We start from the raw sequence: 282,352 nt of genomic DNA on the forward strand, positions 1-282,352 counted from the left end.
ACAGGGCAGGGAATCCACTCCGGGTTCCAAGGTGTGGAAGCAGCATTACAACTGCTTTATTTTACTGATAAGTTAGTATTTGAAAAGTGCTCTCATGTCTCCCCTCAATCTTCTCTTCTCCAGGTTAAACATGCCCAGTTCTTTCAGTCTCTCTTCATAGGGCTTTGTTTCCAGACCCCTGATCATCCTAGTTGCCCTCCTCTGAACACGCTCCAGCTTGTCTGCATCCTTCTTGAATTGTGGTGCCCAGAACTGGATGCAATACTCTAGATGAGGCCTAACCAGGGCCAAATAGAGAGGAACCAGCACCTCACACGACTTGGAAGCTATATTTCTATTAATGCAGGCCAAAATAGCATTTGGAAGAGACCAAAGAAAGCGAGCAGGGCGTAGTTCAAATGAATGCCATCTCATCCCTTCTGCCCCAGCGCCATATGGCTTGCCGCAGAGGAAGCCAGGAATGCCATCCCTTCCCAATGGCACCTTGGGAGGAGGGCTGTGTTGCAGAAACCCTTCCTCGGGGAACAGGGATCCCAATTCCACCTTTCCTTTTTGAATCTGAACTACGGAGACAGAAACGCCGGCAAAGTAATTGTTTTTCTCCCCCGCCCCCCCCCCCCCATCAAACGTTGCGCTCGGTTTGCTGCCTGCCGACAGCTGGAGAATGATGGATCCTTTTGTGTCCGTGGCAGCTTTGGACCTGCTCCAGGAAGGAAAAGGTGTGAACTGGCAGCAGCCAGGTTTGCTATTCACATTCTCCACCAGAGGCCGTTTCCCTGGGGTTGCTCCATCTGTGTTTGCAGGGCTCCGCTGAAGATGGCGTCGGATGGAGGGAGTCTCAAGCCGGGGTACGGTGTGTGTGTATGTGTGTGGGGGTAATAGGCATATAGACACAGGGTTTTGGAGCGTTGCCCTTGCATCCCACACAAGTGGGTAGCCATGTTGTCCGGAGCAGGGCCTATCTCAGCAAGGGACCACTAGAAATACCTCCTCTGTAATGTGCTTATTCACCAGCTGTTGCTCTGGCCCAGAAAATGGTGATAATAAGCAGGTAGAGCAGCGGTCACCATGGCCCACTTGCTCCCTGGCTCTCAAGCAAGGAAATGGTATTGGGGGAGAGGAGGATTGAGGGGAGACATGAGAGCACTCTTCAAATACTTAAAAGGTTGTCACACAGAGGAGGGCCAGGATCTCTTCTCGATCCTCCCAGAGTGCAGGACACGGAATAACGGGCTCAAGTTACAGGAAGCCAGATTCCGGCTGGACATCAGGAAAAACTTCCTGACTGTTAGAGCAGTGCGACAATGGAACCAGTGACCTAGGGAGGCTGTGGGCTCTCCCACACTAGAGGCCTTCAAGAGGCAGCTGGACAACCCTCTGTCAGGGATGCTTTAGGGTGGATTCCTGCATTGAGTAGGGGGTTGGACTCAATGGCCTTGTAGGCCCCTTCCAACTCTGCTATTCTATGATTCTATGATTCTATGAGGAGGAGGAATAGCAGCTGGTGGTAATGGTGGTGAGAAGGTAATAAGAACATAAGAAGTCCCATGCTGGGTCAGACCGAGGGTCCATCTAGTCCAGCACTCTGTTCAAACAGTGACCAACCAGCTGTTGACCAGGGACCAACAAAGCAAGACACGGTGCAACACCCATGTTCCCCAGCAACTGGACCACACAGGCTTATTGCCTCAGATACTGGAGATAGCACACAACCATCAGGGCTAGTAGCCACGGATAGCCTTCTCCTCCAGGACTTTATCCAACCCTTCCATAATCATTCCATAATTCCATAATTGAGGGGCCACCACTGAGAAGGCCCTCTCCCTTGTTGCTATCCTCCGAGCTTCCCTTGGATTAGGCACTCGGAGGAGGACCTTAGATGTTGAGTGCAGTGTACGGGTAGGTTCATGTCGGGAGAGGCGTTCCATCGGGTATTGTGGTTCCCAAGTCATGTGATTCCCAAGCCATGGAATCCATCCATGATAGTATGGATGGATTCCATACCATCTCGCATGGATCCAAAAGTTCCACCATAGCGATCATGCTCTTGATGTGTCCTCCACGTTAAATATCAGAAACCAGTACTGGTGAACGAGCTTTCCATTGCAACCCATGTCTTCTGGCAAAGTCCCCCACCCCCCACCTCCCAAGACTTCTAATCTCCACTGGTGCCTCTTCCTTCTGAGCTCTACAAATTAACACCGAAGGACTGAAACGGGAGGTCCTTGACACTCAGAAGATTATTTTGCCCAGCCAGTTGGTGACACAAGGACCGAGCATCACACCGCCGCCCGCCGGAGAAGAAAGTCAGCCAATTGATTGGAGTGCAGCTCCAATGAACGAAGCAATCCGTTAGGAGGACACCATTCTAAATTGAGCTGTCTCAGTTAGCAGTGTGGAAATGGGAGCCATGATAAGGCATGAAGTCAGCCTCCATGAACTCCAAGGATGGATGTCCTTTGACCACAGTCTACACTTGGGAAGTTTTGCTTGGGGAATTTTTCTCCCTTTCTCGTAATACTAGAACCCGGCGTCACTTCATGAAGCTGATTGGTTGGGAATTCAGGACAGATAAAGGGACATAAGAAGAGCCTTGCTGGAGCAGACCTGGGGTCCATCTATCCAGCATTGTGTTCACACAGTGGCCAACCCGCTGTTGACTTGGGTACACACAAGCAGGATGTGGGTGCAACAGCACTCTCCCAGAAGTACTTCTTTAAACAGCACATGGAATTTGATACAACAGGATGTAGGCCTGGTCATCGATTTTAATGGCTTTTGCCGCAGCTTAGACAAATTCATGGAGAGGAAGGCTGTCAATGGCTACTAGTCCTGATGGCTCTATGCTGCCTCCAGGATCAGAGGCAGTCTGGCTATGGCCTCAATGATGAAATTAACTAAGATGATTCACACAGCACATAGATGGACTACGGAATTCACTACCACAAGATGTGGTGATGGCCACCCATTCGGATGGCTTTCAAAGGAGGTTGGATACCTTCTTGGAGGAGAAGGCAAATGATGACTACTAGTCCTGATGGCCATGTGGTGTCTCCACATCAGAGGCAGTAAATGTATGTACACCAGTTGCTGGGGAACATAAGTGAGGGGGTGCTGTTGCACCCGTGTCCTGCTTGTGGGTCCTTGGCTGATGGCTGGTTGGCCACTGTGTGAACAGAATGCTGAACGAGACGGACCCTTGGTCTGATCCAACAGGGCTTTTATGTTCTTCCACTTGCAAGAAGCAATGGGCCACTGTTGGGCACATCCTGCCCATTACAAGGCCTGTTCCATTGCGCCCATCAGTTGCGAAGCACTTGGATTGCATGCAGAAGGTCTCTGATTCAAGGCCAAGATCCCTGACATCTCCAGCTAGGGCTCAGAAAGTCCCCTCTCTGAAACCCTGGACAGCTGTTGTCAGTGGGTGTAGCACTAGTGACCCAGATGGACCAAAGACCAGATGCTGTCTCAAAGGTACTTTTTTGTAGGGATGTGTAGTTGCAGCCTAGTCTTCCTGTTTGAGTCCTCGGGCTCAGTTGAAGCAGCCACGGGACCGCAGACAGATGCAAGTAAGACCCCCCTCCCCCTTAACTGGCTCTGCCGCCGTCGCCACATGGGCGGCAGCGACAGCGGCAGGGCCAAGTAAACCCCCCTTACCTTTTTTGCGGAGCTCCGGATCGAGGCGAAGGATCTGCCTTCACCTCGATCCGCTCCGCAACGATCCGCTGCTCCCCCGATCCTCTTCGCCTCTACCTTAAGTGGAGGCGGAGAAGCAGGAGCGGAGCCCCCCAATCCGCTCCTGCTTCTCCGGTCCGAGGAGAAGCGGAGCACATCCCTACTTTTTTGCCACACTCACATATGAAGCATCCTTAGGAAGGACCCATCAAGAAAAAATGGAAACTCCCAATGCAAAAATATGTATGTTGAGGGGGGTGCATACAAATAATGCATATCTTTGGGGGGAGGGTTGACTGGAAAAAATGTGCATTTCCATGTGGACTAAAAAATAAATCATTCAATATTTAAAAGTGGAAATAGGAGACCAAATCAAGCGTGGTGCATGCAACCTTAGTCAAAACAAATGTCCTTTGGAACCAGCACCCCCCCCAGTCCACAATTCTGCCCCACCCCGCCCCCCATACCACATGCAACAATGCTTTCCCTCCTAGAAGGATCGCTGATCCCCTGAACGTTCAGATCCCATCTCCATCTCTTCCCAATTTCGTTTCTACATCCCCAAATCTCCTCTTCGCCATTCCCTCTCTAACGTCTCTCTTATGTATAGAGTTGTTTTGTTCTTGGTCGCTCTAGAGGCAACGTGTCTTCCTTTACAGAAATAAACAGGACATTTTAGGGAGGGAAGGGGGGGGGAAAAGCACAAGAATGAATCACGCTTTTCATAATTTTGAAAAGCGAGGGGACGGTTTGGAAGCGAAGGCAATTATCTCTCCACATTAGGAGCAGCACCGGCCCGCGCCAATTTGCCACAAGGATGAACATTCGTAGGGAGCTTCTGAAAAACCCAGGCCACTGGGATAATAGGAGGTGTCTTCCAAAACCATCTAGAAGAGGCCAGGTTGGGTAAGGCCTCCTAATGCCCAAGAATTTTTTTAAAAAAAATATTTTGTTGTAGTTTCATTTTAGGTTTTTTAAAAGTATTTCCTGCCATTAGAAAAACACTTTCTTCTGCTGTTGTGGTTGTCATTCAGGTGGGCGGGTTTTTAGCCTAGCTAAGTATTATGAAAAGCTCTTCCCTCAAATACACCTCGGCCATTTGAGGCCGCGATGAGATTTCCCCTTCCAGTACTACGAGCCTGACTAATCTCTGCCGTTATTCTTTGGAAACAAGGCACATGAAATTACAAAACACGCCTGATGTCGGCGAAGCCTATACGTGTGGAAAGAGCTGGATCATTGTTAAAATTACAGTGTTTTGGAAAACGATCGAGTTTTGAGATCTTTCTCCCCCCACCCTCCATCAGACAGTGGGTGTAATTATTTTTATTGAACCTATATTGGCCATAAAAACCTTGCCGTGCAGCCTCCCATGGATAAAATACCCAACAAGGATCCTATAATGGGGAGAACAATAGACAATTATGGCCCGAAAGCAGTGGCAGCTTTAGGAGGAAATCTTTACAAATGTTTCTTTTTAATAAAATAACCCCAAAATGGTCCAAGCTGTTTTAACATTGACCCCCCAAAAAACGCCCATCCACCAGAGAACCGTAAAGACAATTAACAGAAGGCAAAGTGACATTGGATGGTGGTTCTACTTGTATGGTTACACTGATACCAGAACAGAATTAGGAGAAGCTGTTTTTATTAGACTTTGGCCTCATAAGCTGTTATGGCCACTATTAATATCGCACTCACTCTATTTCCCATCTTCAAGGGAGAGCGCTTGTGTTTATGTAGCCAAAACAGCACTGCCCTTGTACAAGTGGGAGGTATCAACAGACCCCCCCCCCAAGGGTTGCAGGGGGGTACATGGGGACAACCCTGCATGCTCAGTTGCTCTAGAATGATGACTGAGCATTGAGAAGGGAGAGAAAACCAGGGCAGAAGTAGGGATGGAACTGAGTGTCCTGGAAAAGTCACATAAGTTAAAAAAAAAAAAGACATAGATATAAAAAAGGGTAGAGAGAACCCTCTTATTGTCTGGATTCGTCATTTACTGATTCACATTGAGAAGCTATTTTTAAATGTCCCCAGGGACAGAAGTGAGACTCACCCAAAGAAATCAAGGGAGATTTTAATATGGCCAGGATTGGACCATTGGTGTATCCATTCCCACCCCACCCCCACCCCCCAAAAGTCCAAAAGATAGCAGCAAAGGGAAGGATTCCTGTCCTTTCTCATTCAGATCTTCTTTAGCATGATACATTTTTAAAATAATAATAATAATCCTGTTAATGCAAATTCCAAAGCCACTGCTATTAGACAATGAAGAGAGCAGGGATGGGTGAACAGGTGGTCAATTTTGGCAGGATTCTCCAAATATCATCTTGCTGCTCATCTCATGCCTGATTCCCATTTGCATTTGTGAAACTTGCGCAAAATCAGCAGCGATCAAATGGGAGATTTGTGCAAGTCTCCCCAAATTTGCGCAAATTCCCTCCATGGGCTAAAGTGGAGCTAAGTAGGGAATTCGCACAAATTAGGAAGTTTGCACCACTCAAATTGGGAGTCAGGAGGGAGAGGGACGCAAACCCGTGTTTGACAATTTGCAAATATTTTCAGCGGACACGTACTCCTGCTCACATTGGAGCGCATGCATTTTGCAGGCAGAAATGGCATTCTTGGACGTCTCTAGGAGAGAAGTCCCCAACCCAAGAACTTTTCTGAAGTCAGCAGCAGCCAGACTGGCAAGGAACGATGACCTGAAGCCCTACCGGTGCAGAAATCCAACGTAGCTCTCACAACAAATGCCATTGCCATTAAGAGGTGAGGACTGAGCTTAATGCTTTCTGACCCATTCATTCTGATGTAATGAAATTTCACCCGGGGGCTTGGCAGAAGGGGGAATGCCTTTGTCTGAAGCCAGGGAGACAGGAGAACACTCAGATCCCGTTGCAATTCATCCTCCTTCCTCTCAAGCATTCGAACAAGAGTCCATCTGCTCCCTGTCTCTTTGGATCACCCCATCCGCCTTTACGCCTTGCTTCAGATCCATCCTTGCCAACATCGCACACACACACACACACACACACACACATCTCTCCATCCTACTCCACCCCATTGCAGCTGTCCAGTGCCTTTTCTTGGCGTCTTCTCGAGTCTGGTCTTAAATGCATCTCCCAGCGGGTGGGGAGTGACAGGAGAGAAAAGGATATCAAACAGCAAGAAGCCAAAGGAAGACATCGCATTTCTCCACCCTGTCTCGGGCAAATGGCCCCTTCTCATTATTAATGCATCATGTTAATGAGCTCGGGGAGGGGAGGATCAAGAGGCAGGGAAGGTCTAAATCGGTTCACCATTTCAATCGCAGAGAACAGGATTCAACGGGTGGGGCGTTCGATTGATATAATCCCACCTTCCCTCGACCTACAGAAACAGCAACGGCCTCCAAAAAGCAGGCCCAAAGCAACGCCATGGTCCCCTTCCTTATCCCGAGCTTGGTGACGTCACTCTGGCTCCCAGAATCCCTTGCTGCAACCTTCTGGGGACTGTACTACCCTGCCCACCTCGAGACGCTTATTTTATTTATTTGGTTTCCAGATATTTTTAGCCGCTGGTTAGAGCGACGCCCTCACAAAGCGGCACACATAAAGGAGAGGGTGAGCCTCCGCGCCGTGAAGGTAGTAGACAACTTCTGAAGGAAAACCGTACGTTGGCAAAGCTGGCGTGCGGGCTGTTGGTGCCCTCAGGTCAAGATAGGAGTGAAGAGCGAGGGCCGAGGGCCTCTCCTAAATGCCTGAACTAAAAGGGGCAAGAGCGAACTATATTGGAAGGGAGTTCCACAGTTAGGGCTGGGGCCAGGCTTTGGAGGACCCTCAGGCACAGGGCTGAAAAATGCGTCCTACTCCTACTCCCTGCCTTCACTGCCACCGCTCACTCCCCTCCACTGGCTGTCATGCACTGCTCAGCCTCTTCACCCTCCACCAACCACCCTCTCCAATTGCTGCCACCAAATATCTGCCTTTGATAGCCCCCTTCCTCAGAGCCAGGCATTGTGGAGACCGGAGCAGTGTTTCAGATCTGCTGTCCTGTGGGCAATCTCCCAGGACACCTCTGCTCTGGATAAATGAAGGACAGGCAGCTGCTCCTAAGGAGAAGGTTTCCTGGGAAATTGCCTGTGCTGCAAGCAATCTCCTGAGATACTTATCTAGTCTCCACAATGCCTGTCTCTCTCCCCTGGTGGTCCACTGGTCCACTGGGAGGGGGGAGCTAGATAATAGGGTTAGGGGGAGAATGGGGTGGCAGAAAGGCAGAAAGAAAGAGTAAGAGAGAAGGTGGCAGAAAGACAAAGAGGGAGAAAAGGGTGGCAGAAAGAGAAAGAGAGGGAGAGAGAGAGAGAGAGAGAGAAAGGGTGGCAGAAAGAGGGAGAGAGAGAAAGGGATAGGAAGAGAAAGAGGGAGGGGTGGCAGAAAGGCAAAGAGGGGGAAAAGGGGAAAGGGGGTAGCAGAAAGAGAGAGACAGGGGTGGCAGAAAGATAGAAAGAGAGAGAAGGGTGGCAAAAGAGAGAGAGAAGGGGGTGGTCCTGTCCACTTTTGGATCAGGCCACATGGCTGGCTTCAGCCCCTGTCACCACTGGCATGAGACCTTAACAAATTAGCCCCAAGGGAATGGGGGTCCTTGGCAAAAGCAACATGGTCCCCTTCCCCAGTTTTATATTGCCAGCCTGAATGCAGGGCCTGTGCCATTTTTTAAAATACTTTTGTATATCACTAAGAATATATTAGGCCCTTTTTAAATAAACACAGAGATGCATTATATACGGGTGCATGTGTGCGCGTATTGCTTTTCTATAGTATAATACATCAAGCACAGTACCCACAATATTAAAAAAACAACCAACCAGTAGATCATAAAACATTCATCTCACAAGATCATCAAAACACCAAATATTAAAAATGCATAGAGGAAGCAATTCTAAAATTTATATTAAAAAAATTCCTGCGCAGCGCAAGACAGATGTAAAACAGCCAGCCTGACCAGCCGGGTCCTCACTTGCCTGCAAACAGAACGGGTTCCAAAGGAGTATCATTGCCCAAGCAAAGAGCCCGCCTCGGAAGGAGGCCTTGACGGCCCTTCAGGCCGAAGTGAGACTATGCGCAGCCTGAATGGAAGGGCTCACTCTGGGATCCCAGCCCTTTCGATTGTCTGCAACAGCCTTCCTCAACCTGCTGCCCTCCGGCCATGTTGGAACACATCTCCCATCAGCTCCAGCCCCTTCGATTGTCTACTTCAGCCTTCCTCAACCTGCTGCCCTCCGGCCATGTTGGAACACATCTCCCATCAGCCCCAGCCCCTTCTATTGTCTGCAGCAGCCTTCCTCAACCTGCAGCCCTCCGGCCATGTTGGAACACATCTCCCATCAGCCCCAGCCCCTTCGATTGTCTACTTCAGCCTTCCTCAACCTGCTGCCCTCCGGCCATGTTGGAACACATCTCCCATCAGCCCCGGCCCCTTCGATTGTCTACTTCAGCCTTCCTCAACCTGCTGCCCTCCGGCCATGTTGGAACACATCTCCCATCAGCCCCAGCCCCTTCGATTGTCTACTTCAGCCTTCCTCAACCTGCTGCCCTCCGGCCATGTTGGAACACATCTCCCATCAGCCCCGGCCAGCATGGCCAAAGGTAAAAGACAATGGATACTGTAGTCCAAAACTTTCGGAGGGTTGGAGAAGGCTGGCTTAGAGCAGGCGTGGGGAAGCTCAGGACTAGGGGGCCAAAACCAGCCTTCCTGGGGTTCTCTAGACAGCCACACACTTTCCCCTGGTCCTGCCCCCTTTGCCCCAGTCATTCGTTGCTTGGTGGGTTTCCAGCTTTCCTGCAGTGTTTCTCCCCATTCTAAAAGCTCAAAATGCCCCTCCTGAGGCTTGGTCTCCAGCAGTAAAAGCCTGAAGCTACATTGCTGCGGTCTTGTATTTATTTATTTAGTATTTTCAGCTCCACCCCATTTCGAATGCAGCCCCGAGAGTTTCTCTGAAGCAGAATTCAGCCCATGGGCTGAAAGATATTCCTTGCCCCTAACCCTAGAGAGAGGCTCTCTAGGTGAGACACCTATGTCTAGGGCACCGGGTTCCCAGTCCCAGCCCTGGCTGCTTCCCTCACCGTGGAACCTCCATATCCAAAGGCAGTATATCAGTGCCCTTCTTTCACCCTGCCCCACAACAGCCAGCCAACGTTCCGTAGCCACTGCCCGTGCTCATGAGTTCTCTCCCCACCAATACCTTTGCAAATTTGGGTTTCCCCCAAGCCCGACGAAACGTCCTTCTTGCCCGTGGATGGTGCCGTTTCGGTGACGTAAAGCATCGGCGCTCAACACCTGAGCCTCAGTAATAGAAGGGGTGCTGCCGGCGGGGGACGGAGCGTCGCCATGCCTTTCACGTCCTGCTTGAGACATCCCAGAAAGTGTCTGGCTGGCTGCTCTTGGTAATAGACTAGACGGACTTTGGGTCTCATCCAGCAATGCAATTATTGTGTTTGTGTTTACGTTTGTGTGTTGTTGTTGTTGTTGTTTTTAAAAAAACAGGCTTCACTGATAACAAAATGGAAATCCAGGTGAACCATGTCGAATCGGTTTCCCCTTCCTTTTCACGGTAATCCCATGCCGAGGCCTTCTGGATTCTACTTTGCCCCAGGCACCTACATCTAGTTTAGCATCTCCTGCGCTCAGGCGTTGCCAAGATGTGTGCGTTCTATTCCCTTCCCACCCAGAGAAACGCAGCAGCAAAAAAGGAGGAGAAGAAAAATCAGCAGACCTCCGTAGGAAGCTGTGAAACAGACGGAGCAAGCGAAGGGAGACAGGCAAAGGAGTGGAGGGAGAGCCGGTTGAGGGGGGGGGGAGAGATCTTGGACTGGTCCAAAGGACATGAAGTCATCTCGCCGGCCAGTTCCAAGATGCCAGGCAGATCAGGAGGCATCAAGCGGAAGGTGGAAGAGGGAGGCCGCAGAGCGGCTGAGCTCCCGCAGAGATAAATTACATCATCCCCAAGAGCACTTTGGAACCGGACAGAAAGATCCAGCGTTTGCTACTCGTGCCAAATTCATTTTGCAAATGGAATTCAGGGCTTCTTCGCACGAGAGAGGCAAGGGGCTTCGCTGAGGCTACATTTCGGCCAGAGAGAGAGAGAGAGAGAGAGAGAGAGAGAGAGAGAGAGAGAGAGCACTAATTGACATAACATTTGCATATGCAAATTTATAGATAGAAGTGCAAGTTTAGAAATGGCAACTCTACTTTAAGCAGAAATATAACACATCCCAGCAGAGGATGCAGGTTCTGCTAGCTGTAGATGCTCTCATTTTATTTTATTTTATTTATTTATTTATTTATTTATTTATTTATTTATTTATTTATTATATTTATATACCGCCCCACAGCCGAAGCTCTCTGGGTGGTTCACAAAAGTTCCCCCAATGTATGGATCCCCCAATGTATGGATCGTTGGCATTAAACTGGACCCAAGCCAGATCTACACCAAGTGGGATATAACACTTTGAAAGCGGTATGAAAGCGGTATATGGTATGTGTCCATGGGTCAGTGCACTTCAATACCATTATAAAGCAGTAGTGTAGATCCTGCCGTAGACCGGAGACCTTTTCATATGGAGAGATACCTTCAAATAGAGGACTGTTCTCTGCCAGGTCTCCAAAAGAGAGGACTATCTTCCGTGAAGCCGGACATCTGGCCAACCTATGATAATCCACAAAGAGAAGGGTTCGTCTTCAATGCAGGGGCCACGTGCCTCAGGTGGGCGGGGCTGTGTATGCAAATGAGGAGGGTACATTGGGCAGAGAGGCCTACAAAAGCTCAGCCAACCTGTAACCGTTGCTCCGTGAACATTGCTTATTTTCTCCCTTCTGTATGGGGTCTAGTTTTATTGCTAGAATGACCACATTGATATCCCACTTATTTTCCTCTTGCAAAACCCCGAGGCAGTTTCCTGCTTCTCTGTATTTTACCCTCACAACAACACTGCAAAGTAGGCTAGGCTGAGAGTCAGCTTCAAGTGGAGACTGGAACCCAGATCTCCAGTGTCCCAGTCCAACATTCGCACCAATGTATCACAGTGGCTCTCATTAGACGCTGTGCCACAATTTTACATTGCAAACTGCCACGTCTACTCACAGAAAAATCAGACAGACAGACAGACAGATGTGACATGACATAAAGATGAGGAATCGGAAGTGGACCCAGAAAGGGATGGGAAGCCACTTCTGGGATTTGTGAAGAAGGATCGTGTGGTTGACTGATGGGAGAGATGAATGTTTTTGACAGCAGAGAGATTTGGAGAGAGGTGAGAGGATGGAGATATAACATGGAAGGTCCTGGGAAAAGAAGAAGGTTACCTCAATCAAGAAAGAAGATCGATGGGCAGAGATTTTAGCCCGTGGCAGAGAAGAGAGGGACAGGGGGAGCCTGCCGAGATTGGACAGGGAGAAGCAACATGACAAAAGGGATCATATTGATATATTTCTTCATTTGCCATATTTTTATCCCGCTTTCCAGAAGACTCTGGTCTCCCAAAGTGGCTAAGTACCCAAGAATAAAAGTACCTAAGAAGAAAGAGAGACAGGCCCAGCCATGGGGCTGAAAAGCCAAAAACGAGAGGGCACGCAAAAGAGGGGCGGGGAGTTGAGTTCTTCGTGGCCACCACTACACCCCAGGGTAGCCAACTCCACTGTTTGATTCTGCCACCTATCTTATCATAACGCGGAAGACTGCAACCAGGCGACCCAGAAGCCTGCCTTTTCCGCATACTGGCCAGCTGCTAACCATTGATGAGCAACAGCCCTTGGGGTTCTTTATCTTTCAAACAGACTTGGATCGGTCAGCCCTTCCAATTGAGGATGGTCCTCTGTAAAAGAGGGAAGAAAGATGGCCACCTTAGGTGGGTATCAGAGGCTGTAAGCCTAACTGCACCAGTTGCTGGGGAACATGGGTGGGAGGGTGCTATTGCACTCATGCCCTGCGTGTGGGTTCCTTGTCAACAGCTGGTTGGCCACTGTGTGAACAGAGTGCTGGATTGGATGGACCATGGTTCTCATCCCACAGGGCTCTTCTTGGGTCCTTATGTGGCTCTTCTTCCTTTTGCCAAGGAATGAGCCCAAAGGATGGGCCCAACATGCTCTTTCCCCCTTTCTCCTGCAATCCCAGGTCAACTGGACATCAGGAAAAACTTCCTAATCGTTAGAGCAGTACGGCAATGGAACCAAGACCTAGAGAGGTGGTGGGCTCTCCCACACTAGAGGCCTTCAAGAGGCAGCTGGACAACCATCTGTCGGGGATGCTTTAGGGGGGATTCCTGCATTAAGAAGGGGTTGGACTCGATGGCCTTAGAGGCCCCTTCCAACTCTACTATTCTGTGATTCTATGAACTATCAATGGAATATCCTTTCTGGCCAGGAGGGGGGAACGGAAGCTACCTGCAGCTGCTTCTTTGAGGGCTGTTGGGCAGGCCAAGGTTGGTCTCCACCCCCGTCTGCAAACTAGGCTAGGCTGAGAGTCAGCTTCAAGTGGAGACTGGAACCCAGATCTCCAGTGTCCACCCCCCTCTGCAAACTAGGCTAGGCTCCACCACCCCTCTCCTTTCCATGATGTTCTTCCTGGGTTGTAACCTCTCCATGGACCGTAATGTAATCTTTTGCCCAACAGAAACTGGATTTGGGATCCTTTGCACTCAGGACACCATCTACCCGCTCCTGATTCAACCCCCCTCCCCCGGTGTTTCATCGGGCAAACGGCACTCCTCCCAGTAATGCGCCCATCTCTTCTTGCACTAAGAGAGGTGTTAAAATCAAGCTGCACAGCAAGTTATTAAAGACAGGAAAGAGAGAGAGAAAAACGGCATGAAGGAACGATACAGAACATAGCAACACCTATAGGCTATTTATAAGGAGATAAAAATAGGGAGGGGGGGGAGAGAGGCAGATTGAAACAGCTTCCACGCTGACAACAGTAATAATCTTATCAAAAGGATCAGTCTTAACTAAAAAAGAAAAACGCCAGTGAAATTAATTGAATTGAGGCCGAGCTGTAACAATGTTATGACACGCGTCACACCGGGAGGGTGGGGTGGAGTCTATCAGGCGTGTGCCGTGTTGCTAAACAAGAGAAACTGGGAGGCTTGCCTGGAAATTAGGAGCCCCTACCCCTGAGGGAGCACCGAAGGCAAGGATGTTGACCCTCTCTCATCCTGGGGCCCCAGTTTTGGCTCAGAGAAACTCCCAGGAGGCCACATCACAAGGGTGGGACCAAAATGCCCCCCAAAAGCACACGTATTTAAGCTTCAAGCTCTTATTGCTAGCCACTGAGAGGCATTTAAAACCTTCTAGAATGGGGGGGGGAAAACTGCACAAAAGGGGAAAAAACCCCAAATGATTGGGTTAGGGGAGGGGTCACGGCAGGGCTGTCCCAAGACGTTTTGCTGCCTGAGACAGAGGGCAAGATGGCGCCCTCTCCCGTTCCATGCACAAAATGCAACCGGACCAGCAGAGAAACCTGTCTTCAGCAGTGATGATGAGACGTCGTCCACTGCAGCTGGAGGCAACCGTCGAAGTTAGGGGGTCCTGAACAGCTGCATGGCACACAGGTCTCTACTGCAGCGCCTTGCTGCACTCTAACTGCATCTGCCGCTTGAGGTGACTGCTTCACTCTGTCTCATGGTAGGGCTGGCCATGTAATAATGACTGTAATAATAATCATAGAATCGTAGAGTTGGAAGGGGCCTCTAAGGCCATTGCGTCCAACCCCCTGCTCAATGCAGGAATCCACCCTAAAGCATCCCCGACAGAGGGTTGTCCAGCTGCCTCTTGAAGACCTCTAGTGTGGGAGAGACCACAACTCCCTAGGAAACTGGTTCCATTGTCGTACTGCTCTAACAGTCAGGAAGTTTTTCCTGATGTCCAGCCGGAATCTGGTTTCCTGTCACTTGAGCCCATGATTCCGTGTCCTGCACTCTGGGATGAATGAATAAATACACAGATTCCCAGGGCTGGGGGATAGGCCATGGCCTTCTGCAGAACTCCAGGAGACTGAATTCTGGCCCTAGGAGGGATGGATTTGGCCCCCGGGGCCTAGGTTTCCACACCCCTTCTGCAACCACTGCACCACACTGGATGAAGAGGGAAGAGGCTACGGGATCGGAAGGTGCAACCAAATCAGGGACAGCTCCAGAACCTGACGTTTTAGAGACCAGCCAGAAATCTTTCAACCAGGCCAGCGAATCAAAGAAACAGCAGAGGCAGCCTGACGTCTCAGCAATGCCCGAAAATGGCTCAAGATATTATTCAGCGGGGAAAGAAAAATCATACCTCTGCCGGATTCCGTGGATGCATATATAGCTCAGAGCACAAAAGCGTCCGTAATTGACAGGGCTGTCTAAATGCAAGTCTTTCTGTTTGCCACAGCTCATGCAAAAAAAACACCCAGAAAACAATCCAGCGGCAGAGTCTGGAGAGAGAGAGAGAGAGAGAAAGGTTGGGCCTTCAATCACACGGAATGCCTTTCAACTGCACATTTGCTTGTTATAACGGCGGCACCGACACCTGCCTGGAACACGGTGCGGTGTGCTGCACACGGGGCCGGCCTGTGACATTTTCAGGGACTTGGAAAATAGGTGTTCCCTCTCTCTCTCTCTCTCTCTCTCTCTCTCTCTCTCTCTCTCTCTCTACATCACTGTTCCAAACATTCTCTCTCCTGGACCAAAGTTGGACATGACCCAAGCCTAGGAACATGCAGGTGCAAAGGCAGAACCCAAATGAATTAGGCAAATGAAAAGGCAGGTTCATGCAGATCGGAGCAGGCATCAAGGGTCCATGAGCCATGGCTCAATGTAATGGAGTACCTGCTTAGGATCATAGAATCATAGAATAGTAGAGTTGGAAGGGGCCTCTAAGGCCATGGAGTCCAACCCCCTGCTCAATGCAGGAATCCACCCTAAAGCATCCCTGACAGAGGGTTGTCCAGCTGCCTCTTGAAGGCCTCTAGTGTGGGAGAGCCCACAACCTCCCTAGGTCACTGATTCCATTGTCGTGCTGCTCTAACTGTCAGGAAGTTTTTCCTGATGTCCAACTGGAATCTGACTTCCTGTAACTTGAACCCGTTATTCCGTGTCCTGCACTCTGGGATGATGGAGAAGAGATCCTGGCCCTCCTCTGTGTGACAACCTTTTAAGTATCTGAAGAGTGCTCTCATGTCTCCCCTCCATCTTCTCTTCTCCAGGCTCAACATGCCCAGTTCTTTCAGTCTCTCTTCATAGGGCTTTGTTTGGTATGCAGAAGGTCCCCAGCTTCTCCAGGTAGGGCAAGGGGGGGGGAACCTGCCTGAAACCCTGGAGAGCTGCTGCTGCCAGTCAGTATTGGCAGTACTAAGCTAGATGGACCCAGAGTCTGACTCAGTATAAGGCAGCTTCCTAAGAGTAAGCCTATGCGGCAGGGTCTTGCTATTTACTGTGTAATCTGTACAGCACCATGTACATTGATGGTGCTATATAAATAATAATAATAATAATAATAATAATAATAATAATAATAATAATAGTAGGCTTAGTTGTGCAGCTGTCAAGGGCCCACCCTCCAGCAGGGCCCCACTGACAAGAATCCTCTGAAGTGTCTCCTCCATGTCATCATTGCAGCCTGCTTGCCTGCCTGCCTCTCGCTCTGGCCCAGACAACAGCAGTGGTGGGACGGAGGAGCAGGAGACGCCGCGTCCTCCTTGCTCCTTGTCTCTCTGCCTTTCAAGCAAGCAAGTGGCAACCCTGAGGAGGAAGAGGAGGAAGAGGAAGAGCAGCTGGGGACCATGGCAGCGAGAAGGGAGATACACTCAAGAAGGGAGGGCATTGGAGGTCTCTTGCCCGTGAGCCCTCCAAAACCTGGGGACAGCACTGCTGCATGGGTAATGGCTCTGTAGGACAAAGCGAATCCACTGTATATCCAAGGGAGGGGCATTGAGCAGGGGGTTGGACTCGATGGCCTTGTAGGCCCCTTCCAACTCTGCTATTCTATGATTCTATGATTCTAAGACCCATTCTTCCCCACACACTGAGAAACGGAGGTCCCCAAGCCCACCCCTCCAAGGCCTTGGAGAGCTCCTTTAGCATTCCAGCTGGCTCAGAGCGAAATCTGGAGCGGATTCGCTGCCCTACTGACCTCAGAGCCGTCAGCCTCCACTGGTACAGGGCATAGGTCCAGAAACTCAGCTAATGAAATCGACAGGCTGCCTAAAGCCCTCCAAACCAGGGCCTTGTTCTGGAGCGAACTCAGCAGAACCAGATGCATTTGGCATCAAACGGTCGAAAATGTGCCCGTGCCTACAGCTATATATAGCCCGCACCATCTCTGGTTTTCCTCCAACACCTCGTCGAGTTCTCCTGACTGTGTACGCAGCTGGCTCTTTCTTTTTTTCACCCGTCCCTACAGGGTGGTGGCTTTATTTTATATTTTCCTTTAAATGCGATGTATTTCTTCTTTTCCTATAAGCCCAGCTCCAAGCTCCAAGCCTGCCTTCTCTAAAGTCTTTCATTTTAGGCTGCTGGTTTGTAAACCCTATATATCTCCCCTTCCTGCCAGAGCAGTAGAAATTGATTCTGGATTAGATTTATAATAGCAAACAGCACACATCTGCAAATGGAAAGCTTTCTCTCTCTCCTTCCCTCTCTCTCTTTCTCTCTCTCACACACACACATCACCTCCTCCCCCCACCAGCTCAACTAAAACCATCTGCTGCCCTCTTGTGTCAAAAGAGACGTATGTGAGTCTAAACCAGTGGTTCCCAAAGTGGGCGGTACTGCCCCCTTGGGGGCTGTGGGATTGCATAGGGGGGCGTTAAGAGGCAAGGGGACGGCAGGGGGGCACTAAGAGGCAAAGGGGAGGCGGGGGGGGGCGCTCGAGGTGGTCTTTTCCGAGAAGTGCCTCTCCAGAAGGTCTTAACACCCAGGAACATTTTTATGGGGGAAGGTAGTTTGGTCCCAAACCATATAGGGGAAGAATCCACACATGTATTAATACCGTTTAAGAAGAGTCCTTTTAACAGTGAATTGAAAAGTTTCAAAAGCACCAAAACGCTAATGAAGAGACATACCGTGCTTGGTGTGCCCCGCCATGCTGGCTGCAAAAGAAAAGCGTTCACTCTCTTTTCCCTCCCTTGGCAAGCCTGTGGCGTGTGCTTCGGATTTTAGTCCCAAACCATATAGGGGAAGAATCCACACATGTATTAATACCGTTTAAGAAGAGTCCTTTTAACAGTGAATTGAAAAGTTTCAAAAGCACCAAAACGCTAATGAAGAGACATACCGTGGTTGGTGTGCCCCGCCATGCTGGCTGCAAAACAGAAGCGTTCGCTCTCTTTTCCCTCCCTTGGCAAGCCTGTGGCGTGTGCTTCGGATTTTAGTCCCAAACCATATAGGGGAAGAATCCACACATGTATTAATACCGTTTAAGAAGAGTCCTTTTAACGGTGAATTGAAATGTTTCAAAAGCACCAAAATGCTAATGAAGAGACATACCTTGGTTGGTGTGCCCCACCATGCTGGCTGCAAAACAGAAGCATTCGCTCTCTTTTCCCTCCCTCCCTCCCTCCCTCGGCAAGCCTGTGGCGGGTGCTTCGGATTTTGAATAAATATTCAATTAATTGTTACTGTTTCAAATTTTATTGTTATTATCTTCCTTAGTGGGTCGTTGAAAACCGCTATTCTGAATAATGATTTTTATAGTGTAGGGTAGGGGGGCACTGGGCATGAGTTTGTGGAACAAAGGGGGCGGTTACCTGAAAAAAGTTTGGGAACCACTGGTCTAAACCAGGATGTGTGTTCACACACCTGGGCCACCAATATATGCCCACAGAGTCCCAATTTTCTGGTATCATGATCAGAGGGGGGTGTCTTCCCCATTGCAACCTGCTTGTTTGCCCGCCTCTCACTCTGGCCCAGACAACAGTGGTGGTGAGAAGGAGGCACAGTAGAAGCCATAGTCTACTGGGTCCCTGGCTCTGTTCCCATCAAGCAAGCGAGTGGTAGCCATGATGAGAAAGAGGAGAAGGAGCAAGGGGGTCAATGGCGGCCAGGAGGCAGTCTCGCTGAGGGAGGGGGCCCATGGAGGGTGCCATGTCCAAAGGACCTGCAAACTCTAAAGCCAGCACTGACCGTGATCATCACTTTCTGTCCAATCCTGGCAAAGCTGTGCAGCTCAGAAGCTCGGAAACCCAGAAAGTGATGGACAAGAAATGGACAGGTAACATTTAATCAGGATTCCAGGAAGCCAGAGCAATCAGAAGCAAGCCTTTCAGGACCCTGGACAGATCCCTTTGGAACAGAGGAGTTGTTCCAAAGAGACCTCGCACTCATCGGAGACATTTTAGATGATGTAAATTAATGTCCTCCTTTTTCTTCTTTGTTGGGGATGCATTCCCTTTAGGAGGCAAGAGGGTGATTCACAAATGACCACTTGAGTTGTACCTTGTCTACCCCAACATGCCTTGTCATTTGCCATTTTGCCCCACTTCCTGGCACCATGACTAAGGACAAGAAGTTAGCTACACCCAGATTTGTCTTCCCCCAGTCTACGTCCTCCTGCTCTTCAGACACTGGGTGAGCCAGCTCACCGGCGCCTACCTCCAATCCTTTAATTATCTAATTATCTTCAAACTGCTTTGTGTAATTGAGTTTTTAGAGCATTTCCATGCACTAATCTAATCAGCACTCTAATCAGACATTGTCCAAGTAGCACTTCCTGTTCCGGGTTGTTTAGAGCTGCCCTTGCCATGTTTGGCCGGCATGACCATCGCTCCAAATCCATTTCGGCCCTGGGTTCTTCTGGATGAGCGGGGCCGTGTGAATTTCTCCACCCATCTATGGGTTTTTAGTGGCCGACGCGCTGATTCAAAGCACACACAAAAATCCACCTCTTCCTAAATCAGTTTTTCTGGAGGGAGCCCTGATGTCTTTTTAAAGAGAAGAACTAACCTTCCTACACCAGGAAGGAAGGAAGGAAGGAAGGAAGGAAGGAAGGAAGGAAGGAAGGAAGGAAGGAAGAAAAGAGGCTATTTTTTTCCTTCCCTGAAAGAAATTAATCAGGATTCTTTTGCCTACTACGGCTGAATTTTTAACACATCTCTCCTAGTCTGAAATATGTTATCATTTTTTTATTAAGCACATTAATATCCAAAGTACCCTCACCACTGTCCAGAATAATATAATATTTTAATTAAACTTTTATGGTGTTCATTTCAAGACAGATGCTAGATACAGCTGTTCAGCATTGATGCAACTTCTCTTTTCTTTGACCTGGGCAGGATTTGAAAGGAATGTCACTGTCGTCACAACCCTTTGGGCTGAACCGAATGTCACATCTGGCCAAGATCTGGCGTTTCGTTTCTGAAAATGACAGGGGATGGAATTCAAGATGGTTTAGAAATCTATTCCCCTGACATCAGCACCAGCAGCTGCACAGTGGGCTAGAGGCAATGAATCAGTGATGAGAGAAAAGCACTCTGTACATTCTCAGAGGAACTGGACTGAAACCCAGCATTCCAGGGCTGAAAAACGGCATTCTAAGCAGGCTGGTCCTAGCCAAAACAGACCCTCCGGACCATACAGGAAACCTTACTGAGCAGATCAGAACACAGAAAAGAATTCCTTCTCATAACCAGTAGTAAATTCTGAATTGTAGGTGCTCATCACGCCCCAAGGAAGGTCCAAAAATTCAGGCAGGAAAGTGCTCAAGCATATCAACAAACCAATTCCAGCAGTTCTCATCTCTATCAGGAGCGAGCCTTTTGTAAAGTGAATGGGTCTTAATTGCCCATTCAAAACCAATATATCGTGCTAGGAAAGTTCATTTCTTCCCAGCTGCTGTGAGAATTGCAGCTAACCTTTAGAAGGGCAGAGGCCAGCCTGTTTGTGCATACAGAGCTAGGCATTGCTGGCCACAAGGAAGATAAAAAATACTAGTCCCTAAGATTGCTAGTCCTTAATGAGGATGGATAGATGGATAGATAGATAGATAGATGATAGATAGATATGATAGATAGATAGATAGAGATAGAGATAGATAGATAGATAGATAGATAGATAGATAGATAGATAGAGATAGAGAGATAGAGAGATAGAGAGATGATAGATAGAGATAGATAGAGATAGATAGATAGATAGATAGAGATAGATAGATGATAGATGATAGATAGATAGATAAACAGATAGATAAATAGATAGATAGATAGATAGATGATAGATAGATAGATAGATAGATAGATAGATAGATAGATAGATATCCAAGAAACCATAAGAAGATAGATGCCTTGCTATCCCAATGGTCCTCTGGCCCACCTGCTGTAGCAATTGTATGAAAAGGCCCACCATCTTTTGTCCCATAGAATCATAGAATAGCAGAATTGGAAGGGGCCTACAAGGCCATCAAGTCCAACCCCCTGCTCAATGCAGGAATCCACCCTAAAGCATCCCTGAAAGATGGTTGTCCAGCTGCTCCATGTGGGGACCATGTCCAATGCTAGATGTTAGTTCAGGTTGGGCCATTGCTGGATCTAGTACCAGGTCCAAGTTTTGGTGGAAACCCTGAATTGATTCACAGCTCTACTGAAATCAGAGCCACAAGGCTCCACAGATGGGACCCTATCCTGCCTGCAACGCCCTGGAGCAGGGGTGGGCAGAAAGTAGATCTCCAGACGTTTTGGACTTCAACTCCTAGCATTGGGCCATGCTGTCAAAGGGGGTGGACATCCAATACATCTGGAGGTCTAACTTCTCCCCACCAGCCTTTCCCAACCTGGTGCTCTCCAGATGTTTTGTCTTTGAATGTCAGCCAGCATACCCAGTGGTCAGGAATCATAGAATCGTAGAGTTGAAAGGGGCCTATAAGGCCATCAAGTCCAACCCCCTGCTCAATGCAGGAATCCACCTTAAAGCATCCCTGACAGATGGTTGTCCAGCTGCCTCTTGAAGGCCTCTAGTGTGGGAGAGCCCAAAACCTCCCGAGGTAACTAGTTCCCTTGTCGTACTGCTCTAACAGTCAGGAAGTTTTTCCTGATGTCCAGCCGAAATCTGGCTTCCTTTAACTTGAGCCCGTTATTCCGTGTCCTGCACTCTGGGAGGATCGAGAAGAGATCCTGGCCCTCCTCTGTGTGACAACCTTTCAAGTATTTGAAGAGTGCTCTCATGTCTCCCCTCCATCTTCTCTTCTCCAGGCTAAACATGCCCAGTTCTTTCAGTCTCTCTTCATAGGGCTTTGTTTCCAGACCCCTGATTATCCTCGTTGCCCTCCTCTGAACACGCTCCTGGGAGTTGTAGTTCAAAACATCCGTAGGGCAGCAGGTTAGGGGAAGGCTGCCCTAGAGAGGATTGTGTGGAGTGGAAGTGAGATCATTTTGATCATGCAAAGGACAGAGCGAGGAGAACAATCTGCTCTGTCCATCAATCCCTCCCCAGCTGCCAATGTCCCATACCTGGGCCCATTCCAGAAGCAAAGTTATTTAGCATCCTCGTATAAATCAGTTCCCTGGGCCCCGAATGAATCAGTTCCTGGGGGCCGACAGAAGGGGGAAAGAGAGGTGACTTTGCCACGGCTCCGAAATAAACCTGTCATTCCTTGGAACCGCGGGCTCTCGATTCATGGCTGGCATCTTCAGGGTTTCTTTACACACAGTCTCCCTCCTCCACCACCAATTTCCCCTCCCCTCTTTCACTCTTTTCAATTACATAAGAAAGGGAGACAGAACGGAGGCAGGGAAGGGAGGAGGCTTTGTTCAACTCCACCGCCCTCTGCAGGAGGAAGAGGGATTAGCTGAAGGCAGAGGATGGAACGGACAGAGGGGGAAATAATCTAAGTGTAAATGTGATCAAAGGCTCTCCGAAGCAGCGAGGATTGTGATTTTTTTTAATTATTTACTATTTCTGCAGCAGCAGCTCCCAAAAACAAATTTTCTCCGGCGGACAGCTTGAAAATGGCTGGGCGTCTCGGTGGACCACTTAAGAAACTTTTATTTTGTTCAGCAAATCAAAGCTCAAACAAGACTCATTTGCATCACTTCTCCTCCCTCACTTCTTTTTCCTCTTCTTCGGCCACGCCACCGTCATCAAAACCGGCTCCAAAAATCACCACTCCCAGGCTAGGTTTCTGGGAAGGGCTGCTTTTTAATAGGGAAAATGTTGAGCGGCAGGAGTAGACGGCACTGGTGCGGTGGTATGAAAATCGTGGCCTCTCGAGCAAAGCTGGGTTCGCCTTTGCGATCATCTGGCCCTGATAGAGAAGGCCTCACTTGCCATTGCAAGCAAAAAGAAATCAAGGACAGAACCAAGGACAGAGGTTGTGGGCTCTCCCACACTAGAGGCCTTCAAGAGGCAGCTGGACAAGCATCTGTCAGGGATGCTTTAAGGTGGATTCCTGCATTGAGCAGGGGGTTGGACTTGATGGACTTGTAGGCCCCTTCCAACGCTGCTATTCTGTGATTCTATGATACTCCTACCTCTATGGCAACCTTTCCACAGTCTTCCGAACCAGAGCTCCCAATTTGAAAACTTCCATTCAGGATACATTAGGGGTGCAAGACGTATGACACCCACCCAGCGCTCCGCAGGGTTTATGATGTCAGGTGGGTGTGGCACTGCCCTGATAGAACGGGGCACAGCCACACCCACCTGATGTCAGTGGAGGCTGGTGGCTCTGAATGAAGTGGGGCTGTGAATCCATTCCATCAGAACCAGCCAGAACTCTAAAGGAGCTATACGAAACGCTGAATCCAAAATAGGTTCGGCACTTAGGGCAGCTGCTTGAGAGTTCTGGCCGTCTGTGATGGAAACCCAGAATGGATTCACAGCAATGCCAAAATCGGAGCCACCAGCTGCCGCTGCTGGGCGTCATTTGTTCCTGGCTGGAATGCCAGGAGAGACGTCTGATGAAGGACTCGGCCTGGGCTACTCCTGCCCTGCATTGTGGAGGAGTTGCTGTGAGCAGAGCAAAGCCAGCCAAGAAGGAGCAAAGGGGACTCAGACAGATGGGTTTCCCAGACCTAGGGTGACCCTATGAAAAGGAGGACCGGGCTCCTGTATCTTTAACAGTTGCATAGAAAAGGGAATTTCAGCAGGTGTCATTTGTATATATGGAGCACCTGGTAAAATCCCCTCTTCGTCACAACAGTTAAAGCTGCAGGAGCTATACTAGAGTGACCAGATTTAAAAGAGGGCAGCTTTAACTGTTGTGAGGAAGAGGGAATTTCACCAGGTTCTCCATATATACAAAGGACACCTGCTGAAATTCCCTTTTCAATACAACTGTTAAAGATACAGGAGCCACGTCCTCCTTTTCATATGGTCACCCTACCTAGACCGGGAAACCTCATGTGCAGCGAAGCACTGGAGATTCCTCGCCCCATCCTGCCGCAGGAATCCCCTGTGTGCTGGCCCCGCCCCAAATTGCAAACCGAACTAAATTCACACCTGTCCCTAGTTTGGAGGAGAGATTTGGGTAGGAAAATAACAAGATGGCACCAAATTCACATTACACCAGTCCTTTTACAACTTCATTGGCTGCCAGTCCAGGTCCGATTCAAAGTGCTGGTATTGACATTTGAAGCCCTAAACGGTTTGGGGCCAGGTTATTTGAAGGAACGCCTCCTCCCATATGTACCTGCCCGGACCTTAAGATCATCTACAGGGGCCCTTCTCCGTGAGCCCCTGCCAAAGGAAGTGAGGCAGGTGGCTACTAGGAGGAGGGCTTTCTCCGCTGTGGCACCCCGGTTGTGAAATGAGCTCCCCAGAGAGGTCCGCCTGGCGCCGACACTGTACTCCTTTCGTCGCCAGCTGAAGACCTTTTTATTCTCTCAGTATTTTAACACTTAATTTTAACTTGAATTTGAATTTTGCTGTTTTAACTTTGTATTTTAATATTATATCAATTTTTCTGCGTGGTTTTATCCTGGTTGTGCTTTTTATACTATATTTTGTATTTGTACTTTTAACCTGTTGGTTGTTTTACTATGGTTTTAATTTTTGTGAACCGCCCAGAGAGCTTCGGCTATTGGGCGGTATAAAAATGTAATAAATAAATAAATAAGTAAATATACCGTGAGAGACGTTAAGTGTGGCGTTACCCCCACAATTGAGTATATCGTATACGTCTAGGTTAGTATGTCTGGTAAGTAGGGAACGTTAGAACTGGGTGGGTGTGGTTTGTGATGTCATAGGTGGGAGGGGGGGAAAGGAATCATAGAATCATAGAATAGCAGAGTTGGAAGGGGCCTACAAGGCCATCGAGTCCAACCCCCTGCTCAATGCAGGAATCCACCCTAAAGCATCCCCGACAGATGCTTGTCCAGCTGCCTCTTGAAGGCCTCTAGTGTGGGAGAGCCCACAACCTCCCTAGGTAACTGGTTCCATTGTCGTACTGCTCTAACAGTCATGAAGTTTTTCCTGATGTCCAACTGGAATCTGGCTTCCTTTAACTTGAGCCCGTTATTCTGTGTCCTGCACTCTGGGAGGATCTAGAAGAGATCCTGGCCCTCCTCTGTGTGACAACCTTTCAAGTATTTGAAGAGTGCTCTCATGTCTCCCCTCAATCTTCTCTTCTCCAGGCTCAACATGCCCAGTTCTTTAAGTCTCTCTTCATAGGGCTTTGTTTCCAGACCCCTGATCATCCTGGTTGCCCTCCTCTGAACACGCTCCAGCTTGTCTGCGTCCTTCTTGAATTGTGGAGCCCAGAACTGGAGTATATAAGGAGAGTGTTGGGCGTTTGTGAGGTGTGTGAGTTTGAGTGCGTGTGAGGAGAGTTGTTTAGTTGTAGAGTAAGAAGAGTTTGGCTTCTAGGGCCTTAGGATTAGTTTGAAGAGAGAGAGGTGGTTGGTGTGTGGAGAGTTTAGATCAGGCAGGATTGAAAGTATTACATTTTGATTTAAAGCTTTTAAACAACAATAAACTTTTTTGTGAGCTACCAAATACCACATGTCAGCTTGGCATTATTTACCTGCCTTACCGCTATTAAACACCCACACCAGAGTATTCCCACAGTATATTCAGACAGATCCTATATTAAACCTGTTTCCCTCATAGCTAGGGGAAAGGTTTTATTTAGCTCTCCTTCAGGTTTTCAAGCGGTGGCACTTGGCCTGAGAAGGGTTGATGTGACGAGTCCAGTGAAAGGGCTGGTGATGTTAGGGTGACCATATGGAAAGGAGGACAGGGTTCCTATAACTTAAAAGGGGATTTCAGCAGGTGTCGTTTGGATGCATGCAGCACCTGGTGAAATTCCCTCTGCATCACAACAGTTAAAGCTGCAGGAGCTATACTAGAGTGACCAGATACAAAGGAAGGCAGGGCTCCTGCAGCTTTAACCATTGTAATGAAGAGGGAGTTTCACCAGGTGCTGCCACTGCCAGCATAAGCCTATGCGGCAGGTCTTGCTATTTTATTGTTTTACTCTGTACAGCACCATGTACATTGATGACGCTATATAAATAAATAAATAAATAAATAAATAAATAAATAAATAATAACACCTGCTGAAATTCCCTCTGCATCACGACAGTTAAAGATACAGGATCCCTGTCCTCCTTTTCATGTGGTCACCCTAGGCGATGTTGCAGTAAGTTCTAGGCAGAAGAGACATGAAGGGAGAACAGGCAGAAGAAGAACTTTGGACTCCCAGAGTTGGAAGAGCAAAGCAGAGCCGGTCTCAAGGGTCAGCATAATTGGGCCCCTGCCAATGGTCCGTATCCCAGCAGGGGCCCATTGAAAAAGCCCGGTGGAGTTGCTCGATGCAACCTGCTCATTCGCCTGCCTCTTGCTCTGGCCCAGGCAATGGTGGTCGTGAGAAAGAGGATCATAGAATCATAGAATAGCAGAGTTGGAAGGGGCCTACAAGGCCATCGAGTCCAACCCCCTGCTCAATGTAGGAATCCACCCTAAAGCATCTCTGACAGAGGGTTGTCCAGCTGCCTCTTGAAGGCCTCTAGTGTGGGAGAGCCCACAACCTCCCTAGGTAACTGATTCCATTGTCGTACTACTCTAACAGTCAGGAAGTTTTTCCTGATGTCCAGCCGGAATCTGGCTTCCTTTAACTTGAGCCTGTTATTCCGTGTCCTGCACTCTGGGAGGATCGAGAAGAGATCCTGGCCCTCCTCTGCATGACAACCTTTTAAGTATTTGAAGAGGGCTATCATGCCGCCTTGCTCCCGGGCTCTCTGCCTGTCAAGCAAGCATTACCAATGGCAAGAGAGAGGACGAGGCGTCAAAGACCATGGTGATGAGAAGGTAGACCTGCTGAGGAAGGAGGCCCGTTGAGCGTACTTGGCCCCAAAGCCCTCCAAACCCTGGAGCCAGCACCGGGCCTGGCTTACCATCACTTGACAACTACCACATCAACTGACCAATGGCATGTGTGGTTGGGTGATGACACAGATAACCCCCCAGCTACGGGCCATGTTCCTTGAACGTCCCTGGACCCCGAAGACCATGCTTTCCCACGGGATCTTCGTTTTCCAAAACAGACGAAATTACGCAGAGCAGGCCCGTGCAAATCCACTTCATTGGCACCATTTCCTCTGGGGGTGGAATGTGACTTTCTTCTGCCTCGTTGCGGGGAGGGATGGTGGCTGGGCACAGCAATCCCGCTTTTCCGCTTCCTTCCAAATTCAAACGTCGCCGTTTTGTTTATCAGTCTCAGATGAAAAAGCCAACAAGCTTGTGGGGAGGAAAAAAAAAGGTAGGGGGGGGGAGAGAAAAGAAAAAAGCTATTAAGTGCCATTAACCGTATCTAATTAAACCTTTTCCGTGCATTCATCTGGTGATTACGAGCCCCTCAGAAGGAAACCGGCGGGAAGGAAAGGGCAGGGAACGTTGCCAACACCAGCGAGCGGTTCACGAGATCCAAAGAAAAAGGATTTCATTTCCCTTTCTCCAAACAAGGATTCCTTCCCCTCCCCCATGCTCCGGACTGATAATCTCGCTAAATATTTGCTGCCGGGGGAAGCGAGCTGAGCCAATTCTGTCGTCCCCCCCCCATGTGCCCCCACCCCGGGCACCTCACAAAGCGTACAACGCTTGTTCAATTATTTACCGACTTCGCTCGCCGAGCGGAGGGTACGTTGGGAATGTAAAGAAAGTGAGGCTTCCTGAGTCTCTGCCTCTCGCTCCTGTGCGCTCTTTAACGTCTCATTGTGAGGCAAAATGAGAGCAATGACAGGAGAGAAAAAAGGGAATGCATTTCTGAAGATGGAAGGTGTTGGAGGGGGGGTGGGAGAGAAGGAGGGAGAGGCAGCCTCTTTGCCGTGTGATAAATAGAGCTGTCACGGAGTTTGGTGATTATCACGTCGAAGACGGGCCTTCTCCTGACCTTTCTCCAAAACGGAGGAGGAGATGTCCCAGTTGCTTAAGACCAGGAACCAGGATCTTGTCCAACCATCGGCACGCTTGCGTCAGGAAGTCGCTGTGGCGGAAATCCATCCCTGAATAATCGACCCCTGGTAGATCTTCACATCTCCGTGGAGGCTGCATTCAGTTCTTGGGGTGGGCTTGCATGGAGCTGCGGTTGGGGGGGTGTAGCGCAAAAGTGTGGGGGGGTTCCACTGTGGGCGGAGTCAAAGGCAAAATTTATTGTGTTTTATTGTGGTTTTAATTTTTGTGAACCGCCCAGAGAGCTTCGGCTATTGGGCGGTATAAAAATCAAATAAATAAATAAATAAATAAATAAATAAATAAATAAGGGTGCGGCCTGAAATACCAAAATAAATGGCAGCCGGGTTTAGCCAAAATCTGTCACTGCCTGTAAGGAAGCCTTAGCAGGCACGTTTCAACCTTTAAGAATGGGGAAATACTAAGATCCAACCTGGGACCTTCTTCAGGTCTCCAACCACTGAGCTCCGCCCTTTCCCGCGTTGGGAGGCTAGAGAGTAATGACAGAGAACATTGCTCCATCGTCCAGGCAAGGCCCAAAGACTGGAGTCCAGACAGTTTAACAGTCCTTGGCCCATACTTTCCCCACCGGATGCCCTCCAGATGTTTTGGACTTCAATTCCCATCATCCTTATCCCATATGGCCAATGGTCAAGAATCTGGAAGTTGCCATCTGAAACATGATGGTTGCCAGCTTGGAGAAGCCTGGCTTGGCCAGTACAGTAGCCTTTGCCTCCCCAGCTAATGTTAGAAATGGCTCCTACCACCTAGAAGAGAAGAATGCGAAAACTACGTGTCACTTTCCCTGCTGCCGGAAAATGCATTGCCTGCTTAATTTCTGCCTAATCGGGCGACCCAGAGATACCCAAAGCTGCCAGTCTTACCTACTCATAATGTCTTCCCTGCAAGCAGAAATGTAGCGGTTGGTGCTTTCCCTAGCATTGATCTCGTGGGGAATCCAGTTCTCTACAGATGTGGTACATGCTCCTTTTGAAGAGCTGGTCTCCCGGGGCACATGGAACTCCCTGGATTCCTGCCCCATTTCCCCAGGGGGTTGAGCCCGCCACCAACCTGACACACATTAGTAACAGGAAAGCCATCTATTAAAAACACCATTAATGGGAATAAATGAGGTGGAAACAGCGGGTTTTAGCCTTGCCAGGTGGATCAGAGCATCTCCATCACCTCGTGCATGCAGTACAAGGAACTTAATTAAGATATCTTCATGTAGCGAGACAGTAAAGGGATCTTTTTTTCTTAATTCTCCCGGAGCGAAAACTGTTTCTTTCTCCCCAGCGTTTGGTTCCTGAAAGAAGAGCATTGTTCAGAAAACCTGACTTAAAACGACACTCGATGTGCATCTGTGCCCTCTTTCTTCGGGAGAAATATCTTGGGTACATCTTATCTGAGTACCAAATTTCAGCTTTCTAGCTGTTGTGCAAGTGCCCTCAGCGAGAATAAAGCATCCTCAGGCAGACAAGGTTAAAAAGGGACGGGCGTCGAGTTTTGGACTGTTTCTTTATCTAATGTGTCAGTTTAAGTCTATTATTTTAATCACACACACACACACAATAAATTTGTTAACTAGAAAGATCCTAGTGAATGGGGGGTGGGTGGGGGTGATTATTCCATGGACAGAAACAGAAAAACTAGCTGTGTCCTGCTAGTGCCATCTAATGTCCATTCTACACACTGCGGACGCATCCTCAAATTCCAAAAGGCTTCCCAAACTACAGGGTGCAGCCGATTCGTGTCAAAATCAATATGTCGAAATTTAAGAACCTAAAAACTAAAGAAGAGCCCTGCTGGATCAGACCAAGAGTCCATCTCCTCTAGCATTCTGTTCACACCATGACAAACACAAGACCTCTTCAGAGGGGTCTGGAAACAAAGCCCTATGAAGAGAGGCTGAAAGAACTGGGCATGTTTAGCCTGGAGAAGAGAAGACTGAGGGGAGACATGAGAGCACTCTTCGAATACTTAAAAGGTTGTCACACAGAGGAGGGCCGGGATCTCTTCTCGATCCTCCCAGAGTGCAGGACACGGACTAATGGGCTCAAGTTAAAGGAAGCCAGATTCCGGTTGGACATCAGGAAAAACGTCCTGACTGTTAGAGCAGTACGACAATGGAATCAGTTGCCTGGTGAGATGGTGGGCTCTCCCACACTAGAGGCCTTCAAGAGGCAGCTGGACAAGCATCTGTCAGGGATGCTTTAGGGTGGATTCCTGCATTGAGCAGGGGGTTGGACTCGATGGCCTTGTAGGCCCCTTCCAACTCTGCTATTCTATGATTCTATGAAACCAGCTGCCTGTGCAAAACCTGAGTACAAAAGCAGCCTCCCACCCATATTCCCCAGCAACTGGTGCACACAGGCATACTGCCTCTGATAAAGGAGGTTGCATATAGCCATCAGAACTAGAAGCCATTGATAGCCTTCTCCTCCAGGAATTTTAAAGCCATCCAAATAGGTGGCCATCACTACATCTTGTGGAAGTGAATTCCATAGTTTAACTAGGCACAGTTTGAGGCAGTCCTTCCTCGGATCTGTTCTGAAACTCCCATTGAAAAGCTTCATGGGATGACCCAGCTGGGTCCTAGCATTATGAGTGAGGGAGAAAAATGCCTCCCTATCCACTTTCATAGAATCATAGAATAGTAGAGTTGGAAGGGGCCTATAAGGCTGTTGAGTCCAACCACCAGCAGTGGTTCCATTGTCGTACTGCTCTAACAGTCAGGAAGTTTTTCCTGATGTCCACACCTTGCATAAAAATCCTGTGTTGCCCTAGTAGATTGCTTGCTTTGGGGTATGGATGGGTGAGATACAACCTTGTTAAGGACATAAGAGGAGCCCTGCTGGATCAGAACAATAGCCCATCTCATCCAGCCTTCTGTCCACACAGTGGCCAACCAGCTGCCCACGAGAAACCCACATGAGTGCAACAGCACCCTCCAGCCCATATTCCTCAGCAACTGGTGTACACAGGCCTACCGCCTCTGCTACTGGAGGAAGCACAGAGCCATCAGGATTAGGAGCCATTGCTAGCCTTCTCCTCCAGGAATGTATCCCATCCCTTTTTCAAGCCATCCAAACCGGTGGCCATTGCTACATCCTCCTCAATTTCCTGCTTCGTTCCCGGGTGCTGTCTCGTTCCCGGCTCCAGGCAGGGCATCGTCTGAGATTGGTCGCTGCCAAAGCCTTTAATGTCTGGCCCGGCTGCACGGAGCTATGCTCAGCACGTCGCTCCGTCTCTGGATTAACCAAGCCTAACCTTTACAAATCAGGGCACGTCTCCCCTCCCCTGCCCTCGCCACCCACCCACCGCCGGCTCACCCTTGCATTCTCGCCAGCGCGTCGCTCCTTAATCGCCCACTTCATTTCGAGTGGCCGGAGAACTCCTCCACCTTGGCCCCGCTCATTCCCTTGAAGAGGACGAACAATCTCATCTTTTTCTTCTCCTCTTCCCCCCCCCTTTATCATCCCCCACCCCCAAATGCCAAATCGATCCTGGCTTTCTTGTATTCTGCTCTGCGACCCACTTTAGCATTTTACAAAGCCTGCTGTGCAAAAGGCAAGGAGCATGAGGCCGGGGGTGTGTGTGTGTGGCAGTGGCCAGAGGCTTTATGCTTAAGTACTGGGAGGACAGCGACTGAAGGAGACCCTGACCATGACAGGCATTAAGGTCACCACTTCCCCACTCCACCCCGACAAATGTTCTGTTCCTCTAAAGACTGCATAGCAGGCAGGAATTCAAACATGGGGAGGGGCTTTCCCAGCAGAGAGATGCAGTGTCTGGGCAGCTGCACCTGTGTGATTTCTGCCTCACGTGCAACTGTTGAAAGAGATGGAGCTTCTCCTGCCAAGGAAAGTAGGAGGTTTTGCCTGGCTGGGGAGAGATATAAAATTATTATTATTATTATTATTATTATTATTATTATTATTATTATTATTTTCTAGTGCATCACCAAAAATTTAACCCTGGAGAGGGTTAACTTTTTAGAATGGGGTTTCAACTTTTTAGAATGGGGTTAGAGCTGCACAAAAGCTTGGAATGTGGCCATCTGGGGAATTATGGAAGGCCAGCTTGGGACCTCAAGCAAGCCAAATTTGGCCTCTGGAATAGCCCATATTATGCTAGATGGACCAATGGTGTCTCTGTTGGGGAGGTATTGCAAGCAAACGCATGCAAACGTCATTTTTACGAAAGACGGACTGTTGGGGAGGGAAAAACAAGCCGTTATATTTATCATGCCTGGACAGAAAGCTTACACTTCACCCAGAAGATGCCCTCTCATAAAAGCTTTAATTGGAGTGCAGCCGTGTCCTTGTGGAGATAAGAGGCCCGGAGACACCACGCCAGTTCCCATGGTAACAGCTCCATAGCGATGCTTTGCGGATGGCCTGGCTTGCAAAGACCTCCTTCCGACACCCACTGGGTGGAAAAGAAGTAGAGAAAGAGAGGGGGAGAGAGAGAGAGACAAAGAGGGGAGAGAGAGAGAGAGAGAGAGAGGTGGAGAAGCCCCAAAATGGGACCAGTCCAAAAAAACATGGTGAGTGGGAGGGAAGAAAAGAATGAGGGTCAAGACGATGGTGATGGGTCTGTAGACCATCCCCTGTGAGTGAAAGGAATGACATGATGCTCAGCCTGGAAAGCAGGAATTTACCAGATGATGCAACAGCCATCTTCCCGTGAAGCTGATGGGTGGGAGATTCCAGACAGATCAAAGGAAGAGTTCATCACATAGTTAAACTTTGGAACTCCCTGCCACAAGATGTAGTCACCAACTTGGATGGTTTTAAAAGGGGATGGAGGATAAGGCTATCAATGGCTATGTGCTACCGCCAGTGTCAGAGGCAGCCTGGAAGGCTCCATAGAAGTATTGCCGGTGGGGGAGAGATCTCCTAGACTCCCAGAATTGCTAGATTTTCTTCTCTCCCCCCCCCATCTCCCCCAAAAGTCATTGAAATATCCTCCAAATGAGCTGCTCCAAATGGGGCAGCAATTCTGGGCGTGGGATTTCAGCTCAGCTCAGTTTCGCACACACAAAACTGAGCTGCAGCCAATGCCTGCTTCATACGTTGTTTCTTATTCATTTACTATATTTTTTTATCCCACTGTTTAGACCATTATTGACTCCCAAAGGGTCTCACATCTATAAAGAGATGGCAGGTAGGCCAACCTGGAGGTGGAGGGGCGGGGAGAGAAATCAGAACATAATCAGGAAAAAAACACAATTTTTTTCTATGCCTATTTTTTTTAATCCTAGGGATTTTTGGAAAATTGGAAGGGGTGTCCAATTTGTGGGGGGGTTCCAGGTTTTTTCCACAAAGTCTTCCTCCCTCTCTCTCTACACACACACACACACACAGAGAGAGAGAGAGAGAGAGAGAGCAGACACACACTATGCTTGCAGAAGATACGATACATTTTTCATACCAAATACATCATATGCTCACCAACATAACAGCCTAAGAGTCCTGTTGGATTAGACCAAGGCCATAGCTAGACCTAAGGTTTATCCCTGGATCATCCAGGGGTCAAACCTGTTCATCTAGGTGACACACAGGGTTTCCAGTGCTCAGGCAGGGGTGAACCCTGGATGATCCCAGGATAAACCTTAGGTCTAGCAGTGGCCAAGAGACCATCAAGTCCAGCTTTCTAGTCACACAGTGCTCAATCAGATCCCCATGGGAAACCCACAATCAGGACATGTGTGCAACAGCACCCTCTCATCCATATTCCCCAGCAACTATAGGCTTACTGCCTTTGATACTACAGATAGCAAATAACCATCAGGGCTGGTAGCCCTTGCTAGCGTTCTCCTCCAGGAATTTATCCAACTCCCTTTTAAAGCCGTCCAAATTGGTGGCCATCACTACATCTTGTGGTAGCAAATTCTCCTCCAGGAGAAAGAATTTATTTTATTTATTACATTTTTATACCACCCAATAGCCGAAGCTCTCTGGGTGGTTCACAAAAATTAAAATTATAAAGAGCATAAAGTTTCGTACCTGTAACACAAACCCAGAGGAAACCCCATATCCCTTTATCAATACTTTCCAAACTCCCAGACTGGGATGGGGGGGGGGTTTGAACATTCAGTTCATATTTTAATGCCAATTTACCTGATTTTGCACCATCGAACTGAAACTCCGTCATCCTTTGAAATTCGTATTTCTCCGAATTCGGCCAGGGTAAATCTCTAATCCAAACCTGTGTGTCAAAATGTGTATATTGGGATAAACAGCATCCCAACATGTGTTAAGTGAGGGAAATGGCTCACACAAAAGGGGTGTATTGTTAGACAACATTGTGTACAAAGTGCACGTATTAGAAAGACATGCACACAAAAATGCATACAAATTCTTGCGCAAACCTTAAAAAGAAAAGTTCTCAAAGGTTCAGTTGAACCGAACTGAAGACTGGAAAATTTCTCAGATTTTAGAAGAAATGGGACTTCAGAAGAGAAGTTCATTTCCCATCTCATTTAATGAAGCATCAGTATTGTGCATAATTTTTATCCATGTGTGAAAAGGCAGGGTCAGTGTCCTGGAAAATTTTAAAAGTGGACAGGAACATGTTTTGATACAGCCGTCCATTGCGGGTTCAATCCCCTACACATAAGAACATCAGAAGTGCCATGCTGCATCAGACCAAGAGTCCATCTAGTCCAGCACTCTGTTCACACAGGGGCCCACCAGCCATTGGCCAGGAATGAACAAGCAGAACACGTGCAACAGCATCCTCCCACCCATGTTCCCCAGCAACTGGTCCACACAGGCTTACTACCTCAAATTTATTTATTTATTTATTTATTTATTTATTATACTTATATACCGCTCCCATAGCCAGGGCTCTCTGGGCGGTTTACAGAAATTCTAAAATTGAGATAAAAACAAGAATACAAAATTTAAAACTCTAAAACACAGAACATACACACATAGAGCATTATAAACCAATTAAAAACTAAACATGTGGGTAATTAGGATGTGCCACCATATTCCTGGGCAAAGAGGAAAGTCTTAACCTGGCGCCGGAAAGATAGCAGCGTTGGCGCCAGGCGAGCCTCATCAGGGAGATTGTTCCACAGTCTGGGGGCCACCACCGAAAAGGCCCTGTCCCTTGTTGCCACACTCCGAGCCTCTCTCGGAGTAGGCACCCGGAGGAGGACCTTAGATGTTGAACGTAGTGACCGGGTATATTCACGTCGGGAGAGGCGTTCCGTCAGGTATTGTGGTCCCAAGCCGTGTAAGGCTTTATAGGTCAAAACCAGCACCTTGAATTGGGCTCGGAAACATACTGGAGATAGCACACAACCATCAGGGCTAGTAGCCATTGAGAGCCTTGGCCTCCAGGAATTTATCCAACTCCCTTTTAAAGCCATCCAAATTGGTGGCCACCGCTACATCTTGTGGTAGCGAGTGCCGTAATTTAACTCTGCGCTGTGTGAAGAAGTCCTTCCTTTTATTTGTCCTGGATCTCCTACCCATCAGCTTCATGGGATGAACCGCTTTGGGAGAGGTAGAAAAATGTTTCCCTATCCACATTCTCCACACCATGCGTAATTTTGTACACTGAAACTCTTCTTTTGTTTAAGTGGGGGGGAATTGGAAATTGCTTCTCAGCATTACCTTATTTCTGGGCTGGGGAGTTGGCGGGGGGACGCTGGCAGAAGCCCCTGAGGGAAACAGCTGTTACATTCGAGCTCACGGGTTTTTCGCTGTCCATGGTACTAACTATGCAGAGATGAACGCTATCAGCCGAACAGAGATTTCAATCCCGGCTCCACGTTTTTGCTGTTTCTTTCTCTCTTTGTGGTAGGGATGGAGATATCCAATGAATTATATATAGAAATTTCACCCCACCCCCCTTCCCCTTTCGCCGTGCCAAAGCATAGGGTGGGGAAATGCTGAAAGGCATCTCTTTGAGGCGTCGAGTGAATGGGATCCCAGCTCCAGGTTTTCCCTCTGCCCCCCGACAAAGCTGTACAGAAATAGCAGGATGCCGGAATTGCTCGGCAGTGATGCAGAAGGTATGTGCTTTTTCAGTTCTGGTCCTGATGCTGAGCTCGTGGTGAGGTCTCTGTGGCGCAATGGACGAGCGCGCTGGACTTCTAATCCAGAGGTTCCGGGTTCGAGTCCCGGCAGAGATGGTCTCCATGACAGGTGTCTTCATTTTTCACTTATCTTTGGGTAAGGAATGCTAATTAATTATATTTCACTCTGGGGGATTTCTGAAAGGGAAATGAACGGCAGCTCTCGAAATTGCCTCGGTTGTGCATTATGCTTCAGTCACCTCCTCTTTCAGATTTCCATCCCCAGATTTAAATGCATACTATGTCTCCTTCCTTTGTATTTATTTTAGTTTTCTTTGCCTTTGAACAGATGCCTCCTTTTTTCCCCTTTTATGATTAGCAGAATTATTATTATTCCTTCCTAGGATAACAGCCCCCTGGCTCGGAATTTTAAATCCTGCAATGAATTGGGGAAGACTCCATTGTGACTTTTTGGAGAGGAGGTCAGAATATACTCATTTACAGTTATCTCATATTGCTGGCTTTTCTCCTGGATTATTAACATTGACCCAACACAAAGTCTGTGGTAATAACTTTCTCTCTCTCTCTCTCTCTCACTCACTCACACATCAAACAATTAGAAATATGCGACAGAGACCACTAGAAATAATCTGTGACTTCCCCTTTCTCCCACATTCAGATTTTTTAAAATCTTAAATTCTTGTCTCCCATGTTTGAAGAACTTTGTGGATTTTGGTAAAGTCCTATCAAAAACAAAGTGAAATTATGTTCCCTTGCATGTACACCGACCAAACTCAATAGATTCAGCTATTTCCAGAATGGGGAGAACTTCATCATACCTGTGTGTTAAAGATGAAGAACTGGTCAAGGAGGAGGAGGAGGAGGAGGAGGAGGAGGAGGAGGAGGAGGAGAAGAAGAAGAAGAAGAAGAAGAAGAAGAAGAAGAAGAAGAAGAAGAAGAAGAAGAAGAAGAAGAAGAAGAAGAAGAAGAAGAAGAAGAAATAATTTTGGGACCACAATACCTGACGAAAACGGCTCTCCCGACATTAACCTACCCGTACACTGCGCTCAACATCTAAGGTACTCTTTCGAGTGCTGACTCCGAGGGAAGCTCAGAGGATGGCAACAAGGGAGAGGGCCTTTTCAGTGGTGGCCTCCCAATTATGGAATGATCTCCCCGATGAGGCTTGCCTGGCGCCAACATTGTTAACTTTTCGGCACCAGGTCAAGACTTTTCTCTTCTTCCAGACATTTAACAGCATTTAATAACGCTAAGTTTGTTTGTTTTTTAACGGACCCCAGAACTGGTGTTTTTAAATGGATACGTTGTTTTTATACTGTTTATGTTTTTGATGGTTTTAAATTTTGTATACTTTTTAATGTTCACTGTTTTTAACTTTTGCAAACCGCCCAGAGAGCTTTGGCTATGGGGCGGTATATAAATGTAATAAATAAATAAATGAATAAATAAATAAATCATGTAGCAACTCTAATTGGGCATGAACATGGTTGAACACACAGGGATAAAAACACGAACTTTTAAGAGCTAAGCACTCAAAGCACTCTTATATTCATGAGGAAAATATGTCCATTTCCTCATGCAGAAAAGAATTGTGGCCTTGGGTGTGTGTTTCACACACACACACACACACACACACACACACACACACACACACACTTAAATGCTCCTTCTCAAATGTCCATCTCTTCTTCTTTCAGGAATGGATAGCTACCTGCACGTGGCCAAGGCTTTATCCTCCACATGACGGATTACTCCCTGGGCAATCAAGATTTAAGTTTCTGTTTTGTTTTTATTGATCTATCATCAGCCTCTTAGCCCATGATTGGATGGACCGTGGTTTAAATTTTAAATGAAAGGTGCATATATTGCATGCATCTTGACATTAGTGCCTTTTCCAGACATTTTAGGAAGTGGAAGGGAGCTTATTGTCAAATAAACAAAAGCAAGTATTTGTCATCATACATAAAAATAATCACTCATATTGGATTTCATTCCCTGTCTGTCAGGACTGGGCGATTGGCAACACGGTGAGCTAGGAGGACCAGTGGGATAAGCCAGTAGTCAGGACTGAAGGATAAGTCAAGATTGAAGGATAAGTCAAGACTGAAGGATAAGTCAAGACTGAGGATAAGACCAAACCAAAAGACAAGCCAGGCATCAGAGTCAAGACCAAAGGACACAGAAACACACTAGAGTTCAGGAAGGTCTTGTTCTTGAACAAAATTCAGCAGAAATAGAACATTCTCTTACACTGTCAGACCTTGTCCCAATCTGGGGGGAGAGATAGCCTGTGATTCTGAGTCAGAGGGGGTTGCTGAGGAGCCAGGCCCAGCTGTGGGAAGCCAGACGCCTGAGAATTCAGTGCTACCAGGCTTCCCACCTGATTATATGCAGGGAGGAGGAGAGAGACACTGATAGCTTCAGCTATTGGGCGGTATAAAAATGAAATAAATAAATAAATAAATAAATAAATATGGCCTTTCTTCCACAGCTTGGAGACCTGACCTTGAGGAACACCTCTGCTTCTCAACCAGGGACACCTTCCATGGGAAAAAGGTGTCAGGGGGAGGACTCTGCAGTAGAGGGGGCTTCTGGGATGTATCCTAAGATGTGGTATCAACTCCAGAATGCAGAACAGAGGCACACACTTGCAAGTTAGGTTTCTTGGCTGAGATCAAATGTCCGACAGGGATTTTTAATGGGCCCTCCCTGGTCCTTAAACGAGATCCAACAGGCAGCAGAGTTTGCTAGAAGCAATACCTTTCTCACCTGTAAAGCTTCCTTGTCTCGCTACGAACTCATTTGGAGTTAGTCTTTATGCTGAACCCAAATCTGCTTGGGTCTTTTGTTGGGAAACTCTTAAATATTTATTTATTTATTGCATTTAACTACCGCCCCATAGCCGAAGCTCTCTGGGCGGTTTACAAAAGTTAAAAACAGTAAACATTAAAAACAAATATACAAAATTTTAAAGCATAAAAGGAATAAAAACAACAGTATTCATATAAAAACAGCTATTCTGGGGTCCGTTAAAAACAAACAAACTCAGCATATGTTGTTAAATGCTGTTAAATGCCTGGGAGAAGAGAACGATAACGTTGTTGGCACCAGGCGAACCTCGTCAGGGAGATCATTCTAAAATTGGGGAGCCACCACTGAAAAGGCCCTGTCCCTCGTTGCCGTCCTCTGAGCTTCCCTCGGACTAGGCACTCGGAGGAGGACTTTAGATGTAGATTTTAGCGGGTAGATTTATGTCAGGAGAGGCGTTCCATCAGGTATTGTGGTCCCAAGCAGTGTAAGGTTTTATAGATCAAAACCAGCACCTTGAATTGGGCTCAGAAACGTGTAAGTAGCCAATGCAGGCGGGCCAGAATCGGTCTTATATGTTCGAACCTTCTGGTCTTAGTCAAGGAATTACATTGTAATATGTTCTTTGTTTATCATTATTGGGACTTTAAAGGCTGGAAGCCAATTACTGGAAATACAGCAATAAAAGCTTTACTAAAATTTGAGTCTTTACTAAAAATGGGTCTACCTTAAGTAGGACATTAATTGGATTCAACTACTCATTCCACCCTCAACGGTTCCTGACTACCTCCACTGGTGAATCAATTAAAACTACTGTTGATTAATCTACTGATTAAATTAATCCAAGCTTGCAGACATAGGAAACATGGGTCAATCTAATTGACCAATTCATCAGTTCAAAGAACTCAACAGGGCGGAAAGAACTTTAATCCGTCAACAGCTTTCGAAGAAGCTGCAGCTGAGCTTCTATCAGGCACGGCTCAAAGTAATTGTCAGAACTACCTATGGAAGTCCTGACAGAAGCCCTGGTCTCCTCCCGTAGCAAACTTTCTTCTAAACCCTCCGCAATAGTACTTTTCTCTCCTTTCCGACTCTCAGTTAATTGGCTCGGGTTAATTACCCCAGGGAGAGGAAAGGGAGCCATCCTGGGCGGTCCCATCCCTCAAACCAGCCAGGCAAGCGCCAGCTCCATGTCCCCTGATCCCCACAAACAAGCCACTTATGCACAACTCCTGGGTGCGGCTGATGAGGCTGTTGCTTCCTCTGGAGAAGGAGAGAGCACAGCAAAAACAAACTCATTAAGAAAGCCAGTCCCAGAGCTATTTGTTAATGTGACGTTTCAGGGACATAACAGAACATCCACTTGGGAGGGGAAGGCCGAGAACTGTTTTTGGTTTCAACCAAAGAGTTCCCGTTACTTTTCATGATGTCACCTTCTGTCCATCTGGACCTCAGAGGTTGCCAGTGCCTCTCTGAGGGAGGGAGTGTGGTTGCTACCACCCTGAACGAGAGGAAATAAATAAAAACGCCAGTTACTGGGGAACACAAGTAAGAGGGTGCTGTGTGGCACTCTTGACCTCCTTGTGGGCTTCGCAGAGGCATCAGCATGGCCACTGTGGGAGCACCTGCCTTTGTTCCAGGGATCGTCCCGGGATCATCCTGGGCAAATGACACACAGGGGATCCCAGGAGCAGGCAGAGACCATCCCTCCATTTTCCTGGGATAATTCTTAGGTGTAGAAAGGGCCTGGATGGACCTTGGCTTGATCCAGCAGGGCTCTTTCTATGTTCTTGAAGGTAGTTTGGACCCTACTGTTATGAACAACTTTTGCCCACTGCCCAATTTTACCATTCTTGAGCAAGATAATGGATTGAGCGGTGACATCTCCACTCTAGGCAGTCTTGGGTGACACTGGTTATTTGGATCCATTCCAAAATGGCTTTTAGCCTGGTTTTGGGAGAGAAAAGGCCTGGGTTGCCCTAGTGGGTGACTTGCATTGGAGTATGGCTAGGGAGGCCAGTACAAGCTTGTTAAGTTCATGAGAACATCAGAAGAACCCTGCTAGATCAGACCAAGGGTCCATCTAATCCTGTGCTCTGCCCACACAGTGGCCAAGCTGCTGCTGACCAGGAACCCGCAAGCAGGACATGAGGGAAACAGCACCCTCCCACTCATGTTCCCCAGCAACTGCTGCAGATAGGCTTACTGCCTCCGATACTACAGGTTGCACTGAGACATCAGGATTAGGAGCCATTGATAACCTTCTCCATTAATTTGTCCAGTCCCCTTTGAAAGCCATCCAAAGTGGTGGCCATCACTACATCTTGTGGACGAGAATTCCATTGTTTAACTATGTGCTGAATTAAGAATTCCTTCCTTTGATCTTTCCTGAATCTCCCAACAATCATGGGATGACCCCATTGGGTTCAAGAGTTATGAGAGAGGGAGGAAAATGTCTCCCTCTCCACTTTCTCCACACCAGGCATAGCTTTGTCCACCTCTGTCATGTCTCCCTTCACTCATCTGTTTTCTAAGCTAAACAATCCCAATTGTTGTTACCTTTTCATATAGGGGAGTTGCTTGTTGGTTCTCCTGGACCTCTCAGTGGCTTTTAGTACTGTTGACCGTGCATTCATCTGAGCTGTCTTTCCAAGATAGGACTTGGAGGCATTATGCTATGGTGGCCCTGGTCCTTTCTGGAGATATGGATCCAGAACTTCTGTTCCACCTCAATGGCCATTGGATTTTGGCATGCCTCAAGGTTTCATCTTGTCCCCCATGCTTTTTAACACCTACATGACATCACTGGGAGAAGCCATCCCAATGACTGGGCTGAGGTGTCAATCGTATGTGGATGACATGCAGTTCTACCTCTCTTTTCCATCTCCTAGTCCCCGAGGGATGGTGGAAATCCTGAACAGGTGTCTGGTGGTAAATTTGGGATGGATGAGGACAAACGAGCTGGAGCATGATCCAGATAAGAAGAAAGTATTATGGGATGGGATGCCTGCTGATCTAGATGGATGTTTGCAACCAGTTTGGGTCAGGTTTACATGGCTCAGATAAACAATGTGCGCAGTCCAGGGTTTCTCCTGGATTCAGCAATATTTAGAGAAGCACAGGTGAGGTGTTAGAATTGGGTTTAGATGAGCAGAAAGAGCAAAGTGCTGAGGGCGTCAGGACTATAGTGAAGAGCCGTCGTTCACTGGTAGAGTCCATCCTTCGCGGGCAGAAGGCCCCTGGTTCCAGCATCTCCAGTTAAAATGTCCTCTGATAGAATAGCTTTAGGAAGATCTTTTACTGGGGCCTTGGAGAACCACTACCAGTTGCTGTAGACCAGCCAGCCCCAACCTGATGCCTTCCAGATGTTTTGGACTTCCATCAGCCCCAGTCAGCATGTCCAATGGTCAGGAATGTTGTCATCAAAAGCTTCTGGAGGGCACCAGGTTGGGGAAGTCTTCTGTGGACTCTACTGGGCTAGGTGGGACTCAATGTAAGGCAACTGTCACACTGTTAACTGTGGAGAGTCCATGGCTCAATGGCTTTGTAAGAAGGAAGTCCCAGTGTTGACCCCTGGCATCTCCTATTAAAATGACCTCAAGTAGCAATGTCGGAAAAGATCGGAAGACTTGAAGAGCCACAGCCAGATGAGACAGTCTTGGGCTCTTTGGAACTAGCACATGCAATGAATGTGTGAACCTGCAAAATGCAAGCTCATGGAGCCTCTCCGATTTCTGCCTTGAAGCTCATTCTGACTCACGTCCATAGCAATTTGCATGCATTCTTTTTGTACAAAAATAATAATCATGTTTTCATGCACGTTTTCCCCAGAAGTACACATCGCTTGTGTGCATTTTAATGTACACTTTTTCACCCATTGATTAAAGTGTCTTTGTGTGCTTCCCCCCCACAAATACACATTCTTTCATGTACATTCCTCAAAATGTATGGATTTTTGAACACAGTTCTTTTGTTCCACAAATCGCAAGCTCAGAAATGTGAAGACTTCGACCACTGATTGCATTCGGGTTCAGACCAGGCATTGCAAACTGGGTAAATTCTTGTCAATCACCTCCCTGGTGAACCACCCAGAGAGCTTCAGCTATTGGGCAGTATAGAAATGTAATAAACAAACAAACTGGAACAGATTTTTCATACCTCTTTAGGAGAAGTTAGCTTCATGTGTACATGTATATGTTTCAATGGTACATGCGTATGAATTAAGCCCATGCTGGGTCCTGGATCTATGCTTTCTTCTGGGTCTCACTGATTTATCCAATTGGGATGGATGAACCACTAGAGGCACTGACTCCATATCAAGTCAAGGGAGCCATTGTTTTTGCCTACAGACCCAAAGGGCCAAGCGAGCAGAAAATAAATTAAGCCCCTCTCTCTCCCCTGAGACATAAGTACAGAAAAGGAACCAACATCTTCACAGGAGACAAACAGAGAAGCAACCTGGGCAATATCTCTCGGTGAGTATGCTTTGTTTACATTATAGATGAAAACAGCAATATTGCTTGTGGCTCCATCTTCAGAAAAATCACTGCAGAGATCTCCAGATGCCAGCCAAAACAAATCTAATCAGAGAGAAAGCAGACACAAAGGGTTCTCATAAAAACAGTATAAAAACAACAGTATCCATTTAAAAACAACAATTCTGGGGTCCATGAAAAACAAACTTAACGTTGTTAAATGCTGTTAAAATGCCTGGGAGAAGAGAAAAGTCTTGACCTGGCGCTGAAAAGATAACAACGTTGGCACCAGGCGAGCCTCGTCGGGAAGATCATTCCACAGTCGGGGGGCCACCACCGAAAAGGCCCTGTCCCTTGTTGCCATCCTCCGAGCTTCCCTCGGAGTAGGCTCTCGGAGGAGGACCTTAGATGTTGAGCGCAGTGTTCCTGCTCCTTTGAGAGGTTTGTCCCTTTGAGAGGTTTGGATTATCTGACTCAGCCATAGAATTGCTGGTTGCCCAAAATTATACTCACCTTGGTTTTTATCCTGTGTCAAGATTAATGAGACCAATAAAGAAAGGCGGAAATAGACTTTTATATGAAGAAATATAACACACCTCCCTTTTTTTTTTTTTTTTGCCCCATCATGACATGATTTGTAATTGTGGATTCACCCATTAATATAACATTTGAAATTATCTTATATACGAGAGAAAGAGAGAAGGGACAGATTGGAATCATTAAGGACAAGGAAGATAAGCTTAGGAATAAAATTCATTTTTACAGCAGCTCTCTTATATAAATACGGGATGCTGCCCGAAACTGACTCAAGCATTGATCCGTCTCATTCAGTACTGACAGCAGCTCTCGAAGGTGGAGAAAGAAGAATCTATAAAAAAAGTCCACAAACTCTCCACCTGTAAACATTTAAAATAAGAAAGCCATCCAGCTGGCTATCTATAGAACATTATGTCAGCCTCCAAACAGGTATAGGATTCTGCGACTGTCCCACCAGTTTTAAAATCTCTTCACTGGCTTCCAATTAGTTTCCGGGCGAAGTATAAAGTGTTAGTTGTCACCTTTAAAGCCCTACATGGGTTGAGTCCGGGCTACCTGCGGGATCGCCTTCTCCCGTACAATCCGCCCCGCACACTCAGGTCCTCTGGGAAGAATTTACTCCAGCCGACAAAAACAAGGCTGACAACTATTACCCAGAAGACCTTTTCTTCTGCTGTTCCCAGTTTGTGGAATGACTCGCTGGGAGAGATTCATCAACTTAACAGTCTTCCAGAATTTAAGAACACGATAAAGACTGATCTCTTCCGGCAGGCCTACCCAGCTGAATTTTAAAATGCCTTCTTAATAATGTGCTGATTTTAATTATGTATTCCTAACCATGGTGGCTACATAACCGTGGTTTAAACATGTTCACTAACCATTTCCTGAAAAAGGGTTAGTGGCTTAACTATGGTTTAGCGGCCTAACTATGGCTTAGCGTGTTGTCTGAACAGGTCCATTTTCTCAGCTACAGCCCTGCCTCCTGCATTATGGGTATAATCAGGGAAGGCTGGTGACTCCCATTTTGATAGGGCAGGGATTCCATTCTGGGTCTGAGTTGCAACCAGCCAGAAGTCTAAAGAAATTATCCAAGGTTCTATCCCCAAAATGGGTTCATGGAGCCAAAAGAAGAAGAAGAACCAGAATTTCCAGCGACATACATTCCCAAAATTGCCAAAGACCAAACCAGGACATGATCTACACTAGTTCTTTATAACTGTTTATAACAGTATTGACAACTGTTGGGGCCCAGGACACATCCCATATCCCATTTTCAAACCGCTTTCAAAGTGTTATATCTTGCTCGGTGTAGATCTGTCCCTTTAGGTCTGCTGTGTGCCTGCTTCTCAGTTAACTTTTCTGGGAACAATTTCATGCCAGCTTTGGTCTAAAAATTGGTTACATTTAAATTCTAAAGGCTGCTTTAAATCCATGCACACATCTTCTGCCCTAGCTCACGTGATCCATCAGGGCTTCAGAGGTGATGTTTCTTTCACCCCAATTACCCCAGGGTTACCCCGCTCAGTAAAAACTTTATAATCATCCTTTCCCTTATCCGCATGCTTGTTTTTCACTATGTGCCCCCTTCTGACCAGGTTAGTGTTAAAAAAAAAAAAAAAACACGCACACATATTCATTCTAATTTGGTGCCAAGAGGGTTACATTTGTCAAAGGGACTGCTTCCCAGAAATCCAACCCATTCTGTTGATAATGAGGCCCTGAAGATTCGAAACAAAATTACATAAGCTATTGACAGATATTCCCTGGAATTAGACATCCAACCAGGTCCACATTTCAGCCGCAGGTTGGAGAATCCAGTTGGTGGATGCCATGACCTGCCATCCCTTTGAACCTGAGAGAGTTGAAGGAATGCTCCTAAAAAATGAGGAGACAGGTGAGTGTCTACTTCAGCGCCGTCTATTCCTCAGCGATACGGATTCTGTAGGAGAGCAAACCTGGTTTGCACTTATTCTGGGTTTCTAATTGGTACCAGGATTTAAGTTCTGCAATCGGGTAAGCTATACAAAATATTCACAGAGGAGGGCCAGGATCTCTTCTCGATCCTCCCAGAGTGCAGGACATGGAACAACGGGCTCAAGTGACAGGAAGCCAAATTCCGGCTGGACGTCAGGAAAAACTTCCTGACTGTTAGAGCAGTACAACAACAGAACCAGTTATCTAGGGAAGTGGTGGGCTCTCCAGAGGCAGCTGGACAACCATCTGTCTAGGGTGGATTCCTGCATTGAGCAGGGAGTTGGACTCGATGGCCTTATAGGCCCCTTCCAACTCTACTATTCTATGATTCTATGATTCTAAGGTAGTTCAACCAAACCAAAAATCCATCTCAGCCAAGCTTTATCTTCCCTACAATGGCCAACTCAAACCCTCTCTAGAACCCAGAAGCAGTTCAAGAGCGTGATAGTCCTTGTCTGCTGTTACTCCTCCAGTAACTGGGATTCAGAGATAGCGTGACCCTAAACATGGAGGTTTCATTCCTAACTATCATGGCTAACAAGAACAAAAAATGAGTCCTCCTGGATCAAACCAGGGGTTTACCTAGACCAGCTTCTGTGTTTCCAGTTGTGGCCTCAGTCAGATGCCTCTGGGTAGTGCATAAACTGTGTAAGAAGACAAACTTAGCTCAAATCATCCCTCCCCTTCATTACATGTTTATCCCATCCACCAAAGAGCTCAAAGTAGCAAACATGATTCTCTCTCTCTCTCTCTCTCTCTCTCTCTCTCTCTCTCTCTCACACACACACACACACACACACACACTTTTTATCCTCACAACAACCCTGTGAGGGAGGTTAGAACGAACACAACTGACCAATAGTGCACCCAGAGAGCTTCATGGTGGAACATGGATCTGAACCAGGGTCTCCCTGCTCTAAATCTAACCTATACACACCACATTGCCCCTCACATGTGTTGCATACCTAGAAACATCGTAGAAACATTCTACTGACGGCCGTCTTGTCTAGCAAAGCAGTGCAATGGCTTTTCTAGAAGGAACATTGCAGCGGTAGACAAATCTACTCAGAAGTAAGTCCCATCGACGTTCAGTGGGACTTAGACTGCAATCCTATACCCGCTTACCTGGGAACGAGCCCCACTGAACAAATAGGATTGATATCAGAGTCGGCACACGTAGGTTTGTATTGTAAACCTAATGGGTGAATCCAATCTGCTGAAAGATTTTTATTTTATTTATTTTTAAATGCATTTTTCATGCAGTTATTTTGCTTGGTATTCATTTTATGGTGATTTTATATTGCTGTTTTTATGATTATCCTCAACGCTGCCCTGTTTATTTGAAAGGGCTGCCTTTCACACACACACATATCCTGTTTCCCCAAAAGTAAGACATCCCCCGAAAATAAGACCTACTTCCAGTTTTGCCCCTCGCTGTAATATAAGGTATTCTTCTTCATGGAAAAATAAGACATCCCCTGAAAATAAGACCTAGCGCATCTTTGGGAGCAAAATTTAATATAAGACACTGTCTTATTTTCGGGGAAACAGGGTATACACACACACCCCTCCGGGTTATTAATATATCAATGGTCCTATACATTCTTATATTCCTTAGCTTTACTTCTCCGAAGAGTTTTAAATGTTTGGAATTTTTATTTCAGGTCATCTGTGGGTATGTGAAAGTGGAAACACATTTCATTATTGTGGCTTCATATTGTATGGATTTCCACAGACGTCTTACAGCAATTCTGTAAAAACGTGCATGCATCATTTTTATGAAGCAGGGTGCTTTCCAAAAAAAAGTACATCTTCTTTTATAACATCGTTGTTTTCAGCGATATCCCCTGATGGCAATTATACATGCGAGAACTAAGCTAGAGTTGGTTGTTTTATTATTCCTATTAAATGGCTCTCTCTAAGCTGGTCGTTGTACGGATGGCCACACGTTACTTGGTTCATGTCATTTATAATTCAGACCTAGATGAGAAATGGAAAGCTCTCGAAGAAAGGCAGAGAAAGCTGAAGTCACGGGCGGCCACGTTTCTCCCTCCCACATTTATCTCTATTGATGGCTTTTCTTGTAGCAAAATAAGGACATCAGAGGAGCCCTGCTGGATCAGACCAAGAGACCATCTAGTCCATCTTTCTGTTCTCAAGCAGGCCAACCAGTTGCCCACAGGAAACCCACAGGTAGAACACAATGGGAACAGCACCTTAGAATCATAGAATCATAGAATAGGAGAGTTGGAAGGGTCCTACAAGGCCATCTAGTCCAACCCCCTGCTCAATGCAGGAATCCACCCTAAAGCATCCCTGACAGATGGTTCTCCAGCTGCCTCTTGAAGGCCTCTAGTGTGGGAGAGCCCACAACCTCCCTAGGTCACTGGTTCCCTTGTCGTACTAACAGGTTTTTCCTGATGTCCACCTGGCGCCTACACTGTACTCCTTCTGTCGCCAGCTGAAGACCTTTTTATTCTCTCAGTATTTTAACACTTAATTTTAACTTAAATTTAAATTTTACTCTTCTAATCCTGTATTTTAATCTTATATCAATTTCTGCTGCGTGGTTTTATCCTGGTTGTGCTTTTTATATTGTATTTTGTATTTGTGTTTTTAGACTGTTGGTTGCTTTGTTATGGTTTTAATTTTTGTGAACCGCACACAGAGCTTTGGCTATTGAGAGGTATAAAAATGTAATAAATAAACAAATCTGGCTTCCTTTAACTTGAGCCCGTTATTCCGTGTCCTGCACTCTGGGAGGATCGAGAAGAGATCCTGGCCCTCCTCTGCGTGACAACCTTTCAAGTCTTTGAAGAGTGCTTTCATGTCTCCCCTCCATCTTCTCTTCTCCAGGCTAAACAGGCCCAGTTCTTTCAGTCTCTTTCCTAGACATGTTTCCAGCAACGTGTGTGTGTGTGTGTGTGTGTGTGTGTGTGTGTGTGTGTGTGTGTGTGTGTGTATGCATATCACCTCTGAAACAGGAGGTAGCACATAGCCATTAGGACTAGTAGCCAGCCTTCTCCTCCATGAGGTTGCATAACCCCCTTTCAAAGCCATCCAAATTGGTGATCTTTTTATCTGATCTCCCACAAATCTGCTTCACTGGGTTCTAGTATTATGAGGGGGGGCGGAATGTCTTATCTTTGCGGAAGCTGTGTTAATTCTTTTTCATGGGCTTTGCCCTTCTATATGATGACTACTAATTTTACCTTTAATCATTCTTTCCACCTTGTGTGGTGCAGAGTGGTAAGCGGCAGTTACTGCAGCCAAAACTCAAGTGACAGGAAGCCAGATTCCGGTTGGACATCTGGAAAAACTTCCTGACTGTTAGAGCAGTACGACAGCAGAACCAGTTCCCTAGGGAGGTTGTGGGCTCTCCCACATTAGAGGCCTTCAAGAGGCAGCTGGACAACCCTCTGTCAGGGATGCTGTAGGGTGGATTCCTGCATTGAGCAGGGGGTTGGACTTGATGGCCTTATGGGCCCCTTCCAACTCTACTATTCTATGATTCTATGAGGGAGAAATGTGGGTCAGAGGCTTTTGCTTCCTATGTGTTTGTTTATGATCCCATTCAGCCTGTCCCCAGGGGGAGCCATCAGAATTGTCAACCATTAGATGCAGCCAACAACATTTTGGAAGAAATCCCTTCTGCAGGAGCTACCTGCACTAGTCAAACCAACTCCTTCCCACTGCTGGGTGTAACACGTCGCCACATTGTTCTCCCTTGCTACTATGTGCTTACATCTTATATTTCACTAGATAAACATCTAGATGGCATGGAATCTTTCAACCAGACGAAGGTCACCGAGTTCATCATCATGGGCTTTCCCAACCTCCAGCGGTTCCACACACTCCTCTTCCTTTTGCTCCTCCTCATCTACCTCTTCACCATCTTTGGCAACTTGTTGATTTTCACTGTCATCCGCACAGATTCTCAGCTCCGTACCCCCATGTATTTCTTCATCAGCATCCTCTCCTTCTTGGAGATTTGGTACACGGCTGCCACCATCCCAAAGATGCTCTCCAACTTGCTCAGCGAAAGGAGCTGCATCTCCTTCACTGGATGCCTCTTGCAAATCTATTTCTTCCATTCCTTGGGAGCGACCGAATGTTACCTGCTCACAGCGATGGCGTATGACCGCTACTTGGCAATATGCCACCCGCTGCGCTACCCGGCCATCATGACCACCAAGATGTGCACCAGATTAGCAGCTATCTGTTGGGTCTGTGGCTTGCTGGGGCCCATGGCTGAAATCATCTTAGTTTCCAAACTTCCTTTCTGTGGCCCCAATAAAATCGAACACATCTTCTGCGACTTCCCGCCGGTGCTCAGCTTGGCCTGCACGGACACCTCCGTCAATGTTCTGGTGGACTTCACCGTCAACGCTTGCAAAATCCTGGTCACGTTCCTCTTGATCTTATTGTCTTACCTACGGATCATCAGGGCCATTCTAAAGATCCGCACCGCCACCGGCCGGAGAAAAGCCTTCTCCACTTGCGCCGCGCATCTCGCCGTAGTGCTGATCTTCTTCGGGAGCATTTTGTTTATGTACGTCCGGCTGACAAAAAGTTACTCCCTGGATTATGACCGGGCTCTGGCCGTTGTCTATGCTGTCCTGACCCCTTTCCTTAATCCGATTATCTACAGCCTGCGAAACAAAGAAATCAAAGCAGCCTTACAGAGAATGTTCCGGGGTGGACAAGGATTGCTAGGGAAATAGAACACGCTGGTGGGGGAGAGGGGATGGAAGCTAGCAGAGAAAGGGGGCAGAGATAGCACCAAGGGGTCACATCTAGGGATGTGTGCCTCCTGTAATTCTGTGATTGTACCACTGAAGTACAGTATAGCTTCCAAATCGTGTGAGGTACTGGTTCCTTTCTATTCAGCTCTGGCTGGCCTCATCTAGAGTATTGCATCCAGTTCTGGGCTCCACACTTCAAGAAGGACGCAGACAAGCTGGAGCGTGTTCAGAGGAGGGCAACCGGGATGATGAGGGGCCTGGAAACAAAGCCCTATGAGTAGAGATTGAAAGAACTGGGCCTGTTTAGCCTGGAGAAGAGATTATTGAGGGAAGACATGATAGCGCTCTTCAAATACTTAAAAGGTTGTCACACAGAGGAGGGCCAGGATCTCTTCTCAATCCTTCCAGAGTGCAGGACACGGAATAACGGGCTCAAGTTACAGGAATTCAGATTCCGGCTGGACATCAGGAAAAACCTCCTGACTGTTAGAGCAGTACGACAATGGAACCAGTCACCTAGGGAGGTCGTGGGCTCTCCCACACTAGAGGCCTTCAAGAGGCAGCTGGACAAGCATCTGTCGCGGATGCTTTAGGGTGGATTCCTGCCTTGAGCAGGAGGTTGGACTCGATGGCCTTGTAGGCCCCTTCCGACTCTGCTATTCTATGATTCTATGATTATTGCTGGGAATTACAATTTGGAAGCATCTCAAGTCTGGGATTGTAATTTTTAAAAAACAGCCCATAAGGCTTGGAAAGTGTGGTTGAATTTCATCAAATGGTATTGAGGAAGTACATCATAAAAAATATGATTTGCCAGCTTTGGGTTCAAGGCGGCAGTTGAAATTTTCACTAGGCTGTATTTTTCATGCAGGGGGAGGAGTTCCCACTCGAAAACCACACATCCCATGTAGAGGTAGAAGAAATCCTAAAGGTTTTATTACTATTGGATGTACAGTTTTTGTGTCCATCAAGGACATACAACAAACACTTCCTTTAATTTATATAGAAGAAGATAGAAGATTATTACTTATAATACACACACACACTAGATGGAGCATTGCTCATCTTGTGTTCTTAAACCCCCAAGCAAGGAATAAAAGCAACCCTCCAAAATAGTGCAGCCAGCTCCTCTAAGGGATGTGGAGCTAAGCATGCTACAGAACTGTTTGCTCATTCCTGCTTCCTGAGTACCTGAGTACCTTAATCTACCTGGAGTCATGGACCAGGATCCTGAACCCTTGTCCTCAGAGGATCCTGAGCCCTTGTCTCTGAGGATGCTCCAAAGTTTCGAGTTCAGGAAGAGGATTTGGTCAAGAAAAGGCATCTTGAAGATTCCACCTCCCCGAGTCTAGTATCTCAAAAAGATTCCCTGGGTCTAGTATCCCCTGAACCTTTACTATCTTCAGATTCAAATGCCACAGCAATTCCTATGTCATCACAGACTTAGGCTGCTAAAACATTCCAGGCTTCTTTAAGAGAAAACACCTCAGTCAATGCAGAGTTAGAGCCAACCAGTCTAAATTCAGCCAAACTGCTACTTAAGGTTCAGTCTTGATCTGCTCCTTGTTGGAGCAACATACAAACAACTCTCTCTAGTTTCCAGTGCCACTTGGAACTTTCCATCGTGCTAATCTCTTCCTGTCTTGCTTTCTGGAGAAACCTGACCTAACTTGACCCCTGCTAAAGATCTGACTCATAACAGACCCCAGCAACCTAGGCTTCAGCACAGAACATCAACAGAACCCACAGCATGAAATGGTATACCTATTTCCAGGACCAAAGTTCTATCCCATCTCTGTACAAAGACTCTTCCGAAGACCTCAATTTTGAAGAGGCCTGCCAGCTTGGGAGTTCTTCTTCCCTGAAAGGCAGCCTAGAAATGCTTAAAATAAACTAAAAATAAAATATTCACAAACTGAATACCAGTTTCATGTTGAATGAATATATTTTTAAATAAAATATTGATTTGGAACGATACTGAACATTTAATCAAAAACGCTTTTACACGTATTTAAAGATTCCGGGCCATTCTTACTTGGAGCTCCTGAATATTGGGGTAACACATTATATCAACAGAAATGAGTCAAAGATGGTTGAATAAGCCAATGGAAGATGAGTCCTTACAGACAATGATACAAAACTGTGTAGAGAGGATCTAATGCCATGGTTACCCATAAAACAGATGAGTGAGTATAAGGTGGCCAGCTGTTCTACTTTTCAGCAGACAGTCCTCTATTTTTAAAGGCTAGTGAAGGACCAAGTGTTTGAAGGTGTCCTCTATTTGAAGGTCTGTCCAGTCCAAGCCTAGTTTAAAGATAAAGAAGGGAAAACAGCAAGGGCCCTAAAGTTATTTTATTATTATTATTATTATTATTATTATTATTATTATTATTATTATTTGCATTTATATCCCACCCAAGGCGGCATACATAATCCTCCTCTCCTCCATTCTATCCTCACAACAACCCTGTGAGGTAGGTTGAACTATGAGTCTGTGACTGGCCCAAAGTCACCCAGTGAGCTTCCATGGCTGAGTGGGGACTAGAACCCAGATCTCCCGACTCCCAGTCCGACACTCTAACCACCACATCACACTAGCCCCTGCACAGCAGACTGAACAGTCATATAGGTCCCCTAGACCAGCCTTCCTCAACCTGGGGCGCTCCAGATGTGTTGGACTGCATCTCCCAGAATGCCCCAGCCAGCTGGCTGGGGCATTCTGGGAGTTGTAGTCCAACACATCTGGAGCGCCCCAGGTTGAGGAAGGCTGCCCTAGACAGTCTCCTCCACTATGACGAGATGTTTGATGTATCTATTTAACTTGCAGTGGTTATGTCTTAATTTGCACCTGTACATTTGTAGACGTAGATGTTAAGCAAATTGTCCTCTGTTGTACATTTCATCTTTCTTTCTTTCTTTCTTTCTTTCTTTCTTTCTTGATGATGTGAATGTAGCCACCCTAAGTGACTATGACCACAGCCCAAGGTCTCTATGTCCATACAAAAACCTCTAAAACTTTGCAAGAAGCCACGTCTTGCTAAGGAAACAGCATCATCAGCACATGACTGTAGGCCAGGCATCTGTCTCCACACTACAGGTACACTGGAACACTACAAGCAAGGTTGCTGAGGCAACTGATATGACTGGAGGGGAGTTGATCAGAGGGTACAACCTTCACGGCTACTTTGAAACCAATTATGAATCCCTGCATGGATCCTACAAGCCACGGGTTAATAACTGCAAAGCTGACCGAGTGAAGCCCTCTGCGACCACAAAAGCAGGCATTAATAAACTATTTGGGGACAGAAGACCAATAAAACCCAAACTTTGGTGACTGCTAAATGGGCGGCAGTGAAATTGGTGAAGGTTTTATAGGCCGCCAGATGCAAAAGAGTTGAGATGAACTGGGTGTTTATCAAGAGAAACGTCATGGCCCCAGATGTGACTTGAACAGATGCCACAAAATGGCTTCCTGTGGGTCAAAAAGCAGAATAGGAAAGGTTATTGGATACTTTTTTTAAAAAAAAACTTTTATTATGCCCAGCGCATTTCGGAAAGGACTTTCTTTCCTCAGGGGCCACCAAGAACCTTTCCAGTGCTTCTCCTGTCTCAAAATGTCACCACGCAAGGCCTCTACAGCTACATGATGGAGGGATGATAGTTCTTCCACAGTGGTGTATGGGCCTTTGCTTGAAGGAGAGCCCCCCAGAAGAGCTGGGTATAAACAGTAGCTTCCACATCCTTTCAATGAGTGATCAATCAGGCCAGAAATGCAGCAGGAATGATGAATCCCCACCGGTGGGACAAAAGGGCCCCTTGGTCCAGGGTCATCTGTAAGGGAGTCCTCCACAGCATCTCAGAGTTGCTTGCTGAGTTTCCGCACTTGTCTCTCGCGTGCCTCGAAAGCTACCTTGGCGTCCATCAGTTCACCCAGGGCCTTCCGGATGATCTCCATCTCCTGCTCAGCCTGCTCATAGTTCTGGGCCAGCTCCCGGTTCTCCTGCTGCAGCTCCTCCAGGATCAACTTGACATCTTCGTTCTGCCGTCGGCAGCGGTTCTTCAGCTGCTCAGCTTCGCCGAGGAGAGTCTCCACTGTCTTAACCATCGATTCGATCTGGTCCCGGGACATGGCTGCAAACGGGGAAGCAAATGGGGAAACATGAAGAAGAACCCTGCGGAACAAGAGCTGGGATCTCTCTCAGCCATCAAGCCACTCCCAATGGAGGCCACAAACAGGGCATGAAAGCAATAGCTCTTCCTCCTCATTGCCCTCCGTTGAGTGGTTTTTAAGTGGCTTACTGAATATGAAGGATCTATTTTGCGTTCATAAGTCAATGTATTTCATAGGGCCTCCCGTTTTCCATGAATTGATCTAATCCCTCTAGAAAGCCACTGAAACCAGTGGCCAGAGCCAGTGTCAAGGGTAGACATTGAGGCCATGGACAAGAGTTCCTCTCTATTCGGCCCTGGTTAGGCCTCATCTAGAGTATTGCGTCCAGTTCTGGGCTCCACAATTCAAGAAGGATGCAGACAAGCTGGAGCGTGTTCAGAGGAGGGCGACCAGGATGATCAGGGGTCTGGAAACAAAGCCCTATGAAGAGAGATTGAAAGAACTGGGCCTGTTTAGCCTGGAGAAGAGAAGATTGAAGGGAGACATGATAGCACTCTTCAAAGACTTAAAAGGTTGTCACACAGAGGACGGCCAGGATCTCTTCTCAATCCTCCCAGAGTGCAGGACATGGAATAACGGGCTCAAGTTAAAGGAAGCCAGATTCCAGCTGGACATCAGGAAAAACTTCCTGACTGTTAGAGCAGTACGACAATGGAATCAGTTGCCTGGTGAAGTTGTGGGCTCTCCCACACTAGAGGCCTTCAAGAGGCAGCTGGACAACCATCTGTCAGGGATGCTTTAGGGTGGATTCCTGCATTGAGCAGGGGGTTGGACTTATAGGCCCCTTCCAACTCTGCTATTCTATGATTCTATGAAGAGTCCCCTGGAGTTCCTCCTCCTCCTCCTCTTCACCGTGGCAACCTGCTCGTTCACCTGCCTCTCACTCTGGCCCTGACAATAGTGGAGGTGAGATGGAAGAGCAGGAGACGCCACAACCTCCTTGCTCCCTGCCTGTCAAGCAATGAGGAGAAAGAACCAGGAGAAGCAAGATCCACTGGTGACCATGGTGGTAAGAAGGTGGACTCACTGAAGGAGGGGGGCATTGATGGTGTCTTGCCCAAGGGCCCTCCAAACCCTGGAGCCCGCATTGGTGGTCAGTTGTCCTACTTTATGATGGAGAGTCCTCTATTTTAGAGAACAGCCCTCTATTGGAAGGCATGTCCAAGAGGTGGCCCAGTCCAAGTCTGGTTCAAAGCCAAAGTACCATAAGAAGGAAGGAAACAGAGCAAGAGGGCTTAAATTTGGCCGTCTGCACCTATCAGCACCTGGACAGCAGCCTGAGCAGCAGACACACTCTCTGCTACGGTGAGACCTCTTGTATTTCTTTCTCAATTACAGTTATTCTTTCTAAACTTCCGCCTATACGTATACATTTGCACGTGCAGATGTCATGCAAATTGGGGCCCCCCTCTTTTTTGGATATGTACGAGGGCAGCTGAATATGGGGGCCAAAGGATCGGCCCATCTAGCTCAGGATTAGCTATTCTGATGGACAGCTGCCGTCCAGGGCCTCGGGAGGGGAGAAGGGTCTTTTCCTTTGCCTGCTACCTGATTCTTCTACCTGGACATATCTAGGATTGAACCTGGGACCTTCTGAATGCAACGGAGGTGCTCTACCGCTGCCCTAGGCTCTTTATAAGTCAACACCAACACTTGGAATTAAAAGCAAATGGGAAGGAGGCGAAGACTTTTTAAGAACTGGGGTGTTACATCCAACGCGGAGAGCCCTAGTTAGCAAGCCGGTCGCCGGCTGACATTTCCCAAACGGCTTTTCAAAAGCTGCCCCAGGGAGAGCACCTCGAATCCAATCAGCTGCGAGACGGTGCCCTTTTTCCTTTTCACAGCGAGAAGCTTTATGGCTGCCAAGCTGTACGTCTCACATCATGGGGCTGCCCCAACCCTGGGCTGTCCTCCCTTCTCAGGGAAGGCCGTTCCACTCACCAGCTGGGCTGCAGGCAGGCCTGAAGTAACTGTTGAACGGGAAAAAGCCTTCCAGGTTTTCTGCTTGGGTCGGTCGGCGTAAGAGACTGGGTCTGAGCAAAGGAGGGTCCTTCGGCGTGGTCAGGGTCACAGGAGAGATGCCTGGCCGGGCAGCTTATCGGCGTGGGGCCCGCCCTGCCTTCCTGACGCTTGCGGACAGCGACCCAGAAGACACACCAAGGGCTGAGCAGAAGGATTAATACAAGCTAAATCCAGCGAACCATTCGGGGGAGGATTTACTGCCTTCCTGTTTTCCTGACAAGCTGCGGTCTTAGCTGCAAGGCCAGCAGGGAGGAGTGAAAGTAAAGAACCAATTGGCCCGGCCCGGCCCCCCACCAGAGAAAATGCTCAGTTTTTTTCATTTCCCAGAATGCCCCAGGTCAGGGCAATCCCTTCACCTGTGTGGGGGAGAGCAAACCACAAATTCCCTCATGCTGTTCCGGACATAGCTGGATTTTCTCTCTGTGCAAAATGAGGTGAACCACAGAGAAGGTTGTGACAGGTGACCTGTGTACCTGTCCAGTCCGCTGCCCATTTCAGCATTCCCTTCTTAAGTAGTTATCATCTTGAAACTGGATTTGGACTGCAGAGACCTTCAAACAGAGGATTCTGTCAAATAGATCAAAGCTGGACAGAATGGAGAACTCCAGATGACAGCCAATACATCCGGACGTCCACCTTCAACCCACCAGCCTTATCCAAACTGGTTCTCTTCAGGAGTTTATCCTTTAACTCCAATGCTGCTAAAGGCTTCTGGGAGTTAAAGTCGAAAATGTCTAGAGAACTACCTTCTGCCCAAGCCTGAAATAGAGGACTGTCTTCTGACAGCCCTTAAAACAGAGGATAGTGAAGTAGGGCAAATGGCCACCCTAGCTCAACCCACCACCCACTGGCACCTGTCCACCACCATGTTTATGCCCACTTGCCAAAGAGACCTTTCATTTTCACAGACGAGGATCCATTCACATCACACCATTTTCACCAACAGCAGGGCTGCAGACTAGATTACTTCCAACTGTCCTATTCCGTTATTTATCTTTCTATTGCATTTATATCGAATCTCCCTCCCTCGCCATTGGAATCCAGGTGCCCAAATGGTCTCCCATCCAACTGTTTACCAGATTCTGCCTTGCTTTGCTTCAGAGACGTTGTCTTCATCTACAGCCAGACCATGCCCTGTTTTCCATCTATTTCCCTGGACATGCCAACAACAGAATGAAATTTAATAGGGATAAATGCCAAGTTCTACACCTAGGAAATAGAAACCAAAGGCACAGTTACAAGATGGGGGATACTTGGCTCAGCAATACTACAAACGAGAAGGATCTTGGAATTGCTGTAGATCGCAAGCTGAATATGAGCCAACAGTGCGATATGGCTGCAAGAAAGGCCAATGCTATTTTGGGCTGCATTAATAGAAGTATAGCTTCCAAATCACGTGAGGTACTGGTTCCTCTCTATTCGGCCCTGGTTAGGCCTCATCTAGAGTATTGCGTCCAGTTCTGGGCTCCACACTTCAAGAAGGATGCAGACAAGCTGGAGTGTGTTCAGAGGAGGGCAGCCAGAATGATCAGGGGTCTGGAAACAAAGCCCTATGAAGAGAGACTGAAAGAACTGGGCCTGTTTAGCCTGGAGAAGAGAAGATTGAGGGGAGACATGATAGCGCTCTTCAAAGACTTAAAAGGTTGTCACACAGAGGGCCAGGATCTCTTCTCGATCCTTCCAGAGTGCAGGACACGGAATAACGGGCTCAAGTTAAAGGAAGCCAGATTCCAGCTGGACATCAGGAAAAACTTCCTGACTGTTAGAGCAGTATGACAATGGAATCAGTGACCTAGGGAGGTTGTGGGCTCTCCCACACTAGAGGCCTTCAAGAGGCAGCTGGACAACCCTCTGTAAGGGATGCTGTAGGGTGGATTCCTGCATTGAGCAGGGGGTTGGACTCGATGGCCTTGTAGGCCCCTTCCACCTCTGCTATTCTATGATTGTATGATTCTCACTCAGGTTGGGGAATTGCTGCCTTAGAGACCAGAGGATGCCTCCCCTTGAAGAGCTCACACACTCCCCGTCCCAAAAGGATTCCTATGCAGTCCTGCTACCCTCTTTCTCTCTCTCTCCCTCCCCTTTGAGAGAAAGAGCTGGACTTACGCTCCTGAGCTTTAAAACCACCCTTTGGTAATCTTCCTAGCCTAACGTCTTCTCTGGCATCCTTACAATCTCATTATCTCTGGCCATAAAAAGAGAATGTATGGAGAGGACTGCTCCCGGCCTCCCCTCCCCGCCCCCACCCTGCTTTCCACTCAGCAAAGTAATAGCCCTATCCATTTAAATTTACGTCCGTGGAAATGCAAGCCATCAGGGCCTGCCCCTGGGATTCTCCGGTGACCAACGGGGCGTTTCAATTCCTGCAAGCCGAAAGGGGAGCAGGTGGGGGGGAAGACAGAACATCATTTGAGGGATGGAGGGATATCACAGCACTTTAGAAGCAGTGCAGCTACTGTAGTGTTGCACCAACCTCCAAGACCCCACAGACCACAGGGGCTTCAAATGACCACCCAGAGAGCGACATGCGACGAGCGCATCAGACTCAAACTTCATTATATTCACGCAATCACGCTGATGCTACGATTTCAGCGAGTTCAAAATGCAAGACTGCGCACACGCTCAGAGTATTTCGGGGTTTTTTTTTTTTTTTATCAGACTTGGTAAACGGTTTTGTTGCTGTCGTCGTCACAAAATAAAGAAACGAATTTCAGGAATGTAGAAGCTGTTGCAAAGCTTGGGTTGGGCCTGGTAGGGAAATGTTAGTTGTGAGCGTTACAACCGAAACAGCACATATTAGCCAGATCTACGATGCCCTCATAGTGACGGCGTATCCCTCTTGCGTTTTTCGACCTCACAGTGCACACAACGACGTCTGTTGCACTATTTTGGTAATACGGAATAAAAACTGGGAAATAACGCTAGGAACGCAGCGTACGGAATGTAAACCAACAGATATCAGTGCACTTCAGTACTGTTAGGAGAGCTACTGCAGATCTAACTCAGACCATATTAAACAAAAAATGGCCCCCACCCCAACACAGAGTCTGAGCGTATCTGGGAGTAAGCCATTTCCTTGCACGAAAGTGTGCCTTATCATAGAGTGTCACCAGATGAGCGTTTTATCACATTCCTGCTATGCCCACTTACAGATGTGTGCACATCCTTTAGACGATGATGTCTGCCTACCACACGCATACCATTTCTTCAGCTTCTTTTTCCGTCACAAAATAAACCCCTTTTAATCTGACTTTTTTTTAAAAAAAAAAAAGGAATGTGACACCATTTTGATCTCCCACAAGGCCCCCTAATGTAGCGTCACTTGGACCACTGTGGGAAATCAAAATGGCAGCTTCCAGCTGCCAGGGCCCGCCATGGTAGAAGGAGACCCAGCAGAGGGCAGTTTTTGGAAGGTCCCGTCAAAGTTGGAGGCAACTCACGCTTGGCTTTCCACTGCCGTGACAGTCATGTGACTGAAAAGTAGAAATTGGCCATTTTGAGAGAGTCAGGAAGTACAACTTGCAAAAGAACTACTTCCTTCTGAGGGAATAAGCAAAGAGGTTGTGAAAGGCTGACTGGACCCACCTACTGCCTCTTGGCTGCCTAGTTACAATCACAAAAGGATGCTATGGTCACTCACGTTTGAGGAGGGCGACAGTGCCACCATCTTTGTGTTGCCTAGCAACCGCCACAAAGATCCAAGAGTACTGCCAACTTCTCGTTTCCAAGCAACTGTGACAAGAGTCTTAGTGATGGTAGCCAAGCTGCCACCTTGGTTGCTTAGTTACCATCACCAGAGAGAGGTGGTACCCCTAACTCTTGGTTGCCTAGCAACATCCACCAACCAAACGGAGGCCTAGTACTTGCCATCAGCAAAAGCAAAAATAGCCACCGCCACAAGCCCAAGTCTTGAAGAGAGTTTTATTGGCTCCAAGCACGGCGTGGGTGGGTGGTTTCTGTCACAAACTCTGATTTAATTTTGGGTCTGGTGGTCTGAAAACAATATGACAAATAAAGGACACTAGGCAGTCAAACACCCCCAGAGGTGGTAATGATCTCGCCATGGAGGACACTGGCCCCTCCCCACGAGCTATTCATAGCGGTGCTTGCGCCTCTTGGCCGCAGATCGGATCATGGCTGCAGCCACGCCCATCATGCCAATTGTCCCCACAGCAATGGCTTCCGTGACCTGGAAGAAGGGTAGAAAAAGAGGACATTTAGGGGGCTGTGTTGGAGTAGTCGATTCAGGAGCTGATGGGGCACCCTCAGTATCTCACGTGTTCGATGTGTAATTTTCTAACAAAACCTTACAACAGACCTGTAGGCAAGGCCAGGATTATTAGGCCCATATTGCAGATGAAAAGGGGGGAAGACTGAGGCTGAAGTAATTGTGCCTTGTCTAAGGCCTTTGAGTAGGACAGTGTCCGTGCACATCCTGCTCTCTTCTCTGGTCAAAACCAGTTTGAAGGGGGGGGGGGTTGTGTTGATTCAGAAATCTGCAAAGCCTTTTTTTAACCAGGGATGACAGCAGGACAAAATAAATTAGTATGTACAGCACCACTTTCATCTCTCTGTTTTTAGGCTGAGGGTCAGTGACTGGCCCAAAGTCACTTAGAGAGTTTCACAGAATCCTAGAATAGCAGAGTTGGAAGGGGCCTACAAGGCCATCGAGTCCAATCCTCTGCTCAATGCAGGAATCCACCCTAAAGCTTGTCCAGCTGCCTCTTGAAGGCCTCTAGTATGGGAGAGCCCACAACCTCCCTAGGTCACTTGTCCCATTGTCATGGTCAAGTGGGGACTAGAATTTGGGTCTCCCAAGTCCCAGTCTAACACTCTAACCACTAGGCCACACTGGCTATCTATAGCAGCAGAACTCCTGCAGTAGCCCAGCGGTAGGACTACATGACCTTGGAGATCCCTTTCATTCTAGGTCGTGAGAGGATGTCAATAGCTCCCGAAACCCACCACCCTGTCTTAGACATCAGGGCCACCTCACGCCCACACCTGGTCACTCATCGCAACTCCATATCGCAACTCCATCACAAAGTGTTCACAGTTGTGGCTCGTCAGGTTGTACGGCATCTCCTGGCCCACCAGCTCCTCCGCACGCTGGAGGATCTTGGGCAGCGGCAACGCGAGGTGCGTGTGGTCGTGCCTGTTGTTCACTCGGAACTGGTCTTTCCGCACCACGACTTCCAGCCAGTCTTTCTTCACGTAAGCTCTGTCAGACAAGACCGCCAATACGCTGGCAGCGCCGTTAGCAAGACGGTCGCCTTCGTGGGAGGAAGGAAGAGAGCGAAAATAGAAAGCACACACAGAGGTTCAACATCCACCAATAGGCCAGGAAAAATTGTAGGGACTAATTATCACTAAGAGACTTAAGAAAGTGACTCTTTGGGGTTACGGTGTCCACTTTCCCGTATTTCTGAAACTGAGATGATGATGATGATGACGATTCTTCGATCCCTTGTGGAACTCTAAAACCCAAAGCTTGGCCAATATGTTCCCCTGGAAACTTACATTCAGGGGCTAAGTGGACAACCTTGCCTTCTCCAACGTAGATGGCCCAGTGCTGATAACAAGAGCGAAAGATCTCAATAAGATCTCCGGGTTTTATATCTTCCTATGAAAAAAAAAAAAGATGGAAGGTTTGTGAGACAGAACTAAGATCGTGCTGCCATTAAACACCGGTACCTTGGCCAGTTCATAGTACTCGAAAAACTGCAAACTGTTTTCCCCACTACTAGCTGCAGGAAAGGTGTCAACTTCCCAAATTCGGGTGGGTGTTACATTCCAGCTATTAGGAGAATGTCATCTAGCATGAGCTGCCATTGATGACCGTGTCTGACGACTAAGAAATTACCATCTTAACAAAGGGGGGTCAGCCATCACCTGTAATGCCAGCTACCTCTTCTAAAGCTTAAATCTGTTTGATCTCACAATAGACGGGTTGTGCTAACTATAGAACAGCTGCCAGCGAGTCAAATGCGTGCAGCAGGGTTGAATAACTGGGCAGGCAAGGGCGGTAGGGTAGAAGATCAGGAAAGCACTGGTATTTGTGGCCCAGGGCTGTTGTCAATAGTAGGGATGGTTGGGCACCTGTCAAGGGTGGATTCCTGCATTGAGCAGGGGGTTGGACTAGATGGCCTTGTAGGCCCCTTCCAACTCTGCTATTCTATGATTCTAAGAGCCCACAAACTAGCACAGCCTTCCTCAACCTGGCGTGCTCCAGATGTGCTGGACTACAACTCCCAGAATGCCCCAGCTGGCTGGGGCATTCTGGGAGATGCAGTCCAACACATCTGGAGCGCCCCAGGTTGAGGAAGGCTGCCCTAGCAGATCACCCATAGCAAGAGCCTCTTGAGAGTTGCTTCTTCTCTTCACAATGGCACCCTGCTTGTTCGCCTGCCTCTCTCTTTGGCCCAGACAATGGTGATGCTGAGTTGGTAGAAGCACCAGACGCCACGGCCTGCTTGCTCCCGGGCTCTCTGCCTGTCAAGCAAGCAAGTGGCAGCCCTGAGGAGGAGGAGGAGGAGGAGGAACAGCAGCTGGTGACAACAGGGGTGAGAAGATGCCTTGTTCATGCTGCTCCCACCCATGTTCCCCAGCAACTGGGGCACACAGGCTTATTGCCTCGGATACTGGAGATAGCACACAACCATTAGGGCTAGTAGCCACGGATAGCCTTCGCCTCCAGGAATTGATCCAACCCCCTTTAAAAGCCATCCAGATTGGTGGCCATCGCTACATCTTGTGGTGTAGTGAGTTCCATCATTTAACTCTGCGCTGTGTGAAGAAGTCCTTCCTTTTATTTGTCCTGGATCTCCCACCCATCAGCTTCATGGGATGACCCCGGGCTCTATTATTTATAAAAATGTCTCCCTCTCCACATTCTCCACACCAGGCCTAATTCTGTACACCTCTATCATGTCTCCCCTTAGCCTCCTTTTTCCTACCTTCCCTTTGATGCTAAGCACGCAGCAACCCCACACACCTGCTCGTTCATTTCGGCTCCATAACGTAGCTCCATCACAAAATGTTCGCAGTTTTGGCTGTTCCAGGTGTAAGGCATCTCAACCCCCACCAACTCCTCTGCCTGCCAGAGGATCTTGGCCAGGGGGAGTGGCGGGTGGGTCTCGTCATGTTTATTGTTCACTCGGAATTGGTCCTTCCATACGACGTCTTCCAGCCAATCCTTCTTGACGTACGCTTTGTCGGACAAGACGGCCAAAGTGTTGGGGGTTCCATCGCTAAGGTGGTCGCCTTGGACGGGGCAGAGAGAGAAGGGGAAATATACACCAGTTAAAGATGAAAGTAATTAAAATGAAATATGGCTGTGCTTTGATTTGCAGAACACAACCCAGGTTTATTAAGCGGACCACCAAGACCCTCCGGCGATGTTCAAGCCATCTGCGGGAAAACAAATCTGAGAACGAGTTGAAAGACTAAAATGTTTCTATGGCGTTCTAGTCTGTTAACTCGTTGTAATCTGTCCAGAAAGCATTGGTTACTGGGTGGATTAAAAATGTAATCTTCTATAAGAATATGCTAGTGTAAGGCTTATTACTAGAGATCCACCAGACCGATTTTGCTCATTTTGCTTTTAAGCTGAAGCTTGAGCTGTGTAGACGTGCAGAGATTTTTGAAAGTTTGAAGAAGTCTGAAGCTCGAACTTTGATGGTAATGATTCCTTCCATGCCAAACAGGCAGAGCACCCCTCCACTGACAGCTGTCATGGCTAACCCTACTGCCCTTGTTTTGGGAGAAGACGCTTCAGGTAATCAATCAGAATCAGATTCAGAACTAGAAGACGCAGCGCCAGACACCAGCCAGCCTGGACCAGTGGGGGAAGAAGCTCTCACGGGCGATTCCCCAGCTGGGAGTCAGCCCTCTCCAGAGCTTATCTCCTCAAGGCCAAATTCTACACACTCAGTGGGAAGTGAAGTTTCTTCTGGAGGGGAGCGCCCCCACAAGCTAGCTGACACACACAGAGTGGAAGGAAGGCGTGAGAAAGTCAGTTCGATTACGCCAGAGCCTGCCTCCGCACCAGGCGCTCTAAAGTCATGGGTGTTTGAGAAGTGGCTTCCTATTCTTCTTGAATTGTCTCACTTAGTTTGCATAGTTTTGCCTAGGGGGACGTTTCCAAGAGGTGAGACTCTCTTCCGGTAGAAGAGACATTTATTGCTAAATAAAAGCTTGGTAGATTACTTTGCAAGCCTCGTCATTTGCCTCCCATCGAAAGCAGGAATGTTCTGAGAAACACGACACACAGCCCTGCTTGGATAATCAGTGTGGTGTGAAAGTGGGCCATGGGCGCAGCCGGGGAGATAGCCAACTGGGTTGCATGAGGGAGGATCACATGTGAATTTTGGAGGGGGGGGATTCACTATGCATGAGGCACATAGTGGCAAAAAAAGCGTCAAAAAAAAGTGGTGAAAGAGCAGGATTACTTGTGACCATAGTGACATGGGCTTTACACTTGTAATTAAATAAACAAACAAACTACTAACTTATGAACTGGTCACCCTAACCAACATAAGCTGTCCTGAGTATCATGGCACTTACATTCAGTTGCCAAGTGGACAACCTTTCGGTCCCCAACATAGATGGCCCAGTGCTGACAAGAAGAACGGAAGATCTCAATGAGGTCTCCAGGTTTTAATTCGTCCTAGGAGAAACAAGGGTGACAGTTCGATTATTCGACTTCCAGAAATACAGGCTGCTTCTCCAACCAGGTAGCAAACCAGCCATTTTGATTTTATTGGGCTGACGAATACAACCACGTTCTCATCTGCTAACCAGTATCTTGTGTCTGAAAACCAGTGGGGAGAAAAATGCTGTTCTCACTCAGAAGGTGTAAATAACAGCTTTGAAAGGAAGAAATTGCTATTTCTGAAGGGATCTTTCTGCAGACAGTGCTTGTAACCTCCCTAAGAAATACCTTCGCACCCCCTCCTAACATGATTTTTATTTCCTGGACCTCCAGTCAAGAGAGAGAGAGTTCTGTGTAACTCGCAAGCTGGCCTGTAAACACCTGGAGGTTCTACTGAGGGTATTTGATTGTCTGGGAGAAAGGCTCAATGAGTAAAGAGGGTGGCCCTGAGTAGCCAGACGTTCAGCAGGTCACTTCTTTTGAAATCCAAACACCTGTTTCTGTTTCTGAGTTGCTAGAACCAGACTTCCTTTACATTTAAGAGTCACACCACAGGGAGAATGTTGCCCCGTGCATCTTATCCCGGTCATGGCTGTACTGCAACAGAAAGCCACATCTGGCCAAATTCTCCCTGCTATGATGTTCTTAAAGGTACAAGCTTCTTCTCAAAATCTAGGTCAAGTCCACACACAGCACTATGATCTGGTTTTTTCCGTTGTGGCAGAGTTCCATCTGCTGGCGTTTGGGGGCACTGCAGGAGAACGGCGAGTAGGGTGGAAACGCATATATAATATATATTATATGATAGAACATGGTGGTGGTTCGTCTTCATTTGCATTTATCATTCAGCCTTTCCTCCCAACAACTCAGTGTGGCACACCCGGGGGTCTTACACACACACACACTTCATGCTCACAACAACCCTGTGAGGTAGGGTAGGCAGAAAAAGAGTGACTGGGTCAACGTCACCCCATGAGTTCCATGGCTACGTGGGGAATCTGAACTCAAGTCTCCCTTAAGTCCGACACTCTGTCAACTACACCAGGGTACAGGCATGGGGAGTCAGCTTTGCTTTTTCCTGGAATCGTAACGTTCCCTAAACAGAATGGGGTGCAAAGGGACAGTGGGGTCAATTTCCTATTGCTCCCCATGAGTCATCCCCTGTATCTGCACATACAGGTCAACATCCAAGTTACTCTAAATCAGGGATTCTAACACAAAAAAAAATTCACAAACTGATGCAGAAATGAGATGAAACAAACTCCATGGTGGGGAAAATTAGAAACTGAACAGAATCAAACTTGTCATATTCATCCTAGGAGGAGTGGTGGAAAGATATTAAAAGACAGATCTGTGTCCACCATGCAGCCTCGCCCTCGTCTTCTAAGCATGCCAGATGCCCACAGGTTCAGTGAAAGATGCTGTCCTGTCACCAGTGTCAAAGTAAAATTCAACTCCCTGTCTGATCCGCTTTCTGTCCGTGGAGGCATCTGTCCTAGTTAGCTCAGGTCAAGTTTCCTAGGGGAGCCAACCTGAAATAGTTGAACTTACTAGAAGGGCGAGGCAGCAGTCAAGTCCAATGAAGCAGGTCAGCAAGGCCAGGTAAAACCAGGCAGGGTCTGCCAGCACCTTGGACAGCTCTAGGTTGGGTAGAGCTCACTCGTGGAGAGTTGTTGTCTCAGCAACGTATAGAGGTCTTCTGAGGCTTTATGAAGGCTGGCTGATTTGCACCTGTTGATAACACTACCACCTCTGTCTGGCTCATAAAGGGCTGTTGTACAATTCTTCAGCCACTGGCTCTCCATGATGGGGGGAGTAAGGACATTAGGGCAGGGTGCCCCCTGAGTCTGAAGAGTCTGGTAAACCCACACCCTCTGCCCTGAAAAGTCCCAAAGTGACAGATGCTGGCTCATTGGAAGATACCTTCTCCACCTCAGAGTCTTCCTCTGAGCCAGAGGGAGGACCTGGCCAGAGTTCATGACTGCACCATCTTGTCCTTTGCCTCAGGGCAACATGTCTTAGGGTGGCCTTGCTCTCATCCCTCTTCTCTCTCTGTATAACAAAGCCCACCCACCCCCAAAATGTCTTGCTTGCTCCAAGCCACCAGCAGGGGCTTCTACCTACCCGCTCAGCAGGGTTCTTCACCCTGAAGAAGGCCGAGTGGTTTTGCTCCTCGTCGTTCATCTTCACTAGGCTCCGAGTGATATTCTCAGTGTCGTCTTCCTATGGGCATAGCTAGAAGGACATAATATGGGTAAATCACAAGAGAGCATTCTGGTGTGTCCCTTCCCTTCCCTCCCTCTCTCGGGCCTCCCCTTGATGCCTGCTCTGCTTCCAAACCTTCTCTTAGGGAGAGGCCATAGCTCAGTGTGATGGAGCACCTACGTTGCATGCAGAGGGTCCTAGGTTCGATTCCCGACAGCACCTCCAGGCAGGGCTGGAAAAACTCCTGCCTGCAACCCCGGAAAGCTGCTGCCAGTCAGTGTCAACAAAACTGGGCTAAATGGACGAATGGGTCTGACTCAATATAAGACAGCTTCCTGTGTTCCAATTGTTCCTCTCTTCACACCTTGCTCCCTCCATCCACCCGTATGCACTTGCAATAGTTCCCCTCAGTACTAATTGAGCCAAAACCTTTCAGAAGAGAACTCACTGAGAAATATTCGAGGAATTCACTGTCTTTTTTCCTCACTCCCCCCACCCTCCCCCTTCAAACACTTGGAAAATTACACAAACACAGAGGAGAATATTCAGCTAACCCTTTACCACCCCCACCCAATTCCATGGCTCCCAAATAGAATCATAGAATCATAGAAAAGCAGAGTTGGAAGGGGCCCACAAGGCCATCGAGTCCAACCCCCTGCTCAATGCAGGAATCCACCCTAAAGCATCCCTGACAGATGGTTGTCCAGCTGCCTCTTGAAGGCCTCTAGTGTGGGAGAGCCCACCACCTCCCTAGGTAACTGGTTCCATTGTCGTACTGCTCTAACAGTCAGGAAGTTTTTCCTGATGTCCAGCCGGAATCTGGCTTCCTGTAACTTGAGCCCGTTATTCCGTGTCCTGCACTCTGGGAGGATCGAGAAGAGATCCTGGCCCTCCTCTGTGTGACAATCTTTGAAGTATTTGAAGAGTGCTCTCATGTCTCCCCTCAATCTCCTCTTCTCCAGGTTAAACAGGCCCAGTTCTTTCAGTCTCTCTTCATAGGGCTTTGTTTCCAGACCCCTGATCATCCTGGCTGCCCTCCTCTGAACACGCTCCAGCTTGTCTGCATCCTTCTTGAATTGTGGAGCCCAGAACTGGACGCAATACTCTAGATGAGGCCTAACCAGGGCCGAATAGAGAGGAACCAGTACCTCATGTGATTTGGAAGCTATACTTCTATTAATGCAGCCCAAAATAGCATTTGCCTTTCTTGCAGCCATATCGCACTGTTGGCTCATATTCAGCTTGCGATCTACAACAATTCTTCGTAGTATAGTGAGTATAGTGTAGGTGCCAGGCAAACCTCTCTGGGGAGCTCGTTCCACAGCCGGGGGGCCGCAGCAGAGAAGGCCCTCCTCCTAGTAGCCACCTGCCTAACTTCCTTTGGCAGGGGCTCACAAAGAAGGGCCCCTGTGGATGATCTTAATGTCCAGGCAGGTAAATATGGGAGGTGACGTTCCTTCAGATAACCTGGCCCCAAACCGTTTAGGGCTTTGAATGTCAATACCAGCACTTTGAATCGGGCCCAGACCTGGACTGGCAGCCAAGGACAGGAATAATGTGGAATCCTCCTAGCCATGAAGTGAGTAGCCTGAAAATTAATGATGGCTACTATATAACTGAACAAGGTTGACAACTGATAATTGAACAGTTATTTGAAATTGAAAAACGGGTGATTGACACCTCCAAGGAGCTAGGTTTAATCAAATCTTTCCTGGCAGAATCTAATGGACTATTAACAACAGTGGTGGAGATACATTACATATTGCTAAACGCCTGGGAGAAGAGAAAAGTCTTGACCTGGCGCCGAAAAGATAGCAATGTCGGCGCTAGGTGGGTCTCATCAGGGAGATTGTTCCACAGTTGGGGGGCCACCACAGAGAAGGCCCTCTCTCTTGTCGCCACCCTCCGAGCTTCCCTCGGGGTAGGCACCCAGAGGAGGACCTTAGATGTTGAACGTAGTGTTCGGGTAGGTTCATGTCGGGAGAGGCGTTCCGTCAGGTATTGTGGTCCCAAGCCGCTTTCATCATGCAATATCCTGCGTGGTGTACATCAGGCTCAGGGCTCCAACCACAGCAGCAGGGCTGTCTTCCCACATTTTGGAGGAAGGGAAGGAATACACACCACCTTCGAAAAGGGTGAGGTGTAAAACTTTTAGGTCCAGAATCTAAAACGAGCTTAGTGCACCGCTGACAACGGTGTGATGAAAAAGGAGTTGTTTCTTTCTTCCAAAACCTTCTCCTCTACCCACAGGACTCAATCGTGGGCACCCCAAATAGGAAACAACAGAAGACCGAAAATGTCAATGTATTTTGGCACTATATGCCAGTGCTGGTGGCTGTATGACTCTCCGCCTTACCTCAGCCGTGAAATCACTAAGAGGCCTTAGCTATGCTATTGTTCTCAGCCTCAGCTGCACTATGATAATAACACCGGCCTACTTCGCAGGGTTGTTGTCATGATAACTGGGCTCCTGTCCATGAAGCACTTCAAAGAACGCTCCAGAAGCACTGCAGAAATGCCTATTAGTGTGATTATTATAAATTTTAATCAGCATAGATGAAAGTCAAGGCAGATATATATCTGTTTCTGAGAGGCTATTTTGGAACTAGCATGTTACTATAGTAGCAAATTGTTAAAAAGAAAATATTAGCTGTGGCCTTTTCTTCTAACAGGGAATGGTGACACTTGTTTATTAAACAAGATTTCATCGGTACCGCCGAACGGCACCTCCATCAATTTTCTCATTTGCAAATTCATTTACATTTAATCAGTTAGCAGGCATATGATTACCCAACCCAAATTAATATGCATTAATCGTCTCCTGTTATTGTTCTCCATCAACCTTCCCTTCCTTCTCGTTATTTCTCCTCAGCTGAAATTTAGCTTGCAACCCCCTCGGGGCAGGGACCGGTCTACTAGGTTATGTAAATCAATGCAATGTTCTGTATCTTGTTGACGCAATGTGCAAAATCGAAAAGAATAAAAGAGCACGTGTGTCTGTCCTTCCAGCGATCACCACGATGGCTCAGGAACCATGAAAGCTGGAGACATGAATCTTTCCAAGCACACTAAAGCACTCTGATTAAGCATGCAACTCTGGGTTATTTTGTCTTAAAATGCTATTATTAATTAAAATTAATTTAAATGTCTCCATGTTGTTAGGAGGCAGGCTTTCCTAACCAGCAGATAGCTTTGCATTCCACACAGGTAGAAGTCATAGAATCATAGAATAGTAGAGTTGGAAGGGATCTCTAAGTCCATCGAGTCCAACCCCCAGCTCAATGCAGGAATCCACCCTAGACAGATGGTTGGATGGAGGGGCCAGGAACTCTTCGTCATGTTGACTGGGGTTGATGAGCCTTGTAGTCCAACAACATCTGGACAGCCCCAATTTCCCCCAGCCCTGCTTTAAGGGGCTGAGAACCCAATTCAGGACACATGCTACGGAAGTGGATGAAACCCAAACCAGAGGGGACACAGATACTCTCTTGACAGCCAAACGGGTCGTCTCTTAAGAGAGCTCCACTCATCGGTACCAGCCCAAAAAACACCACAATTTGGCACCGATAAAAGGCGAGAGAGAGAAAGACAGAACTACCCTTCCAATACTGTTCAATACCCCCCTTGCATACCTGCAGTGGGGCTCTGCTATTTTCCTGAGGCAAATGATTTAACCTCCCATTTCCTATCCGGTGCTTGGAGTGACGTCATAGGGGAAGTGCGACCTCACATGTTACCAAGTAACCATTAAATACTCTGGTGTGTGTTTGTGAGAGAGAGAGAGAGACAGACAGATAGACGAGTGGAATGGGACAGGATGCCAGTTACCCCATCAATCCAGGATAGCATACATTGGGACATCAATGCATCATGTTCGCAAAGCCTTCAGCCAAAGGGACCGATGCAGGAAGATACAACACCAGCACATGTGCGCACACGACTTCTTCTTTTTCCAGAGAAATTACAGAAGAAAGCGAGAATTCTAATCCCTGCTAGCAATCAAGGAGAGAGAGAGAGAGAGAGCAGGGATTTTTATTTATTGATCAGTTTATTAAGACATTTTAAAGCCTGCCTTTCCCGTTCGCAAACAGAAAGCTCATCACACAAACTTCCATTAAAACAACAACAACACAAAACAACCAACAATAAGGAAAAACAGCAAGCGGCAGTAATAAACAGGCAGGCGGGCAGGGGTTGCCTTCAGAACTACCTTTCAGTAACTGCAAGCTCAGTTCTGATCCCGTAAGGAAATTCTTCGTCTGAGCCATGTGCTTCTTCCTTAATTCTACTTGGTGTAAGTCTTCCTCCACCAAGGCACTGTTTTGTAACTGTTTGTTTCTTTCTTTCTTTATTTATTGCATTGATATCCTGCCTTTTTTCCTCCAAGGAACCCAGGCGGCCTACATAATCCTCCTCCTCCTCCTCTCCATTTTATCCTCACAACAACCCTGTGAGGTAGGTTGGGCTGAGAATCTATGACTAGCCCAAAGTCACCCAGTGAGCTTCCATGGCCGAGTGGGGACTAGAGCCCGGATCTCCTGACTCCCAGTCCAACACTCTAGCCGCTACACCACAATGGTTGATGTCAGTTGGTGGTCAATGAAGTTCTGGATCAGGGATGGCAACTTCAGGAAGTCCAGGGCCATTTTCGCCCTCAGGTCAAACACACCCATAGGCTGCAACTTGTTTGCAAGCTAGATTTGACTTTTTAAGGGCTCTTTAGCAGCTACGGAAACCTAAAAGGGTCAAATCTAGCTTGCAAACAAGATAGATGTATCCTTTTTGGGGGGGGGGCTTTGAATGCCATTTTTTTCAGTGAAAAAAATGAAAAGTTGGGGGCAGTGAAGTAGAAGTAGAAAAACGTCCTGGAAGGAAGTAGAAAAACGGCCTGGAATCCATCCCTGTTCTAAGAAGTCACTCAAAATATTCCCAATACAAAAGCAGAACCACAATCCCAAACATACACACACAAAAAACCTTCACCGTCGTGACCTGACATCTTGTTCTTGGAATTGAGAAAACGAATCGTTGGTATTTCGGAGTCTGAAATCTAGGACAAAGTAGGAGCGTGGCGACGTTCAACTAGGAGAAGTTTCTCTAAGCGTGGGGAGACCCTCAGCCTGGGACAGAAGTGTGAGGTGTTCAGTCCTCGTCACGCTTGCTGGGCAGCAATATAAGGCCGAGCACCGTCGCCACAACTGCCGCGACACCTACTCCAAGTAGCCCCACCGTGCCGGCAATCAAGGTGTCTCTCACCTGGAAAAGATGAGGAAGGGAGAACGTTAGACTCCATCCAGTGGGAGGACAGCTCCGATATCGATGGGGCTGAAATCCCACCTTGGGTTTCAAGCAGAACCAGCCAGAGTTCTCCAAGGTGCTGAACCTATTTGGAGGCAAGGGTCTCTTGCCCCTCAACTGCCCAGACGCTTGTCCATCAACTGCCCAGGTGTTTGTCAATCAAGTGCACTGGCACCTGTTGTAAAATGTGGAGGCATGTGTCCTTAGAGCCCTACCTCCTGTGCTATGTGCACTCTGGTTCCTCAGAAAGCTAGAGAAGACTTCAACACTAAGGACGCCCTTTGGTGGCAGCTCCAGCCTGAGGAGGCTCAGCTGACCTCCTAGCTTGAAAACCATCAGCTGACTGCAAGCCAATCAGGACACACTAGGCCCGATAAAGCCTTGCAGGCATGCCACCTCATTGGTCTAGGCAAGTCATCCCTAGGAGTAGTGACAGTCAATTCTTGGTGCTTCTCGCCTCAGTAGCAAACTCCAGTCTATCATACCACAACTCTGTCTCCAACATCTCACTGTCACTCCCACCAATTGCCACCTGAGGCAGATGCTTCACTCTGCCTCACTGTAGGGCCGGCCCTACACTCTCTGCAACACACACACACATGATACAAGGAGAATACTTCCCCCCCTTTTTAGGGCTGTATGATCGTCAATACGCACCTGGTCGCTCCGAGCTCTGCCATAACGCAGCCTGGTGACGAAATGTTCACAGTTCTCGCTGGCCAAGCTGTAGCGCATTTCCTTTCCCAAGAGTGCTTCCGCCTCCCGGACGATTTTGTCAGCGGGAAGAGGCCTGTCTTTCTGATCGTATTTGTTGTTGACCTGACAGGCGTCGTTGCCGACGATTTCCCACAGGAGTTCCTTTTTCACCACTGCTTTTTCCGACACGACGGAGGCGATGCTGGAGGTGCTGGCCTTCATGAAGTCATCTTGGAAGACACATCGACATAAGGAATGTGAGAATGAAATGCTGGCTCTGTCACAGGGATGCCCACACTGAAGATCTGAACCAGTTTCATGGTCACCTTCCCAACCAAAGAATTCTGGAGGCTGTAATCCTTTTTAGAACTAGAGCTATGCTTTGTCTTGGTCCCGAAGCCTGAATCCAAGTCGAAGGAAGCCGATTCGGCCTGGTTCGGGACCAGATTGGGCCACCTCAGCCTGAGGAAGGCAAACTATTTCAGGCTGTTTCCAAACTACCATATTTCTTCGATTCTAAGACGCACTTTTTTCCCCAAATAAACAGCTCTAAAAATGGAGTGCGCCTGGTTTTTTGTTAGTCCTGAAGGTGCTTCGGAAATCCTAAATTTATTCAGAAGTCCCATCGATTTCCACGGGACTCACTTGCGTGTCGTTGTCCCCTGGTGCACCGACAAGTAAAGAGCCGGATCCTATGGGGAATTTGGAGCACCTTAAATGGAACCTTAAACGGAACCGATCAAACAGACGTGGGACTGGAGAGAGAAGCGTTTTAGCATCTTAATCACGTCTTCTCCTCTTTCTCCTGACCCAAAAATATTGTTTACTCTTTGTTTCTACGCCCCCCCTTCTTCCTGCACAAATGGCGGTTTCTTCTCGCACAGAGGGAAAAAAGAAAAGGACACACCATTAGAAGAAAGCACGGAGAGAGGGGGAGGAGGTTGGCTGGGCGGTGAGGGAAGTATTTCTTAAATTCTAAGATGCCCTTTTCCCCAAATAAACATCTCTAAAAATGGGGTGCGTCTTAGAATCGAAGAAATACGGTATTTCAGGCCAGCTGCTGCCCCCACCCCACCCGTGAGCAGGGTCTCTGCGCACACTGGCAAGCCACCACCCCCTCTCTGGACTGCTGTAGATTTAGTGTTGTAAACTACAGCAGCTGGACTGAAAGACGTTCAACATGCCTGTATTAACAGATCTCTAGCAAACAAAAAAAGCCTCTTAATGACCATTCCCAGGGAGTTAGGAGGAGCCGTAACAATGGACCCAGTTTTTCCAAGCAGAGGACTATTCGGCGTGTAGATTTTAAAAACCAGGCAGAGCCACACATTTCTTATGTTTTAGGGGTGAGAGGAAAACTGGCTGACAGACCCTCACCCCCAAAAGAAAGTGCACGAAGGTATTCTTTGTTTCAAGCCTTATGAGTTATGAATCAGTCTCATGATGGTTCCGGCCCTGTAAAAGCTTTTCAGGATGTGGGCAGCCGGGAAAGACACGTGGTGGAAGCGAGTCGGAAAAACAAAGCAAGGAACTACAGCTCCATTTTCCGTTTTTCTCAAATGCCCTTTTCTGCTAGCAAACAAATGAACGCTTTGGGGGATCTCTCGGTTCAAATGGGGAGACGCGGGAAAGGGCTTTGCATTTCACAGTGAAGGTGCCGTCAAGAGGTGGGAAAGGATCTGAGCTTATCTAGGAGTTGAGCTGTCAGGCAAGATTTAGAAAGGATTTCAAGGCTTGGACGTCAACTCTAGAAGAGACACGCTAAGAGGCACGGTCAAGGGAGAGGAAATGCATTACCCAAATAGAGGACAAAAGAAGACCCTATTTTATGTGTGCTAGCTAATTTAGATTTATGTATGCAGATTTAGCAATAACAACTATGATTTAATCAGAAAGACAAGGCATTTCAACTCTAGTGGGGAAGACTATAACCACAGGTAACCTGGGTACCTGTTCAGTCTGCTGCACAACTTCAAAGCCCCTGCTTCTCTTTCTCTTTAAACTGTATTTGGGCCAGACAGTCCTTCTGTTGGAAAGCCTGGCGTGACTTACAGCAGAGTTGCTTTATACAGAGAAAGCGTGGCAGCACAGCGTTTCGTATCGGAAACAATAAACGCAGGCTAGAGCCAGTTTAAAAGACATACAAATCAATTTGCTTTATTAGTGCTTTTATACACATGGTCAGAGAAGGCTATCTAACATGATTTGAGCCCAAGTTCTTACTTGAAGGAGCCAGGTGGATCACGTAACCAGAACCGACATAGATGGCCCAGTGCTGGTAACCCAAACGGGAAATTTCTATGAGGTCTCCGGGCTTCGGCTCAACCTGTTGTGGAAAACAAGGGTCGCTGTAATGACCATGCAAAGGAGAGTGAATCAGCAGGACGGCTGTGTAAGCAGGATTCCGGGTGAGGAGACCCTCCAACGACTATGCTAGCAAGAGGTGAGTGAGTCACTGGTGTGTAATGGTTAGCGTGTCAGATGAAGTTTTTCCAGGAATCAATCCACGCCATCATAAATACGTGGATTACTACAGCTTCTATACTCCGTTGTGTAGCTAGACTATATTCCAGGGAAGTTCAACCTGTGCAATTAGCAGGATTCCAAAAGGCTTCTGCAAGTCCAGACTTCCCAAAACAAAATGTATCTCTACCTCCCGTTGGGTGGAGAGAGTAGAGGGGAGAAAGAAAGAAAGAGGAAAAGAGGTATTAGAAAAAGAGACAAAAGGAGAAAAGGGGAGGAAGAGTAGGTTATTAAAAAAGAGAGAGATGTAATTCTTGAACAGCACTTGCAGAAAACAGGTGTGTCATTTTTTTATCGCTATTTTAATTCCCATTTCTCTGAAATTGCTGGGTGTAGCTACAAAACAGGAATAAAACTTTTTCCCCCCCAGCAACTAGAGACTAGCTCTCTCGTTCTGGAACTAGATGCTTTCCAGTTTTCTCATACTTTGTGTGTTTAGCCAGAGCCGTTACTAAAAGCTCTAGTGGCATAGCCTTTTTAACTCTACGCGGATGAAATCTATCTATCTATCTATCTATCTATCTATCTATCTATATTATTTGAGCTTTTCCAAGTGCTCACAGAGTTACTAGACGTCTCTGTGCTACAAGTCAAGCCTGAGTGACAGAATCTCACAGCTATATATAACTCCACAGCCGCTGGGAAAATCCCCCGTCAGCTGTAACGCTCCCTAACACCACAGTGCACACGAACAGAAACGGCGCGGAAATGTCAACAGGGGTATCCCACAAAACAACACAGCGCGGGAGGCAGAGACGGCAGCTTGAGCGCTTTTCTTGCCCGCTGCAGCAGCAGCTGCTACTCACGTAGAAGCGATCCGACATCTTCAGGAGCTGTACTAGATCCGGTGCCCTTGACAGTGCTTTAGAGAGCAGGGCAAAGTTGGACGGCGGCCGAAGACTTTAATGACTGGAGACAGCTGCCGGCAGGGCGGGTGAAGGTTCGTAATCGCCTTTGCTCTGGAAGAGGCCTGGCCTAGAAGTGCTGAAACGGGCAGGCAAAGGGCTTGAAGAGACGCCGGGCTGTCCGAGAAGTTTGCCTGGTTACGTTTCCGGCTGTCTAGCCCTCTCCCATCCTGTGGAGAGTCGAGCTGGTTCTCCGGCTTCGTCTTAGACTAACAAAATGGAAACAAAAATGGGCTACTTTGCAGGACTTGTGTAACCCACACTAGCCCTGTTCAGACAATACACTAAACCATGATGGTTAAGTGTTTTGATAAAGAGCCTCGTGTGGCGCAGAGCGGTAAAGCAGCAGTTTCTGCAGCCGAAGCTCTCCCCATGGCCTGAGTTCGATCCCAGAGGAAGCTGGTTTCAGGCAGCCGGCTCGGGTCGACTCAGCCTTCCATCCTCCCGAGGTCGGTAAAATGAGTACCCAGCTACCTGGGGGAAAGGTAATAACGGCCGGGGAAGGCAACGGCAAACCACCCCGCTATAAGGCCTGCCAAGAAAACATCAGCAAAAGCTGGCGTCCCTCCAAGAGTCAGTAATGACTCAGTGCTTGCACGAGAGGTTCCTTTCCTTTCCTAAGTGTTTTGAGCTAAACATTATGGCTTAGTATGTCTTGTTAACCATGACTTAGTGTGTGGTGATTATGTAACCACCATTCCTAACCATGGTGGCTACATAACCGTGGTTTACCTGCGGGATCGCCTTCTCCCGTACAATCCGCCCCGCACACTCAGGTCCTCTGGGAAGAATTTACTCCAGCCGACAAAAACAAGGCTGACAACTATTACCCAGAAGACCTTTTCTTCTGCTGTTCCCAGTTTGTGGAATGACTCGCTGGGAGAGATTCATCAACTTAACAGTCTTCCGGAATTTAAGAACACGATAAAGACTGATCTCTTCCGGCAGGCCTACCCAGCTGAATTTTAAAATGCCTTCTTAATAATGTGCTGATTTTAATTATGTATTCCTAACCATGGTGGCTACATAACCGTGGTTTAAACATGTTCACTAACCATTTCCTGAAAAAGGGCTAGTGGCTTAACTATGGTTTAGCGGCCTAACTATGGCTTAGCGTGTTGTCTGAACAGGCCCATTTTCTCAGCTACAGCCCTGCCTCCTGCATTATGGGTATAATCAGGGAAGGCTGGTGACTCCAATTTTGATAGGGCAAGGATTCCATTCTGGGTCTGAGTTGCAACCAGCCAGAAGTCTAAAGAAATTATCCAAGGTTCTATCCCCAAAATGGGTTCACGGAGCCAAAAGAGGAAGAAGAACCAGAATTTCCAGCGACGTACATTCCCAAAATTGCCAAAGACCAAACCAGGACAGGATCTACACTAGTTCTTTATAACAATATTGACAACTGTTGGGGCCCAGGACACATCCCATATCCCATTTTCAAACCGCTTTCAAAGTGTTATATCCTGCTTGGTGTAGATCTGTCCCTGGAGTGCAGGGCAAGAATGATGTATGTGCATTTTAAAATGTATATAGTATTATTATTTTTAAAATGCAAAACGTGTTTGAAAGCCAAAATGGCCAATGTTACTGAATATGTTCAACTAAGAGAAGGTACAAAAATACACACATATAGACTGCCCCTGATACTGGAGGTAGTACATAGGCGTCAGGACTAGTAGCCATGAATAGCCTTCTCCTCCAGGAATTTATCTAACCCCCTTTTTAAGCCATCCAAATTGGCGGCCATCACCACATCTTGTGGTAGTGAGTTCCACGGTTGAATTCCGTGCTGTGTGAAGAAGTCCTTCCTTTTATCCGCCTTGAATCTCCCATCAATCAGCTTCATGGATTCTAATATCGTAAAAGAGGGAGCAAAATGTCTCCTTTTCCACTTTCTCCACTCTATGCATATATGCAGTTGAAGCTTTTTCCCAATCCTTTTATCTCCATACCAGGAACAGCTTCACCTGCTCAATTGCTGCCTGGTTCAGGGATCATTAATGGCAAAATTGCTGCTGTTTTGATCTGGTTGAGCTTTTATATTGTATTTTATATTATGGTTTTCTACTGTTGTTTTATACTTTGAATGTTTTTAATTTTTGTGATTTGCCCAGAGAGCTCCGGCTATTGGGCGGTATAGAAATGTAATAAATAAATAAATAAATAAATAAATAAATAAAAGAACCAGCTCTTCCCACAAATATTGTGCACTTGACTCCTAGAAAAACGTAATCACTTGAAACTTGGCATCAGGGACCTACCAAATGAGGTCTACAATTGTGGAAAATTCTGCACTGATCCAATAGAGATGCCCACAGGTTCAGTAACTATTAAAAAGTGCTGACAATTGACTCTTCGACCCTTTTTATTTCAATGGTGTCTTGGCATATCACATTTGGGTGAGGAAGACTGATGTACTTGATTCGGAGTTGTCGGGAAGGGGTGCCTTTCATTGGTATGGTGAAGAACTGAGCAGCGGTTCAAAAGTTATTAAGGCTGGAGCGTGTTCAGAGGAAGGCAACCAGGAAGATCAGGAGTCTGGAAAAAAAGCCCTATGAGGAAAGACTGAAAGAACTGGGCATGTTTAGCCTGGAGAAGAGAAGATTGAGGGGAGACATGAGAGCAATCTTCAAATACTTAAAAGGTTGTCACACAGAGGAGGGCCAGGATCTCTTCTCGATCCTCCCAGACTTCAGGACATGGAATAACGGGCTCAAGTTAAAGGAAGCCAGATTCCAGCTGGACATCAGGAAAAACTTCCTGACTGTTAGAGCAGTGCGACAATGGAATCAGTTACCTAGGGAGGTTGTGAGCTCTCCCACACTAGAGGCCTTCAAGAGGCAGTTGGACAAGCATCTGTCAGGGATGCTTTAGGGTGGATTCCTGCATTGAGCAGGGGGTTGGGCTTGATGGCCTTATAGCCCCCTTCCAACTCTACTATTCTATGATTCACTGCCCCATGAAAAACTATGGCAGGAACTGCTGGCAAAGTTACGTTGAGCATGCTCAGTTTCCCTCTAAAGCTGGAAAGCTGCCAATACACCAGTATTTTCAGAGGAAATCTACAGTATTCTGTGTGCAAGCAGACGTTGTGACAATGCACAACATCATGAAGGCAAATCTGTTAAGACTTCACCCTTAGCTTCCAATTTCCTAGCTTTGTTGTGCAAGAAGAAGAAGAAGAAGAAGGAAAAAAAGGAATCCCCAAAGAACATGAAATCTCAGAGTCTCTGTGCTCCTCTACCTTTAGCAAAAATCCCACGGCTTTACCAGGGCTTTGTCTTCCAGTCTCTTCACAGGTTTAACAATCGGCACAATACACACATTTTCCCCCACCCTCTTGCTTTTTCCAGTTCCTCCCAATGTGTTTTATCTATACCTTCAAGCAAATGGCGGTGCTTTATTGCATGATATTGATTTGTGATAGCAATTGGAGGTTTTTAAATAAAATGTCGGATTCCCATTTGAAAATGGTGGGAGAGGCCTCGGAGGTTGACGACGTCATGAAAAGGACCTGAAAACTTCCGCAAGCGTGACCAAATCATGAGCATGCAATCAATTGCATCTGTAGAAAAGCTTTCCGCTATTGGTATTCTTCTCGGTCCCGTTGCCTCTTGTTCTTCGTGGCTATGAAAGCACCGATGGCTCCCAAAGAAAGCAAACCCAGCCCTGCGATGCTCGCTCCTATCACGGCAGTTCGAACCTGCAGGATCAGAGGAAGAGCCAGTCAGTAAAGCCAGGAGTCTCTCAATGCAAAGGGAAAGTATTGTCACCCAGTAGGGTGTGTGTGTGTGTGTTTTGGGTTCTGGTTCTGCCAAAAGAACCTGTCATCAATTAGTGAACCGCCCAGAGAGCTTCAGCTATTGGGCGGTATAAAAATGTAATAAATAAATAAATAAATAAATAAACACCAAAAGAACCTGTCATGTCTGAAAATGGGGTGTCCGGTTTTCAAAAATTCCCCCAAAATCAGGGGAGGCTTGGATTGGCTTGAGTCTTGGCATGCGTGTGTATACATGGATAAGCTATCATGGTGCCGAACTTGAGGTTTCTAAGGTGAAAATTGACGTAGTTATAGCATGGGACTTGATTTGGGGTGAGGTAAAAGGCTAAAGCCCCACCAAAAATCAGGGGCATGCGGGTGTATACGTCCATGAGGTGTCATGGTGCCGAACTTGAGGTTTCTAACTTTAACAGAAAAAAAGTTGTAGACTTTTTTGGATTTCAATGCAAGCCTATGGGGGGAAAAGCGGAGCTCCGCAGCGGAGCGGAGCGGACTATAGGCGGAGCGGGGCAGAGCGAAGCGGCCCGATCTGCAAATTGCGGATCTGGAAGAGAAGCGGATCGGGGGGGTCCATGCACACCCCTAGAAAGCACATGAAGGGACAGAAAGCTGGGGCAAACTGTGCTAAGACAAACTCTGCATAAATTTGGATTTAAAAAATAGAGCCACAAAGATTTCCTAAGGTGTTGTTCCGTTTTGGAGTCAACACCACAAAATTTGGAGCTCTGGAACCCGGGGAGAAATTCAGATGTGGGGAGAATTTAGGAGGCATCGGTAAACCTTGAGAACATAACAAGAACTGTGACGGATCAGAACGTTGAGCATCTAGTCTAATGTTCTGTTTGCAGGGACCAACCAGCTGCCTGCAGGAAGCCCACAACTAGGACATGAATGCATCTCCCCCAAATGCCCCCCTCTGGCCTTGAGCCAAAGGGAGGATTACGGGGATGTGTGTTTGCACGTGTTTTCCTCCTCCCTCCCCATCCCTTTTCCTTTTGTGTTGTGTCTTTGAGATCCTTCTCCCAGGACTGTCTGATTTCTGGGCTTTGTGAGCTGCTCTGGGCGCCTTGGCTGAAGAGCAGGATAAAAATGCTTCTGTGAATAGCAAACTCCCCCTGCCCCCATGTTCCACGTTCCTCATCCTCTTTCTCATCATTGCCACCACTTGCTGGCTTGACAGAAAGCCAGGAGGCCATGGCGTCTCCTGCTCCTCCTTCTCACAACCAGCACCGTTGTCTGGGCCAGAGCGAGAGGCAGGCAAACAAGCAAGATGCAATGGGGAAGAAGACGAGGAGCAACTCCAGTGGGCCCCTGCTTGGGGTGGGCTCTTGGCAGCCACCCAACTTTGCTGACCCTCGGCGCCTGCTCTCATTGAATGGAAACTAAACCCCACTCCTTACTTGGTCACTCCGGGGCACGCCATAGCGCAACTCGGTGACAAAATGTTCACAGTTTTCACTGGAGAGTTTGTACTGACACTCCTGGCCCACTCTTCTCTCGGCCTCCCGGATAACCTTGGCCACAGGCAACACGGAATACTTGTCATCATGCTTGTTGTTCACCCGGTAGCGGTTGTCCCCTACCACGTCCCGCAGCAGCTCCTTCTTCACCCACGCCTTGTCATCTACGACAGACATGAAGCTGGCGAAGCCCGCCCCGGCAATTTCGCCTTCAAGAGGGAAACGGAGAACACAATCAGAAAGCCCCCCAAAAGCAGTGAAAACGGCCCCTGTTCCATCATGGAGCAAAAAGCGTCAGGGTTTTTGCCAAAAAAAAAAAAAAAGCAGCTCATACTCAGTCATTCTTGTGATGGAATCCGGGGGTGACGTGCCGAACATTTCTTCCGCATTTTTTTCTTTTAGCATTCTCATTCCAAATAGTAGAAAACCAAGAGTTTTCAACAAATAAACTCACAAGAGAAGAACATTTTGGTGAATTTCATGAGTGGGCTATGGTGTGTGTGTGTGTGTGTGTGCGTGTGTGTGTGTGTGTGTGGTGTGTGTGTGTGTGTTTAGCTTAGTTACAAGGTGACCAATGTGTGTGTGAGAGCGAGCATCCTGTCTCTCATTGTATACAATCATCCGGTGGTCTACAGCTTCCTTGGCTTTCTACGCTTCAATTAAAGCCCTGGAAACATGTCATAAGATCAGTTTTTCCATGGGTTTTTTTTCAGATCAGGAAGTGTGAGCCGCTAGTGAAGCAACAGGGGGAACAGAAAGAAAAAAACACACAACTCAGTGCCTTCAATCCTCTTGCAATGATAAACTCAAAAACACCCCCAAAAGGAATTCTAATGCATCCTGAATATGAAATGGATTAAAAATAAATAAAGAAGCTTCCTTTGCAAAGGAAGGAAACATTCAAGAAAACGGAGGGCAGATTTTGGTATGGCTTTCTCATTCCAGTGCTCCACAGTGGGATGATGACCGTTGACCTAGAAGGTAGGATTACTTAATAGAACACCCATGTTTAGGGGTAGAATACCTTTGAATACCAGATGCTGGAGACAACCAGGATGATCAGAGAAGGGCAACCAAGATGATCAGGGGTCTGAAAACAAAGCCCTATGAAGAGAGACTGAAAGAACTGGGCATGTTTAGCCTGGAGAAGAGAAGATTGAGGGGAGACATGAGAGCACTCTTCAAATACTTGAAAGGTCGTCACACAGAGGAGGGCCGGGATCTCTTCTCGATCATCCCAGAGTGCAGAACATGGAATGACGGGCTCAAGTTAAAGGAAGCCAGATTCCAGCTGGACATCAGGAAAAACTTCCTGACTGTTAGAGCAGTACGACAATGGAATCAGCTACCTAGGGAGGTTGTGGGCTCTCCCACACTAGAGGCCTTCAAGAGGCAGCTGGACAACCATCTGTCAGGGATGCTTTAGGGTGGATTCCTGCATTGAGCAGGGGGTTGGACTCGATGGCCTTGTAGGCCCCTTCCAACTCTGCTATTCTATGATTCTATGATTCTATGAAAACAACATCTGCCTGCTATTGGAAAGAAAATGGTGGATGTATTGGCCCATTGGTCTATCGCAGAAGCTGAAAAGCTTCATTGCTTTTATTCTGATCATAATGTCTCCCCACAAAAGATCCTGGGAATTGGAGTTTGGGAAGTACACAACACAGCCGTTCCACACAGCCCTGGATCATTTTGGGATGTACACACAAAACATTCTAGCACACCTCCAAAGCTTCAAACCCCAAGTTAAAGCTGCTGTTAAAATACACAGGCTGTGTGCTGTTATTCTTTACTAGTCAACTTGCTAATCCTGACGGAGACGGAGAGGAAGAAGGCCCTTACACGAGGGAGCCAAATGGATAACATAACCGTTTCCCACGTAGATGGCCCAGTGCTCATATCCAAAGCGGAAGATTTCGATCAGGTCTCCAGGTTGCAGGTCGTCCTGTGAGTAGAGGGGACAGAGCAAAGGTATTCAGCTGCCGTCGATGGCAAGGAACAGGCACCCACACCCACACACAACCTTCAAAGCAAAACCCAGAGCCAGCACATGGTGCAATAGCTCAGAACATGTCCTCAGCTTGGGTGCCGGAGTTTTCCCCCATTCTGAAAGGCCAAAATGTCTTCCCAGAGGCTTAACTTCCGGCAGCAGGAGCTGTAAGCTCAAATGTGCTAGGATTCTCCATCCACCACTGGAACACGACCCCCGAGAACATCTCTGAAATTTAATCCGGGTCAAAGAGGTTCGACACCCCCATTCTATTATACGTAATCTTTCTTTTTTTCGCACTGTATCTGTATCGTGTTCGTATTCACATTATTTGAACTCCTTGTGAGCAGTTCGTAGCCTCCTCGGCAGGTTTTTGGCAGGGCGTCACAAGGAAAGGCTTGAAAGCCTGCGTGAGCAACACCTTCTGAAACCTCAAAGATCAGAACGGTGCCTTCCGCAAGGTTTCCAGTAACGGAGCATGACCTCTGCTTTTCTACTAAAAAGAGCAGAAAAAATAATGAGTACAAGCGTGTGCCGATTTTTTAAAAGTCTGTTTGATTCACTAGGGTTCAGAATGTGGTTTCCTTTGGTGCAGGCTGTTTTTAAACAAGCACAGAACGCTACGAACGGAGCTGTGGCGACTGTCATAAATTTCCAGCGACAAAGGGCCGAAAACTTGATTGGAACCAAGAGGCCTGATCAATCAAGACCTGGTTCCAACTTGGACATAAGTCACAACTGTTGACATTCAGAATGAAAACTGAAACAGAACTAAAGCAGCTAGCTTGCCCGTATCAAGATCACTGTACAATTCAGTAAGGAAACGCCCTCAAATTCACACACTATATAACTCAGTAAGGGATTGTCCTCAAATTCCCAATGGCCTGAACCACAGACTCACCGCAGTTGAACACTTCCGGTTCTGGCTCAACCTAGGCGGTTAATCTGGTGGGTGCTGTAGTCCAGCCTCCCCCAAGCCAGCACCCTCCAGAATGCTTTTAGACTCCAACACCCAGCATTCCTGACCAATGAACATGTTGGCTGGGGTTGATGGGAGTTGAAGTCCAGAACGTCGAGAGAGCGCTGGGTTCAGGAAGGCTACCGGAGCCTCTTTGGTCTCTGGAAGCTTGGATTTGGCCACTGGTTGCTCTTTCCTCGGGGAAAGAGCAACCGGAGCCAGGTAAGGGGGCAGGGGGGCTTATTCGGCCCCCATTTTGTCCCCCCTTCCCCGCTTACCTGCCTCCACCGTCCACCGCGGAGGCAAGCAAGTAGGGAAGGGAGGCAAAATCTCGATCCAACCCTCCAGATCTCACTCTGCGGAGCAGGGGAAGGTTGGATCGGCCCGAAGCGGTTCGGGGGGCACAGCTTGAGCATATAGGCAATTTGGAAAACACCCGACACACACACACACACACACACACACAGAATGAATGTGTCCCAAGATGCTGGAAAAGGTGACATTTATTTTCTATTTATTTATTTATTTATTTATTTTATTACATTTTTATAAATAAAATAAAAAAAATTCTAAAGTAAAGGTTCCAGCCCTGGTTTACTTCTTTTCTTTTTTAAGGCCCCTATTATTATTATTATTATTATTATTATTATTATTATTATTATTATTATTTATTTATTTATTTATATAGCACCATCAATGTACATGGTGCTGTACAGATAACACAGTAAAAAGCAAGACCCTGCCGCATAGGCTTACAATCTAATAAATACAATCTAATAAATACAATCTAAAACCATCATGGCTGAAATGCACTGGGCTTTAATATAAATCTCTTTTCCAGCATTCTGAAATGACTTCGCTCTCCGCGGATCACTCAAAAGCGACTCACAGATAGACGTATGTCTCGACAGAGCAAAAGTCCTTTTACGTTGCAGGACAAGGATTTAGGGCAGAAGTCAACAGGATGAGGACGTCCCCCGCAAAAAGCGTACATTTTCACTGCACATTTTGCTTCTTTCAAAATCTATTTAAAAGTCTTTCATTCCGTTTTTATTTTGTTTTATCTTGTGCACCGCTCCAAAATTTCGGATGGGGAGTGGTACATAAATATTGAAAATAAATAATAAAAAGCAGCAACAGGGCTGGTTTACAAGAAGAGGATGGGCCCCGTAAGTCCATGAAGACCAGAGTTTAAAATTACCTCCGGCATTCTCACAAAGAGCCCCCAAATTTGCACCACGTCTGGTCTGCACCCTCACTGTGATTTGCATCCTCCAAGCCCTCTACCCACACATTCACACCACTCACTTACTTCATAGTATTTTGGCCCCACACTGCACATGGTCACAGAAGTTTGGTCCACCGACACGCCGTAAGAAAAGGTTGAGAAATTTCACTAGACTCCAGGCTGATATTCTCCTGGTCTCTGCTTCGATGGAAGGGTTGTGAACAGCAGGGGACAGAAAATGAAACTAGAACTAGAACAGGAACTTTGGAGCCACGTCAAAATCATTTACGTCTTTGCTATGGGAACAGATTCACATTACCAATGGGTCGCAAGATCTGAACGTCCCACGATATAACAGCTGTGCATAGAAAGGTGAACCGTTCCTTGGGGAAAGAATGGGTCAAAACATGAATTCCTGTGGTCAGCAGATCACCCACAAAGTCAAGCTATTCATGTGACCAAATGACAGGGGGGAACACCCAAAAGCTCATCTTCTTGCAAGACATAAGCATCATTTTTTTAGGGAACCCAGTACAAACTTGTTCCACCTCCCTCCACACAAAAACATAGAATCATAGAATAGCAGAGTTGGAAGGCGCCTACAAGGCCATCGAGTCCAACCCCCTGCTCAATGCAGGAATCCACCCTAAAGCATCCCTGACAGATGGCTGTCCAGCTGCCTCTTGAAGGCCTCTAGTGTGGGAGAGCCCACAACCTCCCTAGGTAACTGATTCCATTGTCATACTGCTCTAACAGTCAGGAAGTTTTTCCTGATGTCCAGCTGGAACCTGGCTTCTTTTAACTTCAGCCCGTTATTCCGTGTCCTGCACTCTGGGAGGATCGAGAAGAGATCCTGGCCCTCCTCTGTGTGACAACCTTTTAAGTATTTGAAGAGTGCTCTCATGTCTCCCCTCAATCTTCTCTTCTCCAGGCTAAACATGCCCAGTTCTTTCAGTCTCTCTTCATAGGGCTTTGTTTCCAGACCCCTGATCATCCTGGTTGCCCTCCTCTGAACACATGACCACATCCCATTAGTGGCAGTTTTTGGCTCCAGTTTCAATGGAGCTGGAAATCCATTCCGTGTTTCAGTCAGAACCAGAGGGCTGGTTCAGCTCCTTTAGAGTTCTGACTGAAACCCAGAATGAATTCACAGCCCCACCGAAATGGGAGCCACCAGCCCTCACCACATTCCATTCGTATAAACTCCTGAGCTGTGAAAGAAAAGCTATTTTAACCCTTGCTGACAGCTGCTGTCTCCGGAGCCCTCCAAACCGCCTGCAATAACTCACACAAAAACTCTGATCAGCCCAACGTTTTTATTTGTGGGAAATACTTCTATCATTTATAAAACAGCTGTTAAAACAGAGGCTAGTAAAAATGTTATTTACAGTAAAAGGAATGGAGTTTTATCACTCGTGTTGTAATTGAAAGACTTGATGTCCTGTTAGGCTGTCGTGCGCGCGTTTCCTTTTTAAATCTTGTTCTTTACTGTTACCCTAGACTGTGATGTCTATTTTATCGATATACAATAAAACTGACTGCTAGAAGCACTTGGAATGTTACCTATTAAGGCTCCGCGACGTAAAGAACTTCAGAGATTTCTCAAACGTGAACCAAGGGAGGAATAAAGCGGTACAGCAATGGGTAAAGAAATTCAGCCGAGGCAATATAGTGAGTCAGTGGCAGAGGAGAAAAGCCCAGCCAGCTGACAACCATCACCCACTACACATCAACCTCACAACTAGAAGTTCTTCCTTTGTGCCAGGACATTGTCGGGAGTGGGTTTAGAGTGCAGATTCAGGGAACTGCCGCTTTCAGGTCTGTCTGTTTGTTTTTAGCCAAGTTTCTAGCCCTTATGGATGAAGAGGCATCCTTACAGTTCACAGCCACCACTCACTGACGTCTCAGAAGCTGGAGAAGTGACTGAGTAAGGGCCGTAGTAGTAATTGTGTAATTGCCTTTTAAAAAGTAATTTGCAGGTGCAGGTGCACCCGTCCACCTGGATCACAGACAAATGGTTAAAGGACCCCTACCAGGGTCCCTCTGTGGCTCAGGCGTTCTGTGCTAGTACTTTTCTTCTTAAAAAGCAGTTCACACAATTGTGAATTGGGCAAACGTCACCGCAGCTAGTTTGACGTTAAGGTTTCCAAAGTCAGGAAGCAGGAAGCCAGTGTGTTGTAGCGGCTAGAGTGCTGGGCTGGGAGTCGAGAGATCCGGGTTCTAGTCCCCACTCAGCCACGGAAGCTCACAGGGTGACTTTGGGCCAGTCACAGACTCTCAGCCCAACCTACCTGACAGGGTTGTTGTTGTGAGGATCAAATAGAGAGGAAGATTATGTATTGAGTTACTTGAGGGGGGGAAAGTGGGATATAAGTGTAAATCATCATCAACGTCATCATTTAGTACCCTGAATTAGCTTCTTTCTCATCCCCACACAACTAGCAAAACCAGAATAAATCTTGCAAAACAGTTAAAGTGTAGAAAGTTGGAGACATTTTGCGAATGCACATTATTTATACAAGTTGCAGAATTCTGCTTTGCTAAGCGTGGAATTTTAATTTTTAGTGCAAATTAATTTGCATATAACTTAGTCATGAGGTCCCTTCGGAAGATTCTTCCTTCAAAATGGCACACCTTTGAGCCAACCCTTACTCTAACACAGGGTTTGGAATCCGCAGCCCTACAGACATTGCTGGAAAATGTTTGTGGATTATGGGAATTGCAGTCCAACAGGATCTGGAGATCACTAGTTGCCTACTTTTGGTCTAACAGCAGTTTAATCTACAGCAATCAACAGGCAATCATGTTTATACCTCCCCACTGGGTGATTTCTACTGATCAAACCCTCATAAACGCACAGGAACAGCCCTGGTTCTTCCTCTGTCAATTTCAATTTGAGTTTTTAAAATCCCAAGTTGTTCCCGGTTGGTATATGAAGAAATTTGCGGACGTTGGTAGTTCTTATTAAAAAAAACAAGCAGAAACAAAATTCTCATTGAGCTGCACCAGCCAAATTCAATAGGTACAGCAATTCCGGGCGTGGAGAGAAACATTTTGCAACCGTGTCGTTGTTAAAGAAAAGAACCCTGCCGTAAAAAAAGAGGTGGCCATCGTAATTCCACACCACAAACGTGCACTTTCTCCCACATTTCAACACATGTTCATTCTTCCCCTGTCTATGAAGAAATTTGCAAATTTGCAAAAAGTCCTTCTCCAAAATCAAACCAAACAAAATTCTCATTCATCTCTGCATCACACACAAAAAACTCTCTCTACCTCTGCATTCCCCCTCTACCAGCTCTCACCAAGGCCACTCCAAAATGACACGCTCAGACCTTCTTCATCATATAAGCTCCCCAGACCTGGAGAAACCACTCAAAGAATTGAGCTCCCTACAGAATTCAGGATTGGTTTACAGATGCCCAGAAACGGGGTTCTTGTCTCTTTAATAACATGGTGGGGCAGGAATTTCTGCAAACATGTTGCTTTCTCACCTTTTAGCACTTCCAAAATTCCTTTCTCCACCCCCACCATGAAAGGGTCAGGTGCCCTTTTGTCCTTTGAGAATAGTCACACTTCTGGGACAGGCTCCCCCCAGACCAGAAGCCGCTGGATGTGTTTCACTTCAACTCCCAGCCAGCAAGGTCCATGGGTGTTGTAGTACAACACCTCAAGAGGGAGCCAGGTTGATGGAAGGTTGATCTAATAGGGGAATAGCTTTCTCAACACACTTCTGATTTTGTTGAACTAGGTAACCAGAGGCTGACATGTGCTGAAAGCAGAACATTAGCTTTTCCAACTCCACTTGGGAGTCAAGTGAAGTTATCTCTGGAGAAGTTCCCAGGGAAACAAATGGTTTGTGAATGAACAGAATCAACATGGCCATGGATGAATCTCCCTGGGGTTGCTGAGTCGGCGCTCCTGTGAGCCTGAATCAGCATCATTTGGAACAACTTTAGGAGATTCCTTCCAATTGAAACGAGGCCTCCATTTCCATATATAGCTCTTCAGTCTGGACATAAGATCCGGGCTGCCGGAAAATGTGAAATGCGTAGGGACCGTGTTTTGAAACCATGCCTTTCCAGACTGTTGCTTAAATACTAAGAGCGCCACTCTGGAGTGGTATAATAGACATTCAATAAAAAATAAATGGGAAGGGAAATAAATTTTAAAAAATAAAAGGGAAGGGAAATAAATTTTAAAAAATAAAAGGGAAGGGAAATAAATTAAAAGCAGGATAGGGGGATGGCTTCTGCCACACTCGGTTTTGCATTCTTCTGAAGTTAATGTCAGCTAATACTGCTGCTGAGACCGACCCAGGAAGGCCTCAATTTGAATCTTGGCTTTGCCATGGATTTACTAAGAGGACTTCCGGTAGTTTTGTCCACCCCAACCCCCTTCAGCTAGAAACGCCTTGTCTCCTCCCAGAACAGAATCCATTCCAGTTGTTCTCCATGCAAGAGTGGCAGAGTGAGCCACGTCCCAAAGAAAGTTATTAGGGGAGCTCTCACCAGCCACCCCAGGGAGACGGTGGCCCCTCGCCTTGATTTGAGTGCCGGTGGAGGGGAGGACAGCAACCATCCCTAAAAACAAGGAATTAGGAAAGGGCGGGGGCTTTGGGACTGTGGCCCCCAAATCGTATCGGTTTCTGGTTTTGTTTTGTTTTTAAGAAGTCAATTCTGAAAAGGACGCAAGACTCAAAAACCCAAAGGAAAGCCGAGAGAACGCGGAAGTCTCAGAGTCTCTGTTATTGGTTCTGCTATTGGTTCTGTTGCTTCTTCCTCCGGACCACGGCAGCGCCGACAATTCCCAGGGCGGCCAAGCCCAGCCCCGCGATGCTCACCCCCACCAGGGCATCTCGGACCTGCAGAGTCGAAGGGAAGAAGCCAGTTAACCAAGCCAGGAGAGGTCCCTCGACATAAAGGAGGGAGCATTTTACGGGAGTCCAGTAGAGCGGAGAAGAAAATGGTGGCTCCGAGGCCATCGGGGAGGTGAATCCGCTCCGGGTTTCAGTCAGAACCATAAAGAAGCTATCCAAGGTTCTTTAGAATTCCGACTGGTTCTGACTGAAACCCGGAGCGGATTCCCTACCCCACTGACCTCGGAGCTGGGGGAGAGGGCTGCCCCATTCTACTCTTTCAGAACAGAGATGGCCCACATAGCTCTTCTCCTAGACATCCCCCTTTAATTTTATTTATTTATTTATTACATGTTTATACTGCCCAACAGCCTAAGCTCTCTGGGCATCTTATAACTAAAACCATAAACCCCAGTTCCAACCTTTAAAATCGCGTAAAAACCAGAATAAATTACAGTCCAGGCTCGTTTAAAAAGATCTGCTTTTAGGAGGCGTTTAAAAGTCATTACGTTTTCCGCCTCCCGAACCGCACGAGGGAGAGTTTTCCCAGAGGGTGGGGCCTGCTTTCCCCTGACCACAGATCGCGATCGGCTGTTTCCTGGGGGGTTTGTGTATCCCCCTCCAGCCCAATTTTAGAAGGCTGAAATGCCTCTCCGAAGGGACTGGCAGTCACAGGGTCCCTATAAAGACACGTCCAGTCTCTCATCAAACCCTCCAGAAAACTTCCCGCCACTCAGAAGCAGGGACCGCATAACAATATTATTAATCATGATTAGGGTTACCCACGGCTTTTTTTAAAAAAAAATTACAAATGACCCACTTACTTGGTCGCTTTTGGCTACACCGTAGCGCATCTCGGTGACAAAGTGTTCGCAGTTCTCGCTCGTGACTTTGTACGCGAGCTCCTGGCCCACTTTCTCCTCGGCTCGCCGGACAATCTTCGTAGCGGGCAGCGGGGGATACTTGGCATCATGCTTGTTGTTGACCCGGTAGCGGTTCTTGCCCACCACCTCCCGCAACAGCTCTTTCTTCACCAGCGCCTTGTCAGTTAGGGTAGACATGAGGCTGGCACAGCCTGCCCCGGCAAATTCAGCTTCAGGTTGGAAAGAAAGAGAGAGAGAGAGAGAGAGAGATTGGAGGTGGGGGCCAGCCAGCAAGAAAGGGCACAGCTTCCTGACTGTTAGAGCAGTGCGACAGTGGAATCAGCTACCTAGGGAGGTTGTGGGCTCTCCCACACTAGAGGCATTCAAGAGGCAGCTGGACAACCATCTGTCAGGGATGCTTTAGGGTGGATTCCTGCATTGAGCAGGGGGTTGGACTCGATGGCCTTGTAGGCCCCTTCCAACTCTGCTATTCTATGATTCTATGAAAACGTCACCTCCGTTACGGAATCCAGAGGCGCCGTGCCGAACGTTTCTTCTCGCTTTTCCGCCCCCCGACCGTTCTCATTCAATTCACTCTTCAAATACTTAAAAGGTTGCCACACAGAGGAGGGCCAGGATCTCTTCTCGATCCTCCCAGAGTGCAGGACACGGAATAGCAGGCTCAAGTTAAAGGAAGCCAGATTCCGGCTGGACATCAGGAAAAATTTCCTGACTGTTAGAGCAGTCCGACAATGAAACCAGTGACCTAGGGAGGTGGTGGGCTCTCCCACACTAGAGGCCTTCAAGAGGCAGCTGGACAAGCATCTGTCGGGGATGCTTTAGGGTGGATTCCTGCACTGAGCAGGGGGTTGGACTCGATGGCCTTGTAGGCCCCTTCCAACTCTGCTATTCTATGATTCTATGATAAGAAGAGACATTTCTTTCAACGGAGGAGAATGTTTCAGTGGAGTTCTCGTGGATAGGGTGAGGGCTTCTTGCATTTAAGACACACAGCGATAGAATGAAATACTGGACACTCACACAGCCTTGTAGCACTCACCGACGAAGGTTGAAGAGGCCAACTTTTTTTGCCGGGCCTCAGGGCCTTTTTTTCACCCTAGGCAAGGTGAGCTGCTTTCACCCCCACCCCACCCCCAGCGTACCCCACCAACACCACCCCACCGTACCCCCACCACCACCCTAGGTAGGCGGAGACAGGCGGGGATGGAGGCCGTGCTACCTTTCCCTCGCTTGAAGTCGTCCCGGCTTGGCTTCGGCTGGGCGGGACACTGCAGTGGGGCAGGCGGGGGTCTCCACGTTCTGACATCCCCCAGCTTCCCGGCTTGGCCCAGCCAAAGCCAAGCCAGGAAGCTGGGGGAGGGGCAGTCAGACGGCTCCACGTTCTGACGTCCGGTGCGCGCCGGAGGTCAGAACGTGGAGCTGCCCTTCCGCCCACCACCACCACTCCAGTGTCCCGGGTTGGTTTCAGCTGGGCGGGCGCCCAGCCAAAGCCAAGCTAGGGACACTGGGGTGTGGGGGCGGAAGGGCAGCTTCGGAACGGCGCACCCGGAAGCTGCCCTCGCTCGGCCAAAGCGGCTCTGGGAGTGGGAGGGTGACTTCTGGGTGTGCCGTTCGGCGCCCCCTTACCTTGGTGCAATAGGGAGCCACCTGACTGGCCTCTATGGCAGCGCCGGCCCTACCAGGCCCTCAACCTTCTGCCTTTAATAGCAACATGATTGTCAGAGATACTGTACATCTGATAGTTTTCTGAGGATCAAGCTGCCGTTAAAACAGACAGGAGCAAGCCAGGCTTGTGGAGTGCGGTTGTTTTTTACTGGAAATCCTAATGTGAGGGACACAGGGCGTTTCTTACTTGGTGGAGCCAGGTGGATAACATAACCATTTCCCACATAGATGGCCCAGTGCTGGTATCCAAAGCGGAAGATCTCGATCAAATCTCCAGGCTCCAGATCGTCCTGCAAGGAGAGGAAACCAGGCAAAAGCATTCAGCTTCCTTCTACAGCAGCAAACAGGAAAGCAAAGCAAAGAGAGAACATTTCAGGCTAGGGAATTAAACACACACACTGGTCAGAGCAAGACTCAACGCCGGCTAATCATGTGACAGCTCGCCATTCGGAAGGGCCTTTCCAGGTCAGCCACAAACACAGCTCTGTTAAAGAAGGCACCGCCTGTTTCGGGAACTGATGGAAGCGAGCTGGAATCCCATTGTTTCTGCTGCATATCTAATTTGATTGTTCCATTGTATGCTATCTTTTTAAAAATGGTTTATGTGTATTGCGTCAATGGTCCAGTTCACACCTAGTGACAAGCCGAGAGAGGAGGGGTTGAAACCCTGGGTTGTTGTGAATGAGACGGCATCCCTGCGTGGCAGTGTGTTGTTTAGCATGACAGCTAAACCCGGAACTCTGGCTTGTCTCACTCCTGACAAACCAGAGTTGGCCCATGGGTTTAGTGTGATGTCTGAACCTATAACTATGGATTACCTATCCCCTGACAAGCCAGACTTCATCTCTGGGTTGTTTGGCATGATGTCTGAAGACGGAACTGTGAGTTGTCTCTCCCACAACAAGTCAGAGTTGATCCCTGGCTTGTTTAGCACCACAAGGGAGAGAGAAGCCAGAGTTCTGGGTCTAGATGCCACACCAAAAAAACGGGACAGGGCATGAATTAGCACTCAGGCTCTTTGACGACAACCTAGGTCAGCCTTCCTCAACCTGGGGCGCTCCAGATGTGTTGGACTACAACTCCCAGAATGCCCCAGCCAGCTGGCTGGGGCATTCTGGGAGTTGTAGTCCAACACATCTGGAGCGCCCCAGGTTGAGGAAGGCTGACCTAGAGGGGTTTTTTTTCTAAAACAACAACAACACACAACTGAGTTGTTTTTACAAGCAAACTGGGTTTAGATCGCATTATTTTAACTTCTTATTATTGTGAGCGACTCTGAGCCTGCTTGATGGCTTTTAGGGCAGGGCATGCATTTAAAAATAACCACACATCAGCATTGAAGGACAGCCATGAAGTATGTCCTTCGCCTCCTTATTCTGCTTATGTGGCGAGCGCGTTACGGAAAGCATTTCCCGTTGTTATTTTTGCAACGTTCCATCATCAGGGAGGAAGCTAGAGCTGCGAAGCTTCTCCGCCAGTTTCCGGAGGATCAATCCTTTCCCTTCATCGATTATTTACTCGGTGAGCCAAGGAAGACATTGGCAGATCAGAGGCTGCATTGGACTTCAGTTGCCTGCAGCCAAACGCTGCCGACCTTTCTTAGACGCTCGTGCAATCGATTGCGGGCTTGTTGATAGTGTGCGTTGCATTTATTTTTTGTGTCTTTATTCACAAGGTGAACCCCGTCAATTTGTACAGCTGGCTTTGCTACGGCAGATGGTCAATACAAAATCAACTGTCTAAACCTCTGTAATAAATAAAACCTCCTTTCCGCCTGTAACGTTCAGGATTGCCACCGCCTGCCCTGAAGGCGTTTTTGTTACCTGGGAAATGGGACACACGACAACAGTGACACAAAAATGCTTTTTCAGGATTCGGTAACGAGTTGGGCAACTCCTCCTCTCCTCCAAGATCAAATCAATCTTTGGGTGGGGGGAGTTCCTAGACTTTTCATAGGAGTAATTATCTTATATATCTTTCATATATATATAAATACAAGTCAGAAGTTAGTTGGTCAGGGGTCTGGAAGCAAAGCCCTATGAAGAGAGACTGAAAGAACTGGGCCTGTTTAGCCTGGAGAAGAGAAGGCTGAGGGGAGACATGAGAGCACTCTTCAAATACTTAAAAGGTTGTCACACAGAGGAGGGCCAGGATCTCTTCTCGATCCTCCCAGAGTGCAGGACACGGAATAATGGGCTCAAGTGACAGGAAGCCAGATTCCAGCTGGACATCAGGAAAAACTTCCTGACTGTTAGAGCAGTGCGACAATGGAATCAGTTCCCTAGGGAGGTTGTGGGCTCTCCCACACTAGAGGCCTTCAAGAGGCAGCTGGACAACCCTCTGTCAGGATGCTTTAGGGTGGATTCCTGCACTGAGCAGGGGGTTGGACTCGATGGCCTTGTAGGCCCCTTCTAACTCTGCTATTCTATGATTCTATGATCTATTTTTGTCATAGAATGCTGGAAACCTTTCCTTGTTCTTGCTTTTAAAGAAGAAAAAGTTTCTATTTAAAGACCTACAGGGGTTAATCTGTTTGGCGATTGCCGTAATTCAACTCCCAGCTTCCTTGACCACCGGCCATGCTGCTGGGGCTGATGGGAATTGCAGTCCCAAACACCTGGAGGGCACTTTGTTGGGGAACGCTGCCACAGTTGCTTGGATCTCCAGAGGCCCCTTCTACCAGGACAGACTCCTTGTCCATCTAGCTCAGCAGTGTCAACACTGACTGGACACAGTTGCTCTCCAGAGATTCAGGTAGGAGTTTTTCCTGCCCAAACTGGGGATGACAACGTTGAACATGGGACCTACTGGAAGAGATGACCTGGCTTATAGCAGGTCAGCCTCTTCAACCATCCAGCCCAGTAGTGAAAGCACTGACTGGCAGCAGCTTTCCCGAAGAACTACATGGCACACTGGGAGGGAGCACACACACACTGCCTGTGTGATAAGAGAGACCAGGCTTTGAGGAGCAAAGGGCAACTCATTCTCAAATGGAAGTTGTAGACAATCTACATACAGAGGGCTGAAGTCTTCCGCCCATTGGCGACATCAGAGCAGGACTTGTGGGGGGCAAAGTTCAGGGGGCACCCCCATTTTGAAGTATGTGAAGCACACATTGCCATCTAAACCAGGGCTGTTGAGCCTCTTCCAATCAAAGAGACGAATACCATGGTGGACAGGGACAAAACGCCCCCAGTGCCAACCTGTTTTCGCTTAGAGGTCCTACTGCCAGAAATTGACCCTTAGGAGAGACATTGAAATCTTTTAGAATGGGGGGAGCACAAAAGCTGAAACACCACCCCAATATTGGTGGCTGGGAGAAATGGGGGTAGGGTCAAGAGAAGGGGGCATGGCCAACGAGGCCTGACTTGACCCCTGGGTAGGGAATGTCCAGATTGTGTGAAATCCATTCTGTTTGCGTATGACAGATTGTCAAACATCTCTCAACAGAATCAGATGGTTTTTCGAGTTTCCGAATTTGCGCAAATCCACATTTGCACAAATTTGCACTTGCGAAGATGCATGAATCCCCCCAAATTGCACATGCACGCACACGCACACACACGCACACACACACACACACACACACACGTGCATTTTCGTGCTTTAGCCTAAATGGGAAAGGCTCAATTTCAACTCTATTTTCTATTACTAAACTTGCAAAATTCGGCAAATTAGAAAAATGCTCTCCAATTCCACAGGCTCTGCATGACTTGGAAAAAGCAGGTCCACTGCGGAATCCGTGGGTTGGATTCATAAAAATCCAAAGTCACTTGATTCCATTGTGGATTTATCCGGCATATCTACCCCTGGCCTGGATGTTCCTCACCCCCAGTCTAAAGAGTGTGTTCCTCATAAGACTATGCAGTTCATAGTCTGCATAGAGAAGAGAAGATTGAAGGGAGACATGAGAGCACTCTTCAAATACTTAAAATACTTAATATTACAACTTAAAAGGTTGTCACACAAAGTAGGGCCAGGATCTCTTCTCGATCCTCCCAGAGTGAAGGACACGGAATAATGGGCTCAAGTTAAAGGAAGCCAGATTCCAGCTGGACATCAGGAAAAACTTCCTGACTGTTCGAGCAGTACGACAATGGAACCAGTTACCTAGGGAGGTTGTGGGCTCTCCCACACTCGAGGCCTTCAAGAGGCAGCTGGACAACCATCTGTCAGGGATGCTTTAGGGTGGATTCCTGCATTGAGCAGGGGGTTGGAGTCGATGGCCTTGTAGGCCCCTTCCAACTCTGCTATTCTATGATTCTATGATTATTTCACTGCATCGTTGTAACCCACAAAGAGCCAAATATATAGATTGCTGTTGCTCTGCATCCTCTCTCTGGTTTGCCTTGAATTACCATTCCAGCCTCGCAGACACACAGCTCACTTACTCCAACGGATCCTGGCTCCACACTGCACATCGCCATGGTCATTTATCCACAAAAAAACAGGGGAAAAGGGTTGGGGATTTTCCTAAAACCAAGGCAGGAATTCTTCTTGTCCCTGCCTGGACATACTAACAACTGCAAACAAACAGGATGGATCATGAAACGCAACGAAAACAGCTGATGTGCCCGCAGGGGGCCATGTCAAAAGAACTATTCAGCCCCATAAGGGAACGTCTCCAAATTCTCAACTGCCCACAACAGAGGCACGACCCATGATATAACAGCTATAAAGCTGAAGGTTCTACAAATTCAGACAGAGGATCAAGACCAGTAGTGCAATCCTATACATGTCTAGTAAGCCACACTGAATTAATTTGGGCTTACTCCCAGGTAGGTGCATATGACTGCAGCCTAATATTTCTAAGAACTGTAATATTACACGTTTAAAGCATTTATTTAATATTAATTGCATGTGCCATGATTAAACATTTATGCATTACTAAACCATACCACAATTAAGTTTTATTAACCTTAGTTCTATGCCTTAAGCTTCTACAAAACACTGCCTTTTACGCCCACAGGGCCTTCTCCGCTGTGGCACCCCGGTTGTGGAATGAGCTCCCCAGAGAGGTCCGCCTGGCACCTACACTGTACTCCTTTCGTCGCCAGCTGAAGACCTTTTTATTCACTCAGTATTTTAACACTTAATTTTAACTTAAATTTAAATTTTACTGTTTTAACTCTGTATTTTAATCTTATATCAATTTTGTTGCAAGCCGCCTGTTGGAAATAAATAAATCCGGTTAGCAAACCCCCTGTCCACTGACCCCTGTCCCAGATTCGCCCCATGCCTTACCAAGCTGGGAGGCTTAAAGTCGGCAAACTTGCGGTTGGCCTTCTTCTCCGTGTCCGTGTTTCCACGCGCAACAGCCGAGGCGCTACCTGAGACATCAAAACCAACGTGTTCTGTTAATGCTCGGGACATAGCTGGTAAGCACCTGGGGCTGGGGGGGGGAGTTTCGGTCAAGGGGGTCCTTTGTAGGAGCTTTGTGGAAGGTCAGCTTTGAAGGACAGGGTTTTCCTAGGATGGAGAGATGTTTGGAAACCATGTCCTTCAAAATAGCTGAGAGAAGAGCTGGGAAAACCAGTGCCGGCATGAGATTTTGGAAGACACTTGGGCAAGACATCCTCAGTGAGTCTACCTTGTCCCCAGCTCCTCCTCCTCCTCCTCTTCATGTCTACCACATGCTTGCTTGAGAGGCAGAGAATCATGGAGAAAGTCAGCAGTGGCGTCTCCGTCTCCTCCTTCTCACCATCACTATTGTCTGGTCCAAAGCAAGAGGCAGCTGAACAAGCAGGTTGCAGCGGGGAAGAGGAAGAGGAGCAGCTCCGGAGGGCTCATGTCTGTGGGCCCCTGCTGGGGTGTGGGCCCTGGGCAGGTGCCCACTATGCTCACCCTTGATGCCAACGCTTAACAGTCTTCAACAATCTGAAGGGATGTCAGACAGAGTTATCCTCCGTCACGCCAAAGAACAAGAGTAGAATAGGTAGAAACGGCAAGGTCCCTTAGGAGTCCTCCTATCCTAGGGTGGTAAAACGTGTGCCCGCCCCTTCCTCCCCGGCCACATAACTCTGGAAGGGTTTTCATTGACGTGTGTCAGATTTATTTAAGTTGTAATCAGCTTCTTCTATTCTTGCACATGGCTGGGTTCAATCAGTAGAGTTCCCCGCTCTGCAAGCAGTACTCCCCCCGAATTTACCACGATTCAGTCGGGCACAGATGCTGAGCGCCCCTACCTTTGATGGAGAAGGCCTGGCGTGGCATCTTCTTGCTTCTTTTCGACCCCACGATGCCCAGCTTTAATGCCCCTGGGGGGACCCTGGTAGGCCCCCCAAGCTGGTGGTCTCCTTTGGCTTTTGAGTGGGGGGCGAGGAGAGGGCCACCTGGCTCACTTCCCCTCAAGGCATTGGGCATTCTCACCAGCTGCTTATCATTAAAACTAGGAGGTTGTGGGGCACGGCCGCCAAAGCCTTTGGGGACACACCCCAAGGAATGGTTGCTCTTTCCAATCGCATCGCCTTCCAGGCGTCTCACTCGGCCCACCTCGGATTCCTCCCCACAACACACTCTCTTCCACACCGCGTTCAGACCCATCCTTGGCTCAGCTGGTCCGTTACCGGCCAGGGGCTCTTTTAGGCTCAACGTTGCAGGCCCTTTGGGGCTCAGCTTTAACCGCTCCGGTTCAACTTTCACAGGGTTGTCCGGGAGAAGTGGCTGAGCGCTCTTCTTGCACGGCTGAGGCCCAAGGTGGTCTGAGGCCACAGCCTGCTTTTGGGGTCCCGGCAGGGTCTTTGGTTGGTGGGCAGCCTTTTGGCAAGAGCCCCTCTCACAGAACCACAGAAAAAATTCAGACATCTTGTTGGCCTGGTTTGGTTTTTCCCTTTCCTTCTTAGGCAGCATCTGGAGGTCTTCAAGGGCCCGGAATTGTGACAACCTGGTAACCCCTGGCAACGGGCCTAGTGGCTACAGACACTCCATTTTGCTCCGGCCTCATGGATTGGATCAGGATCTTAAAAAGACAGGAGGTGGCCTAGATGACCTCTAGCCTCCCAAAGGCTTAAATAACACCACAAACAAGGGTGCCCCACTTTTGCTCAGCCTAGTACCAGCTAGGTTCTACGTTCTGAGCAGCTATTGTGCTATATTAAAAGTCACGGTCAGTAACGTGGAGAACTTCAGGTTGAATTTACTTAATTAAAACAGGGACCCTCCTAGGTTCCCCAAATTTATTTATTACATTTATATCCCACCATTTTTCCTCTGAGGAACCCAAGGTGGCGTACATAATCCTACTCTCCATTTTATCCTCACAACAGCAACCCTGTGAGGTAGGTTGGGCTGAGAGTCTGTGATTGGCCCAAAGTCACCATGTGAGCTTCCATGGACAGGTGGGGACTCGAACCCGGATCTCCCAACTCTCAGTCCAACACTCTAACCACTACGCCACACTAGCTCTCAAATGGGCTTTTCCCATATCGCACGGATTCTGCAAATTTGCAGACAGTTTTTTTTTTTACTTTCCAAAATTTCCCCCCAATTTCGTCGTAGAAAAATACATAAAATAAAATTAAAAACCAACCACCAAAAATGTACATCTCCCTCATAGGCGAACGCATGTAAAAGCACACTTGGGGGGGGGGGGATTTGCACATTTGGGGATTTGTGTGCGAATTTGCACAAATGCAAAATTGAGTAAATTTGGGGAATGGGGGGTGGGGGAATCCTATTTCCTAAAGGCACTTGACAATCTGGAATGGATTTTGCAGAATCTGTACATCCTTCCCCACAAGGTATTCCCCACCACCGCCCTGCCCTGCTGCCGCCACTTAAATAAATAAAGGTGCAATTTTGTCCGAGAGAAATGCACTGATGCAACGCTCTGGGCGTTTTGCAAAGCAAAGGAGCTGAACTGACAACTCCCCCGCCCCCATACTTAAAGCTATAATCCGGCAGAGAGAATGAAGCACTTCTCCGGTTGACACGTACGCAGATCGCAGTGACACGACACCTGCTTTGCAGGACAGACGGTCCCAGGTTCAACACACACACACGCACACAACAGCATATCCAGTTCAAAGTCACTGGGAAAGACCAGTCTAGGGGAGATCCGAGAGCACAACTGCGAGGTCAGCAACACCGTTCTAGATGAAGGGGTGGTTTGAACTCAGGGCACGAGAGGGGTCAATAGAAGAGAAGTAAACAAACCTTTTGCTGGCAAGCACGCCATTATGCCTCCCAGATGGAACTCAGCAGAACAGCTGAGAATACGCCGGGGCCAGCAAGAGAGAGCGCAGCCAGTAAACAGCGACGAGTGAGATCATGAACGCTCCTCCCTTCCCGGTCATCTGGGGAAGAGCAAAGCTAAATAAATACGGGGTATTTACGGGCTGGAGCTGCTGCCCTCTGCTGGGGGAAATGTTCCTCCACATCTTGATTTCGGTGCTAAATAAAAAATAAAGAATTTGAGAATCTTGGCCACCCCAAAAACCTGAGATGTCTCTCGTTGCTTTTTTGTCCGGTGCAAAGTCAAAACATTCCTTTTGGAATTACATTCACTGGGACCTCCGGTATCGGAGGCAGCAAGCCTATACAGACACGGTTGCTGGGGAACATGGGCGGGAGGGTGCTGTCGCACCGTGTCCTGCTTGCGGGTGCCGGGTCGGCCACCGTGGAATATATTAAATAAGCAAGATGTGAATTGTGGAGAGCGAGCAAGATTGTACGGTGATGGGTCGGTGGACCATCGGAATGACCTTTCAGGGAGTCACAGCCTGATGCCTCTAATTGCAGAGATTCGGGATTCTTTCCACTTGGAGATTCCCTGTAGGCAGAGCTATCGCACAATAAAAGCTTCGCCTGGAAGCACGCAGGCACCAAGAAGAAAACACACACACACACACACACACTTCAAAACACTGCAATTTCAATACCTTGGTCTTTATTTTTGCCGTCACAACGTGGAAATGCATATTTGACTTATTTGCGCTTTATAAATACAATTTGGCATCTATATGCCCCACAGCGTTGGTCCCCGGCTGAAAGTTTTAATATATGACTAACAAGGTCGTGGAGGGAGTTAAAAACAGAGAAGCGAGAAAGGACTCCCTGACAGCACGAAAAGTCTGACGCAAGGACATACATGGGTCCGCTTAACCTCCTGGCAGTAGCAGTCTCAATGTTATTTCACGGAGAGAGAGAGAGAAAAAACTGGTCCCCAATTTGAGGTTATCTGTTCCCCTTCCTTCCCAAACCGATTTGAGCCTCAAATGAATTCCAAGGTATAGACGGAGGAGCCACACAATACCGGGGAGAAATGTGAAATGTCTGCATGATCAAAACAAGCCACGGCAGCTTGTGAGACACGGCGTTGTCAGGCGGTTTGCAAAATCACCGCCGGGCCACGGCTTGTGTTGTTCGAACCTGGGTGGCATGGCTTGTTGGAGGGTTGCACAGCCCTCAAATCCCACCCTACAAGAGCCTGTGGGTTATTTGAGGGTTGTTGAACCCTCCAAGTCACGCCGCCTGGGGTTCAGGTGACCCAATAAGCTACGGCCGGCCAGTGGTTACGGAAATGGCACCCGTCCTGCACCACGGGTCACAAGAAGGCGCCGTGGTTTGTTTTGGTTACGCGAAGCGGCCCTGCGTATCGGCGGGAGTCCAAGACAGACAGAGAGGTTTTAAACAGGGGATGACCCCATACATTGGCTGGACGCAGGATGTGGCAGAGGGGGGAAGGAGGGGGTGGAATGAGTCCCAGTGTTTGCTTTGCGGCTGCCGGCACCACCTTTGAAAAAGCACGGATGCAGCAGAAAAGCAAAGAGTTTGAGCGACGCAACCATGCAGCCACCACACACACACTGGGAGTTCTTCGCACGGTTACGGCAGCGGGCCGAGAGAGGTGTTCACAGCACGTGCGTCCCCGACACCAAACTAGGTCACCTGTAGGCGTACCTGCAGGCGAGAAGCTACCTGCAAGGTGCAATAAAATGCACGGAATGTGGTCCAAAATGCTTGAACAGGTGGGATTCTACCCCCTACACCAGGGGCGGGCAGAAGAACCCAGAGGTTTTTGACTTCGACTCCCGGAAGCCCCTGCCGGCGTGGCCAAAGGCCAGGGACGCTGGGCGCTGAAGTCGAAAACATCGGACGTCCCGCCCAACCCTGAGTCTTAAGGAACACTACTTGGAAGGGCAAACTTGTGTTGATGGCTTTGCTGCCCTTAAAACTGTATGTGTGCACGCGCGCACACACGCCGTTCACACGGACGTGGGCCAACAAGACGCAACACGGAAACCTCCATCGCAGGAACAGGAATTACAGGAATGTATGCGGCCCAACGACGATTCCCCCCATCCCTACGATCCACTTGGTCCAAAAAAAGAGGGAAATTCATCTTGTGCTTATAGATGTGTATCAGAAGGAATAGTCTATTATGCAGCTGGGGTGGGGAGACAACAGAGGAGCAGAGGCCAGGCAAAGACGGAGCGAGGTGGTTATAAAGCTATGAAACCGCCTAGGATCAGGAGAGGCCACGGTACGAAGAGCTTTGTGCAGAAAAATGTTCTTCTAATTATTATTTTTTTGGTGTACAGCACACAACAAAAGTGGTTTGGGAGCAGGGATGAGGAAGCCTAGAGCCCAAAACCTCTTCGACTCGACATTTCTAGCACCCGTCAAAATTCAACGGCGACAGGCCGGAGTTTCTGAAGGATGGGGCACGGCGCGGAGGTGGGGGGGTTTCTGGCCAACAGTGGAAGGAAGTGCCAAAGGGTTAAAATGGGCGTTTTGAGTATCGTACGAAGCGAGAGAGTTGTCCTCCTTCTCCCCTAAGAGCAGGACGGCCTGGCTGAGTCTTCCTTCCTTCCCCACTCTGGGAGAATGGGCTACGGGTCTCCCAGGCCTCTAGCCAGCCGCCAAGGTGTAATAAAATGACTTAGAGCAGGCTTGCACGACCACTAGCCCGCCAGGCCAGGACAAAGGCCTGGATACCACATCTTCTCAAGCACCCGCACCATTTTTGCAGGAAGGGCTGTGTTTGGCTGGATGGGTCACAGATCGCCCAAGTTTTGATCTCGGCAGGCTCCCGGGTTCCCGGACCCCTTGCTTGGGGAACGTACCCTGAACATTGCAGCCAAGGTAGAAACGGTGCGTAGAAACCCTGCCCCACCCCGCTTTCTCCCCCTCCCGCACCAAAAACATGGGGGATCCGACATCCGCAGCCTGGAATCAGAGCAAGCTGGCTTCCATGGTGCATCACAGAGAAGGAGGAGGGTAAAGCGCATCGAAGAACCGACATACGAAACGAACCCGGAAGGATCCGAGGAACGGAGGGGGCAGCCACAGGGGAGACCACGCGATGAGTTTGGGTCTCCTGTTTTTCCTCGACACGAGCCTCCCGAGATTGGTTTCTAAGGCAGCGGCTGGCCAAGCGAGGTCCCCTCTCCCACCTGAGGCACGAGGGTGCTGTCCAGCTTCACAAAGGCACAACAGGGTTCAAGGAACATGGGGTGGGTGGGTGTTACAGGATCCTCTTTCTTTTCTTGGTTTGGAGCGGACTCAGCATGTGCAACGTTCCCCTTCAACGTCTCCCACAACAGGGGGAAATATCCCGAGGGAAGAGCCCCATTGGCAAGGCGGCTTCGGCGGGGTGCAGCAGCGGAGTTGCGCCATCTGGCGAGGCCGAGCCGGATCTCCTTGGGGGTGGGGGAATAGCCCACCACCTCCCGACGTTGACCAACATCCAGAAGTGGGGTTTTGGAGCCGGGAGCCGAAGGAATGAGATCAGCATGCGGCGTCTGTGGTTGATGGGTTTCGAGGAAGGCACTAACTGGTACAGAAAGGAACTTTAAAGCTGCACATCTTTCTTCCCCTCTGTTAAAGTGCAAAAAAAGTAGAACGAAAAAAGAGGGGGAAGCGAGGTAAAAACGGGGAAAGGGATTCTTAGAAATCAAAGGAAAGATTAACCGTAAAAGGGCGGCGTGGCGGGGGGGGGGATATCCGGAGCTGGGGGCTCGGGTTTGCTCTCTAGAAGCCCTGCAAGCGATTCCTGGATTCCCAGGCTGTGGCGAGGCGTCCGCTACAGCCGCAGTTTGGAGCTTTTGCTTTCAAGACCTCAGTTGGTTTTCTTGACCTCGGAAGTCCTCTGGGGCGAAGGTCTGCTGGATTCCGGAGTCTGGGGTGAAAGATGCGTACGAGAGGAGGTGGCCTGCAGAGAGGGGGAAAGGATGGAGAAGGCTCAGCTTGGGGAAACATTCAAAGATCTTCATCTACTCCGAGGGAAGCTTGGAGGATGGCAACAAGGGCGAGGGCCTTTTCAGTGGTGTCCCCTCAATTATGGAATGATCTCCCCGACGAGGCTCGCCTGGCACCAACACTGTTATGTTTTCGGCGCCAGGTCAAGACTTTTCTCTTCTGCCAGGCATTTAATAGCATTTAACAACGTATGCTAAGTTTGTTTGCTTTTTAATGGACCCCAGAACTGTTGTGGTTTAAATGGATACTGCTATTTTGTATTGTTGTTCTTATAGAATCATAGAATCATAGAATAGCAGAGTTGGAAGGGGCCTACAAGGCCATCGAGTCCAACCCCCTGCTCAATGCAGGAATCCACCCTAAAGCATCCCTGACAGATATTTTTGATGGTTTTAAATTCTGTATACTTTTTTTAACGTTCACTGTTTTTAACTTTGGTAAACCGCCCAGAGAGCTTCGGCTGTGGTGAGGTATATAAATAAAATAAAATAAAATAAAATAAAATAAATAAATCTAAAGCTGGTCACATTTTAAAATCATGTAACCCAAAGGAACCCAAAGGGGGAAGAATGGGGACGGAAAGGGAGAAGTCCACGGCTGCCTTCGGATTTTCATTCCGATGGAGTCCGTGTTTGAGCACTTCTAACCGCCGGGAGTTTCAAGATCGAATCGCACGTTGTAGCGTTTGTTATTGCGCTTCGCTGTTTCACGTGGGTTTTCTTTCTCGCCTAGTTTCGTCTGTCAGCCGTCTCGGGAGCCCAATGGGCCCTGAACAGCGAGACAGAAACGCAGTCATTAAATCAGGGGTGGTCTGGGGCCGGTTCCCCCTCCCCACACTAGACCTGAAATGGGCCACGCTCCACAAAACAACAACAACTGAAAAGCATTAAAAAGTTGCGTTCTAAGCCTCCGTGGCCACTATAGAGGCTTAGAAAAGGAAAATCCAGCTTGAAAACGAGCTAAATTTGTCCACCGTAAGCCTCTAGAGCCGTTTGATGCTGAATTCCTTTTTAACTTTAGATGCGAGGGAGACTGGAGCAGGCAGGGACCATTGGAACCTGCTTGAGTTGGACACCCGCACCCCCCCACCGCAGGGCTAACATCTTCATTTATTTATTTATTTATTTAGAGTATTTTTATCCCGCTCCTCAGCCAAAAAGACTCTCGGAGCGGCTTGCAATGTATCAATAAAGAAGGCAATCCCTACCCTCAGGCTGACTTTCTAAAAAAGACACGACACACAAGGAAAAGGGGATGCGGAGGGAAGAGGGAGAAAATAAAAAGAAATTAAGGAGACTGCTTAGGCTGGTGGGAAGGCCCTGCTCCGTCCTCTCATCTCCCAATGGAGGGGCAAACCAACAGCTCCTTCTTCCTCACAAGGTGAAGATGTTAGCCCTGTAGGGGAGGGGTCCAACTGGAGCCGGCTCTGATGGCGCCTGCCTGCTCCAGTCCCCCTCGCATCTTCTTCCCCACCTGTGGGGAAGAAGGAGGAGCTGTCGGTTTGCCCCTCCACTGGGAAATGAGAGGGCGGAGCAAGGCCTTCCCACCAGCCTAAACAGTCTCCTCAATTTCTTTTTTTTTTTTTTACATTTTCTCCCTCTTCCCTCCTCATCCCCTTTTCCTTGTGTGCCATGTCTTTTTTAGAACGTAAGCCTGAGGGTAGGGACTGTCTTTCTTTATTGATAAATTGTAAGCTGCTCCGAGAGCCTTTTGGCTGAACGGCGGGATAAAAATACTCTAAAATAAATAAATAAATATATAAACTCCCCCCCTACTTTTCTTTTATCTGGGGGGGGGGGAATAAAACTAAAAACAGGATTGGGGGCTTGTTAATTAATTCACTCGAATTAATTAAGCAAAAGGGCCCTGAGCCGCCGCCGCCGTCCGTCCGTCCTCACCCGCGAAAGCACGAACTCGGCCGTGCTGTCGATGACGACCCCCAGCTCGCGGTACTGGCCCGAATAGCGGATGTAGCCCCAGGCCAGGAGGGCCAGAAGCAGCAGGCCCACGACGAAGTTGCAGAGCTGGGCGGCGATGCCCAGGCCGATGTAGTCGGTGATGCCGGAGCCCAGGTAGAGGCTCACGATGAGGCTGAAGAGGATGGCGGGCGTCCGGAAGGTGTTGAAGATGTTCTTGCCCTGGTTGTGCTTGGCCAGGTCCGCGAAGAGCTCGTTCATCTCCTTCACCAGCTCGTCCTCGTAGCGCTGGCTGAACTCTTTGCCGCCCATCTTCTTGATGCGCTGGAAGTGCTGCAGGGCCAGCGTGCTCTGGATCCGGTGCTTCTCCTCCAGCAGCTCCGGCGCCACGTACGGCTTGTCCCCGCCGCAGATCTGCAGGTGGGGGAAGAGACAAAAACACCCATCATTGTCACTGGAGGCTCAGGGGACCTCAGTGGCACGGAGCGCCTTCTACAAACCCCGGTTGGTGGCCCAGCTACGCCCCATCTGGACAGGGATAACCTGGCTTCAGTCGTCCGTGCTCTGGCAACCTCCAAGTTAGATTACTGCAATGCGCTCTACGTAGGGCTGCCTTTGAAGACGGTTCGGAAGCTGCAGCTCGTGCAAAATGCAGCGGCCAGATTGATTTCGGGAACCAGAACATATTTGACCATATAACACCTGCTCTGGTCCGCTCGCACTGGCTGCCTGTATGTTTCCGAGCCCAATTCGAGGTGTTGGTTTTGACCTATAAAGCCTTACACGGCTTGGGACCACAATACCTGATGGAACGCCTCTCCCGACGTGAATATACCCGCTCACTACGTTCGACATCTAAGGTCCTCCTCCGGGTGCCTACTCTGAGAGAGGCTCAGAGTGTGGCAACGAGGGACGGGGCCTTTTCGGTGGTGGCCCCCAGACTATGGAACGAACTCCCTGACGAGGCTCGCCTGGCACCAACGCTACTATCTTTCCGGCGCCAGGTTAGGACTTTCCTCTTTGCCTGGGCATATGGCAGCACATCCTAATTACCCACATGTTTAGTTTTTTAATCGGTTTTTAATGCTTTATGTGTGTATGTTCTGTGTTTTAGAGTTTTAAATTTAGTATACTTGTTTTAACCTCAATTTTAGAATTTCTGTAAACCGCCCAGAGCCCTGGCTGTGGGAGCGGTATATAAGTGCAATAAATAAATAAATAATAAATATTAAGGCAAGGGGGCCCAACCTTTTGGGGAACTGTGGCAATACCCACCTTTCTGTCCCTTAGGTATGTCTGGAGGTTTGTATGTCTAGCGAGTGCAGAATGTTTGACTGAGTGGGTGTGGCTAGTGAGAAAGGGGGAGGGAGGGGTATAAAAAGGTTGGCTGAGGGGATTGTGAGTTAGTTTGAGGTTTAGTTTTAGTCTGGCTTGTGCTTCGTGAGAGTGTTTGGTGTGCAAGGAGCGAGAAGAGATAGGGTTTTAAGGGACTTGGGATTGTTGTTTTAAATATAAAAATAAGCAGATTTGATCTTATTTATTTACAGTTTTATACCGCCCAATAGCCGAAGCTCTCTATGCCCAGAATGCCCCAGCGGAGCTGGCTGGGGCATTCTGGGAGTTGTAGTCCAACACATCTGGAGCGCCCCAGGTTGAGGAAGGCTGTTCTACACAAACACACACACAGAATCCTCACCTTCTCCATATTGGTGTAATACAAATCCTTGGCTGATGCAACGGCAGCCAAGTTATTGGCTTCAGCGGTAGCCTGGAAAGACAGATCAACATTAAAAAAAAACCACCACAGATGTGCGATCAATTCCGCCCTCTGTGCCCACCTTCTCCCGAGGCAAGATGCCCATTTCTCCGCCTTGTACTCAAAACCAGGTATTTCGGACTCGCTCAACCTCTCTCATAAGGGCTAGCAGCTTAGCCGCTTAAAAGAAAAGGGAGAGAGATTCTGCAGGCAGCTCAATTCTCACAAGCACACCCACATTCCGGGCACCCCGCCATTTTCGTTCATGTGGCGGGGTGTGTGTGTGTGTTCCTTTTATAGTCACAATACAACAATGCAGAAGGCAGCAGTTGGAACTGAGAAAATGGAATAATGTTAATCAGCACGCAACTGCTAAAATATTAAACGCTATCAAAGAAACTGGGGTGGTAAACAGACATTTTATTTAAGTTATATAAAATTTTATTTATTTATTGCATCCTAAAATCTCTTCACTGGCTGCCAATTAGTTTACGGGCGAAGTATAAAGTCTTTGTTATCACCTTTAAAGCCCTACATGGTTTGGGTCCAGGCTACCTGCGGGATCGCCTTCTCCCGTACAATCCGCTCCGCACACTCAGGTCCTCTGGGAAGAATCTACTTCAGCTAGCAAGAACTAGATTAACAACTGTTACCCAGAGGACCTTCTCTTCTGCTGCTCCCAGACTGTGGAATGGCCTGCCGGAGGAGATTTGTCAACTTGACAGTCTTTTAGCATTCAAGAAAGCTATCAAGACTGATCTCTTCCGGCAGGCCTATCCAGTGGAATTTTAGGATATTTTTAGTATGTTTTTAGGATGCTTTTAGCGTGTTTTTAACAGTGTATATCGTGTTTTTAATCAGTATCTTATGCTTGATGTTGCTCCCCGCCTCGATCCAATCGAAGAGGCGGGTAAGAAATAAATTATTATTATTAATAATAATAATAATACTAATAATACTTCCGCCCAATAGCCGAAGGTCCCTGGGCAGTTCAAAAAATGTCTGTTTACCACCCCCCAGTTCCTTTATAGTCACTACAGATTTCCGTATTTGTGTCTGCGCGTGTAAGTTGCTTCAAGGAGGCGTTTTGCGATGTGAAACAACACATATTAAATAAACAAATAAATATAGTAATGGTAAATAATAATAATAAGTAATGATAAATAATAAGTAATAAGAATACCGTATTTTTTCAATTCTAAGACGCCATCGATTGTAAGACGCACACTAATTTCAGTACCACCAACAGAAAAAAAAAAGCTTTGATTCTAAGAAATAATAAAAGCACCCGCGATTCTAAGACGCACTCCCGTTTTTAGAGATGTTTATATGGGGGGAAAAGTGTGTCTTAGAATCAAAGAAATAGGGTAATACTACCGTATTTCTTTGATTGTAAGACGCACACTAATTTCAGTACCACCAACAGGGAAAAAAAACCCTAAGACATACCTGCGATTCTAAGACGCACCCCATTTTTAGAGATGTTTATATGGGGGGGGGGGGAGTGTGTCTTAGAATCAAAGAAATAGGGTAATACTACCATATTTCTTTGATTGTAAGACGCACACTAATTTCAGTACCACCAACAGGAGAAAAAAAAACCTAAGACATACCTGCGATTCTAAGACGCACCCCGTTTTTAGAGACGTTTATATGGGGGGGGGGAGTGTGTCTTAGAATCAAAGAAATAGGGTAATACTACCATATTTCTTCGATTGTAAGACGCCAACTAATTTCAGTACCACCAACAGGAAAAAAAACCCCTAAGACTTACCTGCGATTCTAAGACGCACCCCGTTTTTAGAGACGTTTATATGGGGGGGAAAGTGCATCTTAGAATCGAAGAAATACGGTAAGTAATGCTACATTGACTAATATTAAAGATCAGAAAACTAAGGAAAACTTGGTGCAGGCATAGGTTTCCTTTTGCAGGACATGGAAAGGAAAGGGCCCTGAGCAATTTCGGACACCCCCAAGGATTTAGCTCCCCCTGTAACAGGCAAAGCTTACCAGCAACATGGATTTAGGGTGAGGTAGGTCTTCCCCCTGATAGATTTTGATGTAAGCCTAGAGGGAGGGAACAAAGGGTCAGTAGTGTCCAGTAAGAACAGTTCGTTGATGTAAACAAAACAAAAATTCATTAGCAAGCATATATTGTTCCTTTTTTAGATCCAGAAGCTGCACTTCCATGCATATTCAATCTAGTTTAGAAAGAATATAAAGAAGTCGTCTCAGGGCAGGCATGCTTAGATGGAAAACAAGCCCTACAATAGCATGATGGGAGCTGTAGGACTTTTTTCCTGCCTGAACCTGCACAGGATTGCGCTCTTCAATTGCTAGCAATGGCAAAAACATCACAAAATAGGGTCATGTGGAGTGCTGCGGCTACAGCCTGCCATGCCCTTTTCCACAATGCTCCATTCCGTCCCTTGCCCCCTCATCCTCCATCCCCGCAACAACCAGACAGCATCCCATGCCCGTGAGCATACACAGTCTCCGTTGGGACATTTGGGGGATTCAACCCCTGGTTTTGATCAAGATTCCACAATACCTGATGGAACGCCTCTGCCGACATGAACCTACCCGTACACTGCGCTCAACATCTAAGGTCCTCCTCCGAGAGCCTACTCCGAGGGAAGCTCGGAGGATGGCAACAAGGGAGAGGGCCTTTTCAGTGGTGGCCCCCCGACTGTGGAATGATCTTCCCGATGAGGCTCGCCTGGCGCCAACATTGTTATCTTTTCAGCGCCAGGTCAAGACTTTTCTCTTCTCCCAGGCATTTTAACAACGTTAAGTTTGTTTTTAATGGACCTCAGAATTGTTGTTTTTAAATGGATACTGTTGTTTTTATACTGGTTTTATGTTTTTTTAAAAAAAAATGTATACTTTTAATGTTTACTATTTTTAATTGTTGTAAACCGCCCAGAGAGCTTCGGCTGTGGGGCGGTATATAAATGTAATCAAATAAATAAATAAATAAATAAATAAATATTTTGGTTGTCCTTCTACAAACCCTGGGGTTCGCCCCCACTCACCCAAGGCAGCTAATCCCTCCCCAGGACCGGTGCCAGACTATTTTGCGCCCTAGACAAAGCGAGCTCTGGGCGGGGAGGAGGGCTACCTCACAGTGGTGTGGGTGAGGGTGTGTCACTTGCACTGTCCCAAAGCTTATTGCGGGTGCATCCCCGCCCCTTATTCTGAGAGGCAGCCCATGGGCGCCACTTCTTCCATGCCTCCCCGAGCGCCCCCCCCCCCGCACTGGAAGGGCAGCCTGTCCGAGCCTCCTTTGGGGTACAGCAGCAAGGCCAGGCACGCCACTTCTGCCCCCGACCACACGGCTGCACCTGCGTCTCTGTGCGCCCTGCGAGGAGGGGCAGCGAATGAGCTCTGGCTGCCCCGCAGGCTGTGCTTGGTCTCCAGCCCCCAACAGGGAAGGCTTGCTGCTGCTCCGCAGGGGCTGCCTGTCTCTGCACCCTCCTGGCCCACGGAGCCTTCGGCTGACCCCTGGCCTGCTCCTCTTGTCTTCTCCACGTCGCCTCCGAGGATTTTGCAACAAGCACGCCCCCACCCACCCGCCCCACGCAGACAGCGGAAACGAGCGACGCATCTCTGGGGCCTCTGATGGCAGCTGCAGGAAAAGGCGGGCCACGCGGGGGCATACGCAAGCCAAGCCCCCATCCCCCAAAACCTCCGATCTCAGGAGAGGGGGCAGTCTGTGCCCCTCTGCCGTCTGCGCCCTAGACGGCTGCCTGGTTGGCCTTAATGGTAGCGCCAGCCCTGTCCCTCCCTCTTGCGTACAGGTGGGGCCGTTCCGTAAGAATCCACACTGGGAGCACTGCGTTTGCTATTCGTACAGAGGATCAACTCGAGGGAGACACACACACCCTGCTTGCAAAAGACACGGCATGTGGCTGAGACACGGGGGGGGGACACGTGGTTCTCCAGGTGTCGTTGGAGAACCTGACGCTTTGGGAACGAAGAAAAGGAGCACACCTTGAAGTATTCCAACAAGCCCCGACAAGTCACTTTCGAACCGTTGATCTCCTTCTCCAAGAGCTGGCCGGGATCCAGGACAAACGGGATCAACTGCTTCAGCTGGTCTTTGAATTCATCTGCAATGTCTGTGCAAAATTTTTTTTTTTAGAAAAATGGGGAAAACGGCTGGCATAGGAAGCAAGATGTGGAAACTGCTCTCACTGGGGGGCAGCTGGCGAAAGAAGACTTTCAGAGCAGGCATTCCACGAACCCGTAAAAGAACACACAGTATATGGTACTAGGCATGGAGGTTAGCTTTCAGTATTTTGAGCCATGTTTCTAGTCCTCAAGGTTGTGAAGAGCTTGTATTACGATTAGGGGGGAATTGTTGTGAAGGGTATTATATCGAACGGTTCTGGGTAAAAGGGCTGGGTTGAAACAGGAACAAATTAAGCTGAATTATAACCATGTCACATACTTGGTCCTAAAGCTCACGGTTTGGGTAGAAAATAGTCCTGGATCTACTGGTAGATTTTGAAGTAGATCAGCTAGGATTTCCGACTCCCAACTGTTTAATAATAACAGCAGCAAAATGACTCCGCTCTAAAATGTACTGCTGGAATGAAGGAAGCTTAGGGTAATCAGGAGTGGATTTTTGGGTGGAAGGACCATGAGCTCAGTTCAGTTCCGGTACTCAAAAATAAAGCCCCTAGGCTCAGAATTCTTTCCATCCGAGTGTATTGTCTGTCATGTCTAGCCCTGCTCCTCCTGGTTTGGAAGAAGGTGTTTCAGGTGATCAATCAGAATCAGACTCTGAAGTAGAGGAGTCGGCGCCAGAAACAGGCCAGCCTGTACCAGTGGGGGAGGAAGCTCTCACAGGCTCACCAACTGGGGGTGAACCCTCTCCAGAGCTTATCTCCACAAGGGCAAACAATACACAGTCATTGGGAAGCCAGTATTCTTCCAACGGGGAGAGCACGGCAAGGTTAGCTGATCCTAGAGTACGCCGCAGACTAAAAAGGGCGGAGCTAGAGGAAGGCGAGAGAAAGTCTGCCTGGCTGGCGTCCCATCAGAAGCTGCCTCAGAACTAGTCTCTCTGAAGTGAACGCCTCTTGGGAAAGGCTTTCCATTCTTCTTGGGAGGAGGGTTGTCTCACTTAGTTTGCATATTTTTGCCTGGGGGAAAGTTCCTAGAGATTAGACTCTCTTCAGGTGGGAAGAGATGTTTATTGCTTGGATAAAACTTTGTGGATTACTTAGCAGGCGTCGTCTCCCAAGAAGGCAGGAGGTTTTGAGAAACACAACATTGTCTTCTGCACCGGAATGCAATTGGTGGATCACAGGGCATTAGTAAAAAAAAAAAAGTAGATCCCACAACCTTGATGTTGTCCCTCCACGGTCCCCTAGCGGTTCTTTGGGCTTAGGATGTTTTTCCAGGCCTACCTGAACATGTCAGGATTTGAACCCAGGATTTTTGGCATGCAAAAGCTCTACCCTTCCCTTACCTTTGAGGCGCCCGTCAAAATTCGGGCTGGTGGCCACCTTGAGGCCCGGATGTGGCAGAAGGAAACAGTTGACATTCGTGAAGCAGGAATGGATGTGCTTTCGGACATGCTGGATTTCCTCATGTTGGTGAGATTTCACCTGGTGAGAGAGGACGCAGAGTAATGTCAACCTCCAATTGTAGGAGCGATCGAGTTCAGTGCAGGATTTGTATTCCGATTCCATGCAAAAGCAAAAAAAAAATTTAAGAGCCACACAAATTATGTTACCGGATGCAGAATTTGGTATTCTAAAGATCTTAACTTTAAAAAAAAAGTTTTTAAAAAGTTTCTAGCCTACTGACTTGGAGCTCCACACCCATGCTCCACAGCGTTTGCTGTAAAATTCTGCTTCATGCTCACACAGAGTCCTGCTTGCATGGCAGCCCTTGGGGCTGAAATTCTGCCACGCGTGGACCCCTCCCCGCGTGGAAGATGCTGGGTTTCGTTGTTGTTCTTACCTCTAACCGTTTCTCCAGGAAATGCATGCCGCCATCCAGGCCGTAAGAGTACTCGTAGGGGAAGCTCCAGTCACGGACCAGGAACATCAGGGTCTGCATGGAAGATGGTTCCGAGGTTACTTGCGAAATTTGGAGAAGAGTGAATTTGGGAGGATAACCCAGTTAGACTAACGCTGGTTCGCAACGGCGGAGAGTGGGACGTTCAAGTGCAAACTGAATGAATTCCTCTCCCGTCCCTGGTGGCGTTTACCATATCCTGTGGCTGTGAGTTCCATAAGTTCATAGCCAAAATGACACTACACACACAAGGATAAGGTTATCAGCAGGATTTGATGGGGGGGGGACACCCCAAAGTTTACAGAGCATTTTTTTAAAAAAAAAACCTTTAGAAAATGGAATGGAGTACCCTGAACAAGAGTACTCCATGCTCTCATAACCTGTTATCATTTCCCAAGCCTCTTCCCTGAAATTAGGCATCGTTCCCCCACCCCTCCCCCAGACCAACCTTTCCCAACCTGGCCACCCTCCAAATATTGTGCACTACAACTCCCAGAGTCCCCAACTGCCATGCTGGGACTGATGGGAGTTGCAGTCCAAACCCTCTGGAGAGCGCCAGGTCGCCCACCTCCGCTCTAGCCCCGATCTCCGCTCAGGCTCCCAAATTCTGCATCCGTTCAGCTGCTCCCCAAATTCCGGAAGACCAGGGGACCGAACGTGGGATGTGAATTGTGGGTCCTAAGCTGGTACACCTACACCCACACCCACCTGCACCTGTTCAAATACATACCTGGAATGGCTTGAGAAAGATCTCATCCATGGCCAGGCGCCCGTACTCAGTAAAGAGCTACGAAAGGAAACAAAAGACATATTCAAAGCTGGAAAAAGGGCGTGGTCTCCTTCTTTGAGTTGAAGATCGCCTGTGCGCACGTGGGACTGGTAAACGCTCATTCCGTTTTGCCTTTTGTTTTTTCTCTGCTAACTGCCCTTTTTCAACAGGAGGCATCATGACTAAATCACCCCACCAGGGTCAGGGTTGAACCCGCTTGCGGGCACCAAGCCAACAGCTGAAAACCGATGGCATCAAGAACCTGAATTCCACGCCAGCACTGGGGTTCCCAGAATGCACCCCGGCACGACGATAAAGGAACTCTTAGGCTTACAACGGATTGCACACGGCAAGGTAAGATGTTTGACAGGTCGCCATGATCGCCTACCTGCAGTTGTTGTAGATCATCTTCCTGGATATTCTGGGACAAGTTGTAGATCTGGAAAGGAAAGGAAAGCTTTCAGTCCAAAGCATAGTCCCACGTGAGCCACTTTCTGTGGCCACTTGTTCCATGCCCAATGGGGAGGGATTTAAATTGAAATAAAAGGCCACCTTCGCCTGGGCGAACCTGCCTTCACCCTGAGATTAGCTTTGGAGCCTCTGCTCACAGGCCAAACCCATCAGATACAAGAGACGGGGCCTTGTCGGGGATGGCCTCGTTTCGCTTCTCGCGCCTCATTTCCTGCCCTGCCTTGCCCCCGAGACAGATTGCCCTGCCTTCCGAGAAACAGCCCAGTTCTAGCTTTCATGACCTGGCGATCACCTCCCTCTCCGATTGAGAAGGACAACGCCCCTCAACGTGGCCTAGGTGAACTCACAGGCCTCCGACAAGAGCACTATCACAGGAAAAAAACGAAAGCAGGCGACTGACCTGGACAGAACTTGTCATAGTGCTGAGCGCAAAGATGGTGGCACAGTCTTTGACAGTTGATTGGCTGTCGAAGGCTCCTTGGGTGTCCATCAGCACAACTGCCACCTGGAAACGTGGGTCAAAGGGCATCAGGAACAACAGATACTGCCGGTGAGTGACTCACCCCTGTAAGCAGAAGACCAACCACGTGGTCCTCTGCTTGCAACCACTTCCAGCCGGTGTTCCCTGGCTGAAACACCAGCTGGAGCTCTTCCAATCCCCATTTCAGCATTGCACATCCTTACTTTTCCCCACATGGGGAAAGAGAAGCAGGGAACGCCTCCTTGCATATGTATCTGCCCGGACCCTAAGGTCATCCTCAGGGGTCCTTCTCCGCGAGCCCCTGCCAAAGGAAGTGAGGCAGGTGGCTACCAGGAGCAGGGCCTTCTCTGCTGTGGCACCCCGGCTGTGGAATGAGCTCCCTAAGGAGGTTCACTTGGCACCTACATTATATTATTATTATTATTATTATTATTATTTATTGCATTTTTATACTGCCCAATAGCCGAAGCTCCCTGGGCGGTTCACAAAAACTAAAACAATTCAAAGTGTAAAACAAACAGTATAAAAACATGAGATAAAATACACATTAAAACGAATTAAAACATACCATACATGATTAAAACTTCCGGAAAACATTCTAAAATTTCACTGGATAGGCCTGCCGGAATAGATCAGTCTTTATTGCTTTTTTAAATTCTAAAAGACTGTCAAGTTATATGCTTTTAGACGCCAGGTGAAGACCTTTTTATTCTCCCAGCATTTTAACAGGCTATCAATAAATTTCAACTTGGTGTTTTAAATTCGTAATTTTGCATTGCTGCTGTTTTTATCGGGTTGAGCTTTTACACTGTATTTTATATTATGGTTTTCTACTGTTGTTTTATACTTTGAATGTTTTTAATTTTCGTGAACCGCCCAGAGAGCTCCGGCTATTGGGCGGTATAGAAATGTAATAAATAAATAAATACAATTTATTTATTTATTACACTTATATACCGCCCCCACAGCCAGGGCTCTCTGGGCGGTTTACAGAAATTGCAGCCAGCTGGCACTTGCAGGAGCCGGCTGAGCCCTGATCTTAAGACAGCCTATTCTTTCACGCGCCGGCAGAGTGCAGAGCTGCGGAGCTTCACCTCCCCGAGGTCATTAGGACGACCGTTCATCCAAGCTCCCATCCCGACTACCAGAACCCCCTTTTACCTTCTTCCCGTTGGGTTTCTCCACAATGAACACTTCGCTCCAGATCTGGATGCCCGTGGTTTCGGGGTCAGAGCCGCCACGCCAGGAGAAGCCCGTCAGGGGTTCATCCTTGTCACCCAGCCAGTTGCCGCTGCCCCCCTCTTTCTGTAGAGCAACAGCAAACGCAGGCGTAAGGAAGTCACCTCGCACACCCAGTCAGGCGGCTGAATCGCAGTTCAACACGTCTGGATGGAGCCGGTTAAGGAAGGCGGGTACAAAACACGGATAAACTTCAAAGATTCATGTTCCTAGCCCTCGTGTCTTCTCCTTCGCCCATGAGGAGAGAGAAGGAAAGCTTCTGGCTCAAATTTCCAGCTACAAACCCGGCGGAACCTGGTTCATGATAAATCTCGCTCGTAAAAAGAAGCCAGGGTCAAACCACGGTCTCAAATCTGCCTGCGAAAAACTCAATCGTCTGAACACATCCAAAATGTAAGGGGAGGGTGGGGGAAGGAGGGGGCAAGAACAGACTCTATGCACCTTGGACACAGGGACCTAATTTTTGCTCATAAAACTCTCCTAAACACCAGGGACAAGGAATGTGGAGTCTTGGGGGGGGGGGGCGAAGACCCAGGGAAAAATGGAGGTGGGAGCCTGGAAAAGTATCGAGGGGGACGGACGGACTTCTTTTCTAAATCTTCCAAAAATCCTGGGGGGGGGGGACACATGTGGATTTGGGGGGGGATGAACTTTACCTTTCCCCTGCCACTTTTTTTTCCAGACCTTCACGTCTCTACCAGGAAGTGATAGATGCACTGTTCAAATTAATACCTCTTCATATGGCGCAACCTTTGGAACTCACTGCCACAAGGTGTGGCAACAAAACCACTAGCTTAGCTGATAATTAAAAAAACAACAACGATTGGATTCATTGGTGAAGGGGTGTATTATTATTATTATTATTATTATTATTATTATTATTATTATTATTATTTGCATTTATATAGTGCCCCATAGCCGAAGCTCTCTGGCGGTTTACATAAGTTACCAGTAATAATAAGAAATCACAGCAACAGTAACAGCTATTAGCGGCAACACAACACAGGGCTGAAGTAACCGCTCCTAGGACACTGGGTTAAATCCGGCTGGTGGAAGGCTCACCTGAGTGTACAGGTAACGCAGCAGGAAGTCCAAGAGGAAGGACTTGCCTTTGCGGAAGGCCCCGGCCACGGACACCACCACCACGTCGAGGTCTCGGATGGCATCCTGCAGCAAGACGCGGCTCAGGGCTTTCTCCTCCAGCTCAAAGGAGTGCTGGTCTTTGTGCACGAGCACAATTTGCACGGGGCCGGGCGTCGCACCTGCCATGGCATCCCCAGCTGCGTCGAGCAAGAGAGGAAAAAGACGGGGGGGGGGGGAGTTTCAGTACACACCATAGCTGGAGGTGGAACGTTGAGAGTACAGGGGTCCGTCGCACAGGGCCGCCTTCCAAGTTGTGAGGGCCCGGTGACTGACCAGCTATGCCTACCTCTGACGCCACCCCAGCTGTGCTCATCGGTTCGCCCTATAAATTTCCACCTCCTTGGTCCCCACACTGCTCCCCCACACTGCCTCCTGTTTGACATGCCCAAAGTCACCCCAGTTATCCTCCTCCATTTCATCCATTGACATCTCACCCCACCCCGCTAGTCCTGGGACGGCGTAGCGCCGTTCCTGCGAGGTGGGCCTGGCTGGCACCTCCAGGCAGCTGACCTGGAAAGTCCGAACTAAGGACCTGCCTTCTACTGGCCTGTCCGGTGGAATTTTAGGATGCTTTTAATACGCTCTAAGGATGTTTTTAGGATGATTTTAACAGTGTATACTATGTTTTTAATCAGTATTTTATCCTTGGTGTTGTTCCCCGCCTCGATCCAATCGGAGAGCCGGGTAAGAAATAAATTACGACTATTTTAAAAAATGGAGAGAAGTGCACAGCACTTCTGCCCATACATAGAATATTTTCACCCTCCAACAAAGACGTTTTGAAAAAAGAAAATCACTGAAAGACCAACTTGAAGTCCTCTAAAGAATACGGGTGTCTGCTTTCTGCCTCTCTTTTTTTCTCATTTAGACACTTTCTAAATCACTCTCCATAGTATAAATCCTATAATAGCCACATATACAATTTTTAAACCCTCATATTATAGAAAACAAGGATGAGAACAGCACTAAATACACATGGCAGCATCCGATGGTACTGCTACACAGAGTAGACCCATTGACGGGAGTGGGCCTAGTCTATTTAGGACAACCTTCCTCAACCTGGGGCGCTCCAGATGTGTTGGACTACAACTCCCAGAATGCCCCAGCCAGCTCCTGGCTGGGGCATTCTGGGAGATGCAGTCCAACACATCTGGAGCGCCCCAGGTTGAGGAAGGATGATTTAGGAATACCATTGGGTACTGCCAACGTGTTTTTCTGTTTTTATGCCTCACTTGACAACCTAGTCGGGAGTAGATTTATTTAATTTCTATCCCAGCTTTCTTCCACACACACACAAAAAGGCATTCAAGGATATCAATACATTCAGAAGAACAGGATATGAATTCAAGCACTGCATAAAAACCAATAAACACATAACTAAAAACACAATAAAAGAAATAAAACAGCACCAACCAAGTTTTAAAAAAATCCCTTCAGCAACAGACAAAGTTCTATTTATTTCTTACATATACTGTCAATCCCTGAAGGAGCCTAAGGTGGCGAACATGACCTTCCTATCCATTTTAACATCACAACAACCCTGTGAGGTAGGTTAGGCTGAGAGTCAGCGACTGACCCGAAGACACCCAGTGAGCTTCGAGGCCGTGTGCAGAACTCGAACCTGGGTCTCCCCAGTCCAAAACTCTGACTCTCACTGGCTTATCTGCCAGAAGGCTTCCTGAATTAAAAAAAATAAAAATAAAATTGCCAGACCTACTGAAATCCTCACCGGTCGGCAACGCCTACGTACACGCGGGACACGCAGGGCGCCGCGTAGACCCAAGTTGCACAAACCAGAGCTCCAAAATTAAATAAACGGGTGCTCCGCTTTCTCACCACCCTTCCGCACGCGACCGACCCAGTCACGGGAAGTTGCTTGCTCAAACGAGGATCCAAACCTCCATGGCTTTCGCCAGTGGGGACCCTCCACCGCCCTGTTGAGGCCAAGTCCCAGCCTGCGTGCATGAACCGACTTTATGAGAAATTACGGGCCGGCTACAGGAAACTGGGACTAGTAGAAGCCCGGGGTTTCCGTTGCAGCTCCGGCTCCTTGTTTCGGGCGTTCATGAGCTTTCAAACCCGGGACAGCAGCATGCTAAAAGACGGCATCACCACCCATCACCACCGGAAGACAAAACCCATCTTCAACAGTCCTGTTACCATAACAACTGCAAAGGCTCTATCAGCGGAGTTTCAAGGGAAGGACCATCGCCCATGATGCTTTGCGCTCCCTCGATCCCCATTTTGGATTTCATTCCACACCTTTTTCAGGTGGGCATCAGCCCTACACAAGCACAAACACGTCCGGCAGGCACAAACTCAACAGGCGCCATTTCTCCCAGCATCAGCGTGGTGGAGAAAAGCTTTGCTGGTTGGATTTCTGCCCGTCATAGGGTTGTCAGAAGGCACACGGGCCCTGTTGTTTTGTGTGAGATGGGGAGAGGTGTCACGGGGACGTGTTGAAAGCACCTGGGATTTTCCTTCCGGCACTTAAAAGATGTTACCCGGAGCTGACTCGGAATTCGTTCTAACTGTACGATTAAAATAGGACCGCAGAAAAAGACAAACTGGCGTGAAGCGAGCGCTTCGTTCTAACACCTGCAGGGTTTAATGAGTTCAAATCTGAGCAGCTGCTTTTGTCATTTCACATTCAGTTGGGGGGGGGGGGTGGCGAACCCAAAAAATATTTTGTTAAAAAAAAATGTATTTTTCAAAGAAGCACGAATATTTATTTATTTACATTTATATACCGGCCCACCGCCGAAGCTCTCTGGGCGGTTTACAACAATTAAAAATAGTAAACATGAAAAGTATACAAAAATTTAAAAAACATAAAACCAGTATAAAAACAACAGTATCCATTTAAAAACAACAATTCTGGGGTCCATTAAAAACAAACTTAACGTTGTTAAATGCTGTTAAAATGTCTGGGAGAAGAGAAAAGTCTTGACCTGGCGCTGAAAAGATAACAATGTTGGCGCCAGGCGAGCCTCATCGGGGAGATCATTCCACAGTCGGGGGGCCACCACCGAAAAGGCCCTCTCCCTTGTTGCCATCCTCCGAGCTTCCCTCGGAATAGGCTCTCGGAGGAGGACCTTAGATGTTGAGCGCAGTGTACGGGTAGGTTCATGTCGGGAGAGGCGTTCCATCAGGTATTGTAGGGCTTTATAGGTTAAGACCAGCACCTTGAATTGGGCTCGGAAACATATAGGCAGCCAATACAAGCGGGCCAGAATCGGTGTTATATGCTCAAACCTAATAAAACCATATAACCTAATAAAAGAACAATTTTAGCTGAAATCGATGAAATAAAGACGGTATAGTGTAGTGGTTAGTGTCAGAGGTGGGCTAGGGAGACCCAGGTCCCAATCCTTACTCGGCCATACATCTGTCTTATACGAAGCCAGGCCATGCATCCATCTAGGTTACAACTCCCATAATCCTTCACCACTGGCCATGCTGGACGCTACACTGACTGACTATAACTTTCCAGAGCTGCTTTTTCCCAGCCTTTCCTGGAGAGACAGGAATTAGACCTGGGATCTCTGCATGCAAAGCCACAGAGATCTCTTCTCTCTCAGCTTGGCCTACCTCACTGGGTTGTTGTGAGGATAAAATAGGGGCGGAGAAAGACACATGCATACCACCTACAACTCCTTAGAGGAAAATGAGTCCACGAACGCAAGAATTCTAAAGTTTAATCATGAAAGTATAACAAACCAAAGAACCCAGTTTTAGGGACACAGGGAGACGCCTTCTACGGAGTCCATCGAGTCCTATATTACCCACACTGACCGGCAGCCACTCGCCAGCGTTTCAGGCAGGATTTTTCTAGCCTTCCTTGGAGATGGCGGAGATCGAACCCAGGACCTTCTGCCTGCAAAGCAAGGAATCTCCCACTGAGCCACGGCGCGCGCTCCATAGTTTTGGGGCCACTGAGAACAAGGCCAAGGGGACGACTGACCGACACTTGGTTTTATTTATTTTAAGTATGATTAAAACTAACTTCAACTTTAAAATAACTTCAGTTCAATCCTATTAGGCTTGCACTAACACCTGATTATGCCCAGAATGTACCCTGGGACTCCATCCTGCACAACATTTCAGGTTATGGGGCTGACCACATCAACCCCTTCTACAGAATTTGCCAGCTCCTTCGATGGGCGCGTGGAGGCAGGGTTTCCTGCAGGAGTTGATCCTCCTGTTGCTAAGCTGTTTTTTTGGCAAGCTGCACGCTCAGGACGGGGATTTACGCGTTCCTCAGAAACGCAAACTTCCGAGAAAGGGAAAAAGCAATGTCGCGCGCGCGCACACACACACACACACACACCCAAGCCAAAAAAAAACAGAACAAAAACAGTCCCCTCAATCCACTCACATACCAACACTCTGCCAGCCAACCGCTGGCTGCTGTGAGTCAGAAATCAAGACCACTCCCTGCCTCACAATTTGGGCCTGTTTTGCATTTACCAGCACAAAGATCCTGCCTGGATTAGAGGCCTCTCCACTTTCTACTCTGCACCACCAAGGAGAGGCCTTGTGCAAGTTGCTTCCCATGCAGCCGCTGACTGGGGCAGCCCAGCTCTGCTTTTGCAACCCCAGTTTCCTGCTTTCAAGAGTGGACAGCCAGGTGGAGGTTTGCATGAAAGCAACAGACAGACATGCCCTGAACGCCGAGGACCTATTTACCTCTGTGAAACGAAAAGGACAAGATCCTCATCAAGAATATCAATACAAACACTGCAGGTGTGAGAGCCCTAAACTACAGCACTCGGCCCGTTAGTAACAGAACTCATCCCAGAGTGCAGGACACGGAATAACGGGCTCAAGTTATAGGAAGCCAGATTCTGGCTGGACATCAGGAAAAACTTCCTGACTGTTAGAGCAGTACGGCAATGGAACCAGTGACCTAGGGAGGTGGTGGGCTCTCCCACACTAGCGGCCTTCAAGAGGCAGCTAGACAACCACCTGTCAGGGATGCTTTAGGGTGGATTCCTGCATTGAGTAGGGGGTTGGACTTGATGGCCTTGTAGGCCCCTTCCAACTCTACTATTCTATGATTCTATGAAAACATATAATGCTTAGAGGCACAATTGTGCCCATTAGTTTACAATCAGAAGCAGTCAGGATTTCGATACAAACATATTGGTTATGCGAGTCTATTTCCAAACAATTATATCAGTTTCGTGTGTTTTCCGTTTCGACTCATATTAAGTCTTCATTAGTTACTCCTGTAGACCTAACATGTTCACTGACAATTTACAATAACTGATAACGTTGCAAAATAATAATTACACTTACTGAACAGGCATTTTCTTACAGTGGTATACTGGTCAAGATAAAAACAAAATAGACTCCTTTATTAACAGGTGAGGAAATTCTTCTGCTTGTGTTTTCAGCTCAACGTGTGTAGATATTTGCAAGATGAGTCATCAAAGAGTAGACCCCTTTACTTACAGGTAAACAGTATCCCTATTTACCTGTCACAACTGTTAGCTATCGATAAATCTCTCCTCCTCCTCCTCCAAGAACCTGTCTCATCCCTTTTTCACCGCCATTTACTATTATTTAATTACTTAATTCATATTCCGCCTTTCTGCTAAGCAATAGTGTTCCGGGTGGCTAGCAATAAAACACAGATGAGAAGCAAAATCTTAATGAAAGCGTAACAGAAAACAAATACGTGAAAAACGCAACAAGATATAAGGAACATCTGACCAACTCATTTCAGTCCAAGGAAGTTTTCACCAGAATAAAACGGTGAGTTTTTAAGGTGCCACAAGACTCTTAAGTTGTTTTTTCCAATCAATTAAAAAACACCTTCAGCAACAGACCGGCTTTTACGGCAAAGGCCTGCCTGAATAAAGATGGCTTTGCTAACGGCGAGGAAGTCAAGCTGGCCTTCCTTAGCAGGGAGCAGTCACCAATAAGACCTCGTATGCGTCCTCACCAAACGTGCGCCTGATGGCAGCAGTTCTGAGAGAAAGGCCTGCCCTGAAGATCTTGAAATCTGGGCAGGATCGTCTGGGAGAAGACAACCTTTCAGGCAGCCGTATACAGCTTTGCAGGTCATAACCAGCACTTTGAACTACACCCCAAAACAGACCGGTAGCCTGTGAAGCTGTGGTATCTCAGCAGGGCCAGCCCAAGACATTTTGCTGCCTGAAGCACCCACACACATGCCCATTTCATGTAGAAAAGCCAGCTGAGTTGGTATTTGAATCTTTCTTCGACATTGGCAATGGGACACCCTCCTACACCACCCATGAAGGCTGCAGCCTAGCTTACAGGGTTCCAGGCCAGCCTTCTTCTCCAACACTTTGTTGCCGCCTGAGGTTACTGCCTTAACCTAATGATAGGGTGGGCCCTCTATCTAATCTCACAGCCCTCATTACATCTTGTAGCATCAAGTTCCACATGTCACTTACTACTACTATCATAGCCTTCTCTCACTGACTACGACAAACCCTACTAAGATAACAGACAACAAAATTAATCTAGGTAATAAACCAATTCTGACACAGCAAATATAATAAATCAGACTAATCGCATAACCTAACTTTCTTCAGATGGGGTGGACTACAACACCTATCATATCCAGCCAGCATGCTGGAGGATGGGAATCATAGTCAAACACATCTGTTGGACATCTGGTTGGAGAAGACTGAAATCATGAAATTTAAAATGCCCAGGCAAATTTTAAAAAGTGTTGATGATTTCGAAGAAATTGTAATGCCAGTTATATCTCCATGGGACATTCTATAAAATGGGTCCCACCACAGAAAAGGCACAGAGAAGAGATTCAGCCAAAGATCTTAAAGCAACCGTCCCAATCCTAGTGCCCTCTGGTTGAGTTAAGGCAAATTCCATGATCCCCAGCCATCAGGCAGACCTCTGGGTGTTTTGCAATAGAGCAGCAAGACTTTCTGATTCCCCGTTGTCTAACAATGCAAAATACTAGTATTAACATTCAAAGCCCTAAACAGCTTAGGGCCAAGTTATCTGAAGGATCACCTCCTCCCATATGTACCTGCCTGGACCCTAAGATGATCTTCAGGTGTCCTTTCCATGAGCCCCTGCACAAGGAAGTAAGGTGGGTGACTACCAGAAGGGCCTTTTCTGCTGTGGCACCCTGGCTGTGGAATTAGCTCCCTAGAGAGATTCACCTGGCACCTATGTTATACAGAGCATTTTCCCAGTAGTTTATCATTTTATCATTCCGGTTTTTTAACTCTGCTGTTTTAAACCTGAATTTTAACTCTGTAAAATCTCTGCACAGCTGCTCAGTTTTATTCCGGTTGTGATTTTACGTTGTGATTTAAGTTTCCATATTTTATACTTCAACCCACAAAATTAGGCTGCTGAAAAAGAACACTTGAGAGGTAGGGGAAATGAAAGGACTTGTGAATTTGCCTCTGGTACCAATCCCAAATTCCTGCTCTGAGCATCCTGCTTCTTAAAACTTATTGCATGTCCAACTGCACAAGCCATTCTTTTACACCTCATTCCAGGTTCTACACCACAGGGTTCTAATTAAAAAAAAATCCCTAGATCTTACAAGCCTAAAGTCTGCCCACCTGTGGCTTTGGACTTTTCAGGTATGCAGGTTGCGTGAAGGCGTTGCCTACCCAGGGAACCTATTTGGGTTGCTGTTGAAAGATCAAGATTGCCACATTACCTGTATCAGTGACCTGATCCAATGTGGAAGCGTAAACCAGAGAACAATTGGGAAATATCTTGAAAGACTGGTCGAGGAGACAGCCTTTAAAATATTGCCGGAAGGGGCTTGCGCAAACGGGACACCCCATTCACGAAGTGTCTCATAGAATAGTAGAGTTGGAAGGGGCCTATAAGGCAATCGAGTCCAACCCCTTGCTCAATGCAGGAATCCACCCTACAGCATCCCTGACAGATGGCTGCCCAGCTGCCTCTTGAAAGTCTCTAGTGTGGGAGAAGAGCCCACAACCTCCCTAGGTTACTGGTTCTGTTGTCGTACTGCTCTAACAGTCAGGAAGTTTTTCCTGATGTCCAACTGGAATATGGCTTCCTGTCACTTGAGCCCGTTATCCCGTGTCCTGCACTCTGGGAGGATCGAGAAGAGATCCCGGCCCTCCTCTGTGTGACAACCTTTCCAGTATTTGAAGAGTGCTCTCATGTCTCCCCTCAATCTTCTCTTCTCCAGGCTAAACATGCCCAGTTGTTTCTGTCTCTCCTCATAGGGCTTTGTATCTCCAAGGCCTATGTGAAACACAGGGGCTATTTCACTTCTCAAGGCAAGGAAACAGCAATAACAGTAATAAACAGTAACAATAAGAAGTATAGGAGTTTTACACATGCACGCACATGACTCATCTGAATTTCCTAGGCGGAGATCGTATGCATGCTTTCCTAGCCCAACTGAACGCAAGGCTACATACTTTGGAGGTAACACACACACTGTTGAACTACAACATTTAAAAGTACACTGCAAGGTTCACAACACACGTACGGATGGGGCGCATGGTGGATTCAAAGAGGAAGAACTGGGACACAGCACCAATCGCCTATGTGCTTCGATGTTGCATTCTTAGGAGGGGCTTTGGAGTCCCACCTCTCCATCCCTAGAGAGACCTCCCGCGTCTGCAGCACCCTCATCCCCACGGGGCGGCATGCACTCTCCTCCATGATGAGTCCCCGCCACGAGCAGCGGCTGCCAGACAGTGCCAACAATACTGGCCTAGATGGGCCAAAGATCTGACTCAGTATAAGGCAGTATAAGTTCTTAAGTAACTCCTATCGTCCCAAGTGGAGTGGAAATTGTTGTATGGGACCTCAAGCTTTCCCCAGATCTAAACGTGCTTCCGTGTCCTTCTCTTCTCCAGGGGGAATAAAGCTGACTCCAAGTTCTACCCATGCCTAAGGGGGGGGGGAGTACCATCCACTCTGGTGCACTGGGGGAAGCCATTCCTATAGGGCAGTGGTGGCCAACCAGATATTCCTGGACTGCAACTCCCATTAGCCCTAACCAACGTAAGCAATGGTACTGAAGTCTCAAAGCATGTGGAGGGCCACAGCTACACATCACTGCTACAAGGGAGTCTATGAACCAGTGGCGGGCCATGCAAATTGGGATTTGTGGGGTAGAGAAGGCAAGGCAACAAACAGTAGGCGAAGACCCACAGCATCAGCCCACCGTACAGAAAACGAAAACTGAGGATATTAACCTGGAAAGCAGAGGATTGGGCGGCAGGGAAATCCACACCACGAAAACATTCCTTTGCACCCATACATTTCTGTTCTAATAACCTCAGCTCCCACACACACACCCCTCTCTACCAGGGGCTCCATGCACTTTCCCTATAAGAGGGTCACCGTCCCTATAGAGGGCTCTTTACATTCTCCTCTTACAGGTACCCCATGGACCTCCCCTCCCCAATTTCTAGAGGAGACTCCATGCATCTTCCCCATAGAAGGTCACCATCCCTATAAGGGGGTCCTTGCATTCTCCTCCACAATGCAACCCTATAGGGACCCAAGGCCACCAACCCCACCACCAATTTCCGCATGGGGCTCCACGCATTTACCCCATAGAGGGCTCTTTGCATTCTCCTCTTACAGGTACCCCATGAACCTCCCCTCCCCAATTTCTAGAGGGGACTCCATGCATCTTCCCCATAGAAGGTCACCATCCCTATAAGGGGGTCCTTGCATTCTCCTCCACAATGCAACCCTATAGGGGACCCAAGGCCACCACCACCACCACCACCCCACCAATTTCTGCAGGGGGCTCCACGCATTCACCCCATAGAGGGTCGTCACCCCTAGAGAGGGGGCTCTTTCCATTCCCTGCCAGCCCCACTGAGGGGACCCAAGCTCTTCTCGTCTCTAGGCGTGTGTTCCCCAAAGAGGGTGGCCACATAGAGGTGGGGGATCCTTGCACCCTGCTCCCCAGGGGACCCAAGCACGCGCACGCACCCCCATGCATTCCCCCCCCATGCATTCCCCATGGGGAGACCCCCTCCCCAATTCCAATCCCAGGGGGTCTCGCTTCCCATCTCCCAGTAAAAAGGCTGCGGGGGGGGGCTTACCGGCACCTCCCAGCTTCATACCACTCGCAACTGCCTCCGCCGAAGGAATGACACGAAGCTGCCGCCTTCTTCCCTCCCCTGTCCCGTCCCCGAGCAAGCTAGAGGAGGAGCCGCTGCAGGCATGAAGCCGGGGAGAAACAGCAGGCTTGGAAATGCATGCTGGGAGTTGGGGTCCTTCTCCTAATACGAGTTAACGGCAGCGAGGCCCATGCGAACTACAACTCCCAAGATGCCAAGCGAGCATCGCGGCGTGCGGGGCGGGCAGGTGCATGTCGGGAGATGTAGTTGGAACGCGGGAAAGCGACGAGGAGAAAGGGAGGCGCCGGGTTTTAATAGATGGCGGGGCGGGGTGGGGCGGGACTCTCGAAAAGCATGCTGGAGGGTGTAGTCCATGACTTGTGTGGGTTCCAGCGGCCTTGCTCCGCTGTGTGTTTGTGACAGGAGGCAATTAGGGTGACCCTATGGAAAGGAGGACAGGGCTCCTGTATCTTTAACAGTTGCATAGAAAAGGGAATTTCAGCAGGTATCATTTGTATATATGGGGAACCTGGTGAAATTCCCTCTTCATCACAACAGTTAAAGCTGCCCTCTTGTAAATCTGGTCACTCTAGTATATCTCCTGCAGCTTTAACGGCTGTGATGAAGAGGGAATTTCACCAGGTTCTCCATATATACAAATGATACCTGCTGAAATTCCCTTTTCAATACAACTGTTAAAGATACAGGAGCCCTGTCCTCCTTTTCATAGGGTCACCCTAGCTAAAAGCACAGGAGCAGGGATGGGAAGGAGGCGGGGAGTTGGCAACCCTGTTTGCTGAGTTTGAATGTGCAATTGAAGAAGAGAGCTTCGGCTATTGGGCGGTATAAAAATGTAATAAATAAATAAAGATCTCACCGAGATAAGAGAACAATTTGTTATCGAACTTCCTTCCTGTCTTATCAGCCTTTAAAGTATTATTGCAAGGGTGTTTGCATTGAAGACATTAAACATATTTAAGTCTCTGAGTTAAGGGCGCCCTTCTTTTGTTTTTAATTCTGATTCTGACTTATAACATGGGAGAGGGCCTTATTGGTGGCGGCTCCAGTGCTCTGGAACTCGCTTCCCAAGGAAGCTAGACTGGCTCCCTCCTTGATGGGCTTTTGGAAGCAGGCTAAAACTTGTTTGTATCTTATGCCAACCCCTGTTCTAAAACATCTATATTGGTTACCAGTTTGATTCGGGATGCAATTCCAGCTACTATTGTTGGCCTTTCATCCTGAGTATGTATACCTCTGTATACCAGGTGCTGGGGAACATGGGTGGGAGGGTACTGTTGCATTCATGTCCTGCTTATGGGCTTCCTATAGGTAGCTAGATGGGGCTGTGGTGTGATCCAGTACAACTGTTCTTATGTTTTTAATCAGGTCATGCAAACAGAGGATTGAATATAGGAACTGCCTTATACCAAGAGAGATCATTGATTCATCTAATATTAGAAGAAAAGAAAGAGGTTAGACAAGGTGGTTCACATCCACTTCAAATTACAAATAAAAAAATCTGGTGGTTGAAATGGAGATAAAGGCTCAACAGGGGAATTCAATTGCACATATTTTGGCTTCGTAACAAATATGACATTAAGCCTTAAGAGGTTGAGTCAAAGTCTTCCTGGAAAAGGTCTGCTGATGGACAGACACATTCTGGGAAGCAGTTCCAGGCATAAAGGGTAGCAAGGGATAAAAAGTGGAGCTAGTTCAGGTAGAAACGGAGTAAGCTGCCTGCCTTAAATGGCAGACATTGAGGTTTTATTTATTTATTGAAAGTATTTTTGCCCAGTTCCTCAGCCTTAAACCGCTATTCTGAATAATGATTTTTATAGTGTAGGGTAGGGGGCACTGGGCATAAATTTGTGGAACCAAGGGGGCGGTTACCTGAAAAAGTTTGGGAACCACTGGACTAAATGGACCCCTTGGGGCATTACGCAATGGTAGTCCTGCCCAGACTGGGCCCATTCACTTCAATGGGTCTACTCTGTGTAGAAGCATCATTGGATACTGCCCTTGGTCTGATCCAGCCTGACTCTTTGTATCTTTTATTTATTTAATTTATTTATTGCATATCTATACTGCCCAATAGCCGAAGTATAAAACAACAGTATAAAACCATAATATAAAATACAATATAAAAGCACAATCTTCACTGTTGAAGATTCAACTCAGGTTCTGTTCTTGGAATGTGGCACAATATCTTGGTCCGGTCATGGCAAGAGTCCTTCATATTAGCAATAATTGCAATTCCCTGTACTTCAGTCTCCCATTAGGTAGTTTTGCATTATTATATAGCTTTTCCTTGAAAAAATTAAATTAAATTAAAAAGACATTTATATTGTGGTTTTGACAATATACATATTTATTTAAATTAAATCAAATGATTTAAAGATGGGCGAAATAATAATAATAATAATAATAATAATAATAATAATAATAATAATAATAATAATAATAATAATAATAGCATTTGGATAAAAACGAAAGGGCGGGGATGCTCCCTTCCGAGCGCTTCTGCTGAAACCTTCGAAACGCGACTCAAAGAACCAATTTTGGCCGTTTATTCCGCCCCTACTACGCACGCGCGCGGGCTTACGTCATAAGCAACAGCGGAGCACGCCAGAATGGGCCGGCTCATACGCATGCTCAGTGAAGCCGCCTACCTGAAGTCCGCTGCGCTCACCAGCGGGAGGAAGGAGCTCCCGACATGCCCCGCGAGAGAACGCATTAAGCACCTTCCTGCTACTTGCGCTAGACATCCTTCTCATTGCGCCTGCGCCGACGAACCGCCATCCAGCCCCGCCCTGCCGCGGCGCGCCTGCGCAGCGACCAGGTTGCGGCTCCTCCCTCAGCTTTGTCAGTCAGCGCCTGTCCGTTGAGAGGGACGGTCGCTTGGAAGAGAGGACCTCGCTGCTGATTTTCTTTTTCCACCGCCATAGACGAAATGGCTGAGCCCGCCACTCAGTCGCCGTACATTTCTTCCTCCGCCGGAGGCGGCTCCTCAGAGCCGGGAGGACGAGACCTCAAGGGGGCAGGTCACCCCCAGTCTTGCGCTGGTAAGGGCTGGGGAGGTGGCTGGAGGAAGGAACAGCCGGTAGAGGGGAGGGGGGAGTGGTGGGTGAAGGGAACAGCCGGGGTGGGGTGGGGGTGGCACGAGGCAGCAGGAAAAGGAGGTTCAAAACCAGAGCCCCCCCAAATCAAAACTCCCTGCGACCCTTCAATCAATACCTTCATTAAACGCCAAATCACCCCCTCTAATTAGAACCAACTCAGTCATCTTCAGAGTTGCAGAGAGCCCTTCGTCTGCCTAGATGGGGGAGAGAGAAAAATAAGTCGCCATTATTGCAACAAAATGTGCAAGGGAGGTTTATTAAAGGAGTCCCTTTATAAAGGCCGAGCAACCATCTTTAGTAGCTTTGCAATCTGCTCACGTGCAAGCTTTAAGAGTTGCAACAGAGCAGTGGTGGGTGCTAAAAATGATTTTTTTAAAAATTAGACTTACTGTAACTGTTGCTAGGATTGCAGTCATTGGGGCAGTCATTGGGGCCTTTCTTGAGACGTATCAATGCAATCCTGTGTGTGTCTACTCAGAAGCAAGTCCGGCTGTGCCTTTCACGGGACTTGCTCCCAGGTAAGTGTGTAGAGGATTGCAGCCTGACTTGTGAGGACATGTGAGGTTTTGAGCTCTGTAGTGCGCCATTTTTGGTTTATTTTATTGGTAGAGGAGTGGGATATAAATCAAGCGAATACATAGAGCCCTTCGTCGGGTTGGCTGGTAAAAGAGAGAGAGAGAGAGAGATGGGGGTGGAACAGAGAGAGAGATGGGGAGAAAGAGGAATAGTCCATATGGCAGGAGGAGAAAGGGTTGGGGTTAGTGAGTGGAAAAGAGCCTGCAGGTAGGTGGGTGTGGTGAGTGAGGAAACATTGCTCAAATTATGGTAGTCTTTATCGTAACAAATCTAATAGGCTGAGTCTGGCTGGTGGGCCACCGTGCGAACAGAGTCCTGGACTAGATGGACCCTTGGTCTGATCCAGCAGGGCTCTTCTGATGTTCTTACATTACATTATAGAACCAAATTTGACAGGACCGGAGTTCCCACTGGGGCATGCACACTTCTGAGTTACACAGACCCCTTCTTCAGGACAGAAGGTGTAAATAACAGCTTTGAAAGGGGGAAATTGCTATTTCTGAGGGGGTCTGCCTGCAGACAGTGCTTGTAACCTCCCTAAGAAACACCTTTGCACCCCCTCATAACATGATTGTTATGTTTCCTGGACTTCCAATCGAGAGAGAGAGAGTTCTGTGTAACTCACAAGCTGGCCTGTAAACACCTGAAGGTTCTACTAAGGGTATTTGATTGTCTCGGAGAAAAACTCAATGAGCTGAGTCAGACTGTTAAGGAGGGATACCCAAGGGAGGGTGGACCATGCTCAAGGAAAGGAAGGGTGTGGCAGCTGGGTTTGGGGGTCACTCCTGGAAGAAAATGGCATTTGGGATTAAGGTGCGGGTGGTATTCATTTGTATCGTGGTGAGCTGCACCAAAATACACGTGAGACGTGTGGGGTGAATGACGCTTGGTGTGTCAAGCGGATCATATCTGGGGAAGGAAGAATGGGTGACTGAATTGCTTAAGACCCATGGCAGAATGGGTGGGTGGGTGGTGTTAGAAGGCAAACAAGATAAGGGGGCCCCCCCTGGGTGTCTAGCATTGGTGCTGTGGGGAAAATATATTTATCACGTTTCTAATCCGTCCAGTAACCGACGTTGCAAGCAGTAAAAAGACTAAAATGTCATAGAAACAGTTAAAAGATAAATTCTCAGATCCGGTTGCTGAAGCAGACTTGAAGGGCTTTTATGACAGTGTGGCTGGTAATGGCGTCTGAGTGGGGCAGAGGGTGTGTAAATTATATGCCCTGCGAGGTCTGCAGTTGCTTAGAGAACTGAATTTAATAGCGTTTTTGTACCTGGGTGGGTAGGATTCCTCCCACCGTTCAGCAGGCGGCTGCTTCCTAATCCACCATTTCGGCTGCCTTGCAGTCTAGCAGGCGCGATGCGACGGGGAAAGACGTGAACGTACGGGTTTGGGGAATGCCATTCCCTGGTACTGAGGCGGGGCGGGGTGTATGTGGGGGTGTGATCCTTAATGAGATGAGGGAGGAGGCCGCCTGCGTTTTAAAGGCAATCTTTGCGTAAAGCCCCCCCCCCCCCAAAAAAGATGCCTGCAGTCGGATCAATGTGGCTTTTGTACCTTGTCAGCTGTGCTTCTGAACGTGATCGCCTCCTAAGCGCTAGAAAAACAGCAGATGGGCTGGAGGTTGGGGAAGGGAGCCATGCCTTGCCTGGAAGGTGGGGGGGAAAGGAGGCGTCTGCCTACTCCATGTTTAATAGATTCGGTTCCAAAAGGTGCCTCTTAAGCTCACGTAGGAGCGACCATTTTCCCTGGCATGTGCCGGGAAAGTGTTCATGATGTAGGGCCACCGTTTTCCTAAATCTGTTCTTCCCCCCCCCTCCCCCTTTTCCTTGCCCAAGCAGGTGATCAGCCGAAGAAGCAGGGCGTTGGCTTTTCCCAAGCAGATGCCCTGTCTCCCTTCTCTCCTAGTATATGGGCAATTCCCTGCGGAAACAAGAACGTGATTTGTTCGTTTTTTATCACGGTTTTTGCTGTTATTTAAACCTCAGTGCGAGGGGAAAAAAACCCGTTTGGAAGTAGGAGGGAGACGCTTAAGTAAGTTCTCTCTGAGAAAGCGGCATCTGTGCTTTTCGTGATGCCTTTTGGCAACTGGAGAGGGGGGGTGGCAGGGAGAGATCAGCGGGCAAAGCTGTGACTATTTAAAATATGTCCTCCCCTCTCTCTCTCTTTCTCTCTCCCCCTTTCCAGGGGGCTGGAGAGTAGACAGGTTCTTGTCTTTCGCCTGCCTTCAGGGCTCGCTGGAAAGAGACCTTCTCCTATGCAAAAAAAAAAAAGTCTGCACTGCAGATGCTTCTCGGAGGGTGAAAAACACGGGCCAGGTGACGCTGCCTTAAAGGGGCCGTGCCCCACCACTCTCGCCGTCTGACAGGAGCCGTATCGAGCACCCAGAGCTTGGGTGATAAAGCGGCTCTTTAAAAAACGGTGGTGGGGTTTTGATTCTGAATTCTTGACCCCGCTCCTTCCCTTGCATGGGCATATTAGTAGCATCTGGTATGCGTCAGTTCGTAGCGGCAGTGTTTCAGGCGAGAGGTTGGCTGCCGGGGGACTCGGGAACACCCCGGTGTATTTTTATATCTCCCACCTGCCAGGCCTCTCTGGATATCCTGAGGCGTGGATGCTTTGCCATCTCAAGAAATAATCGGGCCTTTCAGGGGGGCGAGGTCTGGCCTGGGTCTGTAGAGTCAAGGTCAAAGAGAAGCAAAGGAACAGCCAATCATCCGTTATGTTTTGGCTGACCAGTGGGCCCACACGTATGATGTATGACTTCATGCCAGATGGGGAGGGGATGTTGTCCGTTGCCAGCCAGATAATGGCTTCCTTGTCTGTAGCTCGATCTTTTTGCCCTCTCGGGCGAAAGGCAGGCAGCCGTCTCAGGAATCGGATCCTTTCACTGGCCTCTTTCCTCCAGGTACGCCTGGGCTGAACTCCCTGCTGAGGAAGTTAGAATCATAGAATAGCAGAGTTGGAAGGGGCCTACAAGGCCATCGAGTCCAACCCCCTGCTCAATGCAGGAATCCACCCTAAAGCATCCCCGACAGATGCTTGTCCAACTGCCTCTTGAAGGCCTCTAGTGTGGGAGAGCCCACCACCTCCCAAGGTAACTGATTCCATTGTTGCACTGCTCTAACAGTCGGGAAGTTTTTCCTGATGTCCAGCTGGAATCTGGCTGGACATCAGTTGAGTCAGGCTCCAGGCACAAGGCTGTTGGGCACCTTTCCCCAACCTGGGGTGCTCCTGGTGTGTTGGACTACAACTCCCAGCATCCCCAGTCCAAAGCGCCCCAGGTTGGGGGAATGCTTGAGCTTCGGCATCACGGAGCTAGGGATGGACTCTGACCGCCACACACCTCCCCAGCTGTGTAGTATCTGCATCATCACGTTGCAGGTTAACGTCCATATGAAGAGAGACTGAAAGAACTGGGCATGTTTAGCCTGGAGAAGAGAAGATTGAGGGGGGACATGAGAGCACTCTTCAAAGGCTTAAAAGGTTGTCACACAGCGGAGGGCCAGGATCTCTTCTCGATCCTCCCAGAGTGCAGGACACGGAATAATGGGCTCAAGTTAAAGGAAGCCAGATTCCAGCTGGACATCAGGAAAAACTTCCCGACTGTTAGAGCAGTACGACAACGGAACCCGTGAGCTAGGCAGGTGGTGGGCTCTCCCACACTAGAGGCCTTCAAGAGGCAGCTGGACAAGCATCTGTCAGGGATGCTTTCGGGTGGATTCCTGCATTGAGCAGGGGGTTGGCCTTGTAGGCCCCTTCCAACTCTGCTATTCTATGATTCTATGAGTGCATCACGGTTTTCGTGTCCCTTGTCACTAAGATGAGCTGCAAGAGTTATTGTTGCAGAGTGCAACAGGCCTCCTCCAGAGACGCGTTGGACTCCTAACTCCCACGTTTCTCAGCCAACATGGCCAGCAGCTGGGATTTATGGGAGTTGGAGTCCAATCTGGAGGGCGCTAAGATGGGAAAATCCAGCGTGTTGTATTGGAAGTGCTTGGAATGCACACAAAGCACTAGAACTGCTAGGTAGCAGCATTGCTGAGCAGTCACAATTCCAACTTGGTTGAACCACGTGCCACTTCCTTAACCTCTCCACAAATGTGTTTTTCCTAGTTGTAACTTGAAAAGCTGCGTTATTTTGGCTGCTTTATTGGTGCAGCTGCATCTGTTCCGCGCAAGTGCCATCCAAGACCAGAACTTGGCACTGGGCGTAGAATTCGTTGTGTTAATAAGCGATCACGTTTCTAGCTCTTCGGGCTGCAAAGCTGGGCTTGAAGGATGCGTCAGCGACGTTTTGTGTGATCTCAGGAGCCGGGCTGTGTGTTTGCATGTACTCACGCTTGAAGCAAGATGCCCAGAGACTGGGTGTCCTGTGTAGCTTTCCCCCATGACCCGCACACACGGTGTGATGCTTTGACTTAAACCATGTTTTAAATCAACAAGAGAAAAAGGCTGATTTAAATCAGCAATTTTCCGTTGAAAATTCAGCTTTCCACTGAAACCTTTTCAGGCATTTTCTAAACGATGGGGCAAATCTGACAGCCGAGCCGTGTTAATTTATAACATAGAGTATTATTTACATTATTCCATTCTTACAACCAGACGCTTTGTTGCACTGTATTCATTTTGCACACTTTCTCTCTTTTTTTTTAGCCTATAAGAGGGAATGTCTTTAATATAATTCCATGTAGGGTTTTCCTTAAGACCAGCAGCCATGAGTGTTCATAACGTTAAATATGGGAATATAAGGACCTCTTTGCTGCACAATTCTGTCCTTCCTTATTTCCAGCATTGCTCCTTTTTGCTTCACTCTGCCCCACCCCATTCTCACAAAAACTAAGCGACAAACGTGACCGAAAGGTGGAAGTAAGGTCTGGTAGTTACCAGGCAAAGCAGGGCAGTTCCATTTCATAAGAGGAAAATTACTCACCTGTCCTTCATAGACATAGGTGGGAAACACGTGGCCCTCTAAAACGTTGTTGGAGTGCAGCTCCCATCATCCTATTGGCTACGCTGGCCAAGACTATAATGGCAGCCCACCAACATCTGGAGGGCTGATGCACACTTCGCAATCGCTCCTGTTTGACTCCTCCTGCCAGCGGGTGCGGCTAAACGAACCACAGCCCGACCGTCTGGCCCCGTTCAGAAGACACCTTAAACCATGGGTTTAACCATGATGAATAAGGCTTTTTGCCTTGGTCACCGTGGTTAAAGCCATGGTTTAAGACAGCCTTCCTCAACCTGGGGCGCTCCAGATGTGTTGGACTACAACTCCCAGAATGCCCCAGCCAGCTCGGCTGGCTGGGGCATTCTGGGAGGTGCAGTCCAACACATCTGGAGCGCCCCAGGTTGAGGAAGGCTGGTTTAAGGTGTCTTCTGAACAGGGCCTCTGTGGTTTAAGCCGCTGAAGTCCCAATCAGGAGAAAGTGGGCCGCATGTATTCTCCAAAACCCTGGCTTATCATGGTGCCTGGACCATGGTATATCTGGCAGAAAACATTCATTGAGTTTGGAGGTTAACTATAGGGCTAGACAGTGTTATATTCAGATTATTGAATATTAACCAAGTTATCATTTAAGTGAAAACAATATGTCCACGTTTATTTGTTATCCATTCTAGTATCTTAACCATTCATCTTAAAAATACAGACTGAGGGGGCGCTGGCGCCGTGCGCAGAAGGAATGCGTTCTAATATTCCTGTACTTACCCTACCCTGTGCTGTTAGTTTACCCTACCCTGTGCCTGCTTACCCTACCCTGTACCTGTTTGCATTCTCTTCCCCTCCTTATTGTTTTACTATGATTTTATTAGATTGTAAGCCTATGCGGCAGGGCCTTGCTATTTACTGTTTTACTCTGTACAGCACCATGTACATTGATGGTGCTATATAAATAAATAATAATAATAATAATAATAATAATGTATATGTATATAGATGGAGGAAGGCAATTACAGCAGGTATGCATATATACCCGCGCTACCTGGAAATAGAACGCTGCCGTATTGAAGGGTGGGCGAGCTGCCTCAGACTAGCCTCTTAGTTGCTGTGCTGATTTTCTGTTTGCAGCGGTGAGGATTGGAAAGAGAGACCCGGCTGAGATCACTGGCGTTAAATCATCATTCATCACCAGGAATTAGCTCGGGGGTCCCGTTCACAATCGTTCGAAATGCTTTACGGTGGGGTGATAAATCCACGACGTTGCTTATGGTGTGATTCCTGTCTCAGAAATGTTTATTCTCGGGGAGGAGAAAAGGCCGTGACGCTGTAAATGTTTGTCCAAGTTATACTTTAATTGCCGGGGCTGGGGGAGTGATTTTGACTTTGATTTGAGGGTGATGCCATAAATGTGTCCCAAAGCTCTTACGAGGTAAGATGGCGCCAAGGCCTGGACTTTGCTACTTGATGATACCGGCAGTCCGGGACCTGGGAGCAGCCTGCCGCGTGGAAACCCTCAGGCTGATGTTGAGCTCTGTGGCACCTCTGGATAGCGGAGGTGCTGTCCAGCCTGTGCGGATTTAAGCTTGCTTAAGTATCCCGAGTCTGATGGGCCGTGAAGCTTGCGCGTCAGTGGTCCTTTGGGGACTGATTCAAGGCTCGTTCGAAACATTGGGCAACTCCGTTAACGTCCGGCATTCCTGCCGTGAGTTGGGTTATCAAGTAATTGTCTCTTGTTTGGATCTGTTTCCTCTTTTGCAAGGCGGCTTAATTGGGCTTCGGCAAGAATTGACAACCTGCGTTTCCCCCATCTCTCTGTCTCTCTCCCCCCTTTCGCGCATTGGGAATACACTGTACTTCTGCACAAAGGCAACTCTAGGCAGCCTTCCAGCTTTGTCTCAGCCGCACGCACCCTCATCAGCCCTCTCTGCTCTCAGCCGCAGCTCGTGTTTCTTCCGCTAGGATGGCCTTCACGGTGGCTGTTTTGAAGAACGTACCTCTTCTGCTCACTCGAGGGCCCAAGCAGACATGAGGTGGATTTCCAAAATCCCTTCTCGCAGCATTTTCCTCTCTCTCTAAAGCAGCGATGGCAAAGAGAACCCAAAGTATTGGTTGGAGAAGCCACACCGGGGCGGGGAAGTTTAACCCTTCCCTGTCCTGCTACGGGCTGAACCAGCGTTAGCGCAAATTATGGGGCAAGGCAAAACAGCAAGCAAACGGTCATGCACAATTTATGCTTTCTGGAATGAAGGCATAAATAAATCATGGGTACTAGTCCAGGCTCCAAGAGAGAGCCAATAGGAACATTTATTGCATAAAGGGAAGTAGGTATCGATTCCTAAATAAATTTTATTTCATGTCTCTCTGCTTTTCGCTTTGGGCAAGGCCCAACTGGCGCTTAACTTAAATTAATAAATCAAGCGCTGCAGTCCTGCGGCCGATTAGACAGCATAAAGTCCTACAGCTCCCACCATTTCCCAGACAACCACGCTATAGGGTTTTTCTCTGTCTAAACAGCCATAGGATTGCGGCCTAAAGGTCATGTAAAGTTCCGGCTGGACATCAGGAAAAACATCCTCACTGTTAGAGCAGTACGACAATAGAACCAGTGACCTAGGGAGGTGGTGGGCTCTCCCACACTAGAGGCCTTCAAGAGGCAGCTGGACAAGCATCTGTCAGGGATGCTTGAGGGTGGATTCCTGCACTGAGCAGGGGGTTGGACTCGATGGCCTTGTAGGCCCCTTCCAACTCTGCTATTCTATGATTCTCACGTTCCCCTGTTCTGTCTTCACAATAGCCCTGATCGATAGGTTAGCTTATGTGAGAGCATCTGCTTGTGTTCACCCAGTGAGCTTCATGGCGTAGTGGGGACTTGAGGTTGGAGTGTTAGCTTTTGAACTGTGCACCAGACCAGTGTAAGACTTAATTTTGTAAGTGCTTTTCATTAGGGTATTTAGGATGTACACTTCATCGTAGGTGGCTAATAGCTTCAGTGAATTAACTGAGATGGCTTATTGTGGTGGTATCATTTTCACTTGGTTTTATGGCGATGGGGTGTACCTGGGTTCCTGTGTGTTGGTTGTAAAACGGCTTCGGAATGGCATGCTGAAAACAGGCTTGAAATACCATATAGTACACTGACCTGGTTTACTATGCTGGTGTAATTTCACACGTAATGGCAATCCAGAGTATGGGGTTGAGTACAGGCTGTCGTTGAATCGTGTGTTGTCATTGAATCGTTGTCAATGGCCTGGTTCAGACAACACGCTAAACCATGCTGCTTCACCACGAAATGGTTAATGGAATGCATTAACCATTTTGTGGTCAAGGAGCATGGTTTAGCAGGTTGTCTGAACCAGGCCATTGGGTTGTCGTTATGTGCAAACCCTGCACTATGGTTTAACATCGGGTTGTTAACCATGAACAACTCAGGAAGAGAACCCAGAGTTTGTCGTTGGGTTACGAACTCTGGGTTGTTCGTCGTTAGTAAATCATAGTTAAAACCTAGTACAGGGCTCCTACATAATGAAAACACACTTTTCGACAAAAAAGCCATACTCAACCTATACTCTGGATTGTTGTTACGTGCGAACCAGGTGTCCCTGGGTTTGTCCTGTGGCCAGTTTCCATCTATGTTGAACCTGAGAAACTGCAGTTCTGGGATTCTGGAGAAATACAAATCCTGAAATGAAATTTACTAGGTATTTTGGGGCTATTCTCTCTCTCTCTCTAGTACTGGGAGAATGAGACTGACCCTATATTTGGGGGTGGACAGACTTCAATCTGTTTTTCACTAGAACACCAAGACCCACCAAATAGAACTAGGTGCAAAAGACATACGCACAGAATTAAAGAATTCTGAGCCCAGGAATTGGTACCAGAACTTAACTGAACTCACAGCCTTTCTGCACAAAAATCCTTGTTACTCTGTTCCCCTCTTTCTTTCTTTCTGTAATGTAATTGGGGGCAGGTGTGTGTGTCTCATTTTGTTACTGCCATTCTTAAACATTTGGGATTTGGAGAGTCTTACCAGTCTATTTCAAATCACCCAGTGATCTCCCAGTAGATTCCAATCTATATTCTACCCATCCCAACAGCACATTATACTTTTTAAAAAAAGACTGCAACTCTGTAATAAGCAATTTGTGCACAAATGAAAAACGCTCAACTTGACAGCCATACAAAGGCGAAGGACCATCCACTAGTAGTAATTTGTAATTTTTTACAAGAGAGATTTAACTCTTTTTGTGGTGGCTGCCAGTCCAGGTCCGGGCCCGATTCAAAGTGCTTGGGGCCAGGCTATCTGAAGGAACGCCTCCTCCCATATGTACCTGCCCGGACCCTAAGGTCATCCTCAGGGGTCCTTCTCCGCGAGCCCCTGCCAATGGAAGTGAGGCAGGTGGCTACCAGGAGCAGGGCCTTCTCTGCTGTGGCACCCCGGCTGTGGAATGAGCTCCCTAAGGAGGTTCGCTTGGCACCTACGTTATATGCTTTTAGACGCCAGGTGAAGACCTTTTTATTCTCCCAGCATTTTAACAGTCTATAAATAAATTTTAACTTGGTGTTTTAAATTTGTAATTTTGCATTGCTGCTGTTTTTATGTGGTTGAGCTTTTATATTGTATTTTATATTAGGGTTTTGTTTTATACTTTGAAGGTTTTTAATATTTGTGAACTCCCCAGAGAGCTCCGGCTATTGGGCAATATAGGAATGTAATAAATAAATAAATAAATAAATAATAAGGTTAGAAGCCTGGCACTTACTTGATGAGTCAAGAAAATGCTTATCAGACGATGTTAAGGTCTTACTCAGCACTGGATAATCAGAAGTGTTGATAACTACTTCTTTGGGGACATGCCGCGAAGCATTTTAGCAGCTGGGCTTTTTAAGCCGCTTATTTTGAACCGTGCTTGAGTTATTTAGCATTTTGCTATGAACGTATTAAGCCATTTGTGGCTCTTCCTTGGAATCTCTCTTGTCGGGCCCCTTGACTAGAAAGGCAAGGCATAAAATGCAAGGGGTAATAAATGTGTAGCTAGATCTGTTTTTGCTTTGCACTGTCCCCTGCCAATAGCTGTCACGGGTAGAGAAATGCCTCGTTATTTTATTTTTATTTTTCACGAGAGTGTTTCCATGGTTTTTAGCGCTTGCTTTCTCTGAATGCAAATCCAAGCTTGGGACCCACTCAGGCTGCTGCGAGAAAGACCTCCACAAAGAAGGATCTAGAACTCTACCTATGCGCAGGCCTCTTCCCAGGCCTGATCGATCAAAATAAAGGTTCCGTTGAAAGCTAATCCTGTGGGCAAACAGTGCTAAATAGTCCCATAATCCCAACAGCTGGGCCTGGGGAAATGAGGCAGCAGTAGGGAAGACGTTCCATTATTCATTTGTGTGTCTTCCTCCTTTTTTTATTTTCCCCCTGCATAATCTTGTTCTGGAGCTAGGGAATGCGTTGCAAAAGGTGTACAATGCCCTTTTTTGTAAAATGGAAAAAGAGAGAGGAGACCCCTCCCCAGTGCAAAAAATATAGCCTGTTGCCCACCCTTTGGATCGAGTCGCTGTTCATACGTGCTAAATAGCTCTGATGTTGAAATCTTCAGCTCGCGATGGGGAGGATTGGGCAGGAAAGGCGTGGGAAGTGGCTGGCGAAAGCCACCTCCCTTCGTAGGTCGTCCCAGCGGACTTCTTGCCAATAACCATTTCCCAACCTGGCACGTCGAGTTTCGGAGTCCGCTCCGCCTCTTCCACTCCATGTGGCTGGAGCGGAAAATGTGAGTCAGCTGCCAAGGCCCTGCGAAGGTTTGGATAAACCGGTTCCGTCGAGTATTCTTTCAAGCCGATATCTGCAGCCGGGAACCAACCGCAAAGCGAGAGTTTGCTCAGTGATGAGTGGAACGCAGGTCTTGTCTGGCAATTGCAGGCTGAGCCACAGCTCAGACTTTCGGTAGTGACCCTAAGGGGTTAAGGTCCTCTGGTTACCTATCAAAGGTGTGTATTGTTAGAAACCACCGTTTCAGATAATCCTGGTGAGCAGGTGGCATTTATTCATTGTGATGTTTTAATCTCCCGTTCAACAAAGGTTGTCTTGCCTGGCTAACACATCGTATAAAAACTCGGCCTGGCTAATCACATCGTATAAAAACATGCCAAAGTTTTCCGTATATAGCAGGGATGGGGCAACTGTGAGAAGAGCCAGGAGCTATTTCCATCCCCAGACACACACTCCTGTCCTCACAGGCTGCATGGAAAATCATTTTTTTTTAAAAAAAAATCACCAGTTTGCTGCCCAAGTTTGCCAGAGGATGTTTGAACACTTGCCTATGGCTGTCAAAATTGTAGATCCCTGTTAAAATCTTCCTGAGATCCCGCAAAGAGAAATATCTAGAACGGAAGAACCCTTTGTATTTTTCCAATTTGTATTGTTTCCAGTTTACCAAGTCCTTAAACGCTGGCTTCAGCGGTTAAGTATGAACAAGCACAAGTTGTCTCCAAGTAAAAGTCAAGACTCGGTTCAAACATCACATCAAACCATGGTTAAGGAACCTTGACTGTGGTAAGGTCTGATGCCTGAATTGCAAAACACGGTTAATTGCAAAACAAGCTAGCACAACCGGAGGGCTGCAAAGCATCTTTTTGCATTTGCGGACAGCGGCAGCGGTTAACATTTGCCCATCCAAGCCAAGACGTCCACATAAAATGGGTTGAGCCGTTTCTAGGGCTCTTCCAGGCTCCTGCCATCCCCAAAAGCCTTCCAGCTACCTTCAAAGTGCAACTGCCATGTATTTATCTATTCTTCTCTTGTCCATTTCTATCAAACAATCTCTTCTCGTCGTGTGACCAGATTATCCTTTTCCTTCTAAGCAGATCGGTAAAATTCTTCAATTTGCTTGGCTTTCCGTAGGCACATCATAAAACCTTTCGGCAAGGTGAGTGAGTGGCCGCTGCTAATCTCTCCCCACCCCACCCACCTCTTTCCTGTGGCCCAGGTACAGCTGAGAACCTGAATTTTGCTACGAAGACAAATTAATGAAATGCTTGTATTCCTCTGCTCCAAGGTCGTCAAATCTCATCCTGTGTATTTTCCTTTCAGATTCCTTTGTTTCCTCCTCTCAGCCTGTCTCTCTCTTTTCGACCTCACAAGGCAAGTCTGTCATTTTTCTTGTACCCCTAACAAAAGAAAAATGTTGAGAAAGAGGCTGTAACTGGGGGACAAGATAAAGTTACCCTTTTTGTTTATCCCGCAAAACCTCTAATTAGCCCAGTTGGGTTACATTCAACAATTATTCATCCACGGCCCGGTATAGCTAGTTTCCATCTTCACGAACGAACGGTAGGATCCAACTTCTTGTGTGTGGAATGTACAATCTCGAAACCTGCCATACTCAAAAGTATTTTTATTTATTTATTTATTACATTTTTTTATACCGCCCAATAGCCGAAGCTCTCTGGGCGGTTCACAAAAATTAAAACCACAATAAAACAACCCAACAGGTTAAAAGCACAATTACAAAATACAGTCTAAAAAGCACAACCGGGATAAAAACCACGCAGCAGAATTGATATCAGATTAAAATACAGAGTTAAAACAGTAAAATTTTAATTTAAGTTAAAATTAAGTGTTAAAATACTGGGAGAATAAAAAGGTCTTCAGCTGGCGACGAAAGCAGTACAGTGTAGGTGCCAGGCGGACCTCTCTGGGGAGCTCGTTCCACAACCGGGGTGCCACAGCGGAGAAGGCCCTGCTCCTAGTAGCCACCTGCCTCACTTCCTTTGGCAGGGGCTCACGGAGAAGGGCCCCTGTAGATGATCTTAAGGTCCGGGCAGGTACATATGGGAGGAGGCGTTCCTTCAAATAACCTGGCCCCAAACCGTTTAGGGCTTTAAATGTCAATACCAGCACTTTGAATTGGGCCCGGACCTGGACTGGCAACCAATGAAGCTGGAAGAGGACTGGCGTAATGTGATCTCGCCGGCCAGCAAGTACATTCTGATGACCCTAAATTGGCAGTGGCGGGGTTTTTTAAAAAGAAAAGCAGCATCTGTAAGAGAGACGTTCTTGTCCACAAATTCAAAGATGGATCATTTCCCATCAAAACAGTACAAATTCCTAGGAAAGGGAGACCTGCAGCAGGAAAGAGGCAGGGCTGGGTTGTGCACCTGTGAAGAAGAGCGGAAGCTAGGCCAAACGTTCTGTCAAATCATGAAGCCCGAGCAGTTCAAGGTCAAGAAAGGCGTATGAGCTTGCCTTGGCTCCTGTAGGCCTGCAAAGTGTACCGAAATTCATTGCAGTGTGTTTTCTTGAGCAAATTTCCCTTGTTGAAGCTATTAGTAGTCTTTAGGATATCAGACGCCTTATTGTAGCTGTCTTTGGGCTAGTAACGTGCATCAGGCCAGTGTGTTTCCAACTCTGGAGCTTTGGTGATTCCTGAGTGAGAAGATCATCAATGGCGAATAAGTGTCTTACCTGCCAACCAGCTTGGCTGCCCTTCACGACCCTCCCTTGCGACTTGCAGCTGCAGGGGAGCGTGAGGTGCATTTTAAGGCACGCGGCTCAAACGGAGCGCTGGGGAGACCCAACGGCCCTGTACGAAATGAGCGTGCAGTCTTGACGGAACGTGTTCCGGAACCTTTGCAGCGCACAAGGCGAGCCGTAGCAGATGGTCCCAGATTTGCCCGTCAGAGGAGTAGGTCCGGCAAGGGTCCGATGGTGGTACAGAGTTTGAAAAACCGCTGTCCACGTGTGTTGTGGCTTTTGTGTTAATCCGGCAGCAGATCCTTCGGGTGATGTCACTGTGGTTGTCTGGCTAAGCGATGCGAAGGAAGTTGGAAGGAATGGCGTGGTTTACATTTGCTGGGAAGGCGGTGTGAGGCCTACCTCTGGAAGAAGGTGCCATGGCTCTTCTACACAGGCGTGTGTGGGTGTGTGATGGATAGACTTCCATTATATTATGTAAGAGGGGAGGGCCCTGCAGCTCAGTCGTAGACCTCTTGGTTTGCAAGTTCATAGTCCTTGGCATATCCAATTAAAAGGACCTGGGAGAGTTGTTACCAGTGCCAATGGGCGTGACCGGACTAGACAGGACAACAGTTTGGCTTCATCAAGGCAGCTTTGTGTAAAAGGCCAGGTAGAAAGGGCATATCTAGTGGGATGTATCGAAAGGAGAAACGAGGCAGAGATGAGAATTCGACAGAACAGAAATTCGGTGTGTCCCTGTCCTTAACGTTTCTTACAGGAGTCACAAGAATGATGTTTGCCGACATGTCTTAGAAAGGCTTTGGCGTCCCACGTGCTACCTTCCATTGGGTGAATTTCCACCTTCCTGGAACCGCTGCTCTGCGGCATGTTCTGAAACCGTTTGGCCTGCATCACATTGAGAATGCGCCCTAGAAACACCCACCATTCTCCTCTGGTTGCACATGGCAAGAGAGGGTGGGTAGTTGTGGAAAGAAGCGGTCCCGAGGAAGTCCCGATCTTCTCCTTGAGGAAATCCCTAAGAAGCTCTGGAGGAACCTCAGGGTTCTCCCCAACTCGGTTTGAATGCAACTTCTCCCTTAGGCGCTAAATAGATTCAGAAGCTTAGGAGAACATTGGGGTGCAACCCTGTCGAAGTTCCCCTTTGTGACTGTCCCACTGAAAGATGGCAGCCATTTTGGCATCTTGCACGGTGCTTCCCATAACAGCTTGCTGCTGGAGGTGTCAGGGCTGAGAACCCCGCGGCTTTTTATTTGGTGAAAGCCCTTGTAGCTGTGGCTTCCTAGAAGCTTCTGACGAGTGCGTCCTCCTGAGGATTCGAGTCAGAAGCCGCCGAAGGATCCATTTTGGATCCTTCTGCCTTGACGCGATGCGTTGTGTGGTGGTTCTCAATCCCACATCCTGCCCACTTCGGTTTAGCGTCGTGTCAGTGCGGTGCTGTTCAAGCAGAGTTCCTCCGTCGGCAGGCCAGACGGAGCTGCCCTGAAAGACGCTTTTCCTGCTGCCGCTACGGAATCTCCTCCTGCAACATGGAGCTGAACAGGAGAGTTGGCTGTTTGCCACCTCAGTCAGCTAAGACCGTAAGAATGCTAGAATTGCCCTGATCAAACAGGCCGAAGGTCTATCTAATCCAGAAAACTATTTCAAACATCGCTAGAAGTTTGCCGCCAGAGCATGAAGGCCCTTCTATTCGTCCCTCCCGCACCTTCTGTTCACAAGGTAGACTGCCCCTGAAATGGAGGTTCCATTTAACTACTGTCAGCTAAGAGCCGTAATGCTTGCCTTTTGACATCCCCCTCGGGGCATCTGTAATAGGAAGTTGCGGCAAAGGAAGACATTTGGGGCAAGCCCGCGGGAAACCAGTTACAGCCTTTTTTTAAAAAAACGAAACATTTTTCTTCTCACTTTCCCCCCTCGATTTAAAAGTCCGCCGTGAGACCGAGCTTGGCTGCAAAGTGCTGGCTAGCTTCCTATCTGGGTGCTGTGGCTATCACATGCTATTTCTCTATGGCTGCTTTTGCACGCTGTGTTCCTCCCTTTTTCTTTTCTTTTTTCTGTTTTTAAGCTTCACCTTTGTCTATTTACATGTGCTGCTTTTTTTTAAAAAAAAATGGAACCCAGAAGAGTTTCATTTGGAAGGCAACAAATACCTTCCGGCTGGAGATTTTTGTGGGGTGGCAACGGAGCCGTGCAGGACATCGTAGTCACTTGTAGTCACATCGTAGCCATTTGCCGTATGGCTAGTGCAGGGAAAGAAATGAATCTCAGAATCCCAGCTTCTTTCGATGGAAAGAAATTGTGTCACTGTGAATAGACTTCTTTTTTTATTATTATTAAGCCTCATTCTAGCCTGGCAGAATTGGGATTCCCTTGTTTTGGGTCGAGGTTCCGATGCTGAGGAGGAGTGATAAGGTGGCTAGGGTTACAGGGACATAACTTGAATTCCTCACCCAGTTCAGATGCTACATCCACGGTCAGATTCTGTGCGCCTTCTTTCTGTCATGCCCTCTTACTTCCTGGTTCACGATAACCAGTTTGCCGTGACACCTGAATCCCATAAACCGCGGCTACCGCAAACTGGTATTTGCCGCCAAGCCAGAATCAGAAACCATGGTTTGAACAGGGTTTGGTTTGCAGGCCGGGTGAGGTTTATGGCAACCACTGCTGCCCCTCTTTGGGCATAAACACAAATTATGGTTATTGTGAATCAGGAAGTGTGGGAGGGGAGTCGTGAGGCCCGGACGGAGGTTGTGAACCCAAGGCCTCTGTGAAGAGGGTTGACTCTTCCAGATCTTCTCTGGCTTTCAGACCTTTAACCCGATGCTTTTCGAGTTCCTTGCCCTCCAGGGACTCTTTCCCTGCATCGATCTGCCCACTGAGGAACGATTACATGTTTCTCGGTACGCCCACGTAGCACCCACCGATCCTAGATTGTGCCAAACACTCCCTCGGGGCTGTATTATCGCGGTGGACGCTGGCCGTGGTACGCAAGCTTTCTTTCGGGGACGTTCACCCGCCATTGAGTTTCTAATTGAGGGACCCCTGATGAGCACCTAGCGATTTGCAGTTCTGCGGAACGCTGTTTGAAAGGCACACTTCAATTCGCTACTGCCCACGTGCTAGGTCTATTTTTCTTGAAACGGGTAAGAGCGAGAAACGTGCTTTCAGGAACTAAAGGAAGCAAGAGGTTTTTCTTCGCGTTAGATAGTTGGGTACTGCACTACATGCTACATCAGAGCCTTGCTGGGTCAGACTAAAGGGTCTGTCTGGTCCAGAATTCTGCTCTCTACAGTGACCAGCCAGATGCCCCAATGGGAAACCGATAATCACATTCTTGTTCCCGAACAAATGGAGGTTACATACAGTGGTGTAGTATAGCCAGTAACCTGCAGGGACACAGCCCCACGGCTTTTTTTTATTAGGGATGCTGGTGTCATCTGCTACCACCACACCTCTGGGGGTTTTTTTAGGCTTAGCTGCAATCCTTACAGTAGCTGGTTGGAGTGAAGATTGGGAGATGACTCTTCTCACCAACAATGTATGCTTCTGAGCTCTCCCTGTTCACGGCACAGTATTTGGGGGGCAACCTGGTCTTGAATGAGCAATTAAGACCCCGTAGCCCTGCTCCCAGTAGAGATGGGAACTGTTAGAAACTGGTTTGTTGATATGGATCAAGACAGCGGCTCGAATTTTTGGGCACTCCTGGTTATGGGAACTGTCGCGGTGAGTGCCTGCACTTCAAAAAAAATTCACTACCCCACTGGTTACCTGTAGCCATCTTGGCTAGTAGCCATTGGTAGTAGCCATGAGTTTGTCTAATCCCCTTTTATAGTCAGGAAGTTGCTCTTTTCCTTTGGAGGGGGTGGGAAAGGGGGGTCCCACTGAGCTGTCATGACTACTGACCGCTGTAAGGCTTATCCTCCGTGGACTTGTCTAACCACCTTGTGAAGTGACCGTAGACACTGGCTTTAGGCAGTGAATTTCGTAACTTCATGATGCATGTAAGTTAAGTGTTAAGCACATTGTGCATTAGGCTGAAAACACCCCTAATTGTCAGATTTGGGGTAGGGGAGACCACGGCTAGGTGATTTAACCAGTGCAGAGGATGGCTTGATTTTGGACTTGCAAAAAATCAGAGGCGAAGGTGATTAGATCAAGACGGGTGGGACAGCGAAGTAAATTTTATGAAGCAGATCAATTAAAAACAGTGGTATCCTATTTAGAGGGAGAATCAGAGGAGATGTAGGTAGGCATTGAAGCTACAGGGAAAGATTCACTATAAATTGAATAAATGTTACTTGGAGGGGGGAATGTAAAAGATTTCAAATGGGTAGGTGATCCCTTTTTTATACGCTACTTTAAAAAATCGGGGGAAATTGGGGGGGGGATAACGAATCCCGGAAATGTCCCCAATGCTTCCATTTTCTGTGACATCCAAATTCCGCTTACGTGGATAAACATGTAAAGATGGATAAACATGTAAATGTTGATCTGTGGATAAACATGTAAAGAGACACATGTACTTTGGTCCAGTGCCAGAAGCACTGATGAGAAAATTCAGGGGTGCAAATGTGGAGTAGTGGCTAGAGTGTCGGAGATCCTGGGTTCGAGTCCTCACTCGGCCATGGAAACGCACCGGGTGACTTTGGGCCAGTCACAGACTCTCAGCCCAACCCACCTCACAAGGTTGTTGTGCTGAGGATAACATAAAGAGGAGGAGGAGGATTATGTACGCCGCCTTGGGTTCCTTGGAGGAAAAAAAGGTGGGATATAAATGTAATAAATAAATCAATGCGTTGTTCCGCCGGGCCTTGCTAACCCAACGAGTCTGCCGCGTCCACCGGGATTGTTATTTTGGATTGCCGGGATCTCCTTTTCTAAGCGGGATTAAGGCGCTATCTGGGGATATTTCTACTCTTCAGGAGGCTTCTGGTTAGAGGGAGAGTATGAAGACGCCTTTATTGAGTCCGCATCCTCAGTAGATACAGCCAAGTTTGCTTCTCCTGCGATGGGCAACACGGCTTTCAGAAGAAGCATTTCTTGGCCCTGTTCAACTCGTTTTCAATGGGACGTGCCGGGACTTCCTGCAAAACTCCTGCTCCGCCACGTGTGCTGTGAGGCTTTCCTACCAGTTGCAGGTTTCATATAAAGCTGCCTTATTCCAAAGATTGCCCATTTTACTCTATAGGCTCTTGTCAATAACAAGCAGTGATGAAATTGACAAGGAATGGTGTTTCCTGGCTCTGTTCCCCAAGTCTTTAAGGAGAGAGAGGCTAAGACAGACAGCCCCTCCAGATGCATATGGGACTACAGCTCCCAGCATCCCCTCCCCCAGCCAGCTGGATGATGGGAGTTGAAGTCAATACATCTGGAGGCCAGCGGGTTGGAGAAGGCCGTGCGAGGGATTGAAGCGAAAACCTGCCTGCCTGCAAAATGCGCTTTACCGCCGAGATCGTTCGGTATCGGCGTTTAGATGCCACGGCGGGGAGAAGGCGCTGAGGCCTGTGTTTTATTTATATTTATTTATTTATTTATTTATTTACATTTTTATACCGCCCAATAGCCGAAGCTCTCTGGGCGGTTCACAAAAATCAAAACCATAATAAAACAGCCAACAGGTTAAAAGCGCAAATACAAAATACAGTATAAAAAGCACAACCAGGATAAAAACCATGCAGCAAAATTGGTAAAAGATTAAAATACAGAGTTAGAACAGTAAAATTTAAATTTAAGTTAAAATTAAGTGTTAAAATACTGAGAGAATAAAAAGGTCTTCAGGTGGCGACGAAAGGAGTAGAGTGATTGAGAAGAGTTCCTGGCCCTCCTCTGTGTGACAACGTTTTTAGGTATTTGAAGAGTGCTACCATGTCTCCCCTCAGCCTTCTCTTCTCCAGGCTAAACCTGCCCAGTTCTTTCAGTCTCTCTTCATAGGGCTTTGTTTCCACACCCCTGATCATCCTGGTTGCCCTCCTCTGAACACGCTCCAGCTTGTCTGCGTCCTTCTTGAATTGTGGTGCCCAGAACTGGACGCAATCCTCTAGATGAGGCCTAACCAGGGCCGAATAGAGAGGAACCAGGACCTCACATACTCCACGCCCGCTCGTGGTATAGCTACGCTTCGGACATCATTGGCTAGTCATTCTTTTTCTCTGAGAGTTTGGGGTAGGGTTTCTTAGCTGCCACAGCAAACTGCATTCCCGTGATATTTGGAGGGGGGAGCTTGGGGACCGTTGCATAGCACAGGGCCTCCACGGCTGACGGCAGGCGTTTCTCGGCACGCCTTGACCCTGAGTAGTCTTAACGTGGAATCCTGACTCCTTTGTAAACACGATCTCTCTTCTGGAGCGGAGAGAGGACCCTTTCTGTGTTTCCGGGGTGTCAGCGAGCCTTGTTGACCCAAGCTCAATTGGGGTCCTCATGCGAAGACGCCCCAAGCTTCCCTAGAACAGCTTCAGTATACATTTCAGGAAGAACGTTGGCCGTTCTCACCGGTCACCTACTCCCTGTGGTTTGAGATAGACGGCTCACGAAGACAGAGACGAGCCGTAGCGATGAGGACATCTCTCAACAGCCTTTTTTATCTCACGATCCTGTACTGCGGTAGAGTCCCAACGCTTCGCTGGGAATGCAGTCCTGCCAAAGCGCCTTTGGGGATGCTCCCCTCTGGCTGTACCATCGCCCTGGTGCGCCGCCACAGTTCCACGCCTGTTTTCCCATGGCTTACGCGCCAGGGAATGTGGCGCAACTGACGCTCCGCTCTGTTTTAATGTGTGGGCTGACGCCCTGGGGGCGCTGATCCACCCCTCCTGCGTCTTTCGCAACCGCTGCCCCACATGCGCGGAGTGGTTCCCCAAATCCCTCCACATCGTGGATGCAGTCCAGGTCGCTTCTAATTTTAGGAACTGTTGGGTAGAATTTTTTTTCTTCTTGGCTTGGGTGCTTTGTAGCCTTGGTAAAGCAGAACCACACGGCATCCATCGGAAGCTGTTTAGGAAGTTTCCTTTCATATGGTTGGACGGTTGACCCAGTATTTTCCACTGTGGCAGCAACTTTCTTGGCTTTCAGATGGGTTTTCATAGAATCATAGAATAGAATTGGAAGGGGCCTACAAGGCCATCAAGTCCAACCCCCTGCTCAGTGCAGGAATCCACCCTAAAGCATCCCTGACAGAGGGTTGTCCAGCTGCCTCTTGAAGGCCTCTAGCGTGGGAGAGCCCACAACCTCCCTAGGTCACTGATTCTATTGTTGTACTGCTCTAACAGTCAGGAAGTTTTTCCTGATGTCCAGCTGGAAATTTGTAAGACAAATTTCTTTGTCTGACCTTGAGATTGTACTTCTGTGTACAAATCCTGTGTTCGACTCCTGGGCTACAGACCTCCCCAGTTCACCTGGTCGCCCATCTTGTGGGATTGGAGCCGGAGGGACAGTATTGCTCTGTGCCATAGGAACTTTGCAAGCCCCAACAGGCCGCTTCAAACCCTGGTAATAATAATTTTAAAAAAAATCTTTGTGGAGCTTCAGAATTTCCTGATGCTGTGGGCTTGCTTGGGGGGTGGGTGTGAGGGACGACCCTTCCAACTTTGGTGACGTTTCAGCGTGCTTGTTTATTAAAAGCCGTCACAAGCGGTCCTTCATCCTTACGGGTAACGGGGCGGTGCGCAGTAAATAACGATTTAAGTAATACCAATACGAAATCAAGTAATGAAATGCAGTCGTACCGCGGCCTTGCCACCCTGTAAGCGTCCGTTAGCACTTTGTGACACTCAAGAGGCGTTTACGTGCACCAATTTGGGTTGCTTCCGTTCACCCACTCAGCATGCCTGTGATCATTTGCGCACATATTATTATTATTATTTTGCTGTCCTAAGCTCTTCTTCACCTGCTATGAAACTGGCTGTCAGTGGCTTTACGTCCCCGTGGATTCTAGCTTCCCTGTGAAATGTCTTCTTTGTGAAGCCTCTGTATTTGGGGCGACGGTCCCTCACGCATGTTTGCCGAGGCTAGTGTTTCGGTGTCCTTGTTAACCCCCCCCCCCCCCGTTCTAAGAGCATGTTGCCTGCTTGACTGTGAAAACCGTAACTGCTGCTGTGTGCATTTCTCCCTTAAAACTGAAACCGGACTCTACGGAGGGCTGGCGGATTTTCCAGCCCGGGGCCGGCAGTTGGGCGACCAAGGTTGAAACTCCTCCGCCCCTTCTCTTCTCTTCATCAGCTGGAGGTCAAGATGCTTATTTAACACATTCAGGAAACCAGAGGGAAACCAATGGCAAGGCTACACTCTCAAATGCGGGGAAAGGATTCCCCAAGGGCCAAACGCAGAACCGTGGGACCAGTCAAGGTTTGAAAATGGAGGCAGCCTCAGTAGGAAGCTCCGTCCTGGAGAAATCCTCATTCTCTATCGGATCCAGAGTCCACAGCTACGGCCCAGCCGTGCAGGCTAGTTTCCCGGGGCATATTGACTCCCAGGAAGATGTTTCCGTAGACTGTAAGGCTGAGCTGAGCGGCTCTGACCAGCTCAAAGGACCAGCCACGGGTGGAGAGCCCAAGTTCGCTTCGCTGACCCACCCGAAAAATGAAGCTGAGCAACCTCCAGCCCGAGTCGCCGCTTCACGTCCTTCAACGTCCCCCGTGGTCGCTGGGGAGTCCGTGGCAGAGAAAGATTCTCCCGAATCTCCGTTTGAGGTCATCGCTGACAAGCTGGAATTCGACAAGGAATTCAGAGACGTCCTCGGGAGCAACGGCGGCGACATCAGCAGCAATTGGGTCCTACACGGGGAAAGGGAGCTGCTGACGGACATTCCGGAGGACAGCGTGTGCGAGTTCCGGGTGAAGCCGCGTGGAGGGAGCAGGGTCCCGCCAGGGCAGGGCCTCTCGCGCCAGTCGTCCGGCACCACCGCCGCGCTCGAAGAGGTCTCCAAATGCGTCCGCGAGATGCACAGCTTCACCAGCGAGCTGCTTAACTGGGATTTGATCCCCAAGGACCTCGACGGCTCGCCGGATGCGGACGACGGCTCGCCGGACGCGGACGACGGCTCGGGTCTCTCGACCTCCCCCGCCAAAGATACCGACCGCGTCGCCGTTGGGCCAGCGGTTGGTCGGGTGGAGTTGGGCAAAGCTTCCGCCCCTCACCAGCCGCTCACGATCAGCCTCCACCAAAAAGGCAAGCCGTCTTCAGAGGCGGAAGAGCGACGGGCCGCGGCCGGTCGAGATGTGGCCGTTGCGAAAACCGCTGATGCAGCAGAGCTTGAGGCCGACAACCGTTGGCCGAATCCCATCCTGCCTGAAATAACTGACGCCGATAGCTCCGGGGAGTCCGACGACACCGTCATAGAGGACGCTCCGGCAGATCCCACCTTCCAAAGCGAGAAGGCTGCAGAGAGCAGCAGGGCAGCGCCTGCGGGCCCCATCCAAACAGAGTTTGAACATCTAGCTCATGAAGTGGCATCGGGCCAGCCGCACAAACTCTTCCAAGGAGGTAGAATTCCTCCCGGGACCCTAGAATGCAATTGGGCCTCTGTGGATGACTTCGAATCAATCCAGGCCAAGGCCGATGCGCTTGGGGGCAGCCCGCTTGGTGCACCTCAACCCCCCAAATGGTCCGATTCATACCCGCCTGCTCAAGCAGGGCCGGCGTTGGGCGCTTGCGGACGGGGCATGCTTGAGGAATGGCCCGAGGCAGAAGGCCTCTTTGTTTCCTCCCCTTCTCCCCCCTTGGGCGGGGTAAAAGAGGCCGCGTGCCCAGGCACTCTCGACGGCGAGAGTTTTATGGACTTCATGAAGGAGTGCTTGAAATCCAAACCCAGCGAGTCTCCGGAAGACGCCGTCGAAACCTTCTCGGAGGCCGAGCTCAAGGCGGCGCGATCCGAGGTGGCGGCCCCGCCGCCCCCCAAGTCGGCGCAAGACTTTGAGCAAGAGCACCTCACCATCAAGGCCCTCAAAGAAGTCGGGTGGAAGACCGAGCAGGAGAGGCAGTCGCCTACTACCCCAGGCAAGGCCTCCCCTCCCGGGAAGTCCGCCGAGATGCCGCCGATGTCCGCCTTGGAGAAGAGACCCCTCTGTCTCGAGCAGGCTGTGGATGTGAAGTTGGCTCCCGCCCCTGCCGCCCTGCACGGGGCGCCCCATAAGTCCCCCCCTGCCCTTCCTCCTGTACCGCACGCCCTTACAAAATTGCTGGCTAAATTCTCAGGTAAACGTACCCTTTGTTGCTGCTTGTACCATGCGTGCATCCCTCCAAAGAGCTGAACGGCCCGTGCGTAGCTGGGCTCCGCTTCCAAGTTACAAGAGCAGCGTTTCTCATTTACCGCTGTTTTGGAGCACCTCCCGTTTAAGAGTTTAGAGGGAGAAACGGTACGGCAGGCCCAAGGGAATGCTTTCCTAGATTTAGGCATTAACAGCAAGTGTAAGTGAGACAAGATAAGGAGTCCGGCAGGCCCAGAAAACTAGGGGAGAGAGGGCCCTGTGTAGCTCAGTACCTCGCAGCCTCTGCTTAACTCAAGATTTGACACTGTCCCTGTCCAAAGGTAGTAGGTAGGGTGTGGAGAACCCTTATGGAATTGGCTTCCTACACCAGGATCTCTTCTCGATCCTCCCAGAGTGCAGGACACGGAATAACGGGCTCAAGTGACAGGAAGCCCGATTCCGGCTGGACATCAGGAAAAACTTCCGGACTGTTAGAGCAGTATGACAATGGAACCAGTTACCTAGGGAGGTGGTGGGCTCTCTCACACTAGAGGCCTTCAAGAGGCAGCTGGACAACCATCTGTCAGGGATGCTTTAGGGTGGATTCCTGCACTGAGCAGGGGGCTGGACTTGATGGCCTTAAAGACCCCTTCCAACTCTATTCTATGATTCTATGCCCTTCCAGGGATCGTTTACTGCCAAAGATGCAAAAAAAGGCAGGAGCAAATGGGACGTTGTATTTTATTTTCGTGGGGGCGGGGGCAGCTGGGGACCCCCCTCATAGGCACTGTCAGCTTCACGCCAGCCGTGCCCTCTTCTGATCACACGTCGTTAATCGCCCTGCTCAGTATTTCTCAAGAGCAAAACACCCCGAACAAATATAGGCCCAGGGATATCCGGAGTGGGGCAGAGGGGGTGTTAGAAATAAGCACGGCGGAAAGATGTCCAGCCCTTCTTAGCGCTTGCCGCATTATAAAAAACATAACCTTTTCCCATCTTTCTTTCTCGTGGCCTTCTGTTGGCTTCACTGCCAAGGAGTTGGGATGAGTCCTAGGAGTGTTACCCTGTTTCCCCGAAAATTAGACAGTGTATTATATTAATTTTTGCTCCCAAAGATGTGCTAGGTCTTATTTTCAGGGGATGTCTTATTTTTCCATGAAGAAGAATACGGTACACATTTATTGTTGAACCAAAAAAAAGGTCTTATTTTCGGGGGGGGGGATGCCTTATATTACAGCGAGAGGCAAAACTGGAAGTAGGTCTTATTTTCGGGGGATGTCTTACTTTCGGGGAAACAGGGTAGGCAATAAATTAAATCTCCAAGTATTTGCATATGAGGGAAAGCAAGCGTTCTAAAGAAGAACAGCGTATCCTCCGTGTTCGGGGACGATACCCACGTGCTGCAGCAAGGCAGCGCCGTAAGAGAATTTGGTGTCCAGTTGGATTGGGTGCACCTTCCGACATGCATGTAATTGATGAAACCGCACATTGCAGCCTTCTTAACTATTATCTAACATCTGCTACCCAGTTAACTTCTGCATCCATTTTTTTTTTTAAAAAAAATCTCATTCGTATCCCAATCCTTCCTATTTAGACACTTACATCTCCGCCTTCAGACTCAAGGGTGCTTCCAAATATTAACCCTATCAATAAAACAAAACAAACAGGATTATAAATCGGGATTTCGGAGGAATCCGTTTCAGGGGTGGAGCTCAGCAAGTTTTCACCCAGTTGCAGGGCCCCCCCCCACACACACACACGCACACAACCGGCAGCGGATTTTTCATGTTGCTTTATTTGCGCAAATAAATTTGCGTAAATAGCGCAATTTGCTCCAAATTGCTGCCGGATGTTGCTCGGTCTTCAAAATAGGGAGATAACACTACTATATCTTATAGGGCTGTTGTAATTATTACAACAAGATTAAGGCAGGACTTTGCAGACTGAAAGAACGGCATAAAATTCTATTATAATCCCGGTGTACGGAAAAGCCTCCGGTTGTTGCATGAAGCTGGCATGTAAATTTTGCCCCACGGATGTAGATTGGGAAGCCGGTGTTGGCTTTCGCCAGTTCATTGGGCGTTAACGCTCCCTGTGACTTCGGCGTGTGACAACCTACGCCGTTTTCCCGATGGTCTGTGTTAAGAAAAACGTTGTGCGCAAAGTCGCCCTAAATCCAGCCGGATCTAGTGAGAGAGTCTAGCTTCTCTATGACGGCTTGAGGAAGGATCTGGCGCTGTGTCACCGCCTTTCCTTTGAGCGTGGCTTTGCTAGCTGTGGGCTTTGGAAGAGGGCGAGAAAGTTGTTCAGAGTCTGTGTGAGTCTAGGAATTCCAGGCTGAGATTTAGCTGGGACGAAAAGGATGAAGTAGTGGAGAATTGGGTCATGCTTTTCTCGGCATGGGGAAAATCTTGTGAGCTTGAAGAGAGGGCCCTGGATTAGCTCACACGCGCCTCCTTTCCTCTCTGCTTCCATGTTCAGGATGGTGCTCAGCAGCAGCTGGTGGGCATGCTACAGGGCTGATCCCACATTTGGCCCCATTTTTCACTGAGGAACAGCCTCCTTGCCTGACTTTGCCCCCTTAGAGAAGGAGAATTCGCGTGATGCATTGCTCCAAATAAAAATAATAATCCCTGCAGGTAGAAAACCAGCATATCAGGACGAAGCCTTCTCTCTGACGTGTTAGTTTTCTGCATGTAGGGATTTATTTATTTTTAATAGGAATATTCCGTCACATGAACCCCCAAGCTGACGTGGGCCAGGCCAAGCATCGGTTAATCTACGGGGATAACAAGTCGCCAAGCTGAGTTTGAAATCTCCTCTACTCCTGCCGCAAGGCGGCAGCCGCTCTTCTTTTTCCAGCGGGCGTGGCGTTCCAGGGTAGTAATCACAAAAAGACAGGTCTCTGCCCCATGGAGGATACAATCTAAAACTCTGCACGTCGCTGAGTTTACTTACTTCCAGCGAAGTCTGGGCCGTGTGGGAAAAGCGGCCCTTTCTCTCCCTGTTTGAAAAGACGCGCTCTCCTCGGGGAGGAAGTTGGCGGTGCAAAAGGCCCCCCGTCCGAGGCAGGAGAAGGGAGGGAAGCAGCCCGCAACGTCAGCCAGGCCTGCGACAACCCTGGGGAGTGTGTTTTGTATTCCTGCCCAGCCGCCCCCGGGGAGGCTGCTCTGTTCGCCTTTGTTCACCAGCACTCTCTGGGCAAACACAACCGAGAGATTCTTGGCGTCCCTTCTGTTCCACTTGCCAGGGGCAGAAATGACTTTGGGGATTCGTCTCTTTTGTTTTAAAGCCAAACTGCAAGCTAAAGGCGGGGTCGGGAAGGAGGGGGGTTTAATGAGAGGCAAGCCCGTTTTGTTTTCCCTCCGTGGGTCAAGGAGCAATCAGCCTGAAAAGCGCTTTTTTTTTTTTAACAAACTTTTATCTTTGGCGTGCTGCCCGGTCGCCCATCTCCCATCAGGAGGGAGCGGCCCTCCTGTGCCCAAACAGAGCGGGTCTTGTGTTGGTTTTTAAATGCCTCTTCTGTGCAGGCTCAGGCGCTGCTTGGATTTCGGGAGGGGCTGCGGGGCCGCGTGCCTAGCCCCGATTTCGGTCCGTAGTTTTGGAGGAGGAGCCTGAACTCCGCTGGAGAGAAGAGGCTGCCACCCCACGTCCGTAGCCTCCGGGGCAAAGTATCTTGACTAGCAGGGCTAGGGAGGAGGCTTCTGTGCCCACGGCTTTGGAGCGTCCCGGCCTGTCAGAAGGGCGCACTCCCAGCCCACGTGGGCCAGTCTGCCTTGGCTTAAGGCAGGTCCGTGTTTTCATACTTGCCCAAGTGGGGATCCATTCTGGGGTGCCTCTGAACCCCCAGGCGACTCCCATCCGACACAGAGCGTCCTTGGTGTGTGGGTGTGTATTTCTTTCTGCCAGGTCTCTGTCCTGCCTTCTGCAAGCCCTGACGGAGACCTCATTCAAAACAGGGAGGGTTCCCCATTGCCTGTAGGGGTTTTTTTGGCCGCAAGCTCCTGTTCACAGAACCTCAGCCAGGTTTTTCGGACTGTTGCAATCCATCAATTCTGGACTGTTGCAATCCATGGACACCAGAATGGTGGGCCGGGGGGGGGGGGGAGCGTGTTCTTCCTTAACCCATTTCATTTCATGCCCTTGACGGCATCGTCCTCCTTGTCGTGAAGCGGAGGGGCGAGAAAGGGAGCTAAGAGGAGCAAGTGAATGCACGCACGCATGCACGCACCAGGTGTGCCTTCTTTCAAGCCTTTCTCAGGCTGTATCTTCCCCGCCACAGACGTCCAAGTTCCCCCACATCTCAACACTTTGCCTCATGAGACCCATGAGGACTAGCGGCTTTTTGCTTCCTTTTCTTTTCTTGGCGGGAGCCGAGGTCCCGAAGACGCCGAAATACAAGCAGGCCTCGTTTGGCTCTACGCCTCGGATCGCCACGAGCTCATGAAAACGTGTGGAGCAGCCAGCTGAAGGCTTCCCGGTAGACGCGAGCGAGAGAGCGGTGAAACGGAGCCGCTGCTGACGCGGGTTTTTCTTCTTCCCTGCCTTGTTGGGCGCTGAGCGCTCAGCCATCACCCCTGACGCATTTCCCCCTGACGCCTTGGCAGAGAAGGCAACCAAGATGTTGTTGATGCTCCAGTAACCATCATCTCCAGCTTCCCCCCCCTCCCTTTTTAAATTTTTGTTTCATTCCTTTGCCCTCGCCTCGGACGAGCACCCGTGACCTGTTCCTTTGTGCTCTCCCAGTCCCACAGCCTCCCACTCCTGGCTGCTTTGACAGCTATCGCATGGTGGAGATTTGGGAGTGGGGCGGGGGGGGGCCTTGGCCGAGCCTTTGCTGTGGAGGGAGCTTTTGCTAGGAGGCCCGCTGCCAGCCTCCCTCTCCCTCGCCAACCCACCCCCCAAATAATAAAGGGTTCCGTTTTTAAGCGGTTCCCATCTCTCTTTCGATCCGTCAGAGTCTGCGGCGCAAAAACCCCTTTTGGGGACCCAGAAGGCTTGCGTTAGCTCCTTCCTCAAAAGAATTAGTTTGTGCACCCTCCCTACAACAGCATGGAGCTTTTTAGAACACACACACACACACCAGGTTATGCCACAGAGCCATCCCACCTCCTTTTATCCGCTCTCGCTGTCTGTCTCCGGCGTAGACTGAAACCCAAGCTTTCCTCTTGAGCTCAGCGGCGTGGCCTGGAGCCAGGCGATCGGGGAAGACGCTGGCTTGTAGCCCGGCTTCTCTTCCCCCAAGCCCTTCTGCCTCAGCCCTCCCTCGTGTGCCCGCCGGGAGAATCGACCGCCGTTGCGGCAGGCGGCGAATCCAGCAGCTGGGCTTCTCCATCCCGGGTTGGGGCCACCGTGCCCTCTGGATCGAGGTGGCTGGTTGATACTGCAGGCCAGAACCGTACGGACCGGTGGAGGGCGTGGGAGGAGAAACACCTCCACCTTCTTGGACGCAGGCCGTTGCCTGCATCAAACCTAGTGCATCCCGGAAAAAAGGGGCTGTGTTTTGCTCCCACAGCGATGGCGCCTAATTTCTGGACTGGAATCCTTATTGCAACGAATGCATTCTGTGCTGGCATCTCAGTGTGGTCGCCAGCCCCTGGGGACGTTAACAGTGGCAAGGTGCAAAAAGCGAAGGTCGCCGCATTGGCTCGAGATATCTTAAATCCGTATCGTTGTTAATACAGTGGTGGGCAGCCTGGGCGGGCGGATTCACACGCACACACACAAGCCCACCACAGCAGCAAAAACAGAGGGGTGAAGTTGGGTTCTAATCCCCTTAGCTGTTTGTCGCTGAATTTCAGTGGCAAGCCATGACTTTTCGTCCCCTTTTTCTTTCCTGGGGAAAACAAGAGAGGCAAGCGGGGGCGGACTGCAGGCTCCGTTGCCCACCCATCCCAAACGACGTTTACTAGGTGAGCTCAGATGTCACAAAATGCTTTGCAAGGTTTCTGGTTCTCCAGGACTCTTCATCAGAGCAGTACGACAATGGAACCAGTGACCTAGGGAGGTTGTGGCCTCTCCCACACTAGAGGCCTTCAAGAGGCAGCTGGGCAAGCATCTGTCAGGGATGCTTTAGGGTGGATTCCTGCATTGAGCAGGGGGTTGGACTCGATGGCCTTGTAGGCCCCTTCCAACTCTGCTATTCTATGATCAAGCAAAGCAAAAAAGGGACTGAGGAGGGGGTGACCAGCTGATGGAGGACGGGGCGGGATCCCTGTGCCCAAGTGCAGAGATGGCTTCTGGCTGCCTCTGGGACCCTCCCAAGGGATACTGGGAAGAAGAAACAGACAAACCATGGCTGATCTTAAATATAAATCCCATCTCCATCCTTAGGTGAAACACACAGGTGCCTTGGTAGATGGAAACCAGAAGTAATTATTTATTTATTGTTATTTATTTACCATATTTATACACCACTCCCCGTTGAAAATTTCGGAGCGGTGTACAAGATAAAATGAAAATAAAATCAGAACAAAACACTTAAAGGAGATTTTAAAAGAAACAAACGCAGCGACTCCTGGGTGGACATTAAGGGAAGGCTTCCTGGAAGAATGGTGTTTTCAGGAGGCGCCGAAAGGAGTACAAGGTTGACCTCCAGAGGCAGGGAGTTCCGCAGGAGGGGGGCCACCACGCTGAAGGCTCTTCCCCTGGTGGACTCCAGTCGGAGGATGGATCTATGTGGGACTACCAGGAGCAGGCCCTCGGACGGCCTCAGTGACCGGGCAGGTTGGTAGGGGAGAAGGCAGCGTGTTCTCAGGTATCCTCAAGTAATGAGAAACCAGGCAGTTTTTATACTCACGAAGCCGGGCATAATTTTAAATGGTGTACAAGATTTTTTTTAAAAAAAAAAAAAGCCGGTGGAAGCCAAATTGGGTAGCTTTACTTTGTTTCCCTTCTCCCCCGGCAGTGCACGATCTGATCTTCTGGCGGGACGTGAAGAAGACGGGCGTGGTCTTCAGCACCACACTCATCTTGCTGCTCTCCCTGGCGGCCTTCAGCGTCATCAGCGTCGTCTCGTACCTCATCCTGGCGCTGCTCTCGGTCACCATCAGCTTCCGGGTCTACAAGTCGGTCATCCAGGCCGTGCAGAAATCCGAAGACGGGCACCCGTTCAAGTGAGGGGCGCGTTTTGTTTGTGGTTTATTTTAATTTTATTTACAGTTATCCACCTAGCGCTCCACGCCCGAGATTTCGGAGCAGTGAACAGCAGCGATGTGCGCTGAATAGGAGCCCACAGTGCGATAGGGCTGCAAGAAAGGCCAATGCTATTTGGGGCTGCATTAATAGAAGTAGAGCTTCCAAATCATGTGAGGTACTGGTTCCTCTCTATTCGGCCCTGGTCAGGCCTCATCTAGAGTATTGCGTCCAGTTCTGGGCTCCACAATTCAAGAAGGACGCAGACAAGCTGGAGAGCGTTTAGAGGAGGTCAACCAGGATGATCAGGGGTCTGGAAACAAAGCCCTGTGAAGAGAGACTGAAAGAACTGGGCATGTTTAGCCTGGAGAAGAGAAGATTGAGGGGAGACATGAGAGCACTCTTCAAGTACTTGAAAGGTTGTCACACAGAGGAGGGCCAGGATCTCTTCTCGATCCTCCCAGAGTGCAGGACACGGAATAACGGGCTCAAGTTAAAGGAAGCCAGATTCCGGCTGGACATCAGGAAAAACCTCCTGACTGTTAGAGCAGTATGACAATGGAACCGGTTACCTAAGGAGGTGGTGGGCTCTCCCACACTAGAGGCCTTCAAGAGGCAGCTGGACAACCATCTGTCAGGGATGCTTTAGGGTGGATTCCTGCCTTGAGCAGGGGGTTGGACTCGATGGCCTTGAGGGCCCCTTCCAACTCTGCTATTCTATGATTCTGTGCCTGCCTCCGGTATCCAAGGCAGAAAGCCGATGTACCCCAGTTGCTGGGGAACATGGGTGGGAGGCTGCTGTGGCACTCAGGCCCTGCTTGTGGGTCCCTGGTTGACAGGTGTGAACAGAGCACTGGTCTGGATGGACCCTCGGTCTGACCCAGCAACAGGGCTCTCATTACGTTCTTATCGGATAAAAGAATAAAAACCCTGTATTAAAGTCATGGCTGTTTTGGGAAAAGGAAAAGGAGTTGTGATAAAACCAGATTCTGATAGAACCACGGCCGGTCACTCAAGGAAGGCTTCCTGAGACAGCAGTGTTTTCAGGAGGCGCTGGAAGCAATGCAACACTGGTGCCTGCCCGATTTCCAGAGGCAGGGAGTTCCGCAGGGAGGCCTTAGAGCGCAAGCGGCCTTCTGTCTTTGGTTCCTCCTCCTGTAAAACCCGCAGCGATCCACTCCAAGAGCTCAAAGGAGCATCCCTTTCACTGGTGGAGCGTACAGGAGAGGGGTACAGCAGGGGAGGGCCGTTCAATCAACCCCGACAGGAAGTGGCTGTCCAGGGTCTCCGGCCGAGAACGCCCTTCCCCGTCACCTCCCACGTGTCGCGTCCTTTTGACTGGAGATGCCACGACGGAGCTTGTGGCCTTCCTCAGGCAAAACCCCTGCATAGGCTGTTGTCGCTGAGATTTGGCCCCTCCCCATCATGCTGTCCCCTGTTGGAAGCAGGCTGCTGGACCCCACGGACGAGATTCGGCAGGCCCTCCTCACAGGGACCCTCTCGCGTCGATTTAGCGCGGAAGCGTTCTCCGTGGATGCGCGTCGCTGAAGCGGTGGCGCCTCCGTTTTGCAACGCATGTGACTCCCTCCCCCCCCTTTTTCTTTTTCTCCTCCTCCTCCTTCCCAGAACCTACCTGGATGTGGACGTCGCCCTCTCCTCCGAGGCTTTTCACAAATACGTCAGCGCCGCCATGGTGCACGTCAACCGCGCCCTGAAACTCATCATGCGCCTCTTCCTGGTGGAAGACTTGGTGGATTCGCTGAAGGTCAGGGCCGGATTAATCCGGGCTAAGTACGCGGTAGGGCAGGGGCCCCAGAGAGGCAAAAGCGCCCCCCCCCCGGGCTGTAGTGTAATTGGCAGTGCCGCTACACCGGGAGCAGCCCAGTCGCCTTCCAAACCTCCCCGCCCTTCGAGACATAGCTCCCTTATGGTGGGGCGTTGCGCCCCCAGATGGAGAAACCTGACCCCGGATTGAAAAATAGAATGCCGGTTTCCTCCACGGCCCACTCCAGGCGCCTGGCTTGCACTTACTGGCGTAGCAGAATTAAAACAGTTAGAAAACATTGATGCAGAGATGGAGAATTTCCCAGCCGGCGTCGGGCCTTCTCTCTGTGGCCGTCCGGTGGTGGAACTCTTAGCCAGGACAGGGTTGGCAAACGAGTTGGAAAGATGAAAGTGGCAGCCAGAAGGATGTCGGATCCTAGAACATGCTTTTACCTGAAGGCTTGTGTGCCGTGGTGGTGGTGGTGGTGATAATATACACACACACACACACACACACATCCCTAGACAAGTAAAAGTGTTTGTTCTGGAAAAGCCCATCCCTTGAGACTCATCCAAATCTCTGCTCTTGGCGAAAAGTCTGACCAGGATGAGCCCTCTTTGAGTGCAGTCCTGGGCTTTCAGGTCTTCCTCCCATTCCTATCAGCCCCTGCGTAGGTTTCTGCTGCCAACATACATGGCGTTTCGCAGAACAACCGCGCCGAAGGGCTTACAGCAGGCGTGCGGAACCTCCGGCCCTCCACGGGTCGCGATGCGGCCCTCCGGGAGTCCCCAGAGGGCCACGCCCCCTCTCCCCCAACCACTGACCGTTGGGTGGTTTCCTGCCTTTTGTGCAGTTCTTCCCCCCCCCACACACACACACACACATTCTGGAAGCTTAAAATGTTGCTCCTAAGGCTTCGTTCCCGGCCGTGAGAACGTTAAGCTCAAACACGCCGGTCGTTTTGTGTCCCTCCATCCCCTGAGAGCGTCTCTGAAATAGAATCCGGCCCTCGAGCCGTAAGAGGTTCAACACCCCTGCTTTAGACTTACACAGCGCTACCGACAGACCAGGCGTTTTACTGTAATGTGCCAAAATCTGGGAGGGGGAAACCAAGGGAGCCCTGCCTAAGGGTGTGCTTGCCTCCGCTCCGACCCTCGTGGGATGTCTCGTCTGACGTCAGGTGTGGGTTCCAGTGTCGCTGCGGGAGGCGAACCCCTGCTCTGAGCAGCGGAGGTGCCCTGCCGACTCATTCCCTGAGCCCGGGAAGCTCAAAGCAGCAAGGCCTTGTGTCGCCAAGCCTTGGTGAAGCATCCGGGAGAGTAATCAGGAAGCAGGCTGCTCCTGGCTGTGGAGGTTTGGCCAACCTGCACCTCCAGGGCGGCCTGCTTGATGCCGTCGGTACCTAAGAACCTCCCGCTCACCATCACGCCGTCCTGTTTTGCCTGCAGCTGGCCGTTGTCATGTGGCTGATGACCTACGTCGGGGCCATCTTCAACGGCATCACCCTCCTCATCCTGGGTAAGACACCGGGCTTCCTCCCGAACCTTGGAGCTGCAGTGGGGGGGTGGGGGTCGTCCCGGGGGCTGTCCCGGGCTGCTAGCCTTGATGGCTATGTGACCCTTGGTCTGATCCAGCATCAGGGCTCTACTTCGGTTCTTACCCGATCTGGATCTCTTCCAGCGACGTGACCCATCCTGGCTGTGTTGTGACCCCATCACCTGTCTTGTCTCATTTCAGGGGAGTTGCTGGTTTTCAGCGTCCCGGTGGTGTATGAGAAATACAAGGTGGGTAACGAAGACCGTAAACGTGGGGGGTGGGGGACATTTCGCAACGCGTCTGGGGCTTTTGATAGAAATCCAGGCTGAGCCGGAATCGCAGGGCTGACTCCTAAAGAAACGCCGTGGTTGCTTCTCCCCTGTGGCGGACACCCTCCCCTTTGAGTAGTAATGGGAGGTTACTTGCTTGGGGGGTTCCTGGGCTGGCGGTGCCGGCGCGCAAGGGCGGATCTGACCTGCATTGGGTTCTCCGTCCTCCCAGGCTTTCCCCGTCATTGTAGAAATTTAGGAAGGACGCAAAAGCGTCTAAAGGAAGAGGTGCAAGGTGGGGAGGGGTTGGACACAGAATATGTGCCTGCGTGCGCATGTGTAAGAGTCTGGCCGCGCATGGCGACCCTTGAGCCGGACGCCCGATGGCCTTGCTTCCGCGAACCCCGGCTCTGATTCCTCTAACCGTTTCCGTTCTCAGACCCAGATCGACCATTACGTCGGCATCGCCCGGGATCAGACCAAGTCGATCATTACAAAGTGAGTCCTTTCACACCTCTCGGCAGGCTTCGGCCTCCGCGCTCGCCTGCGGCGAACCTGGCGCTGCCCTCGGGCGAGCCTGGAAAGCCGCCAGTCTTCCTCCAGAACCTTGGAGCTGCAGAGGGGTGGGGCGGGGTTGTCCCGGCGGCTGCGTGGCGATGGCCATCCCCTCCCCAGCTCCGAGGTCAGGATGCGAGGAGGCAGCTTGGGGGGTCCCCAACCAGGCTCCCCAACCTTCAGAGCAGGAGAGAGTGGTGCTGCTGCTGGACCTCGGAGGGGGGGGGGGTGCTTCTGTCTCCATCAAGCTGATAAGAGATGGGGAGGCCAGCTGAAAGCCCTAGATTATGTGGGAGACCGAAGTGTAGGATTCCTTGTAAGTGATGCAAGGCAGAAGAAAACCAAACAGCTTGCGGGGAGGGGAGGCGCGATTTAACCCTGAGCGACGGCCGAGCGAGGAATTCCCAGGAACCTTTCCCCACCCCCTGAAGGGGAAAAAGGCCTCTAGTCCTCATGAAGCAATCCCAAACGACGACGCCTTTAGAGCGCTCTGCACAGCCGTTCCTGGCTTCCGGTCGCATTGCTGCCGGATGCATTTCCTGGGCTCCCGTTCCAGCCGAACGAAGCCAACGCTCTTCCGGAGGTCGGCTCCTTCCCCTTAACTCCGCAGCGGGCAAACCGCGCAGAGTTTCGCAGCACGGAACCGGTCGGCGACATCAGTCTTCCGCCCTCCTTGGAGAGGTGGCCGTTCTCCCAGTGCCAATTTTGAGTGTATCCCCGCTTCTCGGAGGGCGGCACGCGTGGGGAGATTCCCGGGCACTGGCCGAACCCGGCAGAGCGGCCGCGTCACGTGCCTTCAAGCCCCATAACTCTGACCCCTATTGAGAAGCGCGGCCTCCTAGCAGGCTCGTCAACTCCCGCGTGTTCCTTCCTTGGCACTCAGCGCTTCACTCTCCTCTCTTCCTTCCGCAGGGTCCAAGCAAAACTCCCCGGAGTCGTGAAGAAAAAGCCGGAATAACCGCGCGGGGCAGCTACGACCCCAGCTGTTAACTAAATCGAAACGAAACAAAAAAAAAACCCATACCCCTTGTGTCATAGTTATAACCATTGTTACTTGTACCTATGAAGGAACATGCGAAGTCAGCTTGATGTCTGCATTCCAAGCTTACTGATTATTATTATTATTATTATTTTAATTTGTATTTCGTCCCGCCACCCGCCCACCCACTCCCTCCTTAAGCCTAAACACTGGGCTGTGAATGCACTGGACGAAACGTGAACTGGTATCAGAAGTTTAAAAGCGAGGATTGTGGTGGGGGACGGGGAGCATTCCTTGGGCTCTCACCTCTGCTTGGACATCCTCTTAGATGGAAGGCTTAGGGATCCGTTGGGCCTTCTTCGGGTTAAGAGATTTGCTTTCTCTGCTCGGTGGAACACGATGTGGGTTTCTAAGGCAGCCTGGGAGGCTGAAATAGCTGCAGGGTGAAGGTAGTCTCCTCTTCCTCCTCTTCCTCTTCCTCCGCCTCCCCCCTGTGTCCTCACTCCTGCTCCCTCTCTACAATGACAGGATTTGTGTCCACTGCAGTGTCATTATTGTTCCATTACGTTAGGACGTCTCTTGTCTCTCGGGGCTGATCTATCTTTCTGCTATGGACCAACTGCCCCGTATCAAGAGGACCAAGGTTAAGGAAGCATCCAGAAGCACTGGCCGGCCTCCCCATCCCCGCGGCGTACCCCGCTGATGGAAAGGGGGGATTCTTTACCCCGTCTCCCTTAATGACGTCAGTTTTGCTCTTTGGTCTGGTTCGTCTTCTGCCTTCCTTTTTTCCTTCCTTGATCCCCCGCCCTTCTCTACACATACACACACGGAAGCTAGTTCTGCCGTCCCCCAACCCTCCCCCCAAAGTTAATAAGATGACCCCTGTTTATCTCGCCCTGAGAAGAAAATGTCTGTAACTGCTGTATAAACAACCCCCGAAGTTGGGAAAGCCGAGCGCTCTGCACGCGACTCTCCGCTCGCCATCCTTTTAGTCCTCCGTAGTGGGTGTTGGGTGGGTGGGTGCACTCAGAGCACTGGCGCATATCTTCCCCAGTCTCAATTTTTCACTGCCCGTAGTCCCGCTCAGTTGCCGGCTGCCAGGGGACCGCGGTCTCCCAGCACGGCAGCTGTACTCAAGAGTCTGGTTTCATTTTTTAGAACGATGCTTAGAAGTGGAGGACTGTATCAAAGAAACGTCGCATTTTATTATTATTATTATTATTATTAGTTTCCCTAAAGGAAGCCTGTTTTTAAACAAATTGCCATGATTCAGCTATCGTTCCTTAGCTATAGACGACACCATCATCACCTGCGGACAAATTACCTGCACAGGCCATTGGTCACTCCAGAAGCCGTTGCTAACTTCTCCAGGAGGGCGGGAGTGTCCCCGATAAAAGAGGGGGGCTGGAGAATTGATTTGTGCACCCCCGTCTCCTGTTGAGGCTGAGCAAAGGGGAGCTCAGAGTCGAATTGGCAGCTAAAATGGAAAGGGTCCAAAGTTCTCTCCCACTCAGTTGAATAGGTCTCAAGGTGGGAGAAAGTTCAGGAAGGAAAGAATGGGAGTCTTTCTAATGGGTCCAAAGACCGCCTGACCTCTGCTCAGCCCCACGGGTCTTTACGGAGTTGGCCTTTCCCCACCCCCAAAATCACCGTTCATGTTGCAATTTTACAGCCAGGGCGGTGTGCGCATGTGCCGGAAACATCCGAGCAGCGCCCCGGGCCGAAACCTTTTTGCACGTCCCGACGCAGGCTCGTGAGCTCACGCTTTTGGTGCAAAGCTCCCGCCCTCGCCCAGCTGTGCAGGTCCGCCGAGATGAGAAAGGTGTAGGGGTCAAGCGAAAAGGCGAGCGTTGGGTTATCGTTGGCACTCTTTTTTTCTTCTAAGACCGAAGTCACTGGAGCTGCTTCGTGGCTCGGAGTAAGAGAAGCAGGCCTTAGTGAGGCGCACGAGCATCTCATGCTTTCGCACCACCACCCTGCCCTGGAGAGGTAACTTGCACTGTCTTGTCCCCTCTTCCCTTCCACACACACACACCCCGCCCAAACTCCCCCCTTTTCAAGGATCTCTTCTCCGCACTGGAAGCCTTTGGCTCAGCTCTTGCATCTGTTCTGTTACTGCTGTGTTTGAATACCGTGAACCGGCCTCTTTGTGCCTGGCAGGATTTTTTCTTTTCTTTTTTTAAAGAAATGAAAGAAAGAGAAAAGCAATGTACGTCTACCGGGGTGGGGGTGGGGGGGAAACACCAACAAAAACTACTGATGAAACTCTAGCTTTGCGTGTGCTTGTGTGTACTGTGCGTGCAGCGTTAAGAGTGCGATAGCGCTGAAGGAACAGAAGAGACCCGGTGGAGTTGTTAAAAGAGAGAGAGAAAATGAAATCAACGAATGCAATTTGATGTGGTATTATTAATAAAAGAGCACAAAGTCCAAACTCCCAACGCTTCGTTTTCTTGAGTTCTTGCTCCCCCGGAAAATGTGAAGAGGGGGATTTTTAGCCGCGGTTTGCTTCGGTCTTCTCTCTTCGGCAGAGTCAACCTCGGATGGACGGACGGACCGTTCCTCAATCGCCCCCTTTGAGTATATTTGCAGTGTGAACATACCAACCGCCAACATGCTGAATTTTCAGGGTGCCTGGGATCTGCCTCTTCTCAGCGCACGCAACACCCCTTCGCTTAGGGACGACGTGTTCTCCGGCCGTTAATTGCAAAGTAGCAATCCGGCTTATCAGCCGCAATGCGTGACCAGCATAATTTCTTTCTCTCCCATCGGGTGTCCGTAACAACCCTTTATTACAGCGTATATCCTGCGTCAACGAACACAGGGACTCCGAGGGCAGCTCACAATATTCATTCGTTCTTTCGGTTCCAGCGATCAACCTTAAAACAGTTTGAAAGGAGGCAGGAGTTGAGTTCACAAGACCGGGTTAAGCTGCAGGTGAAGGTGTTGCCTGCCCCCCCCCCCCCGGTGTACTCGGTTTCCCTTTCCGTGGCTGCCGAACATGGGGGGGGGGGGCGTGGCATAGATTTAAACACCTCTAACCTATCCCTCCTTGACTCGCCTTTTCTTGAAGTTAAAACTGCCCCAAATGTAACATGGTCTCATAGAGTGAGAAAGGCCCTCGTGATCATTTCGGCTGCTCCTTCCTGCGTTCCCAACTCTACAATATCCTTGTGCGAGTGGCAAGAGTGAGGTACCACAGGGCTCAGTCCTGGGCCCAGCGCTCTTCAACATTTTTATTAATGATTTGGACGAGGAGGTGCAGGGAACGCTGATCAAATTTGCAGATGACACAAAATTGGGTGGGATAGCGAACACCCTGGAAGACAGAACTAAACTTCAAAGAGATCTTGATAGGCTGGAGTGCTGGTCTGAAAACAACAGGATGAAATTTAATAGGGATAAATGCCAAGTTCTACATTTAGGAAATAGAAACCAAAGGCACAGTTACAAGATGGGGGGATACTTGGCTCAGCAATACTACAAACGAGAAGGATCTTGGAATTGTTGTAGATCACAAGCTGAATAGGAGCCACAGTGTGGTATGGCTGCAAGAAAGGCCAATGCTATTTTGGACTGCATTAATAGAAGTATAGCTTCCAAATCGCATGAGGTCCTGGTTCCTCTCTATTCAGCCCTGGTCAGGCCTCATCTAGAGTATTGCGTCCAGTTCTGGGCTCCACAATTCAAGAAGGACGCAGACAAGCTGGAGTGTGTTCAGAGGAGGGCAACCAGGATGATCAGGGGTCTGGAAACAAAGCCCTACGAAGAGAGACTGAAAGAACTGGGTATGTTTAGCCTGGAGAAGAGAAGACTGAGGGGAGACATGAGAGCACTCTTCAAATACTTGAAAGGTTGTCACACAGGGGAGGGCCAGGATCTCTTCTCGATCCTCCCAAAGTGCAGGACACGGAATAACGGGCTCAAGTTACAGGAAGCCAGATTCCAGCTGGACATCAGGAAAAACTTCCTGTTAGAGCAGCATGACAATGGAATCAGTTGCCAGGTGAGGTTGTGGGCTCTCCCACACTAGAGGCCTTCAAGAGGCAGCTGGACAACCCTCTGTCAGGGATGCTTTAGGGTGGATTCCTGCATTGAGCAGGGGGTTGGACTCGATGGCCTTTAACTGTTCTTTAACCAGTTATTAGATCTCTCCTCTTATCCTGTGACAGCAAAGTTTGCTCAGGAAGCTTTGTCAAAAAAGACCTTTTGGAAGTCCAAGAAACTACTTGTCTCCATGACCTCTAAGGTCCCTTTCCACACCTTGAGCAGTTATTGCATACTGGACTAACAGACCAGTGCCCACACCGCCTGGGAATGATGGGAGTTGTAGTCCAGCGACACGGGAGGGTGCCAGGTTATCACAGAATCATAGAATAGCAGAGTTGGAAGGGGCCTACAAGGCCATCGAGTCCAACCCCCTGCTCAATGCAGGAATCCACCCTAAAGCATCCCCGACAGATGCTTGTCCAGCTGCCTCTTGAAGGCCTCTAGTGTGGGAGAGCCCACCACCTCCCTAGGTCACTGGTTCCATTGTCGCACTGTTCTAACAGTCAGGAAGTTTTTCCTGATGTCCATCTGCAATCTGGCTTCCTTTAACTTGAGTCCATTATTCCGTGTCCGGTTGCCCTAAACTGAGGCGAGCACTGCACTGGAGAACGAGACGGCTGAAATTCAAACGGCGGTTATTAAAATGAAAAGGAAAAACCTGTTTGCGTTTTAAAATAGCATAATTTTAAAGGATTTATTTTGACGTAACCTGTTTTACAAAACTTAGTGCTTATATATATATATATATATAATATAATATAATATTAATATAAAAAACACCTCATATTGATGCAAAACACCTTTTCACAAGAGACACGGACAAGGTTTCCACACAGTCACAAGGTCATCGCAGGTGTTATTGAGTATACCTCCGAATTCACGTTTTACAAGGGTAGCTACCAAAAAAAAAGGAGGGGGGGAACCAAGCTATTGATTTCGAAAGGTGGGGTGGAAGGAAAGCAGGTGTGCAAAACATGGTTGCTTTGGGGGCGGGAGAAGAAGAGGGGCACAATGGAATGAATTTCCCGTGCGGACCGGTACTCTGGATAAGTGCAACGTTCTTCTTGACTTCGCTGGCTCCAATGGGATGCTGAGCGCACTGCAAACCCTTCCTCAGCAACTTACAAATAATAATCTAGCCCTCGTTTATTTCTGAAGTGGGGGTTCCACCGCCACCCACCCGCATGGGATATAGCCTGGGTGGTGGAGGCTCACGATAGAGCCGAACCGAGAGGTTTTGAGGCCAGAGGTGAAATGCAAGATGGCGCCCTTGTCTCCGTTCCATCGTACAAAAGCCGACCGGATGGGCAGTTCAGAAGGTAGCCGTTTCCTCCACTGCATCCGAGACAGCAGGCTTGTTGAAGGGCCCGGGTGAGAGGGCTGGAGTGACTGGAGCCCTGCAAAGGACCCATAGAACATAAGTGCCCTGATGCTGGATCAGACCAAGGGTCCATCTAGTCCAGCACTCTGTTCGCACAGTGGCCCACCAGCCATCGGCCAGGGATGAAGAAGCAGGACATGGTGCAACAGCACCCTCCAACCCATGTTCCCCAGCAGCTGGTGCACACAGGCTTACTACCTCGAACACTGGAGGTAGCACACAACCATCAGGGCTAGTAGCCATGGATAGCCTTCGCCTCCTCCAGGAATTGATCCAACCCCCTTTTCAAGCCATCCAAATGGGTGGCCATCACCACATCTTGTGGTAGAGAGTTCCATCATTAAACTCCGCGCTGTGTGAAGAAGTCCTTCCTTTTGTTTACCGGATCTCTCCCACCCATCAGCTTCATGGGATATGACCCCTTTGGGTTCTAGCATTTTGAGAGAGGGAGAAAAACGCCTGCCTCTCTCAAAATACCCTGTGGCAGAGCCCCACGGACAAGGCCTCACTGGAGCTGCTGTTCCTCTTCACCCCAGCAACCTGCTAGCTCACCTGCCTCTCGCTTGCCCGGACAAGGAGGAGCAGAAGATGCCCCGGCCTCCTTGCTCCCCGGCTCTCTGCCTGCCAAGCAAGCAAGCGGGAGCCAGGAGGAGGAGCGGGTCACAATGGCGGTGAGAACGCAGACTCATGGAGAGAGCGTTACTCCAAAACCTACATGAGGCACGCTCAGTTCTGCCCTCCAACAGATGAGCATGGCAGGGTGCGGGCAAGAAAGTCTCAGGAGGACCAATGGTGGAGGCTGCTGTGCCGTCCCCCCAGCAACTGCCGCCTGAAGCAGTTACCTCACTCTGCCTAGCGCAGCCTGGGGCCCTCCAAATGTTTTGGAGGGCAACTCCCAGCGTTTTTAATATTTGGCCAATGCTGGCTGGACCGGATGGGAGCCCACGCCCAAAACAGCCGGGCTGGAAAAAGAAAAAGCCTGTTCCGTTGATGTGTGCCCATTCGTCCGTCTCGCCAAGGAGCGCCCACTCGGGTCGGCAGCATCTCCCCAGCGCCCTGGGGCAGGGAATTATCCCCTCCCTGCCCTTTTAGGCAAGGATCCAGAAATGTGAACCTGGGATCTTCTGCAAGAAGAGCAAATGCTCTAACCACTGAGCCGTGCAGCCCCTTCCCCTCACTTTGCAGAGGAAGTGGGAGAGAAGGTTCCTGAACAGCGCTGCTCTTTTTCTCGTTCCTACTGTGCCCTTCTTCAACAGTCCCCCACCTCCCGATGATACTTGTTCCGTTTCTCATGTATAAATACGAAAACAAACCGGGGAGAAGGAAAAAAAAAACCAACCTTGCATCTTTCTAAGTACAAAATATATAGACGTGGGCGGTATTGCATCTCTACGCGGAGAAAGAAGAAAGGGCCCGGCTCTGAATGGGCTTTCGCCCTTGGTTCTGGAAAACTCCGACGCCCGGTTCGTTCGGACGAAATAACGTGAGAGCGGAGGGCGAGTGTTGCCGTCCTCCACCTTCGTCGCTCCGTGACGTACCGTGAGCCACACACCCCTCAAGCCGTGACGAGTCCTGTTACGAGCGCGAAAGTTGCAGATGTATGGGGTGGGGTGGGGGACGCACCTTAAAGCCCTTTGCCGCTAGAACAGACCATGCAAATGAAAACAGAACGCGGTGCAAAAACAGAAAAGCCCCCCGACGACGTTTTCCCTGGCATCGCCGCGTTTGTTCCAGTTGCGCAAGGGAGACTCCCAAGGGTCTCCGCTGCCCCTCAAGGGGAGCAGCAGAGGGGTGGCGTGGCGTGGGGGGGGGGGAGAGAAAACAAACCAGCCCAGTCCTCGTTTAGCAAAGTCCACCCCGCCACTGCAGGGCAGGGCGCTCCGCCGCTACGCTGTACATACAGGCAGGTTGTAACCCAACGCCCTCTCCCCGGCCCCTTGGGCGTTCGGCTTGACGTCGTGGGGCTCAGAGTCCGCGCCGGGGTCGTCCTCCTCCGCCTTCCGGCCCGGCGGCCCGAGGTTTTGGGGCTGCTCGTTCTCCGCGTAGGCCTCCAGGATGGTCTGCTTCTCTAGGGCCGTGTACTCCAGGGAGAAGCGGTGGACCTGGAGGATGTGCCGCTTGATGGTGCTGACCTTGAGGGTGGCCAGCGTGCCCCCGCACACCATGCAGATCAGCCCGTGCCGCTGTTCGTCGTAGTCCATCAGGTACTCCACTCGCCAGCGCAGCTGGTAGTTCCGGCGCTGGCCGCGCCGGGACGGGGTGCCGGCCGCTGGAGACGCCACCTCCGGGGACCGCTGAGAAGGTGCAAGCCTTCCGGCCGCGGCCGCCTCTTCCTCCTCCTCCTCCTCCTCTTCCTCTCCCACGACCGCCGCCACGTCCTCGTGAGCCCCTTCAGGAGAGGAGGGCGACTTACGAGCCCGCTGCGGTTCCACTGGAAAGACCAAAAAACAGGTCAAGGAAATGACCCGACATTTCTGCCCCACAGTTGGGACTATATGTATGATGTGTTATTTAGTCAATGATTTACTATTATTTGCTTCAGCGGTGGGATGCCGCTGTTTTGGTCAATGTCCAGATGTTTGGGTCACTATCTCCCATCATCCCTGACCGTTGTTGGCTACAGCCAATGGGAACTGTAGTCCAAAATATTTGGAGCAACCCCCCCACCCCCTGGCCCTCTTGGCTTTGAAATCAATAAAGAAACAGGCAATGCAGATTTTAGGCCAGGAGCAGGGAACCAGACGTTGTGGGATGGCTTGATGGAACTTGGCGGTTTGTGACATTACACATCTATATATAATGAACTTGCAGTCGTGGTTACGCGTTCCTGTTCTGTCTGTGTTTTAGGGGACCAAAGCTACATAAAAGCTTGGAAACTACCCAACAATCAATGCTTGGGGGAAAGGTTCATAGCTGTTCCGGCAACTTCAGAGGGCCTGATTTAGCTCGCAGGCCTGAGTTTCCCCACCCCTGCTGAAAGAGCATCTGTCTCTTCCGGTCTTCCCCACCCCTGATGAACGAGCATCTGTCTCTTCCGGTCTTCCCCACCCCTGATGAACGAGCATCTGTCTCTTCCGGTCTTCCCCACCCCTGATGAACGAGCATCTCTCTCTTCCGGTCTTCCCCACCCCTGATGAACGAGCATCTGTCTCTTCCGGTCCTCCCCACCCCTGATGAACGAGCATCTCTCTCTTCCGGTCCCCCCCACCCCTGATGAACAAGCATCTCTCTCTTCCGGTCTTCCCCACCCCTGATGAAAGAGCATCTCTCTCTTCCACTCTGGGCATGACGGGAGTCCAAGAACGTTCTGGCCGCAGAATTTGGAAATGCCTTGCATCCTGCCATTCCTCCAAGGCGCTTAAGGCAGGGCACGTGGTCCTTCCCCCCACCCTGTGTTGTCTTTGCAACAACCCTGCCAGGTAGGCTTGGCTGAGAACAAACCCGGTGTGTGACTGGCCCAAGATTGCCCGGTCAGTTTCGTGGCAACCTTGGGGGTTTGAACCCTAGAATGACAAGCCAGCCACCCCACCGCACGGCCTCGTCATCCCTCCCAGGCGAGATCATGTGCCCAGCCGCCGCCTCCTCCTCCTCCTCCCCGCCTTACCTTTGTCCGCCTCGGCGTCCGTTTCGGGAAGGGAGTCCTCCGCGTCGGCCAGGCGCGCGACCTTCTGGCTCCACTCCTGCACAATGAGGGCCTTGACCTGGTGACTCAGCTGCATGGAGTCCGGGTGCTTCTGCTGAATGTGCCGCTTGATGGTGCTCATCTTGAGTGTGGCCAGGGCACTGCCGCAAACCATGCACACCAGCCCGTGGCGCAAGCCGTTGTAGTCCATCAGGTACTCCACCCGCCAGTGCTCCTGGAAGTAGCGCCGGTGGTCCCTGCCCCGGGCCGGAGCCGGAGGGCTGCCCCCTTCCGAGTCCCAAGGGCCGGCCTCTTCGGACCCATCCTCGGCAGCGGGGCGGTCTGGTGACGGAGACGGGTCCATCTCCTTCACCGTCAGGTCCTCCGGGAGGGCATCCGAGTCTCCCTCTGGGGCAGGGGGGGAGAAGAGGGATTGAATTCCTGGGTACTGCAAAACGGCAGCACCCCGCCTTATCAAACGAGAACCCCGCGGGGTCATCCCATGAAGCTGAGCGGTGGAAGATTCAGGACTTCTTCACACAGCGCAGAGGGGAAACTGTGGAACTCACTTCCGCAAGATGTGGTGACGGCCGCCAATTTGGATGGCTTTCAAAGGGAGTCGGATAAATTCCTGGAGGAGAGGGCCATCAAGGGCTACTAGCCCTGATGGCTATGTGCTACCTCCGTTAGCAGAGCCACTATGCCTTTGTACACTGGTTGCTGGGGAACATGGGTGGGAGGGTGCTGTTGTGCTCATGCTGGACTAGATGGACCCTTGGACTGATCCAGCATCAGGGCACTTCTAACGTTCTCACATTCTTAAATTAAAAATCCTACACTCTTTCTCAATGCCACCTTCTCCCCACCCCATCCCACCCAGTCTGGTACGCCCCCTCCCAGCTCTGTTGGGTTACACCTCCCCACGGCCTTGATAACTGCGGGTGATCGTTGCTGTCCATCATGGCTGTGGATAATGGGAGCTGTCATTCACAGCTGAGAGGGGGACCAGGCCGGAGAAGGCCGCATTCCAGTGGTGGGTGGAGCCGAAAACGCCAAAACCCAACAGCGTGTTTTCGCTCGGAACGAAGCCCGTAGAAGAAGCATTTCAACCAGTTCGGAATGGGGGGAAAACTGCACAAAAGCTTGGAAACCATCAATGGATCAGTGATTGGGGAAAGGGGGTGGGGTCAGAGGAGAGGGGGTGGGGTCAGAGGAGAGGGGGTGGGGTCAGAGGAGAAGGGGTGGGGTCAGAGGAGAGGGGGTGGGGTCAGAGGAGAAGGGGGTGGCCCTCTGGGGAAACGCAGAAGGCTGGGCTGAGATTTCAGAGATAACACATCGCAAAGGTTAGAGCCGAGTACGAGATCACCGGTGGACTGATTTTGGCCCCTGCCCGCTCTACCGCCCCTGGACTGCTCCCCGTCTCACCTGCTGACGCCTCCCCTGCACTCCTGCCCTCAGCCGCCAGCACCGACGCCCGGGAGTTCCACGCCTCCAGGATGGCGGCCTTCTCGGAGGGGCCGAAGCCGAGCGAGCTGGGGTGGGCGTCCATCACGTGCCGCTTGATGTCGTCCAGGTTGAGGCTAGGCAAGGAACAGCCACACATCATGCAGAAGAGCCGGTTGCCCTGCGGGTCGTAGTCCATGAGGAATTCGGACTGGAACCAGCTCTGGAGGGACTCTTTCAGGTACTGCTCCAGGTTCCGGGCCTCCCCTTCCGAGGAGGCTTTCAAGGCCAGGCCGGACGACCGGCGGCCGCCACGAGAGGAGAGCGGGGCTGGACCCCGGCGTCTCCTGCGGGCCCCGCCGAATGACAGCTCCCCTCCTGTTCAGAAGCAAGGCAAGTAGAGACGGGATGAGTCTTATCTGTCAACGGCTTGGGTTCAGACAACACGCTAGCCCACCCTCAATGGTTGAGTGTGGGTTGTGGCTGGGCCATGGGTTATCGTGTTTTCTGAACGCAGCGCATTTTCTGCAGGAGCGCTTGCTAACCCCCCTTGGACAAGCCGACAACAAGCCACGGGTTCTCGAAGGGACTGGTTTGAGAAACGGAAGCCACGCTGCACCGGTAGCGATAACCCACGGTTCAACAACACAACCCGCACTCAACCACTGAGCATGGGCCGGCGTTTTGTGGGAACCCGGTCTACAAATCTGTAGTCACAGGTGCCACCGACAGGGAGGAAGAACATGCCGTCTTCGTCCCTGTACCATTTCCCGGCCCCTGTGGCTGTTCGTGGCATGGTGGGGGAGAAAACCCCTTCCCCTGTACAAATTACATGAACCCTAAGCCAGACGTCAAAACAGCGCTGTGGTCCTCAGCAGGACAACTTGCCTGTGAAACCCACCAAGCTCAAATCGGGCAAACTTTTGACACGATAAGATGGGAGAGTAATAATAATAATATATCTATTACCTGCCTCTCCCTCTGGATCAAGGCGGAATGCACAGGAAACACAGAGGTTTTCCTCTTTCAGAGACTGAACTGAAGATTAAACTGAAACTGAACTGAACTGCAAGATTAAAGATTAGGGAAACTGCTAGGTTTAGGCCAGGGCAGATCTACTGGTAGACATTTGAGTGTGAACTGCTTAGACATTTTATTATATTAAGCAGTATAGAAGTATTGTAAATCAATCGATCAATAAGTAAATAGATTATTTACTCTGGGCAATTTGCAGTAGGTTGATAATGGGTTTTCACTCTAATAATATTTTTTAAAAAAAATACATTCACACCAACATCCAGAAAGTAGTCATATTTAAATCACGTTCAATAGTCAGGGTATTTCGGAACCAGTAACAAAACAGCATGACTTAGCAAAGACCATGATGTCCATCTAGAAAAAAACACCATGAGTGAGAAAAGGAAGATATAATTTTTGTAAATCATCTTGATTGGTTCCAGAAATGCAATTAGTAACTTCTGGTGATTGCTATTTTGTTTTGTGGCTGCATTTCTGGAACCAACCAGAAAACAAAAATCATAAACCAATATGAGCTAGAGTAAAAGCAGCCTGCGCTGTCACACAAACAATTTGAAAAGCCAAGTTAAAAAGATGAGTCCTGATGCGGAGAGAGAGAGAGAGAGAGGACTGATTGTCACTCCAATGGGAGTGCGTTCCCTTTGAAGGAGTTTCCCGCGTGGCCGGCAACCGGGCCTCTGTAAGCAAGAGTGCCTTTAAAAGTGCTTTTCCTGATCTTATTAACCAAGCAGGTTCATACCAAGATAGATGGTTCCTCGAATCATAGAATAGTAGAGTTGGAAGGGGCCTCTAAGGCCATCCAGTCCAACCCCCTGCTCCATGCAGGAATCCACCCTAAAGCATCCCTGACAGATGCTTGTCCAGCTGCCTCTTGAAGGCCTCTAGTGTGGGAGAGCCCACAACCTCCCTAGGTCACTGGTTCCATTGTCGTACTGCTCTAACAGTCAGGAAGTTTTTCCTGATGTCCAGCCGGAATCCGGCTTCCTGTCACTTGAGCCCGTTATTCCAGGTCCTGCCCTCTGGGAGGATCCAACCCCGTGCTCAATGCAGGAATCCACCTTAAAGCATCCCTGCCAGGTAGCCAAGCTACTCAGAGCAAGGCTCCCAAAACTTTCTGGGACGGTGGGCCTAGTTGGAATTTTGAGAGAGGGTCATGGGTGCTCTCACAAAATGGCTGCCATGAAGACAGCTTGCCTGTTCGTAAAACGGCTACCACGGCGGGTCACAAAAGCGTTCCTTTGCCCGGAAAGCAAACGGGAGAGACTAAAAGGAAGGGGGGGAAAAAAACGTGCCCATGTGCAACGTGCAGGTGGGGGTCTGAACTCCGAAACACAAAGCCACTGTTCCGATCTCAAATAAAGATGGCCGCCGGAGGGCCTGAAGTCCACCCGCCCCAGCTTTCGGCCGCCCTACCGTGGCTCCCTTGCGGCGCGTCCGACGCTTCCGCCGAGTCCCTGGCTCCGTCGGTCTCGGCTTCCAGGCCCAGGTGAGCATCCCAGCTGCTCATGATGGCCTCTTTCTCATGGGAACTCCATGCCAAGGAGTAGGGGTGTTTTTGCCGGATGTGCCGCTTGATGGTGCTCAGCTTCAGGGTGGCCAGCGAGCTGCCGCACACCATGCAAATCATGCCGTGCCGGGCGGCGTTGAAGTCCATCAGGTACTCGGCCCTCCAGTGCTCGTGGTAGTAGCGCCGGTGGTCCCGCCCGGGGATGCGGCTCTTCCCGGGCCGCGACGCCCGTTCTTCGCAGTGGTCCGAATACTTCCGCCCTCCCACGAGGAGGACGGAGGGGTCCTTGGCGTTCCCGCGCAAGAGGCCGTTCCCGGAGGACCGTAACGGCCGGACGGAGCTCAGCTCCCCGCTGTTCTGAGACTCGGAGGTTACGTCCGGGAATGGCGCATCACCTGGGGGTGTGGGGGACACACACGCACAAACACACAGCTTTAAGGACAACATCGACACGTGGAACCCGCAACAAAACGTGGCGTTGTGGAGTGCTCCTGGTTCACTCTTCCGGCCTGCCAGCCAGCCACGTCCGCTTCGGTGGTACTCCATTCCGTTTTCCCTTCCCGCTCAGTTTTCCATCCCCCTCCCCCCATTTCCAAAAAGTGAGTCGGCATTCTGCCACCACTGAGCATCAGGCTACCTTTCGAGAGGGAGGGCGGCTCCTCCCGGTATCGTTGGACTCCAGTTCCCACGAGCCTTAGCCAGCATAGGCAATGTTTGGAGTTGAGGCCCGACAATATCTGGAGGATTTTTACGTTCACCAGCCCTGCTTTTAAAGAAAGGAGGGCACCAAACCGAGAAGGTTATCACTGGCTGTTGGCCGTGATGGATGATGATGACGACATGCGTGTTTAGATAGGAAAGGCCTGACTCTTTCCATTGCTAACTGGAATACAAAGTAAAGGATTCCATTTTAAAAAAAAGCAGAGCAAAGGTTGGCCTAGGAGGGCGATCTGCTTTAAGGTGGATGGTAGCAGAAGGTGACAGAGTTGGCCATTTGCTCGGGTTCGAAGGCCAGCCCTGGCTCCACCTTCATCGAGCTCCCATTTCTGCTTTGCACAGACTATTCAGGACGATCCAATGCAGCCGAAGAGAAATCCCAGCTGACGGGTCCTGCTCCTTCCACATTAAGGTAGGGGGGCACTGAGGCTGCTCTACTCTAGAAGCCCCCCCCCCCAAATCCTGGAGCCAACACTGCCTGGTAGGAAGAAATGGGGAGGGGGGATCTTAAAGAGACGGCAGTCAAAAGGGGGTGTGTGAAAAGAAAAGACCGTGACCTCATTCCCACCGGGTGGGGAGAAAAATTAAAGCCATGTCTTGAGAGACAATTAGGATTAATATTGTGCCATCCTGCTTCACAAGCAAAAACAGGCAGGTCCCTGCCCTCAAGGAGCATACAATACTAACGTGTTGACAGCAGGCCAGAGAGCAGAGGTAGGGAACAAGTCCTCCTGGCTAGGAAGTACAGGCGTTTGGACGCTTTCAGAAGTGCAGTTTGAAGGGCCCTACAGAAAGTACGGTTTCCAGTCCTCATGGTTCTGAACGAAGTTTGGCTGATTAAAACAGGGACGTGGACAGAGGGGCGCGTGTTTATTTTAAAGGGGTTCGAGGGGTGCCTTACGAAGAGCCGGGGGGGGGACACCTCTCCAAAGGTAACGGCACCCTGCAAAACCGTACGGGTTTCGGAAGCGGATTGTCCCCAGCTAGGGCATACCAGGTGGGCACGGCTACGAAGTGCCCTCCGCTTCTCAGCCCACCTACCCCATCCAGATCTTCTGGGGGGGGCAGGTTTTGGAGGAGGAAGGGGGCGCCCCACACCAACCCTTTCCGAAAGAGACGCTCATGCCTTTATCTTGGGCAGCCTTACATCTTTGGGGCTGCTTTAATCAATGAATGTCTTTGAATGGGAGAAAAAGCCACCGAGCTGGTGTGTACAGGAAGATGGAAGGGGGGGGGGAGATCTTAAAGGAGCCATCACCACCCTCTTGGTTTGGTCAGCGCCACCTCTCTCTCTCTCTCTCTCTCTCTCTCTCTCTCCAGCACCCCCCCCCGCCCCAGCCCTGCAAACTTTAACTCCCCCACCCTGCATCCTTTTTGGGATTTTTTAGGGTGCCACTTTCTGTCCGCAGGAGGCCAGCAGGTGGCGTCGAAGGGAGTAGGGGGGTAGAGATGGATGGAGGCCCCTTTTGTTCTCACCTGAATCCTGGGGCTCCTGTTTGATGGAGAGGCCGGGGGACTCCATGCCTGCTGCCACCGCCTGGCTCCCTGGGCATCCGTCTCGCCACCCCGAGATCCACTGACGCCTGGCTACGCCGGGAGCCAGCTCCTCTGCCTCGCTGTGGATTCTCTGATGTGTCGTTACATTTGTTGCAATTGCATTTCCTAAAAAAATACATGCATTATTTCCTTTTTTTTAAAAAAAATCAGAGATCCACAGCAGATCTTTTTTTTTAATAATAATAATTAAAAAAATGACTTGCATGACAGAGGAACGAAGCAGGCTCCGGCAAACCGGGTGGGGATGCCTTTTTTTTCCCCCCCGGGGCCCCTGGGGGTCCTTTAAGGGCTCCTGGGTAAATTTAAAGGGGACGTACTCTATTTCTGCAGCAGTGGCGTGGGGGAGGAAAGAGGAGGGAGGCGGAAAAAAGACAGGGAGGAGAGGGAAAGGGGGGATTCATTGAACCCCCCTGAAAAGTATCCAAATGCATCTTTCTTCCTCTCTCTCTCTGTCTCTTTCTCTCCCCCCCCCCCACTCCTTGTTCTGTTCCTTCCACTAAGCTGTATAATATTTAAGGCTTTTCATCGGATTCAGTCCACACTCAGTGGTACAGTTGGATAATTTTAGGCTCTGGTCTTAATGGTCTCATGAAGGTGGGGGAGGGAGATCTTTGGAGATCAACCTTCTCCATCCAGATGTTTTGGACTTCAACCCCCATCAGGCTCAGCCAGCATGGAGAATAGTCAGGAATTCTGGGAGTTGTAGTCCAAACCATCTAGAGGGCGCCAGGTTGGGGAAGCCTGGGTAGACGAGCACAATTCTTCTGTCTTCCCTGCTTGCGGTCCAAATTTACTGTTTTACTCTGTACAGCACCATGTACATTGATGGTGCTATATAAATAAATAATAATAATAATAATAATAATAATAATAAATGCAGTGAGCCTGTCTCTAGAGCTCAGAATATTGTTAGGGACCGGGAAGGTTGAGCCACGCGTGTGGAGTACAAGGTTGCCAACTGTCCAGAAAATCCGGTCCCGGCCTGCTCTTGTCCTCTTAGCAGCCATTTGATCTGCAGGAATCCACAGGGACGTGGATCTCTCACAGGTGATCTCTAACTCCCGAGGAGACCTGCATGACCACTGGAGAATGTCTGCCAACACGGCTTCCGTTAAAAGCACAAGAGCGGCACTTGCTAAAGAAGTTGGCAATCGTTAACGGCACTAGCCGGGATCTAAGCCAGGGGCTGAAATGATCTAGCAAATCAACATGCATGCATCCTTGGTTGAATTTGTCGCTGAGCATGTTTGGGGAGAGATTGCTTGACTATTTTAGGAATTTAGAAAGCTGCCTTCTACTGAGTTGGGTCTATCTAGCTCAGCATTGTCAACACTGACTGGTAGCAGCAGCAGCAGCTCCGGGGTTTCAGGCAGTTGTTTTCCCAGCCCTCCCTGGCGATGATGGTCATCAAACCTGGAGTCTTCTCCATGAAAGTGAGATTCCAGTCCTCACGGTTCTGAATGATGTTTGGCTGATTTAAACAGGAACGCAGGATGCTACCTAGAAAGACAAATATATTTACTTTAAAATGTTGATTTAAGAGGAAAAAAACTAAGCAAACATAGAGGTTAAGAAACTAAATATTTATAAAACTTTTTTTCCACCTTCCTGTTCCGAGATTAAACAAAGCCTATGTGCATCTATGGAATCATTCAAAGCAAGCATGGAAAAGAATTTTCCTGTATTGCGCTGATATTTAGAGGTTATGTAGCTGAGCTCAGCCTTACGTTGAATCTGACTGTAGGTCCTTCTAGCCTAGGACTGAATACTTTAAAAGGTGAGACAGTTCGAGGGAGGAGAACGCCAGTCCACTGCTCAAGGGTAGCTCCAGGTTCAGAGGCCAGCTAACTTACTGGGGGGCCAGAAGGAACCTAAGAGGCTGCTTTATGGTGTCAGACCTTTGATCCATCTAGCTCAGTATTGCCAGCGCTGGCTGGCAGCAGCTCTTCAGGAGGCGGTGGGGGGGGGCACTTTTCCAGCCCTTCCTGGAAACATTCAGATCTTATTGCCTGCCAAGGAGGGACCGAACCACCGAGATACGGCCCCTTCTCCAGGCAGGCAGCAGGGGTTGGGCTGTTGCCAAGCCTTCCCCAACCTGGCATCTTTTGGAGGTGTTGGGACTACAACTCCCATTGTTCCCAGTCTGCTGGGGATGATGGGAGTTGAAATCCAACACCTCTGGAAGGTGCCAAGTTGGGAAACAGGAATTTGGGCCTTTTGTTTTTTTGAAACCCTTTTTAAGTGGGGATTGAACCCGGGATTTATTTATTTATTCTGCCTGCAAAGCACGTGCTCCCAGCCTCCTTCTCCCCCTGTGCAGAATTTTCTCCTCCTTTGCAAGTTGCAAACTTTCACTCCTTTCTCCTGCAACACCGCCTCTTCCCCTCTAGGTGTCAACCTTCGCAGCCTCGCTAGGCGCTCTCCTCTATCGCCCTAACCCGGTTCCTTAGCCCCGATTGGCCGCATACCTTGCAAAGGGGCGGGGAAAGGGCTGCCTATTGGCTCACTGCTCCGACCAACGGACTAGAGAGCTAGAAAATGCTAGAGGAGCACACGCACACACGTGTCGCATGACATTACAGGCACTTCCGGCTGAAACGGAACCGTTCCTTTCTCCCCATCGAGCTTTCTTCGCTATGCCATAGAGGTGGCAAGGGCTAGAGCGGCAGCCGGGAGGGCCGCCCGCCCGCTCCCCACCGGAAGTGCTGGCTATCGCCGAGAGAGGATGAGGGAGGGAGGGAAAGGTCCTTCGGACAATGAAACCATAGAGCGGGAGAGGAGAGCGGCCCCGCCTAGGGCAGCCGCTCTGCCTCGCCGGGAGCCGGGAGAGCTCTATGGTGCGTGGAGTGGGGGCTCCAGCCGTAGAGCGGAGCGGCGTCGGGCCCAGCTGGGAGGCCTCGGTACGTAGGGGGGGGGGGAGGAGATGGGGGGAGGGGATGTGGGGGGAGGGGGCAGTCTTCTGAGGGGTGGGGTGGGGAGGCAAGAGGCTGGGGGACCCCCCCTCCTCACACACACCCCTGGAATAGCCCCCCCCCCGTGTGTGGGGAGGGAGGGAGGGGGCAAGAGGCTGGGGGACCCCCCTCCTCACACACACCCCTGGAATAGCCCCCCCCGTGTGTGGGGAGGGAGGGAGGGGGCAAGAGGCTGGGGGACCCCCCCTCCTCACACACACCCCTGGAATAGCCCCCCCCCCGTGTGTGGGGAGGGAGGGAGGGGGCAAGAGGCTGGGGGACCCCCCTCCTCACACACACCCCTGGAATAGCCCCCCCCCGTGTGTGGGGAGGGAGGGAGGGGGCAAGAGGCTGGGGGACCCCCCTCCTCACACACACCCCTGGAATAGCCCCCCCCCGTGTGTGGGGAGGGAGGGAGGGGGCAAGAGGCTGGGGGACCCCCCTCCTCACACACACCCCTGGAATAGCCCCCCCCCGTGTGTGGGGAGGGAGGGAGGGGGCAAGAGGCTGGGGGACCCCCCTCCTCACACACACCCCTGGAATAGCCCCCCCCCCCGTGTGTGGGGAGGGAGGGAGGGGGCAAGAGGCTGGGGGACCCCCCTCCTCACACACACCCCTGGAATAGCCCCCCCCCGTGTGTGGGGAGGGAGGGAAGGGGCAAGAGGCTGGGGGACCCCCCTCCTCACACACATCCCTGGAATAGCCCCCCCGTGTGTGGGGAGGGAGGGAGGGGGCAAGAGGCTGGGGGACCCCCCCTCCTCACACACACCCCTGGAATAAGCCCCCCATATGTGTGGGGAGGGAGGGAGGGGGCAAGAGGCTGGGGGACCCCCCCTCCTCACACACACCCCTGGAATAAGCCCCCCATATGTGTGGGGAGGGAGGGAGGGGGCAAGAGGCTGGGGGACCCCCCCTCCTCACACACACCCCTGGAATAGCCCCCCCCCCGTGTGTGGGGAGGGAGGGAAGGGGCAAGAGGCTGGGGGACCCCCCTCCTCACACACATCCCTGGAATAGCCCCCCCGTGTGTGGGGAGGGGGGGAGGGAGGGGGCAAGAGGCTGGGGGACCCCCCCTCCTCACACACACCCCTGGAATAAGCCCCCCCTTATCTAGGGCTGGGGTTCTTCTCCCCACTCATATCTACGTTGGGGGGGTCTTGTTGTGCCCCCCACTCTCACATATGCACCACTGAGGCGGGGGTTACCTCCAGCTGGAGTGGGGAGGGGCTGGCTTTCTCCCCACCCCCCTCAATGTAGACTTTCTACACCCACACTCCAATTTGTGGTGGGGGAGGGGCTGTATATCCCCCCCAAACACACATCTGGGAAGGGGGGGCGGATGTGTGTAGCCCTCCACAATATGGGATGGGGGAAGGGGTGATAGCTCTCTCCCCCCCTCCCACAAACATATCTGGGTTGGGGGAGGGGTGGCCGTGCCCCCTCCCACATATCTGAGAAGGGGGAGAGGCTGGTGTGTGTCCGTGTCTCTCTCTCTCCATATGGGATGGCGGAAGAGGTGATGTTCACACAGAGACACACACACACACACACACAGAGACAGGCTGGGGTGTGTTTTCCCAACACACACACACACACCCCCCTCTATGATGAACCTTAGGGGTTGGCCTGAATCCTGGTGGGGATCTGGATGGAACATGGTGGGAGGGGCTTTTTGAGGGGGTGGGGCCAGGGCTGGTAGTGGGGATAAGGGGGGTTTCAGAGGTGGGGCTGGAGAAGAACAGGGGCAGCCGCCGGCACATGGCCACTTGGGTCAGAGTCAGGTAGGAATCTAAAGAGCAGAGCGAGTGGGGTGGGGAGAGAATGTTGGCCTGTGGGGTATTTGGGGGGGGGGATTCAGTGGGCTGGATTCCAGGGGTCTGGAAGTTGAGTGGGGTGGAGAGTAGGAAGGTTGTAAGAGCTGGATGGAAAGAAAAAGGTGAGGATAGTATGGGCTGGTGGTTGAGGGGGGACATGCAGCATGGCTGTGGGGAGAGGATCCAGGGTATTGGGATGGGGACGCGTAGAAATGCCTCCCCACTGAAGACAGTGCATGAGATAGGGAGAGGCTGGGTGCCCTGCCTGCCTGCCAACCAAAGTTCTAGATAGAAATCAAAATAGCACATGGAGGGAGAGGCTAAGAAGACCTTGAGCCAGGGCTTTGTGGTCAGTGGGGATGGAAGGGGACAATTCAGTGGGTTGGAGAAAGAGCTGAGGAATTCATTGGCCTGTGCCTATGGGTGTGGGGGGCTGAGACGTCCGGGCAGATTTGAAAATATTGGGAGGGAAAGTCAATGGGTTGGAATCCAGGGGTGGGGGAGTGGGTGAGGGGTGTCCCTCTAGGAAAGGAGGCAGACGGAGTAGCAAACTAAGAACCAGGAAGGAATAAAAAACGGTGAGGGAGGAGGAGACTGAAGAGGCAAGGAGAACTCAGCCTCCAGGGAAGGAGGAGAAGAACAGGGAAGAAGGGTTTATTTATCTATTTTATTACATTTCTATACTGCCTAATGGCCAAAGCCGAAGGTAGGGAGGAAGCTGGGATAAGTAGGAGCACCACAGATGAGGACTTGAAGGGTTATTTTGAGGTGTCGGCAACTTGATGTATAGTGGGGGTGTAGCCAGGGCCCCCCGTATCTCTGGGAGCGGGAAGGAAGAACTGAGTGGGATGTAGAGAACAGGATTTCTTGGTAGATGCGTGGAATGCATAGAAGTTGGGAAATTAGGGCAAGGAGGGGTCTTGTGGCAGTGGGTGGGTGGGAGTTAAAATCAGCAGCGAAAACGAAGAGGGCAGTGCCTCTCCAACCCAGAAAAAAGTGAACCCTACAGATTCTAAGGCAGGGAGCCTTTTTCTTTTTAACCTACTGCTATGCAGAACACATTTCAAGCGAAATAGCTCCTCTTCAGCAATGATGATACTTCGCATGTTTGAAAGTTCTCCTCTTGTATTTCTCCGGGGGCTCCATGACTCCCATAACTAATGAACTTTTCTTTTTTTAAAAATCCCCCAGTGGTGTAAGTGACTCTGCTATCCTCAGTTCCTTTGTCCGGTCAGCATCAAGTGGATTCCAGCATCCAAGCCTCTCATACAGTCGGGAGTCCCTACCACAGGTTGGAAAACTTTTAAATTAATGTGATGTTCAATGCCAGCATACCACCCAGTTCCTTTTGTCACGTAAATGTTCCAAGAGATACAGAGGAACCAAGGTCAAAGCAGTTTGCTTTGAAATGAGCTAAGTTTCTAGTCCTTGAGGTGGCTGACGGTAAAGTTTGAACATGGGACGACTGCTTGCTTGTTGAAAAAGCTCTTGAGGAAGAAAACGAAGTTTAATGATGATCACGATGCAATTCCTCGTGAATTTGTACTAAAAAAAAAAAAGGAAGGGGTGGTTATCTCACTTTTCCCACCCCACCCTGCATCTCCACATGCATCCAAATCTTATTTTTAAAATGCGCAAGGAATGGCAAAAATCAGCGTTTGCTTCTGTACTTCCACTGCCCGTCTCATCCTGTTAGGCTCCTAGGATTTTTGCCTATATCCTAGTTTCCATGGTCTGCATACAAAGAGACCTTTGTGAACAGAGATGAATTAAATACCTTTGGGGTGGAGGAGTGTAAAGATGAAACAGGAGTGTGAGTGTGTGTGTAAGTTGCGACAGTCCCCAGGCTTCTAAATATCAGTTCTTCCGTAGGTCGCTCGGAAACGACATTTCAGCCTTGCCTCGTGCGTTGGGCTAGATTTGCTGACTTCCCTGTCTGACCCGTTTCCCCTTTTAGTATTGGGCCTGTTCCAGACTTCCTCAATCTAATGCCTTTCAGATGGGCTGTGTTACAGCTCCCAACGTGCCCAGCCAAGCCAACGCAGCTGAGAGGTAACTTAGGTTGACGATGGCTGGTGTATCCAACGACAAGCCGTTGTTTTCTTTCGAGACTGAGAGCCTTCTTGGCTGTCAGATAAATTAATAAATAAAGACAGGGTTGGCACACCCTTTGGTTTTGAAAATCAATGCCTTGTAATGCATGTTTATTTTGGTGGTGAGCAGGTCAGTTTCAATATAGTGGAACACCAGGCTATGTTTGTGTGTTTTAAAGGACTGTGTTGATTGCGTGGAAGGGACAAAGGGAAGCCATGTTAGTCAGTTTCAACTCCGGCAGAAAGTCCTATCTCTGGGCTTTTCCAGAGATCGTCCCCTCTCTGTGTGCTGGATGGCCCTTTCCCTTGCTGTACTTTCATAGAATCATAGAATAGTAGAGCTGGAAGGGTCTCTAAGGCCATCCAGTCCAACCCCCCGCTCAGTGCAGGAATCCCCCTGAAAGCATCCCTGACAGATGGTTGTCCAGCTGCATCCTGAATGCCTCTAGTGTGGGAGAGCCCACCACCTCCCTAGGTCACTGGTTCCATTGCCGTACTGCTCTAACAGTCCGGAAGTTTTTCCTGAGGTCCAGCCGGAATCTGGCTTCCTGTAACTTGAGCCCATTATTCCGTGTCCTGCACTGTGGGAGGATCGAGAAGAGATCCTGGCCCTCCTCTGTGTGACAACCTTGCAAGGATTTGAAGAGTGCTCTCATGTCTCCCCTCAATCTTCTCTTCTCCAGGCTAAACAGGCCCAATTGTTCCAGTCTCTGTTCTTTCCACGCCCTCTTCAGGCTGCTTCCCTGTGGCGCCCTGGCTTTGCTTTCAGAAGGTCCTGGATTCCAATCCTGGGCATTTCCAGTGTAAAAGGGTCAGGTAGCAGCCTTCTCTGCCTAAGGACCTCTAGCGTAAGGATTGCGTCATACGTCCCTAAAATTGTGTGTGTTTCTCCCCGGCAAGGGGGGAAAAGAAGACAGGGAAGAAAGGGCATTTCCCCCCCACACCTCCCTGCTCCTTTCGTGCGAATAAATAATTTTAATTCTCCCGCAGCTGGGCTTCCGTGCGCCCGCTCCACCGCCTCGGAATCGTTCATGGCGTTGAAGGCAGAAGCTCCCCTGGTGGACTACATCGAGGTCTCTTCCTCCGTTTTACGCTTCAAGGAGAAAGAGAAAGCAGCTACGGATCCTCCGCGGCCCGTCCGTGCCCAGGCCAAGCGAGACGCGGACCCTGTGGGCAGAGGTAGGGAGCGCGTGCCGCAGCTGAACCGAGGGACGCTTGGATCGTGTTGGCAGCTTTTGGAAAAGGGGGTGGGTGGGCACTGGCTGTCAGGGAAACGCCCTGAGGTGATTAGTTCTGAAGGAGGTTGTGGGGAGTAGTGGTTAAAGCATTGAAGACCGCCAAGGCTCTGAGGAAGGAGGAAGGCCCCTCTTTCAGTCTGAGAGTTAAATTCATGACTAAGTTAGGTCCATTCTTCCCAGGCCTCCTGGGTCCTTTCTCCAGATCCAGGAAGGGGAATTGAGTACAGCAAAGGACTCACACGGACCAGATAGCGTGGACTGCCGGGTTCTCTTCCTGGCTTTGCGAATGGAGGCTGGGGAGGGGGAACCTGGAGCCAAGCTTGCCCCTCTCTTCTGTTTCTTGCTTGGGGATGGAAACTGGATATAGAATGGGGTTGGGCAGCAGAGATTTCTGGGAGAAATCGAGGCAACGGATTTAATGAGTGGCGTTCAAAGCAGGTTCTGAGGTCTCAAAAACGATTGTTTAAAGAACAACCTCCACTGACGTTGTGCACTGTGGATCGTTGCGGCCGGCTTAACAGGTGGAGATGCGACAGAGGACTTCTCAGAGGGTCCTGAAGTAACTTCCTTATTCGCTAGTGCTGGGAGGAGGCGAGAAACCTGCTTCTTCCCATCGTCCAGATGGTTTTCCCACCTCTCTTTCTGGCTAAAGCAGCCTTCCCCACTCTGGTACCCGCCAGAGGTTTTGGACTGCAACTCCCAGAATTCCTGCCCATCGGTCATGCTGGCAAGGGCTGATGGGAGTTGAAGTCCAAAACATCTGGAGGGTACCAGCATGGAGAAGATGGGGCTAAGTTTTAAACACCACTGGGTTTGCTTTGCTCCGTCCGCACGGGGGCGCCAACAATCCCGTCTCGTGCCGGCCCGGCTTTGTTTACATCCAGCCAGGTGGGCTGCCCGGTGCAATCCTCCGAGTGCCTCCCTGCCACGCCTCTTGACACTGCAGCATATCAAGAGGCGGGATGCAAGTATTTTGAAATAAATCCTAAGAGAGGAGACAAAAATATCAAACACTGAGCGTTTCTCCAATGAAGCCCTAACAAAAGCTGTTCATTGACGCCGGAGGAATATTGGCCGTGTTGGGTGGATAAGACAGACTTTCCCCGGCTCCCAAAACACAGGTCCAGAACCTCTTTCAGCAAGAGGGTCAAATTCCATTTTGAAAAAGCTCTCCAGGCGGAGCCGAAGACCAAACAAGACGGAGGCGATAAAATGCCAACATATTTTTATCTTAAAGCCAATCACTGCCAATCAGTAAGCTTTAGGAGAGCCGTTTCAGTTTTTTTGGGAAAAGCTGCACCAGGCCAAGCTGTGTGGTGGTGTGAAGACTCTAGCCAGTGTGGTGTAGTGGCTAGAGTGTTGGACTGGAAGATCCAGGTTCTCGCCCCCACTGGGCCTCGGGAGCTCCCTGGGTGACTTTGGGCCGGTCGCAAACTCTCAGCCCAACCCACCTCACTGGGTGGTGGTTGTGAGGATAACACGAAGAGGATTATGTTTGCTGCCTTTGAGTTCCTTGGAGGAAAAAAGGCAGGGTCTAAACGCAATCAATCAATCAATCAATCAACCAACCAGCCTCCTACGGGTGGGGGCTCAGGAACCGGAGATACAGAACTGCCCCGGAGTCCGTGCTCGGGCTCCTCCTTTACGCGTACGTCTTCCCGTTCTCACCCCAGGGGAGCACCCGGTTGCAGGGGTCAGCCCGGAAGAGCCAGGCGGCTCCTGGCGGCAGGAGTACCTGATCGCGGAGGGCTCCGGCCGAGGCCAGCATGGTGTGTGCATGGTGTGTGGCGGCCTCCTGAGCGCCTCTGGCCCGGCGGCAGCCCGCAGGCACATCCGGCAGCATCACGCCCACTCGCTGGACTTCAGCCTGGAAGAGAAGCGCAACATCCTCGAGGCCTGGAGCGAAGGGGAGGTGCTCCCGGCGGCAGAGCCTCAGCCCTGCCCCACAGGTAAACCCCGTGGGGTCCCCCTCCTCGTCCCGCTCTGTTTCCGTTCTCACGCCCGCTCCGATTCGGTCCGAGCCGGTGCTGCCCTTTACAGCGCTTTTTCCCCCCTTTCCCTCGGGGATCAAAGGAATGCTTAAAGCAGACTTCCACAACCTGCTGGCTGGGGACGCTGGGAGTTGTCATCCGACACGTTGGCAGAGCACTAGGTGCGGGAAAGCTGGCTTAAAATACCTTCACCAATCTTCTATGGTTCTTGCCTGCCGTTCCTCCTTCTCCTCCAAATCGTAACACGACGAACCGTAAAGCAGGCGCGTCCGTATAAAAACCACGGCAACCTTTAGACAAGCTAAAAGCTGGGGGAAGCCAAAGCAGTCCTCGTCGAAAGCACACGGCGGTCGGTGCCTGAAGTAGATTTGTGTATATGAAAATAAGCATATGAACTACGTGTACGTCTGTTTCTGTTGGTCATGGGGGGAAAGCAATCAGCTAGGGAAAGCGTTGGAATTGCCCCCTGAATCCCATGCTCCGCTCCAACTTGGGCTTCCAAGATTCCACTCGTTTTCTGCACGCGCTTTTGAGCATAGATTTGCGTCCATGAGAGCTAGAAACTTGCCTTTCTTTTAAAAATAAATAAATAGAAAATGATGTTCTTTCTTTGCACCTCGCCTTTCTTGAGGGCGAGTGTAAACAAAAGAAACGCATCAAAGCCGAGATCCGCGGCAGGCCGAGTCCTGCGCCCAACACCCGTTTTCTGCACTGGTGCAGTGCGATTGCGGGACCCAGGCCCACCCTGCAGGCAGCTTGTGATTCCGTTTCTGAAACTTCCCACGCCAGGCAGCCCCAGGGAGAGCAAGCGGCCTGCCGAGATCGAAGTCCTCCTCGATCCGGAGGAGCAACCGGCGAGTGGGACACGCAGGCACCCGAAAGCACGCTCTGGTGAGTGCGGAGACCGGAGGTGGCAGCGGGAGCCGCCCCTGCAAGCCCTCGTTTTCCGAGCTCGAGACCTGACCTTAACGCTGATGGGCCAGACGGCCCCCCTTGCTAGCGTTTCCCTGTATACATCTTCCTTTCGTCCTTCTCTTTCACCCTGGAGAAGAGCGGGGCTCTGGTATCTAAGACCCTCATATAGAACAGGGGTGGGCGGAAGGTCAATCTCCAGATGTTTCGGACTTCGACTCCCAGAAGCCCCTGCTGATGCAGCCAATGGTTGGGAAGGCTGGAAGCTGAAGTCCAAAACGTGGAGAGATCGACTTCCTTGCCCACTGCTGGGGCTGGAGGGTGGGGAGGGTGGGGGGCAACTTGTGGCCTTCCTGATGTCTTGGCCTAGCACTCCCATGACGCCTGGCCATGGGCGTTTTCCTCCCTCCCTCATGGTGGTAGAACCCAACGGGGTGATCCCGTGAAGCTGGTGGGTGGGAGATTCAGGGCAGAGAAAAGGAAGGGCTTCTTCACACAGACGATGGGATTCGCTACCACAAGACGTAGCGAGGGCCACCCGTTCGGATGGCTTTAGAAGGGGGTTGGAGAAATTCCTGGAGGAGGAGGAGGCTGTCCAGGGCTGCTGCTAGTCCTGTGTGACCTCTAGTATCAGAGCCGGTATGCCTGAGTGCATCAGTTGCTGGGGAACATGGGCAGGAGGGTGCCGTTGCACCCATGCCCTGCTGGTGGGTTAGCCGTGGGCATCTGCTTGGCCCCTGTGTGAACAGAGTGCTGGATGAGATGGACCCTTGGCCTGATCCAGCATCAGGGCTCTTCTTATCAGCTGGCAAGGGCTGATGGAATTTGTAAGCCGACAGCATCTGGAGGGCCACGGTTTCCCCACTCCTGGTATAGAAGGAGGCGTCCTGGTGCCTGTAGCTTGTCTCGTAGGGGTGAGAGAAGATGGCCACCGGCTGAAATCCGTTCTTCAACCCAGCAATGAAGGCGCCCAGGAGCCCTGCCGCCCTCCTCCGCGTCTAGCCGTTCCGTGTCTCCGTTTCCCTCTCTCCTCTAAAAGGACCGCAACAACAACAAAATGGCGGTGCTGCCGCTGCTGCTCCGACCCACTTTCGGTTGGGGCGGGTGGGGGGGGCGAGACTCAGTTGCGAGCCCCAGCCCACCTGTTGAAGGCCGCCGCTCTAACCCATGGCTCCGTTTGACCCTGCGGTCTTCTCTCTTTTTGGCAGAGGTGGTCCGCTTAGACCCCGAGCGGCGATCGCGGGTTCAGCAGAGGAGGCAGAGCTGCAGCACTGCCAAAGACACGAGGAACGCCCAGCCCGTCAAGGCCGCAGGTAGCGCAGGGCTACGAGGGGGCTCGTGCTCACGAGTCAGCCACGCTTGAGCTGCAGGTCCACTCCTTCCCTTAGGCCTCCTCTTCCCCTGCTCCGTATACCCGGCGGTCCCGCGAAGGCACCCGAAAGCTGCGGGGCTGAAAGCCCTAGGAATATTTCACCTGCCTCCCCTACTTCTTAAAGTCAAGTTTCTAGGCCTTATGATTGCAGAGAGAGGCTTGCAAGCGTGTCGTTGCAGTGTGGCGATCTCGGAAGCCCGAGGGGGCTGATGAATGAGGTTTTCTGGTCCTGGAGCGGGTGGAGAGCCCTGGGCAGCTCGCTGCCGCTTCCTCATAACTACGAGACGCAGAATAAATTCCGGAGAGTCGGACGATGCAAAGGGGGCGGGGCCAGGCAGGTTGGCTCGCTTTGCGCAATTCAGGCGGATGGCTGGACGTGGGTTTGCGTGGCGCTGAGGACGGCACTCCCTTGTATTCTGCACTGTGGCTTCCAGGTTAGAATTGGGAGAAAAGTGCAAGGCCGTAGCCAAGTCTTATCACAACGTTGTGTAACGCCGTTGTAGTAGACGTTGTTTCTGCCTTCGGTCACACCGCGCCGACCACGTACCGGAAACCCCTCCGTGTTAAAACTCTCCCCCGCTCCCCCGGACACCATATATCTGACATTCACTGAACAGATGTTGCGAGAACTAATTTTGGAGTTTGCAGAACGCTTGATTTGGTATTCAAGATTCATTCGCCATCTCATTTGGTTTAAGATCATCTATTTAAGGTGCGCCTTCTTTTGGAATTCCTGGGTGGAACTCATCGGTTCTGTCCTAATTCTGGGAAAGAGGGTGCTCTAAACCCACCTTTCCCAACCTGGTTCCCTCTAATTGTCCTAGATTGCAGCTCCCATGTTCCCCAGCCAGCATGGGTGTTGTAGTCCAGCACATCTGGAAGGCTGTTCTAAAGAGAGAGAGAGAGAGATGTACGTACGTACGTAGCCCTAAGTTGTTCATCATTTGTTTTCCACGTCCTCAGAGTCACCTCTGCACACCACCATCTCCTTGCTGTCTACAGAGTTTATCTCTTTTGGGGAGAATGAGAATTTCACTTGCCCCTTCTGCCTCCTTAGGGAGGGTCTGGTCTTCAGGGTTGTGGCCCTTCGCTCACGAGTTCCCTGCTTTTTGGTGCGTGCGTGAGGACGGCGTAAACAACATTTATTTATTTATTTGTAAACCATAGGGAGGTGTGTGTTTTTTGCTCATTGAATATCCTACAGGGGCTGGAGATACCTGGCGGGGAATTGGACCATTCATCGTAAGATATTTGGGACGGTTCAGCTGTAGGGTTGTGTGGGTGCTGAATTCAAAGTGGTTACATCAGGCCCCAGTAGGGAAAGAGGCTCCGAGGCCCACCTGTCAGGGATATTGTAGAAGCAGACTGCTTGCAACGGCAGCGGGCTGGACTGGATGACCTTTGAGTTCTCCTACAACTCCGAGTCCTGGGATACTCGAGATTCAGAGGCCTCCTGCTCCGCTTCTGACACTTGCTTTGCTTCCTAGGGAAGGAATGGCTCTCCGAGTGTGGGGTCCCAGGCTCCGCCCCCGCTGAGATCCGGATCTTCACGGACGGCACGTTCCCCGCTGGCTTTGCCTTAAAACTCTATTGCCGGACTCAGCCAGGTAAGTTCTGCTTTGGAAGGAGGGGAAGTGTGCCCATCTCGTTCCTCAACATCCTGTTTTTCAACCATCGCTCGGAACCGTTCCGAATACAGTTTCAGCTACTACCCTTAGCCTCCACAGCACTTTCGGTACCTTTCGTTCTCAATATTTTATTATCATCATCATCATCATTGCATTTATATCCTGCCTTTTTTCCTCTTCCAAGGTCCTCAGCTCCATTTTATCCTTGCAACAACAACCCTGCGAGGTAGATTAGGCTGAGAGGCAAGGACTGGCCCAAAGTCACCCAGTGACCTTCATGGCTGAGTGGGGACTAGAATTGCCAAGTAACCATTACACCACGCTGGCTCTGACTATGGGATGTGATTCTACTGCAGCCCACCCTACCATCCGGTTTTGTAAACCGCTTAAAAGAAATTTCACGCTACGACGGCACCGACCTTATACAGAAGGCCTTGCCTTCTCAAGCCAAGCGCTACCACGTGAACAACCTGAGGGTAGGGCAAAACATAACCTTTTCCTCACATGAGGGGGTAAAGGCTAGAATCCGGAAAGGTTTTCCTGTGTAGGTAATAAGCTGAAAGATAAGGTGTTTACGATAGTAACTGTTGAGCAGGTGATAAAACCAAGCAGACACGTGGTTCGTGGTAACAAAACAAAATAAAATGTTAGTTACAGACCTTAGTTACTTTAAATGCAAGTTAACCTGCTTAGTTCTAATAAAAACAGTACTCTTAAGTCTCTTAAGATTTTATCTCCGTTCACTCTCCACACCACTGGACACTCCAAACCAAACAAAGCCAACTTAAACTCCAATCCCCTCAGCCAACCTATTTATACTCCTGCCTCCCTCTCTCTCACCCCATCATCAGCCCCACCCACTCAGTCAAACGTTCCGCACTCGCTAGACGTACAAACTCAGACATACCTAAGGGACAGAAAGGTGGGTATCGTCACACACGCCATTTAGGAAATAGAAACCAAATGCACGGTTACAAGATGGGGGATACTTGGCTCAGCAATACTACAAACAAGAAGGATCTTGGGATTGTTGTAGATCACAAGCTGAATAGGAGCCAATAGTGCGATATGGCTGCAAGAAAGGCCAGTGCTATTTTGGGCTGCATTAATAGAAGTATAGCTTCCAAATCGTGTGAGGTACTGGTTCCTCTCTATTCCGCCCTGGTTAGGCTTCATCTAGAGTATTGCGTCCAGTTCTGGGCTCCACAATTCAAGAAGGACGCAGACAAGCTGCAGCGTGTTCAGAAGAGGGCAACCAGGATGATCAGGGGTCTGGAAACAAAGCCCTGTTAAGAGAGACTGAAAGAACTGGGCATGTTTAGCCTGGAGAAGAGAAGATTGAGGGGAGACATGAGAGCACTCTTCAAATCCTTGAAAGGTTGTCACACAGAGGAGGGCCAGGATCTCTTCTCGATCCTCCCAGAGTGCAGGACACGGAATAACGGGCTCAAGTTAAAGGAAGCCAGATTCCAGCTGGACGTCAGGAAAAACTTCCTGACTGTTAGAGCAGTACGACAATGGAACCAGTGACCTAGGGAGGTGGTGGGCTCTCCCACACTGGAGGCCTTCAAGAGGCAGCTGGACAGCCGTCTGTAAGTGCGTGGATTCCTGCATTGAGCAGGGGGTTGGACTGGATGGCCTTGTAGGCCCCTTCCAACTCTGCTATTCTATGATTCTATGAAGCCCTCAGCTCCACCGGCCTCTGTTCCCAAACATCCTTTGCAAACCCCCAAAGGGTCAGTGTCATGGAGTTGCTGGGAAGCTGCCATCCTACAAGACTTCAGGGGTCTTCTTAATGTCCAAGGTGTGGAAGTAGGGCCACTATGGCTTTGCGTGAGAGGGATGGGATCAGAGCTTTCAGACGGCGCATGTTCCACAGTGCTGTAGTGGCCGCGTTTGCCCATAACCCTAACCCATGGTTTGTTGTGATGTGTGAACAGGCAAACCATGGTTTGTTAACCACAAACAATCCAGAAAGAGAACCCATGGTTTATTGTTGGGATGCAAAATCTGGGTTGTTTAAACCATGGGTTGGCGTTACGTGCAAACCCAGGACCGGAGGGGGGAGGGGGGCATTGTTAAAAAAAACACCCACCAGTGGCGCTACATGCTAGTACTACGGCACCAGAAAGACATTTGGGATGCAGGGGACAGAGCAGGCCAGTGAGGGAAACACACAACCCAGGGATGGAGAAAACAAACCGTGGTTTGTCTGCCAGGCAAATCCTGATTAGGACAATAAACCCTGGGTTAGGGTTCTGTCAAACCAGGCCAACGTATTTTTGTTGTTGCAGAACCACCCCAGGACGCTGAGGCTAAGCCAAGTACAAGGAAAAGAAGAGTTGGTAAGCCTTGTAACTCGTCCACGCTCTCCTTCTGTTCCAGAAATAAGTTTATCTCGGCTTAACAGAGTGGGTTGGTGGGAGGAGGCGCCGCTCCGATCGCAGGAGAGGGGCGTTTCTGGGCTCTCAGCTTCTCCTGTTCCGACCTTTTCCGGTGCCAACTACGTTTGTATGTCAGGGATCAAGGGTCCCGAGAGAAACCGCTTCTCTCCACTATGAGGAACAGAGATGCGGATTCTAGAGATGGTGTCACTTCATGCGGGACCTGCATTTTGGCACAAAACCTCGCTCAGGACTTGTAGTTGCGTGTGTGTGTGTGTGTTGTTTAACGGTTAAAAGTTTCCAGTCATTGTTTCAGAGGTCCCATGGGGGGTTCCTTGCCCACGGGCCCTCCAGAACCTGCAGCCGGCCTTGGCAGGTGATGCCGGGCTACAAACCCCACCATCCCCACTCAGCCTGGCCAAAGGCTGGGGACCGTTGAGGTTGTGGTCCAAGCCCCTCCGGGGAAGCGAGCTCCGGGTCCGCTGCCTTAGCCGCCGGCTCCCTTGACGCCCGCGCTGCCTCTCTTCCCTTCCCCAGATCGCGACTGCTCCGTGTCCCTGCTGCGGCTGCACTCCACAGACTCTCCCCGCTGCCTCTGCCCCGGCCGGGACGCCCCCCCTTGCCCCCTGGGCCGCTCGGCCGGCAGCAACGCCAATGACCGCTGCGCCGGACCGGGCCAGCGCGGCGCACCGGCAGGGAAGGAGGACGCGGATGCCGCCCTCCTGGCCAAGGGTTTCAACCCCGCCTGGCGGGCGCGCTTCCTCATGGACTTCGACGCCGTCGCTGGCCACTTGGTCTGCATGGTGTGCGAGTATCCGCTGCGGCGCCTGTGCCTGGCCACCGTCAAGCGGCACATCCTGCAGTGCCACGCCGAGACCCTCCACCTGCCCCGGGAGGTCCGACGCACCATCCGGGAAGTCTGGGAAAGCCGGAGCCAGGCCTCGGCTCAAGCCCCGAGGAAGTGAAGGGACAGCCGGTCCCCGTCCGCGCACTCCCACCCCCACCCCACCCTGGCCGTTGGCTGACCGGAGCCGCGGTCCCTAGGCCGCCACGTTGGGAAACCTTCACTTTGGGATGTGAGGAAGAGGACCAATCGTCCTGTACGTGCGGGAGCTTGACAGGCGGGGTGGGCGAGCGGGAATTCTGCCCCCTGGGGTTCACCCTTCAGCCCCTCGCATTCCCCGCTCGCGGGTCCTGCCTTCTCTCGTCCCTTTTGCTTCGGCCACTTTTCACTCCCCGCGGCACACCGGCAACACGGCTCATCCCGGCGGTGGCGAAAAGGGAGGACGCCCAGCTACGGGGAGGAGAAGACAGGCGGGAGAAGCCGCCGCCGCTGCCTCACCTCCCCCTTTTTAGGGGCGAAACCTTTTTTTTTTTCTTGCTGAACGGCTCAGGGGAAAACCTTCGCGTTGCAGCCGGCTTCCCCCCCCCTCCCCCTGCTCCCAAAGCGTTGCTTCCGTGCGCCCCCGGAGATCTCGGAAAGAAAGCATGCTGGGAGCCGGTGCGGCTTGGGACCGCCCCGTGGGACCTTCCTTTGGAATTGATCTGTTTCGACGCCAGCGGAACAGCCGGCGTGACGCCTCCGTTGGCAAGTGGCGTCTTCCCCGACCAACTCACTGACGCCGGAACGGCTGGGGCGCAACGCTTGTACCCGGGGCAGGGGGCTGTGGTTCACATCCGGCCACGGGTGAGTTGAGCGGGCTTGGAAACGGAGCAGTTACCTGGGCCAGGAGCTTCACACGGCCAAACTATACTCAAAGGACAATGAACTCCCCGAAGAGACAATAAATTATTTTTATGATACGCTGCAGCTTTGAGTCTCCTTTCTTTCTTTTTAATGTTACTTTTCCTTCGGTCTTGCCAGTTTGCCTTCTGGGAAATAAGCCTGTCGCGACTGGCCAGGCCCAACACGATAGCCAGTTTATGGGTGGGCGAGCCCCCCACCCCCATGGCAGCCGTTTTGTGAAAGCACCCATGACACTGTCAAAATTCCATGTGTGCCCATCAGTTCAGAAAGAGTGTGTATCTACAGGGATAGTTGCAGTGGACAGAGCCCCCCATTTTTTATATATAAAGAATCTGTGCCTTTATCATCCATGCGACATGCACCAATTCAACTTTCACCTTGCGTGGGGCTGGCAGCACCTGTTGAATCTCTACCTGTTGTGGAGAGCTGCTCTCACCTTCATTTGGGGAGAAGGGAAGAATGGCAAAGCCCCTCTCTCTCTCTCTCTCTCTCTCTCTCTCTCTCTCTCTCTCTCTCTCTCTCTCTCATACAATACCAGAACCTGGGGTCATCTCATGAAGCTGATTGGTGGGAGATTCAGGGCAGATAAAAGGAAGGACTTCTCCACACAGCGCAGAGGTAAAACTATGGAACTCACTGCCACAAGATGTAGCAACGGTCACCCATTTTGGACGGCTTTAAAAGAGGACCGGATAAATTCATGGAGGAGAAAGCTAACGATGGCTACAAGTCCTGATGGCTATTTGTGACCGGTATCACAGGCCGTCTGCTTAGGCACAACGGTTGCTGGGGAACATGGGTCACAAGATGCCCAGCCCTGCTAGGTATGTGTTGCAACTTCATGGTACGGTCTCCTTTAGGAGGCAGGCCCAAGCCCTTGGCTAGGTAACTTGTATCTCTGCCAAGCTGGCAAGTAAGAGACCACTATAGAGCTAAGGAAAAGGTGAGGAAGACACAGCCTTGAGAGCCAAAGCATCATGGTACAGGTAGCTAATTTTAGACTTCATGGTGGCTCTTTAGATAGCGACACGTGTTTCTTCGCTTCCTTCGAAACATGCTGCCTTTGGGGCCCCTCCTGCTTGTTCTGTTCCGCTCAGCGGGGCCCTCTCCGTCTGCCCCTGAAGTCCTACCCGGACAGTGCCACTGCAGAAGCACCCATGGGCCTGGAGTAGTAGAGGCTGGGGTGATGGCTTTCAATCAGGACTTCTCAGGACCATTCCAAAGCGTGGAACCCAACGTCCCGGATAGGGGAACGAAGCAAACACCCCCCCAGACTGACACGAGGGTCTCCTTTCTCCCGTTCTCAGTTTGCAGTGCAGTTCCCGTTGGATGCCACTAGGGGGCACCCTTCACCATGGGAGAGACCGTCCCAATCCTTGGACGTATGCGGAGATACCGGACAAGTGCCACCACGTTCTACCAACCCCAGCAGCCTCAACGGGTGTCTTGGACAAACGGGACTTCAGTGGCGGAGATGCGACTCCCCTGCCGCTGGTTTTCGCACAGTGAGTATGGTGGCCAAAGTACAGGTTGTACACGCTGCGAGAGGTGGTGCAGGAGCTCTGCTCTACTCCACCTTGTGTGTTGCGGGTGTTCACCCCAAGCCTGGAAATATCAACTCGCCTAGGACAGCAGGAAAAACTTCCTGACTGTTAGAGCAGTACGACAATGGAATCAGTGACCTAGGTTGGTTGTGGGCTCTCCCACCCTAGAGGCCTTCAAGAGGCAGCTGGACACCCGGTATGCTTTGAGGTGGATTCCTGCCTTGAGCAGGGGGTTGGACTCAATGGCCTTTTAGACCCCGTCCAACTCTGCTATTCTATGATTCTAGGGCGAGTTGAGGTCCGTCTTCAACCTATCAGGCTTTGTGAAAAGTAGGGTGGTCCTCCTGGCCCCAAATGGCTGATTGATGTAGATACGTGTTGACTAGGGGTACTATATATCGTTGAGTACTAGGAACTTGGTGTCTTTCTGTTCAATGCTGCTTCCACGGAGACGCTTTCCCGCTCCAGGGCTGAGCGAACCTTTTTCGGGAAGGGTCTCGCTCTCCCGCCCTCTGCGATCCCAGCCCCAAGACAGACAAAGTCTTGTTACAAAAGAGAAAGATCACGTTTAATAAATTACGGCGGGGGGGGGGGCTTACCGTCAGGCCCAATAAATAACAAAGACAAGATCCGAAGAGAAACAGCAGGGAGAGGGGGGGGAACCCGAGAAGTCTCTGACCACATTTCCTTCCTGCCTAATTAGGGCAAAGGGGGGGGGGCTATTTTAAGTACAAAATATTTGCAAAGGGAGGAGGGAATAGAAGGAGGAGACACTGCACTCACTAATGGGGGGGGCGAGGAGGTTCAGTCCTGGGACAGAGTAACTTGGAAGCAGAGGGCCAAAGTGATGAGCACAAAGATGTGTGTGGGTGTGGGTGTTGTGTGGGTGGGTGTGTAAGCCACAAGCTTCCAATAATGTTGCATTGGGTCTGCTCGCTTTCTCCAGGATTTCTGAATTCAGTTTTCCGAGTTTTGCTCCCACTTTGCCGCCCCGAGCTTAAATTAGAAGTGGAATTGGGAGTCCGGAAAGCCAACACTTACGGGGGATTCCAGACATTTGGAAAAAGTAAAACCTATTGCTCTTCCCAGAAGGAGATGTTCAAAAACGCATTTTTGGGGGGTGGCTTTTTGGATCACCGGACTTTTCAGATGTGGCCCCTGATTAATCAGGGGGCACATTCATGTTGCGTGACCAAAGATACTTGGAAAAATAATAATTTTTCATCGAGTCCGTTGGGGAGGGGTGGGGGAAGAATAGCACCGTTTCATCGGAACACTGGCTGGCTTGCTGAATCAATTCTGGGTCATCTTGATGCGTAGTTGGTGCGAAACGTTGATGATTAAAACGCTGGGGGAGGTTGGAGGTAGAATGGATTAGGGATAAGGCATCATGGGGCCCTCCAGGTGTTTTTGACCACAATGCCCATCAGCCTCAGCCAGCAAGGCCAACGGTCAAGAATAATGGGAGTTGTAGTCCCAAACATTTGGAGGGCGTCATGTTTTACCTACCTTTGGATGAGAAGAATATAGGAAAAATAATACAGGAAGATTACAGAAATGATTGGCGGGTGCTATGGGGCAGGGGTTCCCCCTCCAAATATGTGGTTAATGAGTTCATTGGGGAGCAGAAAGAAAGAGGGGGGGGCCGCTGCTACATTTATATCACACCCACCCACACCCCTCTTGCTGGTGATGGGTTCGAATTCCTCAAGCGGAAAAGACGGGGAACGCCTGGAAGACCATTGAAACGAGGGAACCCACCCACATGCGGGCCCTCGCGCTTGCGGAAGGGGAAGCCGGGAGGAGAAGGAAACGCCTGGAAAGCGACCGACAACAACGAAAAATATACGTATATAATATTGCATCTCAAGATCAATTAGAAAAAACGACGACGACGACACCCCGGTTCCTCCATCCCTGGGCAAACCCAAGGGGAACTTTAGGACAAGCAGCGTTCTCCAACCTGATGGCCTCCAGATGCGTTGGACTACAACACCCATAATCCCCAGGCAGGTTGGGGAAGGCTGCCCTATGGTGATCCTTCCCTTCCTGCCCGCCCCAGTTTCTCCAAACGTTTTAACTTCCTTGCCCCATCGTTTATAAATGGGAAGGAAGACCATTCCTGTTGCATTATGACCCTGAGAAGGAGCGGGGTGGGGTGAGGGGGTGCCTAAACTATGTTTGAGAGAGGAAGATGGGGTGGGGGTGGGGTTGTCAGACCCTGCCCCTATTCCCAGTCCCCACAAAACTTCCGTTTGAAGATTCAGTCCAGGTAACAGGTTGGTGGTCAAAAGAGCAGCTGAGCAGCAGTGCAGTTCAAAGAAATAAATAGAGGGGGGGGCAGAAGAGGGTGCCCCCTCCCCACCTTTCCCCTTACACCAAAATTTCTGTCCCGAGATTCTGTGATCCTGAGCATTAAAATCTGATATCTCTAGGAGGGGAGAGGGGAGGTGTGTCACCTGTAAGCCTCCCCCCCCCCATTATGCACACACACACACACGTCAGTCAATACGTGGGACGCCCCCCACCCTGCTTCTCCAGTTACAGTTGAAAGGGAAGTAAAAACCAGCATCCGGATCAAATCGGGGTGGGGGGGGAGAAGAAAGGGGAAAGTAACCCCACCCCCAAATACACGCACACTCACACACACTCCCCGCCCCAATAAATTAAACCTGGCAAGATCCCGTAAACACGCAACCCCGGTCCTTCTGCATCCCACCCTGCGCTGATGCCGAGGTCCAGAAGCCCGGAAAAGCCGACGCGGGCGCAGCAGGGAGACGGGGCCGTCAGTCTCCGCGGCATGGCAGCACCCACCATCCTGTGCATGTGTACGTCAAGCGGGCGGGTGTAGAAAGGCATCCGGAGAACCATCGGTCCGGGGTACGTGTTGTTGTTTTTGTTGATGGGAGGGTTCGTAGAACGGCCGGGAAGTCACCGGCTAGTGTGGGCGCACGGCTTCGGGCACCCCGTGCCATCCGCCAGTCCCTTATTGCACCAAACCCACCCACCCACTCACCCCGCCCTTCTTCCCAGCCCTGAGATTGATGGAGGCACCCCCCACCCCACCCCCGGCCTCCATCTTGTTCAGACCTCGGTCTCCACCCCGGCCAGCTTGGGGGTGAGGATGCGGGGCGTGACGCCCGCGTTGAGGTCCGTCTCGAATTCCAGCAGCTGCCCCATGAAGTTGAGGTTGGGCGAGATGACGGGCCGGCGGCCCTTGACGTATTTGTAGGCGTCCCCCATGGTCATGAGGGTGTGCTTCATCAGGTAGGCGATGACGATGGTGGCCGAGCGCGAGACGCCCGCCTGGCAGTGGATCAAGACCCCTTTGCCGCTCTGGTGCGCCTCTTCTGTAGCGGAGGGAGAGAACAAGAGCCACGTGAGCGGGAGGGAGGTGGGAATCCTTTCGGGGGACACGAGCCAAACTCGGGGCGTGGGATGGGCTGGGAGTAAACAGGCCCCCAAAGGCCAGCGTATTGTATCTTAACACCAGGGCTGGCCCAGGACATTTTGCCGCCTGAAGCAAAAAGCAAGATGGCGCCCCCTTGTCATTCCGTGTATGACTGGACTGATAACTGGCTATTCCTTCAACCCTAGCAATGGGACAGCATCCTGTAGAATCATAGAATAGCAGAGTTGGAAGGGGCCTACAAGGCCATCGAGTCCAACCCCCTGCTCAATGCAGGAATCCACCCTAAAGCATGCCTGACAGACGGATGTCCAGCTGCCTCTTGAAGGCCTCTAGTGTGGGAGAGCCCACAACCTCCCTAGGTCACTGGTTCCATTGTCGTACTGCTCTTACAGTCAGGAAGTTTTTCCTGACATCCAGCCGGAATCTGGCTTCCTTTAACTTGAGCCCGTTATTCCGTGTCCTGCACTCTGGGAGGATCGAGAAGAGATCCTGGCCTTCCTCTGTGTGACAACCTTTTAAGTCTTTGAAGAGTGCTCTCATGTCTCCCCTCAATCTTCTCTTCTCCAGGCTAAACATGCCCAGTTCTTTCAGTTCTGTCAGTACTACACCTGAAGGCAACAGACTAGCATAAGTTGCTCAGGACAGCCTGCTTGGCCCACAGCTCTTTCCTTCAACCCCTCGCTGCCACCTAACAGCATTTGCCGCCTGAGGCGATTGCCAGCCTCTGCCTAACGGCAGGGCCGGCCCTGCGTAAAACCCTTACTGCCGGTAACTAAGCCCTGCACCCTTTTAGAAGGGGGGGGGGAATTGCACAAGCGCTGGCGGTCGCCCTGGGTGACGCCCGTACCGATGAATTCGAAGGCCTCCTCGAAGTACTGCCGGAGGTCCTGACGGCTGTTGTCGGTGGCGGGCAGGCGCTTGTAGCGGAGGCGCCCGCTGTCGGCGTGGTAGAGGGGCAGGTGGGTGGTGACGTTTAGGACGTGGCCCACGTTGAGGCTCAGCATCCGCTCGAGGTCTTGTGCGTCTCTCTCGTTGCCCAGGAACAGGAACGGCAGGATGGGGCTCAGCTCAGCGTTCTCCAAGTCGGGCGTGAGCGGCGGGCCCAGGTCGTCGGGCCCGTTGGCAACCTCCAACCCGATTGGGCTACCTGCGGTCAAAGCACACCGGGAGAGGGGGTGAGTCTACGGGAAGGCGGAGCATCAATTAGGACTTCAAGGTTATGTCGGTCAGTGCCCAAAAATAAGTCGACTAAAATGGCAGGTCTCGATTAAATCCCAGAGCGGGCTTCTAAACAATTAATAGGTTTGTAGAAAAAGCTGCCAATGGCACGCACCATCTCGAAGGAGCCTTAAGCTAAAGCATGCAGGAAATTCTGGCCCCATCACCAATAGAACGCAGCTCCCGGGAGTTTTTTACTCTGTTTTTGCAAAAAGTTTTAGGGTGCAATCCTTTCCCATGGTTAGAAGGGGAAAAAAGTCCTAAAATTCCCAGTGTTCCCCAGGACTTCCCCACGCCTTCTAAACATGCATAGGGTTGCGCTCTTAATCTCTCTCTCTCTCTCTAAATTAAATTTTATTAATACAAACAGTATATATATATATAACCCAGCAATACACAACACAATTGGTATAAACGCTTAAACGACTCTCAATCTCTCCCATCAGATCATCCACGAAATAGTCGCTATTCGACCGAAAAGACCCACACAGCCCTGCATCTAGAAATCCATGATTCAGTTAATTACCAAACAGGATAAATAACACATAACATCAAACGTTACGTGTCATTACACCAATAATGTCGGCCCTGATGGCTGTGTGCCGCCTCCAGTATCCGAGGCAGGAAGCCTGTGTACACCAGTTGCTGGGGAACATGGGTGGGAGGGTGCTGTTGCACCGTGTCCTGCATTGTGGGTCCCTGGTTGACAGCTGCTTGGCCACCATGTGGACAGAGTGCTGGACTGGATGGACCCTCGGCCTCATCCTGCAGGGCTCTTCTGATGTTCTCCTGATCTGACTCTACCCCACCCCACAAAAAATCCAAACTCTCCCCCCTCCCTCAGAAAGAGGGTTGACCGAAAAACTTGGAAAGTTTTCTTTAGAGTTTGCAAGTGTTGTGCGAGAGACGGGATCTTTCTCTCTCACTCTGTCTCTCTCTCTCTCTCTCTCTCTTCCTGCCGTGAAACATCTGCTAGGTAAAATGACACTACTGAGCCTTTATAGCGGAGTGGATGGGGGGGGATTTGGCGGGGAGGGGGGGTGACACAAGTGTGAAAAAAGGTCAGAGAAATGATGTCATGTTACCAGCTGGACAGAGTTCATTCTGGTTCAAAAGGCACTGAGCAGGTGCTGCCAAATCGGGGGGCGGGGGGCGCGCACTGAAATCAGAGTCTTACACAGGAGTCCCTCTCCCCCCCCCCCGCCCTCTTCTTCCCAACCCTCTCCCTGTTCATCTTGCCATCTGGTGGTCCAGCTGTGATGAGGTCACCAAAGGGAGGAGAGAGAAATATGAAACACTCCCGCCCCCCCCACATCCAAGTTTCTTAAAACTTTAGAATACCAACCCAGGGGGCATAAGGAAAGCAGGCTGTAAATTATAATACGGATTCCACCACCACCACCCGTCCCGTCCCACCGTCATTCCTTCTCCTGTAGGAACTGACAAAAATAAAATGAAAACCCAGTTCTCTGTCTTCGAGATCCAATTAGAAGCCTGTAGGGCGCTTATAAGGAGAACGTGAAGGCAAGAGTTCTGCTTTGTTGGCAGTCCTCTCTCCTCCAGATATTTAGAGGTACACCTGCAGAGGATTCGGCTTGCTACACTGCTTGAGGGGCACGCACAGCCCCTTCTCTCCCAGGAGTTCTGTCTCATGCAAGGATGAAGGACAGTTTTACAGTGGGGGGTAGTGGCTTAGAATCATAGAATAGCAGAGTTGGAAGGGGCCTACAAGGCCATCGAGTCCAGCCCCCTGCTCAATGCAGGAATCCACCCTAAAGCATCCCTGACATGCTTGTCCAGCTGCCTCTTGAAGGCCTCTAGTGTGGGAGAGCCCACAACCTCCCTAGGTCACTGATTCCATTGTTGTACTGCTCTAACAGTCAGGAAGATTTTCCTGATGTCCAGCTGGAAACTGGCTTCCTTTAACTTGAGCCCATTATTCCGTGTCCTGCACTCTGGGAGGATCAAGAAGAGATCCTGGCCCTCCTCTGTGTGACAACCTTTTAAGTTGCTGGCCACCAGTGGCTCGCTGCCCTCCATGGGTTAGGTGATGGTGAGTGTGGCCGTGCCCACTCTCCTCATCATTATCCCCCCTCCCCCCCACATACACCTATTGAACATCTCCGCATTACTCTGGCTTCATGTGGCACATTTCAGCATTTCTCTGGCTTCTTCCCAGCACCAGCTCAATCGCCCGCCATTATCTCCAACCTGGGATCAGAAATAACAGCAGGGATAACAGTTGATCCCGGGAGGCTTGGCGGGCCAGATTAGGCTGGTGTGTGTGTGCGGGGGAGGCCTCTGCACCCTTGGTGTAACCCTTCCCCAAAGCCACCTGGATTACGTCTCACAGAAGAGCTGGACCCGGGCTGCGTGCCGCCTCGCTGTGTCACCTCCGCCCCCGGCAAAGTAACCCCACGCTCCGGAGCGGCCGTCTTCCGCTTACCTCTCCTGCCCGGCCCCTCCTGCCCGTCTTTGTGGAGCAGATCCAACACCAGGTGCAGATTCTGCGAGGGCTGCGTTTTGCGGGGTTTCGGGGGGCTGGCGGGCTGCGTCTCCGGGCCGGCGCAACCGCCGGCTTCCTTGGACCAGAGGCGCTGCAGCGAGGAGTCCCTGCCGTCGCAGGCCCCCCGGGAGGAGATGAAGTCGAGTACGGCCAGCTTGCCCTGCTGGAGCCGGCGGCGGCCGGCGGCTTCGGCCGCCCCGAAGCGCATGGCGCCCTGCAGCTGGCTCTTGGTGTACTCCACCAGGTTGCGGCAGTCCAAGATCAAGGGGGAGGGCTGCGGCTGGGCCCGGGACCTGGTCATCTTCTTGGCGAGTTCATCGGGCCAGATGGTGCGGACGCTGTAGTCGTCGTCGTCGTCGCCGACGCCGTAGCAGCTGGGGGCCGGGGACGAGCCCGCTCGGGGGTCGTAGGCCACGATGGGGTCGCTGCTGCAGAAGCTGCAGGAGGAGGTGGCCGACTTGACTGAGGGGTTGCAGGCCAGGCAGGCCAAGGAGCGGAGGGCCGCCGGGGCACAGGGCAAGCAGCCCAACTTCTTGACGGACGGCGGGCTGCAGCTGGAGCAGCTCAGGGAGCGCAAGCTGGAGCGGCAGGAGAGGCAGCCCAGGGCGCGCAGGCCTGACTTGGGGCCGGCGTCGCCGCAACGCAGCAGCCGCCAGCAGCCCCGGCAGCCGCACTTCAGGGGGTGCATGGCGGGGCTGGAGAGGCAGGAGGAGTTGGCGGAGGTGTCCACCGGTGGCTTGGAGTTCTCCTTGAAGCTCCGCTTTTTGAGCTTGGCTTGGGGCAGGAAGACCTTCAGCCCCCCATTTTTCTCGCCAGGCTTAAGGTCCAGCTGCAGGGAGAGGTTCCTCTCCGGCGCCCGGCCCTGCGCGGCCCCCACCGTCAACTTGATGTCGATGGTGTGGGAATGGTTGGGTTGGAGGACGCCGCCCCGGCGGCCCTCTTCGCAGGAGCCCTTGGGAGCCGGCGGGGCCTGGCCGGGCGGTTTGCAGACCGGTGGCGGGGTGGGCTGTTGCTGCTGCTGCTTCTCGCCGCTGCCGGTGTGCGTGAAGCTGTGGTTGAGGCGCAGGGCCAAAGTCTTGGGTCTCTGCAGCACGCCGATCCGTTCTTCCAGTGGCGAGGGAGGCATTGGGAAAGGTGAGCTGCAAAGCCGAACGAGAGACAGAGGGGGGAAGAGAGGTCAGAAGAGCACGGACGGAGGTAGGTGTACATCCCAGTGTCAAAACCAGAAGGTGGCTCTCCAGATGTTTCAGGATTCAAGCCCCTGCCAGCACGGCCAATGTTGAGGAACACTGGGAGTTGAAGTCCAAAACATCTGAAGATCTTCTGTCCACCTCTAATCTAAAAGTCCCCAGCTTCTGCATCACCCTGCACGAGCCTTCTCAAATCTGGCCTCCCAGATTTGGGGATGATGGGATTTGCAGCCCAGTGCATCTGGAGGGTGCCACATTGGGGAACGTTCCCTTTCCATCCCTCCAGGAGCACGCTATGGAGAAGCAGGCAGCGTTTTGCTGACACTGACTTATTCAGTGGAAACGCTGGAGACACATTTCATAAATTCATTCGTTCATAACGGTTGACACGTTTCCTTCCTGAATTTGCCCTCGGAGAAGGAATAAAGCCAGGTCACTTTTTCATTCCCATTTTACAGATGGGGAAAACTGAGGCCGAGAGACGGTCACCCCTTGGCCAAAGTGGGGTTTGGAGTCGAGTCTTCAGCCTCTCTGAGGGACCATGTATGGGCGAGGTGCTTTACGCTTTCTCCCTCTTTTACATTTATACCCTTCTATTTATGTGTCTGTGTATCCCCGCACGCACGCCTTTTAAAACCCATGACGCCGTACCCTTTATTCATTGCGATAAAGCACCGGCCAATTTCATGTGTGGTGTAAACACGACCAGCAAAAAAAAAGAAAGAAGAATACCAAGCCAACAAGTCCTTATTCCACCACCCACCTCTTCAAAACATCTTTCAAAAACATTCCGGGTAGAAATTGGGTCAAACTGGGAGGAAACGCTTTTATGACAGGAGACAAACGTGTTCGCTTCCCCCCTCCCCAGATCTTTGCAGCATAGTGTGCCTTGCTGGAGGAGGAGGAGGAGGAGGAGGAGAGGAAAATTCTGGATCCCCCCAGTTTCTGCTTCTTTGACGCATTTAACCCCCCTCCCCCATTCCCGTTCAAGCTGTGATATCAAGAAAAACGCAGCGCCTCTTTGCACATTCTCTTACAGGGGGCTCAGAGCAGGATTCAAAGGCGCCCGTCTCTTCTTCAGCTCTGTGCCAAGGAAAGATGAAAAACCAATTCTCTGCCAAAATTGCAAACCTCTTTGCAAAAAAAAAACCCCAAAACCCTTGTGGGGGTTGGGAAATGGCGCTCATCTATAGCCGCTGGAGGCTCCGATGTCAGTGGGGCGTTGAATCCCCTCCGGGTTTCAATCAGAACTCTTAACGGAGCTCTCCAAGATGTGAAGTTCTGACTGGTTCCAAATGAAACCTGGAGAAGTCACCAGTGATGCGCCCCCCCCCCCACGGTGCCCTTTTTTAACCTGGAGATGCTTGAGGCCAATCCTGGGACCTCAGGCGTCTCCTTTGCCAGTGAGCGACGACGCCCTCCGTACCCCATATAGGGCTGCCTCTACCGCGGCCGCTCATCGGTACACGAAGTCCAGGTGGGTGTACTCTTGGCAGTGGGGCGGTCCAGGATTGTGGGGCACACCGGCTACCTGATCCTTTTAACCAGCTACCATGGGACGAGGTGTGAGATGACGAGGTGTTAGCCGGCTGCTTAAAAAGCACTCAGCCACGCGCCTTTGGGGCAGGCTGAGTGGGTGGAGAATTAAGCCTTGGCCTGTTTCCCTGCCTGGCTTCTTCCAGCGCTCTCTGCTATCTTTCTCTCTCTCTCTCTCTTGTGACCCACATTCTCTCTCTCTCTTTCTCTGTCTCTCTGCCACTGGAAGGTCTTCATCCAGATCTCTCCCTCCCATGGCTCCTGAAGATCTTGGCTCCATGCTTCTTGGTCTTCTGCATCCCTTAATTATTATTATTTTTTTTAAAAAATTGACTCTCCCCTTTGCTCCATCCCCGCCCATACACTCAGCCAATGCCCAAAAACACACACACATCACACACCGCCCAACGACGCTCCTTTGCCTCCACTTCCCCAGGGGCTTTCTGCTGAGGAGCCGTAACCACGTCCCTTGCAACGCTAACGTGGGGCGACAGCGCTGCTATTTCCATCAAGCGTGCAGAGCGCAAGCGAGGGGGGAATCGGCCGTGACAGCAAGCACAGCGCTTCTGGGGGGGCGCAGAGAAAAGGAAGACTCTTGTGGTACCCGCACCGCTGCCACCAGAGAGAGTTTACACACACACACACACACACACACACACACACACCCCTCCCTGGAATTTAAAACTCCAAACGAAGGCCGTCGCCCAGCCTTCTCCAACCCAGAGCCTTCTGGATGGGCGTGGACTACGCATCCCATCAACCCAGCCAGCAGAGCCATTGGGTCTGATGGGAGTTGTAATCCCTGAACGGCACCAGGTCGAGGGGGCACCACTCTGTCCGGGCAATCCCGTTGCAGCCTAAACCCAATTCCTTGAAGACTGTTTTTGGACTTGCCAGTATTTATGCTCCGCCTGTTTGCTCACTGTGTTCTGGTCGTGCCCCTTTGAGGAGACAGAGGGGTCAGACTAAATTGCCCCCCTTTTAACCCAATGTTTCCTCCTCTGGATTTGGGGGCAGAAAGATGTCTTCTCCATCACCTTTAGCTTGGCAGTGGACGGTTCTTCTTCTTCTTCTTCTTCTTCTTCTTCTTCTTCTTCTTCTTCTTCTTCTTCTTCTTCTTCTTCTTCTTCTTCTTCTTCTTCTTCTGGTTCCTCTCTATTCGGCCCTGGTTAGGTCTCATCTTGAGTATTGCGTCCAGTACTGGCCTCCACAATTCAAGAAGGATGCAGACAAGCTGGAGTGTGTTCAGAGGAGGGCAACCAGGATGATCAGGGGTCTGGAAACAAAGCCCTATGAAGAGAGACTGAAAGAACCGGGCATGTTTAGCCTGGAGAAGAGAAGATTGAGGGGAGACACGACAGCACTCTTCAAATACTTAAAAAGTTGTCACACAGAGGAGGTCCAGGATCTCTCTCCATCGTCCCAGAGTGCAGAACACGGAATAACGGGCTTAAGTTAAAGGAATTCCGGCTGGACATCAGGAAAAACTTCCTGACTGTTAGAGCAGTGCGACAATGGAACCAGTGACCTAGGGAGGTGGTGGGCTCTCCCACACTAGAGGCCTTCAAGAGGCAGCTAGACAACCATCTGTCAGGGATGCTTTAGGGTGGATTCCTGCATTGAGCAGGGGATTGGACTCAATGGCCTTGTAGGCCCCTTCCAACTCTTCTTCTTCCTCTTCTTCTTCTTCTTCTTCTTCTTCTTCTTCTTCTTCTTCTTCTTCTTCTTCTTCTTCTTCTGTATTTGTCGAGCACCTACAGGCGTGCAAAGTGCTTCACGTACCTTATCTTGCAACATTTACAATCGCCCTGCGATGGAGCCCGGAGGCTGCTTGAAAGAGCAGCAGGTGCTTTGCATGGAAAGGCCCACTGGCTTTGACCCCCTTGATCTTGATGAGATTTCCACGAAGAGGGCTCTCAACTGAGGTCTACACAGAGCTCCCCACCACCACCATCACCAACAGAATCAGGTTCCGAATAAGAAATTGCTAATAGTTTGAGGCGTGAGCTCCTATTTCACCCCACCCTGTTGCTTGAAGGACTGGGACTTCTCTATCTCTTGCTTGGGAGAGGGTTTAATGAGCCATCCAAAGAGCTGTAATGGGACAACTGAAATGATCCAGGGACTGGAACAACTCCCCTGTGAGGAAAGGTTACAATATCTGGGGTTGTTTAGGTTAGGAAGTGAGCCTTGTGTGGCGCAGAGCAGTAAAGCAGCAGTTTCTGCAGCCGAAACTCTCCCCACGGCCTGAGTTCGATCCCAGCGGAAGCTGGTTTCAGGCAGCCGGCTCGGGTCGACTCAGCCTTCCATCCTCCCGAGGTCGGTAAAAGGAGTACCCAGTTAGCTGGGGGAAAGGGAATCACGGCCGGGGAAGGCAACAGCAAACCACGCCGCTATAAGGCCTGCCAAGAAAACGTCAGCGAAAGCTGGCGTCCCTCCAAGAGTCAGTACTGACTCAGTGCTTGCACAAGAGGTTCCTTTCCTTCCTTAGGTTAGGAAAGGCAGGAGCAAGGGTGATAGAGGTGTATAGGATTGTGCACGGTGTGGAGAATGTGGATAGGGAGACATTTCCCTCCTTTTCCCATAATACCAGAACTCCTCTCCTGAAGCTGATTGGTGGGAGATGCAGGGTGGATAAAAGGATGGACTTTGGAACTCCCTTCCACAAGATGTGGTGACGGCCACCCATTTGAATGGCAGGGGGTTGGATAAATTCCTGGAGGCGAAGGCTATCAACGGCTGCTAGTTCTGATGGCTATCTGCTACCTCCAGTATCACAGGCAGTATGCCTAGGTACACCAGTTGCACTCCTGTCCTGGTTGTGGGCTTCCTGTGGCCAGCTGGTGGGCCAATGTGTGAACAGAATGCTGGACTAGATGGACCTTTTCCCTGAGATCCAGCACGGCACTTATGTTAATAATAATAATAATAATAATAATAATAATAATAATCATAGAATAGCAGAGTTGGAAGGGGCCTACAAGGCCATCTGTCCTGCACTCTGGGAGGATCGAGAAGAGATCCTGGCCCTCCTCTGTGTGACAACCTTTTAAGTATTTGAAGAGTGCTCTCATGTCTCCCCTCAATCTTCTCTTCTCCAGGCTAAACATGCCCAGTTCTTTCAGTCTCTCTTCATAGGGCTTTGTTTCTAGACCCATAATAATAATAATAATAATAATAATTCACAAGGACACCCAATGTGGTTTCTTTGTGCATGCGCCCACGTAGAAGTTTACACTGCCTCGTGCAAAACCCCATCTCTGCACACTCGCCACCATGCCTCATAGCACATATACAGTATGGCAGTTGCAGGCCTGGGGAATTTATCGCTCTCATGCACATGCAGATACACACTTTATTTATTTTTAGGCACGTACAGTCCGCAGTGTGGTATGTGCACCTCTGCACCCGTCGCGCCTTCCTTCTGCACACCGAACACCCACGAAAACGTGCCCGTAGAGGATTTCGCACCCTCTGAAGCTCAGCTGGTGTTGCGTTTGGCAAATCCGCATCTCTTCAGTCTCGCCTACCTTGCAGGATCGTCACGAGGAGAGGCGTCCTCAAGGCGGCCGGAACGGCTATACGTTAGAGCCCCTCGTGCCCGATCTGGGTTGCACAGGAGTGCACGCTCTCCTCCACATGCAGAACTTCACCAACATTTGCACAAGATGACTTTCGCGCCGCCGTCCAACCTCGTAAAGGCCTCCCCGTGCACACGCTTTTTCAGGCTCAAATCGGAGCATGCTCTCAAAATGCACAGGGGCTTTAAAAGAAAGCAAACCCCCCCCCCCCAAAAAAAAACCCACCTACCACCACTCACCCCGATGAACAGTGTCGCCTTGTAGCCTGCCTGCTTTCTTTCGGGGCTGCCGTTCCGCTCTGCCCTTCACCAAGTGAAGTTTTGCGGTGCCTCTAAAAATACCACCCTGAGCTCATAGCCTGGCAGTACCCAATGCGGGCATGTGTCTCCTCGAGTTTCACCCCATGCATGAGCTCACCGCTTGGCCCTAGAAGTGCTCTGTTGCTTGGTGGGTGGGGTAGAGAGAGAGTGGGGGGGGGAGAAAAGATTAAGGAAGAGGCCAAGGGGGGGGGACTTTCCTCAGGGCCCTAGCCCTGAAGGTGTACACTCATGGAAAGTTCATTCTCCATCCGTTTAATACTTCTTAATCCAGTCTTTCCCATTCTGGCGTTCTCCAGATGTTCTGGACTGCGACACCCAACTCGGGGGAAGGAGAAAACTGTTTTCATCGCTCAGGTTGTGAGTCTGAAAGGATACATAAAGCGACGGGAGAGTGCGGCTTTCCACGGGCGGAATGCAGAGTTCTAAGCCGCATTAGCGGCTGTGGCACATGGAACGCAAGCGGGAGCCACGGTCGGTCTTGCTTTAGTGAATGCGGAGCGCGAAAGCCAGGCGCTAAAAGCTCCGGTTTTGTCTCAGGCTTGGGGTCACTTGAAAGCAAGACCCCAGGGCAAAAACGCACGCTGGTTCACTTGCTCTTTAAACCTTGCTTTGGCTATGAACTAGCAAGCCTCTCTCTCACTCGCCTCAGTCCTCCTATCTGCAAAATGGGTGTAAAGTCCTGGCCAAACTTACAGGGAGTGTCGTAACAATTCCTTAGAAGATGTACACAAGCCCTTCGGAAAACCTGCCCTACATCAATATCAGGGAGTTTCTCCATGCAAATAGGTGCTTACATGAGCTACAACCCCATTCCTGGGGGGCAGCCCCCAAATAGCACATCCCCCCCCCCAAAGTACACACAGTCCTTTTCCCTTGCTGCCTTGCAACAACATCATCATTTCTATTGCACAGTCACCAAGTTTAGCCTTAAGAGGGCTCACATTAGAAGTCAGGGCACTGCCCCAAGGCGTCTACAGTCTAAAACTCAAAACAGAGGATAGGAAAGGAAGGCCCAACCGGGAAGCAATATGTGGCGTTTTCAGCTGCATGGGCTTAACCGGAGTTAACCAAGACAAATCTGAACACCCCTGGGCTGTCAAAAGCGTTCTACCTGGGGGGAACGAAAGTGTGGTCGTTTTCGCCGTCTGTCCCACCCGTGTTCCAGGCCAAACAAACACAGCTAATGCCGGAAGATCAGCCTTGATACTTCCTTAAAGCAGCACTGCCTTTCGCACGTCAGTTCCAACAGCAACCGGCTTGGCCTTGCGCACCCAGGGAGCTTGACGGACCGGTGAGGTTCCCTTGTGGCTGTTGCCACTCTGCCGGGACAGACACACGTGGACGTACGCCCCTTGGGCCCCCCAAGAGATGAAGACGAGTAAGAAACGCAAGAGTGGGGTGCTTGGGTGATGTGCTGCCGGTGGCGCGGTCCTGCACGCAAGGCCTCCGCTGACACCTGCACTCCTCTCGAGCATGTTTGAACAGGCCCTTCGGAGTTCACTAACTAGAAGTAAGCAAAGATCTAGTCCAGGGATGGCAATAATCTGTAGGGCCAAACGAGGAAAATGTCTTTAGGAAAGAAGACACAGGTCTGGCGTTGCACATCTTTGGAGAAGCTGCTTCTCAGTCGTTGGATTCTAAGTATAATGAGTCCTGGGTCCATCTAGACCAGTATTGTCAGCGCTGACTGGCAGCAGCAAGCAGGAGTTTTTCCAGCCTCCCTGGAAAAGCCCGGGACTTTCTGCATGGAAATCCAGTGCTCTACCCACTGATCTATATGGCCGTTCCTCAGATATACCGTACTGCTGGGTTATGTATCTCTTACATTTCCATTGTGGGGATATTGGGTTTATGTCTGCTGCGGTTATGTTCTAATGGGTGTGGAACTCGTGGTTTTTGCTTGTTCTCTGTGCCCTTGTATAGTAAATTAAAGAGAGACACACACACCCAAAAAATTGCATGTACAAAGCGCCACATGGGCTCAGTTCCCACAGTCTGCCCCATGCAAGAGGCAATTTTGAATGCAAGGAGACATACACATTCCCAGGAACGGAGCCAATACAGAATATTATGCACACAGAATTTTCTAGCTTTCAGCAATCCACTTTGATGATAATAATACCAACAGTGCTCAGCACATTTCTATCACGCTTTTGAGTTTTCAAAGCCTTCGACAAACGTGATCTCTGATTTATCCTCACAACAACCCCTGCCAAGCAGTTCAGAACTATTAGGCCCTCAGAGGGTCGTTGTGAGGGTAAAACAGAGAGGAAGACGACCACGTGAGCCACCTCGCAAGAAGAAAACAGGCAGGATATAAATGTAAGAAATAAATAAATACCGCCGCCACGGGTCTATGCGTTGTGCACAACTGTTGTGACACCTGCAGCCGTGTGGGAGTCTTGCATTATGTCACCTGAGGCCTTCCAGATGTCTGGGACTACAACTCCCATGATCCCGGCCAGGATCATGGGAGTTGTAGGTCCCACACATCTGGAAGCCCCCTGAGCTGCATTCTGCACTATAGATCACACACACACTTTCCGGGGGAGCTACCTGCGCACCGAGGGGCATCCCTGTTTGTTTCTGGTGGGGGGGACGCGTGTCAACGTGTGCCTCAAATTCCAGCCGCGGTTTGCGCCCATCTCTATATAAAACCCCGTCTGTTGGTGTCCCCATCACTGCCATGGCATCACTGACTTAAAATAGCCCCAAATGTCATCGCAGCAGTCAGGGGACGTAAAGGGGAGAACTCGCCGGTCGCCTCTTTTAACCTCTTGTGTTGATGAGACCCACCAAAGGAAGGGGGGGAGATCAGATTTTCTCTCCTCTCCCTGCACCCCCTTTTCCTTTCCACAGCCACCAACTCGCTCTTTGCTCCTTGTCGCCTCGTACCTCCTACGCACCCCGAAACGATGATCTGTCACAACAAACCGAGGCGACAGCCACCACAAACGCCTGCTCTGTGTTGCTACCTGGATGTTGAGGGGGGGGGAGGAAGGAATGCAAGGTCTGGTCTCTCCACACATACACAGAATCGCAAAAAAACCCACCCCCCATCTTTCTCCAAATCTTGAACACACCACCGCTCTCTTCTCAAATATGCCAAGCTGCACCCCACCACCCCTGTCCCCTTGCATTGCAAAGGCACACACACACATACACACCTCTATTCCCCCCCCCACTCCCCAAAAAACTCAGCCATGCCTTTGGATGGGGGCTGGTAGGACATCCGCCTCTTTGGTGATCTCTCTCTCTCTCTCATCCCCAAATCAATCCACGGACACCCGCACAATCACCTCTGCGCCACTGTCATGCAACCCCACCCCCCCACCCCAAAATAAAAGATTTCAAGGTATTTGCAATTGCAGGAGCCCCCCCTCCCACCTTGCAAACAAATAAACACACACCAGCCCTGCTCTCACCTGCATCACACCGTGAAGCTGAAATCCATGAGGATGTTGGGGGCACCTTGGTGGAGAGGATTTGGGGGGGTCGATGGTGACGCTCGCAATTAGGAACTGGGGTTTCTTCCTCTTGACTTCTGACACCTTTGTCACGTCTGGGTTGTTGTAGGAGTTGTTTTGCCTGTGTGTGTGTGTGTGTGTTTTTCCAGCGATCCCCTTCTTCCTTTGTTGTCCTTCTTTTGATGTTGGTGTTGTGTTGTGTTGTGATGAGTGTGTGTGTTTTTCCTTCCCCCCTTCCTTGGCTTTGGTGCTGGAAAGAAGCGCTTTTGATGGGAGCCGAAGCGAAAACAAGGGAGGGGGGACGGGGTTGTAGGGTGACATCATCGGCAGCCAATAGGAAGCCGGCCCGGCTCTCCCGGAGAAGGTGACGCAGGAGGGCGGCACGTGACTCAGGCAGGCGCTCCCATTCATTGTGAAATATCTATTTATTTATTATAGGACTTGTATCCCGCCCTTGTAGAAGCCTATCAAGGCAGCTTACAAAAATAATTCTTAAAACAGATTGCAGGCCCACAGGCTTACAATCTAAAAAAAAAAAAAACAACCATGACACAAAAGGAAAGGGGATTGGGAGGGAGGAGGAAAAAAAGTAAATTTAGGCACTAGAAATAAGCTCAGCAGCAGCCCCATAGAAAAGGGGGGTGGGGTGAACAGCCAGCTGACCTAGGACTCCTGTGCTTGCAACATCACCCTGACGGGTTAGGATTAGTATTTCATCATATTAAAAACATTATTATTAAACATTATTATTATTATTATTATTATTATTATTATTATTATTATCCCGCCTTTTGCCCAATGCTGGGCCTCAAGGCGGCCTTACAAAGTTTAAAACATACATTTGCGAGAGACGGGACATAAACGTTTAAAATACACAACAAAATTATAAGACATTAACATAGATGGAGGACCAGATTATTCTCCAAAGGCCTGCCGGAACAAAGACGTTTTAGCCTGCTTCTGAAAGCCCATCAAGGAGGGAGCCAGCCTAGCTTCCCCGGGAAGAGAGTTCCAGAGCACCGGAGCAGCCACCGAGAAGGCCCTGTCCTGTGTTCCCACCAAGCGCGCCTGTGTAGAAGGTGGGACTGAGAGAAGGGCTTCTCCAGAAGATCTCAAAGCACGGGCAGGCTCATAAGGGAGAAGACGGTCTTTCAAATAACCTGGATCTGAGCCATAGAGGGTTAGCCATATACTACTCCATTTAGGATTAGTATTTCTTCTTCTTCTTCTTCTTCTTCTTCTTCTTCTTCTTCTTCTTCTTCTTCTTCTTCTTCTTATTTAGTAAACCACCCAGAGAGCTTCAGCTAGGGGGCGGTATATAAATGTAAATAATAATAATAATAATAATAATAATAATAATAATTTTATTATTAATAAAAATAATATGAAATAATAATAAATTTATTTGTTACCTGCCTCTCCCTCTGGATCGAGGCGGGGTACAACACAAATGCAAACACCATAAAATACCTATAACTATTTAAAACATTTAAAACTAATACATTATTCAAAGCAGCACATTATTAAGAAGGCATACTAATCCCAGCATGTAATCCTAATGTTATTAATAATAACAATAATACAAATATATTATATTATTACTTAGACTAATTCATTTATTTTAAATTAACTCGTTATTTCACCTCCCCCCACCTCACATAGTATGGGAAAATAATATTCTCTCTCTATAGTAATATAAGGATTGCTCCTTTGTGAACCGCCCAGAGAGCTTCGGCTATTGGGCGGTATAAAAATGTAATAAATAAATATAAATAAATAAATATAATCTTCTCTATTGTGGGGAAATTTCCCCCACATCATATTATTATTTATTTTAGTGATGAATAATAGTAATAATTCATCTGCTCTGCTTAATATTCTGCTGCCAGGGAAATAATATTATCTTTATAGTATAATGTTGTGTATTGTGGGGAAATTTCCCCTACATCATATTATTATTTATTTTAGTTATTACTAATAGTAATAAATAATCATTTATTAACTGATTCACTCTGTTATGGTGGAAATAATATTCTCACTGCATAATATAATATTCTCTATTGTGGGGAAATTTTCCCTATATCATATTATTTATTTCATTATGAATTATTTCATTATTATTAATAGTTTTTCCTTTCTCCTTGTCACTGGACAGAATGCCTCTTCTGAGACCCAATTCATACACACAGTAGAAGCTTTTCCTGCACTCTTCCACTTTTGGGGGGAGTTTGTCGTGGTGGAATCCACATGGCTACATGTCTCAGCATGTAGAAAGCTAGCATGTCAGAGTTCAACCTCACCTTCCTGGAATGCTGTTTTTCTAAGTGCGAGGACATTTTCATGGAGCGCAACTGAAGCATGCAAACTCCTCCCCTGTGGCCTGAAGTGGTACAATCCAGGCAGGACTCTCTTTAACCCTTGAATCCCTTGCGCGTATGAATTGGGCTTGAACCCATGCCTCTCATCTTCTAAAAAGAAAGAAGCGTCTGTGTGTGTGTGTGTGCACTTTAGAGCGATCGCTTTGACTCACACGCAGAACAATTAGAAACATAACAATCCAAAACATTACAAACACACACACACCCCTCAAAACAGGCTGCATTAAAATATACAAGTTTAAAACTAAAATTTGGAGTGGGAAGAAGGAGAGAAGGATGGAGGATGGGGCTCTTTTATACTTTCTTTGTCTTGGCTGGGGCAACTTTTGCCACAACTGGCATCACTCGCACTGTGACTCAACCGGCAGGCGCCTCTGTAGCCGCCCCCAGACGGATGAGTGCGCCCATGGGTCACTGGGGGGTTTCGTGTCATCCCAGGTGTGTGTCATGCGATTGTCACCGAGACTTTTGTCCTGACGCTTTTGCACTTCTAACCCCCTAGCCAGCTTCTAGCCGATGCCTCAGAAAATGAGGTCGTTTCGGATTCCGGGGTTCGTGGTCTTCTTCAGGGAGGGGTGTTCGGACAGTAATATATATTACTTCACATTTCAAATGGACGTTCGGGGCAAGAGAATGGAGGGTGGGGGAGCTCTTTAGATTGATAATGTGCATCACTTTCCTTACTTCAACGCGTGCTGCTGCGTTTGGGGGCCCCTCTTGCTAAGTTCTGCCACGTGGGGCCCGAGACTTTTGCCTCCAAATCCAACCCTGATGGCGCCACTGCTTAACTTTTCTTCATAGGAGCCCTGCTAGGTAGGGCAAAGGGCCTATCTGATCAAGAATCCCACGGGAATTAGGACAGGGCCTGAAAGGAGCAATCCTCTGTTGGCCCTCAGCAGCTGGTGTCCGGAGGGACACCCGCAAGAGCCACAGACAGACCTATCTTCTCCGTGGACTGGCCTAATCCCTTTGAAAGCCAGGGGCCGTCCTGCCACATCCTGCCGCGTCATCCCAGGTGTGCATCACAGCCCGCCAATTCCTTCCCCTTAATGATGTGTTGCACAAAGACGCAGCCTCTCCGGTTCGTCCTGATTCTGTCGCCAATCCGGTTGTGACCGCAGGTTTTGGTATTGTAGGCGCTCTCTCTCCTCCCCTCCCCTCCATGATTTGATAAACCTCTGTCACGTTCCTTCTGTCGTTGCCTTCCGTTTCCCACCCCAAAACATCGCATTCTTTGCTCCAGCCCCCTGCTCATCTCAACGGTCCTTTTCTGGCAGCTTTCCAGCTCTTTGCAATCCTTCTGGGGATACACCGTCTTTTGAGGGTGGCTGGCAGCACCGTACATATGTGTGTAAGAGCGTTACGGTTTGGAATTTCTTGCTCCCTCCCTTTCCCAATAATGTCTACCCTGGAGTTTTGCCTTCTACGCACACAGACACAATCTCATTCGAGAGAGAGAGAGAGAGAGAGAGAGAGAGAGAAATCCCCTTCTGATCATTGTTCATTGTCTCCAGTAGTTCCTGCTTCCATTTAGCAAAGATGTAAGCAAAGGGAAAATCCAGCCCTGTTCCCTTCCCAACACTGCTACGTCACTGCTAAATCCCAGCCTAGTTTCAGCATGCAGAAAATACATTGGGCTTGGGCTACCTCTGAATCATATCTCAGCATTCTTTGCTGTTTGGAAAGTTTATTCGTTGTTGCTTTTTTTAAGGGGGGGGGCCCTTTTGACGGCCTGTTGTCGTTTTCAAGGCTTGCTGTTCACGTTTGTAACCTTTTATTTAGCTCGCCTTGATCTCTCAGCTGCCCAGAAGATATTTATTGATGGCCACCTGTATCAGTTGAATAAACCAAACCAGATCTCATTTGCACATGCAAGCAGGTACACTCACCAGCGTCGAGAAGCAGAAGCTGGGAGCGGTTGGCTTTTTTCTGTGATATTTCTTAGTTCAAGATGAGCCGGTTTAACCGAGTGCAAGGGTGTTAACCCAGTCTCTCTCTCTCTCTCTCTCTCTCTCTCTCTCTCGGCCCGTTCAGATTCAGAAGACACCTTAAACCATGGCTTTAACCATGGTGGTTAAGCCAGAAAGCTGGGCTGTGTTCAGAAGACACCTTAAACCACAGCTTTAACCATTGTGAATAAGGCTTTTTGCTTTATTCACCATGGTTAAAGCCGTGGTTTAAGGTGTCTTCTGAACACAGCCTGGCTTTCTGGCTTAATCACCGTGGATAAAGCCATGGTTTAAGGTGTCTTCTGAACAGGCCCAATGTCTCTTTCTCTCTCACACACACACACTGTAATTACAGCCAAACAATTTTATCTCTACCAGGAGATTTTGTAAAGCAAATGGGTCTTCATTACCCTTTCAAGACCCTGTGATTTCTGCCTCCACTACACTACTGGATCACAGGGGTGAAGAAGAAGGAGGAGGAGGACTTGCTGATTAACAAAAGCCATGACCTCATCTGCTACTTCCTTTTCCCTTTGAACATAACTGCAGTCCTCACAGTAGATGGATTTCCCCCGCCACAATATATCGTCGTGAGCTCTCCCCGTTGTAATGCAAAGTATTTTGCTACGCTTCGGTCTCGGATGGGCACTTCACTTATTTATTCGCGACACTTCTGCGCTGCTAAATATCCCAAATCCCTTAGCAGTTTGCAATAAATATTGAAATCGCGTTTGAAACACCATATGAAAAACACAACATAGGAAACTCTTCCGATTCCAACAGGAGCAAGGAAGACGGAGCGGCACGATGAATTTAATTGCAGCCCGGAGAAAGCCCGGGTGAACACGTGTGCTTTCGGGAGGCATTTGGAAGATGCTACATTTTCTGCCTCTCAAAATGCGCCAGGGATGGTTTTCTGAAGCGTGGGTGCCGCTGCTGAGAAGGCCATTTGCAAAGAAGACCTATTTGCTTGGCAAAAAACCTGCTCCTGCTGGAGGTGAAAACTGCTAGAACTTTTCTGCTACATAACCCCTAGGTGGCACTGCTGTATAGTGAAATAGCACAATTACATAAAAGTATTTCCTTTCGCTTTCACAAATAATACCGCATTTTCCCCACTCTAAAAACTCGCCAAAAGTGCTGTATAAAACCAGAAGCAAAGCTGGAGGGTCACAATGTTGTCTAAACTACCATAAACAACCATGCGTAGGGGATGACAAACACACAATAAATGCCCCATGTAGAAAAGCTCCCGATGAAAAGCAAAGGCAGCCATGTTGGCCAGAGGTAAAATGTTAAAATCCGTATTAGCCAAGCAAAGAGCACCACAAAACATGCATGTTTTGACATCCCCTGATCTCTTCATCAAACAAGATGTTACAAAAATCTACTTTTTGACCGGCACAACCTAACGGAATCATATGGCACCAGGATCCAAACCATTAGCCTTTTATAGGGGTGGGGCAACATTTTCCTGTATGGGGCGTCATGTCCTCCTCTGGAGGAGTCCTATTTAGAAGCACCGTCTGCCCCGCTCTGCCACCTAAAGTCCTTGGCAGAGACAGCAGCTGCCAGACGCAGAAGCACCCAACTGAGGAATAAAGGCTTTCGGGGAGTAAAGGCATATTCATGAGCAAGGCCCTGCTCATGAGTAAGCTTTTCCCTGGGTGGCACTAATGGCCTGCAGCTGTGCTCTGGGTGGGGCTTTGCAGGCTCAGGCTTTAGAAGGCTTCAGTGCTAGGAGGACCTCTGAGTACCAGCTCCCTGGTGTGTATTTCACTGCCCTTTCGGGGATTGCTTTGTGCTTGATTTTGGACCTTGCATTTGGACTTGACTTGGTCTGGATGGCTAGAACACGTTGCCAGCATCACTGTAAGCCGGATACATTCCCTTGGGGATAGTCTCTTTGGGGCTGAAGGCTGGTGGTGGGCCAGACCAAATCCTTAATAAGAGGGGTCCCTCCTGCTTCTCTCTCTTCTGGCACCCCACTTTTCTCTTCTCTGACTTCTGCCACTCCCTTTTCTCTCTTGACATTACCCGTTTCTCTTTCTGTTACCCCTATTTCTTCTTTCTCTCTTTCTGGCACCTTTCTTCTCTCACACATTCCTTCTGCCACCCCCTTTTCTTTTCTCCACTCCCCCCCCTCCCCACAAGCCTCAGGCCTTCCAGATGTGTTGGGAATGCCAGGCGTTGTCGTCCGACACATCTGGGAGCACGTGGTAAGCGAAAGCTGAGATGGACCATTGGGCTTGATTTCGCCAAATCTTGCATCCTTATGCTGAGATGGTTTAATGCTATCCTGGGCATTGATTTTTATTTGTATTTATTGTTATTATTGAACTGACAATGGGATTTTCTGTAAAAGCCTGCTCAAACCAATGTTTGAAACACAAGCCATTTTACATTATTTGCTAAAAACAACCCCAAAACAATATAAAATCAACCCCTTTTTTATATTTTTTTTTAAACACCAGTCAATGTGTTTAACCCATCAAATAAAAATGCTCTGTTTTGGGGATGTTGCATGTACGTCTCAGGCATGCGTACCCAGATGTTGGTACCTTCAAATCCTGCTAACAAAAGCCTTCTGGAAGCTGCCTGGTCTATGCATCTCCCTTGAGAAATCCAGCCCCAGCTGGTCTCCTGCGCCCACATGCCATAAAGAAACCCCCTCCCCGCCCGCGTCTTCTCCCCTAAGGACTCCGGGAATGATGTCACTGCCAGCCAATCGGGACGCATCACTCTTACTCCAAGTTGTAAATCTTTGTGTTTGTTTAAGCTGAAGAGCAAGAGGAGGCGATTAGAAGGGCTGCAAAGGCGAGCTCCCTCGTTGTTTCATTATCATCATCATCATCATCATCATGAATACATCTCGTTTTAGTTCACTTTGTTAATTTTATCTGTGTTAAAAAAAATTAGGCTATTACATCAAAGCTTTAGGAATTGTTTGCAAACCACCCAGAGAGTTTTGGCTACGGAGCAATATTAAATTAAATTAATAACGTTGGCCTGGTTCAGAAGACACTTCAAACCACGGCTTTAACCACAGGGAATAAGGCAAACGGCCTTCTTATTCACCGTGGTTAAAGCCGTGATTTAAGGTGCCATGATGAAGATTGTGGTGGTGGTGGAAGAGGAGGAGGAGGAGGAGTGGGGGAACCAATTTCCTTCCTCCGTCCTTTTTCTAAACTTGGTTTTGCTGCCAGGGTTTTGGGATGCCATTGGTGGTTTGGTGAGGCAGGGATAGAATTTAGCCTTTGTGGGTTTTGAGTTTCCAGAGAAGACTTCTATAGCACGATCGCCCTGCCTCATAGACTCATAGAATAGTAGAGTTGGAAGGGGCCTACAAGGCCATCAAGTCCAACCCCCTGCTCAATGCAGGAATCCACCTTAAAGCATCCCTGACAGATGGCTGTCCAGCTGCCTCTTGAAGGCCTCTAGTGTGGGAGAGCCCACCACCTCCCTAGGTAACTGCTTCCATTGTCGCACTGCTCTAACAGTCAGGAAGTTTTTCCTGATGTCCAGCTGGAATCTGGCTTCCTGTAACTTGAGCCTGTTATTCTGTGTCCTGCACTCTGGGAGGATTGAGAAGAGATCCTGGCCCTCCTCTGTGTGGCAACCTTTTAAGTCTTTGAAGAGTGCTCTCATGTCTCCCCTCAATCTTCTCTTCTCCAGGCTAAACATGCCCAGTTCTTTCAGTCTCTCCTCATAGGGCTTTGTTTCCAGACCCCTGATCATCCTGGTTGTCCTCCTCTGAACACGCTCCAGCTTGTCGACATTGCCTCATCTGTGGGCAATGTGGTCTTCTGCTCGTAGCCCTCCTGGGCCGCGCAGGCTTCCAGTGGGCCCTCTCCTTCCGTGAGACAACCTTCTCAACAGCGTTGTCACCAGCTCCTCCTCCTCCTCTTCCACATCATGGCTCCCACTTGCTTGCTGGACAGGCGGAGAGCCAGGGAGCAAGCTGATCATGGCGTCTCCTGCTTTTCCTTCTCATCAACACCATTGTCTGGGCCACGGTGAGAACCAGGTGGGCAAGCAGGTTGCCTTGGTGGTGAGGAGGAAGAGCAAATCCAAAGGGCTCTTTTCCGTGGGCCCCTGCTGGGGTGTGGGCTCTTGACAGCTGCCCAACCAGGCCGACCCTCGACGCCAGTCCTTCTCCTGTCTTTTCCCATCCCTTTTCCTCTAACCCCCACCTAGCCTCGACTGCGAAAACCCATTAACAAGAAGAAAAATAAAAGGCAGAATTGCAGCACAACGCCTTCCAGCTCATCGGATAAACGAATAAAACAAACTCCCTTTATTTGGTTTTAATTTTAATCCGTTTTCCTCCCTTGACACTCATCCCAAAGGCTTCACTTTCACCGGACAAACTGCCAGGAGCTGGGATTGCGTTTATTTCACGTTTGCGTGGAAACAATCCCGCCGGATTTGTTTGTTTCAAATTTTAATATCCTGCCTTTTAACCAGTGCTGTCGAAGCGCTTTCAGCTTGCCTAAACCCAGCTAAACACGTGTGCTGAGTGTCCCTGTTTTCTCTTTCAACTGAATTTGGGCTGGACAGCTCTTCCAGTGGAGGGTTGCCCTCTGACAGCCCAGCTTCGATTCGAGGATGGCCCTCTGTAAAGTAGGACACCTGGCTCTCTTCGACCACCATCCTTGCTGTAAGAATTAGGGGTACAATGGAAAAATACTTGAGTGTCCCATTTTTTCCCCCCACTGCGAAATGTTGACGGGTATGAATAAAACAGGCGATGAGTACTAAAATAACCCAAATGTGAGCTGAGCTGAGAATGAGAACAGCAGTAACATGAGTCTTGTCAGTGTTAGGATTGCTCAGTGCTGCAGTGAACGCCCCTGGTTGTTTGGTTTATGTAGTGCTTAAAAGCCATCAAGGGAGGCGCTGGACAAATGGACCTAAGGAAGCAATTTCAGGTGCCACTGTAGAGAGGGCCATGTCCCAGATAAACCAGCTATCTCACTTCAGAAGGTGAGGGCATTATAAGATGGGCCTCTTATGAGTAAAACAACCCTCCCTCCCGCCCAAAAAATACCAGTTCCTACTCCAGGACTTTTTTCTGTCTAAACATGCATAGATTGTCCCTGTAATCCCACTGAACTCAGTGGACTGACCTCTTGAAGAAACGTGTAGAAACTTCTGCCCCATATTGAGCTCACCCCTGCAGCAATTTTTAAAATCCAACCTCCGAATGAGAGGCGCTACAGCACATCCAAACCAGGACAGTATAGGTTAATTGTGGGTTAAACAACCCACAGTTAATCTACAGTTAGTCCTTAGGTTAACTGTGGGCTGTTTAACCCGCAATAGTGTCCAGGTTTAGATGTCACATTGCAACCCCAGTTGGCATAATCGGAGGTTGAATACTCAAAAAGGTTGCGGAATGCTCTCAGCACATGCTGCTGCAATCGTGGGTTAATTAACCCATGATTTGCCACTGTTATGTGGGAATGGGCCCATTGTTTGCTGATATAGGCGTCTTTCTCTTTGTATCACAAAGACCATGTGGGGGGTGGGGGTTAGGAGCAAAAACAGATGGTTTGCTGCATCAGGCAAGAGCATGAATGTCTCGTTACTGAGCCTGCTGTTCGGTCGATGTCTGACGCCACTGATCTCCCTACAGCTGGGTCAGGTCTAAGAGGAAAATCTATACAGCGCCCTGGGTTGTCCGTCTAAGCTGAGCTGTTCACCCAGGGTGCTTACAAAGCCAGGATTCCTTCGGCCTGTTCTGATCTGCTATTATATCTTGAGATTCGATGGATCTGGGTTCTAGTCCCCCACCAGGGCCGGATTAAGACATCCTGAGGCCCTAAGTCATGTGAGGATTCAGAGGCCCCATACCATAAAAATAAAATCTGCACATTAAAGTAGGAAAGGTAATGAAAGGGTACCACCCAGTGTTAGGGGGGACTTGTAGTTAAACAGCGATAGCCTTCCCAGGAGATGTGTATAAAAGCACTAATAAAGCAAATTGATTTGAACTTATTTTAAACTAGCTCTAATTTATGTTTATTGCCTTCAATACCAAATGCTGCGTTGCCACACTTTTTTCTATATAAAGCAACTCTGCTGTAAGCCACGCCAAAGTGATTTCATCTTAGCTATCTCCAATGTATTTAGAGACCCCTTATAATATGAGGCCCTAAGCCATGGCTTACTTGGCTTGTTCCTACATCCGGCACTGTCACCCACTCAGCCATGAAGCTCACTGGGTGCCTTTGGGCCAGTCACTGACTCTCAGCCTGCCCTACCTCACAGGGTTGTTGTGAGGATAAAATGGAGAGGAAGAGGAGGCTCATATGGGTTCCTTAGAGGAAAAAAAGCCGAACATAAATGTTATAATATTCTAGCAAATGCAGCTGGTGTTCTGAATGTTTGATGCCGTGCTACCCAGTTCCTCAAGCAGACTTACAGGATAAGAAAGGGGTAATTTCTTAGTAAGAAGAGAAAATTGGTAGGCATGTGGAAGGGAGGGAAAAGTAATTTTCTCAGTTCAGATTTTAATGCAAAATTGCTTAATATTCCACTTTAGAACCACCACTTTAGACCACCAAAATCCAGTTATTCTTCAAAATTCGCAGTTCTCCGAATTTTGCGCTGGAGTTCTCCACTCTCAAAATATGTACACAAATAAGTGTGTTGGGAGAAAATAGTGTCCAACAATGCATTATATTAGGAGAATTGCTGGCAAAAATTAAAAAGTGCATGGTATGCGAAATGCGTACACATATGCGTCTGTCAGGAGTCATGTGCAGAAAATGCTTATGAATTTTCATGGGAAGATTAAAAACAAAAGTTCTTAAATTTGGGGACGAACCCAACTTAAGATTTGAAAAGTGAGAAGCTCAAAGTAACTGAACTTGGTGGATCTCTCTCTGCCTAAGTCCTGGAGACTTCGGTACTATGTGATATATTAAAATACCAGCTGTACCCAGCGTAACTTATACTGTTGTAGAAGATCTTAAAGTTTATTATTTAAATATCATTGCATTTTATTTATTTATTCATTCGCAGCAAGCAAGTGGCCTCCTACCCGGCCACCAAGGGCCCCAGATGTGCCTCGCTCATGCTCCGGACCGTGGCACTGCCCCCTTCTTGTGGGGGGGGGGAGCGAAGAGGCAGAAAGGGGGTAGGATTACCTTGGAAAGCCTGGAGGAGTCAAGCGAGGGGCTTAGCAACCTGTATCAGCTGAGGTTACATGTTTTTACTGTTGCTTAGCAACCTGTATCAGCTGAAGCCTTTACGGAAACATACCTAAGCATTTTATATATATAGATATTGGTGCAATATAGTGGTTATAGAATCAAACTAGGACTAGCTGGCTCGTGAGACGGAGATCCCTGCTCAGCCAGAAAGCTCACTGGGTGGACTTTAAGCCAGCCCTGATCTTTCAGGTCTACCTGCCTCGCAGGGGTGTTATGAGGATAAAGGGAAAGGAAGGAAGAATGGGCAACCAGGATGATCAGGGGTCTGGAAACAAAGCCCTATGAAGAGAGACTGAAAGAACTGGGCATGTTTAGCCTGGAGAAGAGAAGATTGAGGGGAGACATGAGAGCACCCTTCAGATACCTAAAAGGTTGTCACACAGAGGAGGGCCAGGATCTCTTCTCGATCCTCCCAGAGTGCAGGACACGGAATAACGGGCTCAAGTTAAAGGAAGCCAGATTCCAGCTGGACATCAGGAAAATCTTCCTGACTGTTAGAGCAGTACAACAATGGAACCAGTGACCTAGGGAGATTGTGGGCTCTCCCACACTAGAGGCCTTCAAGAGGCAGCTGGACAAGCATCTGTCAGGGATGCTTTATGGTGGATTCCTGGATTGAGCAGGGGGTTGGACTCGATGGCCTTGTAGGCCCCTTCCAACTCTACTATTCTATGATTCTCTGACGGAATAAGTGAAGTAACTAGTCCAGTACTCTGCCACACTCTAGAGTACCCGAAATACAGAATCCAGGGCGCAAATTGAGAGGTAGGAGTTTGCAGGGAGAAGATTTCGGGTTCATTCCAAAAGTACCGCCGGTTAGAATGGGGATCCCTGTGAGAGACCCTGGAAAGAGAGCAGCTGCCGGTCAGTGTCAGCAATATTGGGATATATGGACAAAGACAGCTAAGCTAAGGTTGGGCTAATCCTTACTTCCCGCTCCCATCAAGATCAAGGTGCTTCTTCCATTTTTGCCGCCCCACCCCACCCCACCCCACCCCACGCCTTGCCACTATTCAGCAGCGCAGTGTGGAACGCCCCCCTACCTGGCATTCTTGCGTCTGAGGCACATGGAGGGTGTGTGTGTGAAAGAAGCAGCACTCAAGCCTGGCCACGAAGCCCGGGTAGGGGCCGATCTGATGGGCCGACGGCTCCCGTGGGTGTCCAGGTGTGGGGCAGACCCAATCACCTCCGCCTTGAACTCCTCCTGCACGCAAGCCTGGCTCGGCTTCAGGTGGCCCACGTGGAGCGGTCAGTAGGAGCCGTGCCACACACCGCTGCCGCCACCCTGTCCTCTAATGGGTATCGACGAGCCGAGGGAAAGAGAGAGGGAGAGTCGAGCAGGCGGCCACCTGACCTTCCCCCGGGGGCCCAAATGCCCCGGCTCTCCGGCTCAGTCCATTAGCGAAAGGCGGCTGGTTCCCAGAGAGAAAGCCACACAGGCGGAGGGGGAAACGGAGCCGTCAAAGAGAGACGGAGCCTGCCACTTTGGCCATGCCATCCTGGGGGGCAGTGTGGTGTAGGGGTCAGAGCCGGACGAAGACCAGGGAGCCGTGCTGGCTCTAGGTTTTTGGAGGACCCTCGGGCAAGAGACCTCCGTGAGTCGACCTTCTCGCCACCGTGGCCGCCAGCTGCTCCGGTCCCTCCTCTTCTTTCTCACCATGGCTGCCGCTTGCTTGCTTGGCAGGCAGAGAGCCAGGGAGCAAGGAGGCCGGGGCGTCTCCTCCTCCTCCTCCTCCTCACCACCACTGTTGCCTGGGCCAAAGCGAGAGGCAGGTGAACAAGCAGGGTGCAAAGGTGAAGAACAGGTACAACTCCAGGGGGCTTTTGCCCGTGGGCTCCTGCTGGCAGCTGCCCAGCCGTGCTGACTTCTGACGCCAGGAATCCCACATTCAAATCCCTACTCAGCTGGCTGATCTTTGGCTTCTCTCTCTCTCTCTCTTTCTCTCCCTCCCTCCCTAACCTACATCGCAGGGCTGTTGTGAGGATAAACAGAAGGGGTGGAGAATGAACCGTGTGTGCTGTCTTCAGCCTCTTGGACACCCAGGTGAGTTTGAAGCGCACAGAATAAATAAACAAACAGATTTATTTATTTATTTATTGCTTCTCCTGCCCCTCAAAGCCTAGTCCTTCAGGTGGTGGACCGCCCGCCGTCATTTCAGAGCTGGAAAGAGGCGCAGGTAGCGTAACGCACGAGTGTCCTGCACATTGATTCACTTGCAAATTTCCTTTCCAGCCTGTTTATAGAATCCGCCCCCTGTCAACGGGTTCTCTGGGCGGCTTGCGATAAAGTTAAGGACTGGTTTTATCACGTCATCAGATAAAACATAAACGCTGCATCAAAGCATATGGCGGAGATGCAATCCTGTCCCTGTCTACTCAGAAGTAAATATCCATATTATTTACCTATTCATAGAATCATAGAATAGTAGAGTTGGAACGGACCTATAAGGCCATCAAGTCCAACCCCACCCCGCTCAGTGCATTTTTAAAAAAATCTTTTTGGTCTACTCCCCAGCCAAAAAGGTTCCTGCAGCAACGTATATACAATCAATAAAAAGAAGAAGGTTCCTGCCCGCAGGGTTTTGTAGTCTAAAAAGGCACGACACGAAAGGAAAAAAGGACGGAGAGGAAAGGGGGGGGGGAAGAGAAGGCATGAAACAAAATCCCATGATAAAGTATGTTCTCTTTTCAGTTTCAGGTTAATGTCATTTGTTCTAGACGAAAATCAGCAGAACACGGCTTTGTAGCACCGCCGTTACCTGGGCCGGAGCGAGAGGCAGGCAGACAAGCAGGTTGTAATGGGGAAGAGGAGGACCGTGGGCCCCTGCTATGGATTGGGGCCCTTGTTCTATTCCTGTATCCTAGAGCCGACCCTGATAAGCTGTTTCCTGTTCTACCTATTACTCAAAACAAATCCTGGGCTCAGAATTATTTCGGTGGCTATCCTTTGCAATATCTTCCGCTTGGCGACTCTCTAGCAAAAGAAGGAGATCACGAAGGCCCAGATTCTGCCTCACCCACCCCGCGACTTAAGGTAGGGTGACCCTATGAAAAGGAGGACAGAGCTCCTGTATCTTTAACCTCTTGTGCAAGCACTGAGTCATTACTGACTCTTGGAGGGACGCCAGCTTTCGCTGACGTTTTCTTGGCAGGCCTTATAGCGGGGTGGTTTGCCGTTGCCTTCCCCGGCCGTTATTACCTTTTCCACAGCTAACTGGGTACTCATTTTACCGACCTCGGGAGGATGGAAGGCTGAGTCGACCCGAGCCGGCTGCCTGAGAATCAGCTTCCGTTGGGATCGAACTCAGGCTGTGGGGAGAGTTTCAGCTGCAGAAACTGATGCTTTACTGCTCTGAAAGGGCAGTTCAGCAGGTGTCATTTGTATATATGGGGAACCTGGGGAAACTCCCTCTTCATCATACTAGTTAAAGCTGCCCTCTTTTAAATCCGGTCACTCTAGTATAGCTCCTGTTGTGATGAAGAGGGGATTTCACCAGGTTCCCCATATATGCAAATGACACCTGCTGAAATTCCCTTTTCTATGCAACTGTTTAAGATACAGGAGCCCTGTCCTCCTTTTCATAGGGTCACCCTAGGGTATGTGATCTACATCTCATGCCTAGCTCTGGCCAGACCTTTTTGGGCCTGGGAGAGTTGAGTAGGCACCCAAGGGTATATCCATGTGTGTGTGTGTGTGTGTGTGAAGTAGGTTGCAAGGGGATTTTGACGTGGGGTAGGCAAGGTGTGTTTTGTAAAGCGTATCTGTTGTGACAGAAGTTTTTCGGTGATCCCACACAGTGAGGGGTCGTCTGCAAAGTCCCCTAACTGGCCCACGTCAGTCAGTGGGCCTGTTTTCCCACCACCATGGTGCCCAGCTGCTGTTGCTTCTCAAACCGCTTTCTCATCACGGCTCCTGCTTCCTTGCTTGACAGGCAGAGAGCCAGGGAGAGAATAAGCCCTGGCATCTCCTGCTCCGCCTTCCCACCTCCACCGTTGTCCGGGCCAAAGAGAGAGGCAGGCGAACAAGCAGGATGCCATTGTGAAGAGAAGACGCAAATCCACAAGGCTCTTATCATGGGGCGCCTGCTGAGATGTGGGCTCAGTCATGCCTACCCTTGACGGCACCCCTGATCTCACACTTGCACCTGTGTCTTGGAGCGGTTTGCGAATTATTGCAGTCCGATACATCTCTTTAATGCAGCCTTCCTCAACCTGGGGCGCTCCAGATGTGTTGGACTACAACTCCCAGAATGCCCCAGCTGGCTGGGGCATTCTGGGAGGTGCAGTCCAACACATCTGGAGCGCCCCAGGTTGAGGAAGGCTGCTTTAATGGGTGATCCCAAAAAGAAAAGGAGCCTGCCACCTGGTGGTGATAATGTAGAACCAGACATTTATTTCCAGAGCGGTTGATCTCTGTGGTAGCAAAACCAACAAAGAGTATTGTGGTATCTTATAAACAAAGCAATTTGTTACTGCATAGCTTTTGCAAGTTTTTTGTGGGCTGCATCAGACAAACACACGTTCATTTTGAAATTATTATTATTATCATCATTGTTATTTCTAAAAAGTGCCTGTGTTTGTCTATTATAATTACTTCCCAAAAGTATTTTATTTATTTATTCATTCATTTATTTATTACATTTTTATACTGCCCATCAGCCGAAGCTCTCTGGGCAGTGCACAGTTAAAAATCATAAAATATATCAAGACTAGATACATTTAAAACATTAAAAGTTTAAAAGGCAATATAAAAAACACAGGTATTGTGTTTTTCATACACGGAATAACAGGCTCAAATGCAGTGAAAAGATGGGGGATACTTGGCTCAGCAATACTACAAACGAGAAGGATCTTGGAATTGTTGTAGATCACAAGATGAATAGGAGCCCACAGTGCGATAGGGCTGCAAGAAAGGCAAATGTTATTTTGGGCTGAATTAATAGAAGTATCGCTTCCAAATCACGTGAGGTCCTGGTTCCTCTCTATTCGGCCCTGGTTAGGCCTTATCTAGAGTATTGCGTCCAGTTCTGGGCTCCACAATTCAAGAAGGATGCAGACAAGCTGGAGGTGTTCAGAGGAGGGCAACCAGGATGATCAGGGGTCTGGAAACAAAGCCCTATGAAGAGAGACTGAAAGAACTGGGCCTGTTTAGCCTGGAGAAGAGAAGATTGAGGGGAGACATGAGAGCACTCTTCAAATACTTAAAAGGTTGCCACACAGAGGAGGGCCAGGATCTCTTCTCGATCCTCCCAGAGTGCAGGACACGGAATAACGGGCTCAAGTTAAAGGAAGCCAGATTCCAGCTGGACATCAGGAAAACCTTCCTGACTGTTAGAGCAGTACAATGGAATCAGTTACCTAGGGAGGCTGTGGGCTCTCCCACACTAGAGGCCTTCAAGAGGCAGCTGGACAACCATCTGTCAGGGATGCTTTAGGGTGGATTCCTGCATTGAGCAGGGGGTTGGACTCGATGGCCTTGTAGGCCCCTTCCAACTCTTCTATTCTATGATATTATTATTATTATTATTATTATTATTATTATTATTATTCATCTCTCTTTCTCTTTCATGGTGGTTTTGCTAGATGGACATGACAGGCTATGCCAAGTCATGCTGTCTTTTACTGATTCAGGAATTTCCTAACTATTGAGCCTGTTTTAAGTATGTCTCTTTTTTGAATGTTGGAGTAGATGCATTTGGGTAGGCCCAGTTTCTGAAGATTTTATGTAAAAAAAAAATGCTGTGATGTTGGTGACTGTTGTGACTAGTGGATTATTATTATTATTATTATTATTATTATTATTATTATTATTATTATTATTTAAAGGTAATATCACACCAGCAGACTGATGTGAGATGAGGGAAGGCCAGAGAGAAGAAGGTTGCAGTAGTCCAACCGAGAGATAACCAGTGCGTGAACGAGAGTCTGCATTTGGTCAAGAAAGTGGTATACCCCTTGCAACCCACTCACTTCGCCAGGGAGACTTGAACTCTCGTCACACTATCCGGCAGCTCTGCATACGTCCGAAGAGACGGTTCAGCTTATCGAGTCTAAAAAGACGGCCTGTGCAGCATTTCTCACACGACATCCAGGTATCAGGTAAGACCTATTTACCTGTCCTAATGGCACTTAGCCCAGCGGCAGTGCCTCCCATGCGCCACCAGGGGGCAGGGCATAACTGCGCATTTCCCCACCATCCCAATTTAACCACCTCAAGAAGACAATTTCGAGTTTGCATCTCTTGCGTTTTCCCCCTTTGCCTCCCAGAGGAGAGTGCCTCAACTGGCATATGATATTCCTCTCATCCTCACAGCTGAGGCTGAGGTTTTCACTGCATAATTTCCCACCTGCCTTGTTAGAGGGCGTGAGAGTTCCTTCGGCAGGAAGAGAAAGCACAAGGTGTGGATGCCGGCGCGAAGGTTCGGGGGCACCGCTGTGTATTTAAAACTCCCAGCGGAAAGGCAATCTGGCTCCTCCTTGGAATTTCTCGCACCCAGGGTCGGCGTGGTCGGGCAGCTGCCGAGGGCCCACACCCTCACAGGGGCCCACTGACAAGAGAACCCCCTTCATCATTGCAACATGCTCGTTCACCTGCCTCTTGCTCTGGCCCAGGTGACGGTAGGTCCCTGGCTCTCTGCCTGAGAGCTCCCTGCCTCTCAGGCAGAGAGCCAGAGAGCAAGGAGCGGTTGCCATCTCCTGTTCTTCCTTCCCATCACTACCGTTACCTGCATTGCTACCTTTGCAAACGGTAGCAATGAGGAGGAGCTGGTAACAAAGGCGGTGAAAAGATAGGTTTACAAAGGGCTTCTCCCCTTTAGCAAAGAAACCTCAGCCTTACTCATCAAAGGATTAAGAATGAAAGAAGCAGAGGAGTAACCCCAAATTGCAACAAATCCGGATTGCGTGTCTGGAATTTGACCCACCCCTGTGGGCGGAGGGGAGGGAAATCAGGGCAGGGAAATAGGATCGCTGTCTGTCTTGAAGGCCTGTGAGGTTAGCAGCTGTCTGGAGGGAAGCTTTTGACAAGCAGCCATGCTTGACCGCCACTCTGCCTCGAACATGTTGCATCGGATCAGCGGTGGGGGAGACGGAGGGGGGACGTGAGCCGGTCAGATGCTGACAGGCTGCGAGGACTATCGCTGGGCACACGTTTTGCATGTGGAAGGCGCCCGGTTCCGTCCCCGGCAACTCCAACCCGACAGCTCAGGTAGCAAGTGATGAAAAACGCCTTTCCCAAGCAGGGACACACATTACGAGACCACATTACGCCAGTCCTTTTCCAGCTTCATTGGCTGCCAGTCCAGGTCCGGGCCCGATTCAAAGTGCTGGTATTAACATTTAAAGCCCTAAACGGCTTGGGGCCAGGTTATCTGAAGGAACGCCTCCTCCTGTATGTACCTGCCCGGACCCTAAGGTCATCCTCAGGGGTCCTTCTCCGCGAGCCCCTGCCAAAGGAAGTGAGGCAGGTGGCTGCCAGGAGGAGGGCCTTCTCTGCTGTGGCACCCCGGCTGTGGAATGAGCTCCCTAAGGAGGTTCGTTTGGCACCTACATTATATGCTTTTAGACGCCAGGTGAAGACCTTTTTATTCTCCCAGCATTTTAACAGTCTATAAGTAAATTTCAACTTGGTGTTTTAAATTTGTAATTTTGCATTGCTGCTGTTTTTATCTGGTTTCGCTTTTATATTGTATTTTATAGTATGGTTTTATACTGTTGTTTTATACTTTGAAGGTTTTTAATTTTCGTGAACCGCCCAGAGAACTCCAACTATTGGGCAGTATAGAAATGTAAGTTGATTCGAACTTGTTTTAAAGTTCTAGTCTGCCCTTCTTGCCTCCAATACTAAATGCTGCGTTGCCGCGCTTTCTCCATCTAAGGCAACTGTGCTGTAAGTTACACCAGACTTTCTAGCATGTTTAAGCCAAAGCTATTATCTCCAACATATTTAGAAGCCCCTCATAACATGAGGCCCTAAGCCATGGCTTACTTGGCTTGTTCCTAAATCCTCAGGTTTTGCCGTTTGTGAACTAGGGAGCAGACGGGCCCAGATCACCTACTTCGGTTGTTTCCGTACATTCCGAGCTAGACCCTGTTCGGCTATTTCCGTACATTGCGAGCCGAAGCGCGTTCGGCTATTTCCGGCCTCCTTGGAGAGGGCGGGGGGAGGAGAGGGACAGATTTCCGGATGTGGCCGCTGTGTGTTGTTCCCCCCACCTTCTCTTCCCACAGCGACTTTCTCTCCAATGCCAAAGCGATAGAAAGCTTTGGCCCCGCCCCTTTCCCCACAGAGGCCCCGCCTTCCCTTTCGCTTGCCCCAACCAATCAGCGCTCCGCCGGCCTCTTCGGCTCTTTCCGTGCACCGTGGGAAGCGGAGTCGGCTCCGCGTTCGGGCCTTTCCGCCGGGCCGGGTGACGACGAGCAGGCCGCTGTTGTGAAGGGCCGCCTTTCGGGTGTTTCCGGAAGCCCGGCGGAACTTCCCGAAGCCCGGCGGAGGCGGCCATGTTGGGAGCCGCCGCTGTGTGAAGCTCAGGGGCGGCTAGGGAACCTCGGGCATCGGCGGGGAAGGGCAGGCGGTGTCCGAGCCGGGCTCTGGAGGCGCAGTGGGGCTCGGGGGTCTCAAACCTGCCCCACACTCGCTTCGGGTCCCGGGTTTCCCCCAGTCCAGTTTTTTTCCAACCGGCGCGGCCTTGTCTGAGCGCCTCATCCCCGGCCTCGCGTGATCCGTCAAGCCGAGCACCCCTCACCCAAACCCGGCGGAGCGGGGGACCCTTTCATGCAGAGTCGGTGCTCCCCGACCACTTATTGACCCCCTTTTTTTCCCCATGCTGGTGGCCTGGCCGCCCCCCTCACCGTGAGGAGGAGGAGGAGGAAGAAGAGGAGGAGGAGGAGGAAGCTGACCCCTTCCAGCTGGGTCAGGGAGGAGGAGGAGGAGAAGAAGAGGAAGGAGTCGAGCAGCTGGGGGGACCCCCCCTCAGGCCCTGCCAAGGGGAGCCATGTCGAACAGCGGACGGAGCCCCCTGCCCACCTTGGCTGAGAACACGGAGCAGGTAAAAAGGGCTGCATGGAAGCCAGTCTGCGTTTTGGGTGGGTGGAAAACTGGGTGGGTTTAATCCCCTTGAAAAGGAACATGAAGATACTGGCGAAGAGCTCAGGCTGGGTTGCCAGCTGTGTGCACGTGTGTGTGTGTGTGTACACGTGTCTTCTGCCGCTCTTAAACTAGGGTGACCCTATGAAAAGGAGGACAGGGCTCCTGCAGCTTTAACTGTTGTGCCGAAGAGGGAATTTCACCAAGTGCAACATGCATGCAAATAACACCTGCTGAAATTCCCTTTTCTATGCAACTGTTAAAGATACAGGAGCCCGGTCCTCCTTTTCATAGGGTCACCCTGCTTTTAGCACAGCCTGACAGGCCGAAATTAACCAGGGGGAGCTTTCCCCTGCTTTGCATCGATTTATCTTTCTGCCAGGAAAAGCTTCCCCTGTAGCATTTCCGTATCGAAAGGAGGACAGGGCTCCTGTATCTTTAACAGTTGTATTGAAAAGGGAATTTCAGCAGGTGTCGTTTGTATATATGGAGAACCTGGTGAAATTCCCTCTTCATCACAGCAGTTAAAGCTGCCCTCTTTTAAATCTGGTCAAAGTATAGCTGCGGTATAGCTCCCGCAGCTTTAACTGTTGTGATGAAGAGGGAATTTCACCAGGTGCAACATGCATGCAAATAACACCTGCTGAAATTCCCTTTTCTATGCAACTGTTAAAGATACAGGAGCCCTGTCCTCCTTTTCATAGGGTCACCCTACTTAAACGTCAGCCTAATTCATTGCATGCGTGCATTTCCGCAGGGGGAATCCTTTTTTTGGGGGGGGTGTTTCCTGCCTGTCATAGAGATGTGGGCTGGGGTAGGGTGGGGGGCAGCTTTCCATCTCCTGGTATGAAAAGGCAGAACTGGAGCAGGGCCGGTTAAAAACATCAACAACACGCACAGGTGGCAATCCTGATGGGGGAAGCGAGAGGGATCCTGTCTGTTTAAGAGTGGTGTGTGTGTGTGGGGAGGGGGTGTTTAGCAAGGAAGATGGGATTCACATCCCCTCCATATCTCTGCAGCAGTGTGATAGGAAAAGCTTAGGGTTGCCACCTTCCCCCACCCACCCCAGTTGTCGGTGCTCCTGTGCAATTCAAAAAGCAGCCCTTGGAGGCATGCAAACATGTAGCAGGTTGAAGGATTGTCCCTTGTTGTAACCTGTCATGCCCCTCTGTTTTGTCAGGGGCAGGAAAAGCGGCACCCATAACCTGCCCCTATTATAGTAGTGCCCTAAAGATTTGGGTCGTGTGTGTGTGTTGAGCTGCATCTGGTTCAGTGCTCTTTTCCATGCAATGCTTAAAAGAGCCTTCTTCCAGCTGTTTTTCATGAGTGGTTGTCATGCTTTTTCAAGAGAAGGCCGTTGCTTCGTCCCTATGCCTGGGTGTGGGGAGCTTTTCCTGTGTGTCAGGTTCCTGTTAAAAAGCACAGGAGCAGGGCAGTGAAACAATCAACAAAGTGGCTACCCAACTTGTGGCAAGGAGAAGAGACCTGACAGGGAATCCTTGGCCCACTTTTTGCCTCTAGATGTAAACATCTGGGTTTTTCAGCGGCAGCCAAGAACGGGTTGTAAGATTGGGGAAAGGACCAGCATTGTGGAAGAAGGTGGCATTTGAGTGAGGTGGCTCTCTGCCCTGCCTCCCATCTGGGACATGATAGATATCGCTTTGGTGGATGATTTGGGAAGCGGGGTGAGGTTGTGGAAAGATGAAGGTAGTTGTGGGAGATCCTGCTGTCATCTCTTCTCTCTCCTTCTGTAGAAAGGAATGCCTCAGAAGGGGGAGAGATGCTCACAGAGAATGAGATTGACACTGAGAGAAGCCGCACTCGTGGGAGCACCCCGTCCCCCTGAATTTTTCCTTTCCAGGCATATATGGGGTGTATGTGTGTGACTTGCTTGCTAGAGTGGAAGGAGCAGTTGAAGGATGGCAAGGAGAGGAGGTTGAATACAAGGCTGGGCCTTGTGTGTTTGTGTAATCTTTTGCACGGGGGATTGTGTTGTTGAGTAATCTCCTATTTCTTTCACCTGGTAAGAGTTGGTGCTGTGGGGTTCTCTGTGGGGCCAACTGCAGATTGGAGGAGGGAACTACCGGTCAGCATCCCTCTTTCCTTCTCCAATCCCCCTCGCCCATCCCAGTCGATCACTTCATGTGGGACACACACACACACAAACACACACCATTCTTGCCTTTATGCTTCCCACTGGGTTATTATTTGGACGGAAAGGGCAGATATTCAAGTGAGCACCATCTTCTGTTATGCCACTAGATGAGCTATATATACTGAGTTTGTCTGGGATTTACTCTCATCCAAACTGCACTCTAACCATTACTTCGTCTTGGTTGCAGAGCACAGGGGCTCTCTGTCTTCTTGACACAGCACTTGTGAAGAAATGCGCTTCCATGGGTATCGTGTCTGAACATTGAATTGGCCATATGCAATGGACAGAGGGCAGAGAGGTGTACCTTTTACGTAGTTATACCCTACCAGATATTTTGAAGTTCAACTCCCATCACCTCTGGTCAGCGTGGCCAGCAATGCTGGGAATTGTATTCCAAAACACCTGTGGGGAACCAAGTTGGAGAAGCTGCCCTTAACTTGTCTTAACTTGTCCCTGCCCAAAGTGATACTCCTTTGGGGATCTCCCTTAATGGGGTGTCTTCTTTCTGTTTTTTTACTTGATTAATATGTAGTGGTCTAACTGAGGCATAAGAGTCAAAGGTGCTCTGTGTATGGTTCTCTTGGTAATCCTTGCCATATAAAATAGGACACTATTCTTTTTTTCTTATTGCAGTTGCAGGGTGGAGGCTGAGAGAACAATGACTTAGCCGAGGCTGAGTTTGTTGATGAGGTGCAGTTTTAACCTGGGATTTCCCAACTCACGGTCCCAACTCAAGGAAGTGTCCCAAAGGAGCCTTCCACCTAAGCACTAACCAGACCCAGAGCCTGCTATCAGACGATGCATTCGGGTTTCGTATGACCCCTTGGTACAGGCATGCGCAAACACATATATCAGGCCCCAGAAACCAGGGGTGTCTGGATGGTATTGGACTCTAGCTTCCCAGTCTATTGGCAATGTTAGTTAGAAGTTGTAGTCCAGCGGCATCTAGGGACTCAAGGATAGGGAAAGCTGCCTTGGTGACTTCCTCGTAGAAATCCTAATCTCAGCGTTAGGCAAGTCCCGGGTGTTGACTCTACCTGTTGATTTGAAATTGGATGCTGATGCCGTACAGACTTGATTTTCTCTTTCTGGACTTTACTTATCGCCAGGAGGAAGAGTCCTGGAGCAAGTGCACACGGTCTGGCTCTGCATATTTGCTTCGTTACATGTATGTCTTTGTGTGTTCTTTGGGTTGAACCGAACATTTGCAGTGTGGCTGAAAGGACACCATGCTAGTATGGAGTTCTTACTTCCATGGTGGATGCTGAACAGATGCAAAGGAAGACGACAGTTGAGTTGACCTTTTATGAAAACTTCTGTCGTATCCCTTGTTTTACTTCAGCTGTGAACTTCCCATATGCTCATGTCGTTGGAGGAGATTCTGCACTGTCGCCACCATCTGTAGTGGTTTGACGAGCATGGCCTTTTTGGTGATGGCACTGCATTTGTAGAATCCCCTCTCTGGGGAAGCCTGACATACCCATTCTCCATTAGCTTTTCAGAGCCTAGTTAAGACCTGGCTATGTCAGAAGGCTTTTTGGCGTAATGGATTGAGATGGTGGCCAGAACTATGGTCTGTTCGAGGGTTAAGTGAGGGTTGTTTAATCCTCACATAACCCACACTTCCAGGTTTGCACAACACAACAACTTGGATATGTGAAATAGTGACCACGCGTGCCCTGCATGGCCTATCAGCCCCACTGTGGTTTAAATAACCCACAGTGCCATGTGAACCGGCCAAGTGTGTATGTGCGCTGGGTTTTTTAAATGTTATTACCTGTTGCATATAAGCCTTGAGAATTGCTTGATTGAAAGCTGGGGTATAAATCTTCAAAAGAAAAGAAAAGATGGTGCTAAGAATTGAACCTTCCTAGATTTTTATCTATTTTTATTTTAGGTTTCAGTCCATCTTTATATATGGACATTTGCACGCCTCTCTGAGCAAACTGGGGTTGTAAGGCCAGATATCCAAGAGACTGTATGGTGTATTGGTGTTGTGCGGTTACAATGTTGGCCTAGGAAGGCAAGACCCGAGTTCCAGTTCCTTGCTCTGCCATGAGCTCGGTGGCAGACTTTGAGGGCCGGTCACACACTCTTAATTCCTAGGCAATTAAAAATGTAATAACTTTTTAGTTATTACATTTTTAGGCCTCATCTAGAGTATTGCGTCCAGTTCTGGGCTCCACAATTCAAGAAGGACGCAGACAAGCTGGGGCGTGTTCAGAGGAGGGCAGCCAGGATGATCAGGGGTCCGGAAACAAAGCCCTATGAGGAGAGACTGAAAGAACTGGGCATGTTTAGACTGGAGAAGAGAAGATGGAGGGGAGACATGAGAGCACTCTTCAAATAGTAAAAAGGTTGTCACACAGAGGAGGGCCAGGATCTCTTCTCGATCCTCCCAGAGTGCAGGACACAGAATAACGGGCTCAAGTTAAAGGAAGCCAGATTCCAGCTGGACATCAGGAAAAACTTCCTGACTGTTCGAGCAGTACGACAATGGAATCAGTTACCTAGGGAGGTTGTGGGCTCTCCCACACTCGAGGCCTTCAAGAGGCAGCTGGACAAGCATCTGTCAGGGATGCTTTAGGGTGGATTCCTGCCTTGAGCAGGGGGTTGGACTCGATGGCCTTACAGGCCCCTTCCAACTCTGCTATTCTATGATTCTATGATACATTGTATACTCCAGCCTTCCCCAACCTGGGACCTTCTGGATGTGTTGGACTACACCTTCCATCATCCCCAGGCAGCGTGGCCACTAGGAGTTGTCGTGGAGAGGACCAGCTTGGGGTGGGCTGGAATAAATAACAGATCTTCAAACAGCTGAAGAAAACATTTGCCCCATTGGAACCCACTTTCCCCCCCTAGTGAGCTGTGATAGTAGGGAGATTGAAGGATGGATGCTTTTTGGCTTCCTCTCAGTACAGTATGCAAAGGAAGAAAAATCGTTCGTGCTCACTGCTGCCGCCCTCCCACTTAAGTTGCCTGACAGCCCACGGAACCAGCATTTGCTCGGAGCCTAGAAGAAAAATTGCTTCCCACCCTTTTTGTCTCATTCATCCCTGGTATGCGTCTCTCTTTCTCTCTTCGGCTTCAACAGCTTCCTGCTCTTGTGGGCTGCGTTTTTGCGGCTTCCGCAGTCTCTTCATTGTGTTGGTGTGGGGCAACTTATTCTTTGGTTGGGCCGGTGGAGGTGTGTGGGGGAGGAAGAATGCATCGAAGATAAGGTGGGCTGTAGCCAGAGGCTAAAAATTGCCTCCTTCTTTAGCAGATACACGTGGTTCGTGCTTGGCTGTTGACTCCAGGCCTCGCCCTGCTCGGAAGGGGTATTCGTGTACTGCCAGTCAGGGGTATTCGTGTGGGCAGCAGAATGGGAGATAGAGGTTGATGTAAGAGGCATGAAATACGGGGAGGTCCCTGTCAGGAAGCCTTGTTGAAATAAAACTTGCCTAGGAGCTCATCCCTCTGCATTCTGGTCCGTGTTAATCAGCTGTGGATCGTGGATGAGGAGTGGACAGGTTGTGGCTTAGTGGTAGAGATCTTCCTTTGCAAGTAGGAGGTCCTGGGTAAGTCTGGGAAAGACACCTGTCTGAAATCTTGGAGTCCCACCACCAGTCAGTGTAGACCAGAGGTGGAGAACTGGGTCCTTCAGATGCTGATGAACTATAACTCTCCCGTCATCCCTGATCATTGGCCATGCTGACTTGGCCAGATGGGAGTTGAAGTCCAGCAACATCTGGAGGGGGGAAAACGGTGCTGGTGTAAGTGAGGGTGGGCTAGATGGACTAGCAGTCTTGCTATGGTTCCTCTGTGTTGCTTGCTGTTTGGATTGTACAGTGCAGACCCAGTTCGAGTTACATTAGGTGATTTATACACTCTTTCCCTCCACTATTTGGTTTAGCAATGGCTACACCCCACTAAAGCAGTTCAGTTCTCCTCTGTGCCCGGTGCTGCCAGAGTGATGGAAATCCACACACACACCCAATCCCACAGTGCATCTTGCCTGCCTGTTCAGAGTCTCCCTGGATGCACTGCCCTGCCGTGCGCCGCCCATATTTGCTGCCTCTTCTCCCTACTTTCAGGCAGATTTTTGGCCCTTGTAAGAAGGCTGAGAAGCCACGACCCGTGAGATGGCCTTTGCTTTTCTAGCCCATTGGACAGGCTGCTTTGGAGAGCCCTGCCCTAGTCCCTCCCTTCCGCTTAGAAAGTGACTCCCTAACTTTATAGCTCCTGATCTTATTGGCTCTGGATTAATTCACACAGACGGACTACCCGTGCACCGTTGCTCCCTTCTTGACCACCTACATCATGCCACCTTTCTCTCTTCCCCAACTTCAAATCCCTTCACAGAACATATCTTCTCCGTGAAGCCATGGATTGCCTCAGTTGCATATTCCTCCTTACCCACTGAAGCCAAGCTGAAACCAGACTTCTAAATAAGCTCACAAAAATTAGTAGCCTGCTAATTTATTTACTTTTACTCACCTGCTAAGAGACTAATTTCTTGTTTTCCCATAGTGGAGGAGAAGCTGGCATGGACTGATGGAAAAGGTATGGAGACATCCATCTCTCCTCCATCAGCCCACTCACTCACCTGCGTGGAAACCCTGGTCACCTGTTGTGATCAGGTGAGTTGTTAAATCCAAAGCTGGCCTAAATTGAGAGCCAACAGTGACTAGGACTAAGGAGGTGAGGTCTAGCCTACCTCACAGGGTTGTTGCGGGTGCTAAAACGGGGCGAGGGAGAAACACGTGTACTGCTCTGAGCTCCTGGAAGGAGGGCAAGATATGGATTTATCAATAAAGGTTGGGTGCCTGCATTTGCTTACTTTCACCCGCTGTTATGATTCATTCTCCCTTTTGTCTCCTTGTCTTCCCTACTGTTGAAGTTTAGATTGTAGGCTTCTCGGGGCAGGGACCACTCTCCCTTTCTCATTATGCAATGAAGTAGTCCCTGAGTACTTCAGGCTGCCTTGCTTCTTCACCTCACCATATATTTGCCGCGAAGGGTGTTTCCCGGCTCCCCTCTCGATCTGCCGCTCTTTATTTATACCGTTTTATTTCGCCGCCGTTAAATTTCGACTTTATTAGTATGGTTTTGATTTGTACCCTGCCTTGGGAAATCGCTTAGAAAAGGCAGCACATGCATAATATATTAATAACAATAATTGATCAGAGGAATAAAAAAAGCTGTTTTGGACCTTGCTTTGCAAGGGAGTGGGGTTGGGTTTTTTGCCCGGAAGAGTTGAGTCTGCTGCCCAGCCGGTTAAACGGTAATTGAGGGCAACTCTTCGCTGTACCCAGCGTCTCTCTGTCGTTGCTGTTTTTCAGATGAGTGGGGGAGGCTCTCCCTTCGGAGAAGGGAGTTGAAGGGTGGGGCGGAGCAAGGTGCAGTTGTTCCGGTTCTGCAGAGCGCCCTGGTGACGTGCCGAACGGATTACAGGGGAAAGGTAGCAGGGATAGGTAAGGGTGGTTACTTGAAGACGCCAGCTGCGAGAGACGGGCCTCGCAGGGCCTGAATTCCACTCCGATGAACCTCCACCCCCTGGCTTTGCTCTCCTCTCCCCCGGTGAGTCTCCCCAGAACCTGTGGGCCAGTGGCGCTGCCCTCCTCTCTCGGTGGCCTCTAGCAGCTGCCTTCCACACTGCTCCTCCCCACGGGAGCGTGGTCCCCCTCCCTGTGCACCTTGGGAGACGGGAAGCCTCTAACTTTGGATTTGGGGCTCTCCTCTTCCTTTTTTTTTTTTTTTAATGAGCGAGCGCATAGATGTGTCTTAGCAACGAGGCCTGAAAAGGGTGGGTAACACAGGAATGAGACAAGTGTAACAGCGGACTAAATATATCTCTAGCATCCCTTCTGTTAGGGGTGTTGCAGGAAGGCAGTGGCGGGGGTGAGACCCTGATGCCGAATCTGGGACCTGGTGCTGTTCCTTCTCAACCCTTCTGGCCCTTCGTCACATCCATGGTTTTAAAGCAAATATGTGGGTTTGAAGAAAGAGAAGCACGTTCCCCCCACCACCACCACTTTGGTCCGTAAAGCAACACAACTCCTCTCATCTCATTCGCTATTCTCGACGATTTCTTCAAAATAACTAAATTTGGCTGACATTTAACCATGACTGATAAGAAGTACTCCCCCATTTCTTTCCTTCCTTGCTTCAGTTTAGATTAGTTGAGGCTGGGGGGTGGGGCAGGGGGGATAAAGTGCAGCCGTTACAGGTAACTGAGTTGGAGAGCTAGAATTCGGATTTCATTTTTTGTTTCCTGAAGAGTTGTGGATCTATCCGCTCCCCCCATCGAGCTTTCGCTTGTGGGGGGAAGTTGCTCCTTCCTTCGGTTTTATGCCGAATGGGTGTTGTTGCGTTTTTATGGGCACCTTTGGGTAAGTCTTGAAGGAACGTCTCCTTCTATATGTACCTGCCCGGACCCTAAGGTCATCCTCAGGGGTCCTTCTCTGTGAGCCCCTGCCAAAGGAGGTGAGGCAGGTGGCTACCAGGAGCAGGGCCTTCTCCGCTGTGGCACCCCAGCTGTGGAATGAGCTCCCTAAGGAGGTTCGCTTGGCACCTACATTATATGCTTTTAGACGCCAGGTGAAGACCTTTTTATTCTCCCAGCATTTTAACAGTCTATCAATACATTTTAACTTGGTGTTTTAAATTTGTAACTTTGCACTGCTGCTGTTTTTATCTGGTTGAGCTTTTTATATTGTATTTTATATTATGGTTTTCTACTGTTGTTTTATACTTCGAATGTTTTTAAATTTTGTGAACCGCCCAGAGAGCTCCGGCTATTGGGCGGTATAGAAATGTAATAAATAAATAAATAATTGTGCATCAAGTAATAAATGGTCTGTTCAAGAATCCAGGCCTTCTAAAAGAAAGGCTGGGGGTGGGTGGGGAGGGACATTATCCTTTGCCTGGATTGAATGCTTGTGTACATGCAGCTTAAATCCTGTTATGTAATGTAATCGTACAAAATTCCCTTTTTATTGGAAACTCTGTCCCCAAGGGAGAACTGGTCCACTCATTCAATTATCCTGATGCTTTTGATGTATCTGCAACTTTCCAGATAAACAGGCCGGTGTGGTACCTCTGTTGATTGGATCCTTCTCCCTGCTGAAACTTTGCCATTGCAGTGGGACTATCATCTCTCTAGGTTGGTCCCACTGTGCTTCCGGTCTGAGCCCTTTCACTTCCTGGGATGGGGGTGTTGCAAGGGACATGGCAAAGGCGCATCTCAAAGGCTGTGTGTTGTATTCTTGCGGGAGAAGTAAGCGCAGGCCCGCATAAAACGTCCCCTTCCATCCCGGCAGAAACTTCCTCTTAGTTTTGTCCCCCACACGCTTCCATCCCTATGGGTGGTTACAGCTTTTCCATGCTGCTAGGGGGAAAGGAGTCTCTCTTTCTCATCCAGCGGTATGGAAAGGCAGGAAACGATCCGTGGGGTGGGTGGGGAGAGGTCGCTGTCCCTCTCCCTGGGCAGCTGTCTCCCCTTCAGTGCTGCGTGGAGAGAAAATGAGCCACTCTTAGCAGTCATGAGAATAGTCCAAAGTCCCTGATGGTTGGGCCATGTGGGCTTCCTGCATGGGACAGTGTCCTGCTCTAAATACTCTGGAGGAAGAGCGAGCTTTATTGCGGGTGCCTCTATGCTGACCAGCGTGAGAAGGAATGAACGGTTAGAGTTTGATTAGGGTCCTTCCCCCCAAGATATTTCAGAGTTTAGCCATTTAAACAAGATTTCCCCAACAATTCAGGCCTGTCCTGTCTGACTACACACCCCTGTTCCCCAGGCAGAATGAGGAAGAGAAAAGACCTGATTTACAAGGGTGTTGTACAGAGGATTATCGCCCCTCTACCTTGAGACTGAGGTAGACGGTTGCTGGTGTGATGCCGAAGAGGTGAGATTTCAGCTCTTCGCGGCTCTCTCCCGCCTCTGCTCCAGCTTTTGCGCTGGGAGGGTCGAAGAAGATGTACTCCCGTTTAGATCCAGGGTCGCCAGGGATTGCTTTGCTGGAAGAGGCCGAACCCGAGATAACTAGCCTAGAAGCCAAATGCCAGAATGATTGGCAAGGCCAAGGAGGGTCGCGACCCCCTCGGCAGCAAAGCGAGGATTCACATACAGGCAGCTGGTGCGTTCTGTCTAGCGGCACAGGCTCTCCGAATAGTTCGCTCGATATACCTCAACCTCTGGATATTTGCATTCTTGCTAGGATCTTTGGGGGGGGGGCGCGGTGGGGATGGCGATTCTTTCGTTGAGATTATCTCTCGCCTCTTCCCCGTCTCCCCTCTCCCCTACTTATTGCTTCTCACTGCTTCTCACGCTTCATAGTCGAAAATGGAATTGACTTATGGGTGGCAGCGAGCTGCCCCTCTGTGTCCTCTCCCTATTTATTTTGATTCCTTTCAAGCCTCGTGTGGCGCAGAGCAGTAAAGCAGCAGTTTCTGCAGCTGAAACTCTCCCCACGGCCTGAGTTCAATCCCAGCAGAAGCTGGTTTCAGACAGCCGGCTCGGGTCGACTCAGCCTTCCATCCTCCCGAGGTCAGTAAAATGAGTACCCAGCTAGCTGGGGGAAAGGGAATAACGGCCGGGGAAGGCAACGGCAAACCACCCCGCTATAAGGCCTGCCAAGAAAACGTCAGCGAAAGCTGGCGTCCCTCCAAGAGTCAGTAATGACTCAGTGCTTGCACGAGAGGTTCCTTTCCTTTTCCCTTACATGTTAAGCACGGTGCACATGGGTGGAGATGTGAAGGCCCGGGGGGGGGGGGGGGGAACCGGAAAAATTTGGGGAAAAACCGGTTTCCCTCCGGTTTTTTCCCCCCAAGCATTTTTGTTGCTTTATGTCTTGACACTAGAGGACCAGTGGAGACATAAATAATTTTCTTTGTTACTAATCTTGGTGGTTTCTTCAGTTGTTGTGTTTTAAAATTGTTTTTTGCCTGCTCCTCATAAACTGGCAGAACCAAAGAGGTTCCTTAGAGTTCAGGTGTTCCTAACAGTTCAGGAGCTCGTAGCTCCATTTGTTACCAAAAAAAAAAGTAAATTAAATTTGTTATAATTGTTTGAATACACCACTTTTAATATACCCAATGTAATAATTTTATGCCAAACCAACTTGGGCGTAATTACATTTTATGTTCCTAAAGTGACTTTCAATCTGTAAAAAGTGCTACTATTGCATTATTTCAATTTTTTTCCGAAAATTTCCGGTTTTTCTGGAAAAAAAACGGAAAAGAACTTGGTTTTTTCCATGGCTTCAAATTTTCCGGAAATGTTACATCTCTGCGCATGTGTGGCGGGTTCTTAACCTACCCTTTGCTGGAGGAGGTGGAGGGGATATTTCTTCCTTGCCGAACAGGTCAGACCAGTTTTCGGTGTTCTCTCTTTCTTTCCCTGGGCCCACATAGGGCTTTGAGGAAGAGAGAGAGAGAGAGAAACCCTGCATGTCCACCTGGCAATCTATGCTTGATGGATGGGGAACTTTCTGTTACAAAGGACAGTAAATACTCAGTGGTGGAAGGCCTGAGCTGCAATTGTGCAGCAAGTACACGTCGTTGCAATCCAGTATCCAAGGAAGACTTGGCTTTGAAAATCCAGTGGCTTGGAGCCTGCAATCTTAGAAATGGTCTTAGAGGTATGTCCTTTTCCCATCGCTTAGTTTTTCATATGAACTCTCTCACTGAGACATTCTCTCTCCATGGCTAGTTTTTCATCTCTGCCCATCCTGTGTGTCTTAAAAAAACCCCAAAAAAAACAGCCACATCACCAATGGTTTGCTTAGAAACTAGTACTACTGTGATACCAAACTTTTCAGCCAATCTGGATCGCTTCAGCGTACTGCCGGCGATGTTTCCCATCAGTAGAGGTATTCAGGAGGCCAAATTTGGGCGGTGGGGGACAGCTGGGCGCTGTGTCCAAATATACCTACAAAGGAAGGGGTTGTTATCATCCCTACTTAACTGGAACGACGTAGAAGTTGGATGTTGCTGCAAAGGCCTCAGTTCTAAAGGAGGACCCACCAAAAGCTGTCCCTGGAGTGTTCGTTTCAGTTCTTCGATGGGAAAATAGCGCATATTATATTAGCTACAGAAACCGCAGGTCACCTTAAGATATTTGTGGCTGGGATGATCACTTTTGTCTCTAGATGGAGATGTGTTTACAGGGTGAATGGCACCCATTTCCAGAGTGCTGGGGTTTTTTAAAGCCAGAAATGCATAACGTGGAGGGACAGATGGGCGGAGGAGCAGTAGATTGAGCAATCCAGGACTTAGAGGGGGGGGGCAGTGGCGGCAAAGTTCCCTTTGTGTGTAAATCTATTTTTAATTAAAACTACCTGAATGGGAGGCTTGAGTGCTCTCTCTGTGCTTCTCACCCCCCCCCCCAATTTTTTTTTAAATCTCCCCTGAACATTATCCATCTTAAGGTTCACTTAGGGCACACAGTGTTCCGTTACAGTTTCAGCTCAGCAAAACCATTTTCACCAGCTACTGACTTTGTGCGAGGGCACGTGTGCGGATTCACGTGCCTTCGGGTGCAGTGAATTGCTGTAGGTTTGGTGGCTGTCAATGCTCAGAAATTGAAATAAAGCCTCCTGTCTTTGCTGTGTGGGAATTAGTTCTTGCCTGGAGATACACCTTCACGTTCCAGGTTCTGCCTTATTATGAACTGCCACGCCTGAAGTCTAAGCTGAAGTGGCTGGAGCCGTAACGTTTGATGTGTTCGTAAGGTAGCTAAAATTGCAGTCACCTGATGTTATCTGGCTTGTTCCTCCACAATAAGGCTGTAGCAATTATTGTTGCTCTCTTTTAAACCATGATGATCCTACATGGCGGTTTCCAAAAACCAACACATCTAGTAGAACTATCTTCTAGAAATGAGAGTGCCTTCCAGTGAAGCAGTTGCAGGCACCTCAAATGTTTTCAGATGTGGATCATTTGGGGACAGCTAGTCCCTATTAAATAGCTCTTGCTTAGGTCAACAGGAATTGTCTTAATTCTGAGGATGGAAAAGTCGAATCCAGGTGTTACGTTGCATCTTGGTCTGTTTGTAGTGATTGCTTAACCGCCTCTGGCATCCTTGGGCATTTGCTAGGGCCCAGTAGGTCTGATGCCTGGAGCTGGCATCAGAGCCATTTTAAATTTCCCACAATGCCCCAGAGTGATACTGCGTCAGGGGCGCTGCAGCATTGTGGGAAATTTAAAATGGCAGCCTCTCAGCTCTGATCTGTAATCCTTACAATATAGGCCGGTATTATTACAGATGGGGAATTTGAGAGAACAGCGGTTTCCCTAAAGCAGAGGTGAGATATGGACTGGGGATTTCCTGGTTCAGCTCTTCGCCATTCTGCTAGTTGGGCTGTCTGTTGGACTGTGATTATAGATCGTTAACTCAGTTCTGCATTAATTTAGTTGTGTCCATTTACACAGACACTTCATCCAGGATGAAACATTGGCTTGCCAAGACCCATTGCCTGTTGTTTGATCTTTTATTTTATTTTGAACCCCCTTTATCCGCATCTGAAACTATACGGAGTGGGTCTAGCATCGACGCAATTTGTCAGACAGTCTTAGAGGGACCCCTCAGTTACATAAGCAGGTAGAAATAATATCTGGATACCTGTGTTAACTCCCATGTTGTGACAGTGCAAAATGAACCCTTCTTGCCGACAGTGGAACATGTAGTTGAGGAAGACCAAGGATCCTTGCTCTGATATGTCCTGACATGCACGTCTTTGGGTCAAGTGACTTTGGAGAGCCACACTTAGAGTAATGATTTAGTGTCTGGTTGGGCTGTGGGCCTGCTCTGTTTCTCAGGATGTAGACCCCTCCTCTTATTATTATTTTATTTATATAGCACCATCAACCAGAAAACAGTGCCCTGACCTCTTTCCTTTTCCACTGATGCTTGGCGTCTTGCCTAGAATGAGAGTGAACTTTGCTAACCGAATCCTATTTGTGTTGTCTTAATTATACCCCGAGAGGCTCAAAGGGCCTCTCTTTCCCGACTTAGTACCAGGGAAGAATTTTGTCTTGGCCTAGAATTCCCTCCAGATGTTTTGAACTAGAGCTTCCATCAGCCCCAGCCAGCATGACCAATAATGGTGGAAGTTGTAATCCAAACAATCTGAAGGGCCCCACACTGGGGGAAGCTTTGAGTGCGGCCTTGATCGTGGATCTAGCCCTTTCCTCATTGTTTTACAAACTATTACCTGAGTTGAGCGAATGACCATTTCTCTCGTGCCACGTAGTCCTATTGATGTGGGTTTAATGTCTAGGGTGGAAGGGAGTTAGCAGAGGGCCTGGGTGAGGCAGGAGAGGACGTCTTGATGGTTGAAACTAGAAAAAACATGTCAGATCCTGATGTCACTTGAGTGACCAGCGACCATGGACATAGCTCGCTCCGTAGGTAACGTCCCTTCCAGACCCAAGTGATTCTTTTGCTCCGGCTCCCTGAGGTTCCTCTTGGTGGACAATTTAATAATGAGCACTCATCTCTGCAGGCGATACACAGAGGATATCAGGTACTTCCAGTGGCTGCATCTAATTAATTGCTCTCACCTGTGGCGTTAGTCAACTTGTTCAAAGCTGCAAGAATTTTAAGCATCTAAGTGGGGCGCAGCAGTTCACGGGGCCCTGTTCTTTTTTGTAGTTGTTCATTTTTCCTTGGCAAATTCAAACAGAGATGACTCACTTTCCCTTCCTCTTTCCATTTTCCCTTTGTGGTCCACTTGCAGTCGTGCGATACCTGGGTTTTTTTAAAAAAATGATTTAAAAACCAAGGCCGGTGGGGCTTCTGGCGGGGGCACCGTGTTAAACAGGGATTTATTTTCAGAAGAGGTTTCTGTTTAAGTACCATGTACATTGTCCAACCTGTTGAGACCGTGATTCTGCGGTAATGTGGGGAGGCAGGGAAGAGTTGCCTTTGTGAAGATGCTTAACGTAGGAAGTTGCTTTATACCAGCTTGCAGGATTTGTCCGTTTAGACCACGGTATTGTCTGTTCTTGATCGGCAGTGATTCTTTGGGGTCATGGGCAGAGGGATCGTTCCCCCCCCCCCCCCCCGTTGCCTCTTTCCTGTCCTTTTACTGGAGTTGTGAAGGATTGAATCTAGAACGTGCTGTGTCCAAAGGAGATGCTTCGGCTGTGGGGTGGTATATAAATGTAATAAATAAATAAATAAAATTTACCACTGCGCTGCGTTCCTGCCTCAATATAGGCCCATAAGTGCTGTGCAGCACTGAGCGGAGGGTCGGAAAAAGCTTGGGAGGACTTGAACTAAGACTGTGTGTTGGTGAGACCCTTGAGGCTTCAAGGGGAAGGGAAGGAGAGGGTGGTACCGGGGCTCCTGCCTTAGCCCTTCGGCTCTTCCTGGCCTGGCTTTAAACGTAGGGCAGGTATGGGAAAACCCCTTTCAGCCTGAGGGTTGGATTCAGTATTGGCTGAGCTCTCAGAGGCCAAAAATTCAATCTCTAAATAAAATACCAGGGTATTTTAGCTCTTACTGCCAGTAACTAAGTCACAGAAGAGGCATTTCAACCGTTTAGAATGGGGGAAATTGCACAGAAGCCAGGCACCCCCTCCCCAAATGAGTAGTGTTTGGGGGCAAAGGGGGGGGTGTGCCAGGGGAAGGGGTGTGGCCATCTGGGAAACCCCGAGGGGGCAGATTTCATTCCTGGGCGTGAGGCACTCCCACCAGAAGAGAGGTTGTAAAAATGAAAAGAAAGAAAAACCTGAGAGAAGCGCAACTCCCAACAAGAGCGTCCTCAGTGCACCTTCCTTGTGAAGCGACATCAAAGCATCGCACACCTAGACTAATGACACGGCCAATGCCTGGCAGGGGCTTGTTCACCTGCACACCTCCCAACACAAGATGTGCCTCGTCTTTGTACCCTTAAGCCTAAACGGGACTGCCTCTACGTGGGAGAACATCAGACCCTTGGGGGGAAAATAATAGTGACGCTTAGTTGCCCGTGGGGGAGCTTCTCACGTGCAAAACAGGCGCTCTATCACACTGAACCATAGCTCAGTGTGATGGAACACCTGCTTTACATGCACAAGGTCGCAGGTTCGATCCCCGGCATCTCCAGGTCAGGTGAGGAATAGAACCCTGAAGCCTCTCGAGAGCTGCTGCCAGCCAGTGTCGACAATACTAGGCTAGATGGACCCATGTTCTAGCTCCGAAGAAGCCCCAAAAGGAGACCTCGGCGTCAAGCTGCCTGAGTTCGAATTCACCGACGCTTTCAGCGTTGAGTTCCCTGCAAACTAGCTCACGACAGGAAGTAACTTTCCCTCTTTGGGTGTAGATGTACACCGTTACTTATTACTTTTAGTATTGGTTGGCAGCTTTAATTAGTTAGTCTAAGAACCCCTTTGGGGCTGAAGAGTGGGATAGATTTATTTATAAATAAAATAAAACCTCCTCTGGACATTGGGGTGACACACACCTCTCTTGTGACGCTGGGCCTTTTGGTTTAGAGTAATGACCCCCTCCACTCCCTCGTTTGTCTGTACTGGTATTTGCCAATTAAATATTATGATTATCGTTAAGCTTTCCTGAAAGAAAATCGTGCAAAGCAGTGTACGAAATGAAAACCCTAAAAGCCAGCAAAATGACAGGGCAGTGCTCTTAAAATATAACGAACAGCAGCATAAGAATCTAAAAATACTTCAGAGCAGCAGACAAATGCTTCATGCCTCTGACAGAGAATGCCATGGCCCACAGAAGCTTCTGCCACTATACGTTTCTTAGTTTTTAAGATACCACTGGATTCTTTATAAAGAAATAAAAATAAAATCCCTGTAGAAAAGTGATATGAGAACGACAGATATTGGGGGGGGGGGGGAGTTGCAGGCCTACAGGACACTAACATGAAGGCAGTCCTGTAATTTATGCATGATATTTCGATACCGTTTTACTGTGTGGTGGTGAATTGAAAGCCGCTTTGAGCAACGCCCTTTTTATTTTTTTAAAATTTTTATGTTTGAAGGGGGGGAAAGCGGGATAAAAATGTCTTTAATAAATAGTATTTGTATTTGCTCCGACATGCTTGCATGTATATCAATTTATTGTAAAGATATGACAAAATCCTCCCTGTTTAATACAGCTCACGCATAACCCATGGTCTGTTCTAGGGCTATGCAAGGGTTAACCCATGAATAACCCTCCTCAGCTGAGTTCTCATGACATACCAACCCATGGCAACCTCTGGTTGAGGGTTGTATAATGGCAGGGACTGCAGCCCCTTAAAGGTTAATTAACCCATGCTGGGCTGTTGTGTCATCTGAACTGGCCCACTGTGTCCTCCTTTGTACAGTTTGTTCCCCTGCCTGTTGGTTGCCCCCTGCTCTTCTGAACAGGATACCTGAGATGAACAACTGTGTAGTGTGATGCCTTGCACTTTTGGCCACGGTTCCTGGGACTTCCTTGACAACATTGTCCTGATCCAACAAGGACTCCATCTGGATCTGTTTGGGCTGTCTGCAGCCTTCACTGCTGATAAGAAGAAGGAGAGTCCTACCTTTCACATGGAGGGGGAAGATCTAATGGGATTTTCATGCTCTCTGGGAGAAAGAATTTTAAGCACTTTTATCTAGTAGAAAATTGGATTCGCAGCAGCTGGGACGTAACCTTAAGTAGGGCCCGTTCAGAAGGCACCTTAAACTATGGCTTTAACCATGGTGGTTAAGCCAGAAAGCCAGGCTGTGTTCAGAAGACACTTTAAACCACAGCTTTAACCATGGCGAATAAGGCCTTTTGCTTTATTCACCATGACTAAAGCTGTGGTTTGAGGTGTCTTCTGAACACAGCCCGGCTTTCTGGCTTAACCGCCATGGTTAAAGTCATGGTTTAAGGAGTCTCCTGAATGGGGGCCCTGTTGAATATCCAAGAACCAATGACAACTTTTTAAGGACCATGCCAGCCTGGTGCGAGAAGCAGCTCTTGATTTGTAAGATCTTAGAGGTGTGAAGAAATCCAAATATAGCATTGGCATCGGAGTCTTTCGCAAAAGTGAGGCAACATCCTCTTTCAGCACGCTGCTTCCTCTGTTACTGCAAAGGCACCCTCGATGTGGGCTTCAGAGTGAGGTTAGAGTGTTTCCTGAGCAGCTGCCCCACCCACTCGAGAGAGCCGGTCACTGGAAGACACTTTTATCAGCACTTGCAGCGTCTCAATTAATTGATTAGTGTGCTTGAATCTCTCCGTTTTGCAAAGGCTTAAAGTGGCTTCACACAAGCAACAACGATGGTAAAAGATAATTACAAGTGGCAATATCATAAACCAGAGGTGGGCAACTTCAGGTTTGCGAGAATTACTGAGGTCCATTGACCAGATCCTGATGGAGAGACACTTCATGAATTCTGAGCACCGTTCTGCGTACCAGAACTGAATGGAGCTCACGGGGCCAAGGTGTTACACAGACCCTCCGCTGTGGAGGGCTTTGAAAGGTGACATCAACTTGTTGGACCCGGAGGCTAATTTGTAAGCTGTTCACTTGCCATCACACAGGCTGAGGGGTGTTGCTGCCTCCCAGCGTTTTAAGGAGAAGTCAGCAACAGCGTTCTAGGCTAGCCGAAGTCGCAAGTTGTTACCTTTAGAAGTTGTTGTGTCTCTCTCTCTCTCAATTCAGTGAGCATCTGATTGGCTGCATCTGAGTAGTGTCCTGAATTGGGGAGGGGGAGAAGCATTGTGACGCTAACCACCCAAAGGAAAGTTCTAACTTACAGTTAGACTTGTCAGTTCGACAATGCAAGGCATTGTTAGCAGAGACCCGCCGGCCTGATTTTTCCTAATCCTTTGCCCTGATTCCCTGTGGATCTACTTTTCTGCTCCTGTTCTGCAGTTGTGTCTGCCTTCACTTCCTGCATCCTTCTTCACCCCTGGCTCAGAAACTGTACCTGCTTCTTTCCTCTCTTTTTTTCTCCCCCCTCCCACCCTGCTCCAGTCACATTTCCTTCCTGCCTTGATGCTTTTGTACCTGCCCCCACCCCAACCAGCTACCTGCTGATTTTGGCAACAGAGCCAGTACAGCCTCTGTGGCTTGGGTCTCCTCCAATTGCTGTTTGCAACCTCAGAACCATGTCAGGGATTGTGCAAACCAGGAAACGTTCAGCTTCAAGGAGTCTTGCATCCAACTAGGAATCATAGAATCGTAGAATAGCAGAGTTAGAAGGGGCCTACAAGGCCATCGAGTCCAACCCCCTGCTCTACGCAGGAATCCACCCTAAAGCATCCCTGACAGAGGGTTGTCCAGCTGCCTCTTGAAGGCCTCTAGTGTGCGAGAGACCACAACCTCCTTAGGTAACTGGTTCCGTTGTCGTACTGCTCTAACAGTCAGGAAGTTTTTCCTGATGTCCAGCCAGAATCTGGCTTCCTGTAACTTCAGCCCATTATTCCATGTCCTGCACTCTGGGAGGATCGAGAAGAGATCCTGGCCCTCCTCTGTGTGACAACCTTTTAAGTATTTGAAGAGTGCTCTCATGTCTCCCCTCAATCTTCTCTTCTCCAGGCTAAACAGGCCCAGTTGCAAAGGCAAGACTGGGGATGGGTGAGAGGAAATTAAATACCAGACTTCCATCCAGTTAGCTTGCAGGTTTTCTGGCCCTGTCTTCCTAGGATGGCCCTCTGCACTTTCTTTGTGAAGGGGGCAGCCACCAAATTCAGTTGTATCCCTCAGCCAGGTTGATTCTCTTCACAGATATGTTTGCTTCACTGCACAACCTGGGGAGGGCGGACCCCTGTTGCTGAGCTATTTTTAATTTTTATTGTACGAACACCTCTTAACCAGCTCTGCCTCGTCGTGCTTCAATACAGCCTGAATTCCCTAGGAGGGGAGAAAAGAAAGATCTTTACCTTAATTACACTGATCATGCCTTCAGAGAGAGATGGATGCTAAGTGATTAGGTGTTGGCCTGGCCCTCTCTTAGCAAATAGGCTAGGGAAACAAGCCCCTTGCGGTTGGATGAGTGTCCTAATAATGTCGTTCCCAGTCATTTTTCTCTCGCCTGCCGCAGAAGGCAATTTCACCCCCAAGTTCATTTGGAACAACCTCTGCCTCATTGCCACCGTAGCATTTTTATTATTATTATTTCTTTTTGCATCGGTCTCTCTGTGCTTGGCAAACAGGAGGGTCTTCTTGCATACCAGAAGAGACCGCCTTCTCCCACTTCCACATGAGCATATGGAACTCCTTTACATCTGGTCGGACAATTGGTCTTCTCTCCACTCCTCCTGCTTCTCCCCAGTTCCGCTGGAGATTCCAACTATTATATCTGGGTATCTTCTGCATGCAAAGCACATGCGCTCTGCCACTGAGCGATGGTCTTTCCCCAGCTCGATAGCGTGCACTACGATAGGCAATGACTCTCCAGTGTTCAGTGGCCATCTTACCCAGCCCTGCGACCAAAGACAAGACAGGGCCTTTTCTGCAGTGTCCCCACACCTAAGAACATAAGAGGAGCCCTGATGGATCACACCAAGGGTCCATCTAATCCAGCACTCTGTTCACACAGTGGCCAATCAGCTGTCGACCAGGAACAAGGTGCCATCAAAGGTCTGCTATACTCCATCACTGCAGGCACGTAAGAAGGCCTTGAAAACAAATTATTTGATCATGGCCTTCTCTTGATCGGACTGCTGTTGCCACTGTTACTGCTGTTTGCTGGTTTTATTGTTGGCTTTTATTATTGTTTTTATTGCAATTTTGTGTGTGTGTGTGATTACGTTTTTATTGCTTTTAACTGTTTTTATGTATTTTATTGTTGTGACCCGTCTTGGGAGAGCATCTGTCCTGAAGGGCAGCCAAGAAATGTTTCAAACAAATGCATAAATTCAGAAGTCGGGTTGAACATGGAACCTTCTGCAGGTGAAGCATCTGCTATTGTCGTGAAGGCGTGGGCCTTCTCTATTCAATGGTCCAGCCCCCAACTCCAGCTCAGGCAGAGGTGTTGCTGAGCTTTGATCATAGAATCATAGAATAGTAGAGTTGGAAAGCGCCTACAAGGCCATCGAGTCCAACCCCCTGCTCAATGCAGGAATCCCCCTTAAAGCATCCCTGACAGATGGCTGTCCAGCTGCATCTTCAATGCCTCTAGTGTGGGAGAGAACATGACTTCCCTAGGTCATGTGTTCCATTGTCGTACTGCTCTAACAGTCAGGAAGTTCTCCTGATCAGGAGAAGAGACTGAAAGAACTGGGCCTGTTTAGCCTGGAGAAGAGAAGATTGAGGGGAGACATGGTAGCCCTCTTCAAATACTTAAAAGGTTGCCACACAGAGTTGGGCCAGGATCTCTTCTCGATCCTCCCAGAGTGCAGGACACGGAATGATGGGCTCAAGTGACAGGAAGCCAGATTCTGGCTGGACATCAGGCAAAACTTCCTGACTGTTAGAGCAGTACGACAACAGAACCAATGACTTACGGAGGTTGTGGGCTCTCCCACACTAGAGGCAGCTGGACTGCTATCTGTCAGGGATGCTTTAGGGTGGATTCCTGCAGTGAGCAGGGGGTCAGACTCGATGGCCTTTTAGGCCCCTTCCAACTCTACTATTCTATGATTCTACGATCTTCTCGTGACTTGGGGTTGTACAGTTTTTGTCCCCTCGTCCTTTCCAGCCCCTCTTGATCTTAGATGTCTTCCTCTCCCGCTTCTCCTCTTCAGCATTTTCAGTAGCTTGCATTTTGGCACCCGTGGTCCCCCCCTCCCCTCCCCAGCTCCGCAGTGTGTTAGAAAGCAGCGCTCGCATCAAATGGAGCAGCAAACTCTCTCGTTGCTGCTTGAGCCGACTCCATTGTGCACCGGACAGTGGGACATTGTAGTGGAAACTGATTAAGCGACACCAGAAAAGGGGCAGCAGGAGGTGGAGACAGACGCTTGAAAGAACTGTAGGTTCAGAGTGAGTTGAGCGGGTATTTACAAAAGAATTATTTTAGGATTTGACTGTGTGGCTGGTCCAAACAAGAAAGATTTGGCCAAATGACTGATTCAATACGGTCAAGTGTTTAAATCATTCATTTAAATTTGGATAGTACTTGTGGAAGCTCTACCATCAAAGGCACCCTGAAAAGTACTTAATTTTTTTTAAAAAAAATAACGTGCTGGCAGGGTGGATTTGATTTAAATCGTGATTTAAATCAGAAAGACTCGATTTAATCATGTGACTCCCCCCACCCCAAAAGTGCATTCTATTCATTGCATTTTTTGAAACCTAGCACTTAAAAGAGGTAAAGGGTTGATTCTGTGTACATAGATTTGCAAAGGCACAATGGGATTGTGATCTCTGCAGACACAAATTCACAGTTTTGAGAACTGTAAAACCAAGCAGCTCTGATCATATCTTCTGGAGACAAAAATTGCCCAATAATCTTACAGAAACCTCTGGAAGAGCATGACATTGTAAATGGATTAATGGAATTCACTTACCGTATTTCTTTGATTCTAAGACACACTCCCCCCCCCCCCATATAAACATGTCTAAAAAACGGGGTGCGCCTTAGAATCGCGCGTGCGTTTATTATTTCTTAGAATCAAAGCTTTTTTTCTGTTGGTGGTACTGAAATTAGGGTGCGTCTTACAATCCATGGCATCTTAGAATCGAAGAAATACGGTACCAAAAAATTTAAAACGTTGCATGAATATACAGCCTCATGCTACATCATTAAAAAGGAATCCTTATTTCATGATGAATAACCTTTGGACTATAATGTATCTTAAATAGAAAACTATCTACTTAAATAGAAAACTAAATCTATCTTTAGATAGACTTTTCCTCAAAACGCATTTTATTATAAAAAAAATCATTGATTTTTAGCCAACCTGCGTGCTGGTCATTCATTCAGTCCAAAACACACTTGAGAATGCACAACGCATGCGGCCATCTCTCCCTATCCCCGCATCGCCCTCCATGGCTTGGAATGAATTTTGGCACTACTCAGTTGATCCCAAGGGATGGCACCGAAGTGTGCTGAGGTATAAACCGGGGTGTTTCTAAGGCTGTTCTACTTCTCCAGGTGTGCTGCAGCTCCCCACCCCACCCGTCGTGGCTTGAGCAGGCATGCGACAGGTTCGTCACCCACGTTCTGCAAACTATAAACAGATCTTCCTTCATCCAGGTAATACAAGACTAGGATAAACAGTTAACCGAAGTTGTGTTTGAAGCTCACTCCCCAAATTTGCGGGTGCTGTCGGTGGGATCTCCAGGACAGCCCACATACAGACCCTTCCTAAAATACATGTGTGTCTGTGTAAATGGAGTGAAACATTGCAGAATGGTTTCTTACAGCACCCTGGCGTGGGGAGTTGTGATGGGCCTGGGTGTGTTCTAGAACACGTCTAGGGCACAGAGTTGCTTGAATTCATATAGAAACAACCAGGAGTCCTGTGGCATCCTAGCATATTTTCGCAGAAGCTTTTGTGGACAAGTGCCCACTTCATCAGATGCATGAAATGTTATCCTTAGTTGGCAGAGAGCGTCGAGCGCACATGCACGGGTCCAGAGAAGAAAAATTGTAAACAGCGGGGTCAAAAGGCCTTGAAATGGAAGCGCTACAGTAGGCCTGCATCCCCTCCGCGGCGGTAATCGGTGCTTAACACCGCCTTCCTAGTTTAGCTGTGCTAGTTTAAACCTGCAGCAGAGGAGAGGTTCCACGGTCCGCGAGATTTGGATTCAACTGCATGCTAGTCTTTCGTCGGTAACCAATTTCTTGCTTGGCTAACCCGCCGCTCTCACAGTAATGAGTGCACATGGGTGCACTCATGAAGGCAGCTTCAGACATGAGGGCGTGTGAATTCTTTCTCGTGAGCAGCACACACCTTTCCGCGCCAGCTTGGGATGGGATCCGAGAAGAGAGGGGGCGGCAGCTGCCAGGAGGAGAAGCAGCGGGGAGGTCCTGTCGTCTGAAACACTCGCCCTCCAGGTCCTGTCGTCCTCTTTGGGATGAGGACGTAGCTCCGCGGTGAAGCATCTGCTGTGGTCCCAGACTCATTCCGTAGCATCGCTAGGCAGGGCTGGGAAAGCCTCCTTCCGGAAGCCCAGGAGAGTGGCCTGCCAGTTGGAGTAGAGAGCGATGAACCGGATGGTTGGAGCGTCTTCATGTTCTTGTCTCTCCACAACTGACTCATCCCAAGATAGAGGGGTGGGTCAAACCTCCTTGTGGCCTCGAGAGACCAGGAAAGGAAGGGAGTGGAGCCACCTCGTCCTCTGGGCTTGCTCTTATAAGTAAATTCACCTTGAGATCCTGGAAGGGATTAGCTGGACGCCGTCGCTCAATGATAGAGCGCATGTTTTCAGCCTAGAAGGTGTCGGTTTCAGCCCCAGTTGAAAAACACACATGATCCGGTAGCCGGCGATGGGGAAAATCACTGCACCCACTGCCTGGCTCTGGAAAGCTACTGCCAGTCTGTAGGCAAGAGTTACAGCCCGAGGGGTGAGTTCAATTTCAGACAAGCTCTCGGGTGCTGCACTGCAGTGGTGGGCGGGGCCAAAGGAAATGGGCGGGGCCAGAATGCAAAAAATAAATAAATATGCCAGCCTGTTTTAGCTTAGAGGACTTTGTATTTCTGGGCGCAAAGATTACTGCAGACGCTGACTGCAGCCAGGAAATCAGAAGACGTTTGCTTCTTGGGAGGAGAGCAATGACAAATCTTGATAAAATAGTTAAGAGCAGAGACACCACACTGACAACAAAGGTCCGCACAGTTAAAGCAATGGTGTTCCCCGTAGTAACCTATGGCTGCGAGAGCTGGACCATAAGGAAGGCTGAGCGAAGGAAGATCGATGCTTTTGAACTGGGGTGTTGGAGGAAAATTCTGAGAGTGCCGTGGACTGCAAGAAGATCAAACCAGTCCGTACTCCAGGAAATAAAGCCAGACTGCTCACTTGAGGGAAGGGTATTCAAGGCAAAACTGAAGTACTTTGGCCACATAATGAGAAGACAGGATACCCTGGAGAAGAGGCTGATGCTAGGGAAAGTGGAAGGCAAAAGGAAGAGGGGCCGACCAAGGGCAAGATGGAGGGATGATATTCTGGAGGTGATAGACTTGACCTTGGGGGAGCTAGGGGTGGCGACAGCCGACAGAAAGCTCTGGCGTGGGCTGGTCCATGAAGTCACGAAGAGTCGGAAGCGACTGAACGAATAAACAACACTTACAGCTTTGGTGGATCAGTGGTTTGGGGAAGGGGTGGGGCCATCTGGGGTAACCTGAAGGGCTGGAATTGCCCCCCAGGGCTGAGGTTCCCCCATCCCTGGCATAGACAATAAAGGCCTAGGCAATCAAAAATAAAAGAGGGGGTCATTACTTCATTGGGCTGCAGATTTTTAAAGGAATGTTTAAAACAGAAGTACTTAGTGAGAGGAACATGCAAATAGCAAATGTAGTTTTAGAAGTGTTCCCTCTCTTTTCTCTCTTGGGGAGTAATTCCTCTTCCAAGATGATGCATACGCCGACACATGGGTGCATCCCCTCAAAATAAAGACGGTTGGCTTTTCCCTTCAAAAGTATTTTTTTTTCCTTGCATGCAGGTTTTAATAAATTAGTCTCCGTAAGTATCGGCCAGTTAACTGACTACGGTTTCTTTAATTGGGCAGCAGTCCTAGTAATAACCAAACCAGTCCTTGGTTCTCTTTTTAAGAAATTATGAAAATAAAAGGGTGATATAAAGGACTAGGCAAAAATAACACTGTGGAACTTCTGTACCTCTGTGAGGAGACTTTGTACAAAAGCAGAGTTCCCAAATGCAGTGCTGCTCCCAGTCTCTCTGTAAATAGCTTCATTCTGCTGGGTCCGTGGACGGAAGGAAGGACGGACAGACGGACATCCCAGAAGCATCACCTTTTTCAAGTTGAGCCCTGCTTCCATGTCCATATACTTCCATTTATGGCTATCCTGTCCTTCCTCCAAGGACCTCAGGGTGGCATAACTGTATTACCACCCTCGCAGCAACCCTCTGAGGTAGGCTATGAGCGACCAGCCCAAGAACACCTGGCTTGAGTGGGTTTTGAAACTGACACACACACGCCCCTGCTTCAGGTCCAATGCTCTAACCATGACACCACATTGTCTCTGCTTCAAACGCAATGAGTTTGGGGTACTACCTGTTCAACCTGAGGCATAGCTCAGTGACACAGCACCTGCTTTGCATGCAGCCGGTCCCAGCCTCAATCCCTGGCTGGAAAAAGTCTTCCCTGAAATCCTGGGCAGCCTCTGTCAGCAGTGTCAACAATACTGTGCTAAGTGGACGAGTGGTTTGGCTCAGTGTTAAGGCAGCTTCCTGCATTCCTATGTTCATACGCCTCATCGGAGAGGTACTTAGCGTGGCTAGGCTTTGGAAGTACCTCCTTGGGCTGAGCTTCCTTTGCACCTTAAAATGAGCAGATTGAAATATTTCCCCTTCGATGACGGCTTCATAGAATCACAGAATAGCAGAGTTGGAAGGGGCCTACGAGGCCATCGGGTCCAACCCCCTGCTCAGTGCAGGAATCCACCCTAAAGCATCTCCGACAGATGGTTGTCCAGCTGCCTCTTGAAGGTCTCTAGTGTGGGAGAGCCCACAGCCACCCTAAGTCACTGATTCCATTGTCGTACTGCTCTAACAGGAAGTTTTTCCTGATGTCCAGCTGGAATCTGGCTTCCTTTAACTTCAGCCCGTTATTCCGTGTCCTGCACTCTGGGAGGATCGAGAAGAGATCCTGGCCCTCCTCTGTGTGACAACCTTTCAAGGATTTGAAGAGTGCTATCATGTCTCCCCTCAATCTTCTCTTCTCCAGGCTAAACATGCCCAGTTCTTTCAGTCTCTCTTCATAGGGCTTTGTTTCCAGACCCCTGATCATCCTGGTTGCCCTCCTCTGAACACGCTCCAGCTTGTCTGCGTCCTTCTTGAATTGTGGAGCCCAGAACTGGACGCAATACTCTAGACGAGGCCTAACCAGGGCCGAATAGAGAGGAACCAGTATCTCACGTGATTTGGAAGCTATACTTCTATTAATGCAGCCCCAAATAGCATTTGACTTTCTTGCAGCCCTATCGCACTGTGGGCTCCTATTCAGCTTGCGATCTACAACAATTCCAAGATCCTTCTCGTTTGTAGTATTGCTGAGCTTACAGATCTCTTCCTGCACCCAGCCCGCCCAAATTGCCTCCTCTTCAAAATAGTGTCCTTTCCTACGTAGCAGCTGTCTAGCTGGGAGCCAAAACGTTCACTCTGGCTTCCCTGGAGAAGGGGCATTGCAACCAGCACTTCTGAATCGTTCCCCAACCCTGCTCCATCGGCCCAGCATCTGCGTGGACTGTGGTGGCAGTACGTTCTTCCTGCTTCCGTCATGAGCAGAGGGCTTTTTTGCTCCCTGTTCAGGCGAGGGGCGGCGGCAGAAATGGAGCAGAAGGGCTGAGTCCTCTACAAGAGGTTGTCCTCAGCATGTTTTTTAATAGAGACGACGCAAGAGGGCAGGAGGAGGGCTCCGGGTTCAGTCTCAGATTACACAGTACAGGCTTTGAAGACCGGCCAGCGTATCCCAGAGCTCAGCACTTGTCCACCAGCAACACTGCCCGTAGCTTTCGGCTGAATCCTCTGCTTTTAGGGAGGCCCTGTCTTGAAACGGCCGGCAGAAAGATGGTTGAGGCAAAGAGAGAGAGAGAGGTGCGACTTCATGGAATACTTGTGTGAGCTTGGGTCCGTGCTTCGAAGCACAATACCCCGGGGTAATAATTTCCTGAAATGTAAAAGTGAGAAGTAGGATGATACCTGGGGGAAGAAATGAATTCTCTTGCCACATCCCATAAGGGATGGGATAAGACCCATTCCTATAAGACCCATCCCATAAGACCATAAGGAAAGCTGAGCGAAGGACGAGAGATGCTTTTGAACTGGGGTGTTGGAGGAAAATTCTGGGAGTGCCTCGGACTGCAAGAAGATCAAACCAGTCCATACTCCAGGAAATCAAGCCAGACTGCTCACTTGAGGGAATGGTATTAAAGGCAAAACTGAAGGACTTTGGCCACTTAATGAGAAGACAGGACACCCTGGAGAAGAGGCTGATGCTAGGGAAAGTGGAAGGCAAAAGGAAGAGGGGCCGACCAAGGGCAAGATGGAGGGATGATATTCTGGAGGTGACGGACTTGACCTTGGGGGAGCTAGGGGTGGCGACGGCCGACAGAAAGCTCTGGCGTGGGCTGGTCCATGAAGTCACGAAGAGTCGGAAGCGACTGAACGAATAAACGACAACAACACCACATCCCAGATGCTTGGGGACTCTGGGTCCCTTAAAAAAACACTGATCCCAAAGCCTTAAGAACGTTAACATTTGAAAAATGAGCACGTTGTTTCTGAGGGATTGGAACCCGTTTTTTTAAGCCACCCTTCCCAATTTGTACGATATATTTCAGACCAGGGAGGTGGTGTCAAGCCTTCCTTTTCGTCCCTTCTCTGTCGCTAGATTACGATCCCAGAGGCTGTGTCGCCCCACAAGGTTCGACAGTTCAGCTTGCAAATGTCACGGTAGCTGAAACCCCACTCGCCCAAATCTGATTCCCTCACACATCTTGCGTAGGACTGCCTTTATGCCGGCAAGCGAAGACTGGCTCTGGCATCTGGACAGGTCAGACGGGAGACTGTAAGCCCTAGACTGTACCTTCGTCACTGGTTCAGCGGTGGGGAACAAGCAGGCAGGATGGAGTTCAGGGCATTCCTGCGGGTGGAATGGTCATTTGCCTCGTCTCCTCTCCTTGTTTTTGTTTTTAAGTGCTTGAACCAGAGAACTGGTGGCTTGGAGGAAAGCTTTTGAGTTCCTCTTGACACTGAAAGGGCTCCCTGGCTCCCAGTCCTTTTCCAAGCATTTAAAGTGCTGGCATTTATCTGAGGAGCCACCTGGCTAAAAGGGAGCGCCTTCTCCCATGCCAACTTGCCCGTGCATTGAGGCCACCTTCACGGGCTGTCCTCCAAGGGCCTCGATAATTTCTGGTTACCGCAGATGGTCGAGGCACTTGGAAGTAGGTTAGTCTGAGAGCCAGTGACGGGGCCCAAAGTCACCAGTTGGGGACTTGCACCCGGATCGCCCAAATCCCAGTCCAACGCTCAAACCAACTGCACCACACTGGCTCAGCAGGCAAAGACATTTTTATTCTCCGTGGCTTTTTTTTTTTTAAAAAAAAAGTCTATGTAACATGCTGCTATTTCCTATATCTTGTTTTGATCTTGTATTTTACCTGGTGTTTGTAAACTGCCCCGGAAGCTTTGCTGATATATAAAGGTTAAATAAATAATAGCTTTGGGCTGCCTCGATGGAAATGCAGCGTTCTGTGTAGGCTTGGCCTCCGTGGCTATGAAGCGCTTTTAGCTGCCGTCCAGAACTTGACAGCAGCTTGTGGAATTAAACTAGAGCCAAGTAGTCAGGGTGGTCCCTCCCTCCCTCTGCACACACACACACACTTACGCTTTTCTCTCCTTTTGCCAACAGCTGTTTAAGCTGATCTGTAAAGAATGCTCTTTCTCCAGTTTGGATAATACATGCTTTAGCCGACTTTCTTCAACCCAGCAAAGAACTGTAGACAGAGGCGGCCGCGGGGGGATCTGGTACGATCTGTGGCAGTATTTTCCCCCTTCCTGCTCTAAATTCCATTCACATTCTTGTGCTCTCTGTTCAAAGATACTAGAAAGTGGGTACGGTACCTCTGTTGGAGAGCCCCAAGACGATGGCCATTAATGGACAAATTGACTCTTTCTCTAGATCAGCAGCTGGCTGGGGCATTCTGGGAGTTGTAGTCCAACACATCTGGAGTGCCCCAGGTTGAGGAAGGCTGCTATAGATAGATAGATGGGATGGGATGGGATGGTCTCAAAAGCAGGGAAAGCTAGGAGTCCTCTATCAGGTACGGGCACCAGTTTGAACCATATGAAAATCCTACAATACTTTACATATTGCATAAATCCCTGTGTGTTGTATAATTTTTCATTTGATGTAATACGTTGGCATAACGAAAGGTATTAATAATAAATTAATAATAAACAGAACCGGGGAAAAGGCGATTTCCGGGTAGGCGAAATATAGCTTTGTGAATGTCCTTTAAAAAAAAAGAGGGAGGGGATAAACGCTGCGAATGGATAGTTAATCCATGAAAATAACTTGTGTCCTATCAACAGTCTGTGTGTGTTGAGGCGGAGGACGACGACTAAATTTCATTGAATTCATAAAAACTTTCTTCCCAGCTCACCTGTAGGCTATTTTTACTCACCATAGGTGACTTGGCTTGTTTTTATCTATTTTATTTAGTACATTTCTGTGCTGCCTTTCAATCCTGAGGCCTGTGTTGGATGACTGAGGCTGATAGAATAGCAGCTCACCTGAGGCCTCCTAGCAACTTTATGGAGATGCCAATGAAGGGGGTGGGGGGGGCGCGCGGGATCCTGTTTCATTGCCCCATCTCATAGCCGCTGTGCTGCACTAGATGTGGTTTAATAATATGGAGGAGGAGACAGATGGACTAGGTGACCAAACCTTTCCATTTCCCCCTGTTTTCCCTCCCTGAAACAAGACACTGCTCTCCCTCACTACCAACACACACACACACACACTTTTTGCATAATCGTGTTTCTGTTGCACACTCAGCCCTGCTCAACTTCTCCCGCATCTGCCTTTAGTGCTGCGATATCAGCTTCTCGTGATCTTCCCCAGCTGCGGCTGTGTCTCGCTGCATTATTTGTGACGAGGTCCGTTTTGTTTCTCGAAGCACGCCAGCACTCCCCACCCCCCACCTCTCCTGGGATGGGGCGGTGGGTCGCAGAGGGGGAGCAGTGTTACGGGTTTCAGGTTCCTCCCCCCCCCCCCACAACCTGGCTTTGCCTGTTCTCCAGATTTCTCACGGCGCGTCTGAGTAGAGGTATGCTGCCAAACAGCAGGAAGTGTTTTCTAAAATGCGAAGGGATCTCTCCTCTCCCTCCCTCCAGCCAGGAGGGAGGCAGGAAGAGGTGGAGCCTGAGCCCATACACAGGGAAGTAACCTTTTAGTTCCCTCTCAAGGAATAGGACAAACAGGAATTGCTGGCTGGCGAGAAACGGCAGCAAAGCCTGTCTAACGGCTTCCCCATGACGGCTGCGATATGGAAGAGAATTAATGGGCTCGTGAGTACCTGGGATGGGGGAGAGAGGAATGTCGGCCCCACTGTTGTGGGTGGCTTTTTAAAATTCTGTGTGGCATCTTAAGTGGCATTCTTATCCCTCTGGACAGCTGCGGGAGAAAGTGGCAAGGCGTGTCTCCTTTCCTTGGGAGTAAGCCCAATTGGCAGTGTCTACTCGGGCTTGATGGAGACTCTGTGTGTGTGTGTGTGTGTGTGTGTGTGTGTGCCTGTGTTCCTCTTCCTCTTTCCATTTCTTGTTTAAATCATTTGCCTCCTGCTACTCTGCAAGACGCCACCTGCCCGTAGCGATATTTGAAGCTTTTCCTTCAAGCGCAGCAAAAACCAGGATCGAGACTCTCCATCTTGGACCTGTAACAAACTTGGCAGGCAGTAAAAAAAAAACCAGGTTCTCTCTAATTGGAAAACATAATCATCTTGGGCTGAAGGCCAGTTATGAAGTCCCGGAGTAGCAGCAAACATTCTTCCAACTTGGATTTCTTTTCTCTCTTTGTCATAAATGTGCTCTTTTCCCAGTGCTTTAGTCAGAAGGGAATATTTAGAGTGGGGTTCATAAGCCTTGGAATTGTGGTGAAGAACACCATGGCAGGAGTGGAGTTGTAAACTCTGGCGGGTGGCAGAGACAGTTGCATGTCATAAGGGGTAAAACACCTGGCCTTGGACACAGAAAAACAGCTGGGGGTACGGCGACCCAACACTCAGACAGTTTTCATATAACTTTGGGACACTGAGGACTACAAACCTGCTATTTTTTGCAAAATAAAATGAAATAAATTGAAATGAAAGCTGTGGATATCAAGAGTTTGGAATCTGCTCCAGGCGTCAGAACATTGATGGTGCAATAATAATAATAATAATAATAATAATAATAATAATAATAATAATAGCAGAAGACAAATCTGTTTGGGGAAAGCTTGAATGAACCCTGGAATCTTGTATACAAATCTCCAAATCAAGACGCTGGAGCGGTCTAATGTACGCGTCTGAGCAGTCCTGCTATTAACAGTTCCTTTTATACCTCAGCTATTTTTAATGATGGCATGCGTATGACAGCGTAGCCAGAAAAACAGAGGTGCCTGAGGTTTATTTTGGTGTCATTGAATAATCTACAAACACGTTGTCGCCTGTATCCTCCTCGGCATAGTGGAAAACCAGGAGGGTGGTGGAAGTACTTTGGTCGAAATGTTTTGAGCAATTTGACTGGTTTTCTTTTTAAGACCAAGGTGTGCTTCGTACGGGCCACCATTGGTTCCTGAAACGGCTCTCTCTCCACACCCATACCCCCAATAGCTCACAGGTGGTCTTTTTAGAAAGTGAACGCTTTCAGCTTCCCTGCTTTCTTCTTTTAAAAAGTGCGCTACTAGTCCTCATGGTTGTAAGAAAACGTTTGAAAATATGTCAGAATGCCCAAAAGTTTGCAAATGGGGAAGCAAATGAAAAGCAAACCCCCAAATTGCTATGGCTTTCTCTAGTAGCACTTTTGGTCACTTTACAGATGGAGAACTGAGGCCGAGCGTTTGTGCCTCCTCCAGAGTCGTTCAGAATGAATCTGTGGCAGAGGTGGCATTTGAATTTGCATCCAACCCATTGGCTGTACCGCTCTGGCCTGTTTGTTTAATGGTGGAGGTTGGTGCTTGGGTTTTCAGATTGTTTGTTTTACTGGAGAACTCGCGTTTCTCCACGGTCTTCCAGAAAGCAGCGTTTGTTCACAGTGCTCGAACACATTGCTCGTCCTCGCGTGAGAAATTTGCCTAGAATTGTAAATCCAGATCCCAACGAATATTAGCAGGGTTGTCATCCGTCTGGTGGCTGGGCCGTCTGTCTGGCTAGCTAGACTTTCTCTGCAGTACAAGACCAAAATATTACAGCATGTCTGAAGCACAGCACGACTCACCGGCCTGCGTGTGATAAGCTAACTACCTTTTTTGCTGGCTGGCTACCTGGTTGCTGCTTTTGTTCTGACAATTGGCCACTGTTTCGGGAAATCTTTATAGCTCCCTGTCTAGTGTGTGTGTGTGTGTGTGTGTGTGTGTGTGTGTGTGTGTTTGAAAGCAAAGGGTCACAAAGCTTCGCGGGTCGCAAGGCACAAATATCCCTCAGGTGCTCATTTACAGTGCCTTTCCATATGCTATAGGGAAAAAGAGATCCCAGAGCAGGTGGCAAAGAGAGCATCCTTTTTAAGGAAACAATCCCAGGCTCAATTCTCCTCTTCTTCAGGTAAGGCTCCTGTTTTGCGGCATAGCTATGTGCTGCTCTTTGCCCCTCCCTGCAAGGCACGCATTAAACATGGTTGAGCATGGCAGGGTCCTCAAACTCTGTTTTGGGAAAACCTTGTTCCTTGGACGAGAAGGGGCGGCTGACCTAAAAGGTGGCTGCCATGGGTCTCCTCCAGCAAGCGCATAGCCGCAGGAGTGTGTTGGGTGGGTTCTAGTGTGTATCTTCAGTTCACATTAAGTGACAAGTTCCCACATGCCTGGCCAGAGACCCTGCATGAATGGAGCGCGTGTCCCGAAACATGCGCATGGGTCTTCTGCAGTGTGCATGTCCAGATGTGCTGAATATAGACTGCCATCCCTTGCTTCTGTGTCCTTTTGCTCTGGAAATATTGGGAGTTCCTCACACGTGAATGCTTACCATCAAACGCTGTGACTCGCTGTCCTGCTTGAGCCAAGAAGGAAGGAGCCCGTTTGTATACCCTCGAGGGTATAGGAGTGGTGTGTTTGCATGTGAGTAAAACTGAAACTTAATCTGGCCCTGGTATAAGGTTGCGGGGACCCCCTGGGCATTGATCCTTTTTCTTTCTGGCAATCTTCCAGGGAAGAGCTTGAAATGAAGTTGAGGAGGACCATAGGGGTGAGCCTAGAAGGAGGGGAGCCACTTGGAGCCCTTGATGTGGTGGAAACGTTAGCTGTGAGAAAAGAGCACTGAACCATGCAGGCTACTGAAAATAAAGTTGGAAGCCTTCCAGGCTTACGGTTGCCTGGGCACCTAAAAGAAATAGCTGTTGGCACCTAGGAATGTGAAACACGCATGTAGGGCTTGGACTGTTTCTGAGGTGTCAGGAAGCTCAGCCAGTACGCTTCAGAAGCTTTCTCCACAATCATGAGGTCTAGAGACATCCTTTTTAAAACGAAAGCTGAATTGCACGAGCTTAATCGTCGCCGTCGTCAGCACAGTGGGTAAATCACGAGTGGGTTAATGCGGACGCCTCTTGAGTTTTTAACCTCTGGTGCTTGGCTAGCGTTCCTTTCTCCCGACCAAATTATCTCCAGCGAATGTTTTGCTTCTCAACAACTTTTGCTGCTGCCGTTAGCACAAAGAGCAGCTCAGAGCTAGCAGGGACCCAAAGGTCACACACATGTTGGTCAAGAGGGCTTCACAGTGGAGGTGCCTTCGGTGATGATCGTAAGGTGATAGCGAGGTGGGATAGAGGAGAGGAAGTCTGAGTATTCCCAAAGGCTGAAGATGGATTTGTTGGGAAAGGCACCCAGACCCTTTGCCTTGTAAACAAGTTTTCCCCTAGCATACTTACTCTGCTCACGAGTGGCTCTTATCTTCGAGTGAAGCACTGGTGTCAGGCTTTGAGATAGAGCAAATTCTGTGGGCCGGTTTACAGGCGTCCTGGCGGAAGGCCGGAGATTGCCGCCGAAATGTGACTGAATAACATACAGATGGCTGTGGAAGGTGTAGGTGAAGGGTGTTAATCTGCTGGCGTTGGCGGATGTACATTTGATTTAACTTTTAATATTCTGTACCGTTTACATTGCAGTATGAGTCAACTTTTAATAACCTGTATCATTTACACTGGCTGTGTTCGCACAAATCAATAAGCCAGAATGGCAAAGAATCTTGGCTTATCATTCACAAGCAAGTGTGCTGGTGTGTATGTGGCCCATCCAGTCCCATCTGCCTTCTCTTCAAAGCGGGGCGCAGCTACAGAAACTCACAATTTAGCATCATGACCGTACCGGGACTTCTGGCTCATCGCTCGCAAGCCGGGAATTGTAAGCCAAGTTCGGACCCTGGCTTCAGACTCTGGCTTGTTAGGGGAGTGACAAACGAGGACTCTGGTGGAAACGCAACACCAAGCTTTTTCTTCCTGGGCAGTTTCTGGTTCCTGTATCCACTCCCTCTGCCAGGAAGAGCCAGGCAGGAGCAATCAGGCAGGTAGACACAAGCACGTTTGCTCATGAACAGTAATCTAGGATCCGCCGGAATTCTGGCTTATGTGTGAACGTAGATCCTTACATCAGGTCTGCAGCGCAGGCCAGTTTTATCCCAAAGATGCAGATAGGTGGCGGCTGAGGTTGAGAGCTAGCAACTTGCCCAGGCTGCCTAGTGAATTACTGGCAGAGGTGAGACCTGGGCCAGGGATTTCCTGATTCGTTCTCTTGCTGCTGCCCTGTGTTAGTAGTGAAAAGTTGCACGGCCGGTTGAAACCCCCACTGGCATACGGCTTGTCTCACTTGCTTGAATTCCTTGGTACAAACTGCTGTGCACCCTGGAGGAGCGCCTGTCTGCTGGTCCCAGAGACGGTGGGATGTGTTTCCACCCCACCCCCCCGGAAGGCAGATGGGGCGGTTATGGTTCCATGCCTGGGAGTGTTAATGGGAACTAATGAGCCTGCTCTTCCAGACAGCTATAAACAACTGGAAGTCACCGAATCTACTCCCTGGCCCACCCTGCTGTGTGGCTTTTTGGTGGGTTTTTATTATTATTATTATTATTGTTGGCCTGTTTCCTGCCTGTGCGTGGCTCCGCGGAGACAGCAAGAGCCTGGAATTGCAGCACAAAGCCCACTTGGCATCAGTTCACAGCAAGAAGAGCGAGCAGGGATGCTTTCGAAACAGCCCAAGGTGTTTCGGCGTCTGCAGTGCACCAAAGGTGACCTCTTGGCCAAACTGCAAGAAAGCACAGCTGGGCAGGAGAAGGCCAGACATGTGCTCCAGGGGTTGCTCCATGTTATCTTCATGCAGTCAAGGGTTATATATGAACATAGGAGGCTGCCTTGATCCCAGGTCAGACCGGCTGTCCATTCGAGCCCAGTCTATTCTGACCGGCATTGGGCACTTTTCCAGCTTCTCGGGCAGAGATCTTTCTCATCACTCCTTTCCCACCTGATTCTTCTAAGTGAAGATGCCAGGGCTTGAACCTGTGGCCTCTTAGACATTCAAAACATGTGCTTTGCTGCTCAGGAGGTGGGCATTTCAAACCTCTGGCTGTTAACCTGGTACCCCAAAGCTGAAGGCTGCTACTTTAAAATCCAGAATTTCGGAGGGTGATGACACCTGCCTTTGAGACAGGAACTCTTAATCGTCTGGCCACCGCTGTTGTACTGCAACACTCTTCCTGGAAACACTCTTCCTTTAAAACAGGGGTGGGCAGCTTGTGACCCTCCCAAGATTTTTCGGACCTACCCTCTGAACTCCCATCATTCCTTGCCAGCATAGCTAATAGTGAGGGGAATTATAAGCGAAACAAGGCAACAAGTTGCCCAGCCCTGATTTAAAGAAATGCAAAGGTAAGTTACGGACATGATCTCGGAGGACGGCGACAAGGGAGAGGGCCTTCTTAGGGGGTGCCCCTCTGCCCCCCAATTATGGAATGATCTCCCCGACGAGGCCCGCCTGGCGCCAACATTGCCATGTTTTCAGCGCCAGATCAAGACTTTCCTCCCAGGCATTTAGCAGCATACGTCTTTAATCGATCCCAGACCTATCGTTCGGTTTGACTGAGAGCTCAAAGTGGTTTTTAAATGTATGTTGTCTTTGTATGTTTTTACATTTTTAAATTTTGTTTTGTCGATTTTTTTTTTAATGTTTTCATCTTTCGTAAACCTCCCAGAGAGCTTCAGCTAGGGGGCAGTATAGAAATGTAATAAATAAATAAATAAAAATGAAGGTAGTGGTTCAACTAAGAGGGGCGGAGACCTTTTTGTTGACTGTTTGGAGGGCTTTTGTTCTTCGATGCCTCTTACTGCTTCCTTATGGATTTTAAGACCAGTTCTACTCCCCCTGCTCTCTTTGCCCTTGTTAGGCAAAATGATCTGACCTAACCTGGGAGCGATACCCTTGCTTTAGCTGTCTTTTTTCTCCCTGGTTGAATTTGATTTTATTGGATAGTTTGGTAGCGTTTGCAGCCTTCGTGTGGAGTTCTGCTCATTGTGATAATCATGTGGAGCTGAGATTCTTGGGTTGCAGGGTTCCCTTTTGGATCAGAGGTGCCAGTTTTGCTCTGATGCTGTAGAATTGCGCCGTTCGCTGGCCGCAATTACCTTAGGCAGAGAGTATCTCCAAGTTTAAACACCCAAGGGCACGTAGAGGATCGGATGTCGGTGGGCCACCTCATCCCATTCCCACAGACCTATCAAAATAGTTTCTAGAAGAGTTGTAAAACTTCCTTTATTTGCGCTGGCATCCAAGGGCCAGGGTTGAACGGGCATGGGATAACCACAGTGGGGTATTCTGAATTCTCTGCATATCTTTTTATCAGTTATCACCTTCCCAGAAAGGGCAAAATAGAAATGGAACCAAATAAAGAAGCATTCAGGATTCAGCATTCAGAAGCATTCGGATGCAGACAAGCTGGAGCGTGTTCAGAGGAGGGCAGCCAGGATGATCAGGGGTCTGGAAACAAAGTCCTATGAAGAGAGACTGAAAGAACTGGGCCTGTTTAGCCTGGAGAAGAGGAGATTGAGGGGAGACATGATAGCACTCTTCAAAGACTTAAAAGGTTGTCACACAGAGGAGGGCCAGGATCTCTTCTCGATCCTCCCAGAGTGCAGGACATGGAATAACGGGCTCAAGTTAAAGGAAGCCAGATTCCAGCTGGACATCAGGAAAAACTTCCTGACTGTTAGAGCAGTACAACAATGGAATCAGTTGCCTGGTGAGGTTGTGGTCTCTCCCACCCTAGAGGCCTTCAAGAGGCAGCTGGACAACCCTCTGTCAGGGATGCTTTAGGGTGGATTCCTGCATTGAGCAGGGGGTTGGACTCGATGGCCTTGTAGGCCCCTTCCAACTCTGCGATTCTATGATTCATAGGTGACAGCTCAGGCTTCTAAATAGTTGTAGCCTACTCACCTGAGGTGAGCAAGAATCACTTCCAGGCGACCAGAATAATTTCCAGCAAGTATCATTTCCAGGCATGGAAATCTTTATCAAAGCTGCTTCTTTTTGCAGCCACAGTGGTTGGCATAGGCATGGATTGCAGAGCAATCTTGCAAAACTGTGTAGACCAGTCACTTGCGTAGACCTGTTTGCAATGCTTGGTTAGCTTTACCCGTCTACTGTTGACAACTTGTGAATGGAGAGGCAGCATCCTGAGATGGACCAGAGAGAGTGAGCTGGCTCAGGGTTACTGCTCTGTCTGTTTGCGGCTATCCAAGGAAGAGCTGCAAAGCTGGCAAGCGGCCTGGTGTGCAGTTAATCTTGTGGCGCATACAAAGTTGTCCATCTTTCCCCTCTCTTTTCCTCCGTCTCAGCTGGCAATTTCTACGGCGCTGGTGTCTTGCCAGCTTCTATGCAGAACTGCTTAACCCCAGAGTAACGTTATACACAGCTATAATTATAATAGCTTCGACTGGTGCCTGCCTGAGCATTTCCCCCCTTGAAAAGCGTTCAGTACTCCTGGCTTTGTGCGAAAACACCAGAGGCCTCTACGACTATTCCCAAACCATGGGCGAACTGCCAGGCTGCTGGCAACAGAGGATAAAGTCACAAGGGCAAAAGCTTTTGGGTCAAAAAGGACAACGAGAGTCCTGAAGGACAGCAAAGCCCAGGAAGAGCTCACATAAAACTTCAGGGGGCATCCATAATATCCCAGCAATAATGCTTTTGGCATTTATGGAGCAGGCATCAAGCATTTGCTGAATCTTGTCTACCTTTTCTCCGTAACCCTTGCAACAACAGGTGGGGATTGTTGTTTGGACTGCTTTGGATGCAGACGGTGCTGGGTTCGGTCTCTACTATTTCCAATGAAACAGGACCAGGTGGAATGTTACGGTGGGAAAGCCCTGGAGAGCCTTTGCCAGCCAGATTAGGCAATACCAGGATAGATGAACCAACCAATGGTCCGACTTCATATATGTTGCATACGTGTGTTACCTGGATAGGGGGTTGCCTAAGGCTACCCTAGTGGCTCCGTTCCAAAATGTGGTTTGATGCCTTGAGAAGATACTTGGAAGAAGCCTGTAGCTCATACATCTCCTCCTCCTCCCTTCGTACTCTTAGAATAATTAGTTTCTTCCTTATTTTCTGCAAGCCGCAGTTTGCCATTGAACCCACGCTCGCAAACGCTGGGGCTGTTCACATGAAGTGCTAACCCACACTCAGTGCTTGAGTGGGTTGTATTGATCTGTGGGTTGTTTGTTGAACCGTGGGTTCGCGTGTTGTCGGAACACAGGGTGGCTTATTTTTCAGAACAAGCCGCCATGAAAACCCAAGCTGGTTCACAAGCCAAACTTGCTGCGTTCAGACCACACAATAACCCACAATTCAGCGAACAACCCACAGATCAAAACAACCCACGCACACAACCACTGAGTGTGGGTCAGCATGTTCTGTGAAGAACCTCTGTGGTTTGCACTTGCGCTGCAAATCGGGGCTTGACGCTTCGTTCCAAAACCTTGATTTGCAGGGCAAGCACAAACTGTA

At 49.5% G+C, this 282,352-nt stretch overlaps 11 protein-coding genes and 1 non-coding gene across 19 annotated transcripts in view; 5 read left to right on the plus strand and 7 right to left on the minus strand.

The window, feature by feature from the left end:
- Positions 1-36,139: 36,139 nt before the first annotated feature.
- TRNAR-UCU (transfer RNA arginine (anticodon UCU)) lies at positions 36,140-36,213 on the plus strand. Its single transcript has one exon. It is a non-coding gene; the product is annotated as a tRNA-Arg (tRNA).
- A 13,477-nt stretch (positions 36,214-49,690) lies between these two features.
- On the plus strand, positions 49,691-50,635 carry LOC134412381 (olfactory receptor 6N1-like). Its single transcript, XM_063146286.1, has one exon. It carries the CDS (start codon positions 49,691-49,693, stop codon positions 50,633-50,635), a length of 945 nt encoding a protein of 314 aa, XP_063002356.1.
- A 22,069-nt stretch (positions 50,636-72,704) lies between these two features.
- Positions 72,705-77,112, minus strand: LOC134412054 (phospholipase A and acyltransferase 3-like). The gene is made up of 4 exons (XM_063145821.1): positions 77,031-77,112; positions 75,925-76,027; positions 73,663-73,931; positions 72,705-72,963 (listed from the first exon to the last, which is right to left on the minus strand). Exons 1-4 carry the CDS (start codon positions 77,046-77,048, stop codon positions 72,850-72,852), a joined length of 504 nt encoding a protein of 167 aa, XP_063001891.1. The 5' UTR covers positions 77,049-77,112; the 3' UTR covers positions 72,705-72,849.
- Positions 77,113-80,512: 3,400 nt separating this feature from the next.
- Positions 80,513-86,774, minus strand: LOC134411971 (phospholipase A and acyltransferase 3-like). Its single transcript, XM_063145701.1, has 4 exons — positions 86,640-86,774; positions 84,222-84,324; positions 82,317-82,585; positions 80,513-80,835 (listed from the first exon to the last, which is right to left on the minus strand). The coding sequence occupies exons 1-4, from the start codon at positions 86,667-86,669 to the stop codon at positions 80,716-80,718; spliced, it is 522 nt and encodes a 173-aa protein (XP_063001771.1). The 5' UTR covers positions 86,670-86,774; the 3' UTR covers positions 80,513-80,715.
- A 1,083-nt stretch (positions 86,775-87,857) lies between these two features.
- Positions 87,858-102,225, minus strand: LOC134412287 (phospholipase A and acyltransferase 3-like). 2 transcript variants are annotated; one of them, XM_063146180.1, is made up of 5 exons: positions 102,117-102,225; positions 99,207-99,292; positions 94,150-94,252; positions 92,238-92,506; positions 87,858-91,419 (listed from the first exon to the last, which is right to left on the minus strand). In XM_063146180.1, exons 1-5 carry the CDS (start codon positions 102,136-102,138, stop codon positions 91,315-91,317), a joined length of 585 nt encoding a protein of 194 aa, XP_063002250.1. In that variant the 5' UTR covers positions 102,139-102,225; the 3' UTR covers positions 87,858-91,314. The 2 variants fall into 2 exon arrangements, with proteins under 2 accessions (XP_063002250.1, XP_063002251.1); XM_063146181.1 differs by lacking the exons at positions 99,207-99,292; positions 102,117-102,225 and adding an exon at positions 98,354-98,472.
- LOC134412285 (uncharacterized) lies at positions 100,107-100,766 on the minus strand. Its single transcript, XM_063146178.1, has one exon. It carries the CDS (start codon positions 100,764-100,766, stop codon positions 100,107-100,109), a length of 660 nt encoding a protein of 219 aa, XP_063002248.1.
- Positions 102,226-104,223: 1,998 nt separating the features above from the next.
- ATL3 (atlastin GTPase 3) lies at positions 104,224-130,117 on the minus strand. Its single transcript, XM_063145681.1, has 13 exons — positions 130,039-130,117; positions 119,891-120,108; positions 118,751-118,894; positions 117,509-117,613; positions 117,026-117,076; positions 116,599-116,655; positions 115,812-115,904; positions 115,315-115,453; positions 113,829-113,956; positions 111,846-111,902; positions 109,776-109,847; positions 108,062-108,493; positions 104,224-106,116 (listed from the first exon to the last, which is right to left on the minus strand). Exons 1-13 carry the CDS (start codon positions 130,055-130,057, stop codon positions 106,024-106,026), a joined length of 1,608 nt encoding a protein of 535 aa, XP_063001751.1. The 5' UTR covers positions 130,058-130,117; the 3' UTR covers positions 104,224-106,023.
- Positions 130,118-132,938: 2,821 nt separating this feature from the next.
- Positions 132,939-172,013, plus strand: RTN3 (reticulon 3). Its single transcript, XM_063146287.1, has 9 exons — positions 132,939-133,118; positions 145,784-145,834; positions 155,378-157,351; positions 164,252-164,459; positions 166,105-166,243; positions 167,692-167,761; positions 167,981-168,027; positions 168,488-168,546; positions 169,516-172,013. The coding sequence occupies exons 1-9, from the start codon at positions 133,007-133,009 to the stop codon at positions 169,559-169,561; spliced, it is 2,706 nt and encodes a 901-aa protein (XP_063002357.1). The 5' UTR covers positions 132,939-133,006; the 3' UTR covers positions 169,562-172,013.
- Positions 172,014-176,396: 4,383 nt separating this feature from the next.
- ZFTA (zinc finger translocation associated) lies at positions 176,397-184,894 on the minus strand. The gene is made up of 5 exons (XM_063145852.1): positions 184,814-184,894; positions 182,527-183,015; positions 180,058-180,453; positions 178,615-179,040; positions 176,397-177,441 (listed from the first exon to the last, which is right to left on the minus strand). Exons 1-5 carry the CDS (start codon positions 184,857-184,859, stop codon positions 176,897-176,899), a joined length of 1,902 nt encoding a protein of 633 aa, XP_063001922.1. The 5' UTR covers positions 184,860-184,894; the 3' UTR covers positions 176,397-176,896.
- A 2,715-nt stretch (positions 184,895-187,609) lies between these two features.
- Positions 187,610-202,264, plus strand: SPINDOC (spindlin interactor and repressor of chromatin binding). 2 transcript variants are annotated; one of them, XM_063146173.1, is made up of 9 exons: positions 187,610-187,794; positions 190,851-190,950; positions 192,743-192,931; positions 194,664-194,939; positions 195,771-195,872; positions 197,102-197,206; positions 198,753-198,872; positions 201,188-201,238; positions 201,815-202,264. In XM_063146173.1, the coding sequence occupies exons 3-9, from the start codon at positions 192,784-192,786 to the stop codon at positions 202,240-202,242; spliced, it is 1,230 nt and encodes a 409-aa protein (XP_063002243.1). In that variant the 5' UTR covers positions 187,610-187,794; positions 190,851-190,950; positions 192,743-192,783; the 3' UTR covers positions 202,243-202,264. The 2 variants fall into 2 exon arrangements, with proteins under 2 accessions (XP_063002243.1, XP_063002244.1); XM_063146174.1 differs by lacking the exons at positions 195,771-195,872; positions 197,102-197,206 and having other exon boundaries at positions 187,613-187,794.
- Positions 202,265-207,634: 5,370 nt separating this feature from the next.
- Positions 207,635-218,373, minus strand: LOC134412279 (dual specificity protein phosphatase 10-like). The gene is made up of 4 exons (XM_063146171.1): positions 218,251-218,373; positions 211,645-212,843; positions 208,828-209,127; positions 207,635-207,918 (listed from the first exon to the last, which is right to left on the minus strand). The coding sequence occupies exons 2-4, from the start codon at positions 212,828-212,830 to the stop codon at positions 207,653-207,655; spliced, it is 1,752 nt and encodes a 583-aa protein (XP_063002241.1). The 5' UTR covers positions 212,831-212,843; positions 218,251-218,373; the 3' UTR covers positions 207,635-207,652.
- A 23,470-nt stretch (positions 218,374-241,843) lies between these two features.
- Positions 241,844-282,352, plus strand: part of MARK2 (microtubule affinity regulating kinase 2) — a 117,487-nt gene continuing 76,978 nt past the window's right edge. The window contains exons 1-2 of one of the 6 annotated variants that reach the window (XM_063146165.1): positions 241,844-242,392; positions 265,583-265,684. In XM_063146165.1, the coding sequence (XP_063002235.1) occupies positions 242,339-242,392; positions 265,583-265,684 (156 nt within the window). In that variant the 5' untranslated portion in view covers positions 241,844-242,338. Of the gene's footprint in view, positions 242,393-250,899; positions 250,963-265,582; positions 265,685-273,559; positions 273,685-282,352 lie in introns of those variants that run through there. The other 5 variants (XM_063146159.1, XM_063146160.1, XM_063146161.1 and 2 more) reach the window with 5 other exon arrangements.

This window comes from Elgaria multicarinata, chromosome 21 (assembly GCF_023053635.1).
Source record: "Elgaria multicarinata webbii isolate HBS135686 ecotype San Diego chromosome 21, rElgMul1.1.pri, whole genome shotgun sequence".
Taxonomy (NCBI): Eukaryota; Metazoa; Chordata; class Lepidosauria; order Squamata; family Anguidae; genus Elgaria; species Elgaria multicarinata.

Excerpts from the sequence above, each read along its gene's own strand:
- LOC134412287 (XM_063146180.1), bottom strand. The coding sequence starts at position 102,138 with ATGGCGTGCTTGCCAGCAAAAG. Across the intron at positions 94,253-99,206 it reads ACTTTAAGCCTCCCAGCTTG|GACGATCTGGAGCCTGGAGA; the intron begins GTAAGGCATGGG and ends CTCTCCTTGCAG. Across the intron at positions 91,420-92,237 it reads GTGTAGCCAAAAGCGACCAA|GTCCGAGATGCCCTGGTGGG; the intron begins GTAAGTGGGTCA and ends TCGACTCTGCAG.
- LOC134412285 (XM_063146178.1), bottom strand. The coding sequence starts at position 100,766 with ATGTCTGAATTTTTTCTGTGGTTCTGTGAGAGGGGCTCTTGCCAAAAG.
- LOC134412279 (XM_063146171.1), bottom strand. The coding sequence starts at position 212,830 with ATGCCTCCCTCGCCACTGGAAGAACGGATCGGCGTGCTGCAGAGACCC. Across the intron at positions 209,128-211,644 it reads GGAGGGGCCGGGCAGGAGAG|GTAGCCCAATCGGGTTGGAG; the intron begins GTAAGCGGAAGA and ends CTTTGACCGCAG. Across the intron at positions 207,919-208,827 it reads GGAGGCCTTCGAATTCATCG|AAGAGGCGCACCAGAGCGGC; the intron begins GTACGGGCGTCA and ends CCTCCGCTACAG.
- RTN3 (XM_063146287.1), top strand. The coding sequence starts at position 133,007 with ATGGCTGAGCCCGCCACTCAGTCGCCGTACATTTCTTCCTCCGCCGGA. Across the intron at positions 145,835-155,377 it reads TCTCTTTTCGACCTCACAAG|CTGGAGGTCAAGATGCTTAT; the intron begins GCAAGTCTGTCA and ends TCTCTTCATCAG. Across the intron at positions 164,460-166,104 it reads GAAGACGGGCACCCGTTCAA|AACCTACCTGGATGTGGACG; the intron begins GTGAGGGGCGCG and ends CCTCCTTCCCAG.
- ZFTA (XM_063145852.1), bottom strand. The coding sequence starts at position 184,859 with ATGGAGTCCCCCGGCCTCTCCATCAAACAGGAGCCCCAGGATTCAG. Across the intron at positions 183,016-184,813 it reads ACAGGAGCCCCAGGATTCAG|GTGATGCGCCATTCCCGGAC; the intron begins GTGAGAACAAAA and ends CCACACCCCCAG. Across the intron at positions 180,454-182,526 it reads CGCGCCGCAAGGGAGCCACG|GAGGGGAGCTGTCATTCGGC; the intron begins GTAGGGCGGCCG and ends GCTTCTGAACAG.
- SPINDOC (XM_063146173.1), top strand. The coding sequence starts at position 192,784 with ATGGCGTTGAAGGCAGAAGCTCCCCTGGTGGACTACATCGAGGTCTCT. Across the intron at positions 192,932-194,663 it reads CGCGGACCCTGTGGGCAGAG|GGGAGCACCCGGTTGCAGGG; the intron begins GTAGGGAGCGCG and ends TTCTCACCCCAG. Across the intron at positions 197,207-198,752 it reads CCAGCCCGTCAAGGCCGCAG|GGAAGGAATGGCTCTCCGAG; the intron begins GTAGCGCAGGGC and ends TTTGCTTCCTAG.
- LOC134412381 (XM_063146286.1), top strand. The coding sequence starts at position 49,691 with ATGGAATCTTTCAACCAGACGAAGGTCACCGAGTTCATCATCATGGGC.
- LOC134411971 (XM_063145701.1), bottom strand. The coding sequence starts at position 86,669 with ATGTGCAGTGTGGGGCCAAAATACTATGAA. Across the intron at positions 84,325-86,639 it reads TGGGGCCAAAATACTATGAA|GACGACCTGCAACCTGGAGA; the intron begins GTAAGTGAGTGG and ends CTCTACTCACAG. Across the intron at positions 82,586-84,221 it reads TATCCATTTGGCTCCCTCGT|GCGAAATTGCCGGGGCGGGC; the intron begins GTAAGGGCCTTC and ends TCCCTCTTGAAG.
- ATL3 (XM_063145681.1), bottom strand. Across the intron at positions 118,895-119,890 it reads TGCGTTACCTGTACACTCAG|AAAGAGGGGGGCAGCGGCAA; the intron begins GTGAGCCTTCCA and ends GTTGCTCTACAG. Across the intron at positions 109,848-111,845 it reads ACCCTAAATCCATGTTGCTG|GCTACCGCTGAAGCCAATAA; the intron begins GTAAGCTTTGCC and ends CTGTCTTTCCAG.
- LOC134412054 (XM_063145821.1), bottom strand. Across the intron at positions 73,932-75,924 it reads GATCCACCTGGCTCCTTCAA|ATGACTTCATGAAGGCCAGC; the intron begins GTAAGAACTTGG and ends GTGTCTTCCAAG. Across the intron at positions 72,964-73,662 it reads GCAGAGCTCGGAGCGACCAG|GTGAGAGACACCTTGATTGC; the intron begins GTGCGTATTGAC and ends CATCTTTTCCAG.